This window comes from Anas platyrhynchos, chromosome 5 (assembly GCF_047663525.1).
Source record: "Anas platyrhynchos isolate ZD024472 breed Pekin duck chromosome 5, IASCAAS_PekinDuck_T2T, whole genome shotgun sequence".
NCBI lineage: Eukaryota > Metazoa > Chordata > Aves > Anseriformes > Anatidae > Anas > Anas platyrhynchos.
Window position 1 is genome coordinate 26,325,456 of NC_092591.1, and position 229,865 is coordinate 26,555,320.

General features: G+C 40.6%; 5 protein-coding genes and 2 long non-coding RNA genes across 14 annotated transcripts in view; 3 read left to right on the forward strand and 4 right to left on the reverse strand.

Annotated features, from left to right (window-relative positions):
* PSMA6 (proteasome 20S subunit alpha 6) overlaps nt 1-9,860 on the reverse strand; it is a 10,191-nt gene extending 331 nt beyond the window's left edge. Inside the window, exons 1-6 of the mRNA XM_027459392.3 lie at nt 9,656-9,860; nt 6,591-6,685; nt 5,573-5,654; nt 5,145-5,300; nt 3,446-3,624; nt 1,480-1,574 (exon numbers count right to left, since the gene is read on the reverse strand). Coding sequence (XP_027315193.1) covers nt 1,480-1,574; nt 3,446-3,624; nt 5,145-5,300; nt 5,573-5,654; nt 6,591-6,685; nt 9,656-9,731 — 683 coding nt within the window. The 5' untranslated portion in view covers nt 9,732-9,860. The remainder of the gene's footprint in view (nt 1-1,479; nt 1,575-3,445; nt 3,625-5,144; nt 5,301-5,572; nt 5,655-6,590; nt 6,686-9,655) is intronic.
* A 4,343-nt stretch (nt 9,861-14,203) lies between these two features.
* Nucleotides 14,204-59,720, reverse strand: PRORP (protein only RNase P catalytic subunit). Its single transcript, XM_072038496.1, has 7 exons — nt 58,344-59,720; nt 57,204-57,251; nt 53,668-53,800; nt 41,167-41,274; nt 17,754-17,902; nt 16,098-16,293; nt 14,204-14,635 (listed from the first exon to the last, which is right to left on the reverse strand). The coding sequence occupies exons 1-7, from the start codon at nt 59,357-59,359 to the stop codon at nt 14,495-14,497; spliced, it is 1,791 nt and encodes a 596-aa protein (XP_071894597.1). The 5' UTR covers nt 59,360-59,720; the 3' UTR covers nt 14,204-14,494.
* A 77-nt stretch (nt 59,721-59,797) lies between these two features.
* Nucleotides 59,798-75,589, forward strand: PPP2R3C (protein phosphatase 2 regulatory subunit B''gamma). Of its 3 annotated transcripts, XR_011809610.1 has the most exons (14): nt 59,798-59,954; nt 60,101-60,228; nt 61,351-61,455; nt 61,983-62,095; nt 62,973-63,070; nt 65,522-65,592; nt 65,977-66,109; nt 67,209-67,264; nt 67,338-67,413; nt 68,045-68,181; nt 69,591-69,728; nt 72,087-72,146; nt 72,839-75,449; nt 75,484-75,589. XR_011809610.1 is itself a non-coding variant. In XM_027459389.3 (13 exons), exons 1-13 carry the CDS (start codon nt 59,906-59,908, stop codon nt 73,025-73,027), a joined length of 1,353 nt encoding a protein of 450 aa, XP_027315190.2. In that variant the 5' UTR covers nt 59,798-59,905; the 3' UTR covers nt 73,028-75,589. The 3 variants fall into 3 exon arrangements, 2 of the variants coding, with proteins under 2 accessions (XP_027315190.2, XP_038035341.1); XM_027459389.3 differs by having other exon boundaries at nt 72,839-75,589; XM_038179413.2 differs by lacking the exon at nt 59,798-59,954 and having other exon boundaries at nt 60,160-60,274; nt 72,839-75,589.
* LOC101805378 (signal recognition particle subunit SRP54) lies at nt 74,083-106,513 on the reverse strand. Of its 3 annotated transcripts, XM_072038497.1 has the most exons (17): nt 106,357-106,513; nt 105,819-105,932; nt 104,337-104,428; nt 103,640-103,724; nt 102,622-102,726; nt 101,382-101,448; nt 101,239-101,296; nt 100,387-100,537; nt 99,400-99,548; nt 97,943-98,043; nt 97,749-97,835; nt 97,285-97,358; nt 96,935-97,043; nt 95,975-96,145; nt 95,464-95,559; nt 77,182-77,279; nt 74,083-76,338 (listed from the first exon to the last, which is right to left on the reverse strand). In XM_072038497.1, the coding sequence occupies exons 2-17, from the start codon at nt 105,894-105,896 to the stop codon at nt 76,126-76,128; spliced, it is 1,734 nt and encodes a 577-aa protein (XP_071894598.1). In that variant the 5' UTR covers nt 105,897-105,932; nt 106,357-106,513; the 3' UTR covers nt 74,083-76,125. The 3 variants fall into 3 exon arrangements, with proteins under 3 accessions (XP_071894598.1, XP_027315194.2, XP_038035340.1); XM_038179412.2 differs by lacking the exons at nt 74,083-76,338; nt 77,182-77,279 and adding an exon at nt 94,475-94,930; XM_027459393.3 differs by lacking the exons at nt 95,464-95,559; nt 95,975-96,145; nt 96,935-97,043; ... (10 more) ...; nt 105,819-105,932; nt 106,357-106,513 and adding exons at nt 79,062-79,128; nt 86,552-86,728; nt 90,707-90,935.
* Nucleotides 91,049-150,983, forward strand: LOC113843859 (uncharacterized). The gene is made up of 6 exons (XR_003497730.3): nt 91,049-91,199; nt 108,728-108,844; nt 116,530-116,669; nt 123,800-123,910; nt 125,270-125,360; nt 148,543-150,983. It is a non-coding gene; the product is annotated as an uncharacterized lncRNA (long non-coding RNA).
* LOC119717216 (uncharacterized) lies at nt 120,412-140,125 on the reverse strand. 2 transcript variants are annotated; one of them, XR_005266409.2, is made up of 3 exons: nt 138,874-140,125; nt 121,896-122,047; nt 120,412-121,113 (listed from the first exon to the last, which is right to left on the reverse strand). It is a non-coding gene; the product is annotated as an uncharacterized lncRNA (long non-coding RNA). The 2 variants fall into 2 exon arrangements; XR_005266408.2 differs by having other exon boundaries at nt 138,863-140,125.
* Nucleotides 150,984-159,810: 8,827 nt separating the features above from the next.
* Nucleotides 159,811-220,707, forward strand: BAZ1A (bromodomain adjacent to zinc finger domain 1A). 3 transcript variants are annotated; one of them, XM_038179820.2, is made up of 27 exons: nt 159,811-160,082; nt 160,769-160,919; nt 167,876-168,154; nt 180,316-180,459; nt 183,772-183,873; nt 185,179-185,266; nt 185,984-186,118; nt 186,733-186,835; nt 189,335-189,501; nt 190,281-190,376; nt 192,144-192,282; nt 192,734-192,880; nt 195,753-195,848; nt 195,976-196,200; nt 196,829-196,994; nt 197,263-197,376; nt 198,569-198,693; nt 199,636-200,241; nt 203,024-203,187; nt 203,373-203,527; nt 206,114-206,262; nt 213,824-214,071; nt 214,179-214,405; nt 215,542-216,026; nt 217,067-217,212; nt 219,142-219,229; nt 219,701-220,707. In XM_038179820.2, the coding sequence occupies exons 2-27, from the start codon at nt 160,807-160,809 to the stop codon at nt 219,889-219,891; spliced, it is 4,698 nt and encodes a 1,565-aa protein (XP_038035748.1). In that variant the 5' UTR covers nt 159,811-160,082; nt 160,769-160,806; the 3' UTR covers nt 219,892-220,707. The 3 variants fall into 3 exon arrangements, with proteins under 3 accessions (XP_038035748.1, XP_071894591.1, XP_071894592.1); XM_072038490.1 differs by having other exon boundaries at nt 186,733-186,820; XM_072038491.1 differs by lacking the exon at nt 195,753-195,848.
* Nucleotides 220,708-229,865: the final 9,158 nt, after the last annotated feature.

A 229,865-nucleotide genomic window follows, 5' to 3' on the forward strand; every position in this document is an offset into this window, starting at 1 on the left:
GGCCACAAAACAACATTTAAATTATTTTCAGAAAATAAAGAAGGAATCAAAAGCACAGAGAGCAAAGAAGTAGCAAAGGGTAGAAAAAGAACACTTAATTCCTCATCAGTAACATATTAGCAAGCTGGCACCTTGTTTAAAAGAATGAGCATGGCAGTTAGCACAGTTACTGCAAGGAAGACACAGGCTTCTACAGCCTTCTACTTCTGCATGTCACCCATCCTTTCTGAAAAGGACGTAAGACAGATACATGAAGTTTGGCAGGAAGCTAGCACTAGAGCCTTGAGCAGAAAAAAAAAAAGAAAAAAAAATTTAAAAAAGGGGTTAGTGGATCTCTTGTATGCTTTTTCAAAAACACTGTGCTATTCTGTTGTCCTAAATATTCACTACCAAATGCAAAGTGACCCAACATCACCATGTCAACTTTACACATTAGGAAGCATTAGAAAGCCTGCACCTGTAGGACCCAAAAGTTTGAAGTCTTTCTCCAATCCCCACCTACTGAGTAGCTAGACTAAAGCAGCAGAGGACGTTTCCCCTCATTTATTTTTATTTATTTTAATGACAAAGAAAACCAAAACACAATGAAAAACTAAGGCAAAATTAACTGAACTCCTCTGCAACAAGTCTGACTCAGCCAAATTTTAAATAACATACACCTAGAAGGTCCTGCTGCATTAACTAAAAGACCCCAGAACTCCCATTCTTTCATGTGTAATTCCACAGCTGTACGCTGTGTTGTGGGAAGGCTGTACAGCACATTGTATCTGATGTGAGATATAGCCTGCAGCAGGAAGATTTCCAGGTATTGTCTGTGTAACCATGCTGCACAAAGAAGGCTGCCCTCAGATTCAGACAATAGTAGAAGCATAGGGGAGGGGAGGAAATGGCAGGTCTCGCTTTCGCAGTAGGCTGGAACACAGTGTACTTGGAAAGTAAAAGTTCATCGAGTTCTGAATCAGCACAGTGGTTTCAAACCCAGAATCTTTTAATCTTGTCAAATTTAAATAGATTATTTCAAATCATACAAATGCATAACCTATTAACTACATACTAGAGCTCCTAAACACTATGATGAGATGAGCAAGAGTAATTTCCCATTTAGAAAAGGATAAAAAAAATTAAGGGACTTTCAGAATGAACCCTGATATATAACAGACTTAACTGAGTTAGCTGTCATGACCGTGATTTGAAAGCAAATTCCAGATACTACTATAAACAAAACTACTTAATCTTTTAAGCATGAAATAAATATCTAGAACACACAAACACGTTTTAACCATGTAAAAAAAAACACACTTTTACAAACACAATACTTTTCTCCACTGGATCCCCTCACCAGGTCAAAAATTGAAATTAATCTTAACATGGTTTTAAATTTCTGAATTTTCTCTTTCTAAGTTTATTATTACACAGTAAGTTAAAACTAATCACACATAACCAGACAAATACCATGTTTTATCAATACTGACCACTTACCTGAACTTAGGATTTTCCACTGTGACTACACCAACTTCTATTTCTGAAGGTTTGAAATCAATGGATAGTACAGTAGACAGGCATGTTATTGCTGTCTGAAAGATGACCAAAAAAAATATGTCATTAACCAGAAAGCACTGAAGTATTGTTTAGTAGACCTAGCATTAACAACTATCCTCTCTTCTAGTTTTATTTCCTTCTACCTCAAAACGTTAGCTGTACAGCTTCAAATAGTTTTCCTTTGTTACAAAATATATTTCCTCTCACCTTCTCTCTCGTAAACCCAATCTACAAAAATCAAATTTTCTTAGCAGAAAAAAAAAAAAAAAAGACAGACAAAACTAAAACCTTTTATCAGGTGAAGACTAAAACCCCAGGTCCCAAGGACAGAACATGTTTCCTAAGTGGCAATCAAGACAGACATCATTGTTACAATCTAGGATTACGCAAACCACATCACTTGCGTAGCTTCCATCTTGGCTTTTCTTCTGCTAACTAAAATTACACCACCTGTTTTTAGAAATTGCATTTAATTACAACTTGCTTTTTTTTTTTCCCATCCTAATCATCACTGGTTTTAAAAAGTGTTCTTTGCATTCTCACTCATACTTCGCAGTCAAGCCATAATAATGCTGAAGATGTATTCCTAAAATGACGAGTGAGCACAAAAACGAGTTCTGTAAAACAGTTATTTAGCCAGATGCTTACCAAATCAGTTATTCTGACATCCTGGCATATAATTCTCATCAGTATTGTTTTAGGAAGCATAGAACACCAGACAAGACTTTCCTTAAGTTTATTTCCAGTATGTTGACAATACACTGATTCTGCAGTAATTGTATGAAACTATGTAGACACCTTATCAGAAGATTGCATGGAAGCCAAGTTGTTAAAAGAAAACAACACAACTTATCCATGGAAAACTACCTTTAAAGCACTGCAAGCTTTTTTTTTTTTTTTTTTAAAAAAAAAGTTGTGTGAACTTTCTGATGATGAAGAACATCTCAACAGTATAATCAAGCAGTGTCAGAAAAATACATTTACTGTGAAGATTATTTAACCAGGATAAAATAGGGTCTCTGACAGAATTTCAAATACATTCAACGTCTGTTGTAAGTATTTATCCTCTCAAGATCTTTTATTAAAAAAAAAATAATACAGATTAAGAAATCAGTATATTACACTTTTGTACAGACATTTTAAACTGGTGCATTTACACTGAAGAACTTCCCATTTAAATGTGTTTTTTTTTCACAGTAATGTAGACTCCAGAAGCAATTTAGCTGGAGCTCTGAATTTGCATAGCATTCGCATATATGTTAATACAAGTCTGTTTCATCTCACAGTGGGGTCAATTGCTTAGGTTATTATACTTCATTTCCACTGATCTTGTGATGCAAGAAACCTAACATTATGGGAGCTGAACAAGACCAGGCAGGAGAAACAGGTGCGCCATGGAAGAGGTCTGTTTAGACAGGTCTCTACAGTGTAAGTGAAAAAGTAAGGGTTATTATACAGTTCATTAATCTGTTGGATAAACAGGGTATGTTTTTATAATGGGCCTTGAACAACAGTTTTCACAGCAGGCACAGTAATTGTTGCTGTGTTTACTGAACTGACAGATAGGCACTAACCCCCACCTTGTTTGAAATGCTTTTTAACAGGAGAATTGTTTTAACAGACACTAAAAAAAAACAAAAACAAAAACACAACAAAAACCACTGATATGCCCAGAATCATGTGGATTCCACTTCAGCTAATACACGCAGAAAAAGCAGACTAGATGACTCCAAACACTTGCCAAATACTTTCAAAAGATTTTCTGGTTGGAATAGCTATAATTGCTCTGGCAGCAATACAGAGCTGTAAGAAAACAGGAAACGTGTAACACGTTTCTGTATCACAAACCTGCGCAGACAACAACCATTAAAAATACTTTGATAAATATTACTCTCCACCAACCTACCTCTACCGTTTGTTCATATGTCCAATCAAATTTCTTCTTTACTTTCTTTTCCAGAAAACTGGTCGACTCTGTCTGCTTAACTCCTGCAGCTGTGGCCTTGAATCCACAATAGTAACCTGCTGGGTCACACTTGTACACCTGAGGGCCGTGTTCTTCATCAATACCAATCAAAATCATACCTTGAAGGGAAAATTTGTTAATATTTTTTTCTGATTTTCTCTGTTCTGTTAAACTGAAGACCACTAAAGATACTCCTCTCCTAAGAGACATATGCATGCTGCAGTTCATTTTTGGAAACCAGTCCAATACCTAGACCTGTGACTCCTTTATCTCTAACTCACCATTTCTTACCAATGTCTCATACCAGGCACGCAGCTCATTTTAGAACAGACTAGATTTCTGTCACCCCCAAAAAAGCTGCTCGTTAAACATAGCAATGTTTTGGCCAGACTCGGTAGTAAAGAACCACAAAGTCAGGAAATACAAGTTTAATCCTGACACAAGGCTCACCCAGCCACAATTCACATCCTGTGTATTATGTGACGGTGACACTTCGAAAGCATAAACAGACATTTGGTTAAGATGTCTTTAACAAGAAAGCATCTTCACGATATGCTCAAGTGAAATATTAAAACAGCAATTTTGAGTTCTTGACTATAACTTGACAATCACTGCATTACATCTAGTCATAAACTGGTCAAACCTCTGAAGCGCAGCTATATTCAGCTACACTTTTACATTTAGAGTTCTATAGTATACATATTAAAAATAACTGAAAAATAACAACTGCAAAAAAAAAGGATCTTAGTACTTTTAGCTTTATACTTGTGCAACTTTTAAATAGCAGTTATAGCTATCAGCTTCTGAACAGCTACTGCTGCAACAAAAAAGTTTCATCTTTTTACAAACCAAAGATAGGAAAAATACATTTTTCTTCTTGGATTGAAAAAAGTTCACTTTCCAGTGGTATCAGGGCATGGAAAATGCCAAGCAACAAAATAAATGATCATTCCCGAACATTACAAGCGTACAAACCTACAAAAATTGCCCCATCATGGAAACTGTGGTGTAACCCTGAATGTTAATTCTTTAGTAAGAAGTGCTAGTGCCTAGTACGATTACCAGAAGTGATTCATCACTTCTGAAAATACTTTCATTAAAAAAGAAAACCAACGACACAAAAAGAAATCTAGGCAGAACGTCTAGTGAACGAGCAATTGAGGAAACAATTGTGTCTTCCCTACATTACACAGGTAATGGTTAAGTTAAAAGCAACAATTTAGCTTACTTTTAGCCTATACACACAACTCAGAGTAAAAAAAAAAAAAAAAGTTGAACATCTTCACAACCTGCATTCTTCATGTGTGTGTGATATTTACCCAGACACAGACACTGGTAAAAAGAGCATCTTCCATTCACAGCCATCACTGTGCAAACAGATTAGGCTCATGAAAACTAAGGTGAAATAGCAACATGTTTTAAAGCAGTTAAATCATTTCATTAAATCCAAATGCTAAGTCAATGGTAAAATCATGGCTCCAGTTCAAGACTTCCAACACTATTCTCTCACCTGCCTCTTCACCCCTCTTAATCCTTTGGTTACATTCATATCATTTTGCACAATTTAAAAATGGGTAATTGCTTATACTCAAAGTTGCAAGCTTAGACATGAAACAGAGATTTCATATACTATACTTACAGCAACCGAGAGGTCTCATTTCAGCATTTTGCGTATAGACCTGAGAAATATCTGCAATCCGCTTACACAGCATGTCCACAGGGATGTCATAGCCATACTTGTACTTCCAGTTAGCAGCCTCATAGCGGGCCCTCTGCACCTGGGATCTGCTGTCAGCTAGAGGGAGAGAGCTAATTATTAATTTCAATGAACGTGGACCACATTTATTCCTAGCATTGGTTGAGAATGCAAATTCCACGCCCAACTCTAAGTTTTAAAAAATACATTAGAACTAGACAAGTCCTCTAAGACCAGATTGAGTGTAACAAGTTTCCTAGAGCACAGGTTCAGTTTTACGCAATACACAGTTGGCCAACCAAAAAAAAACAAACAAAAACACCAAAAACCACAGGCATTCCAGATACTTAAAAAGATAGTGAATTAAATACCTGTCATTCCTGTCATCACACAGCCAATATTTTCAGTAATGCTGAATAAATGAGTCACTGTGTTGGAATCCAGTAACTTGTCCTAAAGAGAAGAAGAAATAATCTGCTGTCATAGATATGCTATGCTATCATAGACTGGTTTGGGTTTGAAGGCACCTTAAAGACCATCTTGTTCCACCACCCACCTTCTGTGGGCACGGCACCTCCCACCAGATCAGGCTGCTCAAAGCCCCATCCAGCCTGGCCTTGAACACCTCCAGGGATGGGGCATCCACAGCTTCTCTGGGCAACCTGAGAAGTCTCATCACCCTCATAGCTAAGAATTTCTTCCTTGTATCTAATCTAAATCTAGTCCCTCTTAGTTTAAGGCTGCAATAAGGCCTTCAAGTACAACAAACTGGTAGCTACCAAAGAGCCCAGAAGAATCAACAGCTAAAACTTGTCCTTTGGGTTCTCCACTACTTACTGCTGTACACACACAAAAGAACAAATAAAATAATGAGGAAGATAAAAACCTCAGTATTTGGAAAATGCTGACAGCTAAAGCATGACCAACACAACGGCCTCTTCCCTCTGAAGCAACTCTGAGAGCAAGGCATATAAACACTGGAGTTCCTCTTGCATGCTGCCCTTCAAATGCAAGCGTTCCTCCCCTTCATCAACAGTACATCACCACTGTGCTGAAACACTCAGGCTGTTGTGGTGCTGTTGGCATTATGCTTTCTTAGCAAGAACTAAGGAAGAGAAATCAGAAAACTGACTTTGGACAGCTCAACCCTTACGAGCCAGAATACTGCACATACACCAAGGTACACCAGAGCCTAGCCCCTAGTTCAGCTTTATCCCTTCAACAGCTGCAGAGAAAAATCACAGGACTTGGGGATGAAATGTACAACTGAGCACTAAACAGAGCTGAAATGACAGTAAGCAGAATGACACGAAATTCAGTTCAAACATCTATATGCGTCAATGCTAATACACAACATTAATGTTATATTTATATAAAGAGTAAACTTACAGGTACTTTCTTCTGTGTTACAATTACTGCAGAATCCTTCCCACGGACAGCTACGGACGTAAGTCCGCCCTGGTTTATGGCCTTAAAAGCATATTCTAGAAAAAGATGTAAAAGTTATTAAAAAATACTATTAGATATTAGTACAAGCAACTCTGACACCTCCCCCCATAAAAATCTCACCAAGCTCTGGCCTTTTTAACAGCAGGCACTTCTGTACCACTTTGTCTTTAGGCTCTTTAGCACAAAGAGCAAGACTTCCTGATGCAAGTTACACTGGTCTGTCTTCACAGAACTGCTATTATTGCTTCCTTCAAACATTTCTAATAATTGGCCTTTTTGTTCAATTAGAGCACTTAGCAACAGAATTTGTTCTGCACAGGCCAACATTAAGCTACAGTAACCATAAATCCCTACATAAAAATTTTATCATGGCAGAATCTAGTGTTTCAAGTGTTATTGCCATTGTAAGGATGTAATTTTCTTTTGGAGACTTTAATGAGTACAGGTGAGAACTGAAATAACAGGCAAGGCAGAGTAGCTGAGTTTCCAGCTCATTGTCACATTTTGTGTCTTGATGCTCAAACGCTGCAATGCTTTTATTTGCTTTTTAATACAAAAATCAATCCACGTGCTTACTAAAGAGCATTAATCAGACAATGATAAAGATTTTCGAGATATGTTCCAAGAAATAAATTTCCCTTCATTAATGATTTCAAAAGACTCAAGAGCCTTTAAAAACCTTTATCTGGCAATACGTGATAAACATTCAGAACTTCCTAATATCTGGTCAGGAAAAGCAAGTTTCAGGCACTAGTTAGATGCAGACCAGTTTTTTTGTTAGCTACGTGAATGAGGCTGGAACCCAGAACACACTGTTACCACTACAGTCAAAAAAAAAAACCACACAGTAGGGGCAGGAAATAAAGTTTTTTCAAAAGCTGCGTTCAGATTTGTGGGAGAAACTGCACAACAGCATAGGAATCACCTGAAAATGAAAAAACGTATCTTGCAAAAAGTCAGTGTCTGATACCGAGTCGGCATTGTGGAAGGGGTAACTGCCACGTACCCAGAGCTCTGTATTTGTGCTCTCAGACTTCCCAGCATTTACTGGTTACCTCAGCATAACATAAGGAACCTTCCCCTTTTCCCTCCACTAGATGCACCATCTTGCTCACCCGTTCCACCTGCCTTCCCAAGGCATACCCATGCTAGCCTGCAGCGAAGCACAGAGCCTTGAGACACAACTAGCACTGCCCTAGCACTGCCCACAAACGCCCACGTTTGAAGCCCCAGGCCAGGGGCGTGTGGCGCCTGCTTATTTGTGTGCCTAAATACCTGCAGGGAGGGCACAAAGAGGATGGGGCCAGGCTCCTTCAGTGGTGCCCAGTGCCAGGAGGAGAGGCAACAGGCACAAAGTGGAGCACCAGAGGTCCTGTCTAAACATGAGGCAGCACTTCTGGATATGGTCCTGGGCACCCTGCCTGAGCTGTCCCCCTTTGTCTGTTCCTATCACTACCTGTGATGCTGTGTTCAAAGAGACAAGCCAAAAGGTGAAGTGGCTGTTCCAGTATAGCAAGTCCAAATAAATATTGCTGCTGGCAGCAAAGTCTGTTTTCTGCTATTCATCAGAAATTCTGCCATTTCCTTCACCTCCCAGAAGTTCCCTCAGAAGAAACATCAGCTCTGATAACTGGAACTAACAGATGGCAAGACAGCACTGATTCTCTGAAGGCTTTTAATCACAGAAACAAGAAATTCATTAGAAATAACTGCTATCTTTTATTTTGAGAACACTTTGAAGGCACATAAGCTTTTTGTGCTTCAGAAGACAGATGCAAGGCAAAGCGCTGGCATTTCAGGCCAGTATCACTACACTGGAAATCTCTGTTCAGGTAAAAACTTCTGAGGAAACAAACAAACAAACAAACAAGTTTTAAGGCAGCCTTAAAGGCTGAGATGTGTCCATACTCGATAGCACCTAATAGTCTGTATCTAGCACACAGACAAAGATGTATAGAACTCAGAAAGAAAGATTCACACATTTGACCACAAGCAGTTTTCTGCCCATGCTGTGGCTAGGTGCTAGCCAACAGAGATTTGCGTGGCACCATGCCCAAGTTATCAGCCTGGCTGCAGGCAGAGTGAGATCAGGCTTACCTGAAGGTAACCATGCACACCTAAGTACTTCCCTCCCTATACTCCCCTAACAGATGGGTACTCAAAACACCTTTGGACAGATGGTCTCAAATAGGCATGCAGGAACTTGCTTCTCAGACACAGGCAGAAGATATGGAAGATATGGACACTTCTCGTATATTATCATAATTGTTAACAACACTTGATGCATATATCCAGGGGGCAGAAACTGAAGGCTCAATTCCCTCGTTGCTGCAGGATGCTGAAACCATACTCAGCAAGTAGCAGCGCAGCAGAGAAAGAGCCAGAAAGGTGATGCAGGCCGACCAGCACATTTTAATGGCAACAGAAGGCCATACTCCATGCCTCTTCCATTGTGCCTCCACTGACACCCTGTGCAGGGAAGCGTTGTTCCTACTGCCTGCATGTGTAAGGCTCACCAGCCTCACTTGCATCCAAGCCTTACGTAAACGACAGGCACTGAGAAGGCACCGCATGTAGGCAGCTGGCGACTTTCTGCTGATGCATAGCCACCCAAACACGGACATGCTTGTAGCTGTGCCTTGCTGTAAGGGCCATGCAGGACTGCGCTGCCTGCTCCATGCATCCTCCTTTCCTCGGGGAGCGATGGCCGTGCAGCCGCAGAGCCCCCAGGCCCGGGGGGCCGCCAGCAGCAGGGCGATGCGGCCACAACACCTCGTGGGGCCCAGCCGCGGGGCTCCCCGGGCCGTACCGGGGCTGGATGAGCTCTACCCGGCTGCGAGGCGGCCGCGCTGCCACCGGGGGCCCTGCAGCAGCGCCCCGCACCCCCCCCCCCCACTCCCTTCCCCCCTCGGGGCCGCTCCCCCTCAGGCGCTGTCGGCGGGGCCTTGCCCCGGCCGGGCCCGTGACGGGGCAGTTCCGGGGCCGGGCGGGCGGCGGGCACGCACCGACTTGGTAGAGGCGTCCCTCGGGTGAGAAGATGGTGATGTGCCGGTCGAAGCCGGCGCTGGAGCCGCGGGACATGGCGGGCGGGGGGCGCGGGGGGCGCGCAGCGTGCAGGGCCCCGCCGCTACCGGACGGGCGGCTGAGGGAGCGCTTCCGGGTCACGCGCTCGGCGCACGCGCACGCGCGCTCCTCGCCGCCGCCGCCGCCGCCTCTCCTCCACGCCCCGCCGCGCGTGCCCGCGCCGCTCGGCCGCGCGCCTCCGGCGAACATGCGCAGTGCGGGGCGGGGCGGGGCGGGGCGGGGCGGGGGGGGGGGAGCCCTGACGGGGCTGGTGGGGCGGGAAAGCCCCGGCTGTGGGTGAGGCGCGCGGAGTTCCCCGGCGCTGTGTGGGAAGCGCTGTCGTTATTTGTTATTTTCCCTCAGAGTTCAATAAAAAAAGCCGGGAAGGCTGCGTTTTGATGTCCCGAGCCTCCATTTGAAAGTGTTACTGCACGCCTTTTCCTGCGGCAGGTGCATGCCACGCATTAAAAGGCCTCCTTTAACGATTTCCACAGAACTCTCCTTAATTATTAATACAATGGGAGAACAACGTGCCTCACCACACGCTGCGAGAGACATTTTGTCCCCCTCGTTAGGGAGAGGCTTCAGCAGTCCCCAGCCCGATGCCCTGTCTCCAGCTGTGGCCAGAAGCAGCCCCAGAAGCTGTTGAGGCCACAAGGAGCCTTTCATGAGGCGTTCCCTCAATGCTCTCCCTGTCTCCAGCCGTCTGGAGGGACTTCCCGGGGCAGAGATAGCGTCTAGTTATTTAATAACCCCTGCTGGATTTCTCTTTCATGAACTTGCTGGTCTCCCTGTGAACTCATGTGAACCTCTCGCATCCATGACGGGCCCTGGCAAGGGGTGGCTCAGCACCGTGACGCACTGCGTGGTTGCATCTGAAACTTCACCCTTTGTATGAGCCTTCTGTTCGCCAGCACCGTTTGATGCCACTTTTGCACTGACAGAGCCAGCAAGCACCCCGTCCCTGTGCACTCCCTCCGCAACACTAACAATTCTTACAACCTGCTTCCCTTAAGGCCTCTCCTTCCCCATGCCAGGGGTGCCTGGCTTCCAATTCCTACCAAACACAAAGCTATTCCATACTGTAACACTAGAATTTAATGTCACGTTCTTTGTTTTTATTCTCAATGAGAAAAAAGGGATGGAGAAATGGAGAGAATTCAGCCCAATTGCCAAAAAGTAACCAAGTGAGAAAATCCATTACTTTTAACTGTTTGAAATGAGAGACTAAATATTTGATTAAACCCAAGATTAAGATTAAACGGTTACTCAACACCATGGATATGACAGAGTGGAAGTCATACTACTCTTGGGATACAGTGTCCAGAAGTTTTCTCCATCCATATAGCAATTGCATCAGCTTCCAAATGATGGTTTTGTTTCAGAAGAGTTATCAAGCATTTTGGGTATAATATTCATCACTTCTTACCTACCATACTAAAGTCTGTGATGCAAGATTCTGCAAAAGACTATTCTCACATCTTTTTAACATAATAAACAGCAAATGGGCAATCATGGAGATGAAACTGTTCACAAAACAACTACAGTAAAGGCTGAATCAGTCCACTCTTCCTCAAGTCTGTCTTCCCAGCGTGTCTCCGTCCCCATGGTATGTGGCAGGCCAAGTTGAGTGTTGTTCTGTCTGACTCTTCTCACTCAGAGTGCTTGCAAAGGGCACCAGAGCCACTTGCCATGGTTATGGTGGCACCAACTCCTGCGACGTTCACAGGACTTACCTGAACTTGCCTTCCTGGCTTTCAATGTGGACTCAATCAATCTGATAAGCTAATGTGAGGAAGACATTAAAAATCCTTGTTTCTTCACTGTACAACAGTACTAATAAGTACAAGATGTCAAGTAGATCTGGTAGATGTCAGTAGATTTGCTAGCAGATTGCTTCGGTTTGGCTCTCAGGTTGCCAATAAAACACCCCAGAATTCCTTTGAAATATCCAGAAACAGGTGGCATGAAATTGAAAATGCCTGTGGTTAGGTCACTAACATGTCCTCATTCATTCCAGAGAGGAGGCTGTTCATCCCTTATAAGGAGCTACAACAAAGTGCATTAGCAGCAAACATAATTAAAAATGAAATCATAATAATTCTCACACTAATCCTGGGACATCTTCCTACTGCAGATTTCCAGATTGTGTTCCCTCTGGCTGGTTTGTTCAATATCTGCCCTGAGAAAACTTACTGCTTTAATGGTTGATGGCATCAGTACTGTGTTATTGTATTATTTCAGCTAATTCTAATACTTATGTATTCAGAGAAAAAAAAAAAAAAGGCTTTGAGGTTTTCAACCAATTTCTTACATTCTCTCAAAGAAAAATTTTCATATGCGGTAACTAAACCCAACTACTTACTATAGTACTTCATTTACATGGGGTAACTGTAAGCCTCCCTGCCTTTTGACACGTTAGGCAGTGTATTAAATCACACAACTAGTAGTATATTCTTCTGGCTGACTGGTTTTAAATAACTGGTGCATTCCCCAAGGTGAACATGGTCCCAGTCAAAATGACCTGCCCAGCTCTACGACAATGGCACCGTGGGCTTCAGGATAAATTTCCTGCACAGGGGAATTCATTTGTATGGGGAAGAACTGCAGCGACACCCCACCTGATAATGCTTCACAGGGTCTCAAAAGCTGTCAAATGATTCAATCAACTCCTACACTGAAACACGTTCTGAAGCACGTAACTCCATGCTCCCTTTCATCCTGCCAGTGATTAACAAACTCTTTCCATCCCCTGCAGTACAAATAAAAAGGAAAGAGCACTGAAAAAGTAACCGTTTCATAGCCTGACCATGGATTAAAATTGTTGCAGAACCTCTGCATGATAGACAGCAACACGAAAAGCACACATACTACTCACTCTAAGACTGTGTATTCAGGAAGTGTTAATATTTAGAAAGCATTACCCTATCTCTCTAAGAACAGTTTTTGAGATGAAACCTGAGCGATTAAGGACATGTCTGGTTTCGGTCAAAAGGAAGCGCAGGATGCAATTATTCCGGTTAGATGTTGGTATTATGTGTGTCTGTTAATGACCAGGGTGAGATAAAATACAAACCTCAGTGAATGTGTCTCACAAGTTTTATAGCATTTGCATTCAGCTGACTCAGCTCTGAATTGCTTAGGACTGCAGAACAACCAAGTTAGCACCACACTGGGACAGTAACAACACTCATTTAGATCAGCTTCTGCTGTTGTGGAACTACATCAGAGGGTAACCCTCCCACAGAGCAATGGTTACTAATGAAGCAGTCCTGTGCAGGAGCAGACACTGTAACAATGCAGTATTTGCATTTTCAAGGAGATGTAGCAGTTGTTGGACTTAGAGAATTGTAAAGACAAACTTCTGACAAATTAGAAGTAAATCAGTTTGAGGAGCAAGAGAAGACCCAATCTCTGCATTCCCAGAGGACTCCAGAAAGCAGATGACCTACCAGAGCTGGCACATTCTGCCAGAACAGGGGGTTGTCACAAATTCTACCAGCAACCTGATGAATTTAAAACCAAGGTTCTAGGTTAGCTTAAGAGGTATCCAGCTCCTCTACATTTTCTGTACATTATTTGAAGGACATGACTACGTGCCAAACAAACCTGCCACTTTACAAACGGACACCAGGAGCAGAACAAGTGTCAGGGCAGCTCCCTGTTGTGAAAAAAATAGCAGGGAACATGCTTGAACGCTAAGAGACATGAGGGAGCTTGTCATCAAACAGAAAAAGCTCAGAACTGCAAGTAGTATTCAAAAAGACCTGCATGATTCAGCTCAGTTTCAAACAGAGGACTTCTCAGTGTGCAAGATAAATGTGACAAAATGTGATCCTTTAGCTGAGATTAATGTGGTATTTCCATGTTTTTGGGGGAGAGAGGCGTGCATAAAAGTGGTAAATGGAATAAACGCATTTACTACAGAAACACAAATGACAACTTACAAAACAATCACTGTAATAGATACTACTTTTCGTGATTTGGGAGAGGTTTCACTAAAATCTCTGTACAAAATTTAATTGTTGTATTATTGAATTGCTAGTTTTTGCCATTTTTTGTTTAGAAAAAACAAGTATTTCCATAAGCAAATTATTCCAGTGATAAAAAATCCTGTCAGAAGCAGCAAATTTAAGACTGAAAGAACCAGACAATATTCCACTAGTTGTTTTTTCATTCTTACAGACAAAAACTTAATATATGTTGCTACAACAAATCTTTCACATTCTATATAATCAAATTAATTCTAATTAATGTGAGGAAGTATTAAGAGCTATGCGTGCCTGATGAATAGTAAACATGCCATTTGGCCCATGTACCTCTATTTATTGGATAGTGTGCAATACTGTTGCATGGTCAGCATGCCAATTTTGAAGGCGCTCTGGAAGTCTTGTTTATTTTTTTAAAGTACAAAGTTCATAAATTTCAGTGTAGATGAAAAGCTTGAGCAAAACCAGGTAAATAAAAAAACAAAAACACAAAACCTGAAATTCCAGGAGGGAAAAACAAGTTTTAATTCAAAATCACATTGAGGCTACAGAAATTGCCAGTAAAGATGGAAATTGTGGACCTAATTCATCCCTGAGGGACCCCCGCTGATATTAACAGATTTACTTCAAGAATGATTTTGACAAAACGCAGTTAATGAATTTTCTTTAGCTACATGCCTTACACAGTAATCCTGTAATTGTGCTGCTGTTCTATGTGTATTCTGTTCTCTTAGTCGGCAGCAGGGATTAAAATAAAAAAAAAAAAAAAAGAAGAAATTTCAGGTTGTGCAATTACACTCTTCCGTACTTCCGATGAAGGCAGAGCCATTTTCTTGGCACTCGATATGAATATTTTTCCTCATAAACGTCTTTATAGGGAATATGCCATGTGTCCCCTGTAGTCTGTACCACAATGTCATAACTGAAAGCAGGCTGTAGGATAAAAAAAAACAACAACACAACAAATCTTGGTTTTAGACTTTCCATGATACGCTACTGAAATACCATTTATAGCTACTTATAAGTTCCAACATTTTCCTTAGAAATCTCCATGGATTCATCTCTTTAACAACTCTCATTTATTTCCCCACAACAAACAAATTATAAATTTTAGCACTGAAGGAAAAACTAAAACATCTTTCAGTATTTTGTGGTCTAGGGGTCATTATAAATGGCTAAAAAAATCCGTTTTCTATCTCCACCAGATAATAATGACTTGAACATAATGCACTGAATTTTCAGAGAAAGCAAAGTTTTTCCGTTCAGTTAAATGAAATCAACTGGGATTTAGCTCAGGGTGTGGAGTTTACCAGTTTGAACTGATAAAGTACATTAATGACATCCTGTGTTTGTTCTCCCACTGCACCTCTTTGCAGAAATGATTTGCTCTATGCCGAGGAGGATATAAGAAAAGGGGTTCTCAATAGCACGTTCCAAAGCAGCCAGCCAAATAAAAACTATTCTTCTGGTCTACTCTGTTACAGATACACTAACTCAGCATACATAACCCAAATAGAAAAGATAATTGGTTTGCAATTATGGCTCTCAGAACACATTTTAACTGTGTATGTATAATCTTGGAAGTCTACAACTGGGAACGTGTGATACGCAAAACCTGCATGGGAATTAAGATGTGAAAATTACTAGCCCTGCTACAACAAAAGAAAGAAACAAAATGCAACTAAAGCTGTGTTACTCAGGTAACCCTGCATCCAATTTTTGCTTCCATAGAAAGAAATGTATATGGCAGCACTGAATGAAAGGCTGTCAGTCTTACATGCTTATAAGCCTGTATCTCTGCAGTCTGACTGAAGTGATGAACATTAATTTACAGTTTTAACTTGAGCAGCAAGGAAATGAATCTGCGTATGTGCAGTATTCCTTTAAGCCAGCAATAACAACAAAGAGGGATCAGACAGCAAGAAACTGTAGGATATGGAATGGCACGTGATGAATTTTTCCCTAGAAAAATCTTAGAACAGCTGCACTCCTGTTAATATACTTTCATGGATCACGAGGACTTCTGTCTCCTAAACAAAAGCAGTAGAGCATTCTGCTATACAATGATATAATGCTTGGTATGCTGTGATTTCAGTAGCTAAATATCGACTACAAACACGACTATTCTGGGCTCTCTTTCATGAAACTTTACAGATATGTTAGGATAATATTACAGTGAATACTGAAATGCCTGTATTTTCCAAGGGCTGCTTCTTTAACATTAACAAGTCTGTGTCATGCCTTATGAATATAGTGAATTTTCAGTAAAAATGGAAGTTTTGAGCCAAATCCACCTCTTATATTCCAACAAAAATCTTTTTGCCTACTAGGCTTGAAATCATATATATTTAACAAACACGCTTTGTGTGCTTTCTGAACGTAGAAGAAAACTTACCAAAAATTTCATAGGATTTCCTCCTACAGAAGGAAAAAGGACTATTTGGTGTCCACGCTGCCACTTACGGAACAGATGACGCGTCAGGCTGTCGGAAAGACAAGCTTTGTGATCCCGGAGGAAGTCTCTCGTAACGAACTTGCAGTGTTTGCCGGATCGAAGAGTGGCATATAACAAGAAGGCATCATCTTCAGAACTTAACAAAACAGATGGAAAAGACAGACATCATTCACAAGGCAGTAACTGGCTGCAGGAAATGAATCAAAGGCTGACCTGGGATTTATTCATCAGCATCACTGAAAATTCCCACTGCTACTCTAGGCCCCTGATAAAATAACTTCTGCTTACCATGAGGCACCAGAAGTCAGAGATTACAATAAAACTTGTGTGCTACACAGAGCACTCTTCCCTCTCATCACTGTCTGGTAATATAATGATATCATCTTTTGCTATAAAACTTAACAGTACAGTATGTGGAACAGAACTACTGAAACTAGTAAGGGTAGCCCCAAAACTTTGTTGGAATGCAAACAATAATCACCCATCAACAGCATGAATCTGTGAGTCTTTGTCTCATGGGTGAATGAACTTCCAAAAAGGCCTGACAATTATTTGCAAAATGTATTCAATATTAGCTGCTATTAAACTGAAATAGTTTTAGGGAAAACCCTCTAAAAGTTCATTTATAATGGGCAGGAGTTACCCCCTGGCTGACGAAGGTTCAGAAGCAGAACTTTGCTTCAAACAACTTACTGATTGCTATGGATTACTCTAATAGTTCAAGCGACATGACTTGAGATAAGTGAGGCTCTCCTCTCCATCCTGTGGTAACTGTGTCCCCTTTGTTGGTGTTTAGATAGTAGAAAAGAAAGCAATGTGATTCAACAGCAAAGAGGACAAGGGCAAGAACTAGAAGGGTGATGCAGGAGAACAGATCTGAAAGAAGGAGACAGAAGAGACTTGGACTGGCTGTTGGGACAAGGAACGTGTTCAGAAGTTCTGGGAACTGGGAGAACACAGGAGCAGTGGCAGAGACAGGCAAATGATCAACAGAGCCCAAATCATATGGAAACTAGGTGGAGCTGGCAATGAAGGAAGACTGAGACTCATTATAAAAGCAGGGCAAGGAGGGGGACACTGGGGTGGAGGCAGAGACAAGTAAATAATTTACAGTCTTGGACAAGCTTGAGTGGACAGGAGCAGCCAGTCTGTTTCCACTCTCAGAAATATTCTACCGCAGGAGCAAAAGGGAACTCCTTGCTCCAGACTCTCCATGTTCCTCTGCTACCAAGCATCACTGGGCAGGCACAAACCTCATCTCCCCCTGAGCAGGGTTACACAGCAGACCCCGACAGTTTACTGATGTTATCAGGTATGCTGTAAATTCAGGCCAGTGTGATCCCTGGCGGTGCTTTCAACAATTACATATCATGGGAAACCATACAGATGTCAGCCCAATTCTAAGTGATTTTACACAATGCATCTTTTAATATGTATCATTGTTTGCAGCAAGTATAGCAAGGGATATGTTTCTCTTTCACGTATAAAACTGGAGATACTAGTAAAGGTACTAAAACCTATAGCTGTTAATACTGACTAAAGGCACATAAATCAGGTGTTGATCTCTGTCAAGCTTAGCCTCTTTCTTCAACTTACATATTTTCAGCAAAGAAGAAGTCTGCCTTATTCTGCATCTCCTTCATAATCTCTCTTTTCCAGTTTGAAGAGTTGACCAGCATGTGTTTGCGGCCCAGCACAAGCAAGCGGGCATTGTTTTTTGCCAGGCAGTTGACAGCCTCAAATAGCTGCAGAAAACAAAAGCAAAACCAACAATTTCCTTAGCTGTAAGACAAGAATGGCAGGAAGCACTCTCACATCTGCATGTCACGTAGAGGGACTTCTGGCATACCCTCGTTTCCTACAGTTCTTACCTGCAACACAAGTTATGTAGATAAGTAACCTGAGTCCATAATAACAAAGGAAACAACAACAACAACAACAACAAAAAAAGATTGTAGGAAGCTGTTCTCAAAACACAGAAAATGCATTGCTATTTTCAGCCTTTCCAGCTCTTGCAGGTTGACATGCCTGAATTCAGTAGGAGATTTCAGAAATCCAGAGCCAGCTGAGGGACCTGAATCACTTTGGGATTCAAGTAGTATTTTGCCCTGGGAATGATTCAGCAGAGAAGCCTTTGTTGGTGTTGCAGAGGACCGAGCCCCAGCCACAGCCGTTCCAGCCCCACCTGTTGTCCAAACCCCAGAACTGCATCTGATCTGGGCTGTCCTGCGGGGAAGAAGCAAGCTACAGCAGAAGGAAATTCGTGACCTCAGGAATAAGGGTTTGTGAAAGCCACATCCAGGCCAGCCTCCCACTTATGAACCAACATCCTGAGGTGACAAATTCACTGCGACGCTGGCAGCTCTTCAGAGGGACTTTTTGCCTGCCTCTGAGCTGTGCCAGTTCAGCAATATGTGCTGCTCTGGGCGGGCATCGGGGCCACGACTGCGGCCTTGGCTTCCCCTCCCTGCTTCGCCCAGAGGTGACGGCACAGACTGACCTTCAGCCTGCAGACTGGCACCACGGGTTGGTCACAAAGCAATGCTGTTTGAATACTGCCCAGAAAGAGGAAAACTCTTTCTTGAGACTGAACATCATGTTTGAAGGCCAAGGACTGTATGCTCAACCTCCAGGGAAAGGTGTTTCCTAATGTGCAACTCTGTTTGCTGATGTGCAATCTCCTGATTTTACTCTAATCCCTCTTTATAGCTTTTCTAGCTACTTCCCTCTTCCTTATTATCTCTTCTCCCTGCTATACCTCCAACTACCTTTCTCTTTCTCTTGTTCTTTCCTTTCCTTTTATGATCATTATCATTATTTGTTATCATCAGCCTTTGTTCCAGGAAATAGACAGATTTTTTCTTGCAACCCTAGAGTACAAATTGGCAATGCCTTTGGTTTGACCTACCTGGAAGTAGCAGTGGAAGGGGTGCTCCCACTCATTCCTGTCTCAAGCCACACATTGCCACCACTTCAGTGGCACGGGATCTAGCAATGTCCCTGCTACCTGTGAGCTCACCAATCCAACAAGAGATTGTTTTATTCTCTGCAGGGCTGAGCTTGCAGCCACACTACTGAAAGACCTGACACAAGGGGAAATAATGGGAAGAAATCACTGGAGGTAGTGAGGCCAGCAAGTGTGAGTGCCCCTTTCGGCAGAGGACCTGTAGTCAGCTCAAACCAAGTGTGCCATGTATCTGGCAGTCAGATGGACCTTCTTCTCCTACAGTTTATTAGAATACATGGTTCTCTACTATGAAGGGCTTCTGGGAAAAAAAAAATGAGGTGTGGGTATAAATTAGCTACAGTTTTGCAATGGACAAACTCAAAACAGCCTTAAATCTTAATAAAATCAACTGGACTCACCATTAAAAACAAACAGAATCTCCTGCCTGCATAACAGCATGTTGTCCCTCCTCTAGTTGCCACAAAGATTAAACTTTACTTACACAAATAAAACACAGAAGATAGAAATTGGTTTTGATTTCACAAGATGCAAATAATTTTGTTCTGCACACCCCCTTGCCTGACACAACTTTACAAAACAGCATTTCATCTCATTTTGGGCTTGGGCACTTAACAAGGGTGGTCTACAGAGAGACACAGAACTTATGTGGGGGGTTTCCCTGAGTGTGTCTACTCCCACGCCTGGCGGCTTCTCAAGAAAGGAAGACATGAGACACACAATAATAACACTCGCTTTAGTCATAGAGGAAAATCAACATAGTACTGTTAACAAAGAAGCAGTAGTGATATCTCGCTTAGAAAGAAAGAGTATTTTATTAATCTCATATTTCCAAAAGTTAGAGAGTTGTTATCTGCCACTACACAATGCACATTTGCTATAGGCAGCAGCTTTTTTGTCGAGCTCTATGAGCAACAGCTCCGTGTAGAGGCACCCTCTGCATGTTCCCACACTAGCTGGGCAGCAAACCTCAGATGTTCAGCTGGATAATTGTTCAAAAAGCAGCGTGTGGAAAACATTTAAAAATCTGCAGCACACACATTCCCCACGTTATTCATTTTCTCAAGAATGAGGATTACAAAATCAGTAAAAGAATGAGCTTTTATAAATATATAACAGATATTATAATAGCATATATAATAGTAACACCTAGTATTATCACTATTTACAAATATTATCTTTCAAAATTGGTCAGCAGAGCATATGAAAAGCTCATTTTCTCTGAAAACTAGAACTGTGAACTGCCATTTTGCAGGGAAGAGAAAATGAGCATGGTTCAATTCATGTGGCCAGATGCAGCTGATTCTGAGAAGCACCAGGAAGCTGTGAACTGCTGCTGCTGTGCTGCACACATCACTGCCACGCAACAAGGTACTGCAAGTCCTACCGGATTATATAAATAGCTATCACTTCATCGAGTCTTATTTCTTTTCCTCTGACAGTGCACATCAGGGTCCATGCTTCTTTCTGAACCAGAGACATTTTAATCAACTGTCTGTAGAGATCACTAGATCCCTCCCCACAAAATTCATGCTCATTAGGAGCTGCAGAATGGGATCTGTTTGCAATCCCTTTCAATTATCAGCTACATTTAAATAATCACTGTGCTGTCCCAGTCTTCGTTTAATGAGATCTTTCTCAAGCTTCTCCTAAACACCTCACCGACAACATGAACAGTTTCGTGTTCACAGCAGGTTAGCAAATTGGACTCAGATGGAACCAGGTTGCAGCCACAAGGAAGTATGAAACTGCACACAGACCAGTGCTGGAGTGCAGACCACTGCTCACACATGTATGATATCTCCCAACGTGGATCTTTGAAGCATTTTGCGATTAATTTTTATAGGAAAAGCATAAAATGGATGCATGTGTACAGTGTACATGCTCTGGTTATTATTTCTGCACCCTAAGCTGTGGATCAGTGGAAGAGCAGCACGCTCGTACAGCAGCCTGGCTGAGTGCATACATTTATCTTTCCTTGGGACAGTCCCAGAGATAAAGGCAGGCAGCTATTTCCCCGCAAGTAAATGAATATTTGTTTTGTATCTGCACCAGTGCAATTTCATGGAATTTCCCCTCCACCACCACGCTCCTGCCCTCATAGCACAATGCACCTTTTTTTTTTTTTTAATTTTTCAGTTGTGCTGATACCTTCTTTTCATGGGGCCATGAGCTCACACTCAAGGGCAGGAACTTCTGGATCAGAGGAACCAGAGAGCACAAACCCCACAGCAACCTGCTGGGGTTTAGCCACGTTATACAATCCCACGTTACAAAAGTCCAAGCTTTGCCAATGTGAAATAGAGCAACTGAAAATGCTGTAGCTGGTAATTTTATATTTTAAAAATCATCAAGTTATACCCTAAAAGAATCACTTTTCAGGTGAGGATTAACTATTAACATATTTGCATTGGAAGGGAATGCTTCATTACCAATTCCTGGGAATAGTTCTGCAGCAACCCCCATGCCCAATTCTGCACAACTGAACAAGGCTAAAACACCGGAGTTAAGTTGAAGGGGCAGACAGTCCTTGTCCCATTGGAAAACATATCCTCATTCTTTCAGCTGTACAACAGCCTCATGAAGTGAATGCATACTTAAATCTCCCTTTTACACAAGTGCATGATGCAGCACAAGGAAGGCAGGTGAATTACTCCACCTCATACAGGGAACCATGAGCAGAGCAGGGTACGGATTTCCTACAGCCAGTCATCCACTCTCATCACTAGATCACCCAGCGCCACGCGTCCCTTTTCCAAAGGTTAGCTTTCTGTAAGACAACCTTTCTCCTTGGACACAGCCGGTGTTTTCCCATTTGGCGGATGGGAAATCCCTAAACGCTGTGCTCAGAGGCACACCCTTTGGCCCTCAGCAAAAGGTGGTGGCTCACCTGCCTACAGCTATAGCAGGAAGAAGAAACCAGAAAGTTTAAATCAGTTTAAATTTGTTGTTAATAAATCATGTGAGACATTTTCTGAACATTTGGTTTTACTGGTTGCCATTTAAAAGCAAAACACACCTACGGCCTGGTATCTGCTAATAACAGCAACAAACTGCTGAGTGTTGCTGCTATTTATTTTCACCTGCTGTCAGTGCTGCCTCCCACCCAGTCCTGGAGCTGTGCAAGTGCAGAGGAAACCTAAAACCACCCCACTGACCACAGGTACAGAGCTGGCCTGAGCACACCATCAATCGGGGCTGAGCATGAGCGCTCTCCATGGGGTTATGCAAGGGAACACTTCCCACCATCAATACATTTATTTGATTTAGTTTGATCATTTTTAGTTCCCTTTTCCAGATTGCAGATAAAGAAGTTCAAAAAACATGTGCACTTATGCGCCACACAGGAGAGTGAGCCATGCCGGGACATGGGAGGTATTTCCCCAGCACGACCAGTGCAGCAGGGAGGGCAGGGTGCTGCCTCCCGGAAATTTAACAACCAAAGCAACCCTATCTGTCACTTTTCCACCGAGCCCAGTCATTTTGCTGAAGCAGATTCAACACCATTATCAAAGCAACAAAGATAATGGAAGCTGCTTCTTATATTCCCTACATTATTGCTGATGACACAGGGTAAATTAGTCTCAAAGTCCTCAGTGTAAATTAGTCTCAAAGTCCTCTTCCCTCAAATGCAGAAGCTGCATACATGTTTCTTGGTTTCCTGCAGATTCCCTTCCCCTGAATAGAAAGTGGCAGCTACTTAGAAGAGAAAGCTGTAATGGATTAATAAATAACAGCAGAAGCTCGAGCAGCCTGGGTTATTGTACTGCTCAAGACAGGCAGTACCTAACTCTTGAGAACTACCTTCTACAATACTGAGGGTTTCTGTAGTGCTGCAGTTACAATGCTGTTGGGAATATTTATATACCATGTTACAGCATGACTGTGCAGATTGATGCAACACACACATCATCATGCAAAACTCTACCAATGACACCACTTTACACATCAGGACAGCAATCATGCAACGCTTAACATGTTTCTACCTGTCTACGTTGACTCCACACCTAGAAATGCCATATCCTCTCCTGAGCGCACACACACACACACACACACACCTTAACTTCCACGACTCATTAGAATTTGTGGTTCACTTTTAGGTGCCAGCTTTTGCTCTTGCCTTCAAAGCGAACTCTGGTAACCAAAGGCAGAGTATGGATTGAACAGGAAAACTAAACCACATTAAGTAAAGATATCCAAGTTGATTTCACATAGATCGAGGATGGTACAGCAGCCTCAGTCTGCCCAGAGGAGATGATGCCCAAATGCAGCTCTGCTGTTTGCAGAGAAATTGGTATTCAGAGGCATCCAAGGGATGCTTCTGCAGCCAAATGCAACCTGACTGGGTACCAAGACCCCAGGCGTTTCAGCAGGTGCCGATGTTCCCGTTGACAGCAAGTGCATCCTGACTCATGCGCCTTCTTGATTCCCAAGTAGCATGGTGAGTAAAGCAGAGTTATAAAGAGTGACCTTAAATGGATTCAACTTAGGCACAGAAGCAATAGCATGTTTTATATTTTCCTGTTTACACGGCATCCTGGATATTATCCCAGTAATAGAGATACCTTTAATTACTACTATACTTGACTTCAAGTGAAGGTGGAACCTGCTCAAAATAATCTGTGAAACAGTCCTGAATGTGGAAGTAGTATGTTCATAATTAGACTCTGGCATTAAATTCTGCTGTATTATAGACTACAGGTAAATTTTCCAATTCCAAACAAGCTTGAAGAGACACCTCTACAAAACAAACTTCTGTAAATTACCTTTAAATTTGGGAAAGCTGTTGCAGATTTCTTCTATGCAATGTGAAGACAGGGATAGGTCCCCATCCTTCCTAGCAGAGATGTGAGTAAAAATAAAAAAGGTTCTGAAATAGATATTTTCTAATATATAATCTAATTACAGCCATATCCTGTCATTATTCCCAAAAAGCATGATGAGCAGTCATTGGATGAATAGCAAATCAGTACTTTCTACAACAATCAAGTGGGATGCATGCAGGGACCAAGGACATCATATATACAAATTATACAAATCACTTTATTTGTGTGTGTGACATGAAGGATAGGGAGGCAGGTGCAGGACCATCAGCTGGAAGAAACACCAGCTTTTTGGAGTCTGTTTTTTCAGAATGGATTGCTGCTTTGAAGATCTCAGGCCCTTCTCCTCAGACCTTACAGTTCACAAACCTTGTAGTGTCACCATTCTTGAATACACTTATGTCACTCTGTTTGAATGGTGGTATTTTCAAGATCATAGAATCCTAGAATCTTCAAGGTTGGAAAAGACCTCCAAGATCATCCAGTCCAACCGTCCCCCCACCACCAATGTCACCCACTAAACCATGTCCCTAAGCACCACATCCAACCTTTCTTTGCCCCCAGGGACGATGACTCCACCACCTCCCTAGACAACCCATTCCAATGCCTGACTGCTCTTTCTGAGAAGAAATATCTCCTCATTTCCAACCTAAACCTTTCCTTACAGAACTTGAGGCCATTCCCTCTTGTCCTATCACTAGTTACCTGTGAGAAGAGGCCAATCCCCAGCTCCCCACACCCTCCTTTCAGGCAGTTGTAGAGAGCAATAAGGTCTCCCCTGAGCCTCCTCTTCTCCAGACTAAACAACCCCAGTTTCCTCATGATCTTCAGATGAGTAAAGGTCAACCATGGATAAATAAAAGAGAAATGGATAATGATAACGGTTAGCAAAGCATGTTATTAAATGAACAATGCCAAGAACTCCGAAATGATGGCTAAAGAAGTGATTAGGAGCTGGAGAACTGCTGATTTTCATAGTATTAATTTGTAAAAGAGAAAAACAGCTTTGTTCTTTGACTCTTACAACAATTTAAGAACTATGTGAACACAAACATTCCTTAGTTGCATAACTGAATTTTTGAAAGTTGAGTTTTGAAAGTCACTGCAGTGCCAGTTAAGTTTCTCAATCCACAAAAAAATCTGTTATGCAGCAACAGGTTTAGAATCACATGGAGACAAAGAAACAATAATATTTTTGTTAAACATCTACAACAGCGTTTTTTTTTATCATTTAAAAAAATATACCATTGATTTAAACATGCAAACTGACCCATACCCATTGATGTTGGCTCTGTAATTATGAATTAGGCATGAAGATCATGACAAAGTGTGAGTTTGAAATCCAAAGTAGCATTTTTGACAAGGCAACAACTAAAACTGGGAAATGTCCATATTCACAAGGAAAATTTAGTAACACAGTCATTTTCTGCTTTTGTCACAAGTGTAGCAATGTAAAATTTCTTTAAGGCTTCAGGAATTCAGAAACACACAACCCACAGCAGCAGTCACAATCAATAATCTGAAATCCCCTCCTAGGCTGTTTGACCTAAGTGATCTCAGATGCTGCACCTCTCTACCACAGCCTGCATCTTCTACTACTCAAAGCATGTTGAAAAAAGGAGAGAGCATGGGTGAGAACTACAAAACTAGGCCATCTCACATGGCTCCTGTTGTTTTGGCTCCACAGTCTCTACTTGGCTGCATGACTTTGAGGGGCAAAAAGATTAGCCACGTGGCTCCCAACCCTATTTCCCATCTACCTGATTTCCTGCAACTGTGTTTGTGGTAGAGAACATGGAGACTTCTGCTGGGAGAAAAGCAGGGGGGAGCACAGTTGCTCTGTCTATAAGCAATCAAATTCATCTATATACACATCAGAGGTTTATTCGTATGGACAGTCACATTTTTAATATAAGATGTTAATCTGAGACAAAACCGGGCAATAAAAGATGTAGGTATGATACAAAACATGGCTTATAAGCTTGGTTCATCTATTCCAAATGCAAACAGTTTTAGACTTCGTTTGTTCTCCCTGAAAATTACACCCTGAGGTACTTCCGCAGAAAGTAAGATCAAGCACCTGTGTCACTCAAGTCTTTTCAGGAATGAAAGCACAATTTGTTGGAATGCAATTCTTTAAATATTAAGGATAAAAAGTCTCTCTTGCATATGTTAAAGCTTTAAAATATACTCTTGCCCAAGAGATTAATTCTCCAGAAATAATGACAGGCTTACAATATCATACCTAATAATTCCTGGATTCTTCCTGTCCTGAATAATTCCTTCCTCAGAGTTAAGTATCAATACCATAAATTAAATAGATATTTTTTTTCCTCAAATTGCAACTAAAAAAAGGAAATTCTAATGATAAAAGAATGGCAGATTTTAATCACCTTGTTCTTTTGATAAGGTTTATTATGAAATTCAGAGAATCAATTTACACAAGTAGATCTGCTAAATCATGGCACAACACCCCTTCCAAATTTCAATAAATTCTGTTTGGCAGACTCTCTCTTAATCTTCTTCTCAAGCCATGTTACTCAGGTTATGGCTCAAGACATTAAAGAAAGAAATACACCTACGTTTCCAGTTGTTGAATGACTGAAACTAGTAATTGATGTTCTGGATCAAAACTTAAGTTCATGCAAACCTGTAACCTATTTCTTTAAAAAATAGTACCAAATGATTCCATTACCCTTATTTTAATACTTTAACCTCACCTGTCTTCTCTATTTTTTCTATGTATCTGATTTGTTGCATACTTTCATCTCCTTTCTTGCAACAAAGAAAAAACAGCAAGATCTTCACAAAACTCATGAGGCATCTTATATGGATTTTTTTTTTTAATTCAGACTTCTCCTGGGAATTCACTATTTTGTATCAAAACCTGAGGATCTTCAAAGTATGAAAGATTTATCAGTATCAACCCTTGACACCCAGGAAATGAGATATAGGTGATATAGGTGATTCTATCAGTGATTATACAACAGTAGGAAAATAAGCATATAAAAGTTCAAAGGACACAAAGTCTTGCTTATGTGTTTCCACATCTCAATACTATCCTATGTTCTCATTCTTGAATTCTTCCTGCTTGTGCTGCTGTTTCCTCAATAGTACCTTCTCACTGTTCACTACACATAGTTTTATTGCACTAAGTACTGCATAAATATCCCCATTATTTTCATGAGCAAGTAAGTTATATATAAATGAAAAGGTATAAGGTTTTACTTATTTTTGTATAGGCTACAGAAGTAAAACTTCATCTGTCAGTGATATAGACTGTAAATGGAAAAGTTGTCCCAGCTGAAGTCTCAACTTCAGGAGTCAGCCATCTTTCACTGGAAACCCAGCTTGACATTACACTGGTATTTTTGCATTTCTACTATGTCTATAGCAGTTTTATATAAAAACTTATATAAAAAACTATCATTTCTCATTGTAGAAAGAATGTAAAAAGCTAGCTATTAGAAAGGAATATTTGTGAATTATATGCAGCTGTGCCAGTCTTTGATCTTGACAGGCTGAGTCAGAAGCTATGTTTAAGCACTGAAAATCCAAAATGTGAGCAGGACCTCTGGGTGTTGGTGGCAATGGCGGTGGGTCGTTATGAAAATGAAAACACAAGATCAACTGATCTTTTCCACAGATAGGAAATAACTTGGTGCAGGACTGAGATCAGCTTTGTAAGATTGAAACTGACAGTTTAAAAGATACCAATGTTGTAGCTCTCACCACTGTCCCATGCAGATGTCTGAACAGCGTCACTGACCTAGTCTGATGCTGTGTTTTCCCCCTCTCCCATCTGTGGTTCAAAAAGTCCCAGACGGTACTTTTATTCTTTGAGGAAAGGTGCTGCACCAGATGGGGAGATCAATGTTATGGCAGACACTGCCTTGATGCAGTACAAGACACAGTAAACCTGTGCTTCTGCCGTGACAACCTACCTTTTAATAATCTAGAGACTTACAGAAAGACTTTAAAATACAGGCTATTTCTGTGCTCACAGGTAAACAGGCTTATGGTCCAGGTAGGATGGCACAGTAACCAACGGAACTCATCCATAAATCAACTGCTTGCAATCAATAAAAAAAAAAAAAAGATTTAGACTACAGTATGATTAGACTACAGTATGAAGCAAATATTTATGACACAATTTTCACATAATTTTTGTTTCTTATTCCTACTATTTTGCAGTTGCTTGCTACAGATTACTATGTAGAGCTAAAGAGGCTACCTCCAAAACCAGTTGTTCCTATAAGAGCCATTTTCCAGTCCTTAACCCAAATAAATACATTAACCAACACTACCCAAGTCTGGTGATTTCTCTGTGAAAGATGAAAAAAATGTTTAATATGACAGAGAACATATCAAATGTTTTTCTTCAGCAGGACAAAAATCAGCAGAAATAAACTAAAGCACAAAGGTCTAAGGTGAAGAAGCAGCAATTAGGCCCGAGCCAGGCCTACCTACCCTGCACGCATACCTAGGGACAAGGGATTTCAGCAGAGAGGGACTAAGGCAGGAATCTGTTTAATACTGGTATAAGCATAACTGGTATTTACCAGAAAACTTAGGGGGCTTTAATATTTCAGCATTATTCTTCTTGACACAGTTATTAACTCGGGTTGCACAGCACTGGAAACTCATGCTATTTTACTGCTAGTATCGCTGCTGCCAACATCTGGGCCTGGAGATCCTTGGCAGTGAAGGTCTGAAAGCCCCTCAGAGTGACTATGATTCACAAGATAAAATTTACTTTAATGCTTTTAATATAAGTTTATTGGTAACAGTCTGCAGTACTCAGTATCTAAACACTGGCCAGGTCAGTGTTTATCTTAAGTATTTTTCTTTAACTCAGGAGATAAGATAGAGTATCTGACAAACAGATAATATTGTCAACTCCCACAAATTAATTATAGATGATATTTGGCATTTGTCTAAAAGCTCCACCTCATGGGAACAAAGGGTTATATGAAAATCTTTGTCAACTTTGTCATTTTTTGCCCTTGTAGTCAGACAAATAAGCTTGTGAATACGATCACCACAAAGGCTCAGGTAATAGAAGCCAAATAAGAACATCCCATTCCCTATTTCATAAAAGGATCTACCTTCTTAAGGCAAATTTCATTTTGGGGACTCAGCATTATGGTTTCCAGCTGTCTGTATGTGACTACACCAGCCAGCCATTTGAGGAATTCTGCTGCATCTTTCCCTCCTTTGCCCATTCCAGTGGAAAGAACACACACCCAAAAACACCCCCTACAGCACCCAGGTCCAAACATCTGTGCTCAAGTGTAAGGGACTGCTGTAGCTTCAGAAGTATTTTGTATACAGACAATAAGCCAAATGTATCAGATAATTCAATGTTAAAACTCTTTCATATTAGTGGTTATGATAGCTAGGCTGGCAGAGTGATGGGGCTTGTGGAAATGAGAGTGAGTGGGGCAAGAAAAAAAAATTCTATTCTTTAGCATTAGTATTACTGAAAGCCCATTTGGGGATGCCCATTCAGTGGAAAGACAGAACTCTTTACTCTGTGAGACATGAAAATATGAAGTATGACATATGTATCGCTGAGAAGTGAAGAAGTCAAAACCTCCACGTCTTTTATTTTAAACCACTTCCTTTAACTGTTGAGTCTTAGGGCCAGCATGCATAAATGGATTTAGACAGACAATACAAACCTTTACAGGGATATCACATGTAAACACAAATGGATTTAGATGCTGAAAGCAGTGCAGCAAAATTAACATTAGACAAACCCAGGATGATGACTCTTAGTAAGGATCAGGGTAAATCAACATCATTAAGACTGTCTGGTTCTGCTCTGTGGCTACCCTCTTGCATCTCTCTTACTGCCACTTTATTTATTTATTCAAATATGTACCAACTTAGGACTGCAGTGGAAGAAAATTCCTATCAATCAATCAATCAGGTAGCAATATAGGTAATAATAGCACTTAATAAATACCTATCTTCAATTTATAGAAACATAAATTTTCATTTAATGTAGAAGCTCAAATTCCAATGAACCACAAATCTAACATGCACCATCATACTACTTTTTTTTTCCATTGCAAAGCATAAGCAATACCTAGTTTACCCCAACATCACATAATTAGGAATAAACAAGGAGAGAAGGCATTAGCAAAGAGGATTCTTCCACATGAGTATACCACCTAAGTCAGGAATAACTCCATTGAACCATTGGATCTGAACTGGCTTTGAACTTCTGTTAGAGAGCTTATGCCTCTATGCTGATATACTGATAAAATTGCTTGGAAAATAGAGTATATGATGTTAAATAATTTTGACAACATCTTTAGCTTGTGACTCACCTGACTCATTATAACTTCAATGCATGTTTCCAGATAGAACTGTGAAAAGAACTGTTCAGATTATTAAAGAACTATCTGGTGAATAATAGATCAGGAGAAAACAGCATCACAAGTTAGTATCTCTGTGCAGAAAGGAAAAACACTAGATACTTGTAAATATTAGTATGAAATACGTAAATGATTGGAAGTGGAGAATTTCCTAAGAGATAGGTTTCGTAAAAATACATGGCAGGTCAGTAAGTACGATGCCAAAGACTAAGCATTCGAAGTAATTTACATTGTAGTTTTGGGGATCATATTTAGAGAAAAATATTTATAGAATAGAAAATACAGATTTTTATTTGATGGATACACATAAAAAGTAGAAGTCTATGAAGCATCTAAATGATGCTTCATAGGGGTATTTCTTCATTGAATGGTTTTCAAAGTCTAATTTTTAAGACCTTGAGGTGGGTGTCTTTCTTGGAGGTCAGCTAGTGAAGAATTCTGTTGATGTACAGTGGTTAGTACCATAGGGCTGTAGAACCATGGCTACTAGTAAGTAAATACACGTACACAGTTTAAGCTTCTAGTTCATTCTCTATCGTTTAGAAAAATGCACAACAAAAGATCTAAAACGTCATAAAACCATGTAAGCAGCATGAAATATCATGCTAAGAAGCAAATATGGAAACCGTTTGGAGAGTTTCTGCAAGTAACAAACAATATTCTGTTGCTTTACACAAAGAAATAGGAATGACCTTATACACAGGTCTCACCTCCACAGCAGTCAGCCATTGACTTGCTAACACTATCACTGCATGCCCATGAGGAGACCCAGCAGATAAAAGGCTCATTTTCAGGAGATCCTGCAACTCAGGGAAGATTTTGGAGTTTATTTCAGCTGGGGACTTTTCTCCTAGAAGCAGTCTCGAGAAATCCCCATTCTTCAGAGTTCATTCTATATGACAAAAGAAGTACCCATGCAGATTAACACTGCCTGTGTTAGAAATTACCCTCTGGTAATTTTTTAATGACAATTTGAATAGCAGTAGCAAAGGTAGCCATAGCTTGTTTTTTATGCTCTTGGTACTGGTATTTTTACCATATCACTACTGCTCCTCATATGACACCTAGCAACAAAATCATTTACAACTCCCAGCATGTGTGATAATACCTTAATTATGTTTTGTATGAATAAATCAGGTCTGATTAGAACCATTACTAGACACACTTGCAAGGCTTCCAGGTATTTCATGTTTTATACTATTCTAGACTATGTTTTGATTGCATCGGTGTTCGGGAATTAGATGGAAGATGCCAAAACACTGTTCCCTTCTCCTGCTATCTCTGTTTAACCACATATTTAACCTCAGCAGAGGTGTACCACAAATGATCCACAGAAGACTGCAGTGGTTTGCTGTAGTGTCACAGACTCGAACTGCCTTTCTGAGGCGCAATTAATTTTGAATTTTATTTAAAAACGTATCATTAATCTCTTACAATTAAGTAAGAAAAGATATTGGGAATTTTCATTCTATGAGATATAAGAATTTACTTTAAAAATAGTGAAAATTTCACAAAAAGCTTTGGCTTGTTACACTACCTACAAGAAATCTGCAAGACCTGAATACTTCAGAGTTGCTCACAGTCAAATGGGAGACCAGCAGTTATATAGTGAAGTGCTGCTCTCCCCAGTCCTATTTGAGGAGCTTACTCTTTAGCCCAAGAGTAGCCCGTATTTTCATCACATGCACTCAGGTACAGCAAATACCCTATCAAGAAAGGAACACAGTTAAAAATAAGAAAGACAGATAAATCCATGACACCTAACTTGTATAACTGTATGCAATATTTAATTCCAGATGATTTATAAAGAGTACGTGCTACCTATTTCAGATGGCCTGAAAAATTACAAGGTAGCTGGAAACTGCAAATGGGTAATACCCACCATTTTCTCAGCACATAAAGTAGAGGCCACCATACAAAATTATCAGACAGAAGGTTTAAAGGAAACAGAAGCACAGACATTATATCATATCTTTTGTAATTGTAAAACTCATTGCCACAGGATGCTTTGAAAACCAGAAGTATTTGGGGAAAGTAATTAAATAAATTTATCCCAGAAAATTCTATCAGTGGCAATTACATCTGTTATTCGGGAGGCAGTTTTTTCAAGAGTAAATAAATAAATAAATAAATCTGGGAGACTATAACAACAGGAATCATCCCTCCAAACTTGGTAGAATTTGAAGAGTGAGATCCTCTTGCATCTGATGTACAAAAATCAATACTAGACAAAGGTATGTTTTTCACAGTAAATGTTTGATGCAGGAAGTCATCTGTAACGGGAATGGTATTTTGGATAAGGATTAAGTGTTCCTACAATTTTTCAGTTGGAAATACAAATTCTTGTGAATTGTTTTTAAATAAGCATACTGCTAGTGCAATCGTGTTTGCAGTATGGAATCTTATCTGGTGAAGTTGATTCAGCTAGAGATCAACTAGATTCAAATAGGACTTTGTAAACTATTTTCTTGTACCAGACAACACAAAGCAATCAGTTTACAGAGAGATTTAGATTAAAATCCATGGAGAATTCTACTCATTTTTTCCAGAATATTAAAATATTAATAATAATAATTTACTTTAACTCTGGTTTTAAATTTCACTGCAGGTTTACAATCATTTTATAACTTCAATTTTATATGTATTTAACTACCTGTATAAACCTCTATCCCTATATACCTCTTTCACTCTAGCTCTACAAGTAGAATTCAGCTAGAGAAAAAACAATAAATGCAGCTTAATAGCTTGCTGAATCATTAATCACCATGTCAATATACCGAGATCCCTGGAAATAACCCACTGTGCAAGAAAATCTAGGTTTTCATAACTTCATAAATAAATCCAAATGGAATTTAAGCTTCTGCTTCATTGTACCTTTTCTCTGTGAGACACAGCTTCTAAACATGTGTACTTTCCTACTTCTACTAAAAATAGAATATCATTTATAAAAGCCAAGTGTGAATCAAAAATTTATTGCTTTTCAATGTACATAAATCCAGACGTACATAAATGAATCCAATCATTGTTCTAAGGATTTTACCTATGTTACCTTTAAGATGACATACAAAGAAACAGCATTTCTCAGGCTCAAAGCAAATGCTTATTCTTGCATAGAATTGACCTATAATAAACCAACCATCATGTTTTCTGCCCTGCATCCCCTATGTTAATACCACTATTCAATAGGAGTTTCCAGACACGGATCACTTCTAAAGAAGCAGTTCTGTTGCCTAAAGACCAGGTTTCAGATCTGGAATCACAGCATACCTCTTATTGCCACATGATAACATTTCCATAATTAGATGAATCAGTTGGGCTGCCCAAAGAAAGTTCACCTTTTGGTTTCCAAGGGAGAAGTGAAAACAGCATGACTGAAACTCGCCCAGTTCGGAAGATACCCTCATTTGACTTCGTCACCCAGAGTTTAGTGGGACTTCTCCACAACACAACAACCAACCTGTTGCTACAACTACAAAGTTCACCTGAACATGAATCATCAGGGCATGTTCATTCTGCTCTGTCAAATTTCAAGCTCATATACCTGGTGATGTACAAGAATGATTATTATGAAAGATATGCAATTCCCCTTATAAAAAAAGGAGTGCTTGGGTGCTCCTGTACTTAACATTCAATTTGCTCCTATTGCCAAATACAGAGGCAGAAATGATAAATACCAGAGAGGAACCACAACAGGTCACTACGTTAATCACAAGTTTTTTTTGTTTCGTTTTTTAAATTCAGCCTTATAGCCAGAGGCCAACAACAGTAAGGGGAGGCACCACCAGAAAGTATTGGACTTAGGCAGAAAATGACAGGGAGAGGTTGTCAAAATGCCTGATAGTCAGATTTCTAAGTCTGTTCAGTTTTTGCTGCTACATTCTTCTCACCAGGAAATGCAAAATCAGATTGGGTAACTAAAATGAAAGTGGAAGCAAACATTCCTACTACTTGAAGTAGCATTTCTAGAATCTCTGACACTCGTGTCAAATACGCCTTCAACTATTCTGTATGTGTGTGAAGCTGAATGCATTAAATGCCCCTTTATTTCTCTTTTAGCCACAAATAGAAAGTATCCAACTGTTCTGAAGAACTTCAAGGAGAAAAGATAAGACTCTTCAGACCTTTCCTCTAAGTTTGAAGCAAATGAGCCTATTCCCCTTCACCTCTCCTGAGAAGCTTAACAGCCTTGCTCTTCTTCTTGATCTAGTGGACAAAAATTCATGAACTGGATCTATCCTATTTAGCATGGCACAAATATGAGGGGGGATAAATTTCAGCTTACATGTGACTTCAGAGAAGAGATTCACTCAGTCCACCTGTTGAGATATTGAAGGACCCTCAGAAATTAACAGAGGAGAGATGAATGCACTGCTGATTGTGACAGCCACGCACCTCTAACACTAAAAATAAGTGCACTTGCAAGACTACCTGTTAGTACTTTAGCTTCTTTCTATACTAAGACAGGGTCTGAATGTCAGGAGAGGTATCCTGTGACTAAACCAAGCAATGACCATGTTACACCGTTGTAGGTGATTTTCAGTGCATCCATCAAAGATCTTCATCCTTAGGATTTGAGCAATACTCAAAGGAAATGACAGCACAGTTCTAAAGACTACACAGATGTTGCAAAGACAGACATTTGTCCAACATTGAGTAACAGGGCAATGTTTAGTTATCATGGATATGTAAACTTGGACTATCATCAGAAGACAGAAAATAGAAAGATGGAAAAGGCTGGGAGCAAATAGACAAACACATCTGACGGCTCTGCTGAGTGGTAGGACAAGAGTTGGTAGGAGGAAGAATTGATGAACTGTCACAGTATGACAAATAAGACCTCTGTTGGATGTATTGATTCTGAACAGAGAATGACTCATGGATCTACTCAATTTTCGCTTCATTTAAAGACAGTAAAGTAGTTGAACAAATCACAGATGCTGCCAAATGAGTCAAAGAAGAAAGAACATTCTTTTCCATGCATGACTTGATTTGGGGCAAATTTATTAATAAACGCCTGTTTTGCAGGACAGCTCATACAGTGGAGCTCAAGTTTTGTATCAAGTATCAGTGTCTCACTAATTATGCAGTTGATCTCATATACATGTAGCATGGCTAAGAACGGACTTGAAGACTAGGAAAAATCACCTCATGAAAACATGAGTAATTAATTTTTTGTCAACTATATATATGTATGTGTGTACAGGTGTTACTTTCTTTCTGTGTTTTTTAGCCTCAAAGTATTTTTTACTAAGTCAAGACGTCAGAGTGAAAGTTTTCTTTATTGTTTCCCCCAAATACCATATGCTCCAATACATTTTTTTTCTTTTTTAATTTCAGAGGATTTATTGGTGCAGGAGACCTCAAAAAAACAAAATTATACTTCAAAATTGATTGGGGTTACTAATCCAAGACAGTGATGGGTTATCGTGGCTGGTTCTTCCTCCCACCTTATCCCCTCGTTTTTAAATTCCTTCATTTGAAGAGCTATTCCCTTTGTCTTGATATTTGGAGAACGAATCTTGACACTGGGAATAAAGTTCATATCAAAAAATGGTTCCAAGCTGAATTACAATGAATGATACTTCAAAGTTCTTCAATTCTGTGGCTGCTGTTAGGCTTTCTTTCAAAAACATACTAAGACCAGTCATCATTTCCTTGTAGACTACTATCCTATATCCTGTTCTTCTCCCCTGTCCTGATGAAAGTCTTCTCACTGTCAGCTTTCCCTTCAAAGCTGCGACTTCTCGCTATCCTCTTCCATACTACTAAAGCAGTCAGGGAGTCCAGGAATATCTAGCACAGAACCACTAGAACAGGTAAAATTATAGTATTAGTTTTAAACTCTGAATTTCCTTGATAAAAATTAGAAAAATATTTAATATGAAAAAAAAAATCAGCAATAACCTGTGTTTGCTATGCCACTTGTTACCACGCAGTTCATTCAAACAGCCCTTTGGAGGGCTGGTTACTCAGAGAGCAACCTCCATTCAACAAGTTTGCTGTTTTTCCCCCTGGAAGAAAGAGGAAGTATCTACCAGGCATGTCCTATCCCCGCTGCTTATCTCAGCACCCCAGCTATAGCAACAACCCCAGCCTGCCCTTTTGAGCAGGAGGGCAGCTTTGGTGGCTCAGCTGGGTGACGGCTGCTGCAGGCGGAAGGAGGTGATGCAGGGCGGCTGCCAGCTGCTGCCACCGGGCTGGGATGGGAGGGGAACTGCAAGGCTCTGGCTTTGTCAGCTGTTGTACAGGCCCACTAAAATTTGCATGGGAATTATATGAACTTGTGTAGTCCAGTTATAGAAACGCTGGTTAAGTTTGGAAGTAACCGCTTTGAACTCTCCGCCAAGAGTGAAAACTATTTCTTTGTGCAGTATCTGCCTTAACAAATTCAGTCTGGAAGTATTTTACCAACCTTTTAGATGTCTGAGTTTAATACAGAGATTAGGGAGTGAAAAGTTAAGGCTGTGCTGGCCCCAACTGCTGAACTGTTTGAAGAAGGGAACTGTGAGTTTGCTTTGATCTGTCCCAACACACATTTGAGATATATATACTCAGCTATGTCTAAGACCAGCTGGGTACAGCTATGAAAGGAGCTGGCTGCATACCTCATTTACAATAGAGCAATCTCAATGTATATTTAAAATAGTGAAGTGCTCTCCAAATCATGCTTGCCGATCATGCTCCCCCTGCCCGTCTCGCTCTCACCCCTGCCCTGGCCTTTACAATCTAGGGGTAGCTGGGAAGAGCTCAGAGGTCCCTGACCCCTCTCCCACATCCCAAGAGGGATGCTTCAGAGCCTAGATATCCCGCTTGCACTTAGAATCCCCTTGCTTCCAAGGAATACTTCTACCGAAAACAGTGATAAACAGGAAAAAATGCATCCGAGAGTTATGTAACAGTTTGTGTTTCAGAAGACAACCGGACGGCCAGCGCTTGGAAATTCCCTCTCTTGACCTTTATAAGGTGAAAGGCAGGAACACCACAGGGAGTCAGGGCAGCAGGGAACAGGGAGTTCCAAATGTCATTGTGTAGCTGCAGATTGATGTAATTACATACACCTGGAGGAGAGGATTAACTCTAAGTCACGACACAGCCAGAATGAACTTTGCTTAGTCAAACTGCGAGGATAGCTCAGTTTATAAACCACCAGCTTTGCAGTACAAATTGTGACTGACTCATCAAGGCAAATACACATCAGGTACAGTCTTAAATAGGAACAGAATGTAATGCCCAAAAAAGACACATGACAACTATTTTACACTTTACAGGAGTCTGTTTCTATCGTTTGGATTATATAGCAAAAATAATTTCAATTCCGTGGTATCTTTTAATTAGGAATTAATTATAATGTCTAATTTAAAATGACACACTAAGTTGCATAGTGTCGAAAAGAGGTACTTGCTAATACCCATTGCTGCAGCTTTACAGCGACCGCCTTCTAAAGCGATGCTCTCACCACTCCCTAGCCCTCAAAAATGCTTGTTCCCATCCTTATGCTACCTCCTCTTTTGTCAGTAATTGATGCAGCCGCTTGGTGATTTGTACCAGGAAACAGCCCTAGTTTAAAATCAACCTGGCAAAAAAGTGGATTGTAATTACAAAGTGACTGTGTCATATAATAGAGAAATTACCACAGAATATTCCTGTAAATCTGCCAAGTCAATAAGATTCATGATGATCTGCTAAGTAAGTGCTGGCTGTAAAGACTAAAGGTGCCTGGGGCTACTGGAAATCACATATCTAGTTTTCCAGAATGTCAGAATACTTTGGGGATTACACAAGTAAAAGTCATTCCTTTAACTTCTGCTTTTTTTCCTTTTCTTCTCATCCCATAAGGTACTTGTGCCTTGCCCCTCCACCCAGCCACTTTCCAAGACACCTACAGAATGCCTAGAGGGAATTACAAATATTAAGCTGTTTGAAAAAGAAAGTAGTATTTTATCAATGTTCTATGGTATTTTTGTTAAATGTAAATAAAAATGAGACTGCATTAAAATTGCCACAAATCTTATGCCACCTCCTGTGTTTAACTATGACTTTTATTCTGATATTTACTCTAAATTGTATAAGAGGTGGTCCAACAAGCTAATGATTGCAGCTTTTGACACAGGTTCTTGGAAATACACTCTAGTATTATTTCTCAAGAAGAGCAGACTAGGTCACTGAAGAATCACAACACGCCCCTCTTCTAAATTGGCCAGTCATACTACCCTAGCAAGCCACCCTGACCTTCACTGTTAACTTTCTCTATCCTTCAGACTCTGCCTCCAGCTTCTCTGGCATTTATTTCTCCTCTTTGTCCTCTCAGTTCTGCATTTTGTGCCCTGGACCTGCCACTTCCCATTCAGCTGCCTCTGCTGCAGGGACAGCGGCCTCCAGAGACAAAGCGCTTTATGGCAGAATTAGATCTCAAAGCTCAGGCTACAGCCTGCAGAGATCAGCAGACAGATGGGGGCTGCTCCCCCAGCACCAACACTGATCAGGAAAGCTACACCAGCAGAGATTCCTGTGGCCTTCACTTCCATCCTCTGGAGGAAAAGTTTGGAGACAGAAGAAAGGCTTGCTGTGTTTTGCATCACTGTTTCTGTTTCCTTTTATTTTGCTTAGCTGTGTCTTGAAAAAAATAAATAAACCAGAATACATGCTTCTTGTCCAAAGCACCTAAAATAAAAATAAAGGCACAATCCTTTCCTGACATGCTACAGTGCAAGAATTCAGGCTCATGAAGAAAGAAAATACTCCTAATTAGCATCCTACATACTCTCACATTTAAACTGTTCCACAGTTCAAGTGGATAAGTGCAATGTTCCACATTCAAGTGGATAAAACAGTAAACTCAGCAGTTAATAGAATAATCACACATAAAGACATCTACCATTAAAAAAAAAAAAGTATCTCAATGAATACCGGGGCTCAATAGAAGAAAAAAGTATCTAGTAGTTCATATGTCTAGAAGAGTATTTCTTTAGGATGGTTGGAGCAGCAAAGAAGCTATTTTGTCACGTAGAGCATGAATATACACTTCCTATAAAAAATAAATTCTATCCAGCCAGTAAATATCTACAGATAAAAGGCACAGAAAAACTAATGGGCATTTTCATCCTCCCTCTTGTAATGACTTCACACTCTCAAAAACAGGACTGAGGCAACAAGAGCAGCAAAAGACTACTTGGCAGAAACTCCAGAAGATTAACATTTTGTGCGCATGATGATGCAAAAACAATTAAAGCACCATAGCTTGTAGAACAAGTAAATTTTAGTTAAGAGATTCTTTCTCAGGAGGTAAGATGGGATGAGCCCAAGTTAGTGTTCTGTCGTGTAGGAAGGGAAAGCAGACATCTTTATCTGTAAATACCTAGGATTCATGAAAGATCCAACTTGCATCTATATGGAATCATCTAAATGGAAGCTGATGCTGCCATACTGTCCTTCTGGAGCTGCTCGGCATCATAGACCCTAAAATCCTACCAGTAAATACAGCAGAATCTAAAAAGCAATTCAAAGGCAGCTTGTGCTGTTCAACATGCTAATATCTCCTAGTAAGATTTCTGACCAGAAAACAGAAGTAATTATCCCACAGAACTGGGCTTGCTCTTTGCTCCATTGCCTCCAATGTTTAGTGAACATTCAAGACCCCGATCAGAGCTCGCACACTGGGACAGGTATGTACTGGTGCAGGACATCAAGAAAACAACACTTTGTTTCTCTTCTCTCTTCGGCAGCATGAATCTGTCTTCATAGGTCTTAAAATATTGTGCCGCTGCATGCTGCCTGGGATTCTTCTCAGATAATCGACACTTCCTCCATGATCCCATGCAAACAACTTGTGAACTTCCTTTTCTACTTTCATTCTAAGGAAAGTACCCTCTTCGTGAGCCAGTATCTTATGAAAGTTCGTTGCAGCTCTTAAACATCTTTCAGCAGGTTTACCTCAGCTCCTTAGCTCAGCTGCTTTTATCTGCATATATGAAAGGATATCCTGCCTCTTCAGAATAGTTTTAAAGTAGTTCTAAGAACAAAAATGTATTTCTTGTAATTACTAGAAGTAAATTACTTCCTTTTTTTAATCAAGCTCATTTATAACTTAGTTTTAATTTCAAGAGCTTGAAAGTTTAAAGACTGGCTTTGGAAGACATGTGAGGAGCTACTTTGTTATTCCTAATTTAAAATAAATATTTCATTGGAAATACAACAACAAAACATTAAGCCATTTCTTAGTGAAATGCCAAAAAGGACTGCCAAGAATTCTCAAAGATTGAGAAAAGTATTCTCAAAGGTACTGGCAAAGAAGCAGGATTATTCTTCTAAAAAATCACCAAGTGGAAAGAACTAAAGCCAGCCTGAGTTGCCCTTGTAAGAACAGAACTCAAATGATTAAGACAATAAGAAGTGAAATAAAGTTTAAACTTAGAAAGGATGCAGTCTGAACTAGGGGGTTATCTCAAGAGAAAGGCTTACCAGCATTAACTGCATTAGACTGTATCTTCTATACAGTAGGTTTATTCTGTTCTCCATTGTTATGAAAACAGAGAAACACACAACATATATCCTAGTAAAGTTACTATCAATAACTTATCTCTAACTATGAGCACTGCGTACAAGGGAAATTTATGTATCGTTTTATATGACTAATACAGTTAAGTATGTAAGAACCACCATCTTTCCACTGATCATTTTCATTTGTAAAGTTTAGATAAGTCTTTGGACTTATTGTAACATGCTACAAAAATGTTTGACCAATCTCTCAAGAGGATAAGTAATAATGAGTCACTAATTGTTCCACCATCAGCCTAAGCATACACAAAACTCTTAATTAATATTTAACCAGCACTTACATTTTCACACTGCGACTTTCTGGGTTTTATGTGGGAAACATTGAGTCCATCAATAACAATATCAAATGGAAGTCGATTTTCCACAAATGTTTGAAAGGCTTCAAATTCCTGAAATAAAGAAAGAAAGAAATTGAAAGGGTATGGGGAAGAATATGTTTAGTTTAGCACAAAGTTTTAATTCCGTTTTTATTAAAAACAAACAAAACAAAACACTACATCTCTCATTTTTCCTTTGTTGATTACAATTCACATCTTTACTTCCATATTTGCTAAAACAAACATATGCACAAAATTGTACCTTCTTTAGCTATAAATGTTGTAGTGGATGCTTTCAACATAATTTTAAGTTACATTAGTGCTGAAAACCAAAACTTGCAGTCATCTAGATTTAAAAAAAAATATAATTATAACCAAACCAAACATTTTTGTAAAGATACATGTCTATAGTCATTGTTATGGAACAGCTGGGGAGCAAAGCAATACTGCTGGGGTATGACACTATTGCTAATATTTCCAAAATGAGAGCATCATGCTTAGTTTCTCTGTAAGAATTCTGAAATCCTTGAATGCCAGTCTTTGGATAATAGAATCTATGTTTAAATAAGCATTCATTTACTAACACAGCCCTCCATTTGTGAGAAATGCACAGCCTTAAGCCCAGCAGAACAATGAACTTCTTACTAGGTCAGAAACATAACGCAGTGATTGAGCAAACAAAGAGCATCCATCCTTTTTTTTTTCCTAACAGAAGGAAAACCACAATTGCTTTAGCCCTGAGAGCCCAAAGGAGAACAGAATACAAAGTCTTAATCAAGTCTTCAGGAATTCCTATTTTGATTTTTGAGTAAAGATCTAGTGTTTTCACCAGATGCTTGTATTAGATTTCTACTTCCTGCTGATATTGTGCCAAGTGGTGTGCAGTGACCTTGTTTCATAATAGACCCTTCTACTAACAGGTAAAACTTATTTATCAGGTAACGGAGGTTTCACAGCCCCAGGTGCTCAGTGACTGTCACAACCATCACAAATTTCATCCCTTGGGCTTAAAATTCCAGAACCACTCTTCTAATCTTACTTTCTCCCATTTATCCATGTAGCAATAAGTAAAACGAAAGAATTACAAGCCCCACACCAAACCAAAAACCTTTATAGCATTTATAGCAACTCTTCCTCAAAGAAAGAAATGAAATAATTTATTTGCTCAGAAGATATACTGCTGTCAGGCAGTACCAAATGATCACCGACTTCAAATCTAGTCAGGATGCTTATGACAAATTACACTAGAACAAGGGTTACTTGTATGCAGAGTACAAGCAAACCAAGGAAGATAAGAGTGCATCATTCAGGTGTTAAAATTGCAGTTACCAGCAGAGGCAGTGGGGACAAGAGAAGCAACTCCAGAAAATGAGGATTCCTGGCTGTCAGGCTCATTGGACTCCCCTGTGGTTCACCATCAGGTGAGCCACTGCTGTAATGCTGGAGGGCTGGCTGAAAGGAGGGGAAGGCAAGAAGGAGGAAAACATATGCAGGGCAAATGAAGGTAAAATAGGAAAGTTTTGAGATAAAAAAAATCAGTAAAAATGGAAAAGACAAAGTGGAAGCAGATGAAAACATGTGGTAAATACTCCAGTAGAGCGCTATTTTCCCAACGCCAACATTATTTGACACAACACTGATTACAGTCGAGTACACATTTTTAGAAAACACGGTGTACATACAGCTTTGTCTTCAAGGGCTCGGTGCAATACAGAACAAACACTTTGTGAAGAATCCTTAAAGAGGCATTTTATTTCAAGTGCCAATAGTTATGGAGCAGTTCCTTGAGGGCATGGGTTTTCCCTGCCGGGCAGAGTGCCCTTCCAAGGAGACACTGCAGCACAAGCTGGGTGGGCAGCAGAGGAGGCGGGCAGGGGGTGCTCCCCTCAGTGCTTCGCTCCCTCTCCTCTCCCAGCAGGAGCTGCCAAGAGGGGCCTGCTGAGCAGGACAGGCTCAGTGCCTCTCAGCAGCCAGCTCCTGGCTCTCTCTGGTTTACTTTTTGAGCAGGGGAGAAGCTGCAGGCCTTACAGGGCTACCTCGCCCCCCACCTTGCCTTGCCATCTGCTCCTGGCCACATTTCCAGGCCCAGCCCCAGCTGAGGCCTGTCAGCGAGCGCTCAGCGGCTCTTCTGCCTCACTACCAGGAAACACCGCAATACAGCAGGGAGAGAAAGAGAAAACACTCCCAATACCAGTAAACGATGCGATTCTGGAGGAGGAGAAGGCTTGCTGCCACAGGAGACTGCTTTCCACACAGGGGGAGATGAGGAGTTAATGGCCATTTGTCTTTTGCACTTACTCTGCTAGGTTTAATTTATGTCATCAAATTCAGAGGACTCCTTAGTGACAAGCCGTAGAGAGATTAAAAATCCCCAAGGATCTCTTCATTTTCTCCTCTCCACCCATGTTTCCCCAGCAACACACAAGACTGCTCCTTTCCTTTTCCAGAAAAACAAAACAAAGCAAGAAAAATACCACACACAACACACCTGAAAGAACCACAGAAGATCCAGGTCTCCTTCCCTGAGCTTTTGAGATGTCAAATTCACCATCCTCTTCAGACACAGGGAAGGAAAAGGGCAAACCCTGGGAGGAAGCAGCAGGCTATGCCATCCAGATGCAGTATAAAGAGTTATCCATTCATACACACTGACTTACGCTAGAGGAGAGAAAGTATACAGCTTGAAGGATGCTAGTCTTTCAAAGATCAGGATTTGTCTGTATTTTATCCAAATCTTACAGCTACTGTAATAAAGAGATGATTCATCAACAATTCTCTAAAGATAATCCCCTCACTAGCCATCTGGACAAAGAAATTGAAAACCTTCCTTATAAAAAGTAATTAAGCAGAGCACAGCTGCAGCCAGGACACAACTGATCAGGGGAAGCCAGACCCCAAAATCGCCCATGTGGTACACCAGTGATGTGAAGGTTGATTTAGGCAAAAAGAATCCGAACAGGCTTCCCCTTCCAAACTGAGAACACACTGCCTGACCCAAACACACTGGTGTGTTTGCCAGACAGGGAGATAATGGGTACAGGAATCCAAAAAGGAACATTTAGATGAAAACTTCCTGCTGAACACAACAGGGAGCACTTCTGATGAACCCTTACAAGATGCCAACAAGTAGCGAGACATCTCTCTTTACACACAAGAGCACTCAAACACGGCAAACACTACAGCAATCTCTAACTTGTTCCAAATGGGTTTGCCTCAAAAAGATGCTGAGGAGAAGTTTCTCTTAATGCCAAGGAGCTAGAGAAAAGCGCTGCAATGAACTGTGCAGCAATTCTGCTCTGTTTGCTGCCAGGAGGCTGTGTGCCTGGTGAACGTGCCTCGCTGCAACAGGAACATGGGCAGCCTGCAGAAGGGATGTTGCTGTAGTACCCCGTTGTACACTGCGTGCAAAAGAAAAGGGAATTGGGAAAAAAAAAAAAAAAAAAAAGCCTGATTTCATTCATTGCCTCGCTGGGAAAATAGGGAAATGCCAGCTACGCGATCGTTAGAAGTGATTCACCACCACTTTTACTAAGAGATCTTATGTTTGCAAATGGACACCACACTGACTAAATCGATTTATTACTAAGAGCCAGCCATAACAAACCCATTATGGAATTTATCCTGACATAAAGAAGTAAAGACATTTAAAATATTTTTTTGTTTAACCACTAGCGTGTGGATAGCTGAAGTCTATTCATATCTCAGCCAACGCACGAAGCGATTGCACATTTTTGGTACTCCACACCAGCTGGATATCTCACGCTGTATTTCACCATCGTTTTTTACTGGTATGTACTGGTGTGGCTGCAGAAAGAGGTGTTTCTACCTTCTTCCTTCTCTTAGCCATTCAGTCCTAGTCTAACCCCACTTCTACCTATACAAACACGTCTGTTGGCACAACAAGGAAGGCTGGAGCGGATTAAGAACAGATCCAACGTGAGCTGAGCCAATGGAACAGACTCCAGCCTGCACCAGTTCCCCTGGTCAGGTCAGAGCACAGAAATCTGTACTGGCACGATGTGCAGAAAGCACACAGAGAAGGAATGAGGCTGGGAGCAGGTGAGACTCCTGGGATCACCGCGTAGTGCTGACTGTTAACTCAGGGGATTGTGAAACTACAGAATTTTGAGAGAGTTTTGGTGATCTCTCAACCTGAAGTATTGGGAGTGAAAGTTTAAGATTACTGAAAGGTTAGATCATAGCATTTTTTCTGCTCAAATCTAATTAGGAAATGCACTGGAAACTAGAAATAGAAATCATGGCCTTTCTCAAATTCTTCAACAATCCAAAATGTCCCCTAATCTAAATGCCAAAAAACAAAGTGATATAGCATACAAAGGAGATACATGAGCAAATCCATACAGGACTTTAAATACAAGAAAGGCCATTATGCTTATGCAAACACATGGAATTTGAAAAAAAAAACTACCAAAAGCTATTAAAATCACTGGAGATGCAGCTGGTTGTCACTCCTTCCAAACAAACGAATCTGTGCTCACTTCATAAATAAGGGTGGAGACACGACAAGTTGATTATGAAGTACAAATCTATAGTTACCAACATATATATTTGACAGAAGCATTCACCAAATTCTGAGTTTTGTACAACAGCAAAAGCAGTGCTTTCCCTCACCACATTGAATGGCAATATACTCAAGTGCAAGGAAAGAGTAAACTCGAATGAACAGAATACGATATTTCACTTAAATATCACACAGCCCTACCCTACGAATCAAACAGTGTGTTTTTCAACACTGAAAGCAGCTTTTAGGGAACTGAAAACATTCACTTTTTATCAGTTTCATAAAACGTAAAGTGATGGGGGCTGCTTTGTTTTTGGCAGTGTTCTCTGATATCAGAAGAAAAACACAGGAATGAGCATTAGTGTGTGAGAAATAAAATTCAGCTGTCAAACTGAAATCCAGCCAATTTCTTTCAAGGCGCCTTGTGTTGCAACTAATGGAGCACTCTTAAGTCTGTTTGTTGCTGTGCCTGAAGGGTTTAAATATTTCCCCCACAGTTTCAAAGCCTGGAAATCCCCTTCAAACCCGTATAAGCAGGAAGGTTTTTCTCAGTATTGTGTATGGTAACACTATGTACTCTGGATTGCATACGATTTGTTTGCCCTCTATTATTATGTCTGCAATGTTAACAAACAATGCAAGAGTCTCAGGCTGCTGTGTCTGTAACCTCCAGAGAATCTGTCACAAACAAGAAGGCCCTGGGGTGGCAGGCAGAGAGCAGGCACACTGGCAGTGCCGTTGCAGGACTTGGTGCTGGCTGATGTGAGTCCATCACACCAACAGTGCAGAACTCAGGCCTCAGCAACCCAGGCAGTGCACTTCTGAGATGTCCTTCCTGAGCACACTTACCATGGAGGGAGGAACGAGAAGTTTGTGACGCTGTCCTCAGTGGAAAAATGCCCTCATCTTTGCCCTGCTACCTTTGGAGATGAACTTGAATAATGCTGTAACAGGCATTTAAGACAGACAGTGGAACAAAAAAGCCATGCAGTGTGAACTGACTAAAAAAAAAAAAAAAAAAAGAAAAAAAAAAGAGCATCTAAGCACACAAGGCAGACTAGCACTTACTTACTGCTAATCCATAATCTCCATGTGGAAGGATGCCTCATGAAAATCAGAGAGCCAAATATACCTCTCTGCTGCTTTCTCTGTTATGCTGGTGCAAATGCTTAAAGTGGATCTAAGCAAGGAACAGATTTAGCTGAAAAACCACCCACGAGAAAATAAAACTTGATTTTGTCATCTAGGCTTGTCCACAGGGCTACGCTCACTTTTTTCCTGGCACACTTTAAGGGGGCAAAGGGGACAGGAATGAGCAGCTGGTAGGGTGGTAAGGCAAGTTGTGCTAGTTTGAAAATCACGCTGCCACCAAATGCTTCCATTGACTAATATTTGCAATCTCAATAGAAACAGCAACTGTTCTGGAGAACTGAATGGCAACAAATGTTCTAACCCTATTTTAATATTTCTGGAAACAATCCAGAGAATTATAAACCAGAATCTGTGCATTGCAGTATGATTGGACAGATTATGGAAAACTGTACAAAACCACTGGAAGACTATGATCTGGAGGAGTTTCATGTGCACATCTTTTGCAAAAGAGTATCTCAAAAAAATTATTTCCATGTGTCAATGTAAAAGTAGGTGAAAGAGAACCACATGACATTAATTACATTTTCAAAAAAAAACCTGACACGACTTCATAAAAAGCTACTAAACCACTGAACAAGCCATAGCATTTTCAAAAAGAGAACAAAGGGTCATGCTAAAAAATTAGCATCTTCTTTCAAAGTTCTGTACTAATTCCCATATGTATATGAAATATTTTATAGACATTGATGAAAGAGAATGGCACAGAAGAAGCCAGACCAATGATGAATACAAAACCAAATGCAATTTAACATCAAAAAGATGAAACAATGCATACTATGGAAAAAAGTATACTTACATTTTACAGATTTCTGGAGGAACTGTATCTACTCATAGGATCATCATGTGTAATGAAAACATCCGCTCATGTTGCTACTGTTCTAAAACAAACCTTATCAAATCTTAAGAGATAAGGCATTTGATAGATAACATGAAATTATTATAACTTGTTAAGCCATTCTAGTTACCATAAATCACAAGGAAGCCCCGTGTTAGAAATTCCACATAGGTCTCCACAGCATCAGAAAAATCTGGGATTGACCACAGCTAGAGACCAGCTCCTTGATTCAGAAGCAAGCATTTTTGGTGATGGACCAAAGGATGAAATGGTAAGGGCCCATTTGATTATGCCCAAGTTCAAAGAGGTAAAATTTCAAAGTGTGTACAAGAACATGAGCTCATACTTATTTTACTTTAGAAGTATTATCAAAGAACTTAGCAATATTCAAAGGCAGAGAACACTGTCTGAAGAAGTCTGAAGATCCTAATTAGTGGAATGAACAAGCTGCAACTACCAGACTGTGCATCCAAGGGGTTCCCAATAAAATAATCTCCCTGAAAATGAACTACTCAGATTAAGATTAAGATGTTAGTTTAACTCTTAGGTGAAAATTTACTATTCTGACTTCACTTTTATGGCCCCTGTCTGGCTCTGTGATCAGCTAATGAACAGGAGAAAAAGGAGTGTTTTTTCAAGGTATGACATTCTAAAACCTTGATGATTTTTTTTTTTTTATTTCTTCTATTTCTTCTCTCTTTCTTTTTATATGTTCTAGCTAGTGCAAGGAAGATACAGATCTAGAAAATCATTGCATCAGCAAAGCAAGCGCATTTTAACCAAGGAAAAGGCATTCAAAAAGATTATAAGATTAGAAACAGACTTTTCTTACTTGATTGCCCTAACTGGAGTATTGAGTATGCTAGGAGAATTTCCAAATACAGAGGTGACAAAGGAGCAGTTTGAAAAGACTGGGTGGGACAACAGAATAGGTTTAGACAATGGATTGGAAGAAAGGAACATTATTTTCTTATGTGGTGGCCTAATTTTGGAGCACAATGAGCTGATGGCAAAGTAGACAGTGACCTCAATAAAATCTCAATTCATTCCTTGTTAAATGAATCAAGAAAAGGAAGACTGGACCACCCCAGAAGATCTGACCCAACCCAGCAGAGATTCTCTAACACTGAGGTAATCAAGGGGAAGAAACAGCTAAATTTATTTCTTGCTACTGAGGAAGCAGCTTAGTCTTTCTATTCTCCTGCCAAAATAATCTCCATGCTTCTGTTTGCTTCCATTATCAGGAGCCTCTGGGGTAAGAGAAGATGCAAGAGAAACCTTAGAAAAATTCCAGCAGCCTTTGTCTCTCACCACCCATTTCCCTGCGCAGTCTTCCCTCTTCCCCTCCTCTTCCTTCCAGAAGTTCTCTGCTCTCTAGCAGATCATATCACAAGAAGAGCATAACATCCACCCTGAATTAAATGGAGGCAGGAAGACAAAGTATGCAGGATAAATCCTGCAGCTTGGGCTGCACCACTCTCATCGTGTCTGGGCGGTCTAGTACTGAAATTATCCCAACATCCACCATGAACCATTACCCACCTTTATTCTACGCTTACTAAACCTGCAAGATTCAGCAGTGGATCGAGCTCTGAAGCTAGCCTCCTTTCTAAGCCCCAAACTAACCTAGCCAAAACACTGCAACCAAAAGAAACCTGCAGCTAATCCCGAGTCCCTCAGATCTCCCCTGTTCCTGTGGCACGTTACAAGACCTAGCCACATACCTGGCTTGAGGCAACACAGGATTCTGCTGTACTGACTACTAACCCCCTCCCAATTGAGTCCAGTGGCCCATACGTAGCAGAGAAATAATAATTAAAAAAGTTCAGCCCTATCTACAAATGTTGTGTCTCATCTTCGTAGGTTTTCCTAGACCTGTGACAGATAGGACTCTTCATGATCCATGAGTCAGCAGGGCTAGTACTGGTGTATTTAATTCTAATTGCAATGTTAACCCTATTCTTATCCATAATCCAAGTTCCACATTCATCCCATAACTAAAAATTAGCCAAAAGGCAGTGATGGACTTGATCATCACTGTGTTATTCTGCAACTCCTGTAAAATCATCTGTAGAATAAAACTGTTCAGCACTGGTTGTCCTATAATGAAATGAGCTATAAGCCATTTTTTTGATCCATGTTGTTGCAGACTATCGTAACACATTTGTTCCTACTGATGATCACTTCTAATCTAATGCTGTGACCAAACCACAGCCATACTGAGTGAGGGCTCCAAGTATTTTAACTCCCAAACATCAACTCTTGCCTTAGTCTTGTCCATAGCCCAACACCAGCACGCACCCAAATGGCTACCAGGAAAATCTTCACATCCACTGCTATTAGCTCTCATTCATTCATAATGAGCTTCTAAGATGCTACCAATAACTCAAGTTCTCCAGGGCCTGCTGTCCAAAACAGCAACCCCCAAACAACAGACTTTCAGGACTTTTGAGATTCAGCCGTACCAAGATCCTCCATCCTTGCTATCCTGAAACCCCGTCCTACCTACAACCCAAAAGAACCACAAGAAGTATCCCTGCCTAAAAAATCCCCGTCCCAGCGCAAAGTGCAGCGTTCACCAACAGGCCATATTTTTGTACTCCTACTGTATGTAAAAACTTAAATGGGAATTTGAACCTGTGATGGCACACACCTAGGAGCAAAGGGGGACACACGAAGCCACGGGAAAAATGCCACCCAGCCCTCTCCTTCTTTCCTCTCCTCAGAAAGTCCTTTGCTCGCTGGCACTGACAGCAAGAAAGTAGCATATATGGGAGCAGGGGTAGAGGAGGTAAATGGCACACACAGCCTGGGCGTAGCACACCCCATGCACTGTGAAGAACGAGATGATCTTGCTAGAAGATGAGACTGCATCAGACAGTTCTGGAGTACGTACACTTTTTGAAACTAGTAACCTACTCCATTTAGAACAGAACTCACAGCACAAAGGGCTTTGGGGCAAATTGTGCAGTTGGGATGTGCACTGTAGGAAAGGCATCAGTCTGAAAGCTGACAGAGAGCTTTATTTTCCATGCTCCTTGGAAACAGCAAAGCCTCATTCAACTGCAAAAATAACAGCGATATGAATGGGTCACTTCCTCTTCTCTTATACTGTAGAAGAATTTGTAAACCCCCTTTACACAATTACCCAGACCTAGTGTGGGGACTTTACATGCCCACAAACCCATCTCTTCCTGCCAGCGCACACACACACACATCTGGCAAGTGCTTCCTTCCTCCTGCACAGCAGCCCTTACCAGGGGCATGAAGTAGCTGTGATGGGAATGAAATGGCTGCATTCATATATCTGAGAGAAACAGCTGAGAGCAGCTGAGCATGGAAGTCCACAGCAAAAGATGCTGCTGCCTCTCAGGATACTGATTTTATCATCTCAGGCTCCATAGCAGAGCTGCCAATTAAATGCAGCCAGAGTAAACAGGCATCCAGCTGAAAGCATCACACGGACACTGGTACAAATGTGACAGTCCTGTTACGATTGTTTTCTTCCTGTATTAGCTGCAAGGTTGCAGCTTGCTACATCTGACCAGCATCTGACATCCTTGTTACACAACTTTTGGTGGTTGTGAACAAAAATCTGAACTGATGGCTATTTTTAATGTGTCATAGGTATTTTCTCACCACAGATGACCAGTTACATAGTCCATCTTTTCAAAAGATTTGTATTGTACACTATGTGTCATCCTAAATTGTTTAATTTTCTTTTCTAGAAGTATCTAAACTCAAAATCTGATTTTTTTTTTTTAAACACAGCACAACAGACTACTGTTGGAGGATCCTCGATAAAAAAAAAAGCAATGATGCTGCTGTAAGACAGCAGACTATTCCTTAGTGAAGAAAAAGGAAAATTCCAAATGCCTTACAAATGCAATTTAAACAGAACTTTTTTAGAGCTCAAAACAACTCAAACTGTTTCCCTGATTAATCATTTTGTTGCAAGAAGCACTGATGCACTGAGTAAAATTAGTTAAGTGAAAACAGGGAATAGAAAGTCAAAATATTTTCTATTGCAGCTACTAGAAAAACGTGACTGCCTGGAAAATGCAAAACCCCCTCTCTCACTTATTTGCCTACATCGTGACTTCAGCCTCCTCACCTAGCTTCCTCTCTGGAAAACCCTGGCTGCAGGAGAAGTCGCAGAGTTTGGCACAGCAAAACGGGATGGGATATTTTCTTTGCCACGTCTGCTTTCACAGAACAAAGGCAGCAAAAAGTCCCAAAGTTATTTCTGGAAACCTCCAACACATCACAACGCTGCTTGGCCTCTGTCACACCTCCACGCTCAGCTCCCAGAGTGGGAGCAGACTCGGAGCCGTGCAGGCAGCAGGGAGCACACCAAGCTCACTCCCTCCCTGCCTCCTGCTGCCCACCTGGACCGAGGCCGACAGGGAACTGCCCTAGAGAGGCAAATGACAGAAATTCAGCTACCGCAATAATCAGCAAAATCTATGGGCATCAGAACTTAATGTGGATTCTTTGTTTCATTACATTGCATTCGCTAGATGGATCAGGTTCATTTCCACTATTGCTCAACTGGGGCACGAAGGACCCATTCCCTAGCTGAGCTTCCCCCCTCCAGCCAATGCTGCTAATCTAGCCCTGTGCACTTCACACATTTGAAATTTTCAGGACAGCAGTCACCACAGAGAATGTGGCTGAAGCTTCATGGACTGGACAGTTAACTGTTTCAGGCACTGAATTTTTGCTGTTGCTTTCTTTAATGAACCTAACTTAACTATAATTTTCCCAATGGTGGTTGGAGAACAAGTGAAGTTAATTTACAGCATGCAATAAAACACCTCCTTTTGTTTATCTTGTAATATTACAGAACACCAGTACCCACTAAATACTTAAAATTATTGCTACATTTTAAGGATAATTTCACTCCCCTCTATAATTCACAGCCAGATCTGCCAACAGTCCTGAACTGAGGAGAGAATCTGTGTAGAAATTAGGTATCTGAACAACAGGCTTCATACACTACAAGCACCCTGACATTAACCATTTCAGATTTCTTTAACTGTTATACATGTGCAAGGGCTGTGTCTGCAGAAAGCCTTAAAAACAAACCTGGCATCCTCTCCCGTATTTTCAGAACCAGTGAAGAACAGAGGTGCCAGCTGCAGCAAAATGATATCAAAACCACCACAAGATGTGGTGTGGGCTCCACCTAGTGGAGCTCAGCTTCATTCAGCATCACTTTTGCTGGATCTCCACACGAAACGAGCAAGAAGCGGAACTGCAATATGTAATAGTCTATGGTGGGAATTACTCCCTCTCGTATGTATACAACATCCTTAGAAGAGCTTGAGGCTCCTGATGCATACTGTAATTATAAATATGAAAGTGCATCTTTAAAATCAAGGGCTAATTGGTTGGTCGGTTGTAAAATCTGAGTAAACAAAATGAAAAGTGGATCTTTATTGTTTCTGGCAAACAGTCACCCAACTGAAAAATCAAGTATTCAGCGAGCACATAAACACAAGCTTCATATATGAACTGAACTTCTGAAACGCAAGGACATCTACTTTTTTTGCAAGCTCAAAATGCTACATCTTACTTTGTTCTACTTACTAAATTTTATTCCATACTTAAAACATAGCTTTGGAAGGATTAAAAGATTTCCACAGCTTTTCATTTTTTATTTTAAAAAATATTTTTCCAAGTTTCCTTTACATTTTAATTATTTCAGTATCCACTAATGACTGGTTGAAAATGTAAGAACAAAAACAATACTAAAGAGATCAAGGTTTAGACACATTTTATCAACAGAACTGAATACATATACTATACATATCGGATACTTCAATTAAGTATCTAATGACTTATTAATGTTTAAAGCAAAGAAAAAATAAGATTTGTGCTGTTTTCAAAGAAATTTAATATTAATTATATATCACCCTCCTAGCCAATGAGCCTGACAGCATGCAAGACCTACCTGTGGACTGGTCTTTCTGAAAGTGTCAGTTCCATGTATCACATCTCTTATTATTCTTTCACTGAGTCTATTATACTCCTCTTCACTGAGCTCACTATCCTCCAGCTGATGGCTGCAAACTGGGCACTGTCCACTGTATCAATAGTGAAACAAGAAGATAAAATTAAAAGAATTTTAAATAAGACGAACTGCCTTAAATTTTATTAACTTGTCTGACTATGAGCACATTTGGGGTTGGACCCGATGATCTCTCGAGGTTCCTTCTAACCCCTACAATTCTGTGATTCTTTCCAACAAATCCAACAGAGTAAAATTATGAGAAAATTAGTTGTACTCTTTCTGGGATGCATCCAAAACTCTGAAGTCATTGGAAATATTTTATGGGCTTCCACTGGATCAGGATCAAAGAGTGAACTCCAGAGACATTTGAGGATTTAGGACTAAGATTCTGCAGGAGAGTGTGAAAAAGCTGTGGCTGCTTCTGGATTTTTGTATGATCTTCCAGAACTGTGCTGTTAGAAAGAGAATAATCTTTTTTAGAAATCTAGCCCTTTTTTTGGTTGTTGCATGTCACATAGCCACAGCTGCTGCCCCAGCACACGTTCTGAATAAAATCAAAGTGCCATTGCTTCCAAGCACTATTTGTTCATTCCTTTGACTCTTTCACAGTTGTCCCTCCCTGTAGCCCCTCCAAATTAAGCCTGTACAGCAAGACAACGCACAACTCCATACCCAGGTCAGACCTGTGTGAGTCATGCACCATTGCCACGAACCTCTGGGCCTACCACAAAGCCATCGGTAAGGTGTGGGTAGCAGGGGCGGACTGAGACAAAACAACATGCGTCTCAGTGCTTCGGTTGTGAACTGCATGAACTCTTTTTTCCCCTAAAAAGCTGGCTTTGAACTTTCACAGATAAGCTTTCTAAAGACAAACGAAGGAGCTAAAAATATACACAGATTTCGTGGTATATACACTTCATGACGTGCATCTGTGATTGTGGGCTAAAACTGGAGATGTTTCCAAGCTTAACTCTTTAACTAAGTGAGAAAGGAAAAAGAGGGGTCAGAAAGGACATTAACATACACTACAGAAATTCAGTTGGTTGTGTCTGAGCTCTCTTTAAAGTTCTTAAGCACTTCTTCAAAGAGTATTAGACGTGAGATCCACCTTGCTTCTTCATCACCAGACTGGAGACTCCAGCCACAGTACCAATAAAATAAGCAGAATCCAATGGTTTGTTCAACAGGCAATAAATTAAATAACATTTAATGGGTCTTTGATAATTCCTGGCTGCCAAACCATGAAATTTTCCCTGCTTGCTCCTCCTTACACTCCTCTTATATGCACGATATGTTGTTGATGCTTCATTTTTTCTTTTCTATCATGCTCTGTTTAGAAGCTTACATTCACCCAGCTGGACATACTTTGAAGTGAAGAAATAAACCTTCTTCTCTAAATCCAACACGATAACTTATTTTCACAAGCACAATCTCAGAACTGCATCAAAGGCTTTGAGCTTCAAGTGTTCATATGGAACAAGTTGTTCTCCTCTGACTTTCTCCACAAAGATATCCTGGAGACACCAAGGGTAAGGTATTGTAATTTTCTAAACCATGGCAATCAGAAATGTGAAATTCTGCCAAAAACTCATGTCTGGTACACATTAATGCCTAGACCAGTATCTAAAAACAAACCAAGAGTGCATTAATTGCATTGCTGACCTCACTGACCATTTTATGATTTCATGCCGAGAAATTCACAGACAGAAAGCTTTCATCTCTGTAAAATATGTTCTTGTCCTTACAACTCATTGACTGTTAAACCACTTTTTTTGAGGGACAGAGCTAGAGTATCACAGCACCTATGTATAACATGAAATCAGATGTGATAATTGGCTTAAAAAAAAATCAAGCTGCAGCTTTCTGGAGGTGATCTTGGAAAACCAACACTTTCGTAACTCTCAAAGCTAGTAAAACTGGTCAGCAAATGTCAAGGTTTGCTTGTAGAGGGTTCAAGCTTCTGACTCTGACTATCACAGATCAAAGAAACTAGAAGCTCAGAGAAAGAAGAAAATATCCTGGCTATAAGCATATTAGATATAACTGACAGTATTTATAAAAAAAATCAGGACAACCTATAAACAAGCCTACTGAATTTTCAAGCTCAGCTTAGGGAATAATAGTTCCTTTGGACACCCGTTATACTGAGTGCAGAGACGAGTCTAGTAACAATCACCACATGCGTTTCAGATATACCTTAAAAGGGCTTTGTCCTCTATGCTAAGGACAAAAAAAATCCTTTCTTACAACGTAAAGATTCTTTCTTTCAAAAGACTTTCTCTTTTCTTGAAACCATTTTAACTTTATTTGAATGCTTACCCAGGCAAGTTACTTGAAAGCTGTTTACTTCAAAATAAAAGGTATTCATACTGTTATCACAAAATAACTGCTACATAGCACCTCACCACCGCTGCATTCAGATTCATAACCCGTGATAGCATGCGATGTGATCTAAGTCCCTTTAAGTCTGTAACAGCTTATACAGTAAGAAAACAAGCTTCTGCAACTTTTGAATTTTAAAACTTTAAAGGCTGAAAAAGGTTGTCTAGACTGTGTTGATTTATCATGATACAGTACAGTAACACACATTTATACATAATAACCCATTACGCTACAGCGAACAACCCCTACTCTTAGGGCAGGAGTTTCACCATTCTTTCATGGGCTTCAAAAGCAGCAGTTTCTGTGTGTGCTTTTGCTTGAGTAGCAGTGCGTTATTAACAACCACCACCTAGTGTACTACTGTGAATCACCAAAAAGGCCTAATCTATTGGAAACATTCTTATCATTAATACATTTGTAGTTTCCAAATTGCTACAAAAACACAGAATTAGGTTTCATATAGAGTGGAAACTTTACAATAGGAATCTACAGACGTTAAGAAAACTGTGCTGTGATAGAAACATGCATCCAAGATAACCCTATGGAAAACCAACGCAAGAATCATTTATTGTGTCCTCACTCAAATCAGGTGTGAAGGGAGAACCCTTGCATTTGTACAAATTACTGCAAGGTATGAATAGTAACAGAGAGCTTTCGAGATGACATCAATTTATACCCCAAAGCTGCTCTACTAAAAACCCTGTTAAACCACAGTATTGTAAAGCCAAGCAAGAAGTTAGTCTTTAATTAAAACATTAAACAAATAAGCAATGCTGTAAAATAGCATTTTTGAAAATTATTTTTCTCTGTGTTTTTCTTTATTTGTTTTTGATTTTTTTTTTGTCTCGACTATGCTCAGCATAACTCCTTTTCAACTCTACCTCTTCGGTCTTGCTTCATGCACAAGAATGATTTGGAAATTGGCATCTGGGAAGTCATCCATACACAATGAAAATTCATATTCTCAAGGATTAAAATATTTTCTTATACAAAGATATAGGAAAAAAAATACCACTGTTTTTATAGCTGGGGAAGAAAAGCTCAAGATTTATCAAAGGACAACAGCTCACTTTTAAATAAAATGTTGCATTTACCTGTTGGTGATGTTGGTCAGGTGTCCTCTCCAGTTCTCTCCCGGTATACTAATGTACATAGGGAAAGATAGATGACAGTATTAGATTCTTATTTAACAATACCTAAATTACAGATAAAGAACAATTCTATTTTGGTCAATGTTTAGAAATAAAATAGACCAATCAGCCCTGCAAAGAAATTGTACAAAGATTCATGTGTAATTTAGCAATGTCCAAAAGTATTATATAATGAATCAGCATTTAACAACATGCAGAGAACTAGCACTGATCTCTCCAGTTTACTTTGTAACCAAATATTAAGAACTGTATAAAGAACCAGATTGCATGGTCAATTTCAAGCTGCTGCCTGACCCATTCATAAAGCACTTCGGAAAGCAGATGGGAAAGCAGGACTCAAGAACTCCGTGCATGTCATCCTGAGAGATTCAGAAAGCTACTCCATGTGTAATGGTGCTTATCCCAAAATCCTGTACTGAGACTTTGTCACTACATCATCAGTGCTACTAGTGGTGCCACCACACTCACGTGAAGTCCTTTTTGCCCACAAGACCCAAACCAGAATAATACACGTGACAACACAAAATGGCAGACTTCTCTCCCTTTGCCACTGCATTTATTATGTGCACAATTACACATGCCATGGGCTTAGGGATAGTCATCCCCTTTCTCCCCTCCTTTCCTATTGCACACAATGATGCACAGAGGTTCTTTAATGTTTGTTTTACAAAGACAAGAGGCAACCAAAAAAACGGATTCTTTGTTGTATACTCAGATCTCTGTATTGGATCTGGCTTTATTCACTAGTAAAAGCCAGTGCTAACCTGCTCTTTGGAAAAAGAAACAAACATTATTTAAAAGAACACCTATTCAGTTACACTCACAGACCTCACTTCTGTGCTTACTGTACCGTCAGTTCCCTCTGTCAGCAGAAGTTGCTTCCCAATCTGCATTGTTTTTGCGAGGCTAATGGTGCTAGAAGTTGGCAGATTCTATTTCTGTTTGGGGACTCTGTGTCAAGTGCTTATTTATTTTCAGCCATCAGCATAAACAGTATGTTAAGGGATCTTATTAGATTTGATGTGTGGAATAATCAGAATCCCACCTTCATGAACTGGAGCTTGCTATTGGAACATTATTTACCTTTCAAACCACAGCTTTATACTCCGCATAAGTGTTTTGTGAGGATATATTTGGTTCTCTCTGAAATATAAGAGGATACCAAACAGCTCTTTTTGTAATTCAGGATCTTTCATACCCCTGCTGTAGTCAAAAAAGGTCTGCAGGATATCCAGCGTTGGCACCAAGTCTTTAGTCAACATTTCATGGTAAAGTTCGCATGCGAGGGTCATTTCTTGGTGACGGCAGGCCGCTTTGATACAGGACTCATAGTTTGTTCGTGAAGGAATCATAGCCTTTTTTATTTCTTCCAAGAGAGTCAATGCCTTTCTCCACTGATCTGAATTACTCAGCCCCCTGACAATAAGATTGTAAGCCCCACTTTCTAAAGTTTTAAATCTCATTTTCAATATATCATACACGTCACAAATCTCTGAAGTCTTCCCTTGCTGGACACACAGTGCCAGGTATTTGACCAACAAGTTGTATCCAATGTCACCGTTACTTTTTGCCACGTGAGTCAGCAAGGACTTAGCCACGTCGATGGAGCTGTTGTACCTGATCATACTGTTAAACATCACTTCTTCGAACATTTCGGGTGCCTGAAAGCTTTCCCTCAGCCTGTTCCATTCCTCAGTCTGTAAAGGTTTTTCTGGAGGCTGCACGTTAGCAAACTTATGCCTCAACGCAATGGGACTTAGCCGTTTCTTGGGGGCTCCCGCAGAGGAAGGGAGGCGGAGTTTCTCTTCAGGTATTTCTTTATTCTCCTCATCCCATCCTTTTTCTTCTTCATACACAACTTCAGGCCTTTTCTTGGCAGGAAAGGCATCGGCTCCTCTGGGACCTGCGGGTAGAGCCGTGCTGGAGGAGGTCACCGAACTGACACCGCCAACTTTTTCCCAGCTGGGGCTGCCGAAAGCGACAGCGAGCAGCTGCTGACCCCTCGGAACGGGCCAGAGCGCACGGCACCTCCACAGCACCCCCTGCATCCCCTGGTGCCTGGCTCGAGAGAGGAGCGCCATCACGGGCGGTACCGCCATCGGCTCACGGCGCGGGGAGCTGGGGGTGCCGGCAGCCTGCGGGGGGAAGGGCCATCAGCTCCTCTAGAACTACAACTCCCAGCGTGCCACGCGGCCCGGCGGCGGCGCGCTGCCTGCTGGGAAATGTAGTCTCCCCCCGCTTTTCCCCGCGTTTCCGCGCCGGAGCGCTGAGGAGCGCGGCTGCTGCGCGCGTTCCGCTCTCCCCCTGCGGGGCTCGCTCACCTCGCTCGGTGCGCGGCGGCCGCGGGCGCCCCGGTGCCGCGGGAGGCTCGCTGCGGGCCCGCCGCCTGCCCGCGGCGTGGAGCGGAGGCGGCCGCGCGGCGGACAGGGCACCGCACGGCCCCTCTCACCCGGAAGTGTAACTGGGCGCGCCCGCCGGGCTCACAGCCAATCACATCCCGCGGAGGGCATCACGTGTAGCTCGTGGCGCTTTATAACCGCGCACGCTAGCAGCGGCCCGTTCCGCCATGTTGGTTGAGGGCGCGGCGCCCGGAGTGCCCGGCGCGTCGGGTGGGCGCAGGGCGCATGCGCCGCGCATGAGGAGCCATGGACTGGGCGCGGAGCCTGAGGGGCCGCCTGGCCGCCCGCAGCCTCCGTGAGTGGGGGGGGGGGGGGGGCAGGCATCGTCTTCATCTTCCTCATCTTCATCCTCCTGGAAGCCCTCAGCCGGGCCCTGTCTCCCCGCTGAGGCTGGCCGGAGCTTTGCAGCCCAGCGCGGGCCCTGCTCTCTGTGTCGCGCAGCCTCCCGGAGCGAGCAGGAGCTGAAGGAGGAGGAGATGGAGCTGTTCACGCAGTACTACGCGCAGTGGAAGGGCGGCAGGGCCGGCGGCAACCCCTCCTACAGCAACATCCCCCGCTTCTACTACAGGGTGAGTGCGGCGCGCAGCTCAACCAGAAGTTACGTTGTGCTGTAAGGTACTGGTGCTTATTCAGAGGTGTTTCAACCACAGAAACCGAAATATCTTGAGATCTGAAAGGTGTGGATGTCCTGTCTCTGTATAATTAAGAACTTCAGCAGTTTCAAATAACTACCGAGCATCTTGTGAAGGCCATGGAATAGTTTGGTGCTTGGGGGTTTCCTGAAGGTAACAAGTCCTGCTTCTCTTTCAGAGGTTCTTCCCTGTTAACTAAGTTTTGACATACAGGTGTTACAAACAAGCATTTTCCTGTTTCTGTTCAAACACCGTAGTCTGCTACTTTGTGAAAAGGATGGGTCCTTAGTCCTGCAGACTGCAGATGGGACTCTTGCTTGCATCTGCCAGAAATGCTTGGTCAGGCAACTTAACTGTGGCATACCTCAGGTAGCTTTGTAGGACTATGAAAACAGAAGTTTGACACCTTCACAGCGCTGACATTTATCAGCTTGACTGTTCACTGCTGTCTCACCTTCCATTGTCCCATATTCCCTAGGATTGTGGGTTACTGCCAATAAAGTTCTCAAGTACTTTGGTTTCAGTTGCTGACTATACATGCAAACATCCAAGTCCTGATAGTAATGGTACAGTTTTGTGTGCAGATGTTGGTAGAATTTTCATACAAAGCATTCTCCCATCTGTTTTGCTGACCAAAGCACACCTCATAGACATGTATGCATGTGAGAGTCAGGCCTACCATGAAACGGAAAGTGCTGCTCTCTCCTGGCTAAAAACACACTAGTAAATGTCTCATGTGTAGCCTATCTTGCACCAGTGGGAAAATGCTTCTCAGGTAAGTTACCAGGTATGTGGTAGGTCTCCCTGTCTCTCATGTCAATGTCCCGCTTTAAATAAGTATTTCAGTAATGAAATAATTTGAGACAGTATGCAAATGTAAAGTACACCTGTAGAAGAAGCAGGTACCACACAGCATTCTGGTTGATAGTATGGTATTTTCTGTTGAGTAAACAGCTTCCTCTGAGGGTGTGAGTCAGGGTTACCTAAGAGTACTCACTTGCTGTGTAGTTTTTGAATGGTATCACTGTACAGAAAACTGAAACATTACAATGCTTCTAGCTGCCAGCTGAAGATGAAGTCTTGCTTCAGAAATTAAGAGAAGAATCTAGAGCTGTCTTCCTGCAAAGAAAAAGCAGAGAGCTGTTGGATAATGAAGAGCTGCAGGTAAGAACATATTTTCTGTACATCTTGTAATGACTTCTGACAAACTTCCTTTCTCTGCACAGTTCGAGCTTCAGTCATCAGTCCACAGAATCTTGTGTGGCCAGTAAGGTGCTTTGTATTTGGGCACGTTGGCTTATTGTGAAGTCCTAGATAAAACTAAAGTGCTGAAAAGTCTTTGGCTGGTAAGACTTCCTCATGATGTACATGAGGATTAAATCAATAGCTTCTAGTTCTCCAGCACATTCTGTCAATTTCCTAGTGGGCCCAGAAGTAATAAGTGTTTACATATCACTGAGAGACTCCAAAGACAGCTGAGTGTATCCTAGTTGGGTGTGTGTATAATGCCAGTTTAGAGCAGTGGAAGTACTGCTTGCTTGCTTTCCTGGCTGAAGTGATGTGTACCAATTACCTGAGATAGCCTTGGAGTAAAAATGCATTTTCGCTGCACTTTTTAGATGCTCTGTCTTACGCACATTGATGTATACAGAGTGATGTTTACTTAACCAAATATATAAATGCCTTTCAAGAATCTCTGGTTTCTACTGGACAAACATCAGACATCACCGATGATTGGGGAAGAAGCAATGATCAATTATGAGAACTTCTTGAAAGTTGGTGAAAAAGCTGGACCTAAATGCAAGTAAGGCTTTCTTCTCCTGTATATGCTTACTGTGGCCAAGTTTAAATGGTGCTGTAGCTTTTACCTGCTCAAATAAATAGAGACAGTTTAATGGTGAGAGAAATAACATTCATGAGGTTATTGCTGAACATAATGCTTTACATCCTTGCAAAGGTGTATTGCCTGCATCTCTGCAGTCTCTTTTGATAGAGTTCTTTGCAAAAGAGAATACAGTGTTCTTTTGAAGAAATTCTCATCATAGTATGTTTATGATGTTAGTGTGGACAATAAACTGCTCATTTCCTACTTGGAGAGGAAATCATGTCTAGCAATACTGCCTAGCATTCTGTAATATCTTTTGATGGAACCTTTCCTACCAAATTTCTGTGTATGTCATTAAATGAATATTGCTTTATGTTCCTATGGGAGATGAGTGTCATACACAGCTGTGTTGTGTGTGTAGCTTTGTGACTGTGTGACTTGAATTTTATGCAGAAGCAGATCAGTTGGCAGTACCAGCAGTTCCTTTTATTATGGTTACACGTATGCTGTAGAAGGTTGGGAGCTGCCAAATATATTGCACTAAAGAGAAATTAAATTGGAGAAAAACTCTTTAAATTCTCGCATTAAAGAGTATCACATGTATGAGCAGTGAAAGCTGCTGCTTTTTACTGAGTTTACCATTGTTACTTGGGAGGTTCCCAACTAAGTGTGTACCTGCTATGAATGCACTCTACACTTGTTGGCTGTAGCATAGTAATTCAATGTATTTGAAGACACAGAACACGTTCTGTGTTGTTAAAAGTCTTTAAAGTGTCTGAGTTCTGGGTATGGAACTGCATCTATCAGTACAGTGTAATTAGATGCACAGATGTAGCTTTGTGTTTGTGTTCTACAGGCAGTTCTTCACAGCCAAGATCTTTGCTAAATTACTCCATAACGATCCTTACGGAAGGATATCCATCATGCAGTTTTTCAATTACGTCATGCGAAAAGGTTAGTTGATGTTTCCCCTTTTTTGTGAGAAGCTGTTTTATTTTCAATGCTATTTTAAGCTCTATTAATTACTCGCTGTCTTCCCCAAAAACAGTGAGGTCTACCTCTTGATTGCTAATGCTGTTCTCATGGAGGTTTGAGGAGTTTTTGTTACTGGGATCTGAAAGCTCACTATACCTTTGAAGTCCACCAGCCAGCAAGATCACCAGTCTGTTTATTGTATATACTATCAGTCTAATTTCCTTTATTTGGGCAGTATTGAGAAGAATAAAACAATTAACTTATGTGGCCAGTGTGATGTAACCTCCGGGATGAGACTGTCTAGCAGACAGCTTTGTCTACCAGCTGTTTCCCCTTCTACAGAGCATTAGCTATGTCTTCTGACTGTGCTTGCCCAATATGTAAATGTGTTCTTGTCCATGTCAATATAGCCTTGCTATTATCATCAGCTATTTTGGATTATAATAGCCTTTTGGTGCTGAAAAAAATACATATGAATTTTATATGTATTTAGATCTTGTTAACAAGATGAGACTGGGTAGCACAAAGGAAACATTGCCTCATCCACTGTGCTTTCTTGGGTCTGGTAGAGACTTCAGGAGGGAAGAATGGCGTTGTTCTCTGGACCAGCTCAGCTTGTTTAACTTAAATTCATGAGGTGCAAAGGATGAGAAATGTGTTAAGCAGGAAATCTGGTAAGCAGAAGTGCAAAGTAAGAAGGGAGTAGTGCATCTGTTGACAGCAAATGGCAAACACAAAAGCTACAGGACAAAGACTTTCTGTGAAGTCAGGAAATTGTGCACTTTTCAAAAAGGCCTACAGGGAAAGACAGAACAGATCTACAGCTCTCCATTTCAGTTTTCAGTTGTTTCACAGAAAGTTTGCCATAAACACACAAGACTTAATACCTGCCTCCCACCCCGTAAAACAACACAAACACTTAGACACAGGAAGCTTTCTGCCTTTCAGTGTGTCCCATCTCAATATGATTGTGTTGTCAGTCCCTGTCCAACACAAGTCCCATCACAGTGTTTGCCCCTCCTGGGACAGTTCCACAAAGATCCTTCTTTCTGTTTACTTTCAGCACTGTAATTCTGCAACAAAATCAGCCCAGTAGCACATCTGTGCAGTAACTGAGATCATTATGCAGTCTGTTGGACAGCATTTCTTATGAGCTTTAAAGACCAGGCTAGGTCTTGAATTTAAATCTTTTCTTCCTTTCTTTTAGGAGCTTCTAGTTAATATTGTAGATTGGAATTAGTTGTTTCCATCCTTACTTACTGCTAAGGATCCTCAGGCATGGCAGTGAAAAGACAGGGTAGGGAGAAGCAACAGATGAGGGGAGTTACCCCACAGCTGCCTTGGAGCAGTGCAGTCCCACAGCCCACCTGGTTCTGACAGGGGCTGTGCAGCTAGGCTGCAAAGTTAATGACTGAATTACTTTACTGTTAATTAACAGCAAAGTTAATGACTGAATAATAGTGAAGCATTTCCCAAAGCACTGTCTAACTCCAGAAACAATCCTTCAGGAGAAACAGTGGTTGAGTTTGTTGGCTTTGTTGCACAAGTCAAGCCTGGTACAGTGTCTTGAATCACTTCAGGGAGTGTGATGCACTTACCTGTAAGCTTCAGCCAGCCAACCTCTGGCATCTCTGAGTGGTACTTGGTCCACCTTGCCAAGCACTTAACCCTGAAGAGAAGAATGTTGGTACGAAGTATGGGTCATGCTTTGTAAGAGGAGCTTGTAAACTGCTTCTTCATAAAATGCAAGTTAGATTTAGCAGAGTGTGTGGATAAGTTTTCTGTCTGATCTGTGGTCCATCTCCATTACTGTGCTTTAACAATGGCAGTGCATCTGGAAAATTCTGCTCTTCAAGTTGTGACCTTAAAGGTTTCCTGACTTAACTCCTGCAACTCTGGGTATTTCTGCCATTAAGCACATTGTCCTGTAATTTATCTGATTGATGCACTGGATCTCAAATAGATGCTTGTGCTAATTTAATTCTACTGTTGGAACTCAGAAGTGAGGTTGGGACGGTTGGGTGTAGCTGCAATGCCTCATGCTGTGTGAGGGGCTGCAGCAATCTAACAAGCAACCTGTATGCCGTGTTGTACAGCTGTTTTTAATGCTGTAGGAGTAGTTCAGTGAGAACAAATCCATATGATTCAACATACCAGATGAAATGTGGTACTTGCTCAGCCATTTCTCACAGCTGGTTATTACAGGGCAGTCTTGGCCACAGCGTACAACACATCACTAGTGACTCTTAGCAGTTTGGAGACCAAACCAGGCTTTCTTAGCAGGGTTGGTACCTACCTGCTTAAATCTCTGAAAAACAGGAAATATGGACATTAATATCTAACAGTTCTGCATTAATAACTTCAAATTCTGGTGAGGCTTCAAAAAAAAACTCTCCAGGTCTTTACACTACATTGTTTTCTGTTTTGCAGTGTGGCTTCATCAGACAAGAATTGGTCTCAGTTTATATGATGTGGCAGGACAGGGTTACCTCAGAGAATCGGTAAGTACATTCTTGGTTTATGTAACTCATGTGATAGAGCATCAAAAGAACGTAATAATCTAGATTTGGGGAGGGCACACTTGTTAAGATAAATATCAATCTGTATACTAGAAATCCGGTGGTGAGATCTAATTTGTAACCTTCTGCTTTATTTGCAGACCATTTCAGTCATTGCACCACACATACATGTTACGCATCAGACCTAGGATTTCTTGTGCACTGATACTAGCTCTTCTGCCTGCATTTATGTTCTTTCCTGCGTTGTTTCTGGGTTGTATTTTTAATTAAGTGTATGTGACAGGGTGGAGTGTAGCAAACGAATATGCTTTAAACAATAGTAGTGTTTAAAGCTTCTGTGTGTGTGCTCTTTTCTTAATTCTGCAGGATTTAGAAAACTATATTTTGGAACTCATCCCTACTTTGCCACAGCTGGATGGCTTAGAAAAATCTTTTTATTCTTTTTATGTCTGCACAGCAGTTAGAAAGTTCTTCTTCTTTCTGGATCCTCTCAGAACAGGTAGGTTTTTCAAAGTCTAAATATGTGGGAATATTTTCACTTTTAAAATGTATCTACCAAAGCTACTTGTGCCTTCAAAATAACATATAATTGTACTTGTAAGGTTCCATTCAGCAGTATTGTATTTGGATATTCATCTCCCCTGAAGACCATGAGTCTTCCTGTGGGTTGGGTTGTCTGCTTGCACTGCTAATGAGTTGTAGTGAGGTATCCATCAGCTGAAGTAGTACAGAGATACTGAAATTAGCAGATAAGACAATTGTTTCATTATAATGCATCATTAGCAGTAGCCAATTTTAAAAGTATTTAAAACGTGTAGAAAACACAGCAACAGGTAACTATGAACTGTGGGGCAGAACATCCACAGGGCTGAGGAAATGCTCAAGAATGCTTATTGTGATGTACTTCTCTTGTGTTTAAACTTGAGCGCACCATATAAGCTCACTAGAAGAGGTTTGCAATTACAGCTGTTAATTCTCTTGTTACAGCTGTAGCTTACTCAGACAAGTTTGATTTCCCCCCCCCCCCCCATCATTAAGTCACAAACCATGCGTTATCAAGATTTTGTTGTGCCACTTGGAGATGTCAACATAGTGTGGGCAGTACCCTCTAGCAGAGGTAATAACAAGCATGTGGAGAGGGTGTATGTGAAACTACAATGTTGTCGTTCTGCACAGCTATTTATGCAGCGTCTGCCCACAGGTAAAACCTTCATTGGCAGAAGTTTTTGTCAGGTCTGAAGATGTAAAAATAATCACATCACTTCAGAGTCAGTGTTTTTCTAATAACATTCTAAGCATATGCTTTCTTTGTATTTTTTTTGTTACACTTTGGGTTGAATATTTATATTTTTAGTTTTCTAGCTTTTGGAGTGGCAGCCTAACTCCTACCAATATCAGATTAGTTTTGTTCCATCATTTGAAAAGCCACTTTTATTTTATCATTTAAATGACTGCATTATCTGTGATGTAAGAATTTATATTTTTTGGTACTTCAAAAAAAAAGACTCTTTTGTGCTGAGAACCAGGTAAATGAGAACAACCAAATGTATGTGTTGGCTAGGTGACTGTTAAAATGCATTTTCCTTTTCTTGCTGCAGGGAAGATAAAGATACAGGATATTTTAGCTTGCAGCTTCCTGGATGACTTACTGGAGGTAAAGATCGATTAACATATACTACTGTATTTTAGTTTACTATTTCTGAATTCTAACTTTATATTTCACTTAGTTAAGGGATGAAGAACTCTCTAAAGAAAGTCAGGAAACAAATTGGTTTTCTGCTCCTTCTGCATTAAGAGTTTATGGTAGGTTCCTTTTATATGTGAACACTTTTTTTTCCCCTCTACCTTGTATGACTTAGTCAAATTCCTATTGTTATTTTTCCTGTTATTTTTTTCTCTTTAAATCCTCCCAATAACTTGTCTTTTCAACTCCTTTAGCCATCCTTTCAGTGTATCCTCCTGACTTTATGGTTTCTGTTCTCTAACGTTGCTCTTTACTTTGGTTTTATCCTCTGTGATTTTCTGCTCCCTCTGGCATAAGGTACAAGGTCCCTATGTAACCTTTTTTTGACAGTTCTGTTCATGCTTTTGTATCAACTTTAGATCTTTTTTTATTTACAGCAAATCTGTTTCAAACATGTTCTTGTCAGTCTTTGACACCTTTGTATAAACAGCCTTTACTTTTAAGCTGTTAACTTATAGTGGAACTGTTAGTGCCTCCTTATGGGAGCTCTGTTGGCCCAGTCTGTGCCCCCCCAATGTTGTGCTCACTTGTGTTGCTCTGTGAATATTATTGTGGATCTGGCAGATTCTCACTTAACTGCATTAATTTTATAATGAAAATTAAATTAGTGTTAAGCTACACTTCCTTTCTACATTTAAACAGTTGGTTGGTGATACAGGGATACTGTATTTTTTCCTGTCTCTTCCCTAGGACAGTACTTAAACCTTGATAAAGATCACAATGGCATGCTCAGCAAAGAAGAACTGTCCCGATACGGAACAGGGACTCTAACCAACATATTTTTGGATCGTGTTTTTCAGGAGTGCTTAACTTACGATGGAGAAATGGTAATTGCATACTTATACTCTGTTCACAAGATAAAAGCTTTTTGTTATCAACAAGGAAAATGTCTCATAAACAGTATCTTTGAAAAAAAAAAAAGCTTGGGCTGATGTAATCTTTCTCACAGTTCAGAGAAATGACAGTGCAGCAGATTAGAAAATTAATTTTCTAACATCAAGATGATTGCAGTGTGGTTGGTTGGAAGACAAGTTGCTTGCTTTGAGAAGTAGTGGTGTGAGGGAATCCAGATAACCTAGTATAGAGCTTCTCTACCACTTGTAGATTAAATAATACAAAGTGCATGTTGAAAAAATGTATAGATATAGCCATGCTTTTTAATTGTTTATTTAGAGAGACACTTCATACTATTGCAAGTTACCTTCATGATGAAATGTGCAGGTTAGCTAATAGCATTGGTTCTTGTTGTTGTTGTAGGCTTTACATAGCTGTGAAATGTGAAATCTAACTAAATTACAGTTAAAACCTGAGCCCTATGTTTATTCAGAAAGTTTGAGTTAATGCATCACTACTTATGTCTGCATTCAGATGACTTAGAATCCATAGAATCACAGCATCACAGAGGTTAGGGGAGAGAGAACCTCCTAGTTGCCTCTGGTTTGCTGGACTTGTTCCTCTGTAAAGCTGCTTTCCTCTAGTTAGCCCACAGCCTGTACTGGGGAATGGGGTTTTCCCTCCCTAGATGCAGGATTTTGCATTCCCTCTTAAATCAGTGAGATTCTCATTTCTCCAGTCTGAGGTCCTTCTGCTTGGAAGCAGAACCTGCTGGTGTTTATGGTAGACATGGTTATTACATTCACAGGACTGTAGGATTTTGACCCTTGGTTGTCACAACTGTATGTTAATCAGGAAAGCAAGAATCAGTACTAGTGGACAAAGTAAGAATACTGAAGAAATGCACAAATCTTTGCTTTCTAATGCTTTAACCACATGGTTTGCTACATGGTTTGTAGACTACTACTCTGGTCTAAGAATTGAGTACTTTAATTGGTCATGTAGTTTACTCTTGAAAACAGTGGGAATACTACTGGATATCTCTAATTTATGCTTATGACAACTTATTACAGCTTTTTTTTTTTTTACACCTTTAGGCTGCTGAGCATACCTAATCAGTTACTGAGCATTGTTTAAAAGTGTATATGGAGTCTGTTTAATTTGGATTTATGCTTGGAATTCTATTTTGCATCTAAAATGGCAGGATCTCTTATCCTCAGCAGTCACTAGAAACTAACTTTTCTGTTTGCATGGCTGGTAGCAGCCATTTTCTATTTCATGTCGTCTTTTTCAGAAAATAGACTGATCCCCTACAATGAAATAGCTGCCAATTATAATGTTCCTGCTTGCAAAATCAATTTAGAAAGAAGACTGTAATAAACGTGATTGTGTCTACTTTTAGGACTATAAAACCTACCTGGACTTTGTACTTGCATTAGAAAACAGAAAGGAGCCTGCAGCTCTGCAATATATTTTCAAACTGCTTGATATAGAGAACAAAGGATACCTGAATGTCTTTTCCCTTAATTATTTCTTTAGGGTAAGTCTCTTTATACAGGTAGGCCATTTTCTGTGTTTATGGTGTTATAGCCTGTGTGCTTCTGCATGCAGATCTGCAGGGAATCACTTTGAATTACCAATACCCACTGGGAGGCTAGTAACTACTTGTAAGAAGATTTAAAACATTAAAAAAAAAAAATTGCAAAACTTGGAAAGAATTCAAAAGGTATTTCAACATTTTATCTGCAGTTGAAATTAACTGTTTTGATTTCATTTAGGACAAATGTTTTCTATTGATTTCAAAAAGGGTCCTTAAAATTACCTAATTATTACCTGTTAAAATCTCTTATGATGGTTCTAGTTGGTTATTGCTCATGCTTTTAGTTTCAGTGTAATCTTCAAATACAGTACAAGAAATGTAAATACTGAAATGCAGTGCTGGTCTGTTCATACAGCTGTGGGGTTTTTCATCCAGGGTGCCCCGTGCAAAAAGCTTCTCATATTTAATACTTAGTATTTGTATCTTTTTTTCCCCCAAATGGGTCTGAAATAATTTCTTTTGAGTTGATTTTAAACTTAACCTAAGACTGTAAAGTATCCCTTTGAATTATGGCTTTGGGGGTGGGATTCTTTTTCTGGTTTGTGGTGTTCTTTTGCTAATTGATACCTTGGGTGTCTTGGGAAGGGGAATGTCAGAGTAAAGTAGTATTTCTGTTTGTAGGTTCTCAGCTTGGGACTACATTTTTGCTGTGGTTGGTTTTGGCTGAGTTGAGAGCGTGATGCTTTTTGTTCATGTTCAAGGCCGCCTTTTGGTGATATTTATTCAGACACAGGGACAAATGCTTCAGTTTTCTGTATGTGGGTCTTCATATTATAACTTTAAAAATAAATGTCATACTTTTCCCTGTGCTCAAAGTATGAAGAACAAGGTACATACTTCACTTGTCTCATTAAGTGTTCAGGCCTACTCAAAGGCATCATCTGCTACCTACTTTCTTTATGTTCATACGTAGGCTTATAGCAATAAACTTTGGTAGGGACAATAACCATATCATTTTATAAACAAAAAACAAATTCTTATCTTGAAGCCTTTCTTAAAAAAAGGAAAGGTTGGTTTTTTTTTCTTAAAAAAAGTAAAAACTTTTTTCAGCATTTTGGAATCAGAGTAGTTTAGGGTGGAATAGAGCTTTTGGGATCACCTGCTCAGAGCAGCTCTGGCTTCATAGTGAGGGTAAGTTGTTCCTGGCCTCATTCAGGCAAATTTGGAGTATTTCCAATGATGGAGACTCTGTAGCCTTTTTGGTCATTTTGTTCCTGTGCTTGACCTTGCTGAGAATATCGTCTCCCCTAACCATTTCCCCTGTCTTGCTCTAATCAAAATGTCTCTTGCTACAGTTTAATGTCCATTCCTCTTGTCCTTGTACTGTGCATCTCCAAGAGGAGCATGGCTGTGTCACCTCTCTAACCACCTGCTAAGTTGCTGAACTAGTATGTAGATTTCTACATTAACTTCTATCTAAAATGTCTAGATTTCTACTTTGGCTTTCTGTTCTCCAGGCTAATTGATCATCTTATCAAGCCTCTCTTCCCATCTGTGCTTGCTTTGGCTACCTGAGCATCCTGATGGCCCTCTGGTGGGTTCACACTGGTTTGTGAATGCCTGTCACAGCCTGGAGAGCCTCAGGCTGCATCTGGACCATAGTGATACAGCTGTCCTGGCAGGGCTGTGCAGCTTGTGCTTGTGAAGCAAATGGTTTTGCTCACAGTCATTATTTGCAGGCAGAGGTTTGGTGATGCAGCTCTAAGTAGTCTTGCATTAACGGAGCTAATAATAGCGAATACCATTTTACTTCAGATCAGAAATGCCTACTTAGAGCATGAAGCAGGAGAATCCTTCCATGCCCAGACAAATGCTCAACTAGGCAAATGCACCATCACCTGCATGTTATTTGATCAATCCCAGTACAGGTTCCATTTTCAAAGCAATTGCAAGTCAGTAGCCACACTGCTTTGTCTGTCTGCTGACTGGTCTTTCCCCTTTTCTCTTTCTCTAGTCTGTATTCCTCACTTTGTAGGACAACTGAACCTTCTGGTTTGAATGTATTCCTATCTTGAGTGGTGAATAGTGATATTCAAGGGTCTGCATGTCCTGTTTGCAGAATGCTCAAACGCTGGTCATAACAATACTGGGTTCTTGTTACACTAACTGAGAGCTGTGCACCCAGAGATGTGTATCACTGGTTGTCGTAACTCACCACTGTGGAAGAGAATTGGTTGCGAGCTGTGCTGTTAATACTATGTCACAAGGCAATACAGCTTAAGATGGAGAAGCATTTAAAACAGTTTCCTACAGTGTCAGTATAATACTGAACTACTTTTTCTAACTTTTGTATTTTAGGCCATTCAGGAACAAATGAAAATCCACGGACAAGAACCAGTTTCTTTTCAGGATGTGAAGGTTAGTTTTCTTCAGTAGAGAACTACATGAAATATTTGAATAAAGATTTTATAACTTGCATCATATTGTAGTTTCTAGGTTGATGCATATTTACTTGCAGAGTAGCAGAGGTGAATCTGATTTGTTACAGGTTTGAAAATGTCTTTCTGTTCAGCAGTTGCTTAGTAAGAAAAATCTGGTATTCAGCTGTTCTAGTTGTTTCCATATTTAATAGATGCATTGGCTGTTAATATGTACTGCTCTACCTTAAAGATATATTTCATATATCTGTTTCATAATTCAGCATCATCCCTCTGGGGAGGGTGTGAAGTTCACTAAAACCAACTGTCAGTAAAATTCTCCTCACTGCTGCCTACTAACATCTAGCAGTTCTAGCACTAAAAGTATGAAAGCTTCTATAAAAATTAACTCACACAAATGAACTGAGCTTCATGTTGCTGCTTTGAGCCCAAAGCCTCCCCAGAAAAGCAAGTTCTTATTTGAGATCTGTGAGCTGAACACACTGGTCCTATCTGTAGCTGCTATTATGTTTTGTATCTTAAATTATTAGAGACTTGTTTTGTAAACTGGTGAGGATGGCACTAGTTATCCAAAGATCATTCTGTATATAGTATATAACGTCACTGTTATTCTACTCATTAATGTGTGGGGGCTTTTTTCCCCCCAATTTCATCTTTTTTTTTCTTTTACAGGATGAAATCTTTGATATGGTAAAGCCTAAGGATCCTTACAAAATCTCCCTTCAGGATTTAATCAATAGCAGTCAAGGAGACACTGTTACCAGCATTCTAATTGATCTGAATGGGTTCTGGACATACGAGAATAGAGAGGTCCTTGTGGCAAGTGATAATGACAGCACTGCTGACGTTGATGATACGTGACTTTGAACAGGAGTAGACTGTATCCATTGATATCTCTAACTGAAGCATTCATTAACTGTTGGAAGCTGGAGACATTCATTATTTGAATCAATGCCTCTTCCATTTTACTCCTCCCCACCTTATTCCCCCTCAAGCATATAATATAAAATGTGGTACAGAGGAATTGCAGAACTAATTCCTGAAAACAAACCAGCAAGTCTCGTTTAAGAGGTAACTATGATCTGGTGTGTGTGTAGTGCTTTTTTTAAATAAATATTTGTGGACTTTTTCCTTAAACACAAAGCCTTTTTTTATTATTTGAATGCTCTAATATAGAATTCTAATATAAAATGTGAATTTATCCTGTATGTGAGAATGTGTTTCTTGGGTATCCTCAGCACCACCCTGTACCCACACAGGGCTTCCCACAGCGTTCCTTGTGGCTACGTGTAATGACAGCACTATTACATGTCCTTCTGTGAAGGCAAAGGTCTTCAGCAAGACCTAAACACCTTAGGCATTTTTCTTAATTTATATGTCTATCTTTGTCTGGCAGAAAGGGTAACTATTCAATTGGTTCAACATTTATTTGCTTATCTACTTGTGAAGAGGTTCCTGGACAGAAATGGTACCACCCTAGCGGTAGGTCTGGTTGAAACTAATCCAAATACCTGTATAAAAGCTTTCACCAACTTAAATTATGTAAAATAGTTGCATAGGAGGTTATCTTAACTACGGCTGTAGCTCATCTATGTAATTAAAGAATAAGTGTTTTACTGATTTAATGACTTCATGTAAATGTTCCAACTTTCAGATAAAGTTAGAATAGTTGCAGGCCAGAGATGGTTGTAGTCCTACTCTATTCATTAGGTTGGGTAGTGCTGAATTGTCAAGTACATCAACAAGTACTGCATAAGGTTGTAAGGAAGGAGTGGTGGCAGTGTGTCCTGAATTTCAGTGCCTGGATTTTCCACTAGGATGTGACTCAAAAAATACAAAGTGAACAAGCATGTGTTCCTGGGTGTAGGCATAAACTTTCAAAGAACACACAGTCTCAAAGGAAAAGCCACAGCCAATTTTCAGTTCAAAAATCATATTAAATATAAAATAACCAATTAATGCATTTACAGAAAAATTAAACCACTATGAAAGTAACCACTTTCATACAGTTTGCAAAAAAACTGACGGGAAGGATTAAGTTAAGGCACAGTGAGTAATACAGCATTTTATACAAAGAAGTTTAACCCCGAGGCAGTGAGAGCATTTCTGATGTAACAGATAGTTGGGGAAAAAAGAAAATACAACTGACATTTTCTCCGCAGAAAAGCAAAGCATCCTTCAGCTCTACAATTTGTACTCCTGAGCTAGGGGCTGCTTTTTATCTTTGCTATAGTACAAGAACTCCCAACATGATCTCTCTTTCTCTGTATTCCCTACACAATACAGAACCATACTCTCCTTTGCAGATGTTCAGGGCTATGGCATGACTTTGCACAGCTGTCAGCACCCTCTGCATTACAATTCAAAAAGGCAAAGAACAGAGCATCAAAACAGATCAAACAGAGCTGATGAATGGATCTTACTCAGATTTGCTGAAGTGCTGGAATGCTAGGGGCAGATGAGAAGAGAGAGTTTGAGTTGTATGGGATGCTAGTTCAGGCAGAGTTGTTTGAGCTCTGCAAACTAAGAGCTGAGCTTTCTGGCCTGTGCTGTTCCAGCAGTCTCCTCAGGTAGCTGGTAGTGGGACCAAAGCCAGGCAAGTGTGATGATGCCCAGCGTAAACTTCCTCTGAAGCCTCTTCAGGTTTATTTTTAGAAGTCTTGAGGACAAAAACAACAATCCCTACAGTAACTAGTACAGGTCTTCCACTCATTTATCAACAAACTTTCTGCATAGACAGTGACTGGGACACACACAGTTGCTTGTTTATCTGCCTGCAGGAGCAGTACCTGATTGTCCCAAAGCAAACCATTCACCTTGAACAGGGTAGAAGCAGGATCGTGGTCACTGCACTAAAATTCTTTTAAGTGAATGGTATTTGGGGCTGGTTATGAACTGGAGTCACCTGCATTTCACTTAAACAAAAATGAATATTGTTTCAATATGGAAACAAATGCTTTTCATGTTTAAAAAAGTCATAAAAGTCTGGTTTTCTAATCTCCAGTTACATATATATTCTGCACTAGAGGGGAAAAGATACCTACAGTGGCCCGCTCCTTATAAATAAACATTAACCTTAAACAGTTTGTTTGTTTTATCAAGTACGCTAACTCAAGTAATTTATGTTAAGAAAGTTTTTGTAGTTACAAACTAGTACCATACGTGATGTCCAGTAATTGCTATAATTCAGCAAGACTTCAGTTTACGTCCCAGCCCAATTCAGAGCAGGTAAAGAATCTGTTAATTCTTGGATTTGGAGTGACAGCATCTTACACTGATGCTGGTTCTGTACTTTGCTACAGCACTACATAGCGCAGCTGAGCACTATTAGCCCCCAAAAGTGCTCGTACTAGTTCATAAATACTTAAGGGTGTTTACAGCCTCCTTTAGAGTTTAAAAAAAAAAAAAAAAAAGAAAAGGAAAGTGTTCCATTAGGCCCTTAAATCTAATTAACATTAAATCTAACCTCTCTTGTGTTAGTAACGGAAAAAGATACATGCACACCATAGTGACAATAAATAGGGGAATTCAGAAGCGATTATAATGACTTGTGAGTTACAGGACATTGATTCCTATCAATCTATTCATAGAGAGCCAAGTTGCAAACAACGTGCAGATCAGAAATTGGTGTTCACAAGGAGGAACAGCACTGCATCTGCAATCCACTGTGCCAGACAGCAATTTAAAGGAAAGACATTTTTACTTGCTTTACACAGAAATTCAATTTTAGACCAAATGTTCGTAGTGCAATTTTCATTTTCACTGAAGTGCCAATTTGGCAGAATGCCTCAGCCTTTATTAGGCAGACAGACTGAAGAGACATCACCTAGCTCTCTCCTGATCAATAAGAATGCTGTAAGTTGTATTACACTGAATAAGTATAATCCTATTTTTCCTCCTTATAGCCAGATCGTGACACCTGACGCTTCCTATTTCCTACATTATACAGAGCTTTATACTTAGGTAGGGACAGTAACTACATCTTGTTTATTTTCCACAACAGAGTGGCTATCTCCCTCATTTTCAAAGTTTAAATTCACAAATGAAGTACATGTTGTTGATTCAGGCTGGTCTGTCTGGACAGGAGCTTCAGCTTGTGCCTTGTTCTGCTGCTCCTGATGCTGTCTTTCTGCTTCTTCTGATAACTTGTTTTCTTGTTCCTCCTCTTCCTCCTGAAAATATGTAACCAGATTCGTAAGTTACTGTTTACTTGAAATAAACACCACTTACGTTCTGTAACAACATACCAGTTCTATTACAAGAAAAGAATATTTGTTCTGCTACAGAATAGTCACTAGTTTATCACAAGATTGGGTGTTTGTTGTTTTTTCTCCTCTATAATGGGAATTCTAGAAATAGCCCAAAGTGATGGATTAAAGTGTGTTACATAAACAACAGAAAAAAAAGACATCTAGATAAGCAGTTTTTAATCAAAAGTAGCAGTGATAGGTCCACCTATAAAGCATTTTCAACCCTTAATAATTAAAAGCTACTAGAAAGTATCAAAGCTTTAAACGTTTCACATTTCTTCCAAATGAGATTTACTAATTTTTGTATTTTTTTATTTTTGCATAAAGCACTGGCTATCATTCATTTGAAGTTACAGTTCAGAACAAATGGTAACATGATGATTTACCTTTGGCACTTCTTATCACATGAAATGGGACAAGTTTCAGAGTTTTAAAGTACATTCACTTTAAGTGAGTAATGTGAGGCAGCTGCCTCTTTAGGAACTGCTCCTTCCAGCTTTCTCCCACCCTGGACTTTAAAATGCCTTGTAGAAGAGAAGCAAGTAGAGCAGTGCTCAGGACCCAACAGATAAGCTGGTGAGAAAATACTAATGGATAAACAAGCATAAATCAAGCATCAAAAGAAAACTGAAGGAAAACTGAAAGAGGTTCTAAAATTTAACTTCATTTTAGTAAGTAATTCACGAATACAAATTTTATTTTTGAAAATGCAAGGGAAGATAAGTAGGGAGAAAAAAATGTAAGAACCCTATTTCACACACATACCTCTTTCTTCATTCTGTAATACTCATCAATGGCATATTGGTATTTTGGTGTGCTTATCCCCAAAACAGATGCAATCTTTTCCCCAAGGAAATCACACACTGAAAATAAAGAGAGGTTTACAAATGGTTAGTAGCAAGAAGAAAGTTCTTGAACACAGTTCTGCTTTTAAAGGTGTCATCTCTCCTGAGTGGTTTTCCATAGTTCTACTTCACTCAAAAGACAAAAATAAAATCTGCTATGCTAATCTACTTATATATAGTTATTATTAGCTAAATATAGAATCATAGAATATCCCAAGTTGGAAGGGACCCATAAGGATCATCAAGTCCAACTCCTGGCACCACACAGGTCTATATACTACGGGTCTATATACTAATAATCGTTCCTTAAGACAGAGAATGGACAAAAAAAAAAAAAACAAAAAAAAAAAAAACAAAAACAAAACAAAACAAAACAAAAATACAACAAAAGCCTTGATGATGGTATTGTTTGCATTCTACCAGTTTTAGCTTTGCATCCAGGTTTGTTCTGCTAGGTCATCAGTTATAGTATAAGCTTTTACTTGAACTTTAACTGAAAGTTAAGGTTAGTTAAAAATACATGGCTACCAACTGGAGTGACAATTCAGTCTAATGATACCAAGCGACTGAAGTTATTTATTGATAGATGTATACTTTAAGCCAGTATCAGTTTTAACAATGCTCTGTGTAGCATACTGATGGATTAATTAAATTTTTAGGTGTCAGCTGTCTCAGTTTTCAAGCTAGAGGCTACATGCAGTTCTCCTTTGCTAAAACAGGTAGTGCAATCAGAAGGATGGAATAAGGTGGGTTTATGTCAGTCAGTCTCTCTACCATGATGATGGCTAAAGCACTGATCCTTGAGTAAGAGCAAGCAAGAAATCAAATATACTGCACTTCAAATTAAAAATTCACATCCTTGAGGATGTGAATAAGTTAGTCATCTTCAGTGAAAACAGAAGTCAGAAACTGAATGGCTCTGTAAGGATTCAGTCATTTTGCAAGCATCCTTACAGACCCTTGCAAAAGACCAGTTCAAATGACAAAGTTCAATGACACTGAAGTGAGATGCAAATATGTAACAATCTTCAAATTCATAAAAACTTCTGAAAAAAGGAAAGCAGTATCTACCACTGGGTATGAGGAAAAAGTATGCAATGAAGAGGATTACACTGTACATTATGGTGCTTCTAAAAACAATAAAAATCAATAGGGTAGACTGTCAATAGTTTAAATTGAGGCTGTTCAATCGTGGAAATCCCACAAATATTTGTCAGTATACAATACAGATACTTTACAATTTGTGAGGAACACAGATTATGACAAGCTGTCTAAAAACTTAACAAAATTTTATGAGGTCCACAGGTCAATGAAAATTCTGTGTAGTGGGTTTAAGACTTGTAAAATAGCCCTATTTTTGTTTATTTTGCAACTGTTGCAAAGCACAAGACTAAGTGTGTTTTAAGATACTTTCCAGTTTAAGTCTTCATAAAAACTCAATTTAGTTAGGCCAAACAGCATTCTTTTCAGATAAAATCACTCAAAAGGGTTATATAAGAGATGCTGAAATAAATCCCTTGCCAACATCGCCATCAATCCATATGGAGAAAAATTAAAAAGTGTTCAGGGATTTTTCTGTTCATTCTTCATTCAACAGTTGTTGCTTGAAAATAAATTAATAAATAAAATTAGTGCTAAAGACAAGAGATTATGTCTGCACAGAAAAAAAAACCAACACACAACAAAACCACAATCATATTTTTGAAAAACTGACCGGTAGATCACAAAGATGATTTACAGCCCGTCAGAGTGACTCAATATCCCTTCACGGGTTTACGTAAGAATTAACTAAAGCAATACCTGATAGCGTTGAAGTGGCAACTCTCAGCATATGAAACCATAAGTAGGGTCCCCACGTGAGCGTTGTCTGTAACAACAAAACTAGTATTAGTATGTATAGCCATAAGCTCATGGTACATAATAGCACACGTGAAAGCTCAGACAGAGAAGAAAGATCTGTGACGTTGCCTGCTTGCCAGCTACCACAGTATTTTTGCTTTAAAGTAAGTCTAGGCAAGACACGCATGAAGTAAAGTATCACCATAAGATAGAAAGCTGTTATATCTGGGAACATTCATTTCACTGTTTTTTGTTTCCTACTCCCAGACTTGGGAAACAGCAAGCATCCAGCTCAATCCCAAGGTAACTCCTACAATTATAAAGGTCTGAATTCTGTCAGACCAAAGAGAGAAGTGGGTTAACCAAGTATTCCCTGATTGTAGTAACGGGAGAACTATGAGAGACATTTTAAAAAATAAACAAGCAAAACAACACTTCAAAGTGGTCATAACAAAGAAGCTGCTTCCATGTATTTAAACACAGATATGAATTATCATTTGGAATTGTACCTGAAGAACAAAGCTAGGAACAGTGAGGGAGGGAGAGAGTCACTGGTGGCCCTGTGAGGGAGCAGTGGACAGAGCTGATTAGCAAAGGGCCTAAGATAATGTGAAGGGAAGGGATCACCAAATCAACAAGCCAGGGCTTCAGCTGTCACCTCAAGCATTTGCATGTAGGCAAGGAAGCTTTCAAGGATAAGAAGCCAGCTGAGAGCTTCCAGGTAAGGATTAAAGAACTGATTATGGGTGCCATCCAAGTGTATCTGCTACAGGGCACCTGACCAGGAAGAACACACGGGTAAGGCCTTCTACAGACAGCTAGAAGCAGCCTCCCATTTGCAGGCCCTGCATCTCATGGGGACTTCAACCCCCCTGATACCTGCTGGAGGAACACCGTAGCAGGTACCTTGAGAGAACTGATAACTTCCTGACACGAGTGACAGAGAAGCCAATGAGGAGAGGTGCTCTACTGGACCTCATACTCATACAAATGAGGAAGAACTCACTGGGGCTGTGAATGTTCGAGGCAGCGTCAGCTGCAGTGACTGTGAGGTGGTTGAGTTCAGGATCCTGAGAGGAAGGAGCAGAGGAAAAAACAAATCACAACCCTGGGCTTCAGGAGAGCAGACTGACCTCTTCAGGGACCTGCTTGGAAAAGTTCCAGGGGAAACGGCCCTGGAGGGAAGAGGGGCCTAGGAACACTGGTTGATATTCCAAGATCATCTCCTTCAGGCTCATGAGCAATCCATCCCAAAAAGTAGGAAGTCAGGCAGAAATGCCAGCAGGCCTGTGTGGATGAATGAGGAGCTCCTGTCCAAACTGAGTCACAGAAATGGACTATAGAAAGCTGGAAGCAGGGACAGATAATGTAGAAGAATATAAAGCAGCCTGAGTATGCAGGGACACGATTAGGAAAGCCAAAGTGCACCTGGATTTAAAGAGCAACAGGAAGGGCTGCTGTAAGTTTGGTAGCAAAAGGAAGATGTGGGCCCACTGCTGAATGGGGCAAGGGCTCTGGTGACGCAGGATGTAGAAAAGGCTGAGGTAGCGAAAGCCATCTTCACCTCAGTGTTTAATTGTAAGACCGGCCTTCAGAAATCTAGAGGACTGAGGGAAGGTGTAGCATAAGGAGAAGTATGGAGGAGGATCAGCTTACAGAATACTCAAGCAAACTGGACATATGTGAATTCATGAGCCCTGATGGGATGCACCACTGCTACGATGATAAAGGGACTGCAGCATCTCCCACATGAGGGAAGGATAAGAGAGCTGGGGCTGTTTAGCCTTGAGAAGAGAAAGCTCAGGGGAAATCTCATCACTGTGTTCAATCTGTCAAGCCAGAAACTCAAGCTGGGCAGGCAGAAAAAAGCCAGATGCTAGATATTTTTGGCAGTGGGTATGGAAAATATCCTGCCAAGGTAAAAGTGTAAGCAAAACCAGCTGCTATCCTGCTTACACAAAAGCACCTCCTGCTTGTTGATTACGTACTCAGCTGGCAGACGGGCTAACGACAATCATTTCTCAGTTTGTTCAGTTGAAGAAGTCAAGAAAAGTGCTGGAAAAGCTTGTTGCCACAGGTGCAAATAATGGCATTGACAAGCCTCTGTACAATCCTTCATAACAAGGTGACAAGGTTAAAAAGCATTCACACAGTGCACAGGACAAACAAAGGCCTGCTGTGCAGCAGTACGCAAGAAGCTACAAGAGTCCCCTTAACATTTAAGGATAAAAAGAGAAGCTGAGCTTCAACGTGACAGGAGTAAATCAGACACAGAATATTCTAACGTACTATTGTAGTACCACAAACATAAAATTTGAGACTCTGCAGGCACAGAGATGCTTTCTATTTCCTCTATTTTCCCACTACAATTAAAGAACAGTTTGGTATGTTAGAAGTACTTCTAAGTTCAACTTTGTAGAAACCTCTGCTTTCTGACAACAAAGGTCTCTAGCCCAACCAGACACTTCTTCACTCCTGTCTTTCTGTGATTCTGTGATGTCCAGTGTTGCTTTGCTGGTCCCGATAATTTAAAAAAGGAGCCTTCTATCAAGTATCTCAAAAGGCAACATAAAACCAAGAGAAGCTACTTTATGAAAATTAAGCAGTAAAAATTAAATGTTTTGTAGAGTAAACCACTGAGAACAAGCAGAAACAGGGGAACACATGTCGGAGAAATAACCCTCCTCTTTTTTTTTTTTTTTTTTTTTCCCCTCAAGGTAAGTTTGGGTAGCACCTCAGAGACCTAACGAAGAATGGCAAATATGAGGCGAGAAGAGGTACTGGAGAGAACAAGAACCTTGTGGAATGTTATGGGTGATATGAAGTGTTATGCAAAAGCTCAGTGCAAACTAATCCTCTGTGATGTAGCTTTAATGCATTGAATGACTCTGGAAACTGGCACCAAAGTCAGGTCTTATTAATGGTTGGTAAGAACCACGTGCCCTGATGCTGTGCATCAATATCCTTCAGCCAGAGGAATGGCTTCAATCAAAACAAGGACACAGTAGTACTGTGCTTCTTGAATGGAATACAGGACACAGTGTATTAGGAGGCAATAGTATTTCTCCTAGCATCATTCTACTCTTAAGTGTATGTTTCTGCAGTGCTTACCTATACTGTTCTGCTATCATGACTTCATTTGGCTGTTTAAAACAGAAAACATAATGCTTGCTACACTCAGCTTTTAAAGTACAAAACATCAATGTACAATTCTAACCTGACACTCAGCCATAATACGACCTGTCCAAATCCACCTCCAGAAGGTGTTGGTGTAATGCATTTTAAGTAGGAATCACATAATGAATTCAACCATTGATAAAACCAAAGGGCTATGATTCAGTAACAATATGATACTGTTTCCTAGTATGGGGCTGCTGAAGGGAATAGATGTGCTCAGAAGCTCGGCAGAGTGTGTACCATATAAACAATCCACATCTAAACAATCCACATCTATACTTACTTTTGCCAGATTTCAGTCCCTGGTAACATGTGAACTTTCCCAATATATGTTTTTTTGTTGTTTTTGTTTGTTTGTTTGTTTGTTGGCAGAGAAAATGGCAAAAGGAGGTAAAGAATCATTTCCCATTTAAAGAAAAAATAAACTATGTTGTTGAGAGTTAAATACCACCAAATAGATATTTTTTTCATTGTTTTCTATGTCAAGACTCATTTTAAATGAGTTACATTAATGACTGGTCATTGCTGTATAGGTCCTTCAGTGTACACGCCAGGCAGAACTGTGGCAATTAACGAGCCAGTGAAAACAAGATTCAGGAACACATACCCCTTCTTCATCAAAAAAGCTTCTACGATATTATGAACAGCTATTATTAAGTCACAGTTTTTCCTCCCTCATTCCAGAACTTTTAAAATGAAATTAGAGTTTAAGAGTCCTCAATAGCATAAAAACAATGCTTTCTTTGCTGTATGAAGTTAAGCTCCTTTTAACTACAGGATATCACAATAATCTTCCTGTAAGAATGTGTTTCAGTCTTTCCAAGCACTGAAAGTTAACAAAATTACATCTGTTTTGGAGCTCTGTCACAGAAACGTGCTCAGGATGAATTCTACGGTTAGAATCAGTAATTATATAGTTGCTTATAGATGCTCTGCAAAAGCTTAGACTCCACGTTCTGCTTACTCATGCAACCAAGACTCCATAGCAAGCAGCATTCCAGGGATAAACAGTAAGATTACCTTCTAGAACAAGTTACCGAAATTTAATTTCTTGTTCTAATTAAAACAAAACAAAAAGTTATAAAGCAAGGTTTTGGTGGACAGAAGCAAAAGATTTACATGTAAAGTGTAAGCATCTAAATTTTTTGATAGAAGATTCAGTTAAAGCATTTACAAGCATCAAAGAGGCCAAGGAGAACATGAATAATACTGAATGCTATCATCTAAAAACAACAACCAGAGAAAAATTTAGTAAGCATGCCCTGTGTTCTGGATTCAATTCACTCTTAAAAAGAACAAAACACCACAACAAAAGGACGCTCCAGTCCAAAAATGTAAGTGACCTGAACGCTGACCTACAGAAGTGCTGGAATCGTTGTTTCAAAGCACAGCCTAAGACTCAGTACTTTATGAGAATTTGTTTAGTTACGAGTGACACCAGTCCATCACAGTGAGCTCTTTAGTTGTCATATTACCAGAGTACACACATGCTACTTTGCTTAGCAAGAAAGACATCGTCATCATCTGCTTAGCTCTAAAGCATAATTAAACCAAGGTAGTTACTGCAGAAGTTTCTTTACAACACGGCAAAACATTTGTTTCTCTTAAACTCAATTCAGAACCTGCTTGTATGCCAATACCAGCTGAGCTTTGAATTTTCATGATGTAAAGTTTCTATTCAAAATATTAAAGTGCTTTTTCTAAAAATAAATTGGACCAGAAACAGCTATTATTTGCAACGTACTTTTTTGTATCCCAACTGAGATAACAAGTTTTAGACATGCTGGTCCCAGCAAACTGACTATTTAATTGCTTTTATAGAAATCCTACAATAAAAACATTTTTAAGGCAGCTGTTGGCTAAAACATCAAAGCTCAGCTTGGACTAACATTTCTTCAATTCACTGGCTCAGTTGGGATACACGAAGCATACAGCAGATAAGGTAAACTTCACTTAATGGCAACCCTTGGTCTAATCAAGTTTATTCTGTCAAGGTAAAAAGCAATGCATAATAAGGCATACTGTGCTCCACAATAACATGTTCAGCCTTGGAAGGTCCTTTTATTAAAAATTGTAATAAAATTTAAATATTTCATAAACTATAGAAGTGGAATAAAGCGATCTTAACTGTGCCATACAATATACTTTCAGGTATTCAGAATAAAATCCATATTAGGAAAGCAGGAGAATGATCGCACAGAATTCCTGGCTCTTGTGAATATTTGCAGGTTTTTTTAGTTAAGCGTCCATTTGTACAGCAGTGGGTACTCCTCTGGCCTCACAACACATACAGTCCCCTGAGCCTTCCATCATGGTGAAACTGCTCTACTGAGGGGAAATGACAGAGAAATTATACTGATCTGGTCCTCTGCTAATTACAGTTGGAAAAAAACAAATCTCTTTGTACACATCCATGGGTATCTGACACAACCTGCACAGTGGGGAACTGATCTGACTCCAAAGATACCTGAATGTTGGGTAAGTTTCACAGTTCTTGCACTTCTTTGAACGGAATCTCAAAGACAAAATGCAAACAAACAAAAGCCCACCCAGCAAGGTAGCTTAACACCTATTCATTGTTCATAAGTTTAATATATTTATTTTCTACACTGAAACACTTGCTCTCAGACTAACGTTACTTTTCCTTGTACACAAGAACTGCTTAATAAGAAAGAGATGCCACTGCCAAGTCCATCCAAGATTAAATGGAATGGCTTTACTCAAGAGCCCCAGCCCCAGCTTTCCACAGTCTCATTGCAGCTCAGTCCTCAAACTACTACTTTTTCTTCAAGGTAAATTAATTTTACAGAGGGGGAAAAAAAAAAAAATTGATTGATAGTCCTTCCCAAAGCAAGCTCCTCGTGGTCACACTGCTTTCTCAGAAAAGAATGAGCAGAAAGTCAAACTCCACTGCAATCCCCCCAAGAAATCCCAGCTTTCCTGGAAGGATGCACATATAAATAAACACAGAACCTAGTAGTACAGAAAATAGTGAGTTTCATACATGACTTTTCTTAAGCACCAATTCCCAAACACTGGTGCATGAGTCATTCTGACAGCAATGCTTACGTGAGGTAGGAAGCAGCACCAGTTTCTGTGCACGCCAAGACTCTTATCGAAGTGTGGGAACAAGCAACTCTAAACAGGCGTTTGCCTCCAACGTGCAATCAGGCAGGACTGGCTGCTGCACAAAGCAGAAACTCCCAGCCACTTCACTGTACTCAGCACACAGGGAAGGATCCAGCCAATTTCATGGGCTCCACCTCTAACTTCAGTATAGGCAAGCAAAGCAAGAGCCAGGAAGGGAGTCCCGCAGGCAGGCAGGGAACAGGACTGCAGACCCAGTTTACGGAGGACAGAATTGTAGGAGGTAGTTGGAACACCAGTTTGTGGGGCGGTCATAAAAGAATCATGAGACTGTGAGTGTGGAAAGATGAAGAGATGGATGCCTATCTTCTCCGAGGCTGGCTGCCAGAAGGCAGGGAGGTGCTTCCTCCAGCAAGCTGCTGCTGGGGTTGCAAATCTCTAGGCTATAAAACACAGTGTCAGACACTCCAACAGAATAAAACAGGTGATGTACTTCATTGTGCCTCTAAGTGTAGATACCAAATCATTGTCAAAAAGGGAAATGTTTTTTTTTCTTTCTTTTTAGTAGCCATAAAATGCACTATTAGAGACAGCTTTAACTGTCCTAACTTCCCTTGGATTTGGACCAACACATGGAGATGTCATTCAGGTTGAGCAAATCTTATCAGGTTAAAACACAGATGGACTTCACATACATGGACTAGGCAGATCCCTTAAAACCTGTTTTTGATGTATCAATGAAGTTTTCCTATACTTCTGCAAATCATCTGTTTCTTTCCTTTGTACACTCCTTTAATTGCTGGTATGCTAACACTACGTTACAAGCTCAACTCTCCACTGCCAACAAAGACAAGAAAAAATGCCCTCCCAACTGATTTTTTCAAATGACAGCGTGAATAAAAGAGACACCAAGCAAATATTATCAGAGGGGAAGATTCTGGAGAGGACAGATTAGAACTGTGAAGAAATTAAACCCATTTCTAATTAGTAGGGCTATTTCAACGAGGGAGGGCTGCAGGACAAAACTTCTCAGAATACTTCTCTGAGATTTCTCAGTGCCTAGAGGCAATCGAATTTACTGAATCTTTAATGCACAAAATCATATTTGTGACATAAAAATTAAAGGATAAAATGCAGGTAATTATACAATAAACCAGAAGCAGCAATTTATCAACCAAAATACCTACAGGATCTACAGGAGGCAACAGGTCTTTCTTCTCTTGTTCATCTTCCTCTTCATCTGTGCTGTATTCTTCCATTGTTTCTCCACTTGCAAAATGAATTACCCTTCTGGGAACTTTCTTCTTCTTCCCTATGACACCCAGCTCCACATTCTCAAAGCCTCTATCTCCATTTGCAAGTTGCTATAATGAAGAAAAAAAATCATTATCTCAAGTACACTTCCGTGCAATAAGCTGCAAAACTGTAAGAGTTCCCCCTCAAAAAAATTTAATGAGGTATTTAAAGAATTTTAGATTGTTTACCATATACAAAGGATATATCCAAGAGCTTGGCTGTAGCTAAAAGATAGGACTGAAACATTGTTTGAAGATACATACAAAATTATCTATTCACCAGAAATAACACAAAGATAAGTGCCTTCATTTCAGCACAGACAGGTGGTTTTATAAAACGTCTGTTCCAACAGAACGCTGTTATGTAAGAGTTCCTTAGCAGAACACTTTAAATAATTTGATGAGCACGTAAGTGTTAGTATTTAAGTGTACTGTTGGTTTCTGAATTAGCATCTACTGAAGTGCATCGAGTAACTCAGACGCTACAGCCACCTCTTTGCAAGTTTAGACAGAAAGCTCTAGTTCGAAAGAAAACTGAGTGAAGGATAACTAAGCTGCCAGGCTCAAGATTTAGAAAGATGCCTCAAGGAATCTGCCTCTCTGGGCTTTCATCAGCAATCATCACCAGTACAAGGGACCATGCAAAAAGAAGGACACTTAATTTGGTGTGTAAGGACAGATGAAAAAGAGAAGTACAATGTCTGGTTTTGTTCTTCGAGCTGCTGAATACTACAATGCCGTCTTCGAGCCACTAGCAATAGAAAAAATACACTCCTAGTTCAAAGGCCAATCGATAATTCTTTAGGCTAATAACTCCCACAGACAGAATTTTAGTAAGGTTTTGTATTCTATCTATCAAAACAGAGTCTACATCTTGGTAGAGCTTTTAAATACTACTACAACAAATGCAAAAACTGTTTTGAAAACACGCCTGTCACACAGAGAAGGACACAGAAGACAGGAAATGTTAGCCACCCATTTTTAATGTACCGTGAAGGTTTTTAAAAATGCATGAGTTCATGCAATTTCAAAGCACGGCATAAGAAACTTGTGGAAGAAAATGTGCGTAGGCACACACAGAATTAAGGCTGCATAAAACAGACACGTGCCAATTTTTGACTTCTTGTCTATGCAGCCCTAGCAGCCCTCACAGATCACAAATCAAAATTATTACTAAAAACACTTACTTTTATCACACAGTTGTAAGATAACCCTTAATCATTATGAGCACAGTAGTGCCCTTCCTGACACTTCTGCTGCATTACATAAATTAGCCCTGCAACACAGAAAGGCTGTTAGCTAGGATAAGCAGGGGGCATGGTGTAGCGGGGCAGGAGAAGGCAGAGGAGAGCAGAACTGCTGCCTTCATTCCAGGCAATAGGTTTTTCTCATGCCCACAGAGCAGAGGGAGGGAATATAAAGATCACGTGCCAAGCCCTACGATGTGGAGAGGGAGTACACACATTCATCATCCTTCCTAGCCCTTGTACAGCAGCTTCAGAAAACTGCAAGTCATTTCAGCTTCCTGAAGTGTTTCTTAGCTACCGTGGCACATTGGGTGTGTTTTCCTGGAGGAGCAGAGCAGAATTAAGTGACAAGTTTTCCAAAGTATAATCCAGCTGAAACGGCCTTATGTTTTCATGCAGGAACACAAAGCTGACTGTGCTGGGCCTAGTGCATTCTCTCTGCTGAGTTTCAGTCTTGGAAACAGCAGTGGCAGAACAACAAAGCTACAAAAATATGAATGCTGAAAAAAGCAAAACAGCCTGAGTACAGGGAGCACCCCTTGCTGCCACTGGAAAAGCAGAGACCACTTACTGCAAGTCAGCTCTGTTTTTTTTGGAGCATGAAGCACCACAGAATCAGCCTCTGATGAAAATCTCACACTCTTTTATTGGCATAGTATGGTGATTTCATTGTTCATGTTTAGTCACAGTACTGAGGAGCATTATTTCTTGTGACACAGCATCACAAATATTATTGTAATTAATAATCGTGAGCAGCATAAACCCTCGCCTACAAGCTCCTCTAAAGGCACAGTCTTCTGCTGATTTTGATTCATTGAACTCAAATACTTCAAACATGTTTTAACTTCGAAAAATACTGTAGTTAATACTTAAAGATTAAAAAGCGGGCTTTAATTCCCTGGTTGTGGAAACTGCACACTTTTCAACTCATCCCACACTCCACTTACACTACCTACGGTGAGAAGCTCAGCACAGCTGGCACCGGTACAAAGTTTCAGACAAATAGAGCAGTTCAAGACAATAAGGATTCATCAAGGAACAATGAATCCAGTTTCCCTTGGTAATCTGGTTCAGAGTCCTAAATTATTAAATAAAATAAAACACGTCAGCTCTTGCTTTGGTTATTACACGTCCAACAAACCCGGATGCTGCTTTTAGTCATCACAGTAGCATTTGTCCTTTTAATTTTTACATACACAGCACCACTTAAAGCCAACTCTCAATCCAGCTGCAAGCAGTAAGTTCTGCATCAGTAAATTTTATTTACCTCTCCGACAGGGTCTACCCAAAAGTGTAGCAATGCAGATCTATTCCCTAAGTATCATCCAGGTTTGCTTTGCAGCCAAACAGTACATTATTTTCTGCTTCAGGCTTTACACATTTGATCTTTCTTTCCAAGCATGATCTTTCTTTTCCAGTGCAAGAGCTCATTACACAGACCGTCCTTCAAGTACACAGCTCTGCTCAGGTTGCCATCTCATTTTTTTCCGCAAGCCTATCCCCCTCCAACATATTATATAGGTCTTGAAAGGCTCGGCAGCTGACATAACCTCACGCTATACAAGTATTTACTGTGGTTTCTGCGCTGTCAGCTTTGTGTCAACACAAGGCCAGTTACCTTTGTGCTTTCTGCCACACCAGCTAAGGCTGTGAAGAGACTCCAGGAACGCTGTAAAGCTACTTCCCTTTCCTTTCAAATGCCCTCTTGGAATTTTTCTTTGCTTTATGACTTCCCCATAAGCCTCGCCTGTCAGAAAGTCACATCCAGAGCTGCTGTTCCTCGTTAACCATGTTTTCACCTCCTCGCCTACCTCACCCTTTGGCCAAAAGGGCACAGAGTGCAGGGAACATCGTGGCCCTGTTGGTACAATATCCAGCACAATGGAATTTAAGTCCACTATCAAAATGCCCAAACAAATAAGCTACAATCAAGTATGAGGTGTGCCAGGACACCTGCAGCTACTGGGGCTCAATACAACTAACACAAGGCAATGCAAAAACCTCAAGTCTCGTCGAAGAAAAGCAACCAGCACTATGGAGAGCAGACCACTCACTTTGTCACCTTCTCATCTGTCAGAACCCGGTGCCACGTACAAGAGCTTTTGTTCCAAAATGCCAAGGCCGGTGACAGCCGCTCTCCCTCAGAAAGACGAGTAATTGGGTTTGCACAGACCTACCGACCCCACAGTGCCAGTTACTCGAGGGCTGCTAATGCCTATTGAGAAATATTTCTGCCCCTGCTACCTTGCCTGCCTTACCGGTTTCGTTCATATTAATTTTGGGGGTAGGTATTTTTTGGTGTTTTTTGTTTTGGTTTGGTTTGCTTTTTGGCGTATTTCTTGACTTTCCACCATCGTGCTCCAACTGAAATTGAAAAGCCATGGTGCTTTGGAAGCAGATGACAGAATAGGACAGTCGGAAAGGGAACTGTAAGAAAGAAACCCCTGGCACTGCGAGCCCGAGGAGCTCGGCACAGCACACAGGTATCGGGATAAAGCCCAGCAGGGACCCACGGAGCCTGCCAGGCCCTCTCGGGCACCTGCCCGGCAGCGGAGCCCTGTCCTAATGCAATATTTATCGGGCCCGTTGGTGCGAGGCGTTGTGTGACAGGTGAAACGCAGGACACCGAGCCCCGCGGGCTGTAAGCACAGCTCACTGGAAGGACACGCGTCCTTCCTTCCTTCCTTCCTCCCTTCCTCCCTCCCTCCCTCCCTTCCTCCTCCTCCTCCTCCTCCCGTCTCCTGCCCGCCGGGCTCGCAACGCCCCGCAAATGGCCGCCCTCCCCGGCCCCGCTCCTCACCGGCTCGGGCTCCATAGCGCAGGCGGCAGCCGCGGGGCCGGCGGCGGGGGCGCAGTACAGGGTGATGGCGGACAGCCCCTGCTCCATCTCCCTCCCGCCCGCCGAGGCGCCGGGGGAGGGCGGCAGCGGGCCCGCGGCGGCCCAGGGAGGCGAGCAGCCGGGCGGCACCGCCCGTCACACCGCCCGCCGGGGCGGGGCGCGGAGCGAGGGCAGGACAACGGGGGGTGCCGGGCCGCCCCGCTCCGCCGTGCCCCTTGGGGTCCGAGGGGAGCCCCACGGCCCCGCCGGGAGGGGAAGGGAGCCCGCCGTGAGGCGCCTCGCACCGTCCCGGAGGCAGAAACGCGGAGCGAGGGGGTCCCGACCCCTGGGGGCTGAGGCGCTCACGCCTGGCCGGAGCTGACCCGGGCAAAAGGCACGGCCACGGCCAACCAGCAGGGAGGAAGTGTTTGAAGCACCCTTTTTGTGGAACCGAGGAGGGAATCATGTTTTAAAGGTAGGAGTCGGCGGCTGTAACACACTACGTGATGGCAACAGCCATCCTTCAACCCTGTCCCTCAGCGTGGCTTCCAAAAGTTACGGGCCGTGGCACACTCTTACACCATTTTCCAGTCACATCGCAGCATTATCCAGATTGTGAGGCAAATTAAGATCTCACAGAGCACAAATGTACCCGATTTACACAAAGCAGAAGAGTTCCCCTGATGGAAGTGACTCACAAATGGGATGTGTGATCAGTGTTTGATGACAAGCGCCCAGTGAGTACAGCGCTACTTCATACAGTACAGGACCAAGCATCTGCTTTGTATATAGAAATAATGAGGTATTAGTTAAAACTGCAAAGAAACAAACTAGCATAAGGGCAAGTAAATACCCCTTATCCTTAGATCTGAATTCTGTTTATTAAGAATTGATTAAAATATATTAGCAGCTCTTAGAACATCATTAAACGAACCAACTCGCTGTCCTTTGCTTCTATGGTTACAGTAGCAGCTGTGCTGTAATACTTTCACCTCCCAGAACAATTTGCATTTGCAAATTAGACGTCAGTAGTTAACAGTGGAAGTCCTGATGAAAGGTGAAGACTAGTATCAGTAAAAAAATAACACAGAGTTCTGACAAAACCATACCTGTACCTTTTCATGGCTATTTTTGTGTGCTAATAGAGTTAATTGTCCAGCTACTATCACCCAGCTATGTATTGGCTCAAAACTGTTTCTTCTTTCAGTGGGCTGCTCAGGCAGAGAGGCTTAAGAATAGCTTCTATGAAGTAGATGCATCCTTTTCAATAGTTGTGATGAAAGGCCATTTATGCTTGAATTACTAGGGTAGTTCCTTCTCTTCCTTGTCTGGAGCAAAGGAGTGAAAAAGTCCATCAGACCTGTTGTCTGTTGTTCTAGCCCAGTCAGTTTCCATCAAGAGGCAGCAAACTGAGAAAACATGTGCCAGCAATACATCCACAGCTGGTAAAGGTTTTCCACTTACACAGAATAACACAAAATAGCAAAAATCATCAGGATTTACAAAGTTTTATATCCATCATCTTTCAAAAACAATGAACACACATCAGGTACCTATTTCTACTAATGACCACATACATATCAGAATTTATTAACATACTGTAACTTTAATATACTGTAAGAGAGCAACTGCAGGATATCACTGATTTTAAAACAGGGATGTGCTTCTTGAACAGAATCTCGAGACGAGCTTATTTTGTACGCTGCTCTTTTGTCCCTTGGCTCCTCCCCGTGGCCTTCCCCGGGCACTACAGTTACTTGATTTCCTAAACCCTTCATCATCTCCTCTCAAATTCTCGACCTAGATTTAGCCATGTGCCCATACAACAAAACAGCAAATTAGTCCAAGCAGCACCAACTGCTTTTGTGAAGACAGACATAGAAGGATGAGCTTCAGTCTTCTATTTATTCCCAGTGAAACTTGCTTCAACTTTTCAAGTTTCACATGTACCACCACTGTTCTGTGGTGGACAAGCACAAGAAGTCTAAATAATGCAAGACAGTCTGAGAGTTGTTACTTTCTAGCCTTGTTTTACATAGCTCCTCTTGGCTTGATGCAATTAAGTCTCCAGTTTAGAGGCCCAGACTGAAAGAAGGTACAGAATATGATAGCTTCTCTTCTCTGGCAACAGCTCAGATTTTCTTCTGTACATTGTCCTCCGCAGGATCTACAAAGTTATTTCCTCACACTCCTTAAAAATGTTGTTCTCCCATAAAGAAAGCTAAGCTATGAGAGGGTTTTTATATACCCTTCTATACATTTGAACTTTCAAATTAAGAACCTCTAGCATGAGCCTATGGCTGCCTTTGTGTTGTTATTTGTTTTTTTTTAAGACATCAGTTCAAATCTTTTGTTCTCTTCCTGTACAGTAGCAGTAGTTTGGAAATTCTGAAGACTAAAACTGAACGCATGCAATGGATTGAAAATAGGACAAGTTCATTGCTGATAACTTGACAGTCCAACTAAGCCTGTACAGAAACAGTGCTTCACTGTTCACCCTCAATATGCATATTCTCATGTTTGATTTCCATCAACAGTATTCAGCTGAACTCCACTATCCCCTACCAACTGTTGCAAAACACATTTAATTTTATTTAAGTGGATTTATTTTCCACTTTCTAATGCAACTGCATGGTTTCATATATTGTATTTTAATTGTTCAAAAACTGAAAATACTATAAAACAGTAGTTTCCATGAACACGTGCCACTTGTATAGCTGAGGACAGCTCCTAGACAAGCTCTTATTATTGCAAGTATTCATTCTTTTGTTTCATTTTCACTGAAAATAATAGAATCCAACTTAACCAATCCTCTTACTGATTACTGCATTTTATACGTATAATTATTATAGTAAAAAGCATACCCAAAGATTTTGCAGCATCCCTTCTCTATAGAATAGATGTACCATTACTTGTGCAGAAGATAGACATTATAAACTAAATTACAGCATGCCTTATGTTTTAGGTGGGTAATTATGCTCTTGTGCTAATAAGTTGTTCTCTATCAGCTGTTAGCAGTCACCTTTTCAAGCAAATGGCTGCCACTAACAGATGGACATACTTTGATTACTGTGTCTAATTTTTATGTCATCTGGGCAACAGAAATGGGTGTCTATTTACAATCCAAGCACTCAACATATTTAAATAAATCCATAACATACTCCCTTTCCTTAAAATAAGGGTGAAAGATCTCACCCTATTTGCTAAACTATCAGATTTTAAGGTTTATCTGGCTTACACTTCTGAAGTGTACCGGTAGATTCCACCCATTTCAGACCAACACTGTGGACTGAGGTAGTACAAGATGACAGGAAATTAAGATCAGATAACAGTTGAGTTGGGGCAATATGGTCCTGTCAGATACAGCTATCTATGGCTATTTTAACTTCAATACCACCACAGAGTTCTATCTACTATACATTACAAACTCTTGATAACAGAAAAGCTGCTTAATTGGCAGTCCAGTATGAAGACTTTCAAGCTGTCACATATACTGAAGATTTCTACATAAATGTTTTCAGTTCCTACAGTGTTAATGTAAAAGACTGATTAGACTGCTGGAGAACAATTTTTGTACAGAACTGACACCTTCAAAAATCTGAGCAGCAGCACCTCTACATTTTAGATGTTGCATTGTTGTTACTGCTATAACTGTTTGGCATAGATAATTAGAAATGATTCAAGTTAAGGAAATCTCATTACATACTGATAAAGGTTCATTAGGAAGAATTGGAAGAAATAGTCCATTCCTCTGTTCATAATTGCTTAATTTTATTTTACAGTATATTTGTGACATTTTATGTTACTATAACCAAAGATCAGGGTTGTTTACAAATATAATGGCTGCCATTTAATGTAAACAATTAAAAAGTGTCTCTACATATTAAAATTTTACATCATGATTTTATTAAATTGAATTACTCCTTGTGCCATCAGGTATTAGTGGAGAAGAACTACTTTAAGCAAAAATAGTTTTCAGAAGTTAGATGTAGAAACTGAGAAGCCTGAATAAGATTTTAAAAGACCTCCCGCATCACTGTAAAAAGGAAGAAAGCAATCCTTTCACTGAAGTCGCAACTAATAGTCAACCAAGTCCATTTTTATTAAGGCTTCTTTACATATTATTGAATCCCATCATGCCTTTCATATTCCCAGCAGCACCTTGTTGAAATTGTCTCATCATTGACTGTAATCCTGCCATGCCACCTACAGAAAATAAGTGAAAAGATGCATGCGTTAATTAGTTTTGAAGGACAGCTATCTTGCTTCTAAAGTCTGTGCTGTAAGGAGGCCATTTCTGTAATATACAAACAAAAGCCCAATGCTCAGTCAAGCTTAAATGGCTATCAAAATATGGACAACTGAGGAAGTAATTACATTAATATTAAAGTAGGTTTTAAGATGATCTTTGCATCAAGACCTAGACAAAGGAAAAAAAACATGAATAAATTACCATTACCAGTTAGAAAGATTCCAGTATGAGAATCTTTAGTAAAAGCTGTTCTTGTCAAAATGACTTATTTAAGGCAAAGCTTGGAAGGGGATGGAAGTTCAGGAATAGATTTGCTTCACAACAGACATGCTTGAAGTCATCACTGTACTATTTTCTCAGACACTACTCCAATTGCTCATTTTGAGAGCTGAATCCAAATGAGTCCCCTTCCTAAATTCTGTAATATTTCAAGTGGATCACTGTAACAGGTATTCACCTAGTGAAGCTGTCTAAAGCCAACACATACCCATATGATGAAGGACTCTTGGATCCATCATCTTTGCCATCTGTTGGTTCAGCTTGGCCAGCTGAGATGGGTTTACATTCTTTGACATATCACCGCCTTCAAGAAAATGGAAGAAAAATTGGATTAACATACAAGGCTAAAGAACAGAATTTTATATAAGTCTATATTCAAATCAATGATCAAGTTACTACATCAACTACTTTGAGTAATTAAGGATCAACAGTCCCTGTCCTGCCCACATAACAAATTGAAGTATCAGTACTGTGGTAGTGATGAACTCTACCTTGATAAAGCAAAAAATACATCAATTCTCACTCCTAATTTACACATTAACATCATGAAGAACAGTAGATTTCATCATGAAAATGAGTGAACTAGGACTCAGTCCTTCTCTCCCAACACACTTCCCTTCTCCCTCCCCTCTCCCAGCACCTAATCTACATTATGAGCTTCCTCTGTGTTCACATATCAAGTGACCTTCACACTGAGTAAGTGTTTTACTTTCTTTTACCTTTGAAGAGCCCTTTGATACCTCCCATCTTTTTCACCATCTGTGCAAATTTAGTGTATTGGGTTAAAAGCTCCTGGACATCTCTGGTAGAAACACCTGAACCTCTTGCTACTCTTTGGATTCTTCCTGGCTGCTTACTGAATACTTTGGCGCCATCTGTGCTGTCAAGTTCTGCAATTACAGCAGAGGAGAGAAAAAAAACATTCGGTTACTGACATTACAATCTATTACAGCTGTAAAAATAACAAAAGCAAGTGTGTGCTGAGAATTTAGTTTTTATCCACAAAACAAAAAATAGTTTCAGAAGCATCAACGCAGAATTGTACAGAAATAATTGAGAAAGAATATTCAAGGGAATAGCAGTGGCCTTTCTAGTGTCAATCACAGTGATAAAAAAAGTTGCCAGAATAAATTATGCTCTCAGCATACCTGGTGTAAGCCAGGCTAATAGGTTTATCTCAAAGGTGAGAGCACACCTCTCCTGTAAGAGTTCTGGGTGGATTAGAAACTGCACACCCTGAATTCCAGAGACTAGGCTGTATCTCTAAGTAAACTTGAGGGTGGAAGAAAGGTATGAGGAAAGATGTTAATGACAGATTAAACACAAATGCAACTTTTTCATTTGCACATATAACATTAATGATTTTAGAATCACAACTACACTACAAAAAGTAAAAACACATTAATTATCAATGGGTTGCTTTGAAATTCCATCTAGTCTACACAAGAGAGCAGCAAGAGGAAGTTGTCAGTATATCTCTTAAGTATTTGGACTTATTCAGAAAGTTTAAAGGCACAGGGATAAGCAACTCTTTGCTATTTGTAAAACTGATAAATGCTCTTCACCCTTTTCTGTTATTTTAGATGCTACCTTAAGTCCAACTTGTACCCAAAAACGATCTCTGTAAATAAGCTTGTTCAACAACTGAGAAATGAAATACTGGTTGAAGTTTGTTTTACCTTGGTCATTCATACTGTCCATTATAGTCATCAATTTCTTTAGCCTTGCCATTGATTCTTGTTCATTGCCTTTACTCATGAAGTCAGTTCCAAAACCAGGGATCATACCCTAGTTTTAAAATGCAAAACAAAAGCTGTGTCAGAACAAGCAAAACTAACTTGAATTAAGCAGCCAGAAATACAGACAGCAAGTTTGAGTTCAGCAGATATGTATCGCAGTGGACCTTTTTGAAAAATCTAAAGCACAGACTCTAGCACCAGTTTCACTGAAGAGTTTATGTTCACAGCAGAAATTTGTCAGATATAAATGAAAATCTGATGAAGAAAAATGATTTGGAGGAATAACTAACCAAGATCTGACTGAATGGTCCCATTTTCATGATGTTCTGGAATTGTTCATACATATCTCTTAATGTAAACTGACCTGAAATACAACAAAAAGAAAATTAGCAAAGGTCACACTAACATTTAGGTATTACTTTTTCAACTATTTACGCTGTGAAAAATACTACTATACAGCATAAAAACATATGTAAACATCATCTCTACTGCTAATACAGCTAGGCACACAAGATGGCACGCACTCAAGAGTTTTAAGCTGCCTAATCTGCAGTTACAGCACTACCTGTCACTTGATGAAAAACATGACTATTTACTTGCTTGACGCATTTATTAGAGAAAGAACAACCGTTCTGCAACATGCACTTGAAACAAATTACTCGTCTCTACCTAGAATACACATTAACTGCATCTCAGAGGGAACCTGCCATGATTAGTTCATGGTAATACACCTGCTATTCAGGGAACAACTTACCATGTTTGAGCTTTTCTATGAGTGCTTCATTATCATCCAGCTTTAACTCATTTACTTTATCTATCAATCCTTCAATATCACCCATACCTGGAAAACAAAACCAGCTCTGAAGTTAGCATTAAAAAATTACACTTTTAAAGTTTCTATTATCAGGTTCAAAGTGTTTTGTAAGTACAGTTGCATGTAGTACATACCAAGAAGTTTGCTGATGAAAGGCTGCGTTTTGAAGGGTTCAAAGTCATCTATGTGTTCACCAGTTCCAATAAAAATAATAGGACTCTTTGTAGCAGCAACTCTGCAGTAAAATAATATATTATGGAATGGTTGTGGAATATGAATATGGAATATGTTATGTCTCAGTTAGACATCATCAGCACAACACAAGGAACGCAACATCAACTCAATCTCCTAAGTATCTTTTTTGCTCCCAAAAATTATTAATGCAGAAACATCCAACATCCATTTAGGAGGGGATTGCTGGGAATAGCTGACAACGTTTCTTTAATTAGTACTTTGTAAAATACAAACTCTGCTTCTTCCACACTGTACTTTGACAAATCACCAATAGATAGGTAAGTTGCATTTTCATTGCCAAGTTTCAGATAGTTGAGAGGATAGAAAGAAAAATAAATTGTGTCATTTCTATACCAATGTTGGGAGGTCAGATGACACAGGTGTTGATTAATTTTTTTTCAGGGTTCCTCCTACAGACAGCAATCTCATTTTCCACACAGGAACAAAGCTTAGACATGAGAAAAATCAAAATCTTTTCAGGAATCAGTCACTGACACTAGCTTTAAGCAAATTCTGCTTCCAGCCTACAGAAAGTATAGAACAGCACAGCAGACAATGTATACAACCACATGACAGCTGTATACAACCACATGACAGCTGGAGCTCGCTTTTGGTATTTTCATTTTACTCTTAAATTTGGTGTTCCATCACTGCGCTATAAATAACAGCAAAACACATATGGCAGTTTAGGAATTCTAACACTTAAGATCCAAGTCGGACACATCTCAGCTCTGTATAAGCTGTATCATTCAAAACCAGCTGGAGATTATTCTAACTTAAAAGATAATATGGCGTGTTCTAGTCAACAACGGTTGTCAAGATACAGCACAGCACATAAGTCCAAGAAGAATGGAGTTCAGAGAAACGTAACTGCAGACTCATCTTTTTACCAAGTTTCTGGACACTGAAAATTCAGAAACTTAATTTCATCACAGCTTTAAGGCCATTAGATAGGACTAGCTACATCTTTTTTCCCTTTTGGAAAAATCATGGGCATTAAGCGAGAAGAAAAATTTTTAGGTAAGCCTTATCTATTAAGCTCAAATTTGTATTTTGCATCTGATATGCAAGATGCAACAATTGTTTTATTCTGTTCTCAGAAGACAGAAGCCTGATGCGTGACAATACACACTACAGCACTGGAAGTGCATCATAATATGAATTCCAATTCACACTGAATGCCAACAGGTCCACTGAAATTAGGATAAAAAACTAACTGTTACTACTGAAATTTCTAGATTCCTTGTAATGTGACAGTGTCACTTTCACAGGACAGGTTTCTGTGAGACACTAACACATTTCACAGTTGTACACCCACAGCCAGACCTTGGACACCCTGTTACATCACAGTACTTACGCACTAAGAGCACCACCTCCTTTTGCATGTCCATCAAGCTTCGTAACAATAACTGAAGCTACATCGACTTTGTCTTTGAAAGCTTTAGCTTGAGCTTCACAAGCTTGGCCAATGGAAGCATCCATCACATAAACAATGTTATCCGGTTGCTAGGAGGAAAAGAAAGAGAAAATTGTTTCCTGCTTTCTTGGACTATGTTGATGCATTATGTTCAGTAGCAGAACTCACTGCAACACTGCTCTGTGAGCAGCATTGTCTAAAGACCATTTGAAACCCTAATGCTGTGCTTTTATTTGTGAAAAAATTTATCTACAATACAATATTAAATTGTAATAGTTTTACAGCTTTTGTTTTGAATTATTTTAGCCAGTATCTTAGCCAGTAAGCTAATTAGCATCTACAAGCAATGAATATCTTCCATTTGGTTTTACATTAAGAGCTTTATGATGTCTATTTCTCTGAAAACAAGTTACCATTAACAGTTGTTGTGTGGGAACTGTCATATTGTTATGCGAGATCACAGAATCAAGAACTAGCCAAACATTTTAAAACTCACATGAGAAACACCAGCTTCATTTACATATCCAAGCTGATGAACCTTTTCCAATTATCTGTTCTGTTTCAGGGCAAATATTCACAACAATCACAAAAATGTAGTAAACAGCTACAGAAAATCAGACCAGACTCTTCTTTTATCTTGTTTCTTAATGCAAAGACCCCAAAAGAAGAAGTCAAAGCAGTAAAACTGCAATCTGTGTAAGCACCCTTGAATTACAGATCCAAGAATTAAAACTGACACAAAGCTATCAAGCACTGATCATCCAGTCCTAGTTTATTCATATCAGTTTGTAATTTCTAACATTCTAGGTGTTAAAAGTGCTGACGCATTCCAGAAGACAGAAAACCAAACAGAACACTGGGAGATGAACAATCATTTATACTCAAATTATTCTAACAAATGTTAATGTGTTTCTTGAAACTACTCACAATGGCATTAGCAACTTGTAACATCTCTTCAAACAAAGAGTCTTCCTGTTTGTGACGTCCACTGGTATCAACGATGATTATTTCAAAATTTTCATTCTTAAATTTCTCAACACCTTCTGAGGCAATAATTACAGGATCCATTTCTGTGTAACTGATCACAAAGATTAACATCAACATGTATGCAATTCCTTATCCTTAAGCTAAATGAGCATTTACAATTAGTAAGTTCACAGTCAAGCAATAACATCTACCTAGATTTCAAGATGGACTTCCTCTTATATCAAGCCAAAACTGATTCAGATTATGCCTCCCTAAGCCATTTACCCTTGCAGCCCAGTGAACTGAGGCACAAAGGACATCCCACCTGCTGAAGATCATGCTAGATTCTGCTAGCCTTTCTCGGATGAAAGTTGTAACTAGGCACCTAGACAGTGCACCTCCAGCAAAGCTCAGACAGAAGTTTAGTAAGAACTGTATTAGTTCTACTGCTGCCACTACCTGACAAAAATTAAGGGTCAAAAAATGACATCTTTCAATCTGTAAAGATGCTAAGTGGATTGTTTCCTGAAAACCTGAATCTGTCTGGTAAAGCCCTGTAAACTTGCGAGCTGAGAGAACATTTAGGGGATTATCTCCAGGTGCCTGATCTCTTCTTATGCTCACTCTACTGCTACTACTGACAGGCAGAACATACTGAGCTAGACGGGTATTTCATCTCATGAGAGCAAACATTATAACAGCCTATTAGTTAGGCCACACTGAATGGGACTTTGTGGGAGACGCTCAGTAAGGAACAATAAATCTCTCATTATAATTGAGCTGTTCTTCAAACTGATTCTGAAAGATACTTACCTCCCATAAAAGGGAATTCTTGCTTTTGTGGCATTCTGCTTTAACTGGTCAAAAGCACCTGTAAGACAGGTATGGTCAAGGGGCTATTCAAAAAAAACAAAACTAAGAGAAAGAACTGTATCGTTAGAAGCTGTTTGTATTACCTGCTCTGTATGTGTCTGCACATATTAAACACGTCTTCCAACCTTTCCTCTGATAGAAGTATGCTAACTGTTAAAAGAAATCCAAACAAGTAGTTACACCAAAATCCCACCAGAAAGCATGATGCTACGTAACAGCTTGAAGTACACACTGAGGACACAAAATCAAGCCAGCTTTCCAATAACTGAGACCACTTAGTAGCACTGTACAAGCATCAACTTGTTAGCACGTTAGCAAAGTATGTTATATAAATAATTATCATGGTTAGATGAAAATAGTTGCTCAACTCTGCTTCTGATTTCAGTTTCCTGAGCTAGAAATGGCTACAAATAGCCTCTGTTCCCATTTTGTTAACTCCAAGATTCTGCAGATAGGATTTGCTTTCAGAAACTGCCCAAAGCCATACTGCAACGTGAACATTTGTTTCCTCACTTTCAAAGGAACAAAGATATTTCATTGCAATGGAAGCCTTACTGCCTTGTAACACTTGTAAGCTTCACTAGTACAACATACATTCACAGAACATTTGATTCACCCAAAGAGAGATTTTCAAAATACAGTTTTTCTACATAAGCACTAGGAAAGCCTTACGAAATCAGAGCAGTGATATATTCCTTACAGCTTATGTCTGAATCTCACAGAGAGCAGAGGACAAAAAAAAAAAAAAGAAAAGATATGGAAACATACATCGATCTTCCATAGGATGATTTTTCCTTCCTCAAAACTATTGTAAATATGTTAAGTTACAACTGTTCTGAATTGTGCCTTTTTTTACTCCTTAAGGATATAAATCTAAAATTTCCTCAAACTCCGGTCTGGAACAGATTTAACACCACACATTCATGCTCAGCTGAGACACCTGATACAGAGGACAATTTCTACTTGTTCCCTTAAGTAGGTAATAGAATGAGATAGGTTCCACTCAGAGTACATCTTAACTCCAGGAAGTATGGAAGGGAAAGAATCTGTGATCCACATACAGAATTCTTTCATTAGGAGTTTAAAAAAAATCTTGAAGGAAGTCCTGAAACCATAAACAGTCTCAAAAGAATATTACTTTGAACGTTCATCTCATCTCAGAATCCCCTCAACAGAAGCATTTCTACAACGTAATCAGTCAGTACTTGACTAGTAATAAAAGCAGCATGGGTCACAAGCAAGTCCTATGTAACATGTCCAACCACACCCTCCTTCCCAAGCAAAGCAAAACAACACAACACAAGCAGGTTCAGTGCAAGTTACCTTTGAACAGGTTGTTGTTTTACCGCTTCCTTGCAAGCCAACAAACATGATAATGTTCTGTTTTCCTTTGGTAGGTGTCCATGCTTTGACTCCAGGATCTACAAGCTATAGAACAAAGCATACCGTATGTTGCAGGTCTGAATTTCAGAAGCACAGAACAGTTAGTGTCACATTCCGTGGAGAAAGACCATTTTTTATCTATCTGGGTCTTGGCTTAGACACTTATTGGTTTACAAGAACAGCCACAGCCCATGCAAGAAATCTATAGTATATGGTATTAAACCTAACCATCCTGTAACCGGAACAGTGCTTCTTTCCAAGGCCTAGCACTAAAGTCAGGGTGGCCTGTATGTATGGCACAAATATTACGATCAGCACAGAAACACAACCTCTACCCCATCATCACTGCAGTAGATGGACCTCATCTGATGAGAGTCCAACACTACAGAAGACTTTATTGGGTTAGTGCTTTGCTTTTCAATGAGCAGAAGGTGCATACATTGCAGAGAGACATCATGTGGGTGAGCACAGCCTACAGAAGTAAACACTACACCATTAACTGGGAAGAAGACAGAATACAGACATCCAGGCACTGACTTGACCAAGCAGGCAGATTAGAATTTGCCATAAGAGAAACTGCCTGGTTGTTAATTATACTTTTTAAAGTAGCTTTAAAAAAAAATCTTCATTAAGGCAGCAAAGGCTTGTTTCTGGGACAACCATATACAAGTTTGTAGGCTGGCAGCCTTACTTTGTCTTCAACATTTCAATTGAAAAGTGAGCATAGCTGAACTTGAAGGTTACATTGAGGTTACTCAGAGAGATGCCCTGAAAGTAAAGTTCTGATCAGAAAAAATACTGTTTGCATAGTAAATAGCACTAGAGCAGAAAACATAACCCAAACAGGCAGAATGCCTGCTGGAACCACATGGTAACCTTAAAGCTTAGTTTGCTACTGTACTGCTCACACAACCCAGGCTGTACAAAAGCGATGTAACAGGGAATTTTGAAGTCCTACTTTAACAAGTTCCTTAAAGACAGCGTGCTGAATCATTTTCCTTTTGTTAAGGCCGGATGCCATTTCTTCAAGATCAATTGCAGACCTGAGTTTAAGAAAACAGTTTTAGTCAAACAGAAGCCATGAAATACTGGTATAATTTAAAGCATCAGTTTAACCTAGTAATAGTGAAGTCTCTGCAGCAGGAGCAGCACTCTGATCTGCCTCGAGTTTTCAGTTAGTGCACATTCAGGAAGTGACATACATTGGAGATGTCACTTCTGCATGCAGGATGAAAACACAGTTCTGCAATACTTGTCTTTCAGACTCGCATATACTTGAGTTACACATCTGAAAATAGCCAAAGTAACAGTCCTGGTCATACGCACGGATCTATTTATATCCAGCACAAAACATGTGAAGATGAGGTGTCTAGGCAGCAACAAAGAGCTTGTTTACTCTTCCACTCAACTGACATCAGTTTTTCCAAACAAGTATACAACAGCAAAGACTGGCTAAACTTGAGGAAGATTCTTTTGATGGAGCTGGCAAGACATTTAGTTTAAACTGATTTTTGTGTAAAGTGAAAATAGAGGCTTAAAGGTGAACTGAGTATGTCTAAGAAAACCGTAAGCAAGTTAGAAATTGTTCTTCTGTAAGCTCAAGTCCCAACTTTTACAAACATGAGAAGTTAAATTCATTTTGATTATTGACTTACTTGACATTTTCTCTTAGTTGCTTCACAAGTTTAATATTAACATCGGCTTCCAGTAGTGCTGTACATACTTCTTTTAACATAGCATTTAAAACCTTTGGAGTATAAAAGAAAAATGGTTTTACAATACACAGCATTGACTAGCCCAGTATTAGTTTCAAATAAGAATATGAAAGTAGATGTATGATCTAGTAAAGGCTTTTATGAATTAAATGCAGGTGGTACCATTACTATATCAAGTGCCACAAAGTCTGCACATTTGTTCATATGCAAATCAAATTTAAATCTGAAAGAGAACAGAGGCTCCTCTACTTGTAATATACAAACTACCAAGTAATGCAGAATGCCTCCTATCGCACTAAGGAGGATGGCAGCTTGTATGGTAGCAATGCTTCCTAGACTTCCCTACAGCTACTCCTCAAAAACAACTGCAATAGAAATCCACAATCTTGACAAACAGAAGTATTCCCCCAACACAAGGTGGTCACGCTATCTACGTTTTCAGCAGAAACTGTGATGTTGCTCTGTGCCATGTCTTTGAGGCACACAGGTGCCTCTGAAACCCAGATTAGAGGTTGTAAGACCTGTCACTTTGAAAAGATTTTTTTTTTTTAAAGTAACAGCTGAATAGGTGGCCTCATTTGCACAGCTTGAGCTACTGCAGCAGCAAAGTCTGCATTGCTGAAAAAATTAATTGGGCTGTCTTTGACTCAGTTAAGGTTCTGTTGTCTCCTACCTTAAGACTTGTTAAAACTTATCCCCTGTGCACAAGTCCTGTAACTATGCCAACTCTACAACCCTTGATAAGCTTTCTTTGTAGTTACTTTAAGCCACAAACCGTATCTTCCCACCTGAAAAGTTTCTGGCAATTTATTTACTCATTGGCAGTTCTGAATCATCACATCTGTTAGTTTCCAACCTTGCTTTTCAGTCTTTATAACAGAACACACTTATTTATCATTTCATATTTTGATCTTTTAAAAAATTTAGACTCTACCAAGTCAAGAAGCTTCCAGAACCACACACGCTGGCTAGAACAGAAAGGCAACAACCACAACAATCCTCGTATTTCAGAGGGCAAAATTTACGTCAAAAGCTATTTCTCCTTCTCCTCTCCAACTTCTGGAGTTGCAGCTCCCTAGGACACATCCGCAGCATAGCTGAACACAGGAGCTGGCACACTGCAGTCTCAAAGCACACATCCCACCCAAATGTGGGTGCAAACTGCCTCCTTCAGCATTCCCTCCTCAGAGCTGCAGTGTCCAGGAGTACAGCCGCCAGGCTCAATGACCCTGTGACCCACAACCGCTGAGGCCTAAACACAGCTCTACGTTTTGGCAGCTCTACCGGGCTACAAAACTCTAGCTAGAAACGTTACTTGAAGGGAGAGAAGAGCCCAGGGATTTCATCGAGCCTCTCATCAGCCTCATCTATTAGGGCTTTGCTTTCCAGCCGTTACGGAGCCACCACACACGCGTTACAAACCTCCTCATTGATGATTGTAGCATTGCTCAGCGAGCGCAACGCTGAGGTGATTTTTCTTCCGAGGTCTGCTAGAACCATTTTGGCAGCTTCAAGGAGGCCTTCACAGAGAAGAACCTGAAGAGAAAAATGATAACCATAACAATAATATTAATAATAACTTTAAAAATACTTGGAAGTTATGCCTTCACAAACGATTTATTCCAGTGAATATTGGGTTAAGAAATCAGCTTTGCCTTCCGAGAAGCACCCAAATTTCACTTTTTGGAGTTATTTTTGGCAGGTACCGGCCCGAAGCTAATTTCGGGCTACCCTGAGCCCCACCTGCCCCCTGCCCGCTGTCAGCGCCGCGGCGGAGCGGGGGCCGGGCCGAGCGGCCGGGAGCTCAGCGCCCCGGGGCACCGACGGGGCCCCCCCCGGTGCGCCCCGCTCCGGCCCCGCCGCGTTCCCGCTTGCAGCAGGGCACAAACGGCCCCAGGCGGCACCCGCGCGCTGGGCACGGCCCCCCCAGGGCCCCCCCAGGGCCGCCCCGGGCACTCACCGGCAGGGCCGGGCCGGGCTCCGGCAGCGGCGGGCGCTCCCCGCCGACCGGCGAAACGTCACCACTCGGCCTCACCCCCTGCGCGCTTCCGCCGCCGGGGCAGCCGCCGGCCGCGCCGTTAAGGGTGTTCCACGCAACCGCGTGCCCGCGAACGGAGGAAGCCCGCAGAATTCCCCCGCTCCACCTTAAGAACGGAGGGACACGCTGCGCGGCCGGTAGGGGAGGGGCCGGGGAAGGGCGGCCCCGGATGCGCGTAGCGCGGCTTCATGGGCGGGCTCTGCGCATGCGCGGCAGCGGGGTGTGGGTATGGGGGGGTGAGACGCAGCGCCCCCGCGTGGCGGCGCTATGGTACTGCGGCTGCTGGGGCTGAGGGGGGTTAATTAGCGCTAGCTGTAATTAGTGTGTGAGCGTATATATGTGTGTGTGCGTGTATATATGTGTGTGTGTGTGCATATATATGTGCATACCTGTGTGCGTGCACCTGTCTGCGTGTGCAGTGCCGCGTGCTGTGCTGCCCCCTTGCCTGCAGCCCCGCGTGCAGCCTGCCCGCTGCCCCTGGGGTAAATCCCCACAGACACCGCGTTTCGCTGCCAGCCTGCACCATCCGATGTGAAAGTGCCGCCGAATGGCACACGCAGGCACACGGCCTCGAGACCCGCACGTGCCAGCCCACCCCAAGCCCCTCATCCCGCTTCCCCCCTGCCAGCAGCAGTCCTTGGCCAGCAGCACGGTTTATTTACATTTAACACGGCAAAAATGACGTGCTTTTGTCATTTAATAACTTTATAATCTTTGTTTTTACGCTCTGACTTCCAAAAATCCTCGCAGGTAGTTTCTGTGCAGGACAAACATGATGCACTCCTCATTTTCCTCAGATTATGATCTTTCAAATGCTTTTATTATTATTTTAATGATCTAGATCTGTGCCTAATCTTTCAATGAGAGGAGATTTATATTCTTCCTCCACATCTACTCTGTACTGAAGATACAGACTACGGTGTAGGTCGGGTTCTAAATTTTGACCCGTGTCACACCCGACACATCTGAGTAATCTCCGTCCTTCAGTTTGTGTACGTGCTGCTTTCTGTTGCCTCACTACGTACATCATCTTGAAACCAACATCATGTATTTTCTGGTCGCCATTCAATGGCTTTTTAGCTCTAATATTGCAGATCAGAGGACAGCATAGACAGGATGTGTATGATCTGATAATAATAACTATAATTTATGTTACCTTTCTCTTTTTCAGAAAACAAAACCATTCGTATTTAACGTACTGTCTGAATGACATTAGTTTATTTTCTGAGAAATGAATGTATACTTTGGGCATCTGCATTTTTGGCATTTTATTACAGCTTTTGGTTGTATTTTACCAAGATGAAACTATAGGCAACCTACGTGTGTCATTTGGGACATGTTAGACTTAAGCTAATTTTATTTCCCAGACTGCCAGGTTTGTGGAGTAATTTAGAGGCTATAAAATTTGGTCTCATGCTAATGCCTGTAGAAACTACCAGTTTTTGCATCTATTGATTATGGTGTTTAAGCAAAATGATTAACATTTGCGCAAGGTAGCGCTGTGGTCATTAGGACCGGTCAGACAGAGGACTGTGAGGTTTCTGAGGTTTCTGAGTTACGGCACTAAGTTACCATATCCCTGTACCACACAGAAATAAAAGCCCAGTCTTTGGCAACAGAGGTGGAGGAAAGAAACAAGTCTACGATGAAAAAAAAAAAAAAGGGGGAGAAATAGAAGGATAGCTTCTGAACTAAGAGAATAGTGAAAGTAAACAAGGACGGGATATATGGAAACAAAAACGGCACCCTCACAGACAAGTTGTTTTTCTGTGGTGTGTGGGTTATTCCCCCCTCCTACTGCCATCCCATTCCTGCTTCTGTCAAGATGTTGAGCTTATAGTTTTACTTCCAGCTGAGGAAGGCTGGGCAAGATTCCAGTGTTAGTTATAGGCAGGATTTTTCCCTCTTAAACAGTGTACATGCAACCTTTTAGTAAAGCCGTAAAAGCGGTTGCCCTTTAGGATTTGTGTTGTCACGAAGTCAGCTGTATTTATTCATTTTAACTTTACTGATATTTTCTGATTGATTCACGTGCTACGTGCATGGATTGAAATCAAAACTTTTCTGTGCAAGAGCCAGATTACTTTTTAATAAAAGAAGTTATCCACAGTAAAGACCCTTATGTACATGGGGCTAGGAGAACATTGTACAGGTTCTCACTCTAATGGTTTCTGACTAATCTTTCTCAGTAATTATGGGAACGTAAGCGTGTGTAAGATGCTATTCATTTTCTTTGTCCCAGCAGAGAACAAAATAACTAGTCATACTTTTTTTTTGGTCTCACAAATTTTAGAAATTCCAAATCTTTACGTATGATGGAAGAAGACGTTACTGTTCGAAGGCAGCTGCTTAGCAACCCTGCTTCGCTGTTTCGCAATCAGCCAGCTCTTCCCACACACTGCAGTGAAACGTACGTCATTTCACGGTGACTTGCATTCCAGCTTTTCTTTTGAGTTACTCTTAGATCTCAAAGAAAATGAAACAATAAGAGTTGGAAAGAATAACAGGAACCTTTGGTCTCTTAACTGTACTTTTTTTTTATAATAGGATGATTAATGCTTTAATATCCTTCTGCAATAACCACGTTCCAGAAGTTCTGGCTAAGAAAACTTGGGTGAAGCCCAAGAGCTAATTCAAACCACTTGGGGAAACCCCCCTGAAGATCCCACTCGGTTGGGTCCCAGCATTTGATGTATAGCTTCCATATAAATGTGTGCATGCACATTTCTCCTAACGCTCTTCCACTGCCCAAACTCCTAAGAATTTTCAATAGCAAAAGAGGTTGCATTTGGGTAAGAACGGGTCCTGGAGAAGATGAGTGGTGCGAGCAGAGTTGGTCAGGCTCTGATCAGGCTCCTGTATCTATAAGCTAACAGAAATACGGGAATCGGAGGAAATAGCTCCAGGAATACTAATTTCAAGACTGAAGTGACCAAACCATTCTGCCTACTGGCAACTACTGAGTATCCTTGCTGTACTTGGAGCCTTAATGCAGACTACAAATCCTGTCTCTTGATTCATGTCAGTGAGTGCACATAAGGTGATAAAAAGACCCTCTATGATTTTTCATGTACTGTCATAGGGTCTAAGACAAATTTTTTAAAAGTATTTTTTCAGCAGGGCTAATACAGACTAATACTAGCTTTTTTCTTCTTCTTCTTCTTTTTTCTCATCAGTTGTATAACAGTAAAATAAAACAATCTTATAAGCTTTTCCATTTTATACGTTTCATTAGGAACATTTAAATTCAAAGCTAAGATTTCAAAGTGATTTTCTAGGTTGAAATGCCAATTAATCATAGAGTGATGTGTTATTCAAAACAGTCGCTGAATAATAAACCCTCACAAATCCTCTAAGTTAAAGATAAGCAACATATAATTAAGTATGTTTTTTTTTTTTTTCTCTTGTGGATTCACTTGTACTGGGAGTAAATCAGCTTGTTAAGAGATTGATGCAGAATTTAGTCCTGTGACTCGGAAGTTGAGGTCAATCAGTGCTGTAAGCTCAGGCTTTTACCAGGCAGTGAAGGAGGGGTGGCTAACAAAATTAACTTCACCAGACCGTGGTAGACATGCTCCTTTAGTATTATGGACTGCATATGGAGAAGAAACTTCTCATCACGCTCTCAGGAACAGACTGAGTTTGTCCAGCTTATATTATGTACTTTATTTGGGCTTTGCTGTGTTCCCAGACAGGCCAGGTGAAATTAGCAGATGGTGATTTTCACTAGACAAGAATAGGATGTAGTATAAAATAAGAAAATAACCTGACTCTTTTACAGTGAACGCTCTTTAATGTTTCTTTTCAGCACTGTTGTCACTGCAGGTAGAATGAGTCTCTTTAAAAGGATAAAAGCATGGGTTTCTGTGATGTAACAAGTGTAGGTGTAGGCGTTTTTTGTGTGTGAAAAAGCAATTTAATACAAGGCTTAATACCCAAATGGGTAGAATTTATCCAAGTAGAGTATCATTGCAAAAGAGATCAAAATAGTGTTGCAAAGCCACATTAACAGGAATGTAGTTTATTAAAATGATGCCATACCAAAAATCTTTTTCACTGCTCTGTTGCTTGGTAAACCTGTCATGTGATGAATCACCAGTTTTAGGAAGTGGCGTTAATTTTCTTTGTTACTCTCAGTTGAGACAAATGATACTGCTGCAGGAAAGAAATCTCAAGAATACCAAGTACTTCTAAGTTGTTAGTCACTGACACTTAATAATGGTGGTGAAAACCAATGATTGTAAAATAGGCGTGTGAGTTAACTAGCTTAAAATTTAACTTTGAAGTTTCTTTCAATTTATGAATGAAGAGAACTAATAAAATAATCTCTGGTTATATTTCTGTTGGAAAATAATAATAATAATAAAAAAAAAGTTGTTTTCTTTCTACCAATGGCTAGTTATGCTTAGGGGTAGAAAAGTTATTTGGAGTTCCTGAAGAACCTGGTATACTGAGGTCACAGATTGGTTCTGAAATTGCTGGTCAAAATTGGAGCTAGGAATGTTTTAGAGATGTGGGACTTCCTCTTTGACCTGCTTGTCCAGTATCCTTAAAGCACACTGAATGGTTAAATTAACTGTGTATCAGGTAACATAGATGTTAGTGTTTGCTTTTTTTTGCTTCCGTGAGCCTGAATATACATCTCAAAAACCATACGGTGCTGGCTGAATCCTCACCTTTCCCCATGACATGTTATCTTCTGTTGTCATTCGGAAATCATAGATTGCTTGCCTTCTGCCACGCACTTCACAGTGCCAGGACGTTTAGATGTTGGATAGCAGTCCTTTCTATCCCGTGTCAGGCTTTGTGATGTTTTCCGAGCTTGTGTTATATTTGCTGTAGAAAGACTGAGCAGCACCAGGGTGTTAATTAGGTTTTTGCAATGTGTTGATTAAATGTTAGAAATGCACGTTGAGTAGATCCAGTGGAACCGGTTTTTGAAGTAAAATACAAACACTAATGCTCTCAGACTTCCTCCATAAACAAATGATTGTGATTCATCTCGCAGCATTTCATGAACTGTGCAGTTCTTTCCTGGTTAGTTGTCTGCTGTCTGAACGCAGGGTTTGTCTTGCACACTCTGCATTTCAGATATATATAAAAGGCACTAAAACGATAGCAAAAAATAGTTTTCTATTTTTGTTTCTTCTTTGAAGATCCTTGTAAGGTGATACTGAGATTCTCAAGAGCGAGCGATTTGTTAAACACCAGGGTGGAGTTGGTAAAACTGCAGCAGTCTGAGGCAGAAATACAGATTTTCATATTTGGCACCTGCGTTCTGTACTTGATGGCAATCTATAAATATTTACATACTGCAAAAGTGAATGAGTTATTGAGGGAGCTGCTGCTGTTTCTTGCTTTGACAGGAACGAGGTGACTCTCAGGGTGTGAGTTTAGTCAGGGGCCAACCACGCAAGTGCGGAGCCTTCCTCGTGCGGCTTCTGCTGAAGCTGCCATTTTGTCGTCTCGGGAGGAGCATGCTGAGACCTCCTTTTTTTGTTGCTGAATGCCTGTGCTTACAAAACTAATTGATAGTTGGAAAGGAGCGCTTCCTTTGGCCATTAGTTTTTCAGAAGTTTTTCATTTGAGCTGCTTAGGAGTTTTAAGGAGCTTTAGGTTCGGACCCGTTTCATACAGAGCACCCACAAGAGCTTTTGTACGGCACCATTTGTTTCCTAAGAGGAGCTCAGAGGGCCCCATAGGAGACGTTCAGTGTTGTGACACGCGTTGTACGGATGGGAGTCATGGCAGGGAGGGATGTTCCAGGATCTGAGGAAGGTGGGTGTGCTGCCTGCCTGGCTTCCACCGTGGTGGAGCTGTGATATTGCACACAGCCTGCAGGGCTGCTCACTGCTGCCCATGGCCAGAAAACGTGGCTGCAGCCACGAGGGAGCAGGTCCTACCCACCAAGGGAGCTGCAGTTCTGCCTTTGCAGTGGGATGTGGCGGGCCTGGAGGTCTATGAACACTTCCTGAATTTCGTTAAACTCCCTGTATGAATTTGATACTCTTAGCAGGCAGTATAACAGCTGGATGAGCTCTCTTCCATAGTAATAGCATTGTTTTAAGGCATGTGCCAGATGTAGGGGCTCATTGCCCACAGCCACCAGCCTGTGCAGCTGCTAATATCAGCTTTCTACTCTCTGGTTCTGTCTACGTCATGACTTTTCTTCTTCTCGCTTCCTCAGATGTATTCCACCTCCACAGACTCTGGTTCCTTTGCACTCTCAAGGTCTGTCCCAGTGCTGCTGATGGTCCCATTCCCACATTAATGACTGAGGTTTCCCCAGGCCTGATATCGTCAGACTTAGGCAGCAGTTTGTCCTCCTTCCCATAACCTCTGGGTTTACTTCTGTGCTACATCACATCCACAGAAGCCTTCCCTGAGCCAATCAGAAAAGGCACTGTCTTCACTGCTTCTGGGCTGTTCCTAAGGGATCTGCAGGGTAAGGGTGGACTGTGAGGGTAATGGGGATGGGTGCTTAGTGGAGGTTTTGAATTTGCATGCTGACAAGCTGGAGCTGCTGCTTTGCACCTGTTGTGCTGTTCATGCTGCTGCATTTGCAGCTGCCTCCTCTATCCCGCCCTGTTCCTCGATGCAAAGTTTGCATCTTTTGGGGAGCTGAGGTCCTGGAGAACCTATCTACGAACTTTCCAACAGCAAATTGTTGTCCAGTTGTGTAACAGCTAATAGGGGGTGTACCGTGCCCCTCAGGGCTTTGGAGTGTTACTGATGGACATTTGTAAGTGATAAACTAAACACAATTTAAGGGAATACATGTACAACTCATTTACAATTTCTGCTGCTCAGTGGGGGGGATTTAGGATCATCTCTTTCTGTCAGTCTGGGAATGTGTTGGAATCACCACTTACTCTTGTACCTTGTAAGAAGAGTGTTTTGCAGTGATGAATGGTTTCTTCAATCACGTTGTTCTGGCTGCAGTGCTTAAGCAAACAGCATTTCAGAAGCATTTCATAGTTAAAAGAGTAGCTGGTCTCTGTTTCCTACCTATCCTGCCTTACATTTTCTCACTGTTTCTAGCATTGCTTGTGCTTCACAACAAAGATTGAGCGTACTAGCATAGGCAGAACTGTGGCGTATTTCATAGATTTATTTTGGACCTGCTTGCTATCAAGTATGCTCATCCTAATGCTCCTGCCTGGGACAGCAACGCTGACAAACACAAGCTTTTTTATTAACAATTATATAAGCTGTCGGATCTCCTTTTGGTGAGCAAAACGTGTATATGTGAAAACCACAGTCCATGCCCAGCATTGTGCATTCTGAATGGAGCCAGAAGCAAACCAGAAGGGGTGGGGAACAGAGGAGAAACATGCTAAAGAATTGAGATGGGGTGGATGTGTTTTTCAGGATTAGTTTTGTGGTTGCTTTTTGTTTCATGTTTTTTGTTTCTTTTACACGTATGTAGTTGTGACCTGAGATGTACCTTTGTCCAGAACCAGCTCAGTGCCCTCATAGCGATGAGATGTCCAGGCAAAAGGAATTTCATCTAGTCCTTCTTTTAGGGGAAATTCAACTGAGGAGGAATAGAGCACGGGCGTACAGATGATCTCAAGCTGAATGTCAGTTAGGAACACCGTGCTCTGGCAAGAGGGCTGGCGTGAAACTGGAGTATGTAAGCAGGATGTTGTCTGCAAGGTGTGAAAAGTCTGGTTGATGCAAATAAACCTTTAGCTGGAGTAATGGGTCTCGTTCTGAATACCGCAGGTCATAAAGGATGGGAGAGTCCAGAAGATCCAAAGGGGAGTGATGAGAATGATCAGACTCCTAGGGAGAATGCAAGAAGGGGCTGAAGAAGTGGATCTTGTTTCTTCTAGAAAAGGGAAGGTTTAAGGGGACATGATGAGACTTCAAAGAAATAAAAAAGCTTTCATATACAGGAGAGGAACAAATTTCTCTACTTCTAGTTGTGAGCAGGACAGAGAGTACTAGGTTTAAATTGTCACAGAGAAATTTAGATCAGTTACTAAGAAAAATATTTAATTCTAATAGTAGGTGTAGTCAAGCACTGAAACAGATTGATAAAGGACATTGTAGAGTTTCCAGCATTAACATTTTTTTTTAAATATTAGTTTGGAAAAAGTAGTGGCACTCAGAATTGATTCTGCCTTGGAAGAAGCAGTATTGGTAACCCCCAAGGTTCCTTCCAGGTCTTTTTTCTAGATGTCTAAATCAAAAAATCAAAATTAAAAAAAAAAAAAGAAGAAGAAGAAGAAAAAAAAAAAGTTGAAGTAATGCAGGGATATCATGGAAAATATAGAAATAATTTAGTGTGGCTATGCAAAAATGTACTGGTTTACATCCATTCTTATTGTCTTTCACATTTGAAATATTTTGATAGTTTCAGTCACATAAAATGTACTGTAAGTTGAACTGTTGAACTGTACGTTATCCCTGATTTTTTTTTTGTAACCATTTTATTAGAAAGATGGTGTGTATAAAAAGAAACTTTTATTTATAAAAACAAACAAAAAACACAAAAAACTATGCACATTCAGGCAACTGTGAGTTTTGTAATTTCTCCAATAGTTCAAAAACATCTTTGATGTTTTTATATCTTAAGCTGAAACAGTATCACTTTGGTGGCAGCCCAGACCATCATATGTGAGTTATAAGTTTATAAATATGAAAATAATTTGAGTTTTCAAAAAAGCGCTACATTTATTTTAAGTGGCAAAGTTATTACAATCTAAATCTGTCATTGGCTGGGAAAACCAACAAAGGCTGAAAAATGCATTTCAAATAAAAACCGTATCCATCTGGTATTGTTTATGTCTTGCAACTATATTGTACTGGTCATCACTTAGGCCACATGATCTACATATGATTGTTCGGGGTTTTGTGTTTGTTTTGATTTATTGGTGACTTTGATGAGCTTGTGGTAACGCATAATGAAGTTGTGCTCAAAAATATCACTGAAGATTTGCAGAATTTACCTCATTTACCCACTGAGGCAATGTTTAATTTGGAACATCTAGCTATGCAGAAAGTAAGTTAATTGTTACGGTCTCCTTTTGCTGAACCGCATCATTTATTTGGGGGCTGTGCTGGTTTCAGTTTTACTATTAGCTCATGGCAGAGGCTGAGCGCTGGACTAAGATAAGGGAAATCTCAGTTTGGTTCTCGGGTCTGTTGCTGCACGACTTTGTGACCCCAGGAAAGCTGCTTCATACTGCTTCATAGGTTATTTGGCACAGCTTTCATTCTGTGTGGTGTGGTACCTGTCATGGTGACTCCTTAATGCCAGCTCCATAATAGACTCTAACAGCCCCCTGAAAGAAAAGAGAAATACAGGGCCAGTGCTTTGCTGTTGATGTAATGTGGGCAGCCCAGAAATGATTTCCAGTTCTTTTCAGATTGTGATGGCTCAGAAAGAGGTGGGCTGTGAGTCCCGTGGGAGGGGGAGGGCACCTCTTCTGCTGGAGCTGGCAGTATAGCTGGGAAGTTAACACATTTCCCGAAAAAGCCATGTGTGTGGCTCTTAAGTGGAAAAAGTGGATTGGCCACATGCAGCAAACCTAGGAGAGGAAGGAAGGAGGAGTAGGAGGATAAAGAATTTTACCCCTTGGAAGGATGAGAAGGCGAGCATCCCAACTGGTGTCTCTTTGAGTGAAAATTATACTTGCGTTAATCAAGGGTATTTCTAGATGGAGGCATGAAGCATGAATATGAAAAAATACTCAGACAGTTGAAGTTAAGAAGCAAAATCACCCTTTCTTAATATATGTTCTCCTCATTAAAATGGAAGAGAAAAAGCTTCCATTACCCTGTACCTTCTCTATAGCCAAGCAATTCTAAGGAGACAAAATTCACAGCAGCTCTCCTACTCAGATATCAAAACCTGCAGCTTTCATTCCTTTGTCAGCTTCCACCTACTGGTTATTTCAGTGGAATTGGATGATCCAGGTCACATGTGGGATTTCTGTGGTTTAATTTTGTCTTGCAACTTCTGAATGGGGAAGCACTTGGATCTCAGGGATTTGGGGAAAGGTAGAATTGTGAGGTGATTGTCTGTGTAACACTGTAAAAGACTTGGGTTTAGGTGGCTTTTTTAGATTTTGTTCTTTTTCTCAGATGCATCAGCATCCACTGCCCATGGTTCGTGTTGATGCATTCCTTTATGATGATGATTTTCGTTGATTCATTGTGTGAGGAGGAGAGAATGAATAGAAATTACTGCACAGAGTGTGGCTCATACAAGACTGCATCTTTAGGTAAGTGCTCTTTTGGGAACATGAGAAACAAATTCAGTTCAGCTAAACTGGTTTGTGCAATGACTCAGCTGGACAGCACAGCATCCAGCTGATGGAGGACTTCATGCACACTGGTGCAAAACACAGCCAGAATTATTGCCATTAACCCATGGAAGGAGATTCCTGCACATGTAAGCCAAAGTAATTTGCAGTGTGTAAATGGCCCCAGCTGCCCACAAAAACTGGGCAGGGAAGAGGTACAGCTATGTACAACTGAAAAGGAAGATGCAAGAAGAAAACTGTTCCTACTGTGCAGTAACCTCAGTCTCCTCTTGCACACTGAAAGGCAGTAGAAAGCACCATCTGTCTTAAAGCTCATGTGTGGTGTGGTACAGATCACTGCTGTCACCAGTACAGCACAGGCATTGAAGAAGGCATAGTTTATAAGGAGAACATTCTGTTCCTTAAAACCTTGGAGTTAAATTTTAAGCTATTAATATGTCTGCCCATAAAAAGGTTTGCATGAATTGCGTTGAGCTTTAGGTACCATGTTTTCTTTTTTACATAAATGACTGCAAGTTACTGTATTTGGTTTTCTTTGAAGTGTGTCACTGTGCAGAAAAAGGGAATTTAGTTTCATGAAGGATTTCAAAATTCTCCATGTAAGGGAATGAGTCCCCAGACTCAGGACAGTCTCCTTGGTAGGCTACGTCAGATCTGCAAACCCTGGTTTTCCAGGGTCCCCACACTAGTTCAGGCAAGAAAGCAGACATTTTCAGTGATGGCAACTCTTCAGATTACTGTTTCATTGGTTAATAACACATTAGTCAGCACTGCCCACCCAACACCTTTGTTCTGTTCTTATTTCCCAGTTTATTTCACATTCCTTTTCTCTCATGAATCTAAAGTTTCTTTATCAACGCGTACTGCCTGACCTGACAGGAAAGGTAGTGGTTGACGCTGGCTCCAGGCTTGGTACGGAGCTATTTGTGGTAACTTCCAGCGCAGGAATTTGTGTTTTATTATTGTGACAATCATTTTTCTTCTCTGACTGCCTACTCTCATTACTCGATCTTGGACAGGTCACTCCTAATAGCATCTTTGGTTTGACTGTCTGAATAGAGTATGGTGCTACCTAGTCGTGATTTTAGTTCTTGCTCTTTTCTCACAAAAGGGAATACAAATGATCTTGCTTATGGAGAGGAGAAGTCTGTTGTCCAACACGGCAGCATATTGCTCTCACACATGCTGCTCTTTTGCTAATTCCTGCTCTGTCTCTCCTTCATAAGTAAGTTTGTCCCGTATGTCTTGACCATGTCTATATATAGATTAGTTATGTCAAATTCCTTTATGAAGCTGACAAACTGTTAAATTACACAAAGGAAGACTTTGATATGAATTTGTCTCCAAAAACATATTGTCCTGCTCTGCGTTTTAAAATGCACATAAAATACTTCATCGAGAAACTTGAGTGCAATTTTGATTGCTTTTGGCATGGCTGGTGCAACATATGGCCAACAGCAATGCAAAACACACATTACAACTTTGTTACAAAAGTCAATGGCTGTTTAGGGCTCAGTCTTGGAAACACTGGAGCATGTAATTTTACTCATCTGAATAATCTAATTTTGGGACTACTCAAATGAGGAAAGTTACTCCACTTTGTAAATATTTGCAGCATTGGGTCCTTAAATGGTAACGCTTTTGTTAGCTGTTGAATTTGTTTTGAAGCTCTTAAATGCTTGTATTGGTAGAGTAGAAGATAGTCTCAAGATAAAGCAGGAAAAATGTTTTGTAAAGAGTTCTACTTTTTGTCATGTTCTTGGCTTGTGTTGGAGAAATGGTGACTTTACCTTCACAGGTTGCATTTCTGCTGAATTGAGTGGGTTCAGAAAATGTTAATTAAATTGCAGTCCATAGGTAGCTGAAACAGTCTGTATCTTTAGCTTTGTTTGTTTGCCTTTCCCATTGTTAGCAATAATGCTAATGTGTAATAATGGTGTTCAGTGGAGACAATGGCAGATAAAAGTTAAAGCAGTATCTCTGTTAGGGCCCTACATGCTCAAGCATTTGGTGGTTGTTTTGTTGTTGTTGTTTTTGTTTGATTTTTTTTTTTTTTTTGGGGGGGGGAAAGGTTGTTTGTTTCTTTTTTAAAAACAAAACATCTCCATCAACTTTCCAAATTCTCAGTCCCAAACTGATCCACTGAGTATTTTGGGTTTATCATTGAGGGATAATACCTCTTTTTTTCATAGGTAACTCTATGAAGCACCTGAAAATGGTAGCAATACTGTTCTTAGAGGTGCTGACAAAGACTGTCCAAAATATCCCATTATATTATGGGTATATTGTCCTCCATTTTCACTTGCATTGACTGTGTGTACGTCTTTTGTTTGTTTGTTTGTTTGTTTGTTTCTCTTGCTATTTTTTCTTCAATTCTTACAAGAAACAAAAATGTACAGTCTTTTCTTTTCACACTATTTTTATAATTTGTTTTCTACTGCTTTTTTCCTTCCTAGGCCTTTTTCCATCTGTTTTGCAATTGAAGTGCAGTTGGAGCTTTCCTTTTCTTTTTATTTTGATCTCTTATGTTGGATTTCTTTTTAAAAATCACAAGATATAAGGGGAAATTGCCAAAATAGAGGCTTAGCTTTGAAAAATACATCACATCCACTGTAAGGCATCATCCTGTTTTAAAATACTTTCTTAATCTTAACCTTTGTTTTATATTTTCCATTTCAACTGAAATAGTTGAAGTCGTTCTAAAGGCATCAGTTACTAAATTTCCTTTTCCTAACAGAGGGTTATCTTTATAGCTCAGCATCCCATCTTTGTGGAGTAGAAATGCAGACTTTTGCCAGTTGCAAGAAATGGCAATTACAAAATACCAGCTCACTGACAGAATAAAAGTAACTAAATAATATGGTTCAGTGGGTGTGTTTTTAACCACTGTACAGTAGGTATCCTGTTCATGAGAGAAACTGGTAAATCAGCATTCTGAAAAGTTGTTTCTGCCTTTGCTTGTTTTGGTCCTAAACAAAGGCTTTGTATTGGAAAATAAATTCTCAAAGTAGCAAGGAGAAAGGAAATTACCAAAATATGATAATGTGTGTCAAATGGCTTAGCCTTTTTCTGGAATGAACTTACCTGCTGACTCATGCAAAACAGATACATCTTCGCTGTTTCTCCAGTGAAATAATGACAGGATTGCCACTAATTTCCTTGAAACTGAGCGTGTAAAGAGTTTCTGTGTTGAATAACAAAACTAAATATCTCTGTGTTTCATTAACACTAGCAGAAAAAATGTTTGTAGGATTTGCAAATTTGCATTTAAGAACACATAAAGGACTTTTGGCTATTGGTAATTGTTTTCTTGGAATGCCAGTGCATGTGTACCTTCCACAAACAATATGGGTTTCAAATAATAGGATATCATATGGGAACTGTTTCCATACTCCTGTTGTGGAAATAACTACTACCACTTTAATGAGAAAAATGTTCTGTATTTTTCCTTTCTGGGGTATACCAGTTGCTTTGTTACCAGCTAAAACTGGTGAAAAGGGTACGCTGAGTGAAACACTGGCTGTAATCCTGTGTTATGTGCAGATGCTCTTAAGTAGAGTCACACAAACTTCTGGCTGCAGTCATGCATTTGAAATTAAAGTAACCAATTTTAAACCATAAAGAAATAATAAACATACATAAATATAACACAAAGTAAGCATTATTGTCGGGTTACCTAGTTCAATCCCAGGCCGCCAGTTTATCCATAACCTTCACTTTTTGCATATTCTTTGTGTTCATTTGTGTAGCACCATACTGTGATGAGACTGAAGGTGCAGTTAGGAACTTTGTCAAGTTACTTCAGTGGAACTGGAGATGTATATACATGCTTTTCGTCCTCACATATTCTTTATTATAAGACTTTGTTTTTCCTTCACACCTTGTAATTCTGCTGAAGTATTCATTTCAGAGCATAAAGATAAGAAGATATTACATTTTCAAAGCGACGCCTGAGGACTTTGCTGCTTGCATCTCATTAGATGTTAATTTAGTCATGTGACTTCTGTTATCACCCTGCTTTTAACATCTCATTAGATTCTTTTTTACCCCCAAAATGAATCTTCTCTAGAGATACCTACTAGCTTAAAAAATAGTCAGAATCCAGATGCTGATAATAATTTATGACACAAATATGGAAAAAACTTTGAAAAGTCCTTTCTTAAATAACCATTGAATTTTTGTCAGAATATGTTCCGAAAGGACAGCAAGGTGTAATCTTAGTCAAGAATTGGTTTGTTAAAGTACATTGAAAGTTGCTCAGCATCTTTTGCCATTGGAGCAAATGTTTAGATGCTGGGTGGAAACTAAAATAGTTCAACAGATTTAAAATCAGTTGCTGCCTTCTCTGTTGTGCCAGCACATAGCCAAGCAGATCAGGGACTTGGTCCAGCTGAAAGAGAACCTGAAAAAAAAAAAAAAAAAAAAAGTGGTTCAGCTGGAGCAGTATCTGGGGCTGGCCATGTGGTCCCACATTCCTTTGTAGGAACAAGGATGTGTTTAGGGAGAAGGGGCTGCTGAAATCAGTTTAATCAGCACAGTCACCTACTCTGTAAATGCAGTCTTATTTTAATTCAAGGTTTAAGTGTTTTTGAAATAAAGGAGGTAACAACACATGTTCAAAATTCCCTAGTAGTTTGGTTTTCTGAATTGATGCTTAAAATACGAGGACTGCCATTAGTAGGGCATTAAGAAACGTCAGCACTAATATACCTTCTTGTGCTGTGTGTATTTATAATCTTTTCCTCCTTCAGGTTGTCATTTTAAAGATCCGTTTGTGAACAGTCTGTCAGTCACTTGTGTTTGGATTAAAGGGCTGCTGCTCATGTGTTTTGTACAGAAGATCAGTGCTTTTGTTGTTTCCTCCCCTTGAAAATAAAAGAGTAATGTAAAATGTCTCCTTAGCCTTGGAAACTGTGATCTGAACCCTGCTTACAGCCTAGGTGCACTAAAAATCATGGAGTAATGCAGGTTCTGATAAGTGAGCTCTGATAGGTCTTGCTGAAGCTTGTTTTGTACCCTTGCTGTCTGTCCTGCCCCACTGCAGGAAGCTGTTGCCCATGTAGCACGGCAGTAGTTGAGTATTTATCTATAATACCTCTACCACCTCAGTTCATAGTCTGTCAATTTTATCTACGGTTAGCAGTGGCTTTATGCAGAGGACAGGAGTTCACAGCTGTAACCTACCTTCTTTAGGGCTCCTGGTGGTGACATCAACCGGAGTGATCCGTCTTGTTTCTCTGCTGCCTAGATGGTCGAGCTTCTTTTTAGAATCACACAATTATTAAGGTTGGAAAAGACCTCCAAGATCATCTGGTTCTCCTGCAGCTTATAGTGCACTGTTTTAAGATAAAAGATGACAATTTTTAATTGTATCAAAAAGCTCTAAGTATCATAAACTAGTGGATAAGGAGTTCAAAAGTCCACACACAAGAGGTGAAAGTAGCCATTTGACCAGTCATTCTGACTACTAAACTGTCCATATTTCTCAGCGAAGTACTGCCTTCAAACACTAGCCTGCCAGTTCTGGATAAGGTACGATAATGCATTTGGTTCCCTTCTGCTCACTACAGGCAGTTGTGACCAACTTGTCATGGTGATGCATTTAAGGAAAGAGAGCTGCTTTTTTTTTTTTGCTTTTTTTTTGCTTTTTTTTTTTTCCCTGGGTTGGAGCACTCTTACAGAACCCATGGAATATAGCTCACAGAGATGAAATTCTGTGATGCTGATTTTTTTCTGAACAGTAGACCCTTGTTTCTGCTATTACTGATACTGAAAGATTTGGCTATAATTGCAATTGCTATAATGCATTCTGATAGCATCAGCTGGGATCATAAACTGTGACAATTTGTCATTACTTTCCCCACCAGAACCCCTACGAGTTGCAGGGGTGGTAGCATCTGTTTCTTCGGTCAATCAGAATAGCATGCGTTGCATGTTCTTTATGAAGTGGGATATACATGTAAATTTTAGCCTCCTGACAAGTACTTGTATATTGTTAAGTGGGCAAAAAGCTATTCAAAAGGTAAATGTTTTATCTTCTATACAAGCATTCAGATTTTCTGTCAGAATCAATAATTCCCTTTTACATCTTCCCAACGCTGGAAGGAATTCCCAAAATGTGAAATGTTAAATCCACCATATTAGTATATTCTCCGCACAGCCTAATAGTTGGTCACACAGGAAAGACTGGAATTTGTTTGGATTTTCTCTACACTGTCAATATACATGGATGCACTGTCAAAACATGTTGTGGAATGCAAGCAATATGCAGATTAGCATTCTTTGCTTTATTCCCTCAAAAAAAGATGTTCCGATTTATGTTTCTCCTCAGATTTAGGATGTGATGTATTTCTCCATTTTTAAGAGGAAATCAAACACATCTTGTCAGAGTGTTAATGAGCATTCATATTCTCCTGTCGCTATAATCTCACCTGTTTGAAAATGAAATGATGTGCTAATATCCTTTTTGGTAGGTGAAAGAAAATGAAATCAAGCCAGCTCCTATGCTGTCTGGGGAGACAGTTGTTTGGGAAGGTAAAGCCAGTGCCAATCAGCATTTTGCCTTTCTGTCATTCCCAGTCCCAATATTGGTAACAAGAATTTAGTTGTCAAACCTACATCTGTAGTGTCTTTTCTAGCTATGATCCCTTAGTAAGCCACTGAGCCTGTGATGAGCCTGTTAGTATCCTCAAAAAACCTTTAGCTAGCTTAACTCCTTCACTATAATCAATAAGTATTTGCAGTATTACATAGATAAATGAAAAGTATCAGCCATCGCATACATCATCTCCTCTCTTATGGCATGCACTGTACTAGGACAAAAGTTGGATACAGCTTATTTCATTTAATGTAATGAATCATGTATTTTAATTAGAGGAAAGAAGTCGATTTTATTATTTTTTTTTAAGTTTATTCCGGTTATTTACTTCAGTTGTTATCAACTGTTAACTCAGTGAAATACCCCTTTTTGTGACAAGTCCAAAATGGTGGTAGCAGGTGCTGTATTATGTTGACAGGCTTCACGACTACTTAAAGGCTTTATTTGTCTCTTAAATTAATTTATGCCTTGTGAAATTTTTCTCCTTCAGGTGGTTCATGCAGACATCTGTACTCAGGCTTCACTTCTTCAGAAGGCTGATGTTTGTTGTTGTAATGAATAATGTCTTTGAATATTTTCTTGACAGACTGGAACAGGCCAGGTAAGCTATGTGTCCAAACAAGTAATCTATTTCTTTGGCAATGTGTGTGTAACCTTGTGAATTATGGAAAACCTTAAGGATGTGCTTTTTGAAGTCACATACATAAATTACATAAGGAAATTCGCTTTACTCAATTGTTTTTCTTAAGTGCTAAGGTGAAAGGGCAGTTGTTTGTTATTAAACCCACTAAACGCTGCTCCTTTGTTTACCCAAATCCTGCCCTGGATCCTTGTACTGATCTGTTAAAACAGTATCTTGCTGTTCAAGGGTCTAAAATTACTCTATCAGCATAAAGCTTAATCTTCAGAAAGAAGACAGGTCACTCTGCCTTGTGGATGTCAGAGCATTAATACAGATGCACTGCAAAACATAATGATAATTCTAATGTATCTTCACAAGGACGTGACAGCAAACAAATGCGTGGTTAAGATCTTTCTCTTTCAGGTACTAGACACTCCCAGATGAGCTTTTGTTAATCTAGCAGTGAGCAGTGTCCATTTAAAACATAAATAACTTTACCTGACAAAGTTACTGTTCTTTTAATATGGGCAGTAAAAAGGAAAACGTGCCTATGTCTCTGCCAGCCCAGCCAACAGTGTGACATTGCAAGCAATTTAAGGCTTGTTCTACAGCCCTCGACACCAAGCAGTAACGTCAGCCAGAGAGACAGAATGGATAGGTGAAGGGTAGTGGGTGTTTCAGATTGCCATCAGATTTGTTTCCAGGCACATGACAGAGAATTCATTTGATTCTTCAAGAACTCAGGTGTAGTGGCTTAATGTTGCACTGGTACCGTGAAGACAAATGACATTTGAAGAATGATGGAAATTAAATTCTTTTTAGTCCGAATTGCTGTGCTGTGAGAAATGATCTGACTTGCAAAATCAGGAAAAAAAAAAAAGGAATGCTGGGGGCTATATTTAAATACTGCTATTGCTAATGTCTTAAGAGACTTCTGTCACGACCGCAAAGTAAGCATGTAAAGAGCTGCTTAATAAAACAGTGTGTGAGGGGACTGGATTTTCTTCACAAGCTTAAAGGGACCAAGTGTTAATGTTTAATTGTAGTCCAAAGTTAAGGTGCACAAGTACAAAATGACATGCATGTATGTATCAGAGTGAAAAAGTTATGAAAACTGATATTATAAGACCATATATTCCCTCTGTTTTTAATACAAAGCTCAATTTTATTCCTACAAAGTTATTTGCTGAGATGTGAACAGTGGCCAATAAACATGTACAGCATATCTTTAAGCTTAGTCTACTTCTGATGCTTGAACCGTAGAAGTGTTAGATTTGTTGGATATCAAATGTGCTTCTTTTCCTCCAAACTGATGACCTGCTTTTAAATGTGTTTCAGAGCTTGGGAGTTTATCGCTTGTAATGTAAAGAAAAGAGGGTCCTTATTAGTGACAGCTCCAAGCCTTAAAGATTTGCTCTCAAAGCTTCAGGTAAGTTCCCTCAGTCAGTTTTATCACACACATTTTGTCACTTTCTATGGAAAAGCAGTTCTGTGCTGGAGATTAGCTGCTTGCCAGTATTTCCATCAGAAAGGGTAAGTACTTTAGTGCTTAGATTTAAAACCTGTAGGATTCTGGATTCTATTTCCAGGTTGGTCACCAATGATCTTCTGTACTTTGATTGTTCCTACCCATAAAATGGAAAACACAGTTTATATCAGTAGGCTCCAGGAATCATTGTATTATCATGTGTATTATTAACAAGACTTCAGTTGTGAGGTAATATAAAAAACAAAGAAACATACAAACAAAAAACATTATTGAAGCCATATGATGATGTGAGTAAGTTTTGTGTCAGTCGTATTCACTCCCCTCAGACTATTTCCAGGTATAGGAATAGACCCTCAGAAGTAGAGATAAGCTTCTAGTTAGAAGCAAAAAATTGAATTGTTTTCTCTATTTAGCTCTGCATTTGCACATTGCCTTAAGACATGACAAACTGTTTTGCTAAGCCAGTAGAAGAAAATAATATATTAAAGAAGGGATTCCTGAGGATATCCTATCTTCTGATCTGCTGTCAGTATTGAAAATTATACACAATATTGCTGGTATGAGCTTGTTAGGAGAGCAGATTAGGGAGAGATGTGGTCTCCCAACTAGCCAAGTGATTCTGATTGGATCAGAAACATTCCTTTACGTTGCAGTTGGCAACAAACAGAATGCCATCAGAGCTTTAAATGATGCTGAACATCCTGTACTGTCACTGCTGTGCTCTGAGTAGTAACCACTTTGGAGGGACCAACCTCTGCCCTGTGTCCATTTTGCCATAGGTTATCGGTAGATTGCAGTTATGTGTATGATGCCTATATAAATTATGTGGGCTGGCTTTACTTAGGAAACAAAACGCTATAATACATGACAAGGTTACTTATAAAGTGGCTTTTTGGCCACAATAGTCTGCTTTGTAGACGTGCAATCACTTGTTGCCTGTATGCTGATTAATGAAATAGATCCTTGGCCCTAGGAGCAGCAGGGGTGTCATTTGACCTTTTCTTGGAGCAGACGGTTGTTACACAACGGATGAGAAGCCCTTTGTACTCTTACTACAATATTCCCTGGGTGTAAAACAAGAAAGTACCTGTGATTGTGTCATGGTACAGTTAGCTGCTACCTCACTACTTATGTCAAAATGATCCCTGAGATCAGGATGCTTGAGACTTATACAAATGCGTATAGAGAAACAGTTGCAGCATACTAGCAAAATACCTACATTACCAACTGAGTTGATTTTAAAAGGTTACCTGTATTCTCTCCTATTGAAGCGAAATGTTATTTCCAGAAATGAGTTTATCAGTGCTGCCTAATTTGGAATGACTAATCTCTCTTATGTCATGCTTTCTTAATGTTGTACCGGTCTTGAAAATCCTGTTATGTTTCTCAGAATTGTGTTAATTTCAGGATCTGTTTTCATTGTTTCAGACGGATATACAACTTAGCCAATGGGTAGTAGAGGTGCAGCTAAACTATGATGTAAATGTGGAAAAGGATATTGACAAAGTAGCACTTGAACAAATATATCTATACAGGATTCTCTAGTACCTGGAAAAACTTACTAATTACCTTGTAATGTCATATATTTTGAGTCTAAAATGAATCCTGATTGATATGTGTGAATAAATCAGGTCAAAATTGTTATTGTTATTAATTTGAGTGGTACCTGTGGTTTGTAATGAGAAAGTCTTCTTCTGAAACAGGATTTCTTGTGAAGGCATTGTGCCTCAAGAACATCTTGGCTTTTAACTAGGAGATGCGGTTTATTTTTGGTAGAAATATTAGAAAGTGACTTTAGACTGATGCCAAAAGAATTTTTGTTCACTAGCACTGTGTACTGCTAATGTTTGCTGAATATATCAAATCTGAGAATAGCAAATCTTTATTAATATGATTGATAGCATTGCATTTAACATAGTTACTTAAAAGCTGCAGTACGTTAAGTTTTTCTGTTTTGTTTCAGCATAGGCCATTTCCCCATATTATCTGTAGTGTTCCTTCTATGGAATTTGTAGGTTTTCTTTTCCTGGTCTGCCTGCTAACCCAAGCATTTACTGGCATTAGTTAAGAGAAACAAGTCTATCTGTTTAGTTAGTCATCCTTAAGGTGGCTATTAATGTAAAACACTGAAAGACACCTAGGAGGCACTGAGAATTAATACCACAAGTCCGGGACTGCAGAGCTCTGTTCCATGTCCTGCAGTTCTTCTGGGGATTATAGGAAGTATAATAAGCTTCAGCTTATTTTCAGTTTAAGAAGCTGAAAATTCTGAACAGGTGTCACGGCTTAGCGGAGGCTTGGTGGTGGCGTAAAACATTGGAAATTCGTAACAGAGCCTCCTCAGAGAGAAAAGATCCACATACGCCCACCACATTTATATTTAGATTTTACGTTCTAAGGATGTGAAGCTTTTAGTCAGCTGAAGAATGTTTCAGTTTTTAGCAAACATTGGCAATCAAGTGCAGAAATATTAACTTCAGGAGGTTTTGGACTAAGTGCATTGTGAATTCAGAAGTATTGTTAGTCTCTAAAAGTTTGCTACACGACTTATGTCTAGTGCAAATGGGAAAACTTTAAATTGGATTTCAGTCTTCAAATGATTTACAGGTCAGTGAACTTTATAATATATCGTGTAAGCAAAAAAGAACAGTGGCCATTAGGCACACAGTAACACAATAAGTAATTGATACCAGAAAGAGGATAGTAAGTATTAAGAAATTATATTTTTAGTGCAGTTTATTTGACATGGAGGAGGATATTTTAATTTGATATTTTAACTTTTAACTTAATACTGAATCACCACCCCAAAACTCCATTGCATCTATTCTTCATGCATTTAAGAATGAAGAGGCTTTGCTTAAAATGTTTATTTTATTAAAGTACAGTAACTAAACTGATGATTACTTAATTGCCAACTTATTTGCCACAAATGCCCCTAGAAAGAGAACCTAGGAGACTAACCAGCAGGGTGGAGGTAATGCAAGGCTAATAAAATCTAGCAAGCAAGGAGAGAATAAGAAATGGGAAAAGAAATGCGTGTGCAATTCAGAATGAGGAAATGAGCACTATAGTAATCAGTACAGTACAGTGGAAGCTGTGACTGAATTTAGAGTGTATGAATAGGCTACTATAAAAGGAAAACTGGCTGGGACTTATAACCTACTGTATAACCCTACTACCACATGAGGAGAAAACACAGTATTGAAAAGTTTCTTATTTGTTTCAGAGGTCCTGCAAGACCTGTCCCCTATCAATTGGACTTTTGGTTCACAATCCTGGCTATAATCTGTGCCCTGCACCTAGTTTTGGCAATACGGGAACTATAGCTTTCATTGCAGTTGTTTCCCCTCTTCATGCTGAGTCTTCAAATACTTTTTTGGGTGTTGATCTCAGATTAAAAAAATTTCAATAGACTCGAGCAGATCACCAGCATATTTAATGACATCTGTATCCTCTGACTCTGGAAATAGCATGCACGCATCTGGAGCTCAGATGCAACAGAGGGAGCAATAGGGAAGCTCCCCATGTCTTTTTTAGACATCAGGAGAAAGTCAGAGGTGAGTTGAAATTGTTGAAATGTCTGTCTTCCTCTGCTGCCCTTAACAGGTCCTTGACTTAAAACCACACGTCCACGTGTTTGCAGAGAAAGGGTAGTGGTAATTCAGTTTGGTTTGGTTCTTGGTCCCTTCAGACATTTCTTCCTAACTTGGCTTCATAGGGCCAGAGCTCATGGGGCCGTTCTTAAGGGTGTTATGCTAGACAAGCATGACAAGCTAGAAAAAAATAGTGTGTGAAAGAAGGTGTTAATTGAATTTGTCCCTTTTCCAACTTGTTATCTGTCTCCTTTTGGTCCTGTTATAGATTCCCTTACACATGAGTAGCAAAAGTAAGATGTGAGGAGGTTTGCAAAACCCTGTGTGATAAGTGGGAAAATCTGTCCTCCCTGTGTACACCTGGGCAGGCTGGGTCATCAGGGGAGATTCTTCTGAGAATGCCTGCATTGGTTCAGCTCTGCTCTTGCTTGTTTGGCTCTAAGAAGCTGCCAGGGGTACCTCCAGCATGCCGAGTCCCTGTTCTCAGTTCTGCTGTTGTTGTATTGCATGCTTCTTGGGAGACAATTGAACTTTTCTCTGCCTCAGTGTCTACAGTGAAAATGGGAATAACAAATCCAAAATCAAAGCAAGGTTGTGAATTAATTGAGTATCAACTGCTTTGAGATTGTCATATAAAATGTGCTAAACAGCCAGGCTGTTCTTTGTAAACCGACCTGATTTAGAGGAGCTGGAAAGCAAAGCAAAACATCAAGTACTTCTCTCAGATAACTTTCTGACCCTTTTCTTTACAAGACAATGTTGAAAAGGAAACCCAGATTAACCACACCACAGTGCTGAAAATACATCAAATAGTTCTTTTCTAGTGCCCTCATCCTTTGCACTCTTCTTGCTGTTAGCTGGCTGCTGGCATCGGGAGGAGGAGAAGTGAGAGAAACAAACCCCCACTGGTAGCCAGATTTTTGGTTCTGTGCACAGGGCAGTTGGGTGACAGCTACCACAGATGGCACTGTGGCTGTTGCAAGCTGCCAGCCCAGAAACTGCTTGCTGCTGTGAACAGCTCTTAGGCTACATCGTGGTATGCTACATCTTCCTGCAAAGGGCAGCGTTGTGTATGACCTGGTGGAGCAGCTAACCCCAGCTGTGATGCCAAAACCCTCTGGGTCATGAGCAACTCATAAATCATGGAAATTCATGTTTGTAGGGCTGAATTAGGACAAACTAATCAGAGGGAGCTGTGCATCTGCAGTACTTCTTGTAATCACCAGGAGTTTCTGGCACACAGAAGAGTGGAGAGCAGCTCCACTCTTTCCTAATGGCATAACTCTCTGTGTAGTGCTCTGGCTTCTGCAGGACAAGCTATGTGAAGTTTAAATCCATTGAGAACTACTTCAGTAAACCAAAGAAGGTGTTTGGGACCCACTGTAACAGGGCAAAAACTGTCAAGCTGTAAGAATGATAAAACAACTTTGCAGACAGAAAACATTGCAAAATTTTTTCTTGACATGATTTCATTTTAAAGAAAAATACCAAAAGTCCGCTGTGGGCAGCCTGGCTGTCAAAGATGAGCTATTTTCCATGTATGCTTCTTCCCAGTGTGTGGTATCAGAAGAGGTATTGAATGGGATAACTTGACAGTGGGACAAGCATGAAAAAAGCCCAACTCCTAAATTCCTCTGCATCTGTGTTCTCTCCTTTTCTCTTTCTTCGGTTCCTTCTGTCTCTTGTCTCTTTTCAGCTCTCTTCTCCCCCAGCTCCCGGAGCCAGGACCAGGCTGTGGTGCAGCCGGAGGCAAGCAGAAGTGCCACCCGAGTGTGGCATTGCCTACCTCTTGTCTGTCACTAAAAGACATAACAGCACTCTTAGCCAGTCACTTTAGCTGAGCAGCTTCTCCAGGCCAATGCAGCTTGGAATAATGATGGAAGCTTTTCCAAAGGGCTGCTTCGCACTCTCCAGGAATTCCCATCAGGGCCTCCAAAGAAATGGTCAGACCCGGCCCCATCCCACTTCGGAGGCACCATGGCAGACCCAGGCTCTGGCTCCCCGCCTCGGAAATGTTGGAGCTCAGCACAGACAATGCTGCGGCTCGTTGCCAGCATTTTAACAAATGGTCTCTCAAAATTCACCCTTGGGCTGTGACAAACCCTCTGCAGTAGAGGGGCATGTATTTGTAGAAATAAGTGGAGAAGGAGGGCAATGCTGTTTGGCCAACTAATGCACATTACATTTCTGCAGATGTCGGTACATCCACTCGTTTGAGAAAAGATTCACGTGGCACAGTGTTTTGGGGAAGGGAGAGAGATGGAACATCATGCTTAAATATATATATGTTAAATTCCTGCAATTCAGTGCAGCTTACAGCATTTAGAAAAAAAATGCAATTAAATGTTTGTGTGACCCTAGAGATGAGTCTGTTCTGACAGGAACGAAGAAGCAGTTTGCTGAAGGCTTGGAGTTCATCATCTCAGGAGTCCCTTGGGGCTTGTAACGTAAGAAACCCCTACATTAGCATATGTTGGAGTCATTCCCCACTTACCTCAGGATTGCCAACAAATAGATCTTAAACACCCAAGCCCAGAAGTTGCCTACTTGCTGTGAGTCTTTTCTAACATTTTGCATTCCCCCCACTCTCCGCTGCGTGACCTGCACAACATCCCAGCCTCTCCTGCAGCTGTGGTAGTTCTTTACCCACAGGCCGTATCTCATGAATTGTTTTCATTCATTCCTCTTGGGAGGTCCCTCTCCCTCCACCTTTTGGGACAGAAAGAGCAGGAAAACATTTTGCATTTGCCATCACGGGATGCAGCAGAGTCCTCCTGGGCTCTACCTCATCTGCCCTCTTTTTGTGTGAAAATGGTTGTGAGGGCTCTGCTTCTCCACTACATGCCCCAAACCCCACTGAGGGCTCTGGGGACACGTGGGAGAGGGGGAAGGCTCTGCTTCTGTCCTCCAGTGTTTCTGCTTTGCTTTGTTTCCCCAGGTTTGCTGGAGCATGGAAAGCAGCTAACCAAAACTGTCAGCCTGGGCTAGAAATAGCAAGAAGGGGGAAAGTCAGCAGGAGATATCGTGACAAAATCTGAAGCAAAGTGTTCTACCAGAGTTTCTAGCAGCCCCAGATCAGGCTTTGATTGTTTGCAGCATTGTGTGCATGTGTATTGTGTATGTGTGTGTGTGTTTATATATATATATATACAAACAAAATGAGACTGTTTATCCTCAAGAGTCTACTATGTACATGGACAAAGGTAGAAGAAAGGAAATATTATTTCCTATCTTACAGATGGGGCATTCAATTACGTGTCGTTATTGTGATCGTGTACATGAGGTAATTGCACGCACATGGTCTGTAGTATCGGTGAGTGCACTTTTGTGGTCAATGCGTTAATTGACTTATAATTGTAAGCATGAAAATATGCACATCGCCATTAAAAGAAATAGTCTCTATTTTAAAATGACATTAAGAAGATAAATAGTTCCCAGTGGAGGGAGGAGGGGAGAAGAACATCACTGACAGCTTCCTGGCAAAGCATTTAAAACAGTAGAAAACAGATAACAAGCTGATACATGGATAAACCTAGCAAGGACATTGGTATAATGAAAAGAAGAATTTGGGTGGAGCTGCCTGCTTCACTTTCAGCTGCTCAAATAAAGAAATAAAGACAAAAATAACAATTTTAGTAGTGAGTTCAGTGGAAAGCTATCAAAACATGAGGCTGAGCATCTTAGAAACCAAATGAAACTAAGGGTGATGCTGCAAAAGTACTTGCCCACTAACAAGGCCTAGGTGCTGGGGAGCACTATTCTGTACAAGAGATAGTGGGTGCCTGTGTATTTTCTTTCAGTCCTGCTTAAGGTGTGCAAGCCTAAGATGTACATGAGCTAGTAAATTCTCTTGGTAATTCTGAAAGAATTTTGACTGGTCAGTACATTCCAGTTACAAACTGTGACAAGTAGGGAGAATGATTACTTGAACTTAGCAGCACACTCTGCTATGTATGTGTAGTTAGGGTATCTGGATCAGAAGTCTGCGCTGGCAATAGTAACCTCACAGGAGCATCTTGGACCTCCTCACTGATCCTTTCACACTTGGGCACTGTAGAAAGGCTGGACTAATGACTCGTAGCTTGTTGTCGGCTCTGTTCCTGCTGGGGCAGTCTCCCAGAAGGTCAGCAAAAATCCAAAGCAGCGCCAGGCAATGACTGGGTCATAGGAAGAATTCGGGGATTTTATAATCACAGATACGGCACATGTAAGTACAACATATGGTGTTGCAATACTGCGAGTCTGTAATTCTGAGGCACTTACTGGAATTACCAAGGAGCTCCACCGCCTAGTTAAAATCTGCCTTTCATAGACTGACTCCCTCTATTTCGGTGTCATAAAGGTGTCAGCCAAAATTTCTGAAGCTGCACTAAGATTTGCTATGGAAGAGAAGACTCCAAACTATGTACAGCTTTTGGCCCTCTTGCAGGAAGGGGCTGATTGTGGAGAAGAGTGCATGTTGTTGGGCTTTTTTTTAGTTTTTAATGACTCATGTGCTGGACTTTATTCCTGTTTGTCTTTCAATGCCAAACAAAAATTGCTATTTAGGTCAAACTGCTGTTTTGGTACTAATGGAAGCAGACATCAGTTTTGTCTACAGATTTCACAGCTATGCATTTTGCAGAGTGAAGTCCCCTCTTTAGGCTGCTACTGATATTCAGTTGTGCAGGTGCTACGCCGGCTTTCAGTGCTACCTCTGCCGTGTTACTCATGCGTGCGTGGCCGTGGGTTACAGCCGGAGAGCTGCCTTTCAGATGTAGTTCCTTTTTTGTTCACTCAGCCTTGGGGGATGGTCATCTTCTCTTCCCAGTTCCTACTTCCAGCCTGCCTCCTGCTGCCGCTGCACTGTCCTGGCTCCTTGCTGTTACCTTCTCAGCTCTTCTACCCTGTGGCACAATCCTGCGTCCTCCTGGCCCATGCCGAGCTGTGGCTTGCCCTGCTGTGTGGGGCTGTTTCCCAGCCTCAGCTCCCCTGGCTCCTGCTTTCTGCTACCTGCTGAGCACCAGCAGAGATTTTTAGCTCATGTTGTTCTCCGTGCCTCACCTTGGATGCTGGTGAGCCTCTGCAGGAGGCACACTGCCTGCCTCCCTGGAGCTGGAGCCTTGGAGGCCTGCGCAGGAGCTGGAGGCCTGCGCGCCCCATTGCCAGAGGAAGGCACAGAGGTTGCTCCAGGCTGCTTGTCCCATCTTGGTGGGTAACCACATGAACTGAAGCATCTCTGTGCATCATAAAGCTTGTTCAATCCATGTTTGCTTCCAAAGACCCACCATGAACGATCAGAAGGTGCTGAGCAAGGAAACTGTTAGATAAAAGTAGAGGGGAGTGAGTTGGTGCAATGCCTGCTGGTGTAACTCCATGCCTGTAAGAAGACTCCAGTGAATTTCCTTCAGTTCTTATCAGCTGAGTATCTGGCTCCCCACCCCCAACTCTGAGCACTGAGATGTCTAAAGATGGATCTTTAAGCCTACTTATGCACAGATATTCAGATCCTGAGCTACAGCCAAAGGTGTGGGCTGAGGGAGAAACTAAAAAAAAGTCTTTAAGCTACCTTTGAAGTTCTCCTGTACCTGTATTATTTTGTTTGCTCTGATAAAAAAAAAATAAATAAAATAATAACTTGCAGAATAGCTCAATATGAACTAGTTAGCATTTACTCCAGGGTCTCTACTACCCACTGAAGCCAAAGAAAGCCCCAGACACCTTTTATGGCTATTTTCTTCCTTCCCGTCCTCCTCAGACTTTCCTGTAGGTGAGAGGAACGTTAAAATGACATGCTTGGTTCTGAGAGGGCTTTGCACTCAGCAACAGCACAATTGAGGGTAGCATGAGAATTTGTATTTACTCAAATAGATGACAGGACGATTTCTGTGAAATTTTCCAGTCCCTTTCAGATTGATCCTCTTTCACAGTACATATATGACACAATCCAACACTGTGTTCCTTTGTCTTGAGCCACTGTGGTCTGCCTTTCTTGTTCTTCGTCTTTTGTCTTTGTGTTTGTTTTTATTTTGTTTTGTTTTCTGGTCAACTATTTTGTTCAAATTGAGTATTCAGAACAGTTGATGCCACCCTGAAAGCTCACTGGTAATAGAAGGATGTTCTTACATGTTTTCTTATTTTTTGCTCTTACCACTCATCGGTTTGAGTTGATATTCATGCTCTGAATTAACAGAAGTCAGTTGCAGCACCCATATTTCATCATAACTGTACATATGGCTCAGCTCTCACAAACAACAGGGATGAGTTTTTATTTAGTAACTAAAAGGGGGTATTTCACTGAGACTCGCAAGCAGACCGTTCAACCCAGAGCTCCCAGCCTTTCAGTGGTATGGATTGGTTTTGGTGTATGGTCCTGTAACTACAGTCTTGTGGTGTCCAGACTCAGGCTCATTCCTTTGTCCCTCCTGTATGTGGCTGTAAGGGCATGAAGAGAGTGGAAAAGACACAGAGCTGGTCAGAAACTAGTTATATCCCTGTGCATGCCTTAATGGTAGGGAAGGATGCTGACAGAGGAGAGCAGGCAAGCATCCTGGATGACATCCATGCTCACAACCTAGACTAACCCCAGCCCACAAGGCTCACCTCACTGCTGTGACACAGCACAGAAGGAACGAGGGGTGAACTTAGCAGCAGCACCAGAGCAGCCAACTCCAGTGTTTGACTGGTTGGGAAAGCAGCCATGCCAGTGCTCAGAGCCTCTCCTACAACCTCATGATGACCTGTTCAGCTTGGCCTTTCTCCTTATATTGCTTTCAGTTCTGGAAGGCCCACCCCTGTGCCTTCCTCTCCCCGGCCTTGTGGAGCCATCCCACCTCTCCCAGCCGTGCTCTCGCTGTCACTCTTCCTGCAAGGTTTTCAGAAGAGCACGTGAATCCCATTATCCCTCGCTTTGTCAGGAGGAGTTGGAGTACAGAGGTCAACAGACTGGAATCGCTTTCTGCCCAGACTGGTTCACCTGGATATGCCTGGCAGCTCCGCTGTGCCACTGGATCCCTGCCAGCTCCTGGGAGCTGGGAGAGGGGCAAGGTGAGAGGGAAAAGCAGCAGAAAGAAGCAGCAGCAAGACTTGCTCTGGAAAAAAGGGGAAAAACTGCTGCAGGCAAGCTGGCTGCTGTGGTTTCTGCTCCTGTCACAAGGAGCAGGGCAATGCACAGCTGGCGGGCAGCCTGCCTGTACTCTGCAGTGCAGTTTTAAGGCCCTGGGAGTCCCATAAGGAGGGAGAGGTGGTGTAGGGGGATGAGGGGACCAGAGCTGGTTGGCAGCAGAAGGGCTCTGATAATGAAGGACTTCAGAGCCTGGCAGCACCCACTGCAGAAGCAGCACTGGGTGGCTGCTAACACTCCTCATGCTGTTCTTTCCAGTTCATCCTTCTGCTGTTGTGCTCGCTGCCCATCACCTGTTACTTGTTCTTTTTCACAAAAACGTGTTCTTTTTGGGATGATCAGCAGGAAGGCCTCCTTCCCCCTCCCCACCCTCACATGCTCTCACCTGGCACTTGTGGCTTCTCTCTCAGCGAGGTCTGGGCTCAGCCCATCCCTAAAGCCCTTATTTTCAAAAGTCATATTTATGACCACATCTAAATTAGATACAGATTGCTTAATTTGCATAGGTGCCAGACACAGAGGTGCACAAAACTTGGCAAGTCGGCCCAGACGTGAGGGGGATGTTGCAAGTGGGAGTGGATGGGACCCATGTTTGTCTACCCGTAGGAATTGCTGTTGGCAGGGCAAAACGGGGTTACTGCAACCCCAAAACCTTGCAGGGACAGCCACAGATCAAAGCTGTGAAAGGGCTTTTAAAGCTATTCTGCTTGCTGCATGCACTGCATCAGTGCTCTCTTGTGCTTTGCTTTAAGCAAAATTTTCTCAGTGGTCACATCATTATGCATGTGAACAAGTTGCCTGAATGAAGATTCTGGGAAAGCTGCGTGGGACATCACAGTTGGACTCGGCCAGATATAGCAGCAACAGCGTTGTGTCGCCCACCTCTCATCTCCTCCACCTCCCTGCTGGACTGAGGTCTCTGCCTCCGCGCCAGTGGTGGCCAGAGCGGAGGCTTGGTGTCTCCTGGTCCCCAGGCCAGACTCCATGGTGGAGCCACCCTTAACCTCACCTCATCTCATCTCATCTCATCTCATCTCATCTCATCTCATCTCATCTCATCTCATCTCATCCTCATCCTCATCCTCATCCTCATCCTCATCCTCATCTTCATCTGTTCCTGGTGCCCCTGCTGATGGGACTGGTGGCACTGGAAGACAGCAGCATAGCATTAAAATGTTAAAGATTGCTGCTATTTAACCCAACAGATACCATGTGTCAGAGACCTTAAAATGCTTTCAGCCCCCAGTGAAGGCTTCCATTTAGAAATCAAGTGGCCTTAGTTTGATGCTATTCAGTAGGGTCTGCTTATAATGAACCAAAAACTCTGGCAAATGCCCTCAGCTTGGCAGTTTAATGCACCAACCCAGCCACCTTGCTGTGGTGAGCACACCTCCTATCTTCCAGTTCACAGCACAGTGCTTTATCATAAGCCAGTAATGAAAGCAGGCCTGTGTTATGACAGTTAGGTGTAAATGATGAGGATGTCCCTCACCAATGTGTGCTACGTGGCAAAAGAGACAGTAAACTTCTATGACTGAGGTATCTTAGTCCTTTTTCAGCAAAGTGACATTCAGAACGGGGGTGCTGTCAGAGCTCTGGAGGCACTTTGCTCCTGAATTAGAGCCTTTACGTAGGCTTTAAGATGTCTTGAACTGTTCATGTTGTCTTCACGCCTTCAGCTGATTCATTTTAAGTTTTTTAAGTGGTGGCATGACAGAATTTTGCCAAAAAGCCAATGGAAATTTTGCCTGTAAGCCCAGGACAACTCTGAGAAATTATTGTGAAGGCACCTGTTGATGACGAAGTTACTTACATCCTCTTTGTTTTCATCACTTCTCTTTGTTAAGCAGAGGGCACATCGGAAATTTTGCTGTCTGAGGATGACAGCAGACTGGGGATGTGGTTATTTGCCTCCACTTAGCCTCCACACTCTCAGCACTCCCTCTCAGCAGCTGAGTGGGATGGCTAGAAAATAGGGAGGATGTGGTTTCTGAATTCTGAATCATGACAGTTTTCCCCCAATACTCTTATCTGTAGTAATTAAAAAATTCCAGACTAGTAATTAGACTATAGCTGGTCTCAGGCTCTGTGGGCCTTGACACTAGCTTCTTAAATTTCAGGACTACCCAGAGTAATCAAATTAAGTTTTTTTTTTTTAATTAACAGTTACAATAAACTGATACTAAATTGAGGGCTAAGCTGAGTAACAGCCTTTTAAAAGTCATTCTGTTACTTTCATTCATCTTCTCATTTCTTCCCCGAGGAGCTGCAAGTACCACACTAATTCTTTTTGTAAAATCTTGCAGCAGTCAGATACAGGCTTCACACTAGAAAGAGGTTTTGTGAGTGAAGATATCCCAGCAACTCGACCTGGGCTGTTCCAACCTGCCTTAGCAAGGGGGATGCATTTGATGGCCTTCAGAGAGCCTTTCCAGCCCAGTCATTGTAATATCTATGAGAACATGATGATCAAAAAGTGATGGGTGGCTCTTGCTTCCAAGGATTTATTTTCCAATGTGTGTAGTAAAACAAGCAAATAAACACACACACAAACAAACAAAACAACAGCAAAAAACAAATAGTTCAAACAAAAAAATCCTTGGGAGCCTTAGGAGGCTTCCAGACCATCAGTCTATAAGAATATGTGAGCTCTGTTTTAGACAGCAGGAATATGATTAATATTTCTTCTGAGATCAGACTGGAGCGCATGGAAGGGAACTCATTGGTCATAGTTTGTTGGCTTTTACCTGAGTCCTACCTGTCCAGGGGTTGCAGCTGGTACAGAGTGTAGTTGGGTCTCTTCTGTCCTATGCCCTGGTCCTCGGGTGAATAACCCAGTGAGCAATGAGCGCCTGGTCCTGTGGGCCCTGCGAGCTTCCTCTCAGGGATCTCTCAGCAGACTTGAGCTCTGTCTGGTGGTAGGATTATCTTGGTTCCTGATCAAGGCTAAACAATGATGCATTGTAACCCACAGATATTTCCTATGAGAAATTGTGCTTGCAGCCTGAGGTTCTGCTGTGCTAAGCACTAAATCCAGCAGCATGTACAGATCAGATATTGCACTAATAGCTAATCCTGTGTGTAGCTGGACACCAAGCTTAAATTCATTCATACACGTAAGCTTCACTTAATTTAATGATGACCCCGTCCCATGTTTTCTCACATTCAAGATCAGCTGACGTGTCTGAACTGGTAGTTACTGCAATATTAATCATTTTCCTGGCCACTGCTCAGCTTGTCCCTGAAATTCATTTTCAGGCTTTAGAGCACTTTTACCCTGAAAGCTGAGCAAAACTAAAATGCAACCACCTCAAATCCTGTCACAACAAATCTTTAACTGCCTACATCTCATGAAAAAATCTGACAGATGCCTTATTTAGAAGTGCTTTGGTTTAGGTATGTCAATCTATTTTGTTCCCTTAATACTTTTTTCTGTGAAGACAGGGTTGTGGTTTAGGATTTAATCTTCTGTGTATTCCTGACTTCAGTCATAATCTCTGTCCACATCACAGTTAGCTGGGACATCATCTCCACAGTATACAATAGATTTAAAGGTGATCTTTGTATCTTGCCGTTCTCTGTAATGGCCTAAAAACTAAGCAGAAAAGTAGTAAAAAGAGCCTGCCTCTATTTTGCTTGTGTGCTGTACTCAAAGTTTTCTCATCCTTTTTAAATTACTCTTAGTTTGAATCACTTTTGTGGTATCGATTCTAGGAATACAGTTATGTTTTGTGCAATACATTTAATAGCAAATAGGATCTGGGTGCACGTATTTATAAAAAATAGAATGATTCTTTTACACCATCTGTATAACATTAGAAATTCACTCAAGAGGTATGGGTTACAAAATTGCACCCCCTTTTCAATTCTCTGTTCTCCCCAGAAAAGATGATGGTGACCCTGCAGTTGTCTCCTCCAGTGCAGGACAGCACACGGATGTGAAACAGTGGGCAGAAACAACCCGTGACTTTCCATGAGTGGTTGGAAAGCTGACTAAAGAAACCAATGAAAGATGCACTCTGACAACGCACAGAGGAAACAGCTAGCAGCTCGTACTGAAAGTTATATATTCACTACCAGAAAGGGGATTTAAATTCAATGTCAGCAACCTGTCATCTGCCCCAGATGAACCGGTGGAGGCCATTTTAACGCTGGCTTTAAGGAGGTTGTAACCAAGCTACTAAAAAACAAAGGAACCCCAAATAAGCAGAACCACCCCTACCCTGTGGAGTTAACTTATTGCCGCAGGCCCCATGATGCACAGGAGCTGTGGCAGCGCTCAGCAGCGGCCTCTGGGCCACCCCCCGGCCCCGGCCTGCAAAGGCAGCCACCACAGGGCAGAGGCCTGTGCCGGGGCTCCCCACGGCTTGGCCGGGCACCACCTTCATGAACCCTTCCAGAGATATCCGTTTGTGCTTGGGGGTTCACCTCCGTGCCATTTTAGGGCATCGTTTTCCCTGCAGATCAGTTCAGAAAGAGGTGGCCAGATGGATACAAGGCACGGTAACTGAGCACATTCAGCCTCGTGGAGCTACATCTGCTCTAACAGGGGGTGAAGCACTTTCATTGATGCTTGTAAGTCAAAAACATTACAAAAATGTTTAAAGTATCCCTGAGTGCTAACTGATGACTAAGCTTCATTCCAACAGCTGGTTGGAATAGTGTTAATAGTATTAGCGTCGGTACTGAATTATTCAGGTTATTCTAAGGAATGTTCTAAAGAATAATCTGCATTAGATTTAAATATATTTTAAAATAAATAGAAAAATATATTTTAAATATTATATTTAAAAATATTTTCACACATTCTTCAATTTATTTTAATTGTATTTTATTTTGTCTTCAACTCTGTTGTCAATGTGTGGCTCCTTTACAATAACGAAAATTAAACCTTTCAAAATACTTCTATCCAAAGTGATTTCTTAGAAATCTTAGCCTGCATAAACCACTTCAGCCCGCCCAGTATTACAGGTGGGGGCTGATCTGCCCAGCCAGGGTCAGGAGGCCGATTTAGACCATTGCACTTGAGGTCTTGGTTAGCACTTTTTGCCACCAAGAAATGCTCTAAGAATTAAAGCATGACAGAAAACTCCCTCAAATCACATTTTTAAAAGCATTCTCGAAGAGTGACTATCTTAGTAGGCATTATTGTCACCAGAAAGCCTCTGTTAATCTCACAAAGCATCTGCAATGAATAATCTTCCCCTCCCCCGTTCTTATTTGCTGCCAGAAACAGCTTATAAATGCTTACTTGAAATCTCTGCCAAAATTTTCTTTTAGGCACACTGATGTAAATAGAGAATATTTCCACTGATTTTGGTAGAATTTCTCCAGATTTACATGGGTGTGAATGAAACCTGAATTTCTCCTGGGTCTTTTTCTTCAGCTGCCACTCGCTGCCTGGGTGAGCAGCGGCGCTGCCGCCTCTGCTGTCAGTGGAAGGCAAGTGCTCGAGCCCTGCTTGTCTGTCGCTTGACAAATTATTATAAACAGATTTGAACAAATATTTCTTTACAAAACGAACTGGTCAGCAGGCTCCAGGCTCTATTCTCCTGATGCATTTTACAGGAAATAATATCAAGTTAGCTATTATGAAACTACCCCCTCCTCACACACACATAATTGCTTCCAGCTTGCTGATTATTACCCTTTCCTTAACTGATAGAGTGAGAAGAGAAATAAAAATATCTCCATACAGTGGGCCAAATCCTCATCTGGTATAAATCGACATAGCTCCATCAAAGTCAATAAAACCATGTTGATTTACACCAGTTGAGGAGCTGATGCACTATAATTTTTTACTTGCTTTTAAAAATAAAACCTTATGTGATTGTGTAACCAACATTGCAACAGAAACCAGCATTTTCTTTTGTGAAGTCAAACATGTGCCCTCCCTTTGACTTTCAAACATTTTCACTTAGATAGACCTTCTACAGCTTTTTTTTTTTTTTCTTTTTCCCCTCACCTTCTGGCACAATGCTCCTATGGCCCTTTTACTGGACCAGCATCATGACAGAGGTACAAATTGTGCTGAATGAGAATCAGACCCAAAATAATATTTTCACAGAGTAATGAGGATAAGGAATGACATTCTGCCACTATTCTTTCATACAAAAGAGAGAAAAGAGCTAAGCAAAACAAAAGATAATACAGTTATTTCTCTACCAGCTTTCTCTCTAGTCCCCACAATACTTTCCAGTTAGCTAACATATATTAGCAGTACTGAGCAATTAGTAATTCCCATCCGGGAATCACAGTATTGTAAACTGCTATTATAGATTAAGTTCTTTAAGTCATCTTTAAAACAATACAACAAGACTTGTTATTTATTACGAGGTTTATTATCCGATAGAAACTATGTGCTCTGCCTGGACAAAGTGAAATTTCAAAAGTCTTTCTTCAGTCTTCACTAAGGGCTGTCAAACACATGGTGGATCTTTTGGGAACACTCTTTGTCTCTTGTTCTGATCAAGACTATAAAGAGATGTTCTATGGCAAATCTTTTACATCAATTGCAGGGATTCTATGCATTTCCATGTCATCTTTCCCAAATCCCTCAATTTTTTGATTTGATTTGACTGCTTTGATTGGTTGTTTTGATTGATTTGTATATTCAGAAATTCACTATAATTTTGATAGCATCCTGAAAAATCCAAACATATTTATTGTTAATGTTGACACAGTTTTCTGTTGGTTCAGCAAAGGCTTTTAATGTTAAGAAAACTTTTATTTATTAATCCTTGTTAATTAGCAGCAGCTAATAGCATGCTGGTAGTTCTATTAAAGTTAATGGTAATGTTTCTTTGTAGGATCATAGGCTGTAATTTTCAACAGCTTTCCTGAGTACTGTAACAGATTAAGGTGTAATAAAAAAAAAATTGCAAAAGCATACATTTCCAAATGATTTCATGCAAAATCTGGGCAAGATTAAGCTCACTTTAAAATACACATTTCATTGCTTTGAATAACATCTTGAAAATCATTCAATGATGTCTGGCATTCAGTTGCAAAGGTTGAATTAGAATTTAGTTGCATGCTCTGGTCCCTTTTTTAATACACAAATTTTAATTCACAGGTCAGTCTGAGGTGCATTCAGATTGGCTGTAAAGCTTCCTGTAGAAAGACCTGAAAATTTCCTTATGGAAGGTACCACTGCACTATTAGTTTGATTTGGAAAAGATGTCACAGATTGCTTATCTCTATTAACCTGCGAAACCTGTGCTTTTGGGGTCCCACTTTTACTGTAACCTTTATCTTGTAATGAGGATTTGCCACCTGGTTCAATGAATGACTGAGATGTTGACGCAGAGAAATCCAATTCAGATCCTTCATTAGCCGTCTGTTTCCATGGTGAGATATGACTTGAAAACACAATCTAGTCCCTGGAGAAAACAGTGGTTCCCCAAGCACCCTATAAGCACATATTTATAGGCAGGCACTCTCCAGATCTGCGCAGAGGAAATTAAAATAAAACACGCACAAACTGGCAAACACTTCCCAGTCAGTCGGGACTGAAAGAGTGGCCCTGTCTGTAAAGGAAGACAATGGCAGATCTTGCCAAATAGCTCTGTCACACGTAGGGTAGGACAGCCTTGCATAACTTGGGCAAGAAGTATCAAGTCCTGCTGGGGACAAACAAAAGTTATTTGAAATGTTAGGTCCTGTCCTCCCTGGTACTGATGGGAACTAACAAGACTTTCCAAATTGAAGCCGCACGAGAAGACAAGGAATCAAGCAGAGTTTTACTTCCCTAGAAAGTGCAGTCATTTACAGGGCAGCAGTTGAGGCTTGCTGACTCTCAGGAGGAGCTCTCTGGGTCTGCGGGAGGCTTGCTTTCAAGCTGCCAGTTTAATAACCCAGAGCAGTCAACAGGCAGCCCTCTACAAAGCTGACCCCGTTTCCTACATGACAGCAACAACAACAGTCATATGGCAGTGTCCACACTTGTGAGGCTTGAGCTTTTCCTGGAAAAGTCACAAATTGCTCTTTGAGGAAGTCATGTCAGCCACTAGCAAGATGGATGATTTTGATGCCGAGTCCCCACAAACCATTTGCTACCGGGCTGGAGACTGGAGACCCGGACAGTGTGGTGCCCCGTTTTGGGGAACTTGGCTTCAGCTTTAACTGCTGAAAGCTTATTGAAGCAGGGTATTTCCAATTAAATGCTTCAAGCTCAATGCTCATTTCATCAGAAAAAGCAAATCTAACCTGTTCCAACCCAAGGTTCCTTCTTCCAAACATAAATAATACATGGAATAGACACAGAAGATTTGGGTATTTGGGTAATGTCTCAGACATGTCTCCCTTTTTATCTATAGCAAAACTTTTATTTTATTCCAAAGCATGGCAACAAAGATTGAAAAAAAAAAAAAGCATGTTTAAGGCATTGTCTTGCCTTAAACATGATGAAGCTCTGTGGCATCGTGGCATCTTTAGACTGGATTCTTGGCTTTGTAGACTAGAGAAACCTGAAAGTGTACTGAATATGAAGTCAAAACAGCTTGTTACCCAACTTGCTTTCTTCCACAGAGTACTGAAATATTAAGAACACAGGCAAATAATGCTTAGATACAAATCCCTTTGTTTGTGTGGGGTTGCATTTGTGTGTCTGAAGCCAAGCTGGGCGGTAGTTTTGCATTCTGTATCTTCGCGGTGAATTGTGCGGTTCTGAAATTTGAATAAGATAAGATCACAAACAAGTAAAAACATGTGTAGGCTGAAAAATCAATATGTTTCAAAATAACCGTTGAGAAACAAATTATTCCTGTATTAATGGAGTGAAAACTATGTCTAGGGATTCTGCTATTGCTGATACTGCTACTAATATCTGAAGCAGTATTATTAAGAATCGGAGCTGCCTTCATAGTTAAGATGTTAATCATGCCATCACCTAGAAATAAAGCGCTCAAAAGGCTGACAATAGTAAACTGCAATATCAGGGATTTTTTGATCTTCCCATTTTCTGCATAATAATTAGATCTTAAGAACTACAGTTCTTTTAAATCGCCCATGCTGAGGTCTGCTCTTTCCGTTTACTCTGACATTTTCTAATGTTTTAGCTGAATTATTCAGAATAGCTACTCCCTTGTTATGATGTTCCTATTTTTCAGTTCAGGACTCAACGTCATTGTCACTGAAAGATGGCAGAATTCCTGCTAACTTAATCACATTCAGACCTATACCATGCCTAACATCAGAAAGCCATTAATAACCAGCTTATACCAACCAAAGTCTGCTTTGTCTGTGATGACACATCTTAAAAATAGTTTCCTCTGAATGAAATCTACATTTCTGTACTGAATTATTACTTGCTGGGAGTCACTCTTTCAGTAACCCTTACACTTTGCTCAAACAAAACACTCATTGCCCTTGAGAAACACCTGAATAAGCCTTAGCTAATTTGATACAATTCAGAATAATTAAAGACAATAACTGAAAACTGTAGGCTACCAGCAACGTAAAGATTTCTTTTGCCACCAGAATCTTCTTTCAGCCCGTACTTCACTTCGGGCATTTAGGAATGCTACGGGATCTGAACACTCGACTTTGCAGAAATAATCCTAAGAATCCACAGTCTCTGTGTCTGGTATATAATTCACTGGGACAGAATTAAACATTTCCTGTTTATATTTCTTGCTATATGCTGAAGTCTACTGAGTGCTGACTTTGTCTACAAGCAAGCCACGGATGTACTAAACATCTGGGTATTAATAACACAGAATTCCCCAAATTCTCATCACCTCAGCAGATGATCGATTTTTTAAGAAGATACATAGGAAATAACTGTCTCATCCTCTCTACAGGTATGCCTTTGGTCAACAGCATTCTTTAGAGAAATGCTGTGTTGACAGGGAAAGGGACAGACTGCTGGGTTCTGAGGCTGTGGGAGGATTGTGGTCGTTATGACCGGGCAGCTAGGATTAGAGCAAAAAACCACTGTGGGTGTTAATTCTGGCCTTCAATACGGCCAGAGCGACTCAAGGAGCTTGTCAAGGCACACCATGTGGACACTTATCTTTCAATTATGCATTTTAGATAATACTTTTAAACACACTTGGCTTGCTTTTATCGATGCTTTCCAGTCAGAAAGTATAGTTCCACATAAAAATGGAGTTCCACTTTTATGTGGAACAAACAAACAAAACGGAAAAAAAAAAAAAAACAGAAATCAGCAGAAGCTTCCCAGTGGGAATCATACCAACAGTGCTTAAGATGGAATTTGGACTATAGGAACTACAAGCATGTCAGAAGCTCCCAATCCAGCTTCTTTGGTTTTGATGACAAGGGCGAGAAGTGCTGATTAAGGCAGCTCTGCAACTTCTAAAAGGAAAATCCTCACACAATATGTTAAATGGCAGAGGAAAGAGAAGAAATAAATAAAAGGAATGACCTACTTTTTAACCTATTTAACAATGTGTGTAAATATTTTCATCTACATGCCCTGAAGTTCCAAAGGTATTACCTTGGACATTCTTAAAGAGCTGTGAAACGACTTCTTACTTGCCAACTACAATTCAACTTTGAATAATCAATGACCACAGCCACTCTAGAAGAGATGCAAGTTGACAGCTGCAAATACATGTTAAAGGGCTGTTTATAACTGAATGATTAAGAGCAGACATTGGCAGGGGTCAGGGTTGGCAGCAAAGGTAAGGCCAGAGGCAGTAAGCAGGGCTGGGGCACACAGAAATGGCTCATCTGAAGGAAGGTAACAGCTTCTTGTGGTAGTGCTGGGAGCCTTACACATGAAGCTTTGGGAGCCACTTAAGGGAGTGGGGCTTTCTAGCTTGGAGAAGCCAGAATGAGACTTTAAGTCTGGTCGAATTTGCCAATTTTTGCTAGAATGTGGCCTAGTCCTGTTCTAGGAAGACCCATAGTGTTGTGACTTGATCCTATTACTTACAGGTCAGCAAGTCCTAAATCTGTCTTTCCAGTGCATTGCCAGCTCTTAGCTCCATATCATGGATCCTTCTGGAGCAGAGGTACTGAACAATGCAGCTTGTTTAGATCCTAGAACGGGTGTCCCAGCCCTTCTGAGCTCCTAGTGGTCCTGCAACTCCCTCTTGCTCCTCTACCCCAAGCCAGGATACGCTGTAGCATCTCCCTGTTTGCTGGGGCAGCAAGCCACAAGAATGTACCCCAGGGTAAGAGAAGACACTCCTGGGGAGAGGCTGAGTAATAGAGGTGGGAGGAAATGGCTTTGAAAGGGAGAAAGAGGCCAACAATTGGAAGAGCAGGAATCTCATTCCGTGGACTTCTTGTCCACGCTATCGAAAGTTTGGTCCCATTGTAACAAATCTTCTTTCCACCCCAGGGTAACGCCATTCAGTGTGCCTTCGATACTTGTGTTGGAACTTCTTAGACAATCCATTAAAATCCATCGTACATTAGACTACCAAACCGATGGCTAAAAACCACACGTGAGAGCTGCATTCAAAACAAAAATAAAAATGCAACGTGGCATTAACAAAACCCAAATGGAATTGAGACAATAATACAGATGTGGTCTTTATTTTTCCCACAAAATTTAATGTGGGCCTTGCTTGGAACATATCATAATATGCATTACTTGTTATGAATAAGAAAACCACTTATGACAGAGTACTCGATGGCATCTGCTATTACAAGATACATAAAAGCATTCTTAAATCCTATAAATATCACAATGAACTGTGACTTCTTTCTCCCCTGAAAAGTTCTTTAACATCAGAGCAAGCTAACTTTTGATGTATGTTACTACTGTAAAACTGGATATGACAGGCCAGCACTGAGCTGTGTTCATGAATAAGAATGCACTTAAAGTAATACTAGCAATTTATTCCATTTATTTTTCATAATAATCTATATTATTCTGAAATAGAAATTCTAGGAAACTAATGTGTTCAAAGATGTTAAAAAAAAAAACAAAAAACTGAAAAGGAATGTGTTAACAGAAGCGTTATAAATCTTACATGGAATATCTTGTAGAAACGTGTCTTTTAAAATTGGGTTGTGAAAAACAAGGTGAAATTCACCTTGTACAGTTAATATTTGCATACCACTTACTTCCCTTGCAGACTGTCAGAACAGGGACCCAGCTGAATCATTTGGTACATAATCTTTTTCTTATCTTTTCACGAGACAAAGTTCACAGAAAGTGATAAGGAGATGGAGCAAATCAGGAGGTGAGTTCTGAAATGATGAAAAGAGTACTTTCAAGCAGGAATCTGCTTTGCCTTTTTATTTTTTTGGCTGTCATGTTCTCATCATTTTCACCATCACTGCCTGACTGTTCAAAATATGGTGCTGATGAAAATCCTCCTTTGAAACAGGGTTTCATGCACCTGCAGGAACCGCGGACATGATAATCACTTATGCCAGTGAAGCAGCTTTAAGCCAGCTGAAATCAGCATCTCCTTCAGATGTCCTTGTTCTGTTCCTTTCTCAGGTAAACCTGGAAGAGAATAGCCCACATCTGGGGAACCTTCCCTGCCACTTCATTTTCCTAAGCAAAGCCTGTAAGTTTATGGTGTCTCTAGATAAGTTTTTTGTGTGTGTGTTACCTAGTATACTTTAAGTGATTATGAAGCTATCTCTGCAACGTTCAGGCTGCTCACTGTACTGGCAACCAAGCTAATTTAGTTTGAGGGTGCAATGTTCCTTTTTCCTTGTAACTGGCATTACCTATCTCTTAGATGCACATTGAGAGTTCCTCCCACTAAACATCTGATTGTCATAAAAGGGGAAAATAGCGTTTTCTTCTTGGCTTAGAAGTTATTATTTGAGTCTTTGAGTTAGGGCGTCTATCAGGAGGACAAAGGGATAATACTGGCTCTGTCCCTTCCTCTATAGTCCTTGTAAATAAACAGACAGTAAGCAATTTCTTTTGCCCAAATCCCATGCTTGGCCCTTAGGTCCATTCAATGCCCCAGAGGGCTCTTTCTCTTTTCTTTCTTGTTCCTTCTCAAACAGTGTAATACCCAGTCAGCCCCAGGATTTGTAGCTAGTTGTAAAAGGGCAAAGGTTTTACATGACTCTAGGCAACAGGAACACAAAAACAAAATTTCCGTCCCTTTGCTCTAGGCAACTGCTAGACAGAGGTTTTTTTTTTTTTTTTTTTTTTTTTTTTTTTTGTTCTGTTTTGTTTTGGCTTTTTTGTTTTGTTTTGTTTTGACTCCTGGAGGCAGTGCCTTTGCTCTTAATTCATTCACATCAACCTGGGAAAATCACACGGACTGCCAAGACTACTTCTTGCTCAGGCCTTCCTATTCAACCCATTGCCTTGCACAGTTGTTGCTTCGGTGTTTCCAGAGCTATCAGTGTACAAAGACACACATCCCAGGGCACCCTCCACTTAGCCTGAGAGAAGAGTCAGTAGGGCAGCAGGCTGTATAGATCAAGTATATGACCGTCAACAGATTAAAACCTTTTGATGTTGATGATGAACAATTTTCAGCATGGTGAAATGTTGACTCTCTTTTATTGCTGTACAAATTCTCATTATTTTCTCACCAGACAGAAGCTTGTGAGCATGTTTGTATAAGCAAGCAACAGGAATTCTAAAACGGTACCTGGGCTCGTTCATTGGAGAGCAATGAAAAGCAAACACGTCTGAATCCTATCTGTTGATATTAAAAAAATAATTGTTTCTTATTGCTGAGTCTATCCTTCTATCTCCACAGATGTCATAAAAAAAAAAAAAAGAGAGAAAGAGGGAAGGAAATAAAGAAGGAAAGAAGGAAAGAAGGAAAGAAGGAAAGAAGGAAAGAAGGAAAGAAGGGATGGTGAACATTTGAAGTATCCTGGGGTTTGTTTTGTTGTTTGAAGAATTAATCTGTGACTCCCAGCCCAGGGGGAGTGCTCCCCAGGCAAAGAATCACAGCAGATCAAGATCAGGTATATGCGGCCCATGCCATTTGTTTCTTTGCATGTGCTCTGGGAGTCAGAGTTCAGAAATAGTGAAGTGTAGGTTGCCCCAATGGGTCTGTGCCCTGCAGAGGTGTTCCTGGAGATGTGAAAATATTTATGGTTAGGGCAGTTAAGCTGGCTCCAGAGCTGTTTTGAACTATTGGAGTAGTGCCAAGGGTCTGGCTCAACTGATAGATTTTGTTTTCGGGTTGCATAAGCATAAGTAACCTGCAAGACTTGAATATTTTTTAGTACAATGGTTAAGTTCAGATAGGGTTACTTAAAGAGCAACTATAATAGGACTCCTGTAAGCATTTTTCACTTTACCCTAATTGCCCTCCCTAGAAGTTGCATCCTTGCATGTAGGCCTTTGGGCTCTGACCTTACAGCTGCTCAAGTGTTTTGACATATCAAACACTACCAAATGTTTTAAAGTCCTGCTAAGGGTGTGTATGTGTATTCACCTTCTCTTTTAGAAAAGCTGTAATCATATTCTTCCCTGATGTGAAGCTGCCAATCTTAGCCTGTATTATTTTTTGTTAGGACAGAATCATCAGGTTTTATAATGAACTAAAAAGTAATTTTAATATGATTGAACTTATGGGTGTAACATTTTCCCCTTCTGAATACTTTGTCTTCTTATTGTTCACCATACCTCTGCATTTTTTAAAAGTTCAAGCACACTAACAAGCTTTTCTTCTCACAGACTTTTTGCATAGGCTCTGGAATATGCTTTTATGAGGGGAAAGTATGTATGTCTTGATATACATGGCTGTTGACTTTCACCATCTGAAATGAATAAATTAAATTTGAATGTAAAGAAAATAGCGTGTTAAGTCAGGTGATAAGGCTGGATTTTTAGCTTGACTGCTACTACAAGAGGAAAGCATATTATGTCACATATTTCAGATACTTCAAGGCAAATCTCCCGGCGGTGGAACAAGCATATACTTACTTATAGCAGTCATCTGATACAGAATTAGGCTGAGTTCCTACATTGCCAAACTGGCACTCCAGACAAAAGGAACTTAATTCCAAATAATGCTAAAACTAGTCTACGCACAAACCTTGAGCTGGCTCATCTAGATCACTTTTTACACCTACTTAACTAAACACACTTAAAACCCCGTGTTAATGTGCTAATATGATGTTTACACCCTGTTTCTCAGTATGTCCACATGACGGTTCACACCACAGCAACTAAACTGATGCCAAAATAACTGTAGTTAAACTAGTTCATGGCCTTGTCTACGTGCATGGCTCACCATGTATCTCAGATTAGGGTTTAGGAGAAGACTGTGTTTAGAAAAAAAGAGAAATGTTCCCTCCTGTGTTTCCAAATGATGGGAAACAATTTACAGGAGCCTTTATTACAACACAAATACTTATGAAGTGAGAGTTCAAAAAATTGAAGGGACGGGTTGAATTTTACAAAGGCCTGCCTCGTACGCCAGGTCCGTACGCCACAGCAGTACGAAAGCCTCGATGTTAATTCCGGCTGAACCGAAGGCAGAAGCTCCCAGCTCGGGGCAGCACCGTGCTGCCCAGCCCCTCGGCGGGGCTAATGGCCTGCCTCAGGGGCAGAAGGACCCCTTCTCGCCGAGAGGCTTCACACGCACGACGGGGAGCGCGGCGGGGGAGCCCGGCCGGGGCGCCCACAGCCCCCGGCCGCCATTTGGCGCTGGGGTTGGCCCCTGGCCGCTTCCCGCTGTGGCGCAGCCCCGGCGGGCAGGTCCGGGCGGGCATTTCTCCGAAGCGCTTCCTCCCCGGCCTGCGCGGGTTAAGCTTTAACCGGCCGCCTTATCTCCAACAAGCCGCGCAGACACGCTGCCAGCCGGCCGCCGGCGGAGGGGCTGAATCCTGCACGGGTCGCTGCGGGTTTCTCTCCACCCACCGCCCCAGCCACCCGCACGGGAGGACGGCGGTGCCGGCAGGGGGGCACGGGGGGCGGCCCGCTGAAGGCACCGCGCCGCCATCCCCGCCCGGCACCGCCGCCGCCGCCAGGGGGAGCCCCGGCCGGGCCGCCCGGAGCCCCGTGCCGAGCCGAGCCGAGCCGTGCTGCGGGCCCCGGCCCCGCTCCCAGGCGCTGCCCGGCCCTAGGGCCGCCCGCCCCGGCATCGGTGAGGCGGGAGGGAGCCTGGCATAGGGCGCTGGGCCGGCGTGCCTCAGGGGCTGGCGGCTTGAGGGTCCCGTCCGTCCCGGGCACCCGTGTCCCTGTCCCCGGCCGAGGCAGGGGGAGAAAATGTCCGTCCGTGCCTGGCCGAGGTGGGGGAGCCGCCCGCGCGTAGGCACCGCGGCGGTGCCTCAGTGATGAAAATCCCCGCTGGTTTATAAGTGCCCCCCGAGCTGCTTAATACCCATCGCAGCCGCTGAGGCAAAACGTGCAATTCCGGGAGGTCCCTGCCTCCCAAAGCCCACATTAGCACCACTGACACCCGCAGAGCTCATCCACGCCCGGCTCGGTGTCGTCTGCCCAGCGCCGAGAGGCAGCCGGGCTGCGGCCAGGAGTGCTCGGGAGCTGCTCGCTCCTTTGTGTTGCTGGCCGGGCTTCGCTAGCTGGAAGAGCACTACTTCTGCTCGCTTTCGAAAAGTAGTTAAAAAAAAAGTTAAAGCTTTTCATAGCAACATTTTTATGTGAACATTAAAAGGGTTTCATATTTGTTGGCTTCAGAAATCGGTTTTAATCACAGGCGGTTGTGGAACTCATTGAGAATTTCGCCATTTACACAAAACTGAGCTTTGTTTCCTGGCATACCTTTTCCAATCCTCCTGATTTTTACGACAAATTGTCCTCCTGCCAGAAGATTCTTTAATACTGTGTGAATGAAGTATTATTTGTGGAAAAAAAAAAAAAAAGTGTTTTATTTCAACTTATGTCAGCTGTTAAGCATTTTTATCCAAGCATATGTACATGCAATATGCACAAGTACTAGATAATGCTGAGGTTGTAACTCCTTTTGCTGCTAAATTCTCAGTTGCACAACAGGCAAGAAATTGAGAATTGAGGTCATGCATATGCCTTGCATGGTTAAAAACCCATATAGGAAGCAGGAAATTCTCTCACTAAACTTTAGCTTTGTCACAGATGCACAACACACCCACTCACACCAAAAATCAAGGTAGTTGAGGGCAGTAATGAGAAGGGATAGGCATTTATACACTGATCGGATTGGTAGAAACGTCTTTGGCATAATCTGATATTTTGAATTTTCATGAGGTCTGGCATCTAAACTACTACCCGCCTGTTCCAGTGCTCTAGCCATCAAAATTCACAGTATGAGAAAAGCTTTCTCCTTCATACTGGCTTTAGTGGGGGCACTTGCCTAGATAAGAAAGAAGCACCTTGCAACACTTTCTCCTTTTTCTCATTATTAATTGTGTTTCGATCAGATAAGTAAGTGGTGCTACCTCTAACTGAAAGTTTTTTTAAGGTGGGGGGGAGAGAGGAGTCTAACCAGTTGCATCCATTAGGGACTAGGCAGAGCTGTAGGTGACCTATTGGTTCTCCTTAAAGGAGGCTTGTAGTTAAAAGTCACTTTCTGTTTCCTGGGGGATATGGGGATTGTTGGTACGCCTGTTTAAACTTTAATGTCCTTGTCTGTAAAGCTTTATTTTTATTTATTTATTTATGTTCAATTTTTGATGACATTTTGTAATTGTGATAACTAGGGTGCAAACTTTAAAAAGTATTTTAGACTGAAATATCTCAATTCAACCTTAAACGTGGGCATATTTAGAGATGCATAAACTGCTTCACTAGAAGGTGTCCCTGTAGAACAACAAACTGTACAGGTAGAAGCATTTTTACAACACTGTATTGTGTCTACATTGTGGGTTTCTACTGAATTAGGTCTCAACTACTATAACTTCCATGTCTGAACCTGGTATTAAGATTGTGAAGTCTCGTCTTTGCTTTTTGTTTATGAGCTCCCTAGATGACTGGCAATTGCTACTGAAATACTTTTCAATTCCTAATGCACAAACTACTGAATCTTTAGCAATTTCCTATCAGTTGTTGCACTAAATTGGTGCTGATAATGAAAAGGTTTAAACGTTATTCCTTGCTCTGAAAGCTTAGCAGTACAATAACAGTAATACAGTAACAATCCTAGTAACTTGCCAGCTGTTCTAAGTCTTCCAAAGCCAGCAAGACCAAAGCATGCACTGGATTTACCACTTTTTTCTTTTTTCTTTTTTTTTTTTTTCTGCATGATTTGTATAAAATTATAAAATAAACATATTTTCAAGTGCCTGAGTTTTAAGAAATGTAGAAATTCCATCAGTATCTCAACTCTTCTTGTGCCTGAGGCCGAAACAGGGGCATCATGTGGCAGTGTTGTACATCTAATACACTCCTGACCCCAGATCTGTGGGAGGAGGGAAGGTCATCATGGAGGCTGTGCCGAAGGAGCTCTCCTTCCAGAGGATCTCTTTTGCGGATAGTGTTCCCCTAAGGAATGTATTTTGTGGCTGTGACATAGCACAGTGACCTCCCCTGCAGCATTAGGACTGGGCACACCAGGCCTGGATGACTCTGCCCGCACGCTTTTAACACAACCAGTTAAAGAAAAACAGAGAGGTTCCAGCAGTGTCCCGCAAAAGCATGAAGTAAAAATTGCAGGACAAGGACAAAAATTGCAGTAAAAAGGACAAGGCACTTCTTTAGTCCTGCCCTCAATCTACGTGGGCTGAAGTGGTGCCCAGGGCCTGTGCCCAGGGCCTATGCCCAGGGCTAGCCCGCATGACGCCATGTGGGGAGACATCCAGGGTCCCCCTCTAGACAGGATGAGACTCAAGCAGCTTATCTGGCATCTTATTTGGCATCTGCCATCAGAATAGTGCCTACAAGTCAGTCTCCGTGCCTCAGCCCTCCAGAAGCCCTCTGTGAGAGGTGAGTAGCAAGACAGAGAAAAATAAGGTGTAGGCCAAAGCAGGCCTTTATGAAACGGGTGTCAGAATACTAGTCATAGTCACGAGTCATTACATTTGTCAAACGAATGGCTCAATGAAAGCCCAACATGGTGTGTATTTGAGCAGGATTTTATGCTTCTGATTGGCTCATCACTGTAATCTGGGACTAAATGACCCAGAACAGCTAATGGGCCAACTTCTCTTCATGTGCTACTAGGCAGCACCTACACTACATGGGATCTCTTTCGATAAGCAAACAAATTTGTCCAATCTCACTGTTACTGAAAAGGAAAAATAAATTAAAAAAAAAAAAAAAAAAGAGTTCAGAGTCATAGCAAAATCATAAAGTAAAGCAACATCCTTGAAATTATGGATTCTGCTCATTAACTGGGCAGAGATGTGTTGAATATAATTAATTAAAATAAAGTCAATGTGAACTTAGTAAGTCACAGGTTAGTATTATGCAGTTCTTGAGTTCTTAATCTTAAATTTGACTGCATAAAGAATATCTTGTTGATTAAGGTCCAGGTTTCAAACAGGTTGATGCAAGGTATTTCAATCTATTCTAAAATGCCATACATCACTGTAGCAGTGACAATGTGCATATATGGGAAAAGATAGCAAATTCAGCCATCTTTCATTCAGAATCATTCAGCAGTCATCAATCATTCTAAATATTGGTTAGCAATGAGAAATTCAGCATATTTTAGTGTGAGAAAATTACAGTAGTGTCAATACTCTGTATCCTGTGCATTACAACTGTAACTAAGAAAATGTAGTACCAATCCTCTCAAGAGTTTAAGCTGGTTTCAGAGACACTATTAGGAAATGAATACTGATTTCACAACATCATTTTATCATTTTGTAATCAGGTCGGAGGCCAATCATACACAGTCGTTGCTGCAAAGCAGATGAGGTCAGAGTTCCTCCCCACTAGTATAAGGTTATCAGCCTAAATACCTTTAATAGCCCTTTCTGAGAAAAAAAAAAAAAAAAAGGAAATGATTAAAGGAAACCTTAAAGGAATGTATCCCCTCACTTCTGGAGCTGCAAGGGAATTAAGCAGGCAATATCCACTAAAAGTAGTGAGAGCTATATTCTAAATCCTACTAAGCTGTGAAAAAAAAAATGAAAACAAAAGAACATGGAATAACTCTTTCTGTAGAACAATTCTGGTAAGAAACACCTCATTGCTCTCAGAGGGCTGTGGTGAGAGATGGGCCCTGGTGTATATTAAGGTATCAAAACTTGGCAATAGGCAGAGCAGACTCTGGTCATGACTTATTGCCCTCTATTCTGCTATAAGTGTGATGTCTGTGTTAAGACTATTATGGAACTAAAAAAAAAAAGGAAAAGAAAAGTGAATATACCAAAAAGTCACTGACCATAGGAATTGATTCTTTATCTCCTCCTTTATTTGTGTCTCACGTTGAATGCACCCAGTAGCTGCAGAATAAGGAACCTACTTTCCTTGTGATTACAGAAGTGCCTTAGAAACATGTTGAAATGCAACTGAGCTAGAATGAAAGAAAAATGAGATCTGTTGTAAAGAATCGTCTGCGTATCTCTTCCTTTTTTGACTGAAGTATGTTATTTATAAGCGAGTAAGTTATTAAAAACTGAGCATAGTTCCTTACAGCCAGTAAAAGACAATAGACCAAATGTTACTGTTACACACAGCTGGAGTGTATTGATAAAACCAGCACATTGTCTTTCCTCACATAGTTTAAAGTCTAAAAAAAAATATATGATCAAAAGAGTAAATGCTCAGCAAGGTGGTGGAGAAAGGGCAAAAGGTGAAAGAAGCTGTATCAGTGTGTTGTAAAACGCACAATCAGATAAATAAGGTGCTTTTGCTGGGTGCCTGAAGCTTTAAAAAAGTGATCTATGGTTTGCTTGTGTTATGGAAAGGAAGGATTTACAAAACTGCATTTGGAAAGAAAAAGGGTGCTGCTATCCCAAGAAAATCTATTCAGTGCATTAAAACTGAGATGATGCTCAAGTATATGTTACAGTTTTCTTCTTTTTTACACACTTGTCAATGCAGAAAAATATAGAGATTGTTGATATTATAACTATGTCGTTTGACTGAACAACTCACCAGTAATATATCACTTCAACAAATATGCTCATTTTTCAAGTTTATCTTTTCAAACACGTTTTTTACAACAAATAGAGTTGAGAGCCTAAAGTCTCTTTTGAAGTCCAGTGAAATTCTATATGAAGAAGTGAGTCCAATTAATTTTTTATTTTTTTATTTTATCTTTTTTCTGGCTTCAGCCAAAACCTGAAAGAACAAAGTGGCAACTTTGGGGAAGAAGATGAACAAAAAAAGATGAACAAAATGAATCAAAACTATAAGTGATGTGCTAAAAAATTCCAAACTAAATTATTACAAAGCAAGTGGCTAAACAGACTCTGAGGATAAAACTCTCCCAGTTGTGTGATACTACAGGTAAAACAGGTTGGGTCAAAGTTTTATTTTTGCATGGCTCCAAGTATATGATTTGGCTAAATATTAGTTACTCCAATATAAAGTCAGGTGTCAATTTAAAGTGGTAAGACTATACTAAAACAATTCCATGTGTTGCACTTGTTCCAGAATAACAAGAGTCACATATGGAACTATTTGGTAACGGTTGATGGGAACAGGTATTTTGGAGTATCTCTGTGTAAATCAGTTCTTGGTGGCTTAACGACAGGAAGAAATAGAATAAGACGAGGAGAAAAACAAATCTGTGATATAGCAAGTGAAAAGAAATAAAAAACTAGCAAAATTGTGGGGAGCTTTGAAGGACCAGCTGGGGGATTTGCCAGCACTGTCCCTAGAAAATTGTCCTACTGCTGTAAAGCGTAGAGACCTAGGATTTTTTAAGTTTTTATCTTCCCAGTACAACTATTTTTCAAGTTCTATGAATGAGAACTGCAGCCTCGCTCACTGGCAAAGGGACTCCATCTAGTATAGCTGTTAGTGTACAACAACATCTTTTAAAAACAAACCAACTTATTTTTTTTTGCCCTTTTGTGGTAAAATCCACATCAACAACCCTGTTCTTGTGTCTTGAGTCAAAACCGTACTTTCAGTGATGTCCTAAAAAAAATCCAACCCAAATTAGTACAAAAATTGAATACAGTGTAAAAACACAAGAAATATTCCCATGAAAGGAACATTTTTCAGATTTCTCAGAATTAATTTCTACTGAAATCTCAATGTCTCCTTGGTAGATGTTATCCTGTGTTGTAAAAAAAAATATCCTAGTTCCTGCTGACCTTACTGGGAGCAGAATCAGAGTCTGAATTAGTGGATTTTAAAGAACAGAGCTGGATTCAGAGGTGAAAACTGAACTGCTCCTCTGTATCCTAAGAATATCAAACCCTAGCACAGCCCTATTACTTAGTGAGGATCTGTTCACTGGAAAAATCACTGAGGGAATAATGAGGGGGGAAGAACAAGAGAGGGAGGAAAAGGTGAGAAGAAAAGAGAAAGAGGGCAAGAGAGAGCAAAAAGGAAAAGGGGATTTGCTTTTGATGTCACAGTTCTATCAACTCATGCATTTTTCATGGATACCAACTAATTCTGAAATAATGCTGTGCTGACAGTCCAAGCACACACACACGCACACAAGCAGCCATGCTCCCAAATATCATGGTAGTGGCTTAGAAATAATAAGATTTACAAAAATTATAAACTCAAAACTTTTATTTCCCTTCTAATTTGTGAGCCTTTTGAGATCACATATTCAGGCTCTTCTCTCAAACGTGAGATTTAGAAATATAATTATTTGTAGGGGAAGCTGAGGCTCCAATTTAATCACATCTACTGAAGAGCCAGAGCTTAAAACAAAGCTAAGGGTTGCAAAATCTCACTGTAATCGTAAGAATTGCCAACACTAAATGTCATAACCGTGGCAAACTGTACGGTTTTGATGCAAACCTAAAATTTATGAAATGTTAGAGGCATTAAAAGTGCATTAGCTGGAGTTGCACTCGTGCCCTTTGGTAGAAATTAATTAAAAACTGAAAGTGAAGCCAACTGGCAACTGAAAATAAGTTGGGAGGACTCAGAGGTAACCTGTTTTGTAGTTCAACCTTCAGATTTTGTAAACTGAACTAGAAGGCAGCACTGGCATTTCTCGGTGCTTTTGATTAAGACCTGATCACTTTTTAAACAAAGTAATTCACGAATTGGAGTGTAAACATTCTTCTAGGTTTTAGTCATCCGGGCTGCCGCAGTGCTGCTCGTTGCCCTCGCTTGCAGTGCTAATGAAAAACAACCTATGCACAGGTGCAGGAAACAGCACAGGATCTTCATTTGCCCGAGCACAATTTCAGGTTGTAACCCTGTACCTGGGTGTCAGCCTTCAGATACCAGTCACCTAAGCGCTCCTGTGGGGTTTTTACAACCGTGCAGTCGGTTTTCGTGTACGCTCGGGACCTGGCAGTGCTGAGCTGCGATGGACGTGGACCTCCTCCTGTGTTTTTACGTCTGTGAGCCGGCTGCCACTCCGGAGATCACCATTAGCTTAACACCCCGCTCTTCATCACCCACGGCACCCTGAGCGCGCCGGGCTAAGCCCTAAGAAAAGCGGGGAAAAATGAGCCGAGCGGCAGAACAATGTCCTGGCGATTCCCCCGAGGGGGGGCAGCGAGGCAGCGGCGCGCAGGGCCCCGTCTGACATGTTCGCAACCTGGCCGAGGGCACAGCCCTGCCCTCGGGGCCGGCCCGGGCTGGGGGGAGCCCCTCGGGACCCGCAGCCCGGCCCCTGGCGGGGGCAGCGGGCTCCGGTGCCCGGGTGCCGGTGCCCCGGGTGCCGCCGCCTCAGCGCAGCCCGGCCGGCCGGGCCTCCCCCCCCTCCCTTCCCTCCCTCCCTCCCTGTGCGCGCCGCAGATCGCAGGCTGATAATTCGAAAATGGAGGATGAGCCCTCTCAGCCATTAATTAATAATGTAGCTCGCTGTCTTCCTGTGTGACACACGCTGGAAGGCACCGAGCGGCCAATAAAGATGTAGGGGAGAGAAGTGGAAGGCTCCTCCCCGCCGCTCTTCCTGATTGAGGGCTCGGCGAAGTAGATCAAAAACTTCCCGGGAGCCGGGCCGGGGGGGGGCAGCGAGCAGGGACGAGCGGAGGGCGCCGCGTTTCGCACCCCGGGGCGGCTCGGGGCAGCACCAGGTAGGCGGCAGGGGGGCAGCGGAGCCCCGGGGTGCCCCCGGAGTGGCGGGGATGGAGGGCGGGGAGCCCCCCCCGAGCCGGGGCCAGGACCCCGCTAGGGCAGCGGGCCGGCAGGAAGCGAAGGAGGGCGATGAGCGGCGGCGGGCGGCAGGAGGAGGAGTGGAAGTTGGTGGCCGGGCCGGCGTGCGCGGCTCGGAGGCGGGGAAGGGGGGACCCGTGGGGGGGGGGCGGCGGAGACAAAGCGCGGCGGCCGGGGCCGGGGTATCCCCGCGGCGAGCACGTTGTGTGCGGCCGGGGCCGGGGCCGCGGCCGGGGTGGGCCGGGGGGGCGCCGCCCCCGCCCGGCGCTCGGCGTCATGGCCCCATTGTGAGGCTGCGGGAGGAGGCGGGGGAGGAAGGAGCCGCCGCTCGCTCCCCGCGCAGTCCCAGGCAGGCAGCGGCGTGTCAGGCACACAAAAGGCTGCCGCCGCCCGAGCCCGCCGCGCTCCGCCGCTCCTTCCCCGGCCCCCCCGGGGGGAGGGACACGCCGGGCCCGCTCCCTCCTCCCCGGGCCGGGGGCGCCGCCGCCCGCCCGCACTCACTGCCCGCCTTCCCTCCGTGTGTTTTTTCTTTTTTTTTTTTTCTTCTGCTTCTTCTTCTCACCCCCCTCCCCCCCCCCCCCCCCCCCGCCTCCTCTCCGGTTCGAAGCGGGTCCCGGGGCAGGAAGGAGACGACGGAGCGGGGCGATGCCGCTGCTGCACCGCAAGCCCTTCGTGAGGGAGAAGCCCCCCGCCGACCTGCGGCCGGACGAGCGCGTCTTCCACTGCAGGGTCACCAACGAGATCTTCAGGGACTACGAGTAAGCCGCGGACACCCCCCCCAACCCCCCCCCACGGCCTTTCCGCGGGGCAGGAGCGGTTGCAGCCCCCAACGGCTGACACCTGGGCGGGGAGGCGGGGGGAGGCGGCCGGGGGATTCCCCGGCAGCGCCGCGGGGAGCCCGGCGGGGCGGAGGGGAGGCGGCGGCGGCGGCTCGGAGGGGGGGGGGGGAGGCTGGCGCCGAGCCCGTGCCCCACCGAGGGGTGGGGGGAGAGGGCGGATCTCCCGGCCTGGGCAGGGGGAATCCCTGCCCGCCTTCCCCTGCTGGCGGGGGGATCCCGCCGGCCCCCTCCTCCTCCTCCTCCTCCTGCTGCTGCTGCCGCCGCCTCGGGGCAGGGGGCGCCGGCTGCCGCGCACCCCCGCGGGGAAGTGAAAGTTGCGGCGGGCGCTGCGAGCCCCGGCCCCGGCCCCTGCCCCGGCCCCGCCGCATGTCGCTAGGCCGGGACGCGCCGCCAACGGCCGCCGGGCCGGGCCCGGGCCGCACAACGGCGGCGGCCGCCCCTGCGTGAGGGGCCCGGCGGCCACCACTGTTGGGGGAGCTCCCGGCCGGCCCCCGGCCGCCGCGCTGGACCCCTTGTACCCGGCGGCCTCCCCCCAACCCCCCGCCGGGCCGGGCCGGGGTGTCAGAGCCGCCGCGCCGCCCATGGCCGCCCTCGCTCCGCCCTCCGCGGGCCCGGGAGCCGCTGCCCGGCCCGGCTGGAAGGGGCTCGGGAGGGCCGCGGGGCGCTGCACCTGTCCGCGGGGCGCACAGCCCGGCCCGGCGCCCTCACAGCAAGGGGAGCGCCCGGGGCTGGAAGCCGGCCCCGGGAGGGACACCTGTCCCGTCACGGCCCCCTCTTCTTATTCTTTTTTTTTTTTTTTTTTTCCTCGTGCGGTGAAAAGCCCGGTGGAGATTGTGCAAGCGCCGTTAAGGCGGCGCGGTGGAGGGAAGGCAGGGGTAGTCCCTAAGTTAGTGTCAGGGACTTGAGTGCTTGAGAGAACAATGGACGGAAAGTACTGGGACGGCTCGCTAACGCTGCTGCATGCGTGTCTCCGGACCCGCAGCCTCATCCAGCACCGTCCCCGCCTACAAAATCCCCCAAATCCAAGCTCATTTGATATATATAATAATAAAAGAAAAAAAAAAAAAAGACGTGTAGACTAATGAGATTTGTATCTGAAATACTTTTCATTCGCAGCATATGGAATGAGAGCACACCTAGATCTTTTTCATGTTTAGGCTTGTTTTTCCGACTCAAATACACTTCACCTAATAAAATCGTGAAGAAGTTGGATTAGGTAACTCCGGAGGGTAATGCCTCGCTGTTTCCTGGGCAATGCGCTGTGTGTGTGGGGGGAGAGGGGCGTTGAATGTTTCGTTGGGAATTTTCTTCCGAGTGTTTTCATTATAGGGCGTGTGAGGAGGTAACAAGCGAGAGCTGACAGCCTCCTGTTTCTGTAGGAATGGAGGCCCCCTCCCCCAGCTCCTAATATTTTGAAAGCTGCTTTTCTGGTTACAATTATTATTATCACGTAATTAGATGACTCTAGTGTTTGTTGACACCTCTGAAATGTGCTTCAGGTATATATAGTTTTGAGTAAATTTTAGCATGAAAGGTATCTTTTTTTAAATCAGACTTATTTACACTGCGAGGATGTTGCCATTAAGAAAAAGCATGAAAGACCAAATTCCGTATGTAACCCAACTTCGTGAATTAAGGGATGAATTTAGGCTTGTGTTCACACAGGCTATCCCTACACATGCCAGTGGGTGGTTAGCTCAGAGGTCAGGGCTAGGATATGGTATTTGGGGAAAATACCGTTGCCTTTCCCGCAGAAATTTCATCCCTGCTTGTTTTTTTCTCTTTCACTTTTCTATTTTCCCTGGTATTCGGCACTTCTCTACCTTGGATAAAATTGGTGCTTTGATTGACAAGCTTAGCGTTTTTTACGTGGCATGTTCTTTTGGCACAACTGTATTTGTTTACACCACAAACAACCCGCAATAATCTAATCTGCTGAAGAACGTTGGGTCACCTTTTGGCAAGTTTTACAGATGCTGTTCCGTCCTCCTGGTTGCAGCTCTTCCTACTTGCAAAGCGATGCTTCAAATAGCTGCTGTCCTCTGAGAGCACTTCCCTTTTCTTTGTCTAAACAAGGGCAATTAGGTTAATGATAGGGAGGGCCCACTTTTAAAAAAATGTATTAGTTCTTTCATGAAAGAAAACTGTTGTCCACATCGGTCCTTCCTGCATCTACTTTTGCCATAGTAACTGGATTTTTTTTTTTTTTTTGAAGGGGGAAATTTAAAGATTTCAGAATCTGACTAGATCAAACAGGCTGTATGATACGCATGGTAACCTGAATTCACCCCCACCTCCTCAAATATATATGTATGCTTTTAATTACTACAAACCACTAGCACTTAAGCTGTTTTTTTAAGAGTACAAATTTAGAACATTGAAAAGCTTCTTTCATGCTCACAGCAGCACTAGCAGAGATGAGTACGAATCACACATTGTATTCTTCTCTCCATAAAAACTCATACTAACGCAAGGAGAATTTGGCAAGACTAGCATTTTGTAAAGTGACTTTCCTGTTAAGAATGCATTTCCTTTCTGATCTGAAATACTATCACATAATTTTGTAATCCTTTAAAAGGGGGCACAGTGAGGTAGCAAAGTTCAGTTGTACTTATGAGGAGCTAAGGGAACTGATGTTTTTAATGCTTAATTGCCATCCTGATTGGGGGATGGATCAGGGGATAAATCAACAAAAGAGTGTCTGGAGCTGGAAGCGTAGTAGATGGAAAAGCAAGTAAGGGGGCGCACATTAAAAAAGTGGGATGTAGTTGCTAGTCTTTTTCACCTCGCTTTGGAAACTATGGGAAGTGTTGCTCATGAAGACAGCCTCATTTATTTTTTCCCATTTAAGAGGCCATTGATTTAAAGAGAGGATTTCATAGAGCTAAGAGAGTAAAGTAGTAGAGAGACAGCGGAAGGAATGTTTCTCATTCTAAAACATAGGGACTTAGTGGGTGGAAGGAGTTTTGTATCTTCAAAACCTACTAAAATGTTACTTATAGATTGGCCTATGGGACTATAAGTAAAAGTAAGGAAGAGGTCTCTTTAAAAGTCTTTTTAAAGTATCCTTAGTTTAATTAGGTGGACTCTTCTATTTTGTTGAAGATAAGCCCATAAATTGGAAGTATGTTTCTTAGTGTGTAATTAATCTGTAAGCCTTAAGGAGTAAGTGTCTTTTTCTTACATTTTATTTTGTATGTTGCTTTGTAGTATGTAGTGTTGGCCACTTCTGGAAACAGGTAGAGTACATGAACACCCCTGTTTGCCATGTACTGGATGGCAAAGTTCTTCTGTGAATATCCTGATACCATAGCCTATATAGATTACATGTTAGATTTAATGGGTTTCATGATTAAAACTTATATTGTCTACAAATTAGCCATTAAATAGATTTTGTTTTTACTCTCTCTTAGATCTCGCATAACCTTCTCCGTTTTTACATTCTCCAGACTATTCTTCTGTTTAAACGAGAACGAGCCCTCTCCCGACTTGTTTTTAATACATGCTTAAAAAAAATAAATAAAAATGAATGAAAGTAAATGGTTTGTAACAAGCACATGCTTGAAATACTAAAAATACAGTAGAACTTAGACTCAGTGGCAATACTTGGTTAGTTCAAGCACAAGCTACCTATTGCTGCTAGGCTTGGTTGATTTATTTCTTTCTTTTTCTCTGCTTACTGCACTTGCAATGGATATAAACTGCAAGTAATCTATTTCCACAATTATTTCCTTCTCCTAATGAACTGCCTCCTGTCAAATACTTACCAAGCAGCGGCACTAAACTGCTCAATGATTGCTGATCACTTTGCAGTTTAGCTTACCTTGCGTGGCAAACTATCTCTATAACATATGTGTAAAAAGATGCCCAGCTGAGAAGTCAGCATTATTTACTCGGTGGCCTGCAGCAGGGTGCAACATGGGCACCTTGGGCCTGGTGGGGCCTCGTGGGTGATCTTTGAGCGCTTGTACGAGCCCTCGTGTCTCGTGAGAACCATGTTGTAGGCAGTTGCACGGGTCTTGGAACAGCGAGAAAGCCCCACAGGCTGTAATCCCTAGATAAGGACGTCGATAGGGCTTTAGGTATGACGTGGCAGCAGATGCACTTGCTTTTGTGAATTTGAATCTGGCGTGGAATATGATCAAGTGTATGGCTGCTCTTTCCGGGAGGAGAAAGTACAGCGCTGCTGCTGGGCTGTTGTTTTGGTAGCTGCTGTGTGTGTGTGCTCTGGAAATCTTCTTGTGATAACCGAAACGTACCACAGAGACAGGGAAAGGAGGAGTGCTACAAATAAAATCTGCTGCCGTGCTGTTGTGATTTCTTTTTTTTCTTCCTCTCTCTCAAACTGAGTTAAAGTGAGATCATTAAAACATTGCAATAAAACTGTGTTAACAGACTAAGCCACAGATGGTTTTGATGTGCTCTGTGTAATGACTAGCTACAGACAAATAACGCCTTCAAAACTGAAAGCAAATTTTTTTTTTTTGGTACAAATTTTTTCTTCCCTTTGACTTTACGGGGGAAAAATCCACACAAAACAAAAGAGGAAATGAGCTGCAATGAAACTAGATACACAAAGCATTGTATGCAAATGGAAAAATGTTTTCCTCAAATATGTTTCAGTTCAAGTAATCTTAGAATTTTGTGTTTGAGGTAATCATGGGAAAAGAGACTTCAGAAGGTGTTTTTTTTTGTGTGTGGATTTTTTTTTTTTTTTAAAGAAGTTCAATGTTGCTGCTTTAAATAGTCCGAGTCCGCAGTGTCCCCTCACGGAGAGCAGTCCTTAAAGGCACCGTCAGCCTCCGGCTCTCCCTGCCTCTGTGTGCACGCTCTCTTTTCCTCAGTAATTTCTGAAAACTATGTGCTGATGGGTTTTTGAATAAGTCTTAGATTGCTTTTGTGCTTCCTGGCTGAAGGTAATTATTGGGAACCTCTTTGGTAAGTGAGAAACAGAAGTGTATGTAGAGAGACAGCAGTGCGAAGACTTTAGTAAATATATAACTTCATCCACTGAAGTCAGCAAGGCTACTTCAAGGTATCACGAATTTCATATAGAGGTAGTAAAATGCAGGGCAGAAATAAACAGCACACAATTCCTTCAGGTCTATTTCATTACCTTTTCTTAAAAATCTGTCAATTCCTCCTTATCTAACCTGTTTTTTAAACGTTTCAGTAACTGTTCTGTGCTTTATTGCTACTCATTTGTTTATTTTGTGCTAATACCTGTTTGGATCCAATCTGGTTGACAGCAGCAAACAGGCAGCGTTCTGTCCTATCCACAGGCAGACTGCCTGCCAGCCGTTCTTCATGTATCGAAGAACAATCCATCTCCTTCTCTCTCCTTTGTTCTCCATTTCTTGTTTAGAGTAGGCAAATTGAAGTTATTCTTTATAACAGGTGTTGTCAGATGTATGAGTTACACACAAATGATACAAAAATTCTGTAACTTTGTAGTTGTTAGATATTATTCATATAATGTGTATTTCCTCTTCTGTCCTAATTCCCTTCTTGTCACAGCTGATGTTCTTCCTAAAGCATCTTTCTTTCACTCAGAGGAATCCTCTGCTTGCACAGAAAGGATTATCTGAGCCAGGACCCTCTATTGTCCTTAATCTGGAATTTCCATTTTCATTTCCAAACGGTTATTGCTGCGTCTGTCCAGCTGCAGTGAATGTTATCATCGGTGTGACTGGTGTACGTTTGTGGGCTTGAGTTTGCAGGGAGCCTGCAATAAACTGAAGTGTGAACTGTACAGCTCTTTAACCCCATTAGGAGAAATGATTTGAGCAGTTCCATCCCTATAAAAACGGCAACACTGCGCTGTGTAACTTTTCTTAAAGAAATGAAACTTCAGCGTAAGGGTCTCAAGTAGCATGCAACACTCTGTAGGTATTGTGTCTGCCTCGAAACAGCTATGTTAGACTGATACAAGGCAAAAACCCCCAAATTTGTCATGTTGCATACCTACAAATACTACTCTGTTAAGAGTTGGAAAAGGCAAATAAATGCCTACGCTGGGTCCACTGAAACATTGTTCTGCTGTCAGATCACTGATTTGTAGTATGTGATACGTATTAACGTGGTTCTCTGAGTGGCTACCTTATCTATATCATCTAGAAAGTGTTTTAACAAATCACTGTGTTTCTGATATCTGTCAAAAATCGACAGCTATTGACTAATGAAAGCCCTTCTTTCTCGATCCCAGTGTAATAACCAGTAAGTAAGCAATAGCAATGCTGTAATTTTAGCATTAATTGGAAATACAGGGAAGGAAGAGAATCAATATTTGCTGATGGAACAAAGGAGGAGAAGAATCTGTATGGAAAAAAATGGTTCAATGCTTTTTCTAAGAGCAGTACAAACAGTGAAGGAATAAAAACTATTTAGAGAAGTACTTGACATTATTTTTTTTTTACCACTCCATCTTTTCATTTGTGAGCTGGGGCACTCCAAATCTGAAACTTACTCAAGTTTCAACATGTTTGTGTGATCTTAAGGTTGTTCTGTGTTTATACAACTTTAGACCCTCCTCCTGCAAATATGTGAGGAAATACAGGGGATGCAGCAAGGCTATGACACATTAAACTGTGTGATTATTCTTGTGTGTTTGTGTTTACAGCACTTGTAGGTCTTGATGCTCTCTGCCTGCACTCTGTAGTGCGAGGAGACCTTGGTTTTACAGTAACAATTTACCCAGCCATGGCTTAAGTGATAAATAACCTTTGGTTGTGTCTGCAACCTGTAGAGGAGTAGAGCTGTCTTTGAACTTCAAGCTTGAAAGAAAAAGTTGCTGCTATGTTAAATGTGACCATGTTGAACATGATGTTAGAATGTAATTATTTTCTTTCTCTCTCCCCTCTCCCCCTTCTTTTCAGTGACTTTTTTGAACGCACCATCCTGTGTAACAGCCTCGTATGGAGTTGTGCTGTCACAGGTAAACCAGGACTCACATATCAGGAAGCACTGGAATCAGAGAAGAAAGCCAGACATAATCTACAGAGTTTTCCAGAGGCACTCATCATTCCAGTTCTCTACTTGGCCACCCTTACCCATCGCTCACGACTTCATGAGATCTGTGATGAAATCTTTGCTTATGTCAAGGACCGGTATTTTGTTGGTGAAATGGTGGAAGTAGTTAGAAATAATGGTGCAAGGTAAGTGTGTGTGTGTGTGTGTACTTAAATATATATATCTGTGTTTCATTTGGGTTGGTGTGCACCCTTTTGTGTATGTGTACTTTTAAACCAAAAACCAGGAAAATAAACTTCATAAAACATAACAGAAATCAGGTGTGATACTTAAGTTAGCGATACTGTTACTGCTCCTAACTCTTTTAATTAAGAGTAGGATTGTGTTGCTGGGCTTGGTTTCTCATTCCTTAGCATAGAAGTAGCTGTGGGGGCAGGAGGGTTCTCTTGGGTCTTGACGCAGCAGTCTTCCAGTCCCAGTGGTGGATTTGCAAAGGAATGGCAGTCTCTCGGCTCTTCTGTGGAAAAAAGGTGGGCTGCTCCTAGATTGAGATCTAATTAGGAACTTGGGGAAGCTATGAATTAGAATTCATATGGAAGTTTTGATGAAATCATCCAGATACAATTACATAAGGGGTGTGCTGTGTACCCAGAGTGGCTAAACTATAGAAAACTTAAAGAATTGATTAAAGTTGGGTTTTTGATTTCTAGGTGGTAACTAAAATTAGAAATATATTCTCAGAAAAGTTAGGAATTAACTGTAAAATATTTGTAATAGGAGGTTATCTGCAATTCTGCTTCCCTCAGGGTTAATGCTATACTTGCACTGATTTATATATTGTAAGCATTTTTATTGTTATCTTAAACTGATAAAATTTGGAAGAATGTTGAGCTTCAGATGCTTCTTCGTATCATCAGTACATATGCTCTGTAGTATAAGTAAGTTGTCTTACAACGCCTAGCTAGCCTGAGTCTTTCTTTAAGCAACTTCTGGGAGAGGATTAGAAAAGGTCTTTGTTTAGTCTAAATGAGTCTGCAGTTTCTTGTAACTGAAATATAAAATTGAAAGACTTAACCGTGCTTAACTTGGAAATACCTGCAGAATATGTATTAAAGCCTTTGTGTGTTCATCTGTTCTTGTTTGGCCAGGAGGAAGATGCCAGTTTACAGTGCAGAGCAGACAGGGCGCAACCTGGGCAATATGGGCTTCATAATAACCTTGTACATATTGGGTGGTAGGAGTGGGCTGATTCAGTGTGGTCATTGGAGGGTGTCTCTGTTCAGTATGGGTTTTCTTAGTGACTGATCCAGACCTTGTTAAAGGCAAATCTTGTACTACATCAGGAAGAGAAATCTGTGTTGCAGGAGATAATTTGTAAGGAAATTTGTATGGGTACGTACTTGGTGGGACGGGAATTAATGTAAAATCTTTCCATCTCTTCCCTGTTCTATTTCTTTCAACCAGTCTCAGTCTGCAAAACCTAGACAAGAACACCTTTGATAGAGTTGTTGCTTCCAGTATAGAAAACATAAATCCAAAGTCTGTTTCTATCTTTCTCATCTTATGCTTGTATAGTGAATAAACCCGTGTCACCCTTAGCACCGTACTAATTTTGCTTTGTGAATAAGATTTTATTTTACCAGGAACCTGAATATTAATAAATGTAAGTGTAGCTCAGCTGTTAGTTTTCAATAGCATAATACAATGCCTTTGTTTCCCATCTTTGAAGATACTGTCAATTTCCAAACTATTAATGAAAAGAGTACTTAAGAATATCAAACTTTTTTTCCAAGAACAACTTTCTCACCTTTTTTAGCTAAGCGTTTAGAAGAGCAATTACACGCCTGTGTATCTTTTGCTTTTTAAAACTTACGTGAGAAGTAGGCTTATGTGCCATAAATACAAATCTTTCTTGTTTATTCATCTTACGAAATTCAGAATCTGTTTCACTTTTCCTTGCGCACCATCATGAATCATGTTTTAAGTTTGTCCTAACAAAATGGCTTCTGCACTACCATCTGGGCTGAATTCTGCTCAGATAAAGTTGTGATATCAGTCTATCTCGTGAAGATAAAGCTATCTTTATTTTTTCTAGCAGCCTTTCTATTCAGTCTCCTTGGTTATTCAAAATTGTGTGGAGATGCATATCTAACAACGTTGTGTTTATGTTCTAGTTTCACAGAACAATTTATTAATAAGGCCTAAGCTAAATTTCTTCAGCCTTTGGCGTAGGCTAGATAATCATTCAAAATACTGGAGATTCAGATGAAATCTATTTCCATCAAAAACTAACCTGCTAGGAATTGTATGCTTTAAACTGCATCAGTGTGAAGTGTTTCTGTTGAAATGAAGAATGAAAAATTATCCATAGCTGACTGTATGCCACGGATATTCTAGCCAAATGTATAGTAGGGAGCTACTTCAGGTCTTTAATACTAAATTCAGGAAACAGTGCAAATAACATGGTACTGCAGAGGGATTTTTATGCTTGGAGATAAATAATTAAAGAATACAAAGTGGGAGGAGGTGAGACGTGGTTATTCTTCTGCCCAGTTAGCGGTTGACTTTGACCTGTATTTTGAAGGACTGTGTTGGGGCTTAAGTATACCAACTCATTACTCGTAAATAGCACTGCTGTTCAGCAGTGATTGGCGTGTTTGTTGTGACTAGCTGCATTTTTGTGATAGTTTCTCACAAAAATGGTCACAGTCCATCTACAGCGAAGTAGCATCAGACCAACAGAGTTGGGCAGATCGTGAGAACTCATTTTCATAGTGTTGTAAACGGTTACACTGCATTTAGGTATGAATCTTTCTACACAAAGATTGTTTATTACCTGAGCTCCATGCATCATTTAATGTGAAACTAACACCGTGATGCTCATGTAACCAAGGGTAAATAAAGGCTGCTCAAGCAATTTAAGTATTAATATTTTATAATTCTTAACTTTGCACGTTTAATATTCTTGTAGGATGGATTGCTTTGATGTGATTTTCTAGATGTTGAACAAAATTAATGGATGGGAACCCAAAGATGAGAAGAGTTAGTGTTTTGGCTTAATGTACATATTTTTTATTTTGAGAACAAGAAGCAGTCTATAGGACTATAAGGAATGGACAGGTGATCTGGAAGGGTAAGAAGACAGGTGCTTTATCCAGAAGGTAGGCAGAAAGCAACTTTGGAGACTTGTGTTTTTTGTCTTCAACCTGCGTGTTCTGGTTCTTACAGAATCTTGTGCCTCAGTGACATTTCTGGTCCCTTTCAGGCTCTTACAGTTTCTAGCCTTCTGTTGCTGAGGTCTGGTAGGAGGAACTTGGGGGGTTTGTTAGATATTTTGTCCTTCCTGTTATTTTGGTATGTCTGGTGCCTTAACAGTCCTTATTGACCAGAACAATAAATAGCAGAGAGAGCCCCATGCCCTGAGTCCAATGGTGTGGTGTGGTCAGGCAGTCAGTGTAAGTGATGTGTGCAACTTGGTAGTCTGGTAGAAGCCACAAGGAGGGAATTCTCTTTGCTCCTTAACTCTTTTAAATGATGATGTATAGATTAAAAATGGCTAGTATGTGTTCAGCTTTCCTGGTGAAACGTGGGCTGACTTTCCTCCAAAGTGGCAGCTGTGCCATGCTTTAAAAAGGAGGTGCTCAGATTCAAAGGTAAAGAACTGTAGGAGTTGCGTAACGTTTTCCTAGTATTCCTTTCTTAAAATACTTTTTTTGAAATACCAGTCAGAAAATATCATATAATATAGACTGAAATTTTCAAATTAAGTGCCAAGTTTTTTGAGTTGCCAACGCATTGAAAACAGCTGCCGCTAAATACTGTTAACTTAAAATGTCAAATTACTGTTTATGGAAAGAATTTTATTGATAACGACATGGAAATTCTCTATTTTATTGAGAGGGAAGGGTAACAGTTAACCATTGTCCCTTAAGATTTAAAATAAGCAGTTAATGTTTTAGCTCACACTATTGAAACAGAAGGATAAATGTTGATCACGTCACTGGAATTGCTTCCTATTGCACATCAGAACTGGAGCTTAAGACCCATATGTACTAGTCTGTCTTTTCTGTTTTTCCACAGAAAATGGCATATCTTGCAGCAATCTGTTCATCTGTTGTTGTCTTAGTACTGTGTTGTATTATTAGTGCTTAAAATTTTTTAAAGTGATTTACAGTATTTTAGAATCTGAAGTCAGTTATCTGTGGTATGGGAAGCCTACCTGAAATAACATCACTGAATAACTTAGTAGGCAGAATAGCAACCAAATAAAACCTACAGTTGTGTGATTCTCTCAGCTGTAGGACCTGTTTTTTTCTGCTTGAGGTCAGCAGTGCTTTTTTTTTTTAATTTGTCAGAGGAAAAACTAGATTTAAAGCATGTGTAAACAACCAGATGTGATTTATCATCAGTGTTCTGAGATTTAATAGTATTAAAAGAAATAATGGCTTTCTTTATTAGGGTAAACAGGTGAGTAGCGTGATAATTAGTTAACTAATCTGTAAACTTGCAGTCTGGCTGGAGCAGTAAAAAGATCTGAGATTTGAGGTTGAACTAGTTTATGAACTCTTTGATTACACCCCCTCGTCTCCCTCCCCCCCCCCCTTAAAAGCTTAGGGGATGATGCCCTCCGTTCCCTGCTGGGTTGAGGGACAACCAGTTGTTGTCCAGCAGTTAGTAAGGAACCTAATTAAAAAGTTGACCACCTGCAGACTGAAATAGGTTGCTTAGAGGTAGTGAATAAGAAGGGAAAAAAAAGAAAAAACACAACAACATATAGAATGTGAAAGATATAAAAAAGGGAATGCATTTTCTCACTTAATGTGACCACTAGATGACACCACTGCAGAAGAATAATTGCTTGGGGTCTGTAAGCAAGCCATACCAGAATGCTTTAAGAGATTGTGTTCATTTTACAAATACTACAGTTTACAGAACTAGTAGATCTTCTCTGCTAGGAAGATTGAGGTATAGGCTGATACACAGCCTCTGCTCTGAATGATCTGGTGTTGGTCACTGCTAAACTACAGGAAACGTAGATAATCATGGAACAACCTTGTCTGCAGTGAAAATTTTTAAACTCGTTGATTGTTTTGCTCATGTCCTAATGCTTTGGGCCTGTTCATCATGGGTTAACCACTGCGTTCAGACAGTTAAAAACTTGCATACTGTCTTCTTCTCCGTAAGTCTTAACTGGGATGCACGGTAGCATGTTGCCAACATTACTATGCCTAGTTGATATGGGTTAGCATGGTAGAAGGTGATTATAACTAACTTTCTAACTTTTTCATTTGACCTGACAACTGGCTATTATGCATAGTTATATAAATAATTGACTGCTGAGAACTAGGACAAGTTGATAAGCCCACCAAGAAGTAAAAGGCAAAGTGCCTTCCAGAGCCGTCAGGTTGTAATGAGTTACCTGAATTTAATTCAATTTCTAGTCCACTGATGTTTTTTATTTCAATATATAATTTTCAAAGCTGGCTGGATGCAGAGGCACTGGAGTTAATGTCTATAGAATCAGAAAGTTATAGTGCATTTCTGTATTGGAAAGGTTTAAGAAACTTCTGCATACAATGCAGAAAAGTTTCCTGCTTGGTTACAAAAGCCAAATTTGAGTTCCAGTCGCAAAGTTAATGTGAAGATTATGAAATAGCTGCTCTCCAGTACTGTCAAATATGCTTACTTATTCATAAAGCAAATATAGTTTGCATGTTTCCAGCATTGCCATCTAAGGATCACTCAACTTCTGGACTGGAAAAATCATGTTTGAAGAATTCACTTTCTGTTGCCCTTAAGTCCTTTGGCATATAAATATCTTTATATTTGTTGACTAATAAAAATATTTGTAGTTGACTAATGGAAGCTGAGATGATGATATGTGGGAGAGAACCTGCAACTCATTTCTTACAAGTTATCAAAAGGGTGTTAAAACTACTTTTGGTGCCAGTTTCTGTTAGTTCTCATTTCTGTGCATACTCCCTACTAATATAACTGTATAAATTTTAAGGTATGGGTTTTGGTTGTTTTTTCGTTTTTATTTTTTAATCAGTGCAATATTGTGAAGCAAGTGTTGGGCAGTCAAAGTGGTTGCTGTATTAGAAAAAACACTTATGATTCTGGTATTTGAAACACTAGCTTTACTTTCATTTAGGGGTCTGTTTTTAAAAAGTGAATTTCCTTTTGCTCCTGACTTATTAATTGTTGTTTATGTTAAATGTAGGCATCAAAGTATTCCTCCCCCCAACTCCCTCTGCCCCAGTTTGAAACAGAGCTTTGCATCTAAGAAATAAATGTCCTGTATTCAAATGGATTTTTTGTCCATTTACTGTAACATGTTCAAGAGGTGCCTTTATTACTCACCTAGGCCTTCAAGAGTGGCCTTGATTTTTTGACTTGAGATGGGGACATAGCAGAGTGCCAGACCATTATTTGTATCGCAGCAACATGTAGTATCAACTAGATCAAAAGCTGTTGTGCAGAACACTTGGTGGGCAGTAAGAAATGGTCTGTTTCCTATCGATCTTGTAACTGCAAAGCTTCGTTTCACTTAAAAGCTTACTGAGCATTTGGGAAGAATGAAGCTGCATATAGCTGCAGGATCAAGTTTTAAGCTTGACATCCTCTGATGCCTGTTACTGGCCAGCTACCTATGGGAATGCAGCTTTTCTTTCTCCTTGTGTTCTTCCACTGCTTCAGCAGAATTGAGTGGAAATACCTGCTTGTTCCTGAAGTAATAATGGCTTGTGTACATGCCTTTGAGTTCAGAAAAAAACAACTCTGATTCTCATCAGATCCTTTGGTGAGCCACTGAAAGTAGCTGATGAAATGCACCTACCCAGCTCTTCATGTTGGATTAGTTTGTTTTTTTTTGTCAGTTAAGTGAATTCAATTTAATGGCAATTAATAAATTGTACTGAATGCCAGAGCTACAAAAAGCAAGCACCACGGTAAGTATGTGGCTGGAAGGTGTAATGGCAAGGGAAGAGTTCCCTCTTTTGGCAGAGTCAAAGTGTTAAGTCATCTCTGCATTTCCTGGAGCAGTAGTCAGAGGCTGAAGATGCAATTTGGTTTTGTATACCTTCAGTCAGCCACATCCTTACCATTCTTCTGGGAATGACAAGGTTCAGTCCTACCCTACGGTTTTCTGCTAGTCGTGTCAAGCTGCTCTTCAAAATACATCCCAGAATAATTCTTCAGAGAGACTGATGGAGTTTTATTTATGGAGTAACCATGCCTTGTGCCACAGGCTCCAGTAGGTATCTCTTGCCTGTTGTGCCTCTATAGGCACCAAACATCTGTCTCAGTGTGAGAACAATATGACTACAGAGGAGTTTATATGGAATTCCAAAAATATAGTACAATTTTATAGCTGTACAGCTTTAAGTGCACATCATGGAACAGATCATCCTGGAAACTATGCTGAGGCATATGGAAAATAAGGAGGTGATTGACAGCCAACGTGACTTCACTAAGGGTGAGTCGTGTGTGACAAGTTCAGGAGCCTTCTATGATGGGGTTTCCAACACTGGTGGATAAAGGAAGACCAATTGATGTCATCTACCTGGCCTTGTCAAGTACTTTGCATGCTGTCTCGCATGATATATGCTTCTCCAGTTTAGAGAGAAGTGGGTTTGACAGATGGACCACTCAGTGGATAAGGAATTGGCTGGTTGCACTCAAAGAGTTGCAGTCAATGGCTCAGTCTCCAAGTGGACACCAGTGATGAGTGGCATTCCTCAGGGGTTGGTGTTGTGACTTTGTTGGCTGTATGGACAGTGGGATCAAGTGTACCTTCAGTAAGTTTTCTGTGAACGCCAAGCTGTGTGGTGCAGTTGACACATGGGAGGGAAAGGATACCATCCAGAGGGACCTTGATAGACTTGAGAGCTGGGCCTGGGTGAGCCTCATGAGGTTCAACAAGGCCAGGCACAAGGCTCTGCACGTGAATCAGGGCAATCCCAAGCACAAATAAAGGCTGAGCAGAGAATGGATTGAGAACTGCCCTGAGGAGAAGGACCTGGGGTGTTAGTTGATGAGAAACTCAATATGAGCTGTCAGTGTGTGCTTGCAGCCCAGAAAGCCAACCATATCTGAGTAGCATCAAAAAAAAGTGTGGCTAGTAGGTTGAGGGAGGGGATTTCCCTCTGCTCTTGTGAGAGCCAACCTGGTGTATGTTTTTTTTGGGGCCCCAGCATGTGGACCTGCTGGAGTGAGCCTGCAGGAGGGCCTCAAAGACGATCAGAGGGCTGGGGCACCTCCCCTATGAACAGCAGCTGAGGGAGTTGGGGTTGTTAAGCCTGGAGAAGAGAAGGCTCTGGGGATGCCTTATAGCATCCTTCCAGTAGGCTTTAAAGGGGGCCTACAAGAAAGCTGTAAAGGGACTTTTTACAATGGCATGTGGTGATACAACAAGGAGATACAAGGAATAATTTCTTCCCTATGAGGGTGGTGAGGTGTTAGAACAGGTTGCCCAGAGAAGCTGTGGATGCCCCATCCCTGGCAGTGTTCAAGGCCAGGCTGGATGGGGCTTTGAGCAACCTGATCTGGTGGGAGGTGTTCCTGCCCATGGCAAGGGGGTTGGAAGTAGATCTTCAAGGTTTGTTCCAACCCAACCATTCTAAGAGGTGTATGCTTAAAATTCCTTTGTTTTGCGGCAAGCTCTTGTTACGTTTGTGTGTAGATAGATGACATTTTACAGCATGGAAGTGTTGAATATTGTATTCTCTGAGGTCCCTAGAACCTTTAGATTGCTAGGGTCTGATGTTCTTCTACTTTGTGCAGCTGACCAGCCCTACCTGAAATTCATGGAAATGAATAGATCTTTTTTTTTTTTTTTTTTTCCTCAGAGACAGATGTGTGTTGGTATTTAAAAATAAAATAATAATAATAAAAAAAATAGTGATCCATCTTGTAGCTTTTTATTTAAAACTGTTGGGCTCCTGTGTTGTTTCTTCCTTTCTTCCTTTAAAAAAATCAATCATCTAGGCCAAGCATTTATTGGAACCTTTCCTGTTTCCTGTAACATCTATTTAACCTATCAAAAGAGATCTCAGCTTGTTTTCTGAGACTAGCAAAAACTAAAGTTCTCAACCGAGTTGAGACTGGGCATGTTAAAAAATAGGTTGGGAAGTTACAAAAAGGTTTTTACTCTGAATAATTCAAGGTACTGAAGTAATCTATTCTAGAAATTCATAAGAAGCTCTTAAAATTACATCTGATTATTTGATTAATCTGATGAATTACAATCTGATCAATCAATGGTCTCATAAAGTGCTTGTCTGTGATGGCAGGTAGCTGGATTTGGGACCAATTTGTAATGTCTCTGTGGCTAGAATTAGAGCTTATCACGTAACTTTTAGAAACAGGCCTACTGAACATAAGTAAACTGCACTGTTTCTGGTGGTTTTTTTTTTGTTTTGTTTTTTCTCCTGTGTGTGTTTTTCTGCAAGAGGAGATCTAATCTGATCTGTTTGACTTTGACATAAGCTCTCTAAAGATCTTAAGGTATCCTTTTTAGAACGTATTTAAGTTAGTGTACTTCACCTGGATGTCTTGCTTCAGCTTTCAGCTCTGCTCTTCTATATGCATTATGATATAAAATAAGAAATGTTATAAATGAACTCTAGGAATGTTTCAAGTTCTTGAAGCAGCAGACCTTCATTGCCATTACAAGTGGAGCATCTTTGTCCAGGGAATTTTGCTGCAACTAGCCATGAATTGACTGTAACAAGGTTAAAATAAGTCTTCATTCCTAGATTGTTTCTTTAGTGCTGGGAGGAATGGTTGCATTGCTTTCTTTAATCTACTGTCTACCATTAGCCATTAAATTTCATTGGATTATGCTTTTATTGAGTTGGGTACTGTGTGTTTCATTTGTTTCCTTTCCCCAAAGATTTTAGGTAATGATTTGAATGAAGGTATAGAGGAAGCAGAGACACTTGCTTTCTGTGTTAGCTTATTCCATTAGTATTCTCCCTGCTTAATAATAACAATAAAAAGCAGCTGTTTGGGGGATTTTACTACTTAGTGAATCAAGCATATAGAATGTATAATTTCTTTATAGAGAGAAGATGTGATACCCTGTAAATTACAGGGCTGTTTGATGGATAAACAGGTGAATTAAGTGTTGGTAAAATACTCTGTGACTAAATATTCAAATATCCTTTGTCCAGGAGGATTGATTCGTGTATGTGTGTTTCAGACTCTTTGTCCTTTCATGGCACTGGGTAGCGTAGGTTGTGATTAAGCTTTCATGTGGCTGTTTTTACGGAGATTGCAAATTCAGTGTATATGCGCTCCCTCTAGTGGTGTTTAAATAGTAAACAATTTAGAAAAATGGACAAGTGTAATTAGCCTTAAACATTAATGCTTTTGATTGTTTTTCCATTAGAAAGTCATTAAGTGTTTTAAATTTGAACTGAACAAATTGTACTGAACTCTTTGGGAAAAATATTTCCTAATGTGGAAGAAATAGTTTTACTAATACATTTTTTAATCTTTTTTTTTTTTTTTTAATAGCCAGATATACATTCTGCCATCCTTTCAACTCCATATTATTCAGTATGAATTGGTGGGAGGGGGGTGTCATATTCTAAATACTGGAAAACCAAGATACTGTAATGAACAGGGTATTTGATGTGATTGACTTTTCTTTTAGGAGTGAGGCAGTGTCTGATGCTGGGCCAGACCTTAAGCCCCCTTAGACCTGAACTTACATTGTGAACAGCCACTAGGATCTGTCTCTGCTATGTGGTCGGCTGCACTTGGTTCTTGGTTCTTTACATGGAGCCTGTTTAGATTTGCACAGTTAATTAACTTGAGCTCTGCTCATCAGGAAAATGTGTCTTCCAGACCAAAACCAGCTAGCTTTGGAAATGGGGCCAGCTGTGTTTAAATGGCAGAGTGCCTGAGGTTAATAAGTCTGATGGACTCAAGCTGACTGTACACGAAGACAACTCTGGTGTCCCCATGGATAATTAAACATATTGTTGTATTTACTCTAGGAATACGTAAGGCTGTTAATAGATTTTATTTATTTGATGACATGCCTTGTTGGAGCATCTTGGAGCGCTCTCTCTGTTGGATAGAGGTTTGGGGAGGACACCTGCAGGCACTAACTGCTTTACTGGTCCTTGCTAAATTCACAAGTGAATGTGACCTAGGGTACTTCAACGTTTTCAACTTTTTCTCCCTCTGCCCATCTGTTTTTTTCTCTGTGTGCAGGTTTTTGGACAGTGCTATTCACTTACAGAAAGAGGTGCTGGTTTGAAGAAATATTTTAATAATTCCACATTTTTTCCTTTTTGCAAGTGCTTAGTTCAGTTTAGATAGAAGGGCCCTTAAAATTTGTATGTTGCAGACTTTTTTTTCTTTTAGTTTAGCTTAGTTTGTTTCTTTTTTTTTTCCAAATTTAGGCATGATGCCAAGCTAATTCAAGTCCTGTGCTTCATGTGTTCTGTTTTATTCATTTCAAGGGGTAGTGTTTGGTGCCTAGAAGAAGAGAATCATTGTTTTCTTCCTCCCCAACCCTTTGAGTTTTTAGTGGTAGTATATGACAGCATCCATTGACTGCAATGGTTAATTTTCATGAAGCAGACAAGGCTTTAGGAGATAAAACTAAAAAATATGAACCATGGAACTCCAGGAAAGGGTGAAAGTGGTTAAGAATCAGCTATGGTAGTTACCCAACATTAAGTGTCGATTAATTATACTTTTTGATATATAGTTAATTCTGTCTTTTTTTATAACTAACATTCAGGATGGCAAAGGGATAGACTTGTTTTGTCAATTGTGTGCATGCCAGATGGAGCCTTAATATGTGTCAGCAGATAAATGGGCCATTATTAAGATTAGATGCATAATGATCGTTTCAGCCTTGTTTATTTAGGTCATCAACAACGGTAGATCATGATCTCTTACGAGTAAAAACATTTAGGTATTTAAAAAGTCTTTTGCTTTTCTTTAATTGTTACAAAAATAAATATAAAAGACTCGGTGGTGTCTGGTAGTAAAGTAACACAAGTAACTCATTAACTTTTAATATTTTTTTTCAAACTTTATTTAAGCTACATTTTGGCGCTAACTTCACTCAATTTTGCCAATGACTTGAAATTTGCACTGATTAGTGAAGGTGGCAGCTGTGTAAGCAGATGAGTTTCATCTAACAAACTCATGAAATGAATATTTTACCTAGTATTTCAGTGCAAGACTATTTAAACATTTATTCAGTAGATAATATAATGTTCAGTTACAGGTGTAGTCTTAAAATAACAGCTGCTATAACTTTCAACTTTCTCCATTAGTGAAAAATTTCAGCAGTACTAAATGCCTGTTTTTGTTTCAGGTTGCAGTGCAAGATTTTGGAAGTCATTGCCCCAGCGCATCACAACGGCATGGCGAACGGCCATGTCAGCAGTGCTGACGGAGACACCATTGTCATCAGCGACAGTGATGATTCAGAAACGCACAATAGTTCTGCACAAAATGGGTAAGTGATACTTTTACAGTAAAAAGCATGAGGGTTGGGTGGAAATGAGATTAAAGCAGATGTGGCAGGGTCTGATTGAAACAAATTGCTCCATCTGTATGGATCGTGAGTATTCAGCCAGCTTGCAAGTGACAAGCTGAACGTTCGCAGGTGTCTTACTCTGTCATGCCAGTTATGCCACATATAATCAGCCAGGGAGCTGTGTATTATGAGAAATTGAGTACCTACAGAGTAATTGTTGTTAATCTGTTTGGAATGACAGTGTTTGTGTTGAAACGTGTTGGAAGAGCCATGTATGCCTGTCACTGGTCCTCTCTGTGGTAAAGAACCTGTGCTGCTATATTCTGGAAAATGCAGTTCTATACTATAATTCTACAGTACTAGTTAGCATGATGTATCACTTCATCTGTAAATATCCCATAATGGCACTCAAAATTGAGATTGCCTCAGAGGACATGATTTTGTTATAACTGAAGTCTTTTCATAGTCGTCCTGTTTGTCCAAAATATAAATCTATAAAGCTTTTTTTTGTGTGTGTAAATATTATACCACTGTATTTCATTGATTTGATTATAATCTTAGGTGCAATGAAAAAGCATGCATCTTGTATCAAGGAATTGTATTTATTCTGCAGTAGCTTAGTGACATTGAGTAAGAGAGCTTCTGGTCTATGATGGGAGTGTTAAAAGTGGAATATCCCTTTACTGATCTGTAACTGAGTTCGTGTCCAGCTTATCATAGCACTATGAGAGGAAAGATTTCTGGGCTTCGCAAGCACAATGTTGATGAAAGAGGAGTGTTTGAAATGGGCCTAGTCTTGTATCTAGCAACATACAGCTTTCACCCAAACTGTTAGTGACTTTTAGATATCACATAGATGCAGAAGTTAATCTGTTATTGATTGCTGTGTTAAGACTTCTGTGGCCTGACATGCCTTGAATAACTAAGGTGTAGCTCCTCACTTGGCTAAGAAAGTAGTGTAGGATAACTTTTTATTTTTTTTAATTCTCTCCTGTCCTCTGAGGGCATTGTCCAAATTGTTCATGAAGAGGTGCTACGTCTTTGAGAAAATTAATGCATTTTCTGTTCTGCAAGGCATATGGCATTTGAAAGGAGGTTGTTGGAATATTGCAGGTGCACACAGAGCTGGCTGCAGGACTGATCACTTTATAATGCTGTCATTTTTAAGCGTGCAGAGCTGTTAGTAAGTCAGTCTTATGCTATCAGTCTCTGGTTTTCCCCACCTGATTACTTATTTTGGCAATGCAGAGAAGGGAAGAAAACATTTTTCTCTTAGCAAGAGAAGTTGTAAGAGTATGTTTTTGAGGCACTGTTCTGTGCCATGCCTTTAAAAATAAATAAATAAAAGTATTCTACAAGCTTTAAGTGTAAACCTCTTATGGCTTTAAAATTCCTACTGAAAAGTTTTGAGCTAATATTTTAATAACAAATGAGAATGTGGATGTTGTTAGCCTTGGGACCAATGTCAGGTCGATGTACTCAGAACTATGGTTCAGCCTCCGTTTGCAGACAAATCCCCAGGTTTTGAGAGCCACCTTCCATGCAAAGCTGCAGTGCCTCCAAACAATGGTGCAGCAGATGCTGGGTGTATTTGGGAGGGGGGGAGGGGAGCACAGCACAGATTGATGGGCCATCTGCAAATATTTTTCCTAAAGAATCTGTAAGGCTAGAGAATCTTAACTGAAAATAGATGTCATTAGAGATCCCAACCTTTCTCTGACCCGACTCGTGTTTGCTTGGGGCAGAAATAGTCAAGTATTCGGGGGGAGAAAGGGGGGAATTTCCTGGTGGCTTTTTTTGTGTTCTGCAGTAAAAACTTAGGTTATATGGGGAGAGAAAGGCCAGAACAGTCTCACTCCTGTACTTAGAAAAACAGGCTGCCTTGCAAGGCCTGAGTTACAAAGCAAAAGGTAGCAGTCCTCTTAGCTCTTAGACTGTTGATGCTATGGCCTGGAATCCTCTGACACAAAGGAGAGTAGTGGTGGTGATACAAAAGCCGTGTTCATACCTCCAACTGCTAGACTTCTGTCACAGTGTGCTAATGGTAAGGCTCTTGCTTTCCTGTCAGCAGCAGACAGACCAAGGGGCTTGTGCTGGTGATTATACAATATCAGCTGCACTTAATTCATGGCCTTCCCTCTGGAAGGGCTATGGGTAAACTGAACCATCAACATCAGAAATACTAGAAACAAATCTTACTGGCTTGCCAGCTAGTTTGTGACAGTAAATTTAGTTGTTTATTCAGTCTGAAGTGACTGTATCATCTTTATTTTGTGGAATGGTTAATTGTTTCCCCAAATTTGGGAATGTAAACAGAGGTAACTGAGTTTTTTGGAAATAATGCCAGTAGTACCTCACCATTCTGATTTATTTTTTTTTCTTTTATGGTCTTCATCCTAATTTTCTGCCCTTATTTGGGGAAAAAAATATGAAAAGAGTATGTTAAAAGGTGTAGTCATGGCTTGTCAATAAAACTATATAGTATCTTCAGTAGCATTAATCTTGTTTCATCTTCAATTCTTATTTTCTTTCTCTCTTTTGCTCTTTCATCCCAGGTCTAATAATAGTGATGGTAGGTCTAAGTCTACCACCTACTGTAAGGAAAAACTGAAGTACTGGCTTTCAGGCAGCTTAAAGCCTTCACCAAAATGTTCAAAGTCAGGGCTTTGTTTCTAACTGCAGTTGTCTTCTCCCCAGAGTGGTATAACCAGCGTTTTGCTATCAGTCTTCAAGTATTTTCCCTTGCAACTTTTGTAGTTTCGTGACTACTGCAGCATACAGGTAGCTCCAACCAGACTCTGACTGGATATCAAGATGGTCATATCCTGGACTGAATATGTTTTAATCTGTCTCAGTTTTGTGGTAATGGCTACCTTAAGGTTATGCTGTCTAAATATAATACAGCAGGGCCACGTGGTCACCATGCCAAAGCAATCGAAGGATTGGTAAGATTTGTATCTGCCAGTGGTTCAAAATAACCTCTGAGAAATATGAAGAGATGGGTTTGACATTCTGAAGAGCAAAATTGATCATCCCAACAAATCATTTGTACAGTCCACAAAAATTTCTCTTTCCTGTTTCTGGCAGTTCTACTGACTTTGATTTAAAACAAGTAGCAGAAAAGTTGGCAGGAGTGAACAGGTCCAGTTTGGTACCAATGGTCTCTGTTAAATCTGGTTGGGTATTCTAAAGTGGTCTGCTGTGTATGTATACAAATACATATAACATGTAGAATAAAAATGAATACTTTGTAATTGTAGCTAACTTAACTTTTCTTTAACCTTTTTTTAGGAAGAAGAAAGCCATAATTGATCCTTCTTTGTTCAAATACAAAGTTCAACCTATTAAAAAAGAACTGTATGAATCTGTTATTGTTAAAGCATCTCAGCTGAGGTAAAAATTAGTGTATGAAAGTTAAAATGGTTTTCTACAACAACTGTGTGAGTTGTATCACTGAGAAGACATTTTTGATGTGAAATGTCATTTTATCGTAATACATTAGAACTATTAATTAGAGGTATTGGAACAAACTACTGTGTTTCTTGAGATTTCTGTGTTAAGGGTTCTAAGCTTTACTAGTTCTAATGCATAAACCAGTTCTTTTCAAATCTGGGCTTTTACCGGTATAAGGATGAGACCTGCTATTGTTAATAATACCTGTCCCTACTGCTGTGAATGAAGTAGGTGAAAAAAGTTTGAGAATTCTATTGTGTAACATTTATTAAATATTGGCATTGTGAAATCTTTTTTGTTATGATACTGGTTTGAAGTGTTGAAGCAGGCATTATAACAATGATTGTTTTACTATTATAAAATAGAAAGCCGCAAAGACTTTATTTTAAAAATAACATAACTTTTTGTTGAACTTCGTTGAAAACAAGCGTTATGTTTTTTTAAGAGTAGATTGTGTATTAAAACTATAATGTGGATGCTCTGAAAAAAATATCAGGGATTTCAAGTAATTTTGTTCCAACATGAATCAGGATTATTTTTTTCATAAACTATTCCTGTGTAATGGGCAAGTCACTTGATGTAATTAGCCCTTGTTCAGGTAATCATCTATATTCTTCCGTGTGCTTAAGCACTTACTGAATTTTATGATACCAGGGTACTTCCAGCCAGATGGTTTCTATAAGCTCAGCAATTCTGGTTGTTTTTCTCTTTTCTGTGAAGTAGTACAGATTCCCTGAAATTCCAGGAAGCATTTAGTGTCCACTTGCCCTGTAGAGAGGAGTTAAACAGCTTGACCAAACTGAGAATTCACCTCTCACATTTGCTGGCTTGAGACTTTCGTGCCTTATCTTGTCATTTGTGGGGGTGTGAATACCACTTTTGTGCTCTTTTTCTCTTAATGTTTGTTTTGTACTCTCATTTAAAGCAATGGGATTTTCCTTTTATTTTGATATAAATGCCACTGTTTGTATGGAATGTTTGTGGAGGATCTAGAGAAGTTGAATAGGCTGTAGAGGTGTGTGTATGTGTAAGACAGAGGACATAATAGGAGTTTCAAAACAGAAATTATGGATGCATATTTGTGCTTCAATATGCATAAATAGTAAGGGTGTAGTTTATAATTAAGAAAATTGCAAAAAGCTTAATCATGTGATCAGTTACACGAGTTCTTGCACATGTTGTCAGCTTCATTTAAACAATGATTACATTGTTAGTTGATAATATTACCTCTATTTCCTAAAACAGCCGGAGGAAACATCTCTTTTCTCGTGATAGACTTAAACTTTTTCTGAAACAACACTGTGAACCACATGATGGAGTCATTAAAACTAAGGTAAGTAAGATGGAATGACTTATGTGAAAGAATATTGATCTTAACCAATCTTTTGTCCTTTCTTGCACTTCTCTACTTGTTACTCAGTTTTTAAACTACATTTGAATTTAGCTTATTCTGAGTATATGTTGTTAATATTTTTCCAAAATGAAGAATACTGTATTTTTTTTCCTATAAATGTTTTTTTAACTTTTGCTTGTAAACAACATGGTAGTTGCCTGTAGACCAGTCAGAAGTTAGTTCTGTAACATCTTCATTAATTACCAGTTTAGAAAAGATCCTGAATGAAAATGGCAGCTCTTACCTACATAAAACAAACAAACGTTTAGATAATGTATTTTTTTTTTGCTTAGTCTGTTTACATTCACCAAGGTATGCAGCTAGTATTTCCAAGTCACGTAAAACTATCCATTTCAGTTTTGATACAGTAAGCTAATACTACTCTGTGATGCTTTTAGCTGTGGAAATGCTGTATACTGAACTAAGTCTCAACTTAGGCCAAATTCTGTTTTTCAAATGTGTACTTCTTTCTTTATTATCCTGTTGATGGATCAACTCTACCTTTATACTATTGCAGTTTTATTTCTTATACTAAGATAACCACTTGTGAATCTAGTTACTTTTAGAGTCCTTTGAATGATTGATTCATTAGTTAACTTATATTTATGAAAAGGTAACAATCTCACAGTGAGTACTGTTTTCATCTCTTTTACTAAGGCAACATCAATTGCAAAATATAATCTAGCAGAACAACATTTCTCCTACTTCTTTCCTGATGATCCACCCACATTTATCTTCAGTCCAGCAAGCAGACGGCGAGGGAGACCTCCAAAGAAGGCGTCCATTAGTCATGTAAGTAATGACAAAATTTTAAACTTTAGATCGAGACAAATCAGTGTAGACTTCAGTTCTTCCGTTTTCTTTGAGAACTTTCAGAACAGTTGGAATTTAAGGTTGACATTTTTTTTCTTTGAGGATAAATTGGGAAATATTGCATAATTGTTATTGAAGTAGCTTGCTTTGTATTTAAGCCTGTGAGAGAGAACAAACTCTGTATTTATCTTCTCATTCTTGTCATTCTTACTTCTGCAATCCCATCAAGAAATTAGCATTGCAGTGTATTGTGAAAGCATATGGAGTACCTGTCCCTTCTGGGAATGATTAATAAATAATCTGCTGAAAACAGAATTCATACTCTCAGATACTATTTTGTCAGTTGCCTGCAATTACACACATCAAAGCCTAATGCTCTAATCTTTTTTTATTTAAAAAGAAAGCTGAATGAAAGTTATATTTCTTTTCCATTGCAAGACAGGATTTCTGAATAGTCAATGTATTTGATAAACTGTTACTGTTCTAATTGTTTTAGAGAGTAGATGGAAAAAATGGGAATATTTGTTGTAGGTCATTTCACTGTAGATGTTATATTCTTTCTTCCCACTCCCTTCTCCCAACTGTCTTATCAGGAGGACAACATTGCAGCTAAACAAAATACCCAAGGAAACAAAAATAAAGTAACAAAGGAGAAGACGAGATTCCAAAGGCAAAAAGAAGGTATGCAAGCCATGGGTAAGTTGAGGTTTAGTCTTGTGACTGGTGGAACCTGTTCTTGCAGGTCTGAGAGCTGGCCATAATAAGAGTATTTTTGGATTGCGCCTTTCAAGGGGAGAAAGTAATAAGAATGTACCACCACAGTTGGATTGCAAAGGATGCCTCAGTGGTTAGAATTGTTTCCTGATTCTATTTATTTCACTAAACTGTGGAAGGGGATGAGGCTTGCAGTCCAGCTATGTTGGTCTCTATCTCAGAAGTAAGGAGCAAAATAAAGTTTTGCAGAAGTCCATGCATATCTTCTGAATCCAAATTTTATCTGCTGAATGTGTATCAAAGCACAGAGTTATGCAAACTGATATGTGATTTGAGGAAGATCTGTAAATAAAAAAACTACCAACATTTTTCTAATTGAATGAGCACGAATCACGTAAGAAGTGTTTCTTGGCTTAATTTTGATGTGTTTCTGATCTATTTGAACTGGGTTTCAAATGCAATAAGAGGACCTACATACCTATTCTGTGGGTTTAACTAGGTAAACTGGCACGTCTTCTTGTGGAGACATAGTAAAGAACATCTCCTTGCCCAAACAAAGAGATGATCTTTTGAATTATAAGCACAATTTTCCTTCATGAGGCTTTTAGCTGTGGACATAGTCCAGTGAACTTGTGGTTTCTGTCTTTTATTTCCATTGCCATACAATGTTTTAATATGGAAGGGACCTCGGGACATTATGTAGTCCACTATTTGCTTTTAACTGGACAAACTGCAAAGCTGCATGTGGCTGATCAGGGCCTTTCCTTCCGAGCAGATGAGGATGCTAGGGTTTAAGGGGCTCTGCAATCTTTGTCCCCATCTTTGCACAACTGACATTTATTTCTTATGTGCTGAAACTGACCGCATGGAATAAGGTAATAATGGAACACCATCAAAGCTGCTTCCTTTCTTGTGTGGCACTCACCGCAGCTTCTGGAAGGCTAGTTAAGATGTGCTTTGGCTTAATTTTACCTTTGTTATCTGATTAGATGCTAGAACCCAAAACTCTTAGAACATTTGGTTTCAAACAATGACAGAGCAACCAGTCTTGTAATAAGTCGCCTGACATGGAGATCCAAATGTATTCTTAATGTTTTCTGCCACCTGGCTAAAAAGCTCTTGTAGCAGGTTGATATTCAGACTTGGTAAAAAGCTTTCTGAGCTTTGTTGGGGACACAAAATAATGAAGGAATCAAATGGAATAAAAAAAAATCTTAAATAACACGTTGTCACACTTGTGTGTGTTCATTTTCAGCCTACTGTTGTCCCATGACTCTAAACTATTTTTTTAAGAACTGCATCTTTTCTTGTTGAAACAAGTATGACACTATACCAGTTTCTTAAAAAATGATCCCATTTGTAAAATAAGCTTAAACATGCACTTTCAAATGCACTGTTAGTGTAACTGAATATTAAGCTGAATATTTTTACCTGTAAATAATACTTAATTGGAATGGTAATTAGTAAGATTCATGAAGTCTCTTAAAAAGAGCTGCTTATAGCACTTTACTAATGTGAAAAGGTGTAGCAAAATACCAAGTACCTTGGAAAATCAACCTTCTTGTTATGTTGAAGACTGTGGAGAATGAGCATCATTGCTTTTATTTTCTGGGCGAGAGTCACTACTGTTATGTCCCACACCTTGCTGTAAAAACGATCTAGCTTATTTTCAGAATTTTACAGGAAAACTGAATCGGAAACTTTTCCAGTGTTACACGCTTTGCATTAAAGTAAGGATCTTTTTCTCATTTTCTTCACTTGTGATTCTAGCCTTCTTGCTTATTCTATTAAAATGGTAAGGCTGCTGATTCTTTTTTTTATTTGTTAGCCTGTGTGGCAGTTTACAGATATTGTCTATCCACAGAAAGTGGAAGTACGTGCCTTGCTGTTTTCCTACAGACAGCTACAAGAAAATCTGGATCTCCTCAGGCAATAACATTTATTAACAACTAAAGTTCAGCTTAAGCTGTATAACAGAAGTAAAACTTGCACAAAAAACACTCAAGTACTAACTAGATTTGAAATGTATTGAATTTTCAGTAATAACTATATTAAATACTTAAAAACCACTTTAAAGGGTTTTATTATCGCAAGTATTTCATGGTTGTGTCATTACTACTTATGACATGGTTTTATTAGGCAGATGTTATTAAATACACTGCTGTAATTATACGCAGTTGGAATCTGTTGTCATCCTTGTTTTTTTGATAGAAAAAAATAAGTAATAAACATCTGTTTACTCATTAAGAACAGAGAAAGTTGACTTTATTACAGTGATGACAACCTTGTAAAACATGTATAATACTTAAGCCCTAAAATTCTGATTCTCTAAAGAACTTCCAAGTGATTGAATTTCTGAAACAATTCAGTCTTCAAAACAATAACTTTTTCAAATGGTAATTATAAAAAGATCAGTATATTTAAGCACAGCTAAATAAAATTAACACTTTGTAAATAAGTGTTTTTTTCTTTCCTGCATAGCTTTTGAAAAAGCTAGATTAAAACGAGAGAAGGCAAATGCTATGGAAGCCAGGAAAAGAGAGAAAGAAGATAAGGAAAAAAAGAGAGAGGAATTAAAGAAGATTGTGGAAGAAGAAAGGATGAAGAAGAAAGAAGAGAAAGAGAGGCTCAAAATTGAAAAGGAAAAAGTAATGCATTTGTGGTATATGTTTCATGTAGGAACAGCATGGTGGCTTCCTAACTTGTTCCTTAGTTGCTATCTGCTTCTAGTTATTTTCCATTAACTGTTTTTGAGTTCCTAGAAATACAGCTTTAGAAGAATAGATACTTGTAAGACATACTGGGAACTGCATTTCTAGATAAACTTTCTGTGAACTAATATTACAAACTGGAGAAAGTTACTTTGTACGTACTTCAGAAATATTTTGATTTTTTTTCAATTTTGCATAATAGCATTTGATTTGATGGTTGTCGTCAGTTTAGAGACGTCATACTGTGTCAGATTCACAGCGTATTAGATGTGGATTTCCTCATGGTTTCTCTCTGGATTCAAATTGCTAAATAAGTTTCTGTCACTTTGAACGTGAATAAATTGTTTATGCCACTATATTCTGCCACAGCCACATCAATATATATTTTGATGGTCTTTTTTGGGCAACATTCATGAATACTCTTATTTCAGATGTTTTTTTTTTCCTTCAGTGGGCCTCCTTTCAATATCAAACACATGAAAAAAAGTCTAATCTAGCAAAGCATTACTGAAGTTCACTTTAAAACAATTTGCAACAATTTAAACACTTAAAACAATTCAAAACAATCTTATACAACATAAGTGATACGATTATTCTAATGAAATATGGTTTGATTTTATTTTTCAGTGTGATGGAAACAGTAAATGGCATAGTTTTAGAAATTGTAGTAGGGCGATCAAACTGTATCTTCAATACAGTTCTGACTGTTTTTTCAGGAGAGAGAGAAGCTGCGTGAAGAAAAAAGAAGATATGTGGAATACCTTAAACAGTGGAGTAAGCCTAGAGAGGATATGGAGTGTGATGATCTTAAGGTATGATTGAATTTGGAATAGCTCAAACTCATACTTCTTAGGGTCTCCATGCCAGATTCTTTTAAACAGAGGTAGATGTATATCAGCTGTGGTCATGTTTCCCAATGGTGATGCTACAAGGATGGTGTGTATCTGCATTTTTGCACTCCAGAAAAACTTAATAGGCTGTTCTTAGTCTTATTGTGGAACAGATATATTTCTAAGACTTTTTTGCTTAAAATTATGCAACATGAGTTCGCCTAGAGTAAGCCTGAGTTACTTACAAGATCTATGTAATGAAGAAACCACACTTCTGGATGGAAAAGACAAAGGATGTTAGTTCATTACTACCTGTAGTACATATCTAGAGAGATGCTTGTTTAATGAATCTTTCTGGATAATACTGGAAACCTATAGAAAATAAAAAGAACTTACTTCCTGAAGGTAATGTTCTAAACAAGAGTAGTGTGGTTCTACGTAATAGAATCTACGTAATAGAAGATTGTCTGCTATTATATGTTTATCATGAATTTTTACTTTGTATGATAAATTTTGGCAGGAGATAGCAAAAGGAGGCAAAATTGTCAAAAATGCAAGGATGAGCTTGAGATGCACAGGGAAAGGTGATAGAAGCAAAGAGGACAAGTAATAGTAGAAAAATAGTAAAGTAATTGAAAAGATAGCATGTGTTGGGAAGAATATGTGAATATGTGAAACATTGAATATGTTTGCAGTTTGAGCTGTAATAGGCCTTTGAAGAGGAATGAAAACTTAGCTAGAGTATAGAAAAGAAGAAACTGAAAAAAAGTGAAGGGGTTTGTCATAATGAGATGAAGCTGTGCAAGACAGTGCTGCTGTTTCAAGTGAAAACTGAGAATATAAAGATGAGCCTGGCTGAGGAAGCAATAAGACAGTTCTATCCACAGACTGCTTCTCAAAAAATACCCTTCTCAGGAGACAGATGAAATGCTTGGTGTGTTCTTCCGAAAGCATCATACCACGTATTCTCATTCGTATTTGTGAACTACCACTTCTGAGAAAGGAGTCATGCTTTCTGGAAGTAGTTTGACTATGTCTACTGAGAACCATTACGTGAAGACAAACCTTGAAAAGTTGCATCAAGATAGTAACTTGAAGGTCAAAGAGTTAGACACTGTTGTCTGTGAGTTCTTGGTAGTGTCTGTTAAGTGGTCCTGTTACATAGTTTTATCAACTCTCTTTGAAATGTCTTCAGGTATCATAACTGCCTTACCAAGGCAAAAAGACAAATACCAGAACATGCAGTCACTGGGCATGACCTCGTGTATCCTAGTATCATATGGGTGTGTTTTATATGTATGTGGGTTTTTGTTAGCTTGTCTTTGCAAGCAGTGATGAGTAGTTTCTCAGAATGTTTGTTTTTGCTTGTCTGGACAATTCCATAAACCTTTAAAGTCAGAGTTTTATGGAATATTATGAGTTTAAAGGAAATATCTCTACACACACTGTTCTTAACTTGTGGATTTGAGTTCCTTTAAACAATGACAAAAAAATTACTTGTTTGTGAAGTTAAATAACTTATGTATCTACAAAAGATTTATGTCCAAGTTGCATACTGTTCTGTTTTTTGTTACAAGTGTTAAACAGATGTTACCATGGTAATAGGTTGTCTTGCAGAACTATTTCCAGTAAAATATAAGCAAACAAAGTCCAACAGATATATTCCGTAGAATCACAGAGTGTTTTTAATCACCCTGTGTATTCTTCAGGAACCAGATACAATATTAAGTTGTTCCCTTTGGATTGCAGGAACTTCCTGTTCCGATGCCAGTGAAGACAAGACTTCCTCCTGAGATCTTTGGTGATGCTCTGATGGTTTTGGAGTTTTTATATGCGTTTGGTGAACTTTTTGATCTTCAAGATGAATTTCCTGAAGGAGTGACTTTAGGCAAGTTGTCATTTATGTGGCCAAGTGCCCCAATTCTGTGGTGTCCTTTCTCCTACTGACCATTTTAGGTGCACCCTTAACACCACTGCTACAAAGCTGTCCATGCAGCTTTAATAAAGTCGTGTTTACACATGCGTATCAATCAATTTTTCTCCTCATAGTCAATTTCTGCAGTGTTTATAAATAGAAAATTAATTTAAATTAGAAGCTGTTAATCCACTCATTACGAATGTCTCCTGGTACTTCATTCTTGGAGTTGTATATTAAGAAAATAACCTTGTTCGGTCAGCACTTTCTGACAGCATCGCCTTAGGAATATTTGCAGTAAATTATGGAAAAGTAACTTGATTGTCATACCTGAAGGAAAAATAAAAAAATGTTTACATTCTTCAGTAGGTAATTGTTTTCCAACTTTGTGGCAAAAGTGACGCTTCTTAAACTTTATTCACAGAAGTTTTAGAGGAAGCTCTTGTAGGAAATGACACTGAAGGCCCACTATGTGAATTGCTGTTTTTCTTCCTGACTGCCATCTTTCAGGCAATGGCCGAAGAGGAGGAGGAAGTGGCCAAAGATCAAATAGCTGATGCTGAGACCAAAGGTCAGATCCTTAATTTTACTCCTGAAAAAATGAAATTTCACTTGAATTAACTTCAAACTGCATGATTTGTGTCGTTTCCTTGTTTAACCTCATCTTATTATGCATGGATATTGTATATAAATGGTCTTGTTTTTTCACTTATCTGAAATTAAAGATCTGAACTGGGCATAGAGGGTGGGGGCTGGGGAAAATATAGAAAAAGCAAGCTCATTCAGTTGTATCCAGTAAAGCATAATAAGCATTTAACAGCACTGCTTATGCTTTGGAGGTGAAGGAAACTTGCGTTCACCTTTGTCTTCCTGCTGTTCCTCCTTCAGCACTGCTAGATGTTTCTCCTGAGGGTCAGGAAAGAGTTATTTTCCTGAATCTTTTCAAAGGTCTTTACCTAGGAAAAAAATGTCTGTATCTAGTTAGTTGTGCTGGGAAGTTTTTGGTGTATAATGGAGATTTCAATATCCATCATCCTTCAGGACATACAAGTGTAAAGTTACAGTGATGAAATGCTTACTGGGTTTGTAGATTTCCAGTGTCGCTGTCTTTAGGCTTCATGGTAAGGCTCAAAGTTGCACACGTTTTTACAAGCATTCAGTATACTATAAACATTACTCAGAAGGAAGCACAGAATTTATTCCAAATTTATGTAGTAAACAATGTTTTGTCTGCATCCTTAATAAGCTGTTCCAGTGTAGTGTTGGGGCAGATCAGTGATTCAGCCAGTAGTCTGTGAATGCTCTAAGGTTCATTCGGCAGAGCGTTGTACTCTATTGATGCTACCCAGGGTGCTTTCCCAGGGTTTGTCAATAACACAGACTTAGTCTTCTGATTATGCCCTTGCAAGGCACTTCTCCCTTGCTTGTTTTAGTTCAGCTATTTAAAGCCTTTCTGTGGATCAAGGGACTGATCCTAGCTCTTCATTACGCTCATCCATCTATCAAACATCTCAAAAATGATGGTCTATCAATGTGTTAATATGATTGAGGAGGTAGAAGGAAGCACCAGAATGGAAGCCTGGAAAAAACTCAAAATATTCAAAATGCAAAATGCTACTGCTGCATGTACCTTCTGTGTTTTGAATCTGAGGTCTCAGACTTTTCCCAATTCTCCTGCTTCATGCAGTGCTTGGTGGAAAGGGACAACAGCTATTGCCACACTGCTGTTGTCCACCAGGTCTGGTGTTTATGGACTGTCAAACTTGGTGTATAGTTAAAGAGAAGCTCTGATCGATTCTTCCTTCTAGTCCTATGTCATTAGAGTTAGGTGGAAATATAAGAGCGTTTTCTGTCTGATTTGATGATTCCTTTAATTCCTCCCTTGAAAACTGTGCAATACTTTTGTACTTATGTCCAATCTATGAAATATCATTATGTAAGACATGGATGCTGTATTCAGGAAGAGAGACTGCTCTTGTTAATTGAGTAAGGTTACAGATTAAATGAAGAGTTAAGAAATTTGCACTATAACCGCTAAATTCAATAGTAATTATATAAACTTACCTCTTAAGTACTGGGAGCATGAGTTGGGCAATATAAATGAAGATTTTATTGAGATAATTTTAGAGTAGTTGATGAAATTCCATGTTCACAGGAATGAGTAGAAGAAAATCCAATGTAATTCTTGTTTGATTTTACTACATAGGGCTCGCAATTGCAAAAACATGCAGCGTCATTTCTAGTTTGGCGAAGTTGTGGGCAGGGCACTCTGTTACCTACTTTCACTTTAAACATTTGAACTTTCGATTTTTGTAATTCCTGTTTAGAAGCTTCTTTCCTGTAAAAGAATAAGATTTTTTCTCCTCTGTGGTTCTGGCTAACCAGATTGTTGATAGTCAGCATGAATGTGTGCTCACTTACATTCTGTGCAGGCAGTGCTTCTGTGACAGAAAATATCATGGGTGCAGGGTTTTGGTGTATAGTACTTTCTCAAACTGTTACAAGATAGGTAAGATGGAAGGGAGAAATGGAGAGATTAATTTTGCGATGCCTTGGTAACAGGTTTCAAACAACATTAATCATCATTCAAGACTCAGTTGTGGACTTGCTTTTTATGTAGTCTTAGTTTGGATTTGTGGCTCTTTGTTCAATTGGTGACTTAGGTCCAACTCACTAGGCAGTTACTGAATAAAGTAAAATTGTTGAAACAACATATAACGCTGCAAACAAATCTGCCAGCCCTCTGGAGAAATACCTGTAAGTGCAAAGGAAACTTCTGTCTAAAAGACAGGAATTCTGCTGTTTCTGCTTTCTAGTCCCCCTGCTTTCCTTGTCAGTTTGCTAATATGTGATGCTACTTATTAACTGCAGCTGCTTCTTTTGGCAAAATATTGTTTGTTTTTAAAGTATTGGTAATCATATTTGTGCGGAACAGTGAGGTTATCTCTAAGTTGCATATTAAAAGTATACAATGAATGGTGATAACCAGCATCAAAATGTCTAATTGGCTTGGATGGTCTTTCCTAAAACTTAAATGGTAAGAAGTAACAGTTCATTTGAAGGAACAAAATGGAGGTGTGTTTGCATTTTGCTTTTTTTTTGCTTTCAAATATGTTTCCTGCTTCATTTCTTCACTGCCTCTTATGTTGCCATTGTGCATGTCTTGTGCATTGTGGTTGCTTTAGCAGCTTACATACGTACTACTGGGAGAATAGTGTGTAGCATGTGGTGCATGTCCTTAGTTATTAGTTGGGTTTTTAGTTGCCTTTAAAGATACGTTACTTCTAATTTGGATGTTGAATTGATTTTTGAATATATTCATGCTTTTGTAAATATCGGGCCTCTTCTCGCTTTGTCTGCAACTTTAAAAAATGGCTTGCTTTCCTCCCTTCCACAGTACAAGTTTTAACTTGCACTAGAATAAAGTGTTTATTTCCTTAAAGATTTAACAGAGGCTTTGGATGAAGATGCAGACCCCACAAAATCTGCACTGTCTGCAGTTGCAACTTTGGCAGCTGCATGGCCCCAGTTACATCAGGGTATGTGTGGGTTTCACTTCTTGTTTTGTTACTGTTCTTGTTTTACTCTGTATTTTAAAGCACGTTTGTATTTGTATATGCATTTAAATGTCTATATAAAATAACTGTTCGTTCTTCTCAACTGTAGGCTGCAATTTGAAAAACTTGGATCTTGATAGCTGCACTCTTTCTGAGATTCTCAGACTTCACATTCTAGCGTCAGGTGCCGATGTAACATCAGCCAATGCAAAATATCGCTACCAGAAACGAGGAGGGTTTGATACTACTGATGATGCTTGCATGGAGCTGCGATTAAGTAATCCTGGTCTCTTGAAGAAACTTTCAAGTACCTCAGTATATGACTTGTTGCCAGGTAATAAGACAATAGATGTTAGGGATGATTAGATTGCCTGTCAAGTGATCAGGATTTTTTGTAACTTAAGATCAATAGTGGTCAAAGTTAACTATGTGATAGAGTATTTTAGGTCTGAAAGGATCTCTGGGGGTCATGTAGGTCTCACCAGATCAGAAATTATATAGGTAGCATCTTATTATGTCTGAGAACCTTTTTATAAGCCTATAAAAAAAGGTTAGTTTTACTTGTCATAAGGGGCTCTATGTGAGAAACATCTGAGCATTTGATTCAGTCCCATGTTTTTTGTTGCCATTCTATTTTGGGTTTTGTTTATTTGTGAATGGAGAAAAATGGTTATCTACTGTTCCTTTCATCTCTGCTTTGAAAGCAATATTGCATTTTAGTTCTTTTCCATGCTAGAAGTTGATAAAATAAAAGCTAAGATTTCCATTTCTGAGCAAAGATCTTTTTGCCATTTCAAGAGAAGCCTCTTTGCAAGTGCAGCTATTACACTACAATAGTTTGACTTCTGACTACTTGCTTTTTTGAGGGAGTGTTTTTACATGCTTCTGTCTGAAGTGTATAGGAGTAAGGATTACTTATTGGTTTCATAATGAAATGTAAACGTTGGTCTGAATTTTATTAGGAGAAAAGATGAAGATCCTTCATGCCCTCTGTGGGAAACTTCTGACGCTCGTCTCCACTCGAGATTTCATTGAGGACTCTGTTGATGTATTACGACAGGCAAAACAGGAGTTCAGAGAATTAAAGGCAGAACAGCATCGCAAAGAACGAGAGGCGGCAGCAGCAAGGTAGAACTGAGATACAGGAAGCTGAACATTGTTGACACAAATTAGACTAATCTTCAGCTGCAAAAGGCATATAAAAAAACCTGTTTGTATTTTATACTGGTTTCTTGAGACCCTAGAGAGCACAACTTCGTTGTGTTTAGGATTGTGCTTTTCCACTTTACTGTTATTTTTATATGATATTGTAAAGGAAAAAGATGTAGCCAGATCAGATACTAGATTAATTGCAACTGATTTTTTTTTTTTTTTTTTTTTTTTTTTTTACTATTAGGATACGTAAGAGGAAAGAAGAAAGGTTAAAAGAACAAGAGTTAAAAATGAAAGAGAAACAAGAAAAGCTGAAGGAAGAAGAGCAAAAAAATCCTGCCACAGAAGTATCTGTTGGGTATGATAATGTGGTATTACTGTGGTACATTGTAATACAGCACTTCTCAGTTACATGGCCAGATCTTGCCTATCTAGTTTTATTGACTTGTTCATATATAAAGCTATATATTCATTAAAGTATATAGCCCTTTGTGTTTTTTTTCTTCCTGGTGTTTTAGAATTATTTTATGAGAGCAATTTTATTTTTAAAATTAATTTTTATTATATTTATAACTTTGTTGAAAGCTTGACAGCTTTACCAACTGATAAAAGGAACTTCCAAAATCTAATCTGTATTTTTTGCACCACTTGTCTTACCTGTTTCATAACTATGAATATCCTCATAAGAGACCCATTCTAGTTTGTTTTTTAATTCGAAGAATTGGCCTGATCTGAACTAAATAATATTGACCTTACATAACAGTTTACAAACCAAATTTAGTAGCATTAAAAAAAAAATAATGCTGTGCTATCCCATGTGATTTCCATAGAACCAAAGTTTTTGTTCTGTTATTAAAACTGTATGATTTTAGGAGGTAAAATTCGTGTGTATCCAACTGTTTTGATTCCAGAAAAAAAAATGTACACTGTATCCCTACCTACTTGAGGAGGGTAGTTAGCTAAATAAATCTACTTGCAAGAGGTAAGCAAGGGCCAGAGACAGATCTGTGCTGTTTCTGAAGCTATAATTGGTGTGTGTGTTTGTGCAAAATGTTATCCTGTAATGGTTGCATGTAATTTTGTTGGTTTTGGATCATATTTGTTGGATTAGGGAGAAAAATGTGTAACAAACACTATATAAAGTAGTGTATATTTTGATGAGGGGATATATATATTTTTCATGACTAAAAATACAACATAATTTGGCTTAGTAGAAGTACCTTTGGAAAACACCAAACAGGCCGATTATAGTAGTGGTGTTTAAATGCAAGAGTGAATACCGAATTTCTGGTTTTAGTCTTCAATATGGAACTTCCCAGTTTCAGTTCAGTGGGTTTCTTATGGTGTTTTTAATATATTATGACAGTTGTTTTTTTTTTTTTTTTTAAAGAAAATATGCAGCGTTATAGGTCTGTGACAAGCTTAAGTACTTCTGAGAGAAAATACTGTTTGTGTTGAAGATGCCATGTTATACCATGTATTCTTTTTAATTCCATTCAGCTTTTAATATGTGGTTGCTCAGCCTGTCACATTTTTTGTAATTGCCTCAGGGAGGAGGAACGGGAAGACCTTGATACTAGTGCAGAGAGCAAGGAAGCTGAACGTAAAGAGCAAGATGCAGACACAGTGACAGAAGATGAAGAAGAGCTGGGACCAAACAAAAAAGGAAGAAGAGGTAATACTATAAAGCACGCGTGTGTTTGTGTGAATACATGCACATAACTGGGCAGTTCTTGTTTAAACTTTCAGTAAGCATCTGTCTTCATAACTTTTTACAGAAAAAAAAGACCATGATCATAGTGGGCTATTCATTGAGTTTAGCTGGCCTGATGTAGATCTAGCTGTCAGCTGTATGTTCTTTTCCTCTCCTGCTTCTTGTGTTGTATACTTGCCTGACAGACGATTACAGTTACAAGTAATGTACCTCAGTGATTTTGAAGGAATCTCATCTAATAAAATGTTTTTTATTCTTTTTGTTAGAAATCTTCATCAGGTTTCTAAAATAACACGTTACAACGAGTGATTGGATTTAGTTTGCTTTTGTTAATGAAGCAGTGTGCCTTTTGTATAAGAATGAAATCAGACTTATTCCCAGACTTCCTAAGCAGCTGTTAATAGCAGCTCTGGTACAGTAATTGCCATAGCTTGCTGCTTGTAACTAGACATAAGTTTCATCACAGGAGGATGAATTTTTGAACACTTCTGATTTTGCTTGAGGTTTTCTGGGAATTTAAGTTCATTATTTTGAGTATGGTAAATACAGTCCAAAACAGAGTTTGAATTCAATTGCTAGAGTTTTATTTTATTGTAATAAGATAGTTTTATGGCATTCTTTTAAGTTCTTAGAGTTGTGTTTTTTTATAATACTAAAAAATCTCAATCTTGGTAAATGAGAGAAGGTACAGTAATTTCCCCTTATTTTATTGGGGAAGTCAGTTAATCACTTCTTTTTCTTTATTAAAGCTGGAGTTATTTCCTGACTAAGCTGATAGTTCTTGACAGTGTAAGTTTAGATAGTTGTGAAGGGAGGTGACTTAAACCAACCCTTATAAATTATTTCTTTAGCTAAAATAAATCTAAGCATGTTGCTACCGCTCTTTTTTCTTTTAACTTTTAGGAAGGAGAGGGCAAAATGGATATAAAGAATTTACAAGACAAGAAGAGACTTCTGAAAAGAGTGAACCACTTACTGCTGAAGACGAGGAAGCTTTAAAACAGGAGCAACAAAAGAAAGAGAAGGAACTACTAGAAAAGATTCAGAATGCAACAGCCTGCACAAATATTACCCCCTTAGGTCGTGACCGTATGTACCGACGCTACTGGATTTTCCCCTCTGTTCCTGGATTGTTTATAGAAGAGGACTATTCTGGTCTCACAGAAGACATGTTGTTGCCTCGAACCTCTTCCTTTCAGAATAGTGTACAGTCTTGCACAAATGAACCTCAGGTATTCAGTAAAACTGGAGAGTCTTTGAAATCCTCTGAATCTACCTCCAATATTGACCAAGATTCACACACCAGTGTTGTTGTAGAGGTGCCAAGGCCAGTATATAAACCAAACCGTTGGTGCTTTTACAGTTCTCGGGAACAACTGGACCAACTTCTAGAGGCTCTCAATTCCCGAGGACATAGGGAGAGTGCCTTAAAAGAAACTCTTTTACAGGAGAAAAATAGAATATATGAACAACTAAGCAGTTTTCCTGTGGAAAAATTCCATATTCCAGGTAAAGGAAAGGTTCCTGATTTTAATTTGCTTCCACAGTTGTAATTCCTATATTATATACTAGGAACTTCTAACTCTCATTTAATTATAATTAATTCCTAAAAACAATTCTTACTACTTAAGCGTTATTTTGCTCTATGGAAAACATGGTGTATTTTTGTTTTGGTTTGTCTTTTTTTCTAACTGAGAACTAATTTTGTGATATTTTATACTTAAAAAAGCAATATTTTCATCATGAGGAAGCAATTTGAGCTTTGGGAAAAGATTACTAAAGGATAGAGATAAATATCTGTTAACGGTTAAGTCATAGTATTGATCTGATGTCCTCATTTCCAATGTGGTGATGCTGGAGAAGGAAGCTTCACAAAGGGAGTTGATTTATTGTCACATGGATTTTTGAGTAGATGGGACACGTTCTTTCATAACAATGCTTGAAATTACTCAAAGGCCTTTGCTGGACTGAGTGTTGTGAACAAGGGAAAGATAGCATTATTGCAGGGTCATACTAAAACATTTGGGGAGGAAAAAGTGTAGCTGTGTTGGTTGTTGTGTAACTTTACATTAATGCTGTGGATTCTGCGTTGGGATGCTTTTTGTTTTTTCTCTCCCTCTCCTTTGGCAAATGATCATTACAGGGGGAGGAAGTGTATGTAGAGCAGTATTGTTCTTACGGGTTTAAAAGAGTAAAAGTGTAAAACCATGCTAAAGTTAGGACCTAAGTTTTGTTTGGTTGTTTGTTTTTCCTCTCTTTCCTCTTGGCCAAGTATTTTTTCCATTTATTGTCCCAAAGCATTGGCTTCAATTGCTGGTAAAATCCTGCATATGTAAGCTTGCATCTGGTTTGTTTGTAGAATGGCGATGGGTAGAGGATGTTACCAAAAGTAAACCCCCTGGGGTAATGTTCAAGAAATGGCATTTTGTTTTGTATGATAACAAAACTACTGTGAAGATTTTGTGTCATTTCTACATGGGCAAGGGAGAGTTATTTACAGCAGAACTGTATTCTGTTTTTGCTGGATTGTACACGCCAGGGCATGCTGCTAACAATTCGGGTACAGGTACTAATAAATCCATAACAGATCTACCCTTCTGGTGGAAGCTAGCACAGCACTGACTCTGCATAGTAATTAAGCTTTGTTTGGAGGTCTTACAGCTATTTCCCTGGATTTTGGTGAGAAAATCTCTCACTTTATATTATGCATGTGCATGTGTGTGTTCGGGGGATTTTCCTTATTTTCCTAGACGAAGATCCTTTATATGCATCTTTGTGTGTTGCTCTGTCCGCAATGCAACTTGATTTCCAAATCACAATTTTTAGTTCTGTTGGTGCTAGAATTTTTAGAATAGGATTAATTTAAAAATCTTTGAACCTCAAATTTTTCACTGTAGTAAAGCAAGAAAATTAAAACATAGTGGCCTAATACCAATGCTTCCTTTTTAATGCGGTAAGAAACAATAAGCAGATATAGCTTTCCTTTAAAGGGAGCTTTACTACAGTGGAATTGAGCTGCTGCCTTGGTTCCTTCACTCACATGACTTGCAGGACTCTGATTCAAGTAACTGAGAACTGTTCTGTGATTCTCCCACTCACAAGAGCAGGCAAAGAAACAGGATATACCCTATTACTTAATTAAAATTAAGTAATATTAAGTTAACGGACACTGGAATTACTTTTTCCGTATCAATTATTTGCAAGCTAATTGCTGCTGTATTAGTTCTGCTCAAGAAAAGGCATTTCTCTTCTGATTTCCTTCGTTTAAACAAAAAAGGATGTTTCTCACATCCAGACAGAATATGCTAGTATCCACTTTCAGAATATTTGCATAATTACGTTCAGTTACAGGGAATTATTTCTGCACTTGAGTGTCTTAGAAACTTGTCCGGTACTTCCTCGACAGCAGCTCTAAGGTAACTTTTGATTAAATACCTCTGAGTTTTTGCATATTCTCCTCATCACTACATTTGGAGGATTTAAGGTAAATCGTATGAAGAGATGTCTGCCATCTCTGCAGATTTACAAACAGTAATTTAAGATGTGTGCGTAACTTCAGCTCTTTCCTGTGGCTTCTGAACTTTTGCATAAATTTTTGGTTCTCCTCTGAAGAGGTCTTTTTGCTTGACAGTATATCATCAGCTCTTTGGCTCTTCCTTTTTTTGTAACATATCTGTTGGCTTGTTCCTTTTTTAGCTCCACTTTCTTTTAATTAGAGGGTGCAGTTAGTCTAGTGTGTTCCTGTGGCACTTACCTGTTTGCTTTCAAAATAACTTTTTAAAAAGGGACTGTACCTCGTTCTGTTGGTTTCTGTGACTTGACAATTGCATATGCATGTTTTAAATATTACGATAAAGATCCATGCACAAAGGAAAGGTGAGTTCTGTTAGTCCTGCAAAGTAACAATAATGCAATACAAAACATACCAGAAGTGTGACTTTATTCATCTTACGATTTTTCTTCTCTTGTGTTCATAGCAAAGTTGTTGATAAATATGCCTGGCAGATAAAAGTAGTAGATAAATGCAAAACAATGACTTTTTAAAATCGACAAGAATTTCTTATCCTGTGTGTTGGGATGCACAGATGCTTGTCTTCAGGTCTTCTCTTAAAAGGATATTCTGCTTGCCTGGATCAGATGCCTTAGTTGGTGTGGGGGTGTTGGTATTGACAACTGTTGTTATATGAAGGGAGTTCTGAACCATTGTTTAGATTTTTCTGCCTTGTACAACCGATTGTTCTCTCCACTGCCAGGAAGTCCTCTAACGGTTAGTTACTTGATGTTATTACAGACAAACCTCAAAGTGACATTAGACCTCCTTCAGGACGTGGAAGGATGCAGAATGCCCATGATGCATCCCACATCTCTGCAGAAAAGCAGCTTGAACTGAGACTTAGAGACTTCCTTTTGGACATTGAAGACAGGATCTACCAAGGAACACTGGGGGCTATTAAGGTACTTGTGAACTGTAGAGCACCTAGGAGCACAGTGGTGCCGTCAAGTCTGTAACCTAAATGAGAACTCTTGCATGCTGTGGGTTTCACTGACAATGTAATATAATTAAATGTAGACAGTAATTGGCACTAGAAGTTTGTGGCCTTTGATTCTTCAGAAACTTAAAATTTGTATGTTTGCTTCAGGTTATAGACAGACAGTCTTGGAGAGCAGCCTTAGAACATGGGCGGTATGAGTTCTTAAATGATGAAAACAAAGAAAATGGTATAATTAAAGCTGTGAATGAAGAATCTGAAGAAATGGAAACTGATGATCAAGATAAATTTATTGTGAAAGACCGGTAAGAACTGCCATTTAAATGATGACTCTTCTCTGTGAGTTCTGTAACAGTACTCTGGTTTTCCACCTTCAAACCGTTTTCACTCTTAATCTATATGAGTTGGTATTTTTGAAAAGGTAAGTTTTAAGTTTTGAGCTGTAAAATGTGGTATTTTAGCATTGGTTTATGTTATGTAAATGACACAGTTCTATTACCAAATAAAACAAAGACAGCTGCAGGCCAGCTTGACGAGTGCTACCATTCAGATACTGTGCTGCTCAAAGTGAATGTCCTTTTTAGCATGAATTCACATGTTCCAAATTTAAAAATCACTTAAAATACAGGGAAGAAATACTCTGGTGGTTTTCTCATTTTCCAGAATAAAAGCTTTGTGGAAAGAGTAAGAGTGTTTAAAAGGAACAGTGGTAATACTCATATACTATGCACCTCTCCATGAGTCATTGTAAGAACCATCAGTGCAACAGGTCATGGTCTGCATTAGTCTTTGGCACTGTAGCAAAACAGCAATACAACCTTAAAATTTAATAACGATGATCCTTTTGTAGAGCAAACTGCAGACTTTAAAAAATATATATATAAAAAAAAATAAAAGATGAAACGTCAAATCAGCATTGGAACTACAAAAGCACTTTCTTTTTTCTAAACAAACTTTTGAGAGAGATGAGAGACTTTTACCAAATCAGCATTTGTAAATCAAACCATAGTGACTAATTTTTTTCTGTGAAAACTTGTAAATATTTAATTCTCAGAAGTTGCGTACTTGTCAGAAATAGTTATACCTTAATTTACTTAATACATATAAACTTGTGTCTTGAAAGGATGTAAATGTTAAATTATTGCAGGGAAAAAAGATTCACTGGAAGCAATCCTTGTACTAATGTGTTGTTTGCTTATGTATTCTGTGAGGTTTTCTGCAATTAAATTTTTATTTTATGAAGGCAGTATTCCTGGATAGGCTCTTGAATCCTATATTGAGTGTGGGAATTTAATTTTTAAGGTTCTTTATTTTTTTTCTCCTTTTATTGCAGTTTGCTGAATAAGTACTTTTCTGTCAGACTCTCCTTTGAATCTGAGTTCTCCAGTTCTGTGCAAAATACATAGGGTCATCTCCCTTATATGAATTACACAGTCTATAGATATTTGCTTCCTGAGAATTGTAACAGCAGAAATATTCTGCTGTTTTCGTTTATCATGAAGCTAAAATTCGACTGTCTCCAGTTACCCTGGGCACTTGCTTCTATTGCTGTCCCTTTAGTTCAGTGGCAGAAGCTTGTTGCTTCGTTTTTAGCACTTGATTCAGACTCTATCAAAGTTCCTGAGTTGTTGCCACTCTAATATTAAAGTCTTGAATATTAAAACAGACTATGGGATTCTGCAATCATATGACAGATTCTTTTTGATGCTGGGCTTTTTATCCACCCAGAGTGACATCTCATTAAGACTGTGGGGTTTGACTAGTGAAATGTAAATAAGCATGCAGCTTTTTTTCTGTCTGCTTTCAGGCTCTCTGAATGTGTGACTGCAAAATATAATGAACAGCTTTTAAGTGTGAAAAAAGAAGAGGGACAACCAAAAGCATTGCACATTCACGAGAATAAAGCACAATCCAGACGGTCTTAATTAGTTATTTTTTTTATAAACCCCAAGTAGAAATTGAATTTTATTTTCATTAGTTTGAGTTGCTTTCCTACACTATACTTATTCTTGTGGTTGAGAAGATTAACTGCGCTTTGAAATGATTACTTAACTGCCTTCTTTGAGCAAAGACTGTTTTATTGCAAATCTACCTTAATTCTTGGTTGAAAATTTAAAAGAAAAAAAAAATAAACTTAAACACCCACAGCACATCCCTTTCAAGTCAGCATATTTTGTTTTATTCAGCACAATTGCTGAGGCCAGGATCTTGGGTGCCTTATATTCTACTCCTAACATTAATCCTTAGGAGAAACCATATACTTGAAATACTGGCTTTGTTTGTTTTCGTCTTTATCATTGAAATTATGTAGTTTGCTCATTTGTTTATACTAAACTTTTGAAGAGATACTTTGTATAATGAAAAGATTGGAAATATTTTTAAGTGACTTGCTATGGGTGTTGAACATGACTTTTTATTGCTGTGGGATTTTTTCTTTTTAACTTACGGGAAGAGTTAGTATTTTAGAAGGTTCTTAAAAGATGAGAATATAAATTAAGACTTTTCAATGTAACATTCTAAAATTATTTTAGGGTTTTATTTCATGTTTTTATTGGAAGAACTATTGAAACTGTGCTCTTTATAGTAATTTCTCATAAATTATCTGTTGGAATCTTCTGAAAATCCTAATTGTAGCAAAATCAGGCATCCATGTTTCTTGAAATTTAGGTATCTTCCTTTACCTAAGGATGATTTATCTCAATTAACTGGACTAATTAACAAACTTAAGAACTGGGATGACTAATCACACCTGAGCAGTATCTGTTCATGTCTATATTCTATGCATATAAATTAAGTGGGGAAAAAAGAAACCTGTGAATAAAGATAGATGCGGTTATCATGGTGTTGAAATCAAAATACATTAAAATGTGCTTAATACACTTTTGTTTTAGACTTGTCGGATTAAAAACCGAAGCTCCAAGTGCTGCATCAACAAGTACAAGTACTCCTCAGCCAGTTAATAATGTGGTCCACCACTTGGCATCTGCACTGCTCCAGATAGAACAAGGAATCGAGCGCAGGTTTCTCAAAGCACCTCTTGGTAAGCTTTCAGGTTTGAAACTGCGTGTCTCCAATTTTGTGTCAGATTTCTTTAGTCTTTTTGCTTCTTTTGTGGGACTAAATGTTTTAGAGGGATAGGTTGGGGAAAAGAACAAACAGCTAACCTATTGCTAGGTACCATTGTTTAAAAAAAAAAATCAGTACACATTAGATCATGAGGAGATACTTGTAGTTCACAGTGTGCAGAAAGAAAATATATGTTAAAAAAAAGGAACATACATAAAAGTTAGAGTAAAATACGTTGTTACTTAAATACATACCTATTTAACCTGGATCACTTCTGTGATCTTGTTTACATGGTCTCACAATTACACTGCTGCACTGGAAGATAAGCTATACCTTTAGGCAGCAGTGAGTGAGCCTTCTGGGTGAATAATGTGCAATTCAGTACTACTGTTGAAGGTAACGTATCACAGAACTATACTATGAGTTTTGCTCATTAGGTTGTAAAATTTAAACTCCTTTTTATACCGTTTCTGTGAAAACAATATAGTCCTGGTTTGTCTGGATCATCTGTTTAACAATAGAATATTTACAATAAAACGTAGTAATGATTTACATTGCAAACTTTCTAGTCCTTAGGTTTTATTTTATGCTGTAAGACTTGGAAATGTAGGGTTCAGAAAACTTAAAGCACGCTTACAGCTTGACTTTAGCACATATTCCTTAAATCCCTCTGTCGTACTCTAGTGGTGAGAGACAAAATCCAAAGCACATACTGTAGCTTTGTAGCTTTGTTTTCTGGTGATTAATTACTCGGGTCCCTTACCTGGGTCCTTTTGCAGTTCAACACTGGAGGTTTGCTTGAAGATACGTCCTTCCTGAGGCAGTTGTCCCAGCAAGCTTCCCATCCTTATGTCACACTGAGGAGCTGTGCTTTGTGTCCCAGCTGGACTGGCTTTCGTAGTGGGAGTGTAGCAGGGTTACCAGTGCAGTGCATAATGTGGATATTCCAGAGAATGAGCTGTTACACATGGTATTCTCCCTCCTGATAATGATTGCATACAGAATCTGTCAGTTCCAGCAGTTTTTGTTGCAGCAGTTCAAGACATTCATACAATGAAACCTGCGTTTTCACTTCACATTATTGCTCCATGGCACAGTCGACTTAAAACTTTCTGCATCTCTGCTGCCCCAACATGGAGTCTGTCTTAATATCGCTTGCCACTGAAGATAAGTTTGAGCTAGACTTACGCCAGACAATGTGACACAAGGGCAGGGTCCCTTCTGCAAGCTTTTTTTTATTGGTGCCGTTACCTCTAGAAGAAGAACATGCAGCACAATTGAGATGAAAGGGTAAAGCATAGGAGTAGCTAAAATCACAGCTGTTTAGAAGTTTCACTGGGTTAAGTGTTTGGTCAATTCAAATATGTCCTCTCTTTCCAAGCCAGGCTTGGTGTAGTTTATTTTCTGCCCTATGACCGGACTTATACCGTGCATGTGGTGCTTTTAATTGACAGCACATCTAGTGCTCGTCATGTTGATTCTGCATGTGTTGTTTGTAAATACGTGGTACAGTATAAGCCTCCATTTCCAAACTGAGTATTTTTGACAACAGCATTTTGCTGACAGTTGCAAGTTTACTGCGTTTACTGAAGTTTACTTTAGGTGCAAGTCTGTACTTAAGGCAGAAAATGACTATTAGGAGGTTATAGATCTGACATCTTGAGTTAGATGAAAAGGGCTAAAAGAAAAGTGTCCCTACAAAAAAAAACTTATAATACTTTAATCCTCATTCATTGTTTTTTCAGTAGTCCCAACTCTGCCATAATCTAACCATGGTTCAGGGTTTTTGTCTGACCTTTTGATGACGATGCAGTTTCTTGTTTGTTTTTAACTCAGTAATCCTCTTTTCCTTTACAGGCTGTATACTTTACTATGTGATGGAAAAAGTATATAGGGAAAACGATCTAACATGGTCTACATGTCTCAAATCTCCTCTTCGTTTATATTACGTTTATATTATACTGCCTGGGGATTTGTTCTGCTTTGAGATTACTGTAACGCATGGGGTAACCTACATAGTTCAGGGAGCAGGAAGGGATCCTGGGCTCTATACTGCCTTACTGCCATACCTGCCATACTCATTAAGCTGCAGTGTCACGTTCCCTTTTCCTTGTTCTACCTTTGGTGTGAAGTGTCTTGTATTTTTGGTTGTGTAACAGCCTGTTCTTACCAGGAGATGAGTCTGAATGAAAGCAAGATCTGAGGAGACATGGCTTTGAACAGCTCTGTAGTAAAGAAGGCCTAAAACACACACGCATTTCTTGCTGAATTTTCTGACTTCTAGGCAGTTAGTTATGTGAAGGGTGCTCTGACTTGGGAGCTTTTGGATGTGACCAGAGGGCAAAACTGCAGAGTTGAGGAAACCTGTGTGCTCGAGAGGCCTCTGGCAAATGGAGGCACTCCAGAGATCAAGCAGCAGATGTGGATGCAGCCCTTTCTGGATATAGCCCTTCAGTGTTTCAGATTTATTTAAAACAAACAAAACAGCAAAAAGAAAATACTATAAAATGTGCGAAGTCTTCTATTCAGCTTAAACTCCCTATGTGGAACCAATGACTTTGTATGTCACCAAAGCAAATTCTGTTTCTTAGCATGCAACTTGCCTGTGTGTAACAGGCAAAGCTCTCTGTTCTCCTAGATAGGTGACATTAGGTGTGTTACTAAACATCCTAATAAAAAGTGGATACAGCTGCTTACTCTGGGACTGACTGTCCCAGAACTGTGATACCTTCTTTCATGGACCTCACTAGGAAATAGCCAAGATAACTACGAGGACAGAAGTTAGTTTTTAGTTTGTAGCCACACGGTTTGTGGGCTTGTTGTCTTGATCTTATTTGGGTTATTGTCTGTACACTCAATTTTTCTATCATTTTTTTTAATAGTTATTCCAACTACTTACTGAAACATTCCCCTAGAGAAAATGCCTGTATATCTGTTTTTAATATTAAACCTGAGAAACCCATCTTTTTTAGATGACTTAATTACCACTGAAGTAAAAACATGCCAAGTCTGCAAGAGGTCTGTTTTGGTAGTAGGCTGGGGAGCACGTTTGATAAAATGAGTACTACTGCATTTCTGCTTTAAACCAACCGAAACCTTATTTTGTCTTCCTTATTTCAGTTGTTGCCTTCGCTGTAGCACTTCCTTTCCCCCATCCCCCCTACCTCTTTTCACAGTGTGCTCTGTTCCCATTAGGGATTGGAGCCATACTTAACAATTTTTAGTTTTCGCTCTATTTACAGCTTGTAGCACTAAAGACAGCGTAGTGAAATTCACTGCAGTCACTGGCGAGTTTATCCCGGTGGCCTCCAGGGTGCAGAGCAGACAAAGGGACCCAGCACGGTAATAAAAGGACCAGCTGCTCCTCTTTGCTCCTTTTTTGTTCTAAGGCTCTATCAGGCTGCCAAGAGCCTTGCTGGTGATTTTGATAAGTTTAGAGTTGAGGTGCATACAAAATATTAAAGTTGAAGAGCAAGAAAAGGCTGACACAGAAGATACTAAAGCTAAAGGAGATCTGGAAACCCCAGAAACAGCACCCTCTGCCTTGCAGAACTGCTAGATGACTGATAATCTTCTGTTGTTTGGTGATAAAATTTAACAGTACCCGACTTGAATTGTAATGTAAGCATTTCTTTATTATTAATTGTGTTTTTAGAAATCCTTTTATTACGAATCAGCCATGAAAACTTTGATATTCTTCCTTCAGTCCAAAGTAATATTTGAGGAGAATCTCAAAAAGGAGGGGGGGGGGGAAGTACAGCTTGCAGTACACATTTTTTTCCTGCAAAATTCTGAAATGAAACATGTAATAAACATTTACTTCTTTTTGTTCTAAAACTTAAGCTGTTTGATGGAAACTGAAGTGTTAGTTTGGAGGAAAAAAAAAAAGAGGAAGGAAGTACAAACAATAATTGTTGTGGATTTTGCTTTTTTTTTTTTTAGTATAAATTGCTTTTTCTTACATTTCAAAATACTTTGTAGTGGAGAAGCAAGTCTCACCATTCCTATTACATAGATGTGAAAACTGAGGTTTAAAATGATGTGATTTGGTCACCCTGGTGTCCAGTGAGGCAGCCAAGAAAAAATTCTTGCTTTCTGTGCTAGTGCAGGACTCCAGTCAATAAGAATCTTTCAGGTACAGTCATATACAGTGTGGGTTTTTGCCATGCACTTCTGGGACAAAAAAAGAAAAATAAAAAATACATCTTTCTTGCTGCTTTTTACTCATCTATGTTCCATTCCTTTTTTCCTAGACTCAGATTATTTTTGTTTCCTCTACTCTCAAAATTGTTTTGCTTTCTGTTTATAGTTAGACCTCCTCATGGTAACATATGGCATCTTCCAGCAGAGGTTTGTTTTCTTATTCTTCAGAAAAGGCAGTCAAAGAAGGTACCTTGCATTTGGATCAGATAAAGGTCTACTCTGTCTCTTTTTGGGAGAGCAATTGCGTTCTGATACTCAGGAAGGTTCCTGCACATAACTATCATAGGTCATTTCATGTGGACAGACAAGCGAGTTTTCTTGGTCCTTGAGGGCTGTGACCATGAAGCAGGTATATTTTTGCAGTGTTAGGATGTTTGTGGCAGCACAGACCAGACATGTTTGCTGAGAGAAAAACCTTTGTTCAGTAAGGTCCTTCTATAGCCATTCGTACCAGAGGTGGACATAAAGGTAAGGGAGGGTCAACTTAAGAAGCTTTTGGTCTAAGCCTTTTGCTCATAGTGGAAGTCAAAGTGAATCCAGGGCTATGCAATCACTCCACGCACAGCATTCTCTTTACCCTTCCCTGCCTACCTTCTATATGCATGCGTGGTAACAACTGTTCTAGTTACATTTTTAGATTATGCAAATATGGATTATAAAAATTAATTTGAAAATATCCCCCACACTTCAAAAACGTATTTGAAATAACTGTATGAATTTAACGTTAGGTAATGCAGAAGATAATAAAAGAAGCCACAGGGGGGATAAAAAGAGGAAGAGAGTGGAAGACAAGAGTAGTCAGAGAGATGGTAAATTTTAAATGTTTACTTGTATTGCTAAGAATTAAAGAGCACTTAATTTTTTTCTTCACTTTAATTGTGTAGCCAGTTCCTTATGCTGAAGGAATTGCAGTATAAATGCTTAAAAGGTTTAAACCTTATTGGAAGTAAAACAAATATGGCTCAAAGATTTAAAATAAAAAAAATAAAATAAAATAAAATCTGCACCCAGAGATAAAGAACTGTATTTTCTTTTTATCACTTTGGGACAGAAATCTGCATGTTCACGTAATCCTCCCCCCCTTCTTTTTAATGCCTTTTTTTTTTAAACTTTGCAGCATTGTGCAACTGCATATCCTTTCTAGAAATACTAAGATGGAAAACCCTTCCCTGAACTCAATTAGCTATTGATAGATGAGTGCATAGATCTGTCAAACAACTTCATTTGCATTGTAGCAAGGCTTGGAGGGCTTAGCTGGCAGAGGGGTATCCCACTGAGCCATGTAGAGCTGCTCAGACACAAAGGAAGAGGCCATTTTCCCCTCAGACTTAACAATATAAATGACAAAATTGAGGGATGGAAGAAAAAAGTGTTACTTGTATTTCCCAAATTGGGAATGGAAACAGCCGGTGTCACTTGGCACGTTTTCTTTCAGCACTGGGACATGCTTCAGCAGGTAGTGGTCAGTGATTTCCTTCTGTATTGCAACTGCAGTTTGGCAGCGCGTGTATTTGTTGTGTTGTATGGTGAGCTCCATTTGTGAACCATTCCAGGTTACAGATAGTTGCCAATAATAATTAAAAAAAAAAAAAAAGTAATAATGCTCAAGCTGCCATTGTCAGAAAAGGAAAATACTTGCTAAACTGTATATATGGATAAGATGAATTGTCTTTGCTGGAGTTACAGTAGTGATCTGTGGCAGAACTGCGAACTGAACAGGTTCAGGTTCTAGTAATTCCTAGTAATTCCTGACAGGGAATTGTCATTTTCATCTAACTGAATTTTAAATAATACACTGAGAGCTGTACTGCAGCGCTGCGAAGTGGAGCTTGTGCACTACGTGTAGTAAGACTGAACTTGAGAAAGGAAACTTTAAGGACAGAGTAAAGAAATGATGAGAAATACAGTATTTGAAGTTCAGGAGTGGCTAAATTTTATTTAGGGAGCTGTGCTGCCTGTTTATCCTCTGTCTTTGCTCATTGTTTCTCCTGTGCTGCTTGCTGCTCATGCAAATGTATGCAAGATTAGGCAAATCCTGGCAGCCAGTAGATGAGAAGGCAGAACAGCCTTGCCAGGAGAGCAATTAGTCTGATTTTTGTTCTTTCATTTTTTCTGTTGTTAGATGTTTTTCTCTTCCTGTTTCTGAGGAGAAATCACTTGGCAGACAGTAGGATTGCAGGCCGTTCCTGTGCCCACTGTGACTGGTAGAGCAGGCAAGGGAGCGTTTCATACTTGGGTGCATTATTAATCAGCTAGAGATCACGCAGTAATAACTGGAATATCACTTTTAGAAGGGACATCTCCAGACACTTCTATTATTAAATCTATTATTGAAGGTATTGCTAGATTTTTCTTAAACCTTCTTGCTTTAAAATGCAAGAAATGGCTTTCAACACTCATATTTCCTTTCCACTTAGCAGCAGCAATGCAGGGTGTAACTTAGCCCTTCTTGTTTCTTTAGCTCCTCCAACAGGCCATTGGCTTCTGCAATTCCCAGCTGCACATTGCTGTTCTGTACCACCCCTTTCACTGTGCTGCATGTGTATTTGTGTGACCACTTCAGGGCCTGGACTTCACTTTTTCAAACGGGTTTTGTTTTGGTATGACTTCTCCCCCCAATTTATTTCTAACCTCAGGAGGATCCCAGGTCTTTCTTGTTTTGCCACTAGGTGTGTGCCACAGCTTCTCATGTGCTATACTGCTTATAAAATACCAAGAAAACAGGTATTTTTCTATCAGAGCAGTCACCCAGTCTGGCTGAGCACATTGACATGCAAATTCCTGTGAAGGCAGAGTGCAGGATAGGAGTAAAGGCACTGAAGCATGGAGGGACTGCTGCAAAACAGTCTGCTAAATTATAATGGGGCAGGACAAGGGAAGGTGTGAGAGCCCTCTGAGCTGGTTGGTTGGTGGTGGTTTGTGGTGTGTGTGATTTTTTTCCCCTACAAAGTCTCTGTTCAATGTCATGCAGTTTATTTAGGTGCAAACATTGTGAAAAGGTGTGATTCTGATCTTAGAAATTATACAGAAAGACTTCTTGAAGTTAAAACAAATCATTAGGTTTTCAGGTTGACAACTGAGTAAGAATTTTGTCTTATGTATGTGCAAGTTTGCAGCTGAATTGATATTGAAAGATAAAATCCTACAGCTTCAGCAGCTGGAAGACTAATAAGGAAATACTTGAGTGCTGAAAAGATAAGACAAAGATTATTATCCCAGTTTGCTATTGCGTTTCTGTTTAAAATACCAAGCCTTACTTCATCTGGAGCAACCTATATGTTTGAAAAAGAAGTTTGATCCTGTTTTTTTGTTTTCTTCTCCTCTCGTGGCAGATGCCAGCGATGGTGGACGATCCTATAAAACAGTTTTGGATCGCTGGAGAGAGTCGCTTCTTTCTTCTACCAGCTTGTCCCAAGTCTTCCTTCATCTCTCTACATTGGATCGAAGTGTCATCTGGTCCAAGTCTATCCTCAATGCTCGCTGTAAAGTGTGTCGAAAGAAAGGTGATGCGGAAAGCATGGTGCTGTGTGATGGCTGTGATCGAGGCTATCATACTTACTGTATCAGGCCCAAGCTTAAGGTATCTGAGGAAAAATACCTTCCTTTCTGCATAAAATTTGAGTAGTTCTTACAGCTAAGTGTCTTACTAATGCTTGGTTTTTTCCCCCCTTTTTTCTTTGTTTGTAGGTCATTCCTGAAGGGGACTGGTTTTGTCCAGAGTGCCGACCAAAGCAGCGCTCCAGACGCCTGTCCTCCAGACAGAGACCATCTGTGGAGAGCGATGAGGAGACTGCTGAACGAATAGAAGACGGGGAGGAAGATGCAAACTATGATGAAGTGAGACAAAGTGAGGAAGAGGATTATGAAGACGAGCAAGAGGAAGATGATGAATCTCAGGAGGATGAAGATATGAGGTAAGCAGGCACCCATTAAAGTAGTTTTCTACTGAAATACCTTGATTATTAGGTGGAGTAATTGTTCGTGTAAGCACATGTATTGAAAATCCAGTGAGGGGGTGGGGTGGAGGGAAGCTCATTATGAATTTGGCAGTTACTGATGGGGTTTAAAATTCTCAAAAGAGAGCTCCACTGGACTTAGACTCACTTTTCAGAATGAAAATTCCACCTTTAGGTATGTGGGTGAGGGATGGCCATCAGGGTTGGGGTTCTGTACAACTGTTGCTTGAATGTACAATGGAGAGCACTTCAAATGGTAAAGATCTTCCAGAGAAGACATGGAGTTGTTTTCTTCCCATATTGAATGTTGTGGGACTAGACGCATGCATATAGTAAGTATTAGAACAGTAGGGAAGGTAAGATCATCTCTTCAGCCTGTGTCACATTGGAAGGACTGAGGACTTCTGCAATAGCTGACTTAAGAAAAGGAGAGGGGGAAAAAAAACAAACATAAATAATCCAATGTGGTGATGGATTTGATACAGAGCAGGAGTATAAATGTTTGCTCAAGGAAACTTCTAATCTGAGAATGCTTTCTGTCAGTTCAGTACAATCGTTCGAATTGACTGAAGCAAAGCTATATCTGGCTCCAAAAATTGAGATTCAGTAGTAAGACAGAAGTTGCATCTTCTTGATAAGTAAACTTGTCTCTGGGATCTTTCTGTAATGGCAGGAGAAGCTTGAATATTAGTTATAAACTTTGACTAGATTGTAACATTTATATTTAGCTATTTAGAACCATGATTTATTTCTGTAGCTGACTGTGTTCAAAAATCATGGTAGCTAGAACTGCTGTGAGAACTAAGTAGGCAGTTTCAAGAAACTGATAGGTTGTGCTCCAGGTAACACATCTGCATTGCACAGGCTGCCACGGAGATCAGAAATCTGAGCATTTCCTTAAAGTATGTGCTGCACATCATATTTGATTAAAAGAATTCAGAGCAGTGTTTAAGAGACTGGTGATTGAGTGAATGCATCAGTGGAAGCCTTTTGCCTACCAGCCTTGAATGGTTGTTGTTTTTTTTTTAAATGCTGAATTAGAAAACTGAGGGGAATAGAATTTAAGGATAAATCTAATTACTCACTTTTTGTAGCCCATCAAAGCAAGGAAGACCGCAGGTCAAGTTTCCATTAAAAATGAGAGCAGCCAAACTCAACAATCCTTTCTCAAGTCGGAACAGCCACCGTCAGGCAAGATACGCTTCTCGGAGTCAGCAGAATACACCTAAGCAAGGTGGATCTTCATCTAGAGTTACCAGGAGGGGTCTAAGAAAGGTAAAATCGGCCCCTCCATCAGTGACGAAGCCTTCTTTACGACTTAGTAGTCGGACCACTCGTCAGAGCCAAAGTTCATTACAAGCAGATGTATTTGTGGAATTGCTCAGTCCTCGAAGAAGACGAAGAGGAAGAAAGAGTGCTGATAACACACTGGAAAATAGTCCTTCCAATTCTGTCGGATTTAGAATTGTCGATACTGCAGACTCAAATGAACGGGTTAGAAAGTATCCAGTTGCTGCCTCAAAGCTTTCTCTTCCTGTTAGTGAACCCAAGAGAAGAGGCAGGAAACGACAATCCACAGGTTAGAGAAATCTGTTTATCTGGAATGAAAACAAATCTCGCTTGCTTGCTAAAATGTCTGTGTGGTAGAGCAAAGACTAGAATTAGTGAGAAATGATTGTTGAAAGCATTTTTGCCATTTCCAGTAAAACATTCTTTTTTTTTTTTTTTTACAGTGATGGGAGGGAACCTTAAAGACATTTCAGTCATCTAAAGAATAGATTTACCATACAGATTTACCATAATGATTACATTTACCATATCTGTATTGGAATTTTCATATTTGCATGCAGTATGGAACAGTCACTAATAAGGAGACAGAAAATCTGCATGGTTTAAGGCATATATATGTTTACTTATAGCTTTTATAGTTTTATTGAAGAGTTAAACAGCTGAAGAACATAGATGTACGCAAGGTAGCATTTTATGTAGCAAGGGAGACATTTAGTGGTTAATAATAAACTGTAATCTTGTTAAATTCCTGAGGCCAAACTGCATGAGTTGAGGCCTTAAACTATGGCATTGGTAGTTTTAATGCCTCAGGTCTCCAAAAGCAGGAGCCGTTAACTTTATTATGAGCAGTTGAACCAGAAACTGCTATTGGACAGTTAATTTTTTTTCCCAATTAAAACACTAACACAGAATTGAAATCAATATATAATATAGTGCTAGACAGTCTAAGGATTAAAGCATCTGTTTCTTATCTTTTAGTTTTTTTCCAGATTTTTGTAGCTTAAATCTTGATTTTTTATTTTTTTCTCTCCTCTCTTAGTGTAATGTAGCTGTTCTTGGAATCTAACCCTGCTTACTGTGGGTAGGGTGTAGGATGAGACAGCCAAACAAAAAGAAAAATCTGTCTTACCTCCAGCTCACAAGATACAGGGGCTCAAAGGGCAGGAACTGAGAACTCTGCTCAGCATTGCATCTTCTAACCATCCGTACCCTGTACTATCTGTTTGTTTGTTTTCTTTTAGAATAGGATAATGGTGTTTCACTTTCAATTTTTACATGTCAGGCTTTTATTTTCATTTGGTGGGATGTCTTTGTTTTTTTCCTCCCCAGAATCATCTCCTCAAACCTCATTGAACAGAAGAAGTTCAGGACGTCAAGGGGGAGTTCACGAACTCTCAGCTTTCGAACAACTTGTAGTGGAACTGGTACGACATGATGACAGCTGGCCTTTCATGAAACTGGTTTCCAAAATCCAGGTAACCGATAGAACTGAGGAGGGAATGATAACATTAGAGAATCTTGTTTGCTGTCAGTAAAACTTAATGGCACTACCCAACTAGAGAATACAGTGGGATTCAGGAGAATTTTCACACTTCAGCTCAAATATTTGGTGCCAGAACTAAGTTTTCTGAATGACGTGATTTAATGCAAATTTAAAGTATGCTTGGCATCAATTGTGTATAACTGAAATGCTTTGATGGGGGGGAAAAAAAAAAGAGCAGTGGACTGATAAAGGTAAGTGTATGGTTATTAATTGGTTCATTTATCTTTAATTTATGCAAGGGTATTTTCAGAACAGATCTGCAATAAAATAACAAGGTAAGAACAGCTTCATTCCAACATTAATTGTGATGAAGTAAAAAGGTGACTACTTAGCTGAGTTCATTTAATTTTCTATTAATTTAGATTATAAAATACCAGATGGTAAAGTAAGTATCCTTAGTACTGCTTCAGAGACTTGTATTTCAGTAAAAGTTCCCAAAGCATGTCTGGTTTTGTGCAAGCTGCAGTAGCTTGTCAGTTGCAAGACACTTCTGGATTTATTCTACAGTAACAAAGTGCCAGTCCTCTTCAGCCCCTTTGGAGCAACTCTGCACAGACAGGAGCAATAGTCATCTTGCTAGAGTTAGAGCATTTAAACACTGAGCTCTATTAAAATCATCAGTGGTAACTGGTAAATGAAGAGGAGGAGGAGAGGAGTTTTGAATGAATGATTTCAGGATGAGCATCTGGCTACTAGAGTAGTGGAATTGCTTTGGGAAGCTTAAGTCTGGTGAATGCAAGGAAGCTTCTTAAGGAGGATGGATGGAGAACTCAGCTTAATTCTGATCCTGAGAGCAAACTACAAGAGTTCAGTGCATTCAGGTTTGCACAAATCACTGAAGGATAGCCTGTACAGTTCAGAAAGAAAAATCCATACCTGAAGGTCCCAGATTTTCTTCATTATGCCAGAAAGAGAAAATTACATATTTTTTTTTAGTGTTTATGTAAACAGCACTTTGAATGTGAAAAGAATGAAAAACATGATCTAATTCTGTATCTCTGCTAATTCTTCCTCTAGGTTCATTTGCAGGCTGTATTTGATATGGTAAAGTTTCAGGCAATAATAAAGAACTTGGTTTTAGAACATGTACTATGGTGCACAGGAGGTATTTCTTAGAAGAAAGCAATATTTAGAGCAGATTGTGCATTTAAAAAGATACCACTTTTTTTTGTTTCTTGCTCTGTGGTGTGGAAAATAGCACCCATACCTTGGTGCTTACTTGGACCTCAAAACTTGTCATCCAAATGATCAGTACCCTTAAGGGTTAAGCAGTCCTTTTTCACCTCTAACATTTATCACACAAACGCTGTTCTGAGTGGTACTATCTCTGGTACTTGCACTCTGCATCCTGCTTGCTACAGAAAGTTCACTACCTTCCTTTCAACATAACTAAATGGAATTTCAATGAACAGTGCAAAAAGGTGAACAACGGTGGAGTAAGATTGGCCATTACTCGTGATTAAGGAGATTTTAATATTACGTTACAGGAAAATTAAACATTTTTAAAATCTTGGAGAACTTCTGCTCTCAACAGATCGGAGTAGCTGTAATACCCTAATGCTTATCTGCTCATGTAATTTAATTTCCTGCAGTTGTTCACAGGGCATTGAGGATGAGATTTAAGTTGCTGGCTGATGTTTGCTGTGGTCTGCTACTTTAATGATGTATAAAAATGGAAAAGCAATACCCGCAAACTGACACTCAGCTCAGGAAGTGTAGGTTGTTGCTTCATACTCCTGTTTGTTCAAAAACAAAACCAAAATGCTTTCTGCTAATGCAAGACTTTTTTTTTTTTTTAACATAAGTAGAATTCTAAGCTTATGATTGGTTTTTGTATGAATAATTTTTTTCTTTTTCAAAGGTACCAGACTACTATGATATCATCAAAAAACCTATTGCCTTAAATATAATCCGTGAAAAGGTGAATAAATGTGAATACAAGCTTGCATGTAAGTATCAATAAAAGTAACAAACCCTCTTCTCTCTTTAAAATAAATCATCGTAAAATAGAGCTGTGTTGAGATCTGAAATCTGTTTGTGTTTTTTTTTTGAATAACATGATTCATGTTCAACAAATGTCATTTAAAAATGCTTTTTACCACCGAAGTACATGATGTATGGATAGATAAGAAGTGAGCATCTGAGACAACCCAGCTAATTTCTCAAGCCTTTGTCAGTGTGTGACACTGCTTAAATACTTAGAAAAGCTTCAGTTGTTCCTTGTTCTGTATTCCCTCTATTGATTATCAGAGGAATTTAAGAATGTTTACGTGGCTGTTCACTGGTAACATACTTGATGCATGTGTAAAAATATCTTTAGGGTGGCAACTCTGCCCTCATTCAGCGGTGTCATACTCCTTTATTATACTGCCATTTGATGACATGAGACACTCTAAGTTCACTTATTTTTTATTTACTAGCGGAGTTCATTGAAGACATTGAGCTGATGTTTTCAAACTGCTTTGAATACAACCCTCGTAACACAAGTGAAGCGAAAGCTGGAACTAGACTTCAGGCTTTCTTCCACATTCAGGCTCAAAAGCTTGGACTTCCTATCACATCTGGTAATGTGGACCATGCCGCTCCCGTGGCAAAGAAGTCACGAATCTAACCTCTGCCTTCCAAAGGATTTTTTTTGAGGGAATCTGTTAAATTCATTAAAATGAAATGTTAAATCATGCAGTCATCATACCTGTATAAAGCAATAACAACTGTTTAACCACCTTGAAGTGTGGCCTGCACTATATTCTCAATGTAATATTAAGCACTCAGGAGAACGTAGGAAAGATTACCTTTGCTACAGTTTTATTCAGTGTCTAATAATTTTGATAGATGTACTGGGTACAGTACTGGTTTACAGAGGTTTTGTACATTTTTAATACATTCATGTGTCCAAATATCTTCCAGAAATGCATTGTTTTTTCCTGCACCAAATGACTTGTTTCATCCTCTAGATTTTGTAGGAGCTGTGGTATTGAGGGCTTTATCAACTCAGATAAAATCTTCTGCTGTAGCACAGTTGAAGAAACTGTGCATGTTTAAAACTTGTTTGAGCATATCTTCTCAACACTACACATGAATGAGTACAATTGCATATTTTTTAAGTACTGTACCAGTGCTGGCTGGAGGTATTCAGTCTGAGTTTATTAAGTAGATATTTATTTAGCATTCAAAGTAATTTGTGAATTTGTTTTGTATTTATAAAATTTGTACTGGGGATTAAAAACAAAAAAAAAAAGAGTTCCATAACTTTTTTAATTTTCCTGTGTTTTTTGTTTATTCCCCTGTAACTTCTTGATGATCAATCAATAAATATCTTCCCCTCTACTTGGCAGTTCTAGCAATGAGTAAATTTACAGGACTGTATTATAAGTTTCTATGTACAACTTTCGAAGTGTACAAATAAAATGACACATTTTTCAACGTATGTTGAGCTTCTGACCTTTACTTTTGGATCACACTGCTCTGCCGCCTTCCCCGTTCATTTACTAGTACATGTTGCTGGAGAGAACACAGCCAAACTTGGTTTCCGCACAAGCACCACGAAGTACCCTTAGCAGCATTTTCAGGAGCTCTGGCCACTGTGCTATCTGGTCTCTGACCAATGCGAGTGTGTGTTGGTGTGTAAGGAGTGATGCAAGAAGTGTGTGTGTAAGTTTTTCTATAAGTGTGGTTCTTTAATTAGGATTTTATTCTATCAGGGTAAAATCTCATCGCTCTTAGCTGACCAGCAGCTTCTGTAAAGCATCCTTACTATCCTTGGCAGTGGTATCTTTATCCAGCTGTTGGCTTTCAGGTCTGTACCTCCATAGCAGGGAGAATGCTGTACTCTGAGGAACAGCATAGAGCACAAGTCTGGGGGTGAAGAGGGCAGGAAAAACTGAAAGATGGGGCTTGCTGCTGCAGCAACTTTTCTCCATATGTCTGTGCTAGCTTACATTGCATCCTCATGAAGGCTTGTAAATGCTACTGACCTGGACAATTACATGCTGTGTAATTGTGGATTTTCTATGCCCGTATTGCTTACCTTGCCTTAGAGTTGGCAAGAGCAGGCATTCCCTTGAGCCTGGGGAACAGATGGTGATAGGAGACTGACCAGTTTGAAGTTTAAAAGAGGGGGGAAAAAAAATCTTAAGAATGAAAATAAGAGGGTTATTGTTTAAAAATGCATGTCAATACTTCAGAGTTTGTACACGAGCTGCTCTTTTTATGTAGCTAACATGTCTAGACACAAGAGATGTTTCTTGTTCCATAAACGCTTTTTTGACCTTGACACCACAAAGAATGACAAATACTGTAAGGAAGTGAGTAGCAGAAAGCTCCTTTGCATGGTGTACTGGTTGAACTTGATATCCCTGCATCTGTTGAGTCCCAAGAGGCTGTGAACACACTGACAGGCAGGTTGCACAAACAGTTGTGCAAGTTCTTGCCCACATGAATGCTGCCCATTGACTTGAGTGTGAGTACTTGGGGGGGAGGCACAGTGAACTGGCCATGTCCATCTGTGGCAGATGCAATTGAAGTTGTTACTGTCTTCAACTGACTTACAGCTGTTCATTCCAATCATTTTTTCTCTGAGGTTGTTTCCTTCAATAGCTTTCCCTTAGCAACCCAAGTATAATTTCAAGTTTGGATGGAGCGGATGGAACTGTTCAACCCAAATTTCAGCTTGTGCCTGGGTTTTTTGTATCTCATATCATCTAGGTTGGAAGAGACCTCCAAGATCACCTAGTCCAACCTCTGACCTAACACTAACAAGTCTCCCACTAAACCATATCATTGAGCTCTACATCTAAACATCTTGTAAAGACCTCCAGGGATGGTGACTCAACCACTTCCCTGGGCAGCCTGTTCCAATGCCTAACCCCTTTCAGTAAAGAAGTTCTTCCTAAGATCCAGCCTAAATCTCCCCTGGCGTGACTTTAGCCCATTCCCCTTTGTCCTATCACTGGGCATGTGGGAGAATAGAACCACCCCCACCTTGCTACAGCCTCCTTCAAGGTACCTATAGAGAGTGATAAGGTTGCCCCTGAACCTCCTCCAGGCTGAACAAGCCCAGCTCCCTCAGCTGCTCCTCATAAGACTTGTTCTCTAGACCCCTTGCCAGCTTCGTTGCCCTTCTCTGGACTCTCTCGAGCACCTTGATGTCCTTCTTGTAGCGAGGGGCCCAAAACTGAACACAGTACTCGAGGTGCGGCCTCACCAGAGCCGAGTACAGGGGGACGATCACCTCCCTAGCCCTGCTGGCCACAGTGTTTCTGATACAAGCCAGGATGCTGTTGGCCTTCTTGGCCACCTCAGCACACTGCTGGCTCATATTCAGCCGACTATCCACCAATACTCCCAGGTCCTTCTCTGCCTGGCAGCTTTCCAACCACTCATCTCCCAGCCTGTAGTGCTGCTTGGGGTTATTGTGCCCCAGGTGCAGGACCTGTCACTTGGCCTCGTTGAACTTCATGCAGTTGACCTCAGCCCATAGGTGCAGCCTATTCAGATCCTCCTGCAGAGCCTTCCTACCCTCGAGCAGATCAACACACACCTAACTTGGTGTCATCTGCGAACTTACTGAGGGAGCACTCGATCCCCTCACCCAGATCATCAATAAAGATATTAAAGAGGACCGGCCCCAGTACTGAGCCCTGGGGGATGCCACTAGTGACTGGCCTCCAACTGGATTTAACTCCATTCTCCATGACTCTTTGGGCCCGGTTACCCAGCCAGTTTCTAACCCAACAAAGCGTACACCAGTCCAAGCCAAGAGCAGCCAGTTTCCAAAGTTACCAATTTGTCATTAAGTTTGGAAGCCTAAGGCTTTAGTTAAACTTGCTGAGGGTAGGATATGGAGAAGAGCACATTTTGTTCAACTTTCCTGCAAAACAAACCCATGTCTTACTGTAAGCACACTTTTCTCAGGCTGCCATCCAATGCTTTTACTACTAGGGTAAGGTATATGCACTATCTGTAGGAGAAACTAACTGGGCATGTTCAGCTGTTTCATCTCTGGTTCAGAGGCTTTGACTAATGGGGCTTTACCAGGCTCTTCAAGAACATGGGCAGTCGTCTTCCATGAGCTCCAAGTCTCAAGCTTCCATGAGCTCTCAAAAGTAAAATTTTGACAAAATTGCCTAGTAAAGGTCTTTTCCTTCTCTGTAGCTCCAGTATATTGTAGCCCGGCATGCATCCAAGGACTGTAACAGCAGGTGGTTTTCCTCCTGTGCAAGTTCTGTTACTTTCATTCTTCCCCTTTTATTCATGACAGAGCTGGGTCTTACTGTTTTAACCACCTTAGACGATTTCTTCTGATCCTTTTTGTATGTGACAATTCTCTCATAAGAGCAGGGCCTGTTCCTGTGGAGGAATTCGGCTCCAGCCCAAAGTACTGTCTCTTTCCAGGAAATCTGTGCTTCAACAACATTCTCTGCTCCTGGCCACCACAGGTGGTCAGGGGTTCAGGAGACAAATCTCTCACAAGGCTGCCACTGTTGGAAGCTGCTCTTCCTCCCCAGGCAGCTCTAGCTTAGAAGGAGAAGACTTGTTGCTGGAGTCCTGTCTTCAAACGCTGAGGTGGCTGCGGTCAAGCTGATGCTGGCTGCTCGCGCTGTGGTGTGAGTTAGCAGCAGCATAGCAAGGCTGTGGTGCCAGGTCCCTTCACCTGTGTCAGCCCGCGGGTGATTTCCTCAGCGGGTGCATCTGGTGTCAGGTTTGCCCGCGGACAGCTGAGCTCCTGGAAACCTCCAGTGGCGCTGGAAAGATGGAGCTGCCCCGCTGCGGCAGGCCAGGCCCTGTGACAGGCCTGGCGCCTTCCACCCCAGTGGGTTTGGGCTGGGGCCACCCAGTCCCACAGCCACCGGTGGGTGGCAGCTGCACAGAGGGAGAAAAATGCATTTTGAGTATTGCAAGGGAGAGCACGTAAATGTTAGTACTAAAGGTTGGGAAAAGGGCCTTAGAATAATTGCAGTGAATACAGGCACTTAGAAACCACTAGGTGGCAGCTGGAAAGCAGGGAGGGCCTGCACGTACAGGGACAGGGAGGCAGGGACTGCCCTGAAGAGCTGACTTGGTGCAGGAGTCAATGGCATCCAGGCGGGTTTTGAATATCTCCAGAGAAGGAGACTCCACAACTTTCTGGCAACAAAGTGCTAAGTAGCAATGTAAACTACACCCAAAATGCTTTCAGGGGCAGAAGGCCACAAACTGCATATATTTACCAAAAAGTACCCGGATGCTGACTTTGGGCTTGTTTCTCTGTCACAACATATCATCCTAGCTTTCTAGTGCTAGTCCAGGAAAACTGCTGAAACTGTATTATTATTATTTAGGTGCAACTCTACCTTTAAAAATAATTAGCTGTGAAAGAAGGAAAACTGACGGTTTTCTGTGACTTTGGAGGCATGGGAACATGCAGCAGGAGGCTGGCAGGTGTGTGCTTGGGGGAGGCCAGGGGGTGTAAGGCAGTAAACACAAGCGCCCTGCACTTGCGGAACAGATCCAGCTGTTCACGTCACTCCCTTATCTGTTCACGTCACTCCCTTTTGATGATAGAAACCGTTCGATTGGGCCATGTTTCCTACAGGGATGTTGCATTACCTCTTGTAGAGGTTATTCACCCAAACTTTGCTATTCTTTGTTTACCAGTTTATTTAGGCTTTATGTAACTATTCCTGAGATGGAGTCCCATAAAAGCACATAAAATAGTCAACGCGCCTTTCTGTTCTTCTTGTCTAGGCACCTTACAGCTCAAATTAGTCTGGAGAGGAAAGGACTTGTAAGAGACCGGTTGTACTGTGGCTTGGCTCCTGTGACAGGCCAGAAATGTGATCCAGGATGCTGAAACATCTTGGTTTTGGATCACAGCTTTGAATGTGCTTCTGGGCAGCGTGCAGCTTTGCCTATGGGATCAGGAATTCACAGTTCCCTTTGGTGAGCAATCTAAAGAGTCCATGAGAATTAATCTCCCCTGTCTTGGCACTTCTGTGATGGTTCCTCATCTCCTGGACAGGATTCGATCCTTTCCTGGTGAATAATTTGGTGCTGCAAAAGATGCCTGCTTAGACCAGACCTATGGTGTCCTGGAAGTGCTGCTGATGAGGATCAGGAGCAGATCGTTTTCCAAGGGCCTTATTCCAAGGCAATGACCTAACTGCCGCAGGAAGGGCAGCACGCAGAGATGAGGCATCTTCCTGGCAGTAATATAACAGGTCCGTAGCAGAATCGGGCCAAGGCTGCAAGACTTGGGATTAGTGCCTGTCCTCTGTGCAGGCTGCTTTGCACTTGTGCAGCCACTGGGAGCAGGATCCCGTGTCCCACCTGCAGCCCCTGTGGTCTCTGGGGTTCATTCTTTTGGACTCATCTTTAAAGAGGAGAAGAACAAAGCTGAATCACTGCGTTCCTTAGGCCAGGCAGCTCGAACATCCTGAAGGTTTGTATGCCTCCATCCAGAAGGGGAAAAGGATTCCTCAAATCCTTGCAACCTCATCCTGGAGGTGCAAGGGCTTAAAGTGTGTGATGTGCTGCCTGACTGCATCCCAGCTGTTGGCGGTCCTCCTCCTGAGAACCAGACTGGAGCAGGAAATTACCACGTCCTCTCCTTCAGTAGGAGTCACTGCTCTGTCACTGAATGAGTTTGCAGAAACCTGAATGCGATGAAACCCCTGTTAGGAAAGCTGTAGATGTGCACTTTATTTTGGTGATGCAACTGGCTGCCTCTTTGTGTAAGTTCTGTCACAGTTACACGCCAAATTCTGTACACTACATGAGAGCAAAGAAGTATTTGTTGAGCCACGGTAGTAACAGTAAGAAAACAGAACTTTTTTTATTATTATTTTAATTTTTAATCTCTGATTTTTAAGGAAAAAAATCTGCTTCTATGCTGTGGCCAATTCACAGCAGGAGACACCTGGCTCGAGCAAGGTGCATAACAGGGGTCTGCTGAACAGCTACTGTTGTAATAGCTTTCTTCAGGTGGCAAAAGCAAGGGAATTTTAGCCACCAACCTGAAGAGGTTAGCGAAGGGTGAAATTGCTATTGAGGAAGCACCTCCTGGGACCATTGCATTGATTAACATCCCTGCTAGCCTTAGGCATCCCAATTTTATAGATCCACTGGAAATTTCTGACAGAAAGCTGTAGAACTATTAATGGCATCTCCTCTGTGCTCCTCCTGTGCGTGTCCCTGTGCCAGGAAGGGCTGCTGGGTTTCTCTGCAGCTGTGAGTGGATGCTGTGGGCTGGGGGCTGTGCTTAAACAGCAGATCCCAGGCATTGCTTCCTACCCCATGCATGTCTCTGGGCAGTGATACCTCTGCTGCCGGCACAAACGGGGAAGTACTGTGCTTCAGACAGTAGTGTTCTTCAGCCAAAAACAAGCTGGCAGTACTAGAAAACGGTTTGTCGTTCTCCTCCCACACTTTTCACATCTGGCATGCTTTTAATTTGAGAGATTTGCACTGTTTAGGTGCCTGTGCCACGAGCACACTTTGTAGGAAAAAGTTGTCTGTGTGAAAGAACACAAAAGGACTGGATTATCCAGACGAGGTTTTCCAGCTGACCGACTAGCACATCATGCCATTGCTTCTTGGCTGCTTGGAGAAAAAAAAATCTGGACTTTTATTTGATCAGAATAATTAAATAAAGCAATCTATATTTCATGTTGTATTACAGTCTGTTCTCACAAAGCAGGCTGGCAGCTTTTCTCTAATCCACTTCCCAGCGCATGGGTCAGATCTCTACACCTGGTTTTCTAGAGGTCACTCACCTTAGCTCCCCTCTTGCCATGTCTCTGCAACAAGCATTATTCTGTGAAGCACAGTGGCTGCCATGCCTTCCAGAAAGTGATGCTGCTTTTCACATTTCCTCTCTTTAGGCGGGATTTAGCACATCACATCCGTGCCTGCTGCATGGCCGGGGCTCTGCCCCGCTGCATGCCCAGCTACGCAGCTCTAGCACGGGGCTGGCTGGAGGTAACAACCTGCACCAAGCTCCTCAGAGCTGCTGTTGTTGAAGGATGCTCACTGAGAAGGAAAGTCTGACTCTGCTGCTTGTGTGAGACAGAGGTGTTAAGAAGATGCTTTCTGTGAACGGCCTGCATTTCCTCTCTCAGGGGGAAGCATGCTCTGGGGCGTACAGTGGCACGGGACCTCCCTGCCCTGCGCCTGAGCTTGCCACAGGCTCCCTGCATGACCTCGGGCACCCAGGGAGGCGAGGCTTCATTAATAACCTTTATAATAACCTTTGAGGCACTGGAATGAAAATGCTACAAGTAGAAGTGAAAAAAACAGTCTTTACCATGGAAATGAAAGTTTTCTGAGAAAAAAAAAAAAAGACGGTAACAGCTTCTGGGCTGAATAAATGCTACACAGCCAGTGGCTGATCTTCCCAATCCTTCCTCACCTGGGGTTATGCTGTACATTGGTCGCAGCTGTGAGCAGCAGGAGAGCTGTGGGAAGAAATTGCTCCTGGGGAAAATGTGTTCTGCAGGGCGTGGGGGGATTTAGGAAGGTTACCAGGGTGCCTAACAGTGACTTCGCCTAGTGCTACACATATGTAAACCTTTGTGAACACAGAACACACGCTAATTACTTAACTAATTTTTAACCTTCTGTGTTCATTAATAGCACTGAGCAAAATTTCTCTCCATGTTAGACTTTCAGAGAGTTTTTTGATCGTTTACCCAGAGACATGGGGAATTCCCCGCTGCCTCGAGCAGCGAGCTGCCGCCCCCGTGAGCATCTGCTGTTCCACTGTGGGTGGCTGCCGGGGCCCCAAAATGGGACCCTCTGTTCCCCGGCCCCACACACGGTGCCGAGTGTTTGCGGAGCCCTGTGGTGACCCTAGGCCCCCGGATGGATGGGGTGGCACCTTCCAATTACAGCCAAGTAAATGCAACGCGCTGAATGATTTTTCAGAAGAAACATGTCTGCGATGTAAGGGAAGACACAGCCTCAGTGTTGGCCTTTTGCTGGGGTTTTCTGTAATCCTGGCGTTTATTACAAGAACGGAGATTTTGTTCTGCAGTCTTTGTACTCCCACTGAAAATAGGGAATTGTTGGAGGGAAGCGGGACGTTTTCCAGAGGTACACAGGAGAGCAAAGGAAAAAAGAAGGGCTGTGAGCAACAGAACTCATACAATGCAGCGTCCTATGGCTTTCTCTCTTGACTGATTTTTCTAACTGAAGAACATTAAGACTTCTGAAGTGTTACTTCAGCGTATGCCTACACAGGTTCCTCTGCTTTCCCTTTCAGTCCCCTTCCTGAAGGTAATTCAGTGACACCTCGAAAGAGCTGACGTCTCACAGCAGGACTCAACACGTGTCTGGGGTGAACCTGTAGTCGTAGAGCCGACTTTCTTGTAACTCAAATGAAGTATTTTATGAAACTTAATTACTTAAGGATCTTAATTACTTTTGTAACCTCTCTCCTTCTGCCAGGTTTAACTCAAATAAGCTAACAAGTTAAAAAGTTACGGGGCCAAGGACCCACCCAGGGGAGGGAGGGGATGCTCACAGAGGCCAGGTGCTGGCCGTGCCTCCGCATTAAATCAGGCTGAAATGGAAACACTTGGTTTAGAGGTGCTGACAGAAGAGCAGAGAGGATGTACAGGATGTGAAAGCAATGGGCTATGCTCTAAGAGAACTTGAATGCACAGGGCAACTTAGTTCATTATCATCACTCCACACTAATGAGCATCCAGGAGCTGACTCCACATCAGTGCTGTACTGTGAGTTATCGGCCATTTGGTCATTGTTGCTCTTGGCTGGATATTGGCCGTTTCTGTGGCCTCCAAGGTCACCACTGGGCTCTACCACAAGTTCCTTCTCTGATGGCTGCCATCACGGGGGGTCCCTCATCCTGTTGAAAAGGAGGAGGCCCTGTCCGTTTACCTGCAGGCTGAGGAGTGCTCTCTGGTTCTGGTAAACTCCTTTATTTCTCAGCAATTTCTGTAAAGTCAGAGACTAGCCCTTCTTCAATCCCTGCGTGTTCAGTGCTCTGATGGCTGCCAGGTGCCGCTCAGGGACTGCCCTGTGTGGCTGGGTGCCTCAGGTGTGCACCTCGGGAGCTGCTGAGGCCCCAGGGTGAGCAGCTGGGAGGGCTGCAGGCAGCTTGGTGCTGGATTTCTGGTGAGGCTGCACCTCCGGGGTGGAGGAGAGCCTGCTTGGAGCCTGGGTTCTTGGATGGAAGAGCCGAGGGGGTCTGGTTTGGGCTGGCCAGGTATGGGTGTCTCGGGACTGATGTATAAACCTCTCCCACACCATCCGTAACCCACACCCTGGTACAGAGGGGCTGGGGCTCCCAGCAAGATCACAGCTGGAGCCCCCAGTGGGGAGGGGGCAGCTGAAATGCTGAGGTTTCCAGAGCAACCCTTTTGGCCAGGCTAAATGCTGGCCTCGCCTCCCCACCTGCAGCTCGGCTGGGTCACGAGGAGCAGACCTTTCCCTTCCCATCCCGAGCAGTGCTTTGGTGTCACTGCTGCTGGGGCGTGGAGCAGCCTGCTCCATCTGCCCTGATACCAGATGCAGAAGGGCTGGGTTTCCAGGAGGATCACAGCTGAATCACCCAACAAAAACGGCTTGCAGCTCCTAGGCGATGTT

Bases quoted from the DNA above. Each gene is read 5' to 3' on its own strand.
- PPP2R3C (XM_027459389.3), top strand. From the start codon at position 59,906: ATGGACTGGGCGCGGAGCCTGAGGGGCCGCCTGGCCGCCCGCAGCCTC. The intron at 61,456-61,982 runs GTAAGAACATAT...ATGCCTTTCAAG, and splicing joins TGGATAATGAAGAGCTGCAG to AATCTCTGGTTTCTACTGGA. The intron at 63,071-65,521 runs GTTAGTTGATGT...TCTGTTTTGCAG, and splicing joins CAATTACGTCATGCGAAAAG to TGTGGCTTCATCAGACAAGA.
- LOC101805378 (XM_072038497.1), bottom strand. From the start codon at position 105,896: ATGGTTCTAGCAGACCTCGGAAGAAAAATCACCTCAGCGTTGCGCTCG. The intron at 104,429-105,818 runs GTTTGTAACGCG...TATACTCCAAAG, and splicing joins CTACAATCATCAATGAGGAG to GTTTTAAATGCTATGTTAAA. The intron at 99,549-100,386 runs GTGAGTAGTTTC...TTTTCCTCCTAG, and splicing joins TACAAGTTGCTAATGCCATT to CAACCGGATAACATTGTTTA.
- PRORP (XM_072038496.1), bottom strand. From the start codon at position 59,359: ATGGCGGTACCGCCCGTGATGGCGCTCCTCTCTCGAGCCAGGCACCAG. The intron at 41,275-53,667 runs GTAGGTCTTGCA...TCTTTATTTCAG, and splicing joins TCAGAAAGACCAGTCCACAG to GAATTTGAAGCCTTTCAAAC. The intron at 17,903-41,166 runs GTAAGTGCTGGT...TGTTTTCTGCAG, and splicing joins GAAAGTCGCAGTGTGAAAAT to CTATTTGAGGCTGTCAACTG.
- BAZ1A (XM_038179820.2), top strand. From the start codon at position 160,807: ATGCCGCTGCTGCACCGCAAGCCCTTCGTGAGGGAGAAGCCCCCCGCC. The intron at 186,836-189,334 runs GTAAGTTGAGGT...TTTCCTGCATAG, and splicing joins AGAAGGTATGCAAGCCATGG to CTTTTGAAAAAGCTAGATTA. The intron at 219,230-219,700 runs GTAAGTATCAAT...TTTATTTACTAG, and splicing joins ATGTGAATACAAGCTTGCAT to CGGAGTTCATTGAAGACATT.